The following is a 288358-nucleotide window of genomic DNA, read 5'->3' as shown; positions in this document are numbered from 1 at the left end:
AACACACCTGGCCGAGCTTGCATCGGTCATAAAGAGCTCCGGCTTTCTTTTAACACAGCAAATAGGACTAAATGTACCTACTCATAATGACAAAACTACCATAAATCAAGATCTTAATGGATAGGTACACCACACAAGGAGATCCTATAAAATTAGCATTCTGGAATGCTCATGCCATTCAGAACAAGTTGACGGATTTTTTAAACTTCCTTAACAATCACAATATTGATATTGTTTTTGTCGGAGAGACTTTTGCCACGCCCCGTGCGTGTATAAATTTGCCTAATTACCGCACATATAGGTGCGATCGTTTGAGTACCCGTGGTGGGGTGCCACAATTTATGTGCGCAACTCGCTCCAGTCCTGTTTGATTAGCCAGGATAGAAACAACGGACATGAGATGGTCACAGTCTCAGTGCACTTACCGCATTATGGTAAATTTGAATTTCATTTCATTTTATAATGAAATGAAATTCAAATTCCAGGAAGCTACTGACGAAAAATAGTCTTTTCAAAGTTCTCTCTGATACAAATAAGTATATCCTAATGGGTGATCTTAACGCAAAGCACTAAACCCGTAAAACTAACCAAAATCGCAAGGTGCTGTATGACTTTATAAGCAATCACCCAGTTGCCCTGCATGTTACTGAGGAGTATACGTACAGACCTCAGAACCCAAGAAATGCAGACCTTCTTGATATTCTTCTGACAAATACTTCAATCCCTATTTATACTGAAGTAAAGCACGAATTGAGCTCTGACCACACACCGGTCATTGTTTACCTAGGCACTACTAAAGAGGCCGAAAATGAAATGATCCGCACGACTGACTGGAATAAGTTCCAGAAGTTTCTTAGTCAGAATCCGCCCATCTTTGATACTCTGAACTCGTAGAAAGATATAGATGATGCGGTTGATACCCTCACTTATTCAATCAATAATGCCATTGAAAATGCATCTAGACACATGAGAAGAAATAATAATAACACTGGCACTCTGCCACAGGAAATTAGACAGATGATTAAGGATCGGAATAAGATGAGGAAAGAGTAGTACCTCACATGGAGCTCTCACGTTAAAAGAGATATGAACAAATTAAATAAATTAATTAAAAAGAAAATAGATGAGCACAAGAGAGATGTATGGGAGGAAAAAATTTAGAATCTTAGTCCGAATGATGGCACTCTCTGAACGTTCTTGCGAAATTTGAAAAGGCAGCGTACATGCAATAAGCCGATTTATACTGAAACCTCTGTTGCTCTCAATAATAAAGACAAATCGACGGTCTTTGCGGACCATTTAGAAGAGCAGTTCAGTCCTAACATGACTCCCAGGGACAAGAATTTTGTCTACGAGGCGTGCTACTTTGTTAAGGATTGACTTAATGCCCACACTGCTAAGAGATACGTGGCCACTGCTACTCCCAGTGAGATCAAAGAAATCACAAGGAAGCTTAAAGTCAAAAAGGACCCTGGTATAGACGGTATTAATAATCATGGACTTAGAAATCTGCCCTGCAATGTTGTGACAAAATTCACGAGCATTATCAATGTGTTGTCTTAGTCAATGCAATTTTCTCACAAAGTGGAAAATCGCAAAAGTTATTTTATTGCCTAAGTCCTGCAAGGATAACACTAAGCCAGATGGGTACGGACACATTAGCTTGCTTCGGGGCTAGGAAAGATCTTTGAGAGCATAATCTACAGCAGATTGAAGAACTATATGGAATTACTGCCTCCGAAACAATTTGATTTCCGGAGAAAGCTTTCAACTACGAAGCAGCTGGTGCGGCTCGTCGAGTTTTGTGAGGATGCCTCCACAAGAAACAAAATGTCGCCGTACTCATGCTAGACGTGGCGAAGGCATTCGACCGCATCTGGCATGAGGAGCTGATTTGGTAAAAGCGCAGAATAGGCTGCATCAACAAAGTTCAGTAGGAGGAGCTGCGTGACGTCATTAAATGGGTGGGACTAAGCTTATGACGTCACATTGTAGTCTCGCATTTACACTAGGTGTACTTTCTATTTTCTCTTAAAAATAAGAATAATAAATTGTTTATTATTGTAAATTAATATCAAATTCTTTACTTTTAATTTACATTTATAACATTTAAGCTTAGGCGATACTGATAATAAGTATAATAAATTGTTTATATTTAAAATTACCATGATACAGTGAGCGAATTCTACCAATTATTAAAACGATAAACAACGTCGCAGTCTCTAATAGTTGTAGAGCTTCAATGTTTTCAAAAATTTTTATTAAATTATTATTATTTTTTATTATTTTTTTTATTTATACAAATAAACTATTTTTTTAAATTTAAATTCATATTGTGGAACATTTTAATTTTATCATTTTTACAAATTACCTTCTTGCTACGTAACGACATAATTCCTTACATACCAATAATTAGACAATTTTCATTATTTCTAAAAATTTTAAACTTTACATTAATAAAAAAAGAATATTTTTTATTGCACATGAACATCATTACACAGCTTTCATATCAGTTTCTAAAATTCCTAAATCACGCCATATTCTGTGTAGGCATGCTAGAATTCTACGCATTAATAAATAAAAAAATATAATTTCTCAGAATGAAAGAAAATAATATAATAAAACAAATACTACAAACTTGGAACACTAAGCAATGCTTCACATACGCACACATACACATATTATCAATGAACTCATATTATCAAGTGCAATTACGATACCAAACACTACGTATTAAAATATGAGGTAAACGTTACTTCAAAGGTTAAAGTTTACAGTTTTGCTACTGTTGAGTCGATAGTCGGACTATCCATATATATCGTAAGTCGGAAAGCGTTATAAACATATCAAAAAACGAAAAATTAAAAATACAATTTAAATGAAAAATTATGTCTTCAATATAATTCACAATTAAAACAACAATACAAATATAAAATACACAAACAATATGTTAAACACTGCACATAAATAAAGTTACATTACTTCTCGACATCACGCACAACCTCGTTTTCCCTTTTACACAACAATCAGTATTCGCTCGAAAAACATCAAAGTATTCCACAAACTCGGTGTCCATGTGCTCATTTATCTATTTTCACTTAAAGAAAAATCAGAGAATTGCTCAAACTCGGCATTGCGCACCACATTGGCTTCGCCCATGTGCACATCGACCTATTTTCACTTAAAAAAAATCCCAGAATTGCACAAACTCGGCATTGCGCCCCACATTGGCTTTGCCCATGTGCACATCGATCTATTTTCACTTAAAAAACATTCCAGAATTGCACAAACTCGGCATTGCGCACCACATTGGCTTTGCCCATGTGCACATAGATCTATTTTCACTTAAAAAACATCCCAAAATTGCACAAACTCGGCATTGCGCACCACACTGGCTTTGCCCATGTGCACATCGATCTATTTTCACTTAAAAAAATCCCAGAGTTGCACAAACTCGGCATCGCGCACAAACTCGGGATTGCGCACCACATTGGCTTCGCCCATGTGCACAACGACCTATTTTCACTTAAAAAAATCTCAGAATTGCACAAACTCGGCATTGCGCCCCACATTGGCTTTGCCCATGTGCACATCGATCTATTTTCACTTAAAAAACATTCCAGAATTGCACAAACTCGGCATTGCGCACCACATTGGCTTTGCCCATGTGCACATCGATCTATTTCCAGTTAAAAAAATATCCCAGAATTGCACAAACTCGGCAATGCGCACCACATTGGCTTTGCCCATGTGCACATCGACCTATTTTCACTTAAAAAAACATCCCAGAATTGCACAAACTCGGCATTGCGCCCCACACTGGCTTTGCCCATGTGCACATCGATATATTTTCACTTAAAAAACATTCCAGAATTGCACAAACTCGGCATTGCGCACCACACTGGCTTTGCCCATGTGCACATAGATCTATTTTCACTTAAAAAACATCCCAAAATTGCACAAACTCGGCATTGCGCACCACACTGGCTTTGCCCATGTGCACATCGATCTATTTTCACTTAAAAAAATCCCAGAGTTGCACAAACTCGGCATCGCGCACAAACTCGGGATTGCGCACCACATTGGCTTCGCCCATGTGCACAACGACCTATTTTCACTTAAAAAAATCTCAGAATTGCACAAACTCGGCATTGCGCCCCACATTGGCTTTGCCCATGTGCACATCGATCTATTTTCACTTAAAAAACATTCCAGAATTGCACAAACTCGGCATTGCGCACCACATTGGCTTTGCCCATGTGCACATCGATCTATTTTCACTTAAGAAAACATCCCAGAATTGCACAAACTCGGCATCGCGCACAACCTCGGCATCGCGCACAACCTCGGCACTGCGCACCACATTGGCTTTGCCCATGTGAACATCGATCTATTTTACTTAAAAAAATCAGACATTAAATAAATTCTCCATTGCTTATATACTCAGAAATTTGCTTTCACTTAAAGAAATCAGAGAATTGCAGAAACTCGCGCGGAACCAACTCCATTGATTCGAGTTGCAAAAAATGTGTCCAGAAAAATGATACAAGACAAAAATAAAGCTGCCAGAATAAAGCAACTACCAAACATCCAAACTGCCATATTAGAAAAGCACCCAATATTTTACTTAAGTCAATAATAATAAATGAAACTTACCTTCAGTCCTCTTCTTTTGCAGAATATATGGCTGTGATCTCACTGAGAAATGTACGCATCAGTTGGCTGGCGTCGGATTTCTTGTGTTTCCTTCTCCAAATATATTCCGCAAGATAGGAATCAAACTGTCCTTTTGCCTTACTAGAGTCACGGAAACTTCTTTTGATTGCCGCCCAAGTTCCTTTCAATACTATTGGTATGCGCACCTGTTTCTGGATCTTTAAAACTCAAGCTATGATTGACTTTCAAGTGCGCATACCCTTCGAACTCGAGACAGTCGTACGCTTTCCAACAATCGGATATAATAATCGATCCTGGTAGAACATTCTCTTTAATGATTTCTAGCAATGTTTCGGCACCTCTGTTTTCAACAACTCTAAAGACGCATTTATCTGTTCCTCTCTCAACCAAATCAAAAACCCATTTTCCTTCGACTCTTTTCCCTCTATGATACTTTTGCTTGCCAAACTTGCTTTCGTCGATTTCGACAATGACACCTTCCCCACCCAACTTAACATTCTCCTTCAGACATAACTCCATGCATACTTCTCTACAAAAACTTTTCCAATCTGTCACCGTATTTTTAGCAATACGTAATTCCGTTCGTATAAAATCATTCCCGCACTTGCCCAACCACATATAGGTAACTCGCAAAACATCATACATGCTCCATTTACTCTTCGCAAACCAGTAGTTCTTTCGAACTGACTTTGAAATTCGATGCCTACATTCGCCTCCAGTAACTCTGCACATCCACTCAAAACCGTCTATCCGTTTTTTTCGCTCTACTAGTTTCATATTTGTTCCACAAATCCGGCACTTATACGATATTGCAATCAAACCTTTCTCCATACACCACTCAATAACGCATTTTTTATCTCTTCGCTCCAACTGATAAAAGAAATCCAGATTCAGATACTCATCCATTCTGCAGTAAGCACTGAATTAGACTCACTCATGAATAATCAAAACATTCTTTAAGCAAAAGAATTCTTTTCTGTATTTTCAGAAGTTACGGTTATAATTTTTAATTCATGCATTCAATATTTTCAATCGTTTGCTAATGATCGTTTTCAATCGTTTGGTATCTTAATAATACATTTGTGAGAGATAACTCGTTGCGTTAAATGCTAACAATACCACACAACACACAAAAGTAGATTTATAATTTAAAAAATCTCGCACAGAACATTATAAACCTACCATTTCAACTCAGTTAAAATATAATTTAAGTTTTCTTTAAATACGAAGCTATAGCATACTTATAACTTGTTTTGAAGAAGAGGAGTAACCAATATTACGTCATAAAAAGGCGTGTCCAAGCATAAGAGAAGTAAACACAGCATCGACTGATGCAGCCTATTCTGCGATTTAGCCGCTGATTTATTAACTTATAAATTTCCCTATGGATAGAGAGCTGATTCAGCTAATTATGTCTTTCATCACTAATAGGAAATTCATTGTGGCTATTGGAAAGGACTTCTCCAGTTTACACACCATGAATGCAGGCGTCCCACAGGGGTTCATTTTAGGACCCGTCCTGTATTTATTTTATGTTCATGACCTCCCTAGAGCTCACATTGACAGAAATCACTTTCTTGGGTGCTATGCGGCGTTCGTAAACGCATACCATGCAATCAAGAAGTTACAGGGAGGGTCTGCCAGAGGTAGAAAAGTGATGCACGACGTGGAGGATTGCTATTAATGCCAGAAAGTCGCAATTATTCATGATAAGGAGGAAAAATACAGTTGAATATTAATAGCAAGCTCTTCTTATTCTTTGAAGAGATTCTTAGAGTCAGTAAGGCGAAATATTTAGGAGTAATGCTAAATGAAAGATTAAAATAAGGATATCATATTACAGAGGTCAGAAGATGTTGTTGTTGTTGTATTTAATTATGGCAAAGCACACGAGGGCTATCTGCCTAAGAGGAGGTATGCTTTCGTGGAGGACTTTCTAAGGAAAACTGGCTCGTATACACATTACACATGGCGAAAACCACGAAAACGCCCATGCCGCCAGCCCGTTCGCGGGATTCGAACCTCGGACCGAACTACCAGTGTTCAGCGACTTTACCGCTCGGCCGCTGGTGGGCTCAGAGGTCAGAAGAAACGTTTTCACTGTTGTAAATATTCTCACCCCTATATTGGGTAATTATTCTAGCTTAGACCTCAGGAAAAAGAGGCTAGTATATATCACGGCAACTAGGCCATTGATGACTTATACGTCGCCGGCTTGGTGCACGGCTACCAAGGAGGATACAAAAAGACTTTAAATTATGCAAAACCAAGTCTTAAGGCTTATCACCCATGCTCACGTTTTTGTGCGCAATGCTACATTGCACTGAGACTTAAAACTGGACACTCTAGAAGAGCACCTGAATAAGATTAACAGGAAATTCTTCACTAAAGCTCTGAACTGTGACCATATGAGTAATTTTGATATCTTTACAACGAATCCAATCGAATACAATCGAATACAACGAATACAATCGAATGAATGAGGACTCCAAACTGCGCCCATTTGCGGCCCACCTTATCAGGGACCCAAACTTTCCCCACCTAGTGCTCACTTGTAAATAATGTATATAGTGTGTTTATTAGCATTCTTAATTTTGTATCTTACTCACTTACTATACTGTGTATTTCTTAATTTCACTAGATTTTTTCACATCTTTTACTCTCATTTCATGATTCCCACTTAGTCACGCCTTTACTGGGCCTGTTACTTGTTAGTGAGCTCTTGCGTTGCAGGTCTTCTTATCCTTTATCCGTCTTTGCTCCTCCTTAGGGCGGGCATTATGTGAAGATAGTTCTATGTTATTGCGCCCATCTGGCATAAATTAAGCCAGATAAGCTACTGATCTCAGTGGTATTCTGGCTATAAGTTATCAGTCAGTCAGGCAGTAACTTAACATTTCCTGTCTGAAAGATGGTGGTGGTGGTGGTGTTATTCTGGCGCAAAACTTTAGAGGTTATACGCTCCGAACCACATGTCAGACACTTAAAACACAGTTGATAGATAAAACAGACATGTATACAAATAGACAGACAGAGTTAAAATCACACGAAAAGTATAAAATCCAAAACTGATGAAATGATCAATGATCGGATGAAGTTAGGTGTAAAAGTCTAAAACATGAAATAATTTAAAATACATTTCATTAAAATACTAAGGCACAACAGCAAGACAAAAATCAAATTAAATTATAAAGACCTGTCTCTTTCAGGTAGTCAAATTTCTATTGGCCACTTTGCCGATTACAAGGTCCAGAGACAAGTCAGAGTCATTTAAATATTTCAATCGAAGTCTGTTAAAATGTCGACATTGAATTAAAAAGTGACGAAAAGTTAAAACATCATTACAGTTTGAACATAGAGGCTGAATCTCGGCCTTCAAATGATAACCGTGCGTAGCTCGATTGTGACCGATACGAAGGCGGGTTAAAATTATCTCCTCCCTCCGGTTTCTGTTTGTCTCCCAGTACCCCTACAAAAATCTTTTAAAAGTTACTCATAGTTTTTTTTTCATATCAATCTCATATTAAACATTATTCCATTAATACAAAAATCATAGTGAAACGCCTCATATTAATCATTTAAATATGTACTCAATTTAAACTCATGACTATTAAACATATACAAAACATAACTATCACCTTCTCAACTATTAATTATTCATCAAACTTTCTCAACTAATAATTAATTTATTAGTAGTAGAATCCTAATTTTAATCTATACAAGAGGTCAGCTAAGGCGTTAGAATTTAATTCTTCCAAAATCCTAACGATTACATAATAAAAGAAAAGCAATAATGGAAATAAAAATGTACATTCCCGAATTCAGCGTAAAACAAGACTGAGCGACTCGAGGAGCAGCGATCCAGTCATAAAACGTCGAAAAAATTACTGCTGTTATGGAAAATTGTTATGTATTATTTGGTACAATTATTATGTATTATTTTACTGTGCAAGTGGTATTTTTGACTAATTATATTATTTTACTCTTTTAATGAATTTGTATTGTTATTAATTAATAATTACTGTATAATATTTAATATTGTTAAACTTTACGGCAAAGCTCTTTTAAGTTTGGCAGAATATGTGTTACAGTTAAAAGGGCGCGGATGTATTTCCGTTTCTCACGAGTCGGCTTCTTTTGGAGGTTAGGGGTCAGAGTGCCCAGCTGTGCCCAGCTGCATTTTCCTCTTTTCGCGGGGTTGAAAACACGTGTTTTGCTCGTTCAGAGGCGAATAGTTCGAAGGGGCGGCGATTTTTTGACAGAGTTAAGAGTTATAGGTTGGAAACATTTTTCTGTTGCGTGGGACAGAAAAGGTCTGTCATCTTGTAGAAAGTTCTGAATTTCTGAGAATTTTAGAGGCTATTTATTACCTTTTTCTAGTTGGGCAGAGGGAGTCCAAGTTTCTTTAAGATCGGTTAAATTTTTAATTTTAGTGTTGCTTGAGCCAATAGTGATTTTGAGGCGTTTCTTGGTGAGTGTAAACCAAGTTTTCTTAAGCCGTTGCAAGGGAGAAGAAGGAGAGATTTATTTTGCGAGGTTTTTGTGAGATTTGGTCCAGTTTGATCAACTTTGAGAGGAGCGTTACCAGGCGACCCCTTGGGGGCGACCGCGGTTACGGTTAAAATTGATGATCTCCGAGGCACTGGTTACGGCGACCGGTCCCAGCTCGTCGCGGGCTCCTTTCGGTTAAATTTTGGCGGAAATGGCGAAAGATCTGGAGCTAGGTCCAGCGTCTGAATCATGTCTCTGACGTTCTCCATGTGTGGAAGAGCTGTCTGAATTGCTCGCACTGAAGTTCCAGTTTGCTTCGGAAAATATGGAAAAGAGGGAAATCGTCATCTCCTGTTGTCAATCTTTTTCCGTTATCTTCAGAGGGTCTTCAAAAAAAGGGAAGGCTTATTATTATTATTTTTTGGAGTTAAATGCTGCTGGACCGAGTAGTGCGGGTGCTATTAGAGGATTCCCGTTATGCTATGAACACACATCAGTATCGGTTTTCCGGACAATGATGCTTGGCTGTTATGTTTCCGACGTTTTGTGACTGGATCCGGGCAGCTCCCTGAGTCCCTCAGATGTGTGTACCCAGAATTCGGGAGTGATTTTATATTTTCATCGGTGCTTTTCTTTTGTTAATTAATTTTTATAAAATTTGGAAATGTTTAATACTAAAGCAAGAGCTGTCATGTTTAAGTAGATGAAAATTGAATATTTATTGTTACTAAATTTGTAGCTGAGAAGGAAATATTTTTTATTAATGTTTAATAGTCAGGAGTTAATTGAACTAATTGGAGGAAGTGAATCTTTGTTTTAATGTTTAAGTGCTATGTTCATGCAATTTCATTTGACCGAGAATGAGCATGCTGATGTGTCACAGTTGAAGAAATATGATTTATTCTAAATTAGCTTTTATAAATGAGTTTAAACTTCTTGAGTTCCTTTTTAAAATGATTAAGAACTGTTACGTGTTTCACTATGATTTTTGTATAAATGGAATAATGTTTAATATGAGATTGATATGGAAAAAAAACTATGAGTAACTTTTAAAAGATTTTGTAGGGGTAGTCTGGCCAGCTATCTTAAGTATTAATGTGTGGAAATATTCAATAAATGTGTTTATTATTTTTATTATTGTATGTTTCTTTTGTGTATTAATTGTGGTCTACTGTAGGGCACCCATGTGATCCTTACGGAAACATGGTTATTTTATTCGAACCTGGTATTTACATTGCGGTAGTAGAAAAAAAAATCAGTTTTAAGAGTTGGTGACTATACGATCGGTTTACTGAATTTATTTTGATTTTGATGAACAGACTTCTTAATTGTGAAATTTATCTTTCCCTGGTGTTTTGGAGAGATCTGTGTGGTATTTTAAATGTTAAGGGTTTAAGGCTATCCCTAGATTTTGCATTGAAATTTATGTGTTTTCAGGTTAGGGATCTGAATTATTTATATTTTAGTGAGCGTTAGCAGATTAATGATTTTGTTGTGGAAATGCATTTTCGCATTTTGGTTTTTATAAATAATCGTTATTTTAACAAAACACCAGGGAGGATATTTTCCTTATTTCTTTGATTTCTTCATCTTTAAAGGTGTTAAGATTACGATTACTGAGTTTAGTTTGAGTATGTTTTTCTTGTCACTGCACCAAAAAGAAGAAGTCAGTTTTTTAAAAGTTCAATTTGTATTGCTTTTTTTTACGTAACACTGCCAAAACTTCGTTGTTGTCAGGAAAACCGACACTGAAGTCAGTTAAACGGGAAGTACAATGGGAAATTTTCTTCAGTTCAATATAGTTCAAATAGTTCCAGCACTACTCTGTCCGATACCATTTTAACTCTAAAATCATCCTGTGAAATGTTCATGCTGACGCTGTGGATAAAAACAGACAAACAGACAAGAGGAGTGGACGATAGTCAATAATCTCTGGAATAATCTGCATCTTCAGCGTGAAACCTTCAGAAAAATACTGGAAAAGGAAGCCACTCCCTTTATTCAATATTATCATCACAAAATCTGTATCTTCGGAGCGAGTAATTCGGGATTAACGGGAAAAGAAGGCGCGCCCTTACTCCATATTTCATTCCATCAGAAAATCTGTCTCTTTCTACTAAAAAAACCACCATGATGAAATCAATACCATTGTGCCGCAGGACAGGAAAAACACTTCGCCGTCGTCTATCGCGATGAGAGTCCGCACGAGTTCGGACAGGCCTCCTCAGCAACAACCAAGGGGACGCGGTAATATCCCTTAATTGCAACCCACGGTCGAACCCCGAAGGGTCGTCGTGTTTCACTTTTTTTTTCCTAAAATCTCTTTTTCCAGTCCAAAAATCTGCTCTTGCCTCTCGTGCAACGGCTTAAGAAAACTCGGTTGACACTCACCAAGAAACGCCTCAAAATCACTATTGGCTCAAACCACACTAAAATTAAAAATTTAACCAATCTTAAGGAAACTTGGACACCCTCTGGCCAACTACAAACTGGTGATAAACCATTACGAATTTTCCAAGAATTTCAGAACTCTCAGCAAGATGACAGACCCTTTCTTTCCCACGCAAAGAGGAATGTTTCCAACCTATAACTCTGTCAAATAATCGCCGCCCCTTAGAACTATTCGCCTCTGAACGAGCAAAATACGTGTGTTCAACCCCCGCGAAAAGGAAACTGCAGCTGGCCGCAACTGACCGCTTCGTGGGAAACGGAAGTAACGAACCTCGCCCTTTTTTCTGAATCACATCTTCAGCTAAACTTAAAAGAGCTTTGCCGTAATTGAGTTAAAGTGTAAACAATACTAAATATTACACAGTAATTCATAAATAATAACAATACGAGTTCATTATAAACAGTAAAATAATATAATTACCTTATGCACAGTCAAGAACATAAGGTTTATTATAAAACCTTATGCACAGTCAAATAATACATAATAATTGTACACAAAAAATACATAACCATTTTCCATAACACCGATGATGTACGGGATCAAGTTTCTTTAAAGCAGAAGGCCGTGCAGATCCATACACAATTGAGCCTTAGTCTAATATGGCGCGTACAAGCGATCTGTAAATACGTTAACAATCTGTAAATACGTTAACGATCTGTAAATACGTTAGCGATCCATAAATACGTTACGTAAGTAAAGAGCCACGTTCCGCACCCCAGGAGGTGTTCGCCAGTACTTTTAGTAGATTTATTATTTTGAAACACTTCTTCCTAAAACATAACACATGGATTGGACTGGGTTATTCAATTATGGCAAAGCACACGAGGGCTATCTGCCTAAAGGTAGGGATGCCTTCGTGGAGGACTTTCTAAGGGAAACTGGATCGTATACACATTACACATGGGGAAAACCACGAAAACGCCCATGCAGCCAGCCTGTTCGGGGGATTCGAACCTTGGACCGAACTACCAGTGTTCAGTGTGTGTACCGCCCGGCCGTTGGTGGGCCTTACAACACATGAGGAAGAAAGGTAAGCTTACGGCCAAATACCATTCCTAAAAATTTTACTTCAGAGAGAACTGTAATCAAAGAGCCGTCAAGGTGAAGCTCAGGCTCAGGATGAAGATTCCGCGAAAATATAAAGACCTCACCATCTGACCACTTTTGAATCCTATTCAGAGCGATCTGCAACTGCCTCTCCACGTATCTCATATCTGCACCTTGACGACTTATCTGCAGGTCATCAACATATAGTGAACCTGAAATGGAAGGAGGAAGTTCTTTTAAAACACAGTTTATTCTTAAGCTAAAAAGAGTAACACTAAGAGCGCAGCCTTGAGGCACACCCTCTTCTTGACAAAACACATCTGATAACACTGAGCCACTTTTTACTTGAAAAAACCTAGCCTTCAAGAAATTCTTTATGAAAATTGGCAGGTAGCCACGTAAGCCACTGTTGTAAAGATCACATAAATATGCTATATCTCCATGCCTTGTCATAAGCTTTTTGAATATAAAAAAATATTGACACTAAATGGTTCCTTTGACAAAGTATTTACGGATGGAGGTTTTTAAAATGAGCATATTATCCATAGTTGTTCTACCTTTGTAAGGATCTTAAGTTTTACTAACGTTTATTTTATTTTAAATCTTTACTATCACTTCTTATTTTCTACTTCCGGCCAGAATTAAAAGCTTTAACTTATTTATGCAAATTTGTCTGGCGAACGCCAAGTACTTAAGTTGTGGCTTTTTGCCAAGCGAGAGAAGAGGAAGGAGTTAGTAGAAGCAGGCCGCTTGCCTTAGCAGTTTTACTCGGTTGCTGGTTGCCTTCCAGGCCAGAGGTTTAATCCTCTTAATAATTTTAAACGTATTGTAGTGTTAACAGTTCTCTGTACTACATACGGCTTCCTGTTAATATACGGCCAATCTTCCACGTAGGCCCTTGTTTATTATTCCAAAGTTAAGTTAGAGTTTAGTTAATATTTTTATATTCTTACGTTCAGACCACAAGTGGTTGGTCTCTGTATTCCGAAGTCCGGAAATTATTGTAAAGAGTGAAAAATAAAGGGTTTCGTATACCCTTCCTGTGTATCTTGTCTACTTCCCACATTTATTGAACAAGCTTTAGTAAGCTCCCTGTTCCGAGTCAGGTTCTTGAATGTTCCCCAAGCAAGTAAGGCGGAACATTGAACCTGATACCTTTACGAAAACCACTCTGATATGGTGAGATTACTTTGTATTTTACTAAATAATGGACTAGCCGGCCGTTTACCATTTTTTCAAATAATGTGCACTACCGACCAATCTCTCTTACAATTACGCAACTTATAAGAGCGATTGGTCGGTAGTTGGAGGGATTTTTCGGGTTTTTCCCAGGTTTAGTATGGGGATGACAACATCTGTCTACCATGCACTGGGAACGGAATGCTCCTTCCACACTCCATTGAAAAGGGTGAGAAGGGCAACCAATGACTTATAGGACAGATGTTTCAGCATATTATAACTGATACTATCTGCACCCGGGCTTCAACTGTGTGTCTGCATCAATTCTCTACTTAGATCAAACATGGAAAATTCCCTATTATATGGCTCGCAGATAGGAGAGTTAAAACGAATGGGAGCTTTTTCATAGCGTTGCTTAACAGAAAGAAATGCAGGTGCGTAGTTGCTGCCACTAGAAACGGCAGCAAAATTCCCACCAATCGCGTTCGCAATTTCTTCTGCTGTGCTGATCATTGGCCCATCTTTTTCCAGAAAGGAAAGTGAGTGGTTTTTGTACAATCTGCATACTTTTCTAACTCTTTCCCATACTCGTTTACTAGACGTACAGGTTGTTATTGCAAACACATAAGACATCCACGAATCCCTCTGGCTTTTACGCCTCACTCTTCTTGCGTTTGCTTTAGCTTTTTTGAAGGAGATAAAGGTTTGACAAATTGAGGTGTTTATGAAAAAGTCGCCAAGTTTTTTTCTGTTGTTTCAGTGTATCTTGATATTCGCGGTTCCACCATGGTTTTGTGTACTTAGGAAGCTTTGTTAATGTTTTTTTTTGGAATAGAGACAGTAGCTGCTTGAATAATGACATCCTTGACTGCTTTCACAACTTCGTCGATTGGCACATCTTCTACCATCTCTTCTGTAATCTCTGCGGGAGACGAGAAGAGTTTCCAGTCTGCCTTAGTTAGTATAAAATGGGGATATCTTGATATGGGATCTACTCCATCTTGTATTATTGATACCAAAATGGGAAAATGATCACTCTCATAAAGCGTGAAATGTCCTTGTAGACTCATGGAAGTAGGTGTTCAGTCCGTTATTGAGGATACAAAGGCAAAAGTCTTCAATCATTTGCTCAATTTATCTGCCTCGGGGATTTCTATCTCTACTTCCCCAGAGTGGACTATGTCCATTTAAGTCCCCTATGATGATAAAGGGTTTAGGCAGCTGTTCTATTAGGTCATCTAATTCTCGTTGAGTGATATGATGATTTGGGGGCAACTAAACAGAACAGAGTGAAAGTAAGCTCCATATATTTACTTGGATGGCAACAGCTTGGAGGCCTATGCTTTAAGATATCGGACTAGAAGGATAGTCAATTGAAGTCAGGAGGCCGACACCCCCGCTCACATGCTTGCCTGCAAGATTATCTTTCCTCGTGAAACAGTACCTCCGAAGCTTAGCTTGTTGAACGGGTTTTAGTAAAGTAACTTGAACTGCCAAGCACACAGAAATGATGTAAATCTATCAAAATTTTAACATTTTCAAGATTTTGGTGAAAGCCAATTCCATGAAGAGAGGGTGGCCATTATGCTTGCTGTTTTTTAGATTTTCGCGGAAGCAGGTGTTTTGGGGCATGCATCCTCTCTTCTATATCCAACTCAGAATCTACACTGAAGTGACAAAAGTCATGTCTAATATTTGTCGGTTCTCCTTTTGCCCGGCGAAGTGCAGCAACTCGAAGTGGCATGGACTCAACAAGTCATTGGAAGTCCCCTGCAGGAATATTAAGCCATGCTGCCTCTATAGACGTCCATAATCGTGAAAGTGTTGACGGTGCAGGGTTTTGGGCACGAACTGACCTCTCGATGATGTCCTATAAATGTTCGATGGGATTCATGTCGGGCGATCTAGGTGGCCAGATCATTCGCTGGAATTGTCTAGAATGTTCTTCTAACCAATCGCGAACAATTGTGGCCCGGTGACATGGCGCATTGTCATCCATAAAAATCCCATCGTTGTTTGAGTACGTGAAGTCCATGAACGGCTATAAGTGATCTCCAAGTAGCTGAAGGTATCCATTTCCAGTCAATGATCGGTTCAGTTGCACCAGAGGACCGAGTCCATGCCATGTAAAAACAGCCCAGACCATTATGGAACCACCACCAGCTTGAACAGTGCCTTGTTGACAACTTGGGTCCATGGCTTCGTGGGGTCTGCGCCACACTCGAACCCTACCATCAGCTCTTACCAACTGAAATCGTGACTCATCTGACCAAGCCACGGTTTTCCATTCGTTTAGGGACCAACCGATATGCTCACGAGCCCACGAGAGTCGCTGCAGGCGATGTCGTGCTGTCAGTAAAGGCACTCGAGTCGGTCTTCTGCTGGCATAGCACAAGGAAGACAAATTTCGCCGCACTGTCCTATCGGACACGTCCCTCGTACGTCCCGCATTGATTTCTGCGGTTATTTGACGCAGTGTTGCTCGTCTGTTAACATTGACAACTCTACGAGCGCGTCGCTGGTCTCGGTCGTTAAGTGCAGGTGCTCGACCACTGCGCTGTCCATGGTGGGATGTTATGCCTGAAATTAGATACTCTCGGCACACTCTTGACACTGTGGATCTCGGAATGTTGAATTCCCTAATGATATCCGAAATGGAATGATCCATGCGTCTAGCTCCAACTACCATTCCGCTTTCAAAGCGTGTTAATTCTCGTCGTGCGGCCATAATCACGTCAAAGCCTCTTCACATGAATAACTTGAACACAAATGAAAGCCCTGCCAAAGCACTTCGCATTTATACATTTTCTACGCGATACTACTGCCATCTGTATATTCGCATATTGCTATCCCATAACTTTTGTCACTTTAGTGTAAATTGTTTGAGCTGATGCTCCCAGAGAAGCTCAAACTGGGATCTCTGAGAGGTTTTAAAGTTTTCTTTGTTTCTTTATTATTTTCACTTCGGTTATCCTTTGTGTCTGTTTTGTTGATGGTACTGATTTATGTGATTTGTTTTTTGTATGTTCTGGATTGGCTGTTTATTTGGGAAGCCTATTGCTGTTTGCGTGCTTACTGATTTAAAATATTTTAATGCACCGGCATAGGACAAATATTTTCGGTGTTGCGTATCTGTTACTAATTTTCTTGCTTCTGCATAAGATATGTTTTTCGTTACTTTTATTGTCTGCAACTCCTTTTCTGATTTCCACTTCGGGCATTGTCGTGAGAATGCTGTGTGGTTTCCTTTGCAATTTGCGCATAGTGACTCAGCATTACAATTTCCGCTGTCATGGGCTTCCACAGAGCAGCATGCACATGTGATTTTGCCACGACAGGACATTTTCGAATAGCCAAAGCGCTGGCACTGGAAAAATCGCAAAGGGTTTGGTATGTAAGGTCCTACGGGGCAGTGTAAGTACCCGGCCTTAATACTTTTTGGCAGATCAGACGACTTGAAGGTCAGGATTATATGCTTTGTATCAATCAACTGACCTTCTTTGCGCATCTCGATCCGTCTGGCAGCAGAGACATTCTGGTCAGATAACTCAGAGGCAATTTCCTCTTCTGAAACATAGAGGAGGGTCGATCTCTGAGATAACACCACGAGAAAAATTGAGTGTTTTATATGCTGACACTTTAACATCGATTTGTCCAAGTTTATTCAATCCAAGGAGTGTTGCAGACTGAGTAGCTAATAATGTTTTAACAAGATCTCCGGAGTGCAACTGTTTGATATTCTTCGGTTGCCCAATTGAAGATTGGGTGTACTTTTGAATTAAGAATGATGACAGCTTTTTGATATTGTCTGTGATATTGTTTATGACAAGAAATTGCGGTTGACTTGCTGGATTTATATCTGGATTTGCATTTACATTTGTTTTTACGCGTTTTGATGCATAATTATGCTCATTTGTATTTATTAAATTTGTTTGAGCCATATTGAATGAAAAATTAAGATTCGGACCCGGCAGCCCCTTCCACCACTGAGACCAAAAATGGGACGCAAAAACCTGCGTCAGGGTTAACCGGTTCTATACGCAATCTGAAGCCCCAAAGTCAGTTTTCCAGAAAGCAGGAACTCCCGAAAGCTTATCCTCAAGCCACTGACCCTAAGGACGAGTGACCAGCCTATTGACACTAGTGGGGACAACTAAGTGCTTCCCGTTTCAATCTGAAGCAAAGGCCAAAGCAGGGTGTTGGAGACAGTACCTCGCCACTCAACTTCCAGTACCCTCCTTTCCAGCCTTACGGATCACAAACATCATCGCACGGCAAACGCGTAGGCGGTTTTCTTTTTGTGAGAAACTAGAAACAAACATCTAAAATTAATATCTCACTGTCAGCCTAAGCCTTCGAAAAGGAAAACCACAAGGGCAGAAGAAAATAAATTAGCACACATAAGGAAAGATGAAAAAGAAAGGAGGAAAGATAACTATGGCTCCAGGATCGTGACCCCCGTCTCACGAAGAAGATGATCCCCTGAAGGGCTAGGGTACCTCGGGATTGCCATACCCGTACTCACAAAAGTGAGCCCCCGATGGACCTGTCTGAAAGGTGTTTGTTCAAATAATATATTTGAATGCTTTTTGTAAATTCTTGCTTCCTGAAACAAGATTCGAGGTTAAGACTTGGTACGTGAAGGTGTAGTTGCCCTTCGCTCCCTATTTTTTGACTTCGCTGATTTTTTTGCAAATTTCGATCTTAAATTCGACAGCCACACAACACTGACTTCGTTTACGATATCTGACCCAGTCCCGTAAGCGGTCACAGATAGTTATTTTATTTCTCAGTTTCAACGTGCCTGGCTCAGTAAAAGTAGGTGGCCAGTGAGTTTGTAAGATTCTTACTAGTGTATTTCTCAGTTACTGAAGAAAGTGACGAAACTTAAGAACTAGTCAGCGAATAATCGCTTAAGTTCGTGTGACAAGAAACAACAAGAAGGAAGGGTAACTAACCCTTTATTATTCCAATAAAATTTAACAAAACTCCATATTGGAGTGTACAATAAAAGCCGACACTTGGGCTTGAACTTGAGAGACTAAGAAATAAACTAAAGCTAAGATTAACTAAAGTTAACTCTTTTCGTAATCAAATAGAGTTAACTGGCCTCTTAACTCTATTTGATTACGAAACTTATCAACGCCTGAGTACGGCCAAGCGTAATAACAGCTTTGAGAGAGAGAGCAGCCAAAAGGCAGAAGCGCGCAAATCAGAAACTCTGATTCTCTCTAACTCAGCAAGTAGACTTCGCGGTTTAAATATCGCTCCTCTTCATTAAATATTCAGAGTGATTCCAAAACTACGTTCTGGCCGGAAGTAGTAAGTTGAAGTTAAGAATTTGACAGGAAAGAAGTTTAACTCAAAATTTAATTGTTAATAAAATTAACATAATCGTTACAAGTTTGCTCTTGATTTTTCCCGCTAAGCCTAATCGCGATACACGAGGTGACCACGTGCTTCAGCAGTTATTCTTATTATTTCACATTTTTGTGAAATTTTAAGATATATGCTCTGCATCGGCTTTGCTATTACGCCTGATTGTTGAATTAAATTTGTAACATATTTTGCAGTTGCGAATTTTAATTTTTGCGAATTGATTAATTAATTTCAAATTATTTTTGAAATTATCTTGAGGTTTTTGGATTTTCTCGGCGCTTATAGTTACCCCCAAGCTCTCGCTTCAGGGGATTGTCAGGGACCTTAAGTGCTATCCGCCTAGGCGTCCGACTGCAGAGAAGCCCGTCGAGCCAGTGCTCTGTTCCAGGGCGTAGGACTCCGTTTTTTTGGTGCCGGATTGCTTACTTTTTCATGCGCGACCATGAAGAGGCTTGTTGAACACTATCATACCCAGATTTCAGAACTAGAATGCACCAGGGATAGGAATGGTTCACTCACTGATGTGGAAGTAAAATTCTACAATTTTTTAATAAGCTCACTAGAAATGATACCGGCTTTACAAAAGCAATCTGAAAACATTGATGCTAAACAGGATGATGTTAAAAAGGATCAAGTCACTCCTATTGCTAGTACAAGCTAAAGTTATGCTGAAAATAAAAAAGCTAGAAATCCGATTAATTTACACTCAGATACCACAGCTAGTGCTCATGAGGAACTCACGCTAGATAAGGACCTTAGCTCAGACGATGATATTCCCAAACGTAGACGTGGTGATCAGACAGTGCGAACTGAAATTCTCCGCCAGACGGCTAAGAAAGTTAAGCTTACTTTGTAAACACAAATTATTTCACCAATAATCACGACAAATAGTAACACTAGTAATACTATCAGTGAAACTACTAGTAATACACAGGAAAATGCCGCAGTTGCTGATAATGTAATCATGGACACAACTCAATTTGAGGATGTACAATCAGACATAGGTAACACTGCTCCTGTAGTTAATACTGAAATTACCAAACCCACCAGATTACCTCCAATTATTCTTAAAGAAAATAGATATACATATAATAAACTTAAACAAATGTTTCATCAACACTAATTTGACTTTATCGGGATAAATATTAGGGATGGTGTGAAAGTAACTGCGAATAACTCTGACAGTTGCAGAGGGATTGTGAAATTATTAAAAGAATTAGGTGTTGAGCACCACTCATACACTCTTCCAGAAGACAAAATTCTAAAAGTAGTGTTGAAAAGACTGCTTCTCAGCACTAAAATAGAGGAAATAAAAAGCGAACTTGAGGACTTAAAATATAAAGTACTAGAGATTAAACAGATGTTAAGAAGGAGAGAAGGCGAAGTTATTAAATTTTCCTTATACTTAGTTGCGTTACCAAAGAATGAGGCCTCTAAGGCAATTTATTGTGAAAAATATCTTTGCGATCTCAGAATAAATGTTGTCGAGTATAAAGGCAGACAGGGACCTATCCAATGTTTCCGCTGTCAGGGTTTTAATCACACCCAGTCAGGCTGTCACTATAAACCAAGATGTGTAAGATGCGGAGAAGAACATTTTATTAAAGATTGCCCTGACAGAGGAAATAAGAAGAAACCACCAGTGTGCGCGAACTGTGGCCAATCTCACACCTCAAGTTATAAGGGGTGTGAGAAATTTCCAAAGAAAAAAGCTGAGAAGCAGCAAACTTATTCCAGCAGAATTTTGGAAGGTAAATCTTTCTCGCAAGCCCTTTCCACAGATATTTATTCTGACACGATTAATGAGGCCCGCAAAATTTTCAGTGACTTAGCTGAGTTAGTCTCAGTGATAAAAAGCACAGGCTTTTTACAATTTACACAACAAATCAAAGAATGAATCAAACCAGTCAGGAGAGCAACACAAATAATAGTTCAAATAATGGGCCAACACAACCTTAAAAGATCTCCAATTCAGCTCATGATTTGGAATGCGTACAGCGTATTAAATAAAATTCACGAGCTTCAAAACTTTCTTCTAACCTTCGATATCGACATCGCTCTGATTACTGAAACCCATGCCTGTCCCAGTAATAATTTAAACATTCCAAATTATAAATGTTTTTGGTGTGATAGATTGAGTCACAGAGGTGGGGGTGTCACAATTTTTGTAAAGAGATCCCTTCAAGCTTGTCTAATCAGCGAAGATAGAAGGAACGGCTGCTAAATAGTCAGAGTCTCTGTGCTACTCCCTCTCTTTGAAGTAGTTTATTTTAGTTCCATGTATAACCCGCCAAATAACCCACTTGATGAGAACTTACTTGCTGAAATTCTACCTACTGATAAACAAACTATAGTAGGAGGAGATTTAAATGCAAAAAATGTCGAATGGGGTTGTCGAGGATCGAACAAAAATGGACTGCAGCTTTATGATTTTATTAATAATTATTCAATCTATTTTTTCGCTCCTGAAGAATACACTAACTTGCCAGATAACTCTAGACGAGAAGATATTTTAGATATCATATTAACCACCGCATCAATACCCATGTATCTGAAAGTTAAAGTGGAGCTTACGTCTGACCATGTCCCTATTATTGTCACGCTAGGAACGAATCAGTGCAATGACACCAAATACAGAAAAGTTACGGATTGGGAGATTTATTATGATTAACCTTCTTTATAACCCCCGAACTTCGGGAGTCTGAGAAATATCAGTGATATCGATTTAGCCATCGAGACGTTTACGAATAATATTCTCATAGCTTACAATAGAGCTACGAAAAACTTCCCTGTTGATCAGAATGCGGAAAGGCTCCCTTGGTTTATTCGCAACCAGATTTAGGAGCGAAATAAGATCAGGAAAAGATGGTGCATCTATTGAAACCCTAATATCAAAAGAGAGTTGAATAAACTTAATAGTACAATCAAGGAGAAATTTATAACTATAGCAACGAGAGATGGAGTGATAAAATTGCCAGCTTCAACGAGCCAAATAATGCCTTTTGGTCGTTTACTAAGAATCTAAAGAATAGGCCCACTGTAAATAAGCCACTTTATGGTGATGATGCAATTGCTGTGACTAATAAAGACAAAGTAAAAATTATGACAGACCATCTGGAAAAGCAGTTCATGCCAAACATGGAGCCTTGCGACAATACGTTTTCCTATGACATAAGGTATTTTATACATGACTGGGTCAATCAATAGTCGGAGTCCGAGAAGCAAACCTGATCTGACTACTCTAAATGAAGTTAAAGATGTTATTAGAAAATTAAAGAACAGGAAAGCGCCAGGTTACGACGAAATAACGAATATTGCCATCAAAAACCTGCCCTTAAATACAGTCGCAAAATACACAAGTATCGTAAATGTGAATAACTATTTCCCATTTGTGAATAACTATTTTCCTAAGAGTTGGAAAGTCGCTAAAGTCATTCTCCTATCTAAGCCAGGTAAAGATATCACTAAACCTGATGGTTTTCGCCCTATTAGTCTTTTGCTGGTTTAGGCAAAATCTACGAAAGAATTATTTTAAGAAAAATGGATTCTTATCTGGTCAAATTACCGCCCGAAGAGTTCGGGTTTAAAAAATCACTCTCCACGACAAAGCACCTTGTCCGCCTCAATGAATTTATTGGATCAGCTCTTCACAAGCATCGGAAAGGAGCCTTACTCATGCTAGACGTGGCGAAAGCCTTCGACCGAGTCTGGCCTGAGGGGCTGATATTCAAATTAATCTGCTTAGATTTTAACAGGGATCTTATACTACTCATTTATTCTTTTATCAAAAATCAGAAGTTCTTTGTAAATATAGGACCGGACCGGACCACCACTATAAGAGCTCCCGAACAAAGGAATAAACCAAGCAGGATAAAGCTCTCATAGCGGATTGTCATCCACCACTAGCTACCGCCACAACCAGGTCTGACACGGCAGATCAGCGGCATTTATTGATCACAAAAATTTAGATATTTACAGAGAGTAGTTATACAGAGAGTACATAGCAATTGTAGCAAGGCTTGCTGCGAATACATTCATAAAAGTCACTGTTACAAATATGTCCATAGTCCACAGTATATATAGTTAAATTGAGGTCATAGTCAATATTTAGAATTCATTGCCATAATTTGTAGTCCAGAGTTCATAATCGTAAGTCATTGTCATAATTTGTAGTCCAGAGTTCATAATCATAAGTCATTGTCATAGTAGTAGTAGTAGTTCATTATCATAATAGTAGTACATCAATATCATAGTTACATACATTTGCAAGAATATGCATGATAGGATGACCAGACATCAATTCGGAACATTGGTTACCATAAAACATGTAAACAGTGGCAACAAATGAGCATATAATGAGAAACACAAATGTACAGGCATAAGTACAAAAACAGGAATATAACGTATACAAAACAATACAGGAATACTAAAATATATAATATAATATAATGCTTTGAATATACAATATAATAAATATACTATATACAATATAATATACAATACAATATAATAGAATAATAAACAACAATAAATAACTCTATATACAATATATACAAAAAACATTACACAGCTTACAATGCAATATAGTCAGTACACAATCAGATAATAGATGTATATCAAACGTAGAGTATGGAGACTATACATACAAAAATACTAAAGTACACAATACAATATAATAGAGTAATAAACAACAATAAATATTTTTATATACAAATATATACAATAACATTGCACAACACGCAATGCAACACATTCATTATACAATAGATAATTATCAAACATAGAATGTGGAGACTATATAGAAAGAATATACTGTTAATTGGAAAAGATATGTGTAAATGGTGTTAACATATGTAATGTGAAGAATATGAAGGATACACTTAGCTTGTAAATGTAAATGTGTACAGGCTATTACAGATGTCAATAATGTGCTGAAGTTTATTGATGGACAATGGATTATTTAAGAGATATTGAGCCCACTGCTGCCAGTACTGCGTAAGAGGTCTCTTGAAATGAAATCGATTGGTGTGCACACAGTCAAAGGCGAAATAATCCGGAGATTTGAGAATGCCACAGTTGCAGATGTCTGCCGTTCGAATGTTAAATCTATGTAAGTACGTTGGAAATGGTCCATGTCCTGTGAAAAAGGCAGCTTGGGAGACGTTTGAAAGAATCATCTTTGCTAAGAAAGAAAAGATAGGTACGTCGTCCAGTGCTAGCAGAGGACCAGCTCTGCTGCCAACGTTCCATAAGTTTAGCTATAGCAATTGACTTCAAATAAGAGGCTGGATAGGCTATTGGATATTCCACTAAATGAACTCCTTGAGCAGCTTCTTTAGCTATAGAGTCTGCATGTTCATTGCCCAAAACCCCGCAGTGTCCAGGGACCCATTGGAGAATGGGACGGTCATTAGAGGGCAGTTGAAGAAGAAGTTGATGAATAATATGGACCAGCGAGCTAGTAGGATGCATGTTTTGTAAGGCTTCAAGACTGGATTTAGAGTCCGTATAAATGATGGTGCGAGCAGTAAATTTAGAAGCTAGGTCTATTGCTTTTTTAATGGCAACAAGTTCTGCTTGACAGACGGAGTTTTTAGTGTTCAGTCTTCTTCTCCAAGTGCATGTTAGTGTGCCATTCACATAGAGACAGAGGCCGCAACCTGTACCTGTCAGAGAACGAGATCCATCAGTATAAATCTCAATGTTGAAGTTAGGCAGAAGCTGTTGAGAGGATGTGAAGATAGAATCAGGCACATCAAATTCGGCAGGATGGCAGAGTGGATTGGAGGGCCGATGTTCAAAGTCTATTGTAGAAAAGTGGCAGGGCCATAACTCGGCATCACGTTGAAGACGTAGTATTCTTTAAAGAAAGGCCTCTTTCTCTGCAGTGAGATCAAGGGCGGAACACCAGCTAGAACCATTAAGGCCTGATTTGAAGTAGCACGATAGGATCTTGTAATTTTCAATAGGAAGAGACGTTGCATTGATATAACACTCTACGCTCATGCTTAGTGAGGTGACAGGCCCAGATACCTGAGCAATATAATATGATCTTTTCAATCACTGCATGGTACCATTGTTTGAGCATGCTTGATCTGATACCCCACGTTTTGGCAGTTGTCCTTAACATGTGCTGATGTATAATCTTGACCTTTAAGTTGATCTGTCGGATGTGTTGTAACCAAGGGAGTCTGTTATTGATTGTGACACCTAGATATTTCAGATCTTGAACGTAGCGAATAGAAGCACCTCGAATACGTAATGGTGGATTTCGGCGCAAGATACCACGTGCTGCAATCAGGAGTGCTTGTGATTTAGCTGTGGACATTGTGATTTTATTTTGGCGGGCCCAGTCTGCAACGACATCCAGAGCGGCCTGTGCAGAATGTCCAATACGCGAGCGTCCTTCAACAATTAGAAGAAAGTCATCAGCATAAGCTATTGAGGTTCTGAAGAGCATTAAACAGAGAATTAGCAACAATGGTCATATAATTGGACCAAGGCAAGATCCTTGAGGACATCCCTTGGAAAGTGAATGATGTACTATGCTACCATCGAGCGTAATTCTAATCCTGCGATCTTGCAGGTTGCTGTAAATTAGATCAGTTAAGATGGAAGGACAGCCCATGGTGACCAGAGCATCAAGGATGTCTGGCCACCAGAGAGAGTCAAATGCGCCTTGTATATCGATGTTAATAACTAAAGTGTGGTGGAGGCTCGCTCTATTATCTTGAATTGTTAAGAGCAGTCGTTCTATGGACATCTCAGCCGATCTACCCTTTCGAAATCCGTACTGAAGATCATTCAGGATATTATGCTGTGAGAGGTAGTCATTAAGTCTGCCAAGAATGATGCGCTCTAAAATTTTGCTGAGAGATGGAATGAGACATATAGGCCTATAAGACCTTGGCTGAAATGCATCCTTGCCGTTCTTCAAAAATAATACCACCTCTGCTAACTTAGAATTGAACGGAAAATGACGAAACTTCCAGCAGGCATGTATGAAGTTGAGTAAGAATTGGGGGTCTATTTTGAGGAGCATTCGCAGTATAGAATTGTCAAGGCCATCAGGCCCAAAAGCTTTTTTGATATTGAGATGCCGTATGATATTGGTGATTTCCTGTAGAGTCGGAAGTTGACAAGTGGGCTCTTGACCAGGTGTATAATTATTATAAAGATAACGTAATGAAGCCTGGTGTGTAGTGTCCTCTGTCGCATCATCGTCTTGAAATAAGGAGGATAGTATGAACTTGGCTATGTCAGCAGTAGAAGAGGCACCCGGAGACAGACCAGCTGGAAGGGCAGTAGGATGAAAAATTTTATTGGTTGCTATTTTGAAGGCAGAACCAAAGGTATCATGGGACTGTGTGCAGAAATTACTCCACGAAATTTTCTTTGCCTCTTTTATGTGTCTTTTATAGATTGCCTGACTGCGCTTATAGGTAATAAAGGCAGATATTCTTTGATCAGCATCCAAGATTCTCTGTGCCTGTCGTCTTAATCGTCGCAGTTTGCGACGTTCAATCGAAAGCTCATTCGTCCACCAAGAAACCTTACGTGGAAGCTTGAATTTGCGTAAAGGGAATGAGACGGTGTCAAAAGTCGGCGGAGAGTGTGGAGAGTTTAGGACTATTAGATTAAGGCTATGGATGAAATCCAACAGTATGGTCGAACGAGCATTATCGAATGTGCACCCCATAATCTATTGCTGGCATTCAAGTCACCTCCAAGTAAAATATTGGGAGTTGCACCGGAATTTAGGAAACTTAATTCATGTAGAAGAGCATCCAGATTCTTGCTGGGTGGAAAGTAAACGTTGACAACAAGGAGCTGGGCATCCAGAGTGTCTAGTAGAATAGAGACTGTATGATGTGTAGTAAGCCAGAAAGTGGGTGATAAAGGTCCGTTATATACTATTGCAGCCAAAGAGTTGTGTGAGCAGAAAATCTTATTTCGCGCTGTGAAACCAGTGAGTGTGCCAAAATTATTAATGTGAGGTTCTTGAATTAGTCCTACCGAGACTTGCTGTTCATATTGCGTTTGAATGAAGAGGCTGGTGGTAGCTATTGAACGCTGTAAATTGCATTGAAGAAATGGCAATGAATCGATACGGAATTGGGTGGAATTTAAATTGAGGTCTGTATCAAAAGCTGGAGCGCCTTCTTGTATGTGGGACATAATTTTGAGTTAGAACGATGCGCACAGTCTATTGAAATATTTTCTCTGTTACAACTAATTGAGCAATTAACACAAACTGGAGTGTCTTGACAGTCTGAAATTGGGTGTTCGTGTACAGCAGAACACTGAACGCAGGCCGGTGGAAAAGTGCACTGTTTGCTCTGATGTCCAATACATTGGCAGTTGAAGCAACGCTGTAGCCGAACGTACCTCTGAAACTGGCACAAGTAGAAGTCAATATAAACCCTGCCTTTGGATCCTAAGCATGAAGAATAGGCCCTGTCCAGGCGAACAATCCAATTGTTTTTATTATCTGAGCGATGGAGAGGTGTAATGGGCTGTATGTCACTACTATTAACAGGAGGTATGATTGAAGCAAGAGCCTCTTTAATGTCTTCTGCTTTCGCCTCAGCAGGCACTCCAAACAAAATTATATAATCAGAAATGGGCTTAGCTGTGCGTAAGTGAAGCAAGTCTGAAAGCTCCGACTGAGAGGTGATTGAATTTTTAATGGAACAAAGATGCTCCTCAGTAGCACAGCGAATTAGGAGCTCGTTTGCACGGGTAGGCCGGATTTGCTGAATTTCAGTACCAACTTTCTTGGGCACTAAAGTGGTGGCCAATTTTTCTTGTAAGGCCCTCGGAGAGACACTGCGATCCTCAGATGAGACCAAACGTTCGAGGTCAGAAAGCTTCAGCAGTCTCTTAGGTGGGGAATCCTTCTTCTTTCGTCGCTGAACAACGGTAGATTAACGCTCTGCAGGACAGGGAGGCTGTTCAGCAAGAGGCGGAGAATCCTTGAAGGTTGAAGGCTCCAATAAAGAAATGATCTTATTAAGAGAATCGTTTTGTCCCTTGAGATTAGCAATAATTTGATCTCGCTCTGCTAATTCTAGCTCCAACTCTACTATGGAGCGTTGTCCAATAATGATTGTATCAGAAATTTGTTTTTGAGCTGTCTTATTCAGTTTATGCTTCGCGTTGGAAGCTCAGAGCAGCTGAAGCAATGCAGTACTATGTTCTAAATAATTTTGGAATCTGGTAGAGTTTGGAGCAGCAGTAGGCACAGGAAGAAGTGTAGCAGAAGGCGCTTTAGATAATACAGAAGGTGTGGCTGACACAGAGTCAGTTACTGAAGTAGCCATTCAATATTATGTGAAAATAGTCAAATAGATCAAACACAAGCTGAAAATAATACTATTTGCTATGTAAATGAAAATGTGGTGTAAGTCAAACAAAAGTCAATGGAAATCCTATGGAAATTAAATTTTTATGCTAGGCATATGAGAATTAGTAGATATGTGGCAAAGTGGTGAGAAATAACAATGTCACAATTATTTTTCTAAAATTCTAAAATGCAAGGAGGATATAGACTGATAAAGTTATAAAAATCAGTTATACAGATTCAAGAAACCTTTATGAATAATAAGATAAAAGTTAAACGTTTAACACTATTTGCAGTATAGATGAAATAGTGGTGTAAGTCAAGCAAAAGTCAATGTAAATCCTAAGGAAATTAAATTTTTATGCTGGGAATATGAAAGTTGGCAAATATGCGTCAAAGTGGTGAGAAATAACAATGTCACAATTATTTTCTTAAAAATCTAAAATACACAGAGGTTATACGCTGACAAAGTTACAAAAACCAGTTATACAGGAAAGGATTATCGTAATACTATAAAACTATTGTTTATGATACCTTTATACATAATAAAATATAAATAAGCTTTAATGCATAAAATAATAACTAATATCACTGAATTGGCTATTCAATAGCTAGAAAATTTCTTAAAATTATTAGTTTATAGTGTTGCGAGGCCCCCAACTTGTCAGCAACAGTGGTAGTGACTGCTATGAACTGTAAATTACACAAACTCGTAAGAAGGGTTTAAATCCCTTTTTATTCCACTTTAGAAATAACAGCTGCGTTCACTTGAAGCTCACAAACTACGCCGACCCGGCGGTTTAACAAAACAGAAATGTGAAACTAAAAATAAATGACAGGATGAATAAATAACGAGATCACTACCTACGAGGCTCTAAAATCGTAACTAACTTAACCGCGTTCTAAGATATAGCTGAGATTCAGCAAGCTTACTGATTAAGCAGTTGAAGATTCAACGAACTGCCGAAATAGGCACACAGGCCGAAACGCGCGGTTCTTAAATTTCTACCTAGCAACCTTCACGCTCGGGATTCAAGAAGAACACATACAAACTCGTTTCCCTTCTATTTAAACTCAACTTACTTCTGCTAAAATTTGAATAGACTGAGCGTTCTACTACAATTTACATACTGTGGCATTGGCAATTCTAGGGGAAAGTAAAGGCTTGACAGGAATGATAGCTTAAACTTAAAATAAATGTTAGTTAAAATAAATATAAATCCTACATTTGCCGCTGCCAGAATTTGATAAACTTGGAAGCAGGTCCTAGAAACGACCTGTTGAAAAAGTTTCCATATTCTGACCGAAGAGTCAAGAGCCCCGTTTACAAAAACAAACTTTTGTCTAAAACAATTAGAATGGTTTCTGTAGATGCTTAAAATACCATATCTTCTTACAGGATCCTTTCTGGTAATTGGTATTCATCAATCAATCTTTTTCTCTTCCTTCCAGCATCTGGAAGGAATAAGTATCAGTATATTATAAATACATTATGATTTACACTTTCTTAACACTGGATAACGTTTTCGTTTTCGATCCTTTTCTTTTCCTTAATTAACTGCTTACATTCGCATTCATTCAAATATTCAAACATGAATTTAACTTTACCCTGGTTCTCCACCATGTGTGGTGTCAAACGGGAATCTTCGTGTTTTTGTATTACAACACTTCCCCTAACCACAATGATTTGTTAGAATTCAAACGACCAAATATGACACACCTTAATCCAACATACTGAAACTGAGCTATGTTTAACATTCTTAAAATTCAAAAGTAGGTGGAGAACCCTACAAAACACATTCATTCTAAATTCCCCCTCATTCATCTTTAGACATGCAGGCTTTCGCTCTAAAGCATGATTTTATCTACTGTTTAATACTTAGATTTGAACTCGTTTCTTTTGAGCATTTACTTTTAGCATCTAAAATTTTATGCTTCTAGACTAAATTCTACTTTTGCGTAACTTTCAAGTATTTACCTATATTTACCAAATTCTAATACATATGATTTTTACAATTTACAATAACATGAATAAGATAAAAATAAAATTTTACTTCACGCTTTATTCGCCAAGCTGGCGGCACTGAAACTAAATTTTACATTAATACAAGAATACGAAGTTATTTTACTTTCAGCCAAATTTTGGCTTTAACATAACAGAACTAGTCTTTCGACCAACAGGAACTGCTTGCTGTTAGATTTTACACTTAAAGAAAATAATGCTTTTGCCTTAGCTAAATACAGTAAACAAAACTAAGTCTAAACCGAGACAAATTGACTTCCGTCAACACATAGAACTTCGCATTTACACATAACATTTCAGAACAAAAGAAAAATTTATGGAAGATTTTAACTTATCTTTGAGTTTTCGATGCTTGGAACTCCGACATCCTCTTCTGGCAAAATTGATCCCAAGTTATAGAATTCATGGACGTCAATCTCCGCTTTTGGGTTCTTCTAGTTTCCTCCATGGGGACTTTTCTTTTTCGCCGTCTGTATGCCGGCCTCTTGGGGTGGTAGTCTTCGGGTTCCTGTCTTTTCCGTTTGGCCCCTCGACGGCTGGTCTTGGCGGCCTCTGGTCTGGATTCTTGCTTGAATTTTTTCTGTTGGTGTCAATCTTTTCGTTCCTCTTTCTGTCGTTTTCTTCTCGTGCACGGCTGCCTTGTTTGCTCCTGACTATCTGGCCGTGGAAGTGGTTTCCTTGACGCAGATTTTCTACTGTGGAAAGTTGTACCTGGTCTTTTCCTGTTTACCAAAGATTCTTTACGAGGCGGTGTTGATTTCTTGCATTTCTTGAATGCTGGAGTCTGACCATTTTCCTTCCTTCTTTTCGGGACCCTAGAATGAAGGGCTAGGTTCCTCTTCTGTTCTCTGCTTCTTGGGTGGTGGAGCGGGCGGCGTTAATTCTGGAATTTCCACTTCTTTTGCGCTTGAGTCCTGCAAGAAACTTTTAAGGATTTCAAAATCATTTTGATTATAATATTTTTTCACCTGGTCGAGACTTGCTTTACAGGTTTCCCATCTCTCGTTCTTAAGGTACAATACGACTCCTTTGATATCCTGTATTACATAGGGGCCTTCAAACTTTGGAGCCAATTTTGCAGTGAAATTATCTGGGGCACTTGATAAAGAAAATTTCCGCTTTAACACCCAACTTTAAAATCTGCTTCACGGCGTTTTCTATCATAGTAAAGTTTCTATTTCTTGCCGTATCCGAACTTTTAACAGCCTGATCAATAAGTTTCTGCATATCTTTTTGTTTGAATTCTTCCTCTCTTTGTTCCACAAAGAATAATTTATCTAGTGGCGTAATTAACTTACGTCCTAAAAATAATTCTGCTGGAGTTTTTCCCGTAGTATCATGATTTGCTGTTCTTAAAGCATAGGCTAACTCATTTATGCAGCCATCCCAGCGCTTGTGATGTGTGCTAACATAACTTCGAATTATTTTTACAATATTTTTATTAACTCTTTCTGCGATGTTTGCCTGTGGTCTATACGAAACCATTTTGATATGGCGTATGCCAAGTCCAGAGCAAATGTTTTCAAAAATTTGGCTAACGAATTGTTTACCGTAATCGCTAATGACTTTTATCGGTGCACCGTATTTTAAAATGTACCTGTGTAAGAATGCATCTGCAACTGCTTTGGCTGACGCGCGTTTAAGTGCAACAATTTCTGTCCACTTTGAAAAATGATCTACAATTACTAAAAGAAAACAATTTTTATTTAACTCACTCTGGGGAAAAGGACCAAGAAGATCTATGCCTAAAATTTCATTCGAAAATGTAGCGCGAATGCTATTTAAGTACCCGGCCGGGCTGTAATTAATATCATTTATTAACTGACATTGATTGCAGGACCTGACATACGCCGTTACTATTTTGTATAATTGCGGGAAATATACCGCCTCGCGGACCCTTTTTAAAGTCTTTCTGACCCCTAAATGACCCGCTATTTTCGCGTCGTGTAATTCCTTCAAAATGCTCAATCGAAGAGAGGCTCGAATGACTGGTGTATACTCAAAATTTTCGTTGGTTGATTTCGTATAAAACAATAAATTATCTATTATTTCATAGTTTTCTGCTCTACTTCTTATTGCGGCGACATCTGTATGTTCAAAGATTTCGGGGTCTTTTAAATAAGCATAAATACTTCCAAATTCAGGATCAGCTTTCAATTCAGCAATAATTGTTTCTCTAGAATCTAAAATTTTAGAAGTCAACACAGCGCATTTTAGTTCATTCTCTTCATTGTCCAGTTTTATTCGGGATAGTGCGTCAGCTACATTATTTTCTTTTCCTGATTTATATTTAATTATTAGACTATATTCTTGAAGTTATAAAGCCCATCTTATTAACCTGGGCGTTAGGTTTTTCCCCGAGTAAAGTCTACCAACAGCCGCATGATCCGAAAAGACTGTTACTGGCGCTTTGCCGAAATAAACTCGAAATTTGTGTACAGCCATTAATACGGCTGTTTCTCTCTCTGTAGCTGTATAATTCCTTTGCGCAGAGTTTAAAGTTTTACTAAAAAATGCCAAAGGATGGCCACTCTGCATGAGAACCGCACCTACGGCATAGTCCGACGCATCTGCTGCAATTTCCAGGTTTTCGTCCCCTTCCGGGAATTTCAAAACAGGGGCATTGATGAGTGCTTCTTTTAACCTTTCAAATGCTGTATTTGCTTCTGCTGTCCAAGTAAACTTACTTTTTTTTCTTTTAATTGCTAACAACGGTTCAACAATGTTCGCGAAATCTTTTATGAAAAACCGATAATAAGAACATAACCCAAGGAAAGAAGAAAGTTTCTTGGCGGTGTTGGGAGGTGGGAAATTCTTGATGGCTTTTATTTTTGAATCCTGAGTTTCTATACCCTTTTTCGAAATTTTATAACCCAGATATTTAAGTTCTTTAGTCGCGAACTTGCATTTTGATGCGTTAATTGTAAGACCGGCCTCTTTTAATAATTAAAACCTCTTCCGAGTCTTTAATGTGTTGTTCCAATGTACTACTCGTTATAATTATTTCATCTAGATAGATTAAAGTCGATTTTCCTAGGACAGGCTTTAGAACAATGTCCATAGCTCTCTGGAATGTTGACGAGGCCCCACACAACCCAAAGGGCATGCGTAAAAATGCATAAGTGCCCGATTTTGTTACAAACGCGGTTTTATGTATGTCTTCGGGTCTCATAGCTATTTGATAGTAGCCAGACGTTAAGTCCAACGTAGTCATGTATCTTGTCGACTTAATCTTTCTAATAATTTCCTCTATTACCGGCAAAGGGTAAACCGGGAACTTAGTAATACTATTAAGCTTTCTGTAATCGATAGCAAACCTCCAAGCCCTTTTATCCGAAGGAGGGAAATCGTTCTTTTTCCTACATAGTACGACTGGACTCGCGTACTCACTATTTATGACCGTTATTATCTGGTTCTGAAGCATTTCCTGAATGTGTTCCTCAATAAATTGCTCTTTCTGATTATCATACCGGTAGGGTTTAATCTTACAGGGTTTATCGGCAGTTAGTTTTATATCATGTGTTACAATTTGAGAGTTATCGGGCCGTTCTGAAAACAAGTTTGAAAAAGTACTCACCACTTGCTGAATTGCTTGGCTTTCATTGTCACTCAAATGGTGCAAGTCTGCCTGCGGTTGTTTCACTGGCTTCACCACCCTCCGATCCATTTCGAGCATGATCGAATTGTCCTGAAAATTTAGCTTGGCTTTCGCGGCCTTTAAAAACTCCATGCCTAAGATGACTGGACTCTGGAAACTTTTCACCACAAAAATTAATACTTTAAGGCTTTCATCTTTTATCTGTATTTTTAATGATAATTTCCCGATACATTGACAGGTTTTTCCTTGGGCCGCTATAATTTCTGTGTTTTTATTTTTAAATAATCGTAACCTATTAAAATTCTTCTTGAGAAATGTATCACTCATGAAATTACCTTCTGCCCCTGTATCATTGAGGGCTACTACTGGTACACCGCCAAACAGGACTTGTATAATTGGCAATTGGGAATTCTTTACCACGACCGTGTTTTTTAAGTATCTTCTTGAGGGTTTTTTCGAAACTTCCGGGGTCTGGACCCTCGCTTTTACAGGCCCCTCTACTCGTTTGAAGCTTTCCTTTCAACTTCAGTCTTTTGGGTACGCGGACGGTTGTTTTCAAATTTCCTTTTTGCGCCTTGACCTTTGAGCTTCGATGAGTTGACTTGATAGCTCTTTCCCCCATAAGAGCGATTTGTGTTTCCGGTCTGTTGATTTGAGAATTGCCTTCGGAGACCTTGAGAATACGATGCCCCTCTAGAATTTTCCGCTATTCTTCGGTTTTGGAACTTGACCGCCAACTCGAAGAGTTCCTGCAAGGTGCTTGGATTTCGGATTTCGAAGTAATCTTGGACAGCAGGTAGCAATCTTGGTAAGATTATTTCAATTATCTCCGTGTCAGGTTTCTTTCCATACAGCATATCCGTCAGGTTAACTTTTCGCAGAATAAAGTCCGTCAACTCTTCCATATTACGTTGATAAAATCTATACAGGTGACAGGTGACAGCAGGGCCGGACCACCCGGACGGCTTACAATGACTACTCGGGTGCTGTCCGAACCCTGCAACTATCTGTAGCTGAAACTTAAATTGAAACTTTAAATAGTAGTTTACAAATAGCCCTGATCGTGTAATCGCACAATGCGTCAATGTACATAATGCAACACACTAAGATACTGTGTAAGGATCTTAAGTTTTACTAACGTTTATTTTATTTTAAATCTTTACTATCACTTCTTATTTTCTACTTCCGGCCAGAATTATAAGCGTGAAGGAGTTTATGCAAAGTTGTCTGGCGAACGCCAAGTATTTAAGTGTGGCCTTTTTGCCAAGCAGAAGAGAGGAAGCCGTGAGTTCGAAGCAGGCCGCTTACCTTAGAAGTTACGCAGTTGCTACTTTGCCTTCCAGGCCAGAGGTTTTAATCCTCTTGATAAATTAAACGTATTGTAGTGTTCACAGTCTCTGTGCTACATACGCTTCCTGTTATTATAAGGCCAATCTTATTCTAAAGTTAAATTAGAGTTTAGTTTTATTTTGATATCTTTTAAGTTAGACCCCGAGTGGAGGGTCATTGTATTCCGAAGTACGGAAGTCATTGTATATAAAGAAAAAATAAAGGGTTTTGTATACCCTTCGTCTGTATCCTGTCTACTTACTACAATTAGTGAACATAGCTTTAGTAAGCTCTCTGTTCTAGTCAGGTCATTGTATGTTTCCGAAGAAGGTTAGAAGAAACATTGAACCTGATAGTGGCGCCCGACGAAGAATAACCATGGCCGAGTTTCAAGAAGAACCTGTGCTGCCTGCAGAAACGGCTCAGAATCCAGAAATGCCAGCTGCCGCCCTGGAAGGATTTGGGTACATCGTCCAGACCATGCGCGCTTCGATGAAACCAGAAGCAATGTTTAATGGAAACTCACAGGTAACCAGTTTTTTGGAAAAATTGGATGACCACTTCATGCTCTACCCCGTGCACGAGTTTCAAAAAGTTACCTTAGCTACCAGCGCTTTGAGAGGCCAAGCGCTTAACTGGTTCAAATGTATCGGCAGAAGTCTCTTGGGTCAAGCAGGAAGTCCCACCTATACTTACGAAAATTTCAAGACTGCCCTACTAAAAGCCTTCCCTGTTGTAAGGGATCGTGCGAAATTAGAAACAGAACTTTTCAGTATATATCAACAAAGAATGGAACACCTCTCGAGCTTTATTTTAAGAAAAATTCACGTTTTCAAGCTCTTGTATGGAAACCGTCCGGATCCTGAAATAATTCAAGTGATTTTGCCGAGGTTACTACCCCAAGTGCAAGACTTTATTGAATTACGAAATCCGACTACACTGGAAAAGTTATTTGAGCTAGCAATCCAGTTTGAAAGTAGAAGAACGGCGGACGTCGAAAGAAGACGCCAATATCAACAGCGAAACCAATTCGGTACGCCAAGACTACAGCAAACTCAAGCACATGGCTACGGAGAAAAAGCGAATCAGTGGGCAAGGAAACCCGAGCATTCAAAAACAGCCGGCGAACGTCGACAGTTCAATAGCAACCCAGGAAAAAAGTCTCAAGGCCAGTGGAGAAAGAAGGAAAGCACCGAAAGGAAAAATAATTTAAACTAAAACGGATTTCTGCTGACGAGAGGGTGCGGAAATCCGAAGGCCACGAAAACCCCTCTTCCTACAAGTTAAATACAGTAATGGTGAAAAATTTAACTCTTCCGAAGATTGAAGTCTTGGAAATAATATCCCGGCCACCGCACTCCTGGATACCGGCGCGCAGTGTTCCTGTGTGGCAGAAGTCTTTTTTAGAAAGTATTTTCGCAAATACCGCATATATAATGCGGATAATACAACAGTATTAGCGGCGCAAGGAGAACAATGTAAGTGCGTAGGTAAAGTACCTTTGTACATCCGTATCAAGGACGAACAAGTAAAGGTGATGTTTTTTATAGTAAAGAATTTGCAAGCACACTTAATCCTAGGAATAGACTTTCTTTCAGACGCACAAGCTACACTGGATTTTAATGAAGCGTCTCTTAAGCTGACGATGAAACCAGTGCGTGTAGAAAAGGTTGAACCGCCAAGGTTAAATCTCGACCACCTGCCTAATGACGAGCAAGATAGAATGCGACAAGTGGTAAGTGAATTTGCTTCCTTATTTAGTGATATTCCAGGATTTACCCAGGTTACTAACCATAGTATTGACACCGGAGATGCATTGCCGGTTCGTCAAAAACCATACCGGTATGATAAGAATAAGGAAAAAATTATAGAATGGCATATTACCGATATGCTACGTAAAAAGATCATAACGCCTATCTCAAGTAGTTATGCTAGTCCGGTGGTTTTATGTAAGAAAAATAATGATTATCCTTTGGAGCATCCAAAAAGGTGGAGATTCGCTATTGATTACCGTAAATTAAATTCCATAACGAAATATCTGGTATATCCGTTACCGATTATAGAAGAAATTTTAAGGAACATAAAATCAACCAAATTTATGACGACTTTAGACTTAACGAATGGTTATTTTCAAATAGGGATCAGGCCTGAGGACGTGCCTAAGACTGCTTTTATAACCAAGTCTGGCACTTATGCATTTTTGCGAATGCCGTTTGGCCTTTCAGGCGCCCCAGCAACATTTCAGCGATGCATGGACATTGTGTTAAGACCTGTTCTCGGAAAGTCCACATTTATCTATTTAGACGATATCATTATTACTAGTGATAATCTAGACCAACATGTACAGGATTTAAGACAGGTGTTTTTTTTTTATTAAATGAGGTCGGTCTAAAAGTTAATGTCGAAAAATGCAAATTTGCAGCCCCTGAATTAAAATATTTAGGTTACAAAATATCGCAAAAAGGGATCGAGACAGATGAATCAAAAATAATCGCTGTACAAAAGTATCCGACTCCAAACACGGCAAAGAAGCTCTCTTCTTTTCTAGGACTTTGTTCATATTATAGGTCCTTTATAAAAGATTTTGCGGCTATCGCTGAGCCATTGTTAAAATTAAAAAGGAAAAAGGCAAGATTCTCGTGGACGGCCGAAGCCAATAGTGCTTTCGAAAAATTAAAACAAGCATTAACGCAAGCCCCTGTGTTGAAATTTCCTGAAAAGGATGAAAATTTAGAAATTTCAGCGGATGCTTCGGATTATGCGGTAGGAGCGGTACTTTCGCAAAATCAGCAGCCAGTGGCATTTTTTAGCCGAACTTGAAATCAAACACAAAGAAACTATTCCGCGACCGAGAGAGAGGCACTTGCAGTTCTGTTAGCAGTGCAAAAGTTCCGAGTCTATTTTGGAAAGGCGCCGATAACAGTATATTCTGATCATGCGGCGGTAACTAGATTGTACTCTGGGAAAAATTTATCCCCAAGGTTAATAAGATGGGCACTCAAGCTGCAAGAATATAATCTGGTAATCAAGCATACCCCCGGAAAGGAAAATATCGTAGCAGATGCCCTATCACGAATTAAATTAGACGAACAGGGTAATACCGTAAAAGTTGCAATGCTGACAGCGTGTACAATAAATTCCCGAGAAACTGTAATAACCGAACTGGGTAAGGATCCTGAGTTTGGAAGTATTTATGAGTATTTGAAGGATCCTGAAAATTTTAGCCACCAAGATATTGTGGCGATAAGAAATAGGGCGGCCCATTACGAACTAATAGATGGTCTATTATTTTATACAAAAACTACGAATTCCAACAACGAATTTCGACCTGTTATCCCAGCTAGTCTTAGATTAAATATCCTGCAAGAGCTCCATGACAGCCCTTTAGCTTCTCATGCTGGTATTCGAAAAACTACTCAACGCGTACGCGAGGCAGTCTACTTTCCTGAACTGCAAAAGTTAACAAGGGCGTATGTCCAGTCCTGCCCAACATGTCAAGCCGTTAATTATATTAATTTCCGCCCGGCCGGGTTTCTAAATAGTATTAAATCCGAATTTCCAAATGAAATAATCGGCATCGATTTATTGGGCCCTTTCCCAAAAAGTCAGTTAAACAAAAGTCGCTATCTCCTTGTTATAGTTGATCATTTTAGTAAATGGACCGAAATTGTTCCCTTAAAACGAGCCTCCGCGAAATTAGTTACCGATTCTATTTTAAATAAATATATTTTAAAATACGGGGCGCCCCTAAAAGTTATATCGGATAATGGTCCTCAATTTGTAAGTAATATATTTGAAGACATGTGCCAAAAACTGGGCATACGTCATTTAAAAATGATCCCGTATCGGCCGCAATCAAATATAGCGGAACGGGTCAACAGAAATATAGTGAAAATTATCCGTAGTTATGTTAAAAATTTTCATAAAAGCTGGGATAACTATGTCAATGAATTTGCTTTCGCCCTTAGGACCGCAAAACATGATACAACGGGCAAAACTCCTGCTGAGTTATTTCTAGGCAGAAAGGTTATAACACCGTTAGATAAATTATTTTATGTGCAACAAAGAGCCCCAGAATTTAAAATGGGTGATATAGAAAAACTAATTAAGGAAGCAAAAAAGAATACGGAAGTAGCACAAAGAAAACAAAAATTGTATTATGACTTGAAACGACGGGGAGTAACTTATAAAGTAGGGGATGAAGTACTAAAAATTAAGCATTCACTTTCTTCAGCACCAGAAGATAAAACTGCCAAATGTTTTCCACGCTTTGAAGGACCATATGTTATAGAAAAAATAACTCACGCTGTTGTAGTGTTAAAGGCAAGAAATGGTGAAACCTGTTCCGCAAACATTGATCAAATCAAGCCCTACTTCGATCGTAATAAAATGCAAATCTTTTCAGATCTTTTGCAGGATCCGGTACGGCAGACACCGCAGGTACAAGTTCCAGAGGTGGGAAAACGACAAGTACAAGGGCAAGCCAATGAGAGACAGAAGCAAGTGAAAAGAAAATTGCCCCGCGGAAAAAATTGAAGGTACAAAGAAAAAGAAGCCGTTCCACCGTCCAGAAAACAGAGTTCACGAACACCCCCAGAATGAAGAAGGGAGAAGGACGACGTATGTGGAAAGGACCGGGAGAAAGGACGGCAACTATAACCCGGCTGTGAAACGGAAGATTGACTCATCCGACAGAACTCTCCGCAGCAAAAGTCGCCGAACTGCGGAAGGGCCATCAGCGGCGGAGGAAAAAGTACAAGAAAAATTTGAACGGCCAACAACGAGGTCCAAGCAGGATCACGACAGAAGTTTCCCGGTTCCACCAAGACCAGCTGCCTTCAAACGGCCAAGACCACAAGCAGAGCACAAAAGGAAGATGTTCAAGGGTGGCCGTAGTGGTGAAAAACGGAAGCTTCCAGAGGAAAGCACTGAAGGGCGAGCCCGTACAAGAAGGAGGATCAACCAAGCTACGGTCTGCAGCACCTTTAAAGACTGGGCCCAGAAAAGGATGTCTGAATATTACAAAGATAAGTAAAATTTTATGTTACTTTACAAACTTAAGTTAATCTTTCATTCTTACTGCAAGTGGCAGATTTCAAGAAGTTTTACCTCATGCGAGGTCTACCTTTATCGCCAAAAGGGCGAGAAATGAGTTGTGACCGATTTTCTTATTATGTTTTTCAATTACTCGCGCGTAAAACTAAAGTTGATGTATAATAGCGTTGTATAAAGACTTAAATATTGTAAAAAGTTATTGTATAAATTTTATTTAAAACATTCTAACAAGAAAGAAGTTTTAGTCTGAAAGACTTTTTGAAATGTAGTATTATTTCAATGTAGAAAGAATTGGCACTTGCTTTGAAAAGAATAGAAGTTAACAATGTACTACTAATGTATGTTTTCAAATGTGTAAAATTAACGGCATCTTGATATGTTCTTGTATACATGTGAACTGTTATTTTGAATGTTTAGAAATACCGTGATATGGTAAAAGTGAAAGTAATGTTAAAAATTTGTTATTCGTGTGACTGTAAAGATTAAATCATGGTGAATATGTGTTAAAGGTTGAATGATGTAGTTAGGCTCTCTGACGCTACACTTTAGAGTTAGCCACTTTCAGAATAGTACCTCAGGGTCTAGAGTTGAAATTAGGGTGTGTTAAGAGGTCTCGTATGTTGAATTTTAACACGTTAGTGTTTTGATTGTAGGAGGAAGTGTTGAACACATAGACAGAAACACATTCGTGTTTGGTGTTTTTACAACACATGTCAGAGAGCACGGGGAGAGATAATTAAAATAGTCATGAATGAAATAAGAATGTTAAGAAAAGTATATTCTATATGTTATTTGCAATGTCATTCTGTAACATTTCATTAAACTTGTTTTCCTTCCAGATCTCTGGAAGGAACCAGGATTGAATAAAGCTCCTGTTTAGATGCAGTACAGATGAAAAAGAAAAAGATTGTTGTATATTCCGGGAGCTGCTATTGTAACAAATTTCTTTCTTTTAAAATTTTCTAGTTTCTAGCTAAGTTATGATTGTAAAAGGTTGGCCTCGCGTTAGTTTCTAGAGCTAAAAGTTTTCAACAAGGTCGTTTTAGACCTCAGTTTCAAACTAATTAACTCTGGCGGGAAGTATGTAAGGATCTTAAGTTTTACTAACGTTTATTTTATTTTAAATCTTTACTATCACTTCTTATTTTCTACTTCCGGCCAGAATTATAAGCGTGAAGGAGTTTATGCAAAGTTGTCTGGCGAACGCCAAGTATTTAAGTGTGGCCTTTTTGCCAAGCAGAAGAGAGGAAGCCGTGAGTTCGAAGCAGGCCGCTTACCTTAGAAGTTACGCAGTTGCTACTTTGCCTTCCAGGCCAGAGGTTTTAATCCTCTTGATAAATTAAACGTATTGTAGGGTTCACAGTCTCTGTGCTACATACGCTTCCTGTTATTATAAGGCCAATCTTATTCTAAAGTTAAATTAGAGTTTAGTTTTATTTTGATATCTTTTAAGTTAGACACCGAGTGGAGGGTCATTGTATTCCGAAGTACGGAAGTCATTGTATATAAAGAAAAAAATAAAGGGTTTTGTATACCCTTCGTCTGTATCCTGTCTACTTACTACAATTAGTGAACATAGCTTTAGTAAGCTCTCTGTTCTAGTCAGGTCATTGTATGTTTCCGAAGAAGGTTAGAAGAAACATTGAACCTGATAACTGTAAACTCAAAGAAAGACACAATACACCAATACACATAATTGTGACACACTAATACGCTATACACCAGTATTCTATACACTAATATACTATACACCAGTATACTATACAATAATTCACTATTATACTATACACTAAAAGATAGACACAATACACCAGTGCGCATAAATGCGACACACTAGTATACATTGACACTAATACATAAGTACCATATACACAAAAATACACATAGATAAGATAATACAATTATTCTATTATACTACTGTAACGTACACGTGGATACAATACACTGAGATAGGTAGAAACTTACGCTAAGTTACAATATATAAAAAGTTAAGTATTGATACACATAGATACTGCGTAAATTCTATATATTTTAAAATACACTTTTGTGTAAATATTAATAATACACAGTACTACTACAGGTGTTACTCTGTATGTTCTTAGATCTTGAAACATGACAACATGATGCTAGAATACATTTATAGACACAATAAACCAATGACACGATGCGTCAATATGCATAAATGTTTCATACTAATATACTATACACTAAAAGATAGATACAATACACCAATGCGCATAGATGCGACACACTAATAAACTATACACGTATATACTAAACACTAATACACGATGCACTAAAATATAGGCACAATACACCAATGCACATTAATGCGGCACACTAATATACTTGACACTGATATACATTGACACTGATACGTAAGTACCATGCTCGGCTTCTAGCTTTGCTCGGTCTTTCACTATGGGGAAGGCCTTTAATAATCATATTTTAAAATTTTCAAAGGTATATGTTTGGCCTCCGAATTCTCCTAATAAAAATTTCCCTATACTCTTCCACCATAGTGAGGCCTGTCCTCTTAGTGCAGACGTGGCAATGGCAACTTTTTGTCTTTCAGGCACAGGGTATAACTGGAAATGATTTTCGAGGCCTTTTAAAAATATCGCCACCAGTTTTTTCCATCGAAATTGACGTTTGGCTTGATAGATGCTCTCATCGTTTGGACCAGGTATCCAAATCCTTCTAACTGGTTCGCCATTTCTTGCTGTTGGAGTTGTACAGGAGCTTCCATCCAGTTATCGGCCATCTAAGTTCGTAAGATGTTCGGGCGCCACTATAGTGTTGCGAGGCCCCCAACTTGTCAGCAACAGTGGTAGTGACTGCTATGAACTGTAAATTACACAAACTCGTAAGAAGGGTTTAAATCCCTTTTTATTCCACTTTAGAAATAACAGCTGCGTTCACCTGAAGCTCACAAACTACGGCGACCCGGCGGTTTAACAAAACAGAAATGTGAAACTAAAAATAAATGACAGGATGAATAAATAACGAGATCACTACCTACGAGGCTCTAAAATCGTAACTAACTTAACCGCGTTCTAAGATATAGCTGAGATTCAGCAAGCTTACTGATTAAGCAGTTGAAGATTCAACGAACTGCCGAAATAGGCACACAGGCCGAAACGCGTGGTTCTTAAATTTCTACCTAGCAACCTTCACGCTCGGGATTCAAGAAGCACACATACAAACTCGTTTCCCTTCTATTTAAACTCAACTTACTTCTGCTAAAATTTGAATAGACTGAGCGTTCTACTACAATTTACATACTGTGGCATTGGCAATTCTAGGGGAAAGTAAAGGCTTGACAGGAAAGATAGCTTAAACTTAAAATAAATGTTAGTTAAAATAAATATAAACCCTTCAAATTATAAGATGTGATAAGGCAGATCATCAACATAAATTAATGTAATCTAACAATAACTATTTCAAATAAGCAAAAATAAATCAACAGTTACTTTTAAAGTACAAAGTTTATAAATTGGCAACTATTATTTGAAATTCAAAGAATTATGAATTCAATGATTTAAATTGCTTCGTAGGTTGCTATGCTGATGATACGGCACGGGCCGTAAAGTCACTTTGCGTAGAAAATGTCGTAAATAAATTGCAGCGCATTACTCCACAGATAGAACACTGGTGCACACAGTGTGGAGAATCTCTATTAATGCACTTATTAGAAGTCACAGCTTCTAATCATTCAGAAAAAGGCCAAAAGAACCCCCGCCGCTGCCAGACTTAAACTTTTCGATGTTGATGTTCCCATAGCGCAAAAAGCAAACTACTTGGGTGTCACTCTTAACAGTAAATTCCCATGGAGCGACCACATTAATAAGGTTTGAGGCAGAACTACAGGGTAATCAGCGAATAAGCCCTGATTTCAAAATTAAATATCTCTACAACAAAGATCGATGGAATTATGCGGTAAACCGTATGTTTATAAGCAAAACTGTACAAATGGTGTACAAAAGTTTATAAAATTTAATTATGAAAATCTTTAACAGATGGCGCTCTAATCGCAGTGACCTATCAATAGCCTTTAAAATGTGCTTCGAAGTCGAAAGTGATCAGTACAACTGTTGGCTAGTGAAAAGAGGCTAGCGTAGAAAGTGAAATAATGTATTCTATTGAACAACGTGTATTTTGGTTCTGGAATTTCACCGATTAGAACACAGTCCTACGGCAAACCGTTGCAGTTTTCAAAACCGATTCAATGCTCCTGTTGGACCCGATGCGAAAACCATTCGCATGCTCTTCGCGAAATTCGAATGGACTGGCAGCGTGGCTGATGATCGAAAGGGAAATGTTGGGCATAAACAAACTATAGTCACTCCTGAAAATTCAGCCAAAGTTTCTCGATTTGTTCAGCAAAATCCTAGGAAAAGCATCCGACGGATTGCATCAGAAACAGGTTGAAAGTACACGAGCACACAAAAAATATTTAAAAATAGCCTACGGCTGTTTCCATACAAAATCCAAAGTCATCAGGCCATACCCATGAAAGCTGTGCAACAAAGGGTTGACTTTGCGAATCAGATTCTAACAATGATCGACAACGACAGATTTGATGTGAGCTGCATCTGGTTCACAGATGAGGCACATTTTCATTTGAATGGAATTGTTAATAAACAAAACTGGAGATTTTGGGGTACCGAAAATCCTCATTTGTGTGAAGAAAAAGCACTGCATTCGCCTAAAATTATGGCATGGGCTGCGGTATACGCCAGAAGCATTATCGGACCCTTTTTCGTACGAGAAACGATAACTACTGAACGTTACGTTACAATTTTGGAACAATTTGTCAGCATTCAACTAACGTTGAAGGATCAACCAGGTATCGACTGGTTCCTGCAAGATGGGGGCTCGACCACATCGAAAAAATAAAGCTTTACACTTTCTTCATGAATACTTTGGGAATAGAGTAATTGCGTTAGATTATCCTCAATTTACTGACACAGGAATAGGTTGGCCTCCATATTCTCCCGATCTGAGTCCTTGTGACTTCTTTCTGTGGGGCGCATTGAAAGCCGCTGTCTATCGAAACAATCCTGCTACTCTAGATGAGCTTGAATCGTTTATTGGTGTTGCATGTGATTCCATTTCCGTCGAGGCATTGCAAGACGTGATGTCAAATTTCATTGTTCGTTTACGCCACCTCATTGTTTCGAACGGTGAACATTTTGAAAAAATTGTATTTTTATTGCAAAGGCTGCTTCACTTTATATTTATAATTAATTTTTTTTACTCCTTTCAGAGAAAGAGTTTTCAGCGCAGAGCGCCATCTGTTAGCGATTTTCGTAACTAAATTTTCTAAATTTTTGTACACCATTTTTACAGTTTTTCTAATAAATGTGCAGTTTACCTCATAATTCTATCGATTTTTATTGTAGAGATATTTAATTTTGAAATCAGGGCTTATTCGCTGATCACCCTGTATCTCCACGATGAAAAATCTATTTCCGTTGATAGGGAAATACTCCAGACTGGATCTCCTGAGGAAGAGACATATATGCACTGCTATTATTAGACCCATCTTTACGTATGCTTCGCCGGCATGGGCGGCGGTCAACAAAAAGGATTTAAATAAATTGCAAGTTGTTCAAAATAAATACTTAAGGCTCCTCACCCAAGCGCACTTTAACGTGCCGAATGATACTCTACACAACGACCTTAAAATTGAGTGGGTAGAAGAATTTATCAATCGAATGAATAGAAATTTCTTTAATAAGGCCACGAATTGCTCACACTTACGAGAATTCAACACCTTCGAATAAGTTATACTACCTGAGGATCTTAATATCAGACCTTACGCGGCCCACCTCACTCGTGACTCGAATTTCCCGACTTAATTGCACCTTATGTGTACATAGTTATGTATATATTTCGTATTTCACATTTATTCTTTTATTCTCATTTTACCGTACTCACTTATTTTTAGTATATAAAACTTTGTATTTTATAGATTTTCTTATGTGTGTTATGTTAACATCAGTCAGATACCCACACTCTTATCAAGCCTCTCCTGGTTTTTGTTCTTGTTTGGTTTACTAAAACTTTGAGTTGTATGGTCACGCCCCCTCTCTTCACTTCAGACCTCCTTTTACTCCGTCCGACTGTTACGTCATGCGCCGCTTGGGCAGACTTGTCACTGAGCCGGCAACATCGCCCATATTAGCGATAGCCCGGCAATGCATGTATTGATTGATTGATTGATTCCTGAAACGACATGTTTCCTGTATCCACTTCAGATATATACAAAATGATACATTCAAGTATTTCTTTTAGTATTCAAAACCAGTATACTGTAGTGCTTAAAAACAATTAAGTCCTGTTTAAGAAATGAATTTTAAATTTCATTTTATTTCTTAAATTAAAAAGAAAATTACTGTTGACTTTAAAGGGCAGGTCTAAGGCCTTTCGAAAATAATTAATTTTAGAGTTTCAGTTTGGGCTAGAAAAAAAATTTAATACGTGCTCGGAGATACGAAATGCAAACAGAGGCATCAAGAAATGTAGAAAACGAAACAAAATTTTTGGAGCTGGAAATTTTAGTGCTACTTGCCGAAATAACTACGCCGGCTGTCTAAAAGGTTTCCGACGTCGATATGTAGATGGCAGCTCAAATCAACCGAAGTGGGGAAATTTTGTTTTGGCATCACTTGATAACTATAGTACAAAATTTCATCTATTTTGAATTCGAAATTTGTGATTGACAATTACTTTTGTTAGTTGATGTGACCGTTTTTGCAAAAATGGTAAATATCGAGTATTATGCTGTCATTAGATACTTATTTTTGAAGGGTAATTAAAGAGGATTAACTCAGATTAAAGAGGAGTTGGACATAGTGTGCGGGCAGAGCTTAATTTCTAAAATTAGAAGCGCCGGAACCCTATGGATAACTGTGAGGAACGAAGGAAAAATCAATTAATAAAGTAACTAAAAATAAAATAAATAAATAATTAAATTTTAATTAAAAGAAATATAAAGAGATAAACAGAAATATAAAAAATTATTAGATTCATTTTAAATAGTTATATAAAAAGTATTATCGGACCTTGTCTTATTGGGGCTGCGGCTGGAATTAAAATTTCACTCCAAAGCACAGAAACAGCTCAGCCGATCTCCATCTGAATTTAAGCCCCGATTATATGATTAATGTATTATTTCAAGGGATAACAAATACAAAAAACCTTTCCTTTGCTTTTTTTTGCAACACACTAATAAAAAAAGATGAAACGATTAAAACGTCACTAAGGAGAATAGTGAGAATTCTAAAAACATGATAGATATGGAAGGAAATTTTAATGGAAAAGTGTAGCTTTGAAAATAAAGAGGAAAGAGTCTAAAATTTTCAGATCGAGATGCCTTGCCCTTATAATTCTAGCCGTCAAGCAGAAATTTTCCCTGAATACGATTTGATATCGGCTTGAGAATAAACTAAAGACTTCTCTGTACAAATGAGAAGAGCGGTCTACGTGTTTGGTTGCGTCGTTAAAAAAGTCTACAGGAGCTCTGCAGTAAGCAGGGCCGGCAGAAGCGGGCCTGCAAGGCCTTCTTTGCAGGCGGGCGCCGATCACGAGAGGGGCGCTGATAAGCCGACGACCCAGAGCTTTTTTTTAATGCAAAAGAATGTGCACTTACCGAGAAGGAAAACAAATTTACATTGAATGCTACACAGAACAGGGACCACGGACGTTTGTGTCCTCCTTGCCTCTAAAGACCATCCATTAATGCCTTGCCACCAATCCATCAATCGTTAGGTACAGTGTCACACAAAGAAGTTCGAGTTCCAAAAGCCGTGGGAATTCACACTCTGAGCAAGTTTAATCTAGGTAATACCGTACTTACACCGAGTACACATGCAGACGTTGTGCACTACTCAAAATAACTCTTCTGCGCACCTAGCGCTCCTACATGTAAGAGGTACTGACCTAGTACCATATAATGGTCATTTTCCATGTGTCTAAAAAGCCGCGTGTTATGTATCATCTGCACATTCTGTCTTAATATTTATTAAGAATTTGGCCAAAAAAAATTTCGATGCATTATAACCTTACTACTACTGGTAAAGAAAAATCAATTTGATGAAGTACGTACTTATTTTATTTTACTTAATATACTTTCTATTTATCCTCATTTAATCCATTTAATTATTATTTTTATTTATTTATGCCTAATACTTTGGCACGATTTGCTTAACAGAATTAATCCTATCAGCAAACAGTTGCAAGAAAAGGGTTAGAGTGTTACATTAGCCTTAACCCTTTGCGGCACAGTGTGTCCGGTCTGAACACATCTAAAAATTTCCTTCTGTACGCACAGAAAAATTGAATGAAAAAGTATTTATAGGTTACTATAGGTTACTCTGAACCTTCTTTATTTATAGTAGATGGCAGCTCAACCCAAACCAGTCCACATATTTTAGCCATGTTTAATTTTTTAACACCCTTATTTTTCAAAGAAATCTTCCAGATTTTTTTAGGGTATAAAAGGAATTATTTGAAAAGAAATTTCCATGTTACTTTTTTTGGCTGTATGCTAATCTCCTTATTCTATATTAGTTTTAAATTTTTACCTTGAAATCTTGCTTAAAATCAAACGGCGAACCCTAGGTGTGCCCAGGCGTGACCTTCGAGAGGGAGAAGGCCATGACACTCGTCGAACAAGTCAGAGATGAGTCATGCTTTCCGTCCATCGAGTTTCCACCATTAGTTTTGTAACTACCACGAGGTGTGTGTACGTTCTTGCAAAGCTGTAAATTTGTCAATATAGTTTGTTGTCAATATAGTTTGCTGACTTTGTTAATATTGTAGCAATGCCTGGCCATTGTTGTGCACCTATATGAAATTCTAATTATGCTGGAACTGAAAATTACGTGAGTGTGTACAAATTTCCAACGGATTAAGCAAAAAACCAGCTTTGGTGCCGTAAGATTCCTCGCGCGAATTGCATACCATCTAAACGAAGTGTTGTTTGTGAAAAAAATTTTCACGAAGATATGGTTGTGCGTGAAGATGTATTCTGGGATAAAAATGGGGCAATTTTAAGAATTCCAAGAAAACAACCAATACTGTTACGGATTTGGTATTTAATTAGCTAATGTTAGTTGAATTATAAATTAAATTGTTTTATTCCCCGCGCAATCCAACGCGTGACGAATATTAAAGGAAAGCTAAGCCGAAAAATTGAAAATACAAGACCGCGTGCATTTAACATTAAATAAATATCTCTTTTTGATTTCGAGAAAGTACTAGAAAATTCTCGCGCGCGATTTTTAAATCTTATGAAAGGAGGAAAACCTCTCAATTCAGCCAGTCAGTTATTTTAGTTAGCTTGTTGTTTTAAGAGTTTGTTTAGAAAACTGCTCTTTTTGATTGTAGCAAATTCGCGGATTAGCTTTCTTTAGCTGATTTGAATTAAGTTCTCTTGAACGTTTGAGTTGCTAAAAGATAACTACTGTGGGATATTGTAATATTGCACGAATATCTGAGAAAATTGAAGTATTGTGTTTTATTTATTTGTGATAATAATAAATCTTATTCATTTTTCATCGGACTTGTGCATTCAATTCCAAACGAACTCGTACGCATGCAACAATTTTTGGTGTCAGGAGTGGGGTTTTGAATGCCAATTACAAGAGCGATGGAAGAACAATTCAGGCAAATGATGAATGCATTTGCTGCTTTCCAAGAAAAGATAGAAGGGGCCGTCAAATCCGTTAAGGAAGAAATGAAATTGGGTCAAGATGCAGTCAAAGAAAAGATTGAAGCAGGTTAAGAGAAGATTGAAGCAGGACAGGAAGAGATGAAAAGGGAAATTACCTGCATAATAGAAAATAAATTTGAGGTTATGGAAGGCAGAATGGACGCAGTTGAAAACAAAGTTGGGAAAATTGAAGAAAACGTTTCTTCTGTCAAACAAATAAAACACAGAGTTCCGGCCATAGAACAACGCATCGATTATAGAGTTTCTTCTGTGAAAGAGCAAATAGAAGACAGAGTTTCGGCCGTGGAACAACAAATAGGTTACAGAGTTGATTCGGTCAAAGAAGAAATAAAAGGAAGAGTTTGTTCCGTTAAACAACAAATTGATGAGAGAGTTTCTGCAGCTTTCAAAGAAATGGATACTTTAAAGAAGATCGTAGCGACGGCAGGAAGCAATTCTGATAGTTTTAAATTTTTAACGATGCCTGCTCGTGCCATTTTGAAACTATCTACATATGACGGGAAGACCTCCTGGCAGGTGTATAAGACACAATTTTCTATCGTTGCGGATGCGAATGGATGGGATTCCCAAAATAAGGCCTGTCATCTCGCCGCTTCTCCGAGAGCAGACTCAGCAGATATCCTGCAGACGCTTCCCGAAAACCAAAGACTTGACTTCGAAGCTCTATCCGCTGCATTGGAGCTGCGCTTTGGCGAGAAATGTTTAAAAGACTGCAGTAGGCTTCAATTAAAATCCCGCCAACAGAAGCCTACCGAAACACTCCAGGAGCTCGCCACAGATGTTGAAAGGCTATCCCATCTCGCCTTTTCGGAGTGCCCGACAGAAGCAAGAGAAATCCTGTCCCTGCAGTACTTCATCGACGGCATCCGGGATCCTGAAATACAAAAAGCTCTTCGAATGGCAGATGTGAGGGACATGAAAAGCGCTCTGTTGTACGCCATGAAGTTCGAGGCAGCCCAGCAAGCAACTAGTATAGATCGCTACCCAGTCAGAGCTGTGTGAGTCCACGAGCCAGTGGATCAACTGAATGCTCGTTTAGATGATTTAGCCAGAGAAGTCAATGCTGTGATACGGAGTAGGAGTGAGAACAAAATGGCTCTAAGGTGTTGGAAATGTGGTATTGAAAGGCACATACGACGGCATTGCAGAACACCCCAGGGAACGGATAATAAAATGGATGATTTGACAAGACCAGTGAATGCCTTGAGACGAAATATTGGTGAGAAGAAACCAACCATAAAGTGCTGGAGCTGCGGTGTTGAAGGCCACATACGAAGGAACTGCAGAACACCCCAAGGTACGAAAATTGAGACCATTTCTGAGCAACGACGCAGGAAACAAATTAATGACCATATCAAGGAACGGAGGTTGCCAGATAATGAAAAACCTTGTATTAAAGCACTCAAGATTTCTACGGTGAGTGGCAACAGTAACGGACTGTCCATCAATGGGCATATCGACGGAGTTCCTTGCAATATGATCATTGACACAGGAGCTAATGTTACCATCATTAGGAAAGATTTAGCTGAACAGTTTAAAGATAAACTTATTTGGACGCCATCCTGTGTTACCTTTCAGACTGCGTCTGGTGACAAGATCGACATAGCTGGGAAGTTAAACCTGAATATCAGGTTTGGAAGTGCCGCCTACCATCACACGGCATATGTGGCGGATATTACAGATCCATGCATACTCGGACTTTTTAAGGAAATACAATTTTTCCTTAGACTTCAAAAACAATAAATTGCTTTCAGGGTCTGAAGACACGACTATCCATCCTAAGAAGGGATCCTCACCTGGAAATGCCGACGCTTTGTCCGAAAGAACCAGCTCGAGAAGCTGCGGAAATCATGCTAGGGTCGAAAAGAAACGCAAGACTACCAGCTATTCTCCATCCCAGATGCTCTTCGGTCAAGACCTTCGTCTGCCTTGTGACCGCCTGTTTGGTCACCCTACGGATGCGCATTCATCGCCTGAGGAACACATCCAAGATCTCCAGGCCCGGTTTTAAGTGATGCACCGTTCTGCACGAAAGCGAGTCAACTTGGCGACGGAGAAAGTGAAGACCAGATACAACACGAGAGTTACTGGACATAGATTCAACGAAGGAGACAAGTTGTAGTTGTGGAATCCGACTCGACTGAAAGGACTTTGTCCGAAATTACAGTCACCTTGGGATGGTCCATACACGGTCTTAAACAGGCTGAATGACGTCGTGGTTCGGATCCGTAAGTCTTTGAACTCTAAGCCTAAAGTCGTTCATTGCGACAGGTTAGCTCATTACTATGGCCATAGTACGTAGTGTAAATAATTGTAAATAGTGTAAGACCATGGTCCTTTTTGTTTCTAAATGTGTAGTTGATTTGTATTTGGTATTTCATTTGATTTGGATTTAGTATTTGATTTGTATTTTGTATTTGATAGCATTTGATTTGTTTTGTTTATTCCATTTATTGTTCATGTTGTTTGTTATTGTAATGTAATGCTTATTATTGCATTTATGCCACAGTTGTAAGTTTGGCTTCCTGTCCAAGGATTGTACTGCCCGGGACGTGCAGTCCTTGGATTTAAATAGCTAATGGATTTGGTATTTAAATAGCTAATGTTAGTTGAAATATAAATTAAATTGTTTTATTCCCCGCGCAATCCAACGCGTGACGAATATTAAAGGAAAGCTAAGCCGAAAAATTGAAAATACAAGACCGCGTGCATTTAACATTAAATAAATATCTCTTTTTGATTTCGAGAAAGTACTAGAAAATTCTCGCGCGCGATTTTTAAATCTTATGAAAGGAGGAAAACCTCTCAATTCAGCCAGTCAGTTATTTTAGTTAGCTTGTTGTTTTAAGAGTTTGTTTAAAAAACTGTTCTTGTTGATTGTAGCGAATTCGCGGATTAGCTTTCTTTAGCTGATTTGAATTAAGTTCTCTTGAACGTTTGAGTAGTTAAAAGATAACTACTGTGAGATATTGTAATATTGCACGAATATCTGAGAAAATTGAAGTATTGTGTTTTATTTATTTGTAATAATAATAAATCTTATTCATTTTTCATCGGCCTTGTGCATTCAATTCCAAACGAACCCGTACTCACGCAACAATATTAAAAGACGATGGATATCCATGCATATTTCACGGCTGTGATGTAGAGTTAAATGTACCAATGAATGAACAGCAAGCTTTAATATAGTATTTAGCTGCTTATTGTGTACATTCTTTGAAACTGCAGTGTGTAATCTGCAAAAAAAAGTTATTAAGTTTGGATAATTTATTGATTGAAGGGGGAAATTATGATAATCTTCCATTATCTCAAACAACAGAAACCAAAGATAAGTGCACATATTTAGATATGGTAAGTAGAGGTGTCTTAAGAAACCGTCCATACTAGTTTTTAATATTATAATCCATAGTTGTTGCATATTTAGAAAACATATCAAAGAAATATGAAACACATTTTCAAAAAATGCCAAAATCAGCATTCAGTCATTATTTCACTTTTTAAAATATTTATAAGTAATAGTGGGCTACTTGGTAATGAAATATGTCAGTCTTACAACTGTGATTTCTTCGATATTGTCATTAAAATGCTAAATACATTTGCAAACATTTGTTTAAACAATTATATAGAAGTATTAGAAGATAGTACGTTTTCTGTTTCAAATGAACGAAAACTAAAGAAATTTAAAAAGAATTAAAAGAAATGCAGTTTTATTAATTTTCTTATAGTATTTGTAGCTCCAAGCACTGCATAGTTTATGTCATTTAAAAGATACGTTATATGTATTTGCTAAGATATGACCATAGTATAAATATGAATGTTTGAATTTAGAGTTTTTATTCTTAAAGTACTATATTGTTTCCATTGCTTAATTTTTGTATATATTTGTGATAGCAGGAAAATTCATGATAAATGGGATAAAAAAAGGTTTCACTGTATGCTATTTTGTGAAGAGAGTCTTTAATGCATGTGGTATGCTACTGTGCATATTTAAAGATTTTCTGGGCAGTTTATGCGAAAACGTTTACTGATCTTAGAAAATGTATTTTTTGAATGAAATTATCATGATTGTTTCAAAGAATAGAATATGTTAAGGTATGATAGAAAAAGCAGATGTTAAGAAACCACTATAAATAACAATAAATATGAATGTTTGCTTATATGATTTTTGTTATTATATTTAAGTACAAATTTAGCTTTAATGCTTAATTTATTATATGTGATAATAAGGAAGCAATAAATTTTAAAAAAAGATTTTGACATGCTGTTTAATGAAGAGCAGATTTTAATGCACTTAGTAAGTTATTGTGTATATTATTGAAAGCTCTTTTATGTAATATGCAAAGAAAGGTTAATGATTTTAAAAAGCATATAAATGATAATCGTAATTCCCATTATCCTAAAATTTAGAGGCTAAAATATGTATATGCACCTGCATATGATTGAAAAAAATGGTGTTAAGAAACATCAGCATTTCTACTAAATATTATAATCGGCAGTTTTCGGATAACCGGCTCTTGGTGATTTGTTGATATATCGAAAGAGAGTGCAAATTGCAGTTCTGTTATTTTTCTTTTGGAATTTGTAATATAGATCTTGGTATGAATACGAATGTTGGAAGTTATGTTTTTGAATTATTACATTTGAATACATTCCATTTTCATTGTTAATTTTTGTACATGCTTGTGATAGCAATAAAATTCATGATAAATAGGAAAAACATTTTGTTGTGTGCTATTTAATGAAGTACAGATTTAAATGTGCAGTTCTTACTATTGTGTATATTATTCAAATCATTTCTGCGCAGTATCCAAGGGAATGTATTCAAAGGAATGTTATTGATTTGAAAAAAAATGAATAAAATGGCCGTGAGAATCTGTCATTGTCTAAAACAAGTATATATATATATATATATATTTACATATGATCAAAAGAAATTATGTTAAAAATCATCAGCATTGCTACTAATTATTGTACTTTTAACAGCTTGATAGTTAAAAAGCACTAAATGATTTTTTGTTTAATTGAAAAAAGTAGTTCTGTTACTTTTTTCTGGTAACTTGCAAACACTGCATAGATTATGTGTTTTTTTAAATATTGCCAGCTGTGTATGCTGTTTGTTAGGTTATCTCATTTCAAATATGAACGTTGGAAGGCTCTTTTTTGTTATAAGATTTAGGTATGTTTCTTGTACGAAATATTTTTTATCACATTTATTAGCTAATTTATATAGTATTTCATTTACATACGTTGGAGATATAGAAGTTGATGGTTATATATTTTGCTCCGAAACGCGAATAAATTAATACTTGAGCCTAGGTAAAATATTAATTATTATCTTAAGAACCCCTTCCCAATTTATCATGACAGTGGCAATTTTCAATCAGCGTTTAAATTTTTGTAAAATGTTCTTTTGTTCTTCGGTTCCTTCAATTATATTTATGCACAAAGTTAATTAAAATATCTGTAAAAAGCCTAAAAAGTTAAAATAATGTATATAAAGCCTCCTTTCTTTCAGCTATTTTAATTAACTAAGCAACACGATAAAATTATATTTCCGACGAAAATTTAAAAATCCAGATGTCTTTCCGACGATAACATCAGACGGAAAGCTCCGCCATGTTTATAAAGTGTCATGGCCTTCTCCTTCTCGAAGGTCACGGCCGGGCTCACCGATAATCTAGGACAACTGAGTAGAGCTGGAGCAAACCGCATATATTCGTTACTGAGTAACGGGTACATCGGTTGACTCGAAGTACCGATTCGGTACTCACAAATTCATTTCGTTACTCGCATCTGTTCGTTACTCGCATCTGTCGTACGATACGGTTTATTCGAGTACGAATGATGCGGTTGCTATACGAATACGAATGATGCGGTTTCTATGCGAATACGAATGATGCGGTTGCCGTTTGAATACGAATGATACGGTTGCGTTACAATGCGCTCATATTTTTCATAAATAATTTTGAATTTTTTTGGTCATCGGGCAAATTCTTGTTTACATTATGTATTTTAGTTGAAATACTATTTAGTTGTTGATATTTAAGCAGATGAACAATTTTGACAGCGTTGAAACGTTATTTTGTATTTGCTTTTTACTATTGCTAGTTATGTTAGTAATTTGAAAATTTAGATGATTTTTTTTTCCTTGAACGTGCCATAGTAAGATTTTATTGATTTTAAATATTTATATACTGCACTTAGGTATTGTTTATATAAGAATATGTAGGTTAATATAGGTTCTTTACTTCCTTGTATCAAATAAAATGGTAGTAAGTATTGTAATCGAGAAAACTTTTGGGTACCATATTTTAACGGAAATATCCATTTTGGACGATTACGGAATCCATGTGAATTATTTTTTGAGGTGACGTCTGTACGTACGAACACAATAAAGGACTCTCTGACTCTCTCTCTCTCTCTCTCTTTTTTTTTTTTTTTTTTTTCAAAAAAACTGATTGTTAAATGTAATCCCATTTACTCTAAGCTGATACTTATGACTAATAATTATTAATGTCCTTATAATTAAATGTAAAGTACACACACACACACACACATATATATATATATATATAAAATAAAAGCCAAGTAAGGCAAAAATAAAAGCTTTGGCTTTTATTTTATTGAATTATCACTAAATAAGTTACTTGACTTTTATTTTCGCAATCATTGGTTGTAGTCAGATCTTAATTTTTAAAATTAGAAGTGCTGGAGCTGTATGAAAGGCCATCAGGAAAGATAAATAAATAAATAAATAAAATAACTATTACAATAATAAAATAATTAGCAACTAGAATATTAAATGATTATTATTATAATTCAATAAAAATTTAAAGACAAATGAAAATTTAATTAAATCTTAAATTAATGAAGAATAACTAAGTAATGAATAAAATACCAGACATCGTCTTGTTTGGGGGCTGTGGCTGAAATTGCAATTTAAGAACTAAGCCGAGCATTAGCTAAATTTAGGCTTTTTGATGAGAAAATAATGTACTGTTTACCAAAGTACGGATAGAAATTTGGTTATGTAGCCCATTCTTCTAAACCGACGTTTCGTCGCTGCCTTCCACCACCAATTCCCCTTTTTTTTTCGGTTTCGGTTTATTCGGTTACGGCAAAGCACACTAGTGCTATTGCCTACGGGGATGGAGGCCTTCGTGGAGGAATTTTTTAAAGGGAACTGACTCATATGCAAGTTACACACGGGGAAAAACACGAAAACGCCCGTGCAGCTAGCCGTTAGCCGGGAACTGAACCCCGGACTGAACTATTATTAGTGTTCAGCGACTTTACCGCTCGAGCTCTGGTGCGCTCTTTTTTCTTTTCATTCGCTGTTTGAAAATCAGGTGCTCACTTCACGATAAAGTAAGCACCTGTTTACTTCAATTAAAATGGGTTAGACGATATGACTATTCCTATTTTAATCTCACTTAGCTTTTGATTTCTAATATTGATTCAATGTTTTCTGTAGACAAAGTATTCCGATTAGAATAATGGATTTAAAACATGTTCAAAAGGTGTGTATCTCAATATAATTATGTTTTTATAACATAGGGCCCATTTTAATAGTTTCACCTAGTTCTAAAGCAATTGAACCACAGTATCGCTGTTTTGAAAGAAAATAAAAATGTGAGAAATGTATAATGAACATTAATATACAAGCTTTATTAAAAGTAGTCAGCCTTTTTTAAACGTGATCGTCTATGCTTTTAGAGGATTTTTGGAGCTCTGTGCATTTGCTCTGGCATCTTAAAAAAGTTTTAAAAAAAGTTCATCTTAAAAAAGTTGTTTAATATCAACGTATGTTTATGTTCTCAAAAATACAGGTTTCTTTCAGAAAGCGATCTCTAAGAAGTCGTCAATAAATGATTCAGTATAGTTATTTTCTACTAGACCATAGAAAAAATTTATTTTAACATCAATTTAAAAATGGCTGCTTGTACTAAGAGTTAAGAGCAATAAGACTCTAATTTTTCTTTCGCAATTAGCTGTCATGCCAGCTGAATTGTTTTCTGCATAATCTTTTTTGTGTATAATTGAAATATTTAGCTATGCATTCAACAAATATACAACAAATGTAAGACAAATCATTAAAAAAATTAAAATTTGGAACATTAATAATAATTTTTCTGTTATATATAAAATATTATTAATGAATGATGAATTTATATCATATTATATATAAATCAAAATTTAAACTCCTATTCCTTTATAATAAATTGAAGAAAAGCTATAAAGTGAATTAATTTTTAAAAACAAAACTAAAAAAAAAAAAAAAATTTTTTTGTCATATAATAGAATCTAAAAATGACGATTACTGAGTTTTATGACGCATATGTGCATTCAATTATGGCAAAGCACACTAGGGCTATCTGCCTAAGGGGGGATGCCTTCGTTGAGGACTTTCTAAGGGAAACTGTCTCGTATACACGTTACACATGGGGAAAATCACGAAAACACCGATGTAGCCAGCCCGTTCGCGGGATTCGAACCTCGGACCGAACTACCAGCGCTCCGCGGCTTTACCGCTCGGCCGCTGGTGGGCCCTTTTATGACTCATGTAATAATAAATGCATATTCATACTGTAACAGAAATTTTGCTAGAAGTCTAGCATATGTATAGTTATTTGTGATCTTTTAAAACTGTCGTAACATGATGCATATTTATCATTATCGTGAACCGAAACAGTATGCTTTATATCCTTACAAATATACGTGATAGATTTTAATATTTATTTCTGCATATATTTACGTTTCCCAAAGACACGAAAGCAAGTCAAGCAGACTTAAGTTCTCTGTTAGCTAGTATAACATAATTTCAGATTCTATGAGCCTTCCAGAATTATTAGCAAAATAGTGGAAATGTCTTTACAAAGTGTTTTTATAAGCAAACAGCAGATGTACACTGAGCAGTGATCAACTGATATATTTCTTAAATGATTTGGTTTAGTTGATTATGACAAAACACACTGGGGCTATGTGCCTAAGAGGAAAAACGCCTTCGTAGAGCACTTTCTTATGAAAGCTGCTCGTATGGTACGTGGTAAGCTGGCTTGTAAGCTGGTACGGGAAAAAAACCACGAAACGCCTATGAAGCCAGCCCGTTCGCCTGAGATCGAACTCAGATCGGAACTACCAGTGTTCAGTGATTTTACCGCTCGACCGCTGGTGAGCCATTTCTTAAATGAATAAAGCTATACTCATAGCATTATGAAATAACACTGATTGAAATATTTAGTGCTTCACTATTATCTCTAATAAAGTAACATAAAAATTTCCTTACCTTTTATAGATTTCTAAATTTCTTTAATTTCTTTCTCAATTCGTACTTAACCTATACATCTGCGAATGTTTTTATCGATCATATTGTTAAGTGTAAAAAGCAAGTTGACTTTTATAATATAGCATTCCTTGTCTCAACAAATAACAGTCTCAATAAGGAGTTTTTTGGAAAGGAGATGAATCGGGGAAAATTCACCCTTTCGTCATTAGCGGTTCTGATGAAGGGAATGGGGGAAGCAGCAATCGAAATAACGAAAGCTAACCTTTAATGCTGTCTTCCAGTTTCTGTATTTGTATTTGGAAAAGTTTTATGGTCATTATGAAAAAGTGAAAATTTGATATGGATTCCGCATGACTTCCTTCTATGACTATTTAAATTATGCTTATTTTTGCTGCACTTCATTTAAACTTATTTCCTCGAATTATTCTAACTCAATTAAGCGACACCCGAAGGCAAGTTACAAATGGCGTCAAACATTGCAAATTTTGAAACTAAATTTCCCGGTCAATCTTTGTCCTACGGGACTCAAACTTTCTTGTATTTTTATTTTTTCATAATGAGTATAAAATTTTGCCAAATATAAATATAGAAACCAGAAGACGACATTAAAAGTTAGATTTCATAATTTGTCCAAAATTAATTCTTTTTAAAATTTGACATTGAGAAAATATGAATATTTTCGTCATTTAAAATACTTCTGTATATTTGTTGCACCGTATTTAAACTTGCTTCCTCGAGTTATTGACATTAAATTACACTAATTCCATTATCTATTGGAAAATAATTATAGCAAATCATCTATTTACGACATCTCTAAGAGGTCACCTTTTAAGAGATCTCTATTTTTGGGAACATAAACAAACATTGGTAGTGAACATCATCTTTTTAAGACCACCACATGTAAAATCCTCTAAAAGCATGAATGGCTGCATTTAAAGAGGACCCATTACTTTTAATAAGGAATGTAACATTAATCTTAATTATACATGTTTTTGATGTGTGTGCCAAAATAGTGATACCGTACTTCTGTTGCTTTAGAAATGTGTGAAATTAAAAAAATGGATACTATATAACAAAAATGTTATTATATTCAGATACACACCTTTTGACCACGTCTGAAATTCATTATTCTGCTCAACATAATTTGTCTGCATAAAATATTAAATATTATTAAAAAATCAAAAGCTAAGTCGAAGTAGAAACAGTCATCTTTTCTAAACCATTTTAATTGAAGTAAACAGACGTTCGCCTTATCGTAAAGTAAACACCTATTTTTCAAACAGCGGATGAAACGGGAAAGAGGGAATTGGTGGGGGAAGGCAGCGAAGGAAATAATACTTTTTCGAGCTGGGGATGAAATGAGAAAGGACGAAACGATACTAAGCTAATAAGACAAGATCTGGTATTTTACTTTATTATTTAATTAGTCATCATAAATTTTAAAATTATTTTAATTTTTATTTCTTTTTACATTTTTATTAAATTTTACTTATAAGTATTTTATATTTCAGTTGCTAATTATTATGTTACTTTAATTATTCATTATTTTAATCACTATTTTTTATTATTTTAATTACTAATTAATGTTATTATTGTAATATTTATTTCCTTTCTTTCTTTATTTTTTATTTTATTTTTCCTATTTTCCTGACGGCCTTTCGCAGGCGCTTCTGACTTTAGAAACTAAGCCCTGACAGCAATAGAAAATTTAATAATGAATCATATCCAGTGCACCAAAAAATAATAGCTTAAAATAAAGTGAATTATTTCTACCCAAAAATGCGACGCAAAACTCCCTATCGCAGCACTACTCAGTTCCCGCGGGGTAGAATAGCTCACGTGATTCAATGCGATGCGACGTTTCAAGGCCCTTTTTAGGGCCGAAGACCGATAAAATAGGCTCAGGATACGGATACCGATCGATTTTACCGAAAGTAACGAGTAACAATACGATAGTAACGAGTACTGGTTCACCGAGTAACGAATACATACGGGTACACAATTTCTCGTTACTTCTACAGCACTACAACTGAGTCTGTATTATTTGTTTCTCCGCATCTCATCGGTCAGTTCATTGACAACAATGCTCGTTTCAGCACTCTTTTCGAAGCTCTATTCAATCAGTGTGCCACTTTGGGCATACCCACAGCATTAAAACGATAAGTGCTACCTTCACAAAATTTTACGTTTGTACTCCTCTTGGCCTAATTAGACTGCCTACTTTTTTTACATCAAAACTCCGACTTTAAAAAGTGGCGTGCCGGAAAGGGTTAAAGGCAAATATTAATTTAAAAACATTCATTGGAGAATATAGAAGGGACATCAATTACAAAAGTATTCTTGAGAAAGCCAAACAACTGAGTTAAGCAGTGTATGGTGAGCCGCAGTTTAAAACTGTTGAAGAAGTCCGACGAAGGAAAACGAAATGTCACTTCGATTACGAACGTGCTGATGAATCCCCTCAATCTCCAGAACAGAAGTTTAGGATAAACGTCTTTTTTTAGAATTATGGATACTGCATGGGCATTATTAAATGAAAAATTTGATGCAATGAAAAATCACTGCGATAATTTTAGTTTCCTAGGTAATTTATCAGAAATCGATAATGCAAATTTGAAAATGAAATGCAGTAAATTACAAAAATTGTTACAGTGTGGTGGCAATAAAGATATTAACGCAGAAGAACTTTATGACGAAATACTAGCTTCGAAGGACATTTTTACAGCCGGTATGAATGATCCATTCAATATTCTGAGCTTAACTGTGTCAAATAATTGGTGCTTCTCTGAACTTGAAGATCATATTGAGAATACTACTTAGCATTCCTGACATTCCTGTTAGTGTTTCTAGTAACTAAAGATCATTCTCCAAATTAAAATTAATCAAGACATATTTACGGTCAAGTATATCGCAGGAAAGACTCAGCTTTGATTGTCATTGAAAATGAAATATGTCAAGAGATAGATGCAAAAGGAATTATAGAAAAATTTGTAAATACGAGAAGCAGAAAAATAAATTATTCTCGATAAATTGTTACAAAAAATTTCAACACATGACTTCTTTCTCCTATGCAAAAATTAAGAAAAGGGGGGTGACTTTAGCTACTTTGCTGGCGGGCGCTGGCAGTAAAGGGACGTTCCCACTGAGGTTTATCTGAGCTAACAGACACACCTAACATAGCCGACCCATCTCCAAAACCAGTTTTTTCCCATAGGGCAGCAAGTTGAAAATCTGAACTGCAGGCATAGCGGAGCTGGTCGACACACGAAACTGACTCCGTTAGATAAAACCCAGTAAGAACGGCCTTTAAGAGTCATTAGAGTGGCACTTACAGGACACGGGTGATCACTTTTGGTACTTTCAGGAACCAGAAATTTACCCACTGTCATATATTCATTGCACGTCCTGGAGAATAAGACTTTGACATGTGGGAAGACGCCTTTCGTTCCTTAAATTAAAAAAAAAAGTCTCAACTTCTGTCCATGGTTTGAATCCAAGGGAAAGACAAGCCAACATTCAGAAGTTAGAATCAAATTTTAGGCCTATATTTACAGTTTTCGTACACATTTCTGCACATGGAAATTAAGTACTTTTAAGGACCATTAATGCAAAAAATTAAGGATCCATCAACAAATGGGAACTGAATAAATTCAATTTTAGCTATGCCTGAACTTCACTTTTGTTATACTATCCTAAGAATAAAATCGATCCACAAGTAGAATGCATTATTATTAAACATAACCATAAAACAAATTTGAGAATAAAATCAACTTTATAAATTTATCAGGTAGCATTAAATATTTTACCCTTATAATAGTTGGGCGTAGTTGATAGAAGATTACTGACATTTTATTTATCTTTTACTAACAGTTAGCTTTATGTTGATATTTCCTTTTATGTCTCATTTTGTCACGTACTTGCTCAGTTTAGAGGTTTAGTAAATAGCAAGTAGATTTTTATGTCAAATGGCATAAGTTAAAATGGGAAGTAAAATCATAATCAGCGTGATTCGTTACAGAAGACTGGCTGTTGCCACTACTGCTGCTTGCCTTGCCTACAGAGAGAGGCCTGCTGAATCAGAACAAACCTGAAAGCCTTATGTAGGCACGGTTGGCAAGTTTTGAAAGTTAGTTGTGCTCTGTCTGAAACAGTTAGTTTCACAACTTCGTGTAGAATTCCTGGAGTTGTAAACCCAGATAATATATTAATAGTAATACCCCCCACTATAAGAGGCGGAAGTGACGTCAGAGAAAAGGGGCGTGGCCTCCGCCATTTTTGATCACGTGACTATCGTCCGCCATGTTGGGTCAAGTGACTGGTTAGCGCTAAATCCCCGAACGCGCAGGGAGGTCACGTGATCGTCGCTTCATGCGTAAGCCGACGTCACAACGAAGCTCCGCCCAGCATCAACAACTTCCTTCGATGTAAACATGGTTCGCAACTTTGATTTGGAAATCTGAAATAAGTCTTTGTGGATAGCTGTGAATATGTATATTTAAACGATTTCGAGCATTATACAACTGAATGGCTTGGTTATGTTTCTCCGTATAAAAAAGCGAAAGAATAAACAGTGATCATTTTTTAGATTAGTCTTATATAGAAAATGTAGTGCACGTAAAAAAAATCTTCAGTAAGATATTTTAGTATCAGATATTTTTAATCTTATTTTTATATGATACGATTGCTTTGTCAAATTCACTGATTAAGCTAAACTTAGCAAAACTAGGCAAATTTAGTCTATAAATTTCTCTTTCAAAGAATATTCAGAATAAAACTGGGATTATGGTAACCTCACAGTAAGATTAATAATTTAATTCACAATGGAACTGTGGTTTAATTAAAAATATATATATATAAACAGTTATCTGTTATTTTGTAACCAGACCTTAAAAATAGATTTTAAGTTTTTAAAATGCCAATTCACTGCATTTCCATATATTTGCTATTTTTTTCTCATGTCACATCATTCATCATCATGGGCAAACTTGTGAATAAAATTTATGTAGTTGCTACTAAAACATGTGCGTGTTTTATTGGATTTATGATGCTTGCATAATAACAGATATTTGTCATGCCACCATTCATACTTGTGGATAAATATCCAACTCTCATATAACAGTTTATAATGATATCAGCACAACTAGAAACTGAATTTCTTTGCTCCAGGCAAACTGGGATTTGTGTTTCCTCGCTTTCAAAATCAATTTAGTTTTATCCAAAATCTAGACTCCAATTTTTTTTTGCCTAATTTTAAATAATTTCCTTGCCAATTCAATAAAGTTTAAAAAAAAAAAAAAAAAAAAAAAAAAAAAAAAAAGTAGACAGTTTCAATTTTCTGACTTCGCAAATCCAACAGATACATAAATCAGAAATTACAAAAAAAAAAAAAAAAAAAAAAATGACAGTTTTTTATTTCAAGCTAAAATTAGGTGCATTTGAGTAAAAATTTTACATGATGCAATTAAAATATAAAATGAGCAAAATTTCAGGCACATATCTTGTAATACTATTTCTATCATTATCATATTTTTCAAACAAGGAGCTCACATGTGTTAAAAAAAATTCTGCACAATGTTCCTATCAAAACGTTTATGCTCATTTTTTCTCTAATAAGTATGTTTTTAAAATGTTTGTGTACTTTTATCATGCATTACAAGTGAAACTGAAAAAAATTAATAAATATCAGATTTTATATGTGGCACTCGACACACTTTTGTTCTGCAATGTTGTCTCTGCTATAATTTTATGAAACACTGCATTTCTGAATATTCAAAAAATGAATATCAATTGTATAGGCTGCTTCTTTACGAAAGACAAACTAAATGCAGATTCTGCCAAATTGGGAAATAATAGGTAGCAGTGCTAGGAATGCATTTTTTTCTACATATATCAACTATTCAACTTTCTTTGTTTTCAGAATTCATCTTTACTACCTATATTTCTGTCACTGAACTTGATTTAGTATTAAACTATTCTTTTAATTCTCAGGTATGCGTGCATGGAATTAGTTTCATTAGTTAAAAAGATTATTAGTAAGTAAGATACTTGCAATGGTATATTACTAAAAATGTATAAGAATGCAGGAAAAGAATTGTTTTAAAGGACATAAATTATATCTTAATAGACAAATCAACAAACCAAAATCAATAATATAATTTGCTATTTCAGAATTTTCAGCAACAATACATTTTCTTATCTTTCTTTTTAATTTTTCAAAGCTACAAAACAGAAAATAAATCCATGACTGTTTGAAAATTTAAATACTCAATAAATAAAAGTGTGGAGAACAAAATATGATTTTAATAATGAATATTTATAAGGAATAATATTTAACATTTATAAGAACTGTTCAAATAAACTATCGCCAACAGCAACACATGCATCGCAACCACAATGAGGTAACTGGCATATACTTTGAAAGATGGCCGGCATGTACTTCTACAGCAATGATGCTAATTTGGTGCCAAGGTCGGACTAGGGTTTTAAAAATTTATAGTCAACTATCACAAATTCTGCAAAAATGTGCCTTGTGGTATTTAAAAATTTCTTCAAATTTTGTACATGCCAAACAGATCTCATTTTGTGATCTAGTTTTGGCTAGCCTGTATCAAATAATATAACAAAACAGTTTGCATCATACAGGCAATCAGTCTCTTCAAAATTTGTTGCACTATGCATGAACTATCTTCTCTGTAAATACTTCTGTTTGATAGTTCATAACGTAGAGTAAACTTGGAAAAATTTGTTATGTACTGCTAAGTAACTTTTGCTGTATTTAATATTACTATTACATTAGTGTTTACAGAGTATAAAACTCTGAAAGGAAATATGATACCTCGTGTTTTAAAGAAATTATTCTGTACTATTAACGCAATTAGTACAGTCTATAAACAAGCTATTCTTTTTTCTAAAATTACAATTTTAAGTTTTTAAATTATTGAATATAGTTCTGTTTAGATCATAATTATACTTACAAATTAACACTGCATTATTTAGATTATAACAAAGGACTGAACAGCTATTTGCCTAAGAGGAAGAATGCCTTTGTGGAATACTTTTTATAAGATAAATTCCTCGCTTCCATGTTACACATGGAAAAAACCACAAAACTCTCATACAATCAATCCATTTACTGGGATTTGAAACTGGGTTGAACTAACAACACTCCTCAGTTTTACCAATTGCCTATTGTGAACCATTTCCATTGCAGGAAAATATTGCTAATACACATTAAATATGGATCCCACCAGTCACTGAGAAGTTATGACCACTGAACACTGGTAGTTCACCCAGGTTTGAATACACTCAAATGATCTAGCTGCATGGTTGTTTTTCTCCATGTGTAACATGAATATGAGCTAGTTTCCTTTAGAAAGTTCTCCACAAAGGTATACCTGTCCTTACGCATGTAGCCCTTGTGTACTTGTACCATATTAAAATATCCTAACCTTAAATTTGAATGCAGTTTTCACAGTTATGGTAAATCATACATTTTAAGGTATTTTTTAAAAATTTCTTGAACTATAGAGAAAATTACTCATTATCTGTAATATGTGTTATTGATCGTTTCGTATTCCTAGAAATCCATACCCTGTAAGGTCATTAGGCCTTTAACTGTAATAACTCATTTGTATCATTGGAGAGAAACATTATATCTATTGCAACAATTCATCCACTACCACTTGTCTTTCTATATTCTCCTTTTTCTATATCACACATATACTTCTAAGTTTTTGTGCTTTTGTTCTCACCATATACACAGTCATCTGTTTTCAGGTAAGGAAACATCTGAGAATATTATAAACTTGCTATTAAAATTCTAAAAACAAAAAGAAGAAAGAGGTGCATGATGTCTTTAAAGCAAGCCACATTACAGTCTATGCATGCAGAAGGCTAAATATGAGATTTTGCCGAAAACAAACAAAATTGCACTATGCTGTCCACCACTAGGCTAAAACATTAAAATTCCCATTGGAGGGATCATAATCTGCAGTCATGCTACTGAAAAACCATATGGGAGAATGCTATACATATGCCTGGGTTGAACAATAAATATTTTTGGTAACATCATGGGTTGCCACGTAAATGCTTCTTGACGACATGGTGCGTTGCTTCATCAATATATTCTCATGGCTTATGGGTGGAGATGTACGAAAAAAAATCAACTGGTAAAATATTAGGTACTGTTCTATTATCGGGACCGGATTAACAAATGTATGCATGTACACATATATGCGTAAGAGTGTATACACATACATTCGTACTTACATATATGAACACAAACATCCATATATACATGCATACATATCTACATTTCTGAATTAGGTCCTTATAAAGGAACAGTGCCAAATATTATACAGAAATAGATAAATTATGTGTTTAATAGACAATACAGTGGCTGTTAAAATAACGCCCTTATCAACCAGTTAAATATCCTTTACCTACTTCAACACAGCCTCTTTCTGCTCAAACATTTATAGATTTAGAAATTTCCTGTGAGGAGACATCAGTAAATTTTTAAGTCCAAGCTTAATGTAGAGTTTTATGAAATTAACTAAAACATACGTAATACAGAGTAATGACACATTTCTATATTTTAAAAGGAAATTAAAAGACATTCATAATTGGAGGACATCAAAATCAAAACATACTGATATGGCAACGAAATGAACTGAAATATAAACAGAACCTTAGTTTTAAAAATGTTATGATACTTTAGTATTACAGCTTCCATTTTTTTAAACATCAAGCTGGCATCAGAATTATTGCCAACTTCATGTCTCATGTACACTTTGTTACTGCCCTGCTTCCTCAATTGCTTTTAATATGGCATAAGAAGCATCCCAAGGTCTCAAAATTTTTGCTATATTAACTCTGCAAAGTAAGATTCTTGATGATAGTGAAACGTGCCTCTTCGATTTTTATTCCACCACTTAGCGAAGCTCCACTGTCTTTCTATATTTTATATATGAGCAGCTGTTGTTAGGTCAAGAAAATGAAATTTATTGTCCACAGAAAAATATCTGTAAGCTGGTATTTACCAGTTCTTGTCTTTTATATTCTCACCAGAAGTTTGAATAAATTGTCACTCCCTCTTGTAGATGGTCGACAACTTTTGGCATGAGTGTGGATGGCTCTCTATTTAGAAACTGAGCGAGAAAGAATTTTTCAGTTTATTGGCATAACTTGTCATTTATACAGACAGCATTATGGAAGAATTATGCCAGTTTTTGGTTTTTTGCTGTATGAACAGATTTTCTGCTATGTTCAAAATTTTTTCAGGGCCACCTATTCACATATTTGGTTGGCGGATCATATGCAGAGAATACATCTATCTCGTAAAAATGTTTCAGTGAATAGTCACATTTTTGTAGTATTTCTTTCACTTTATGCTGTTACAAACAGTATTCTGAAACCACTAAATCAGCTGTTAAAACATATACTTTTGAAATTTTCAAGCTGCACCTCTAAATGCTTTCACTGATGTGAAATTTTATTGAATGTCCATTTTTGCATATTCGAATGTGATGTAAAATATGTGCATTTCTTGAAAGAAAGATATAGCAAGCATCTTCCTCACTTTTCAGTAAATTAAGAATTTTAAGATTAAAATATAAATAAAATTCACTAACATATAGAATACTGAGAGCTCTTCTTGTGATGAGAGAATTCTGAGTGATTATGAATTATTAACATTTGCATGGGAAGAAATATGATCACATGGTCTCCTCGAAGCTCTTCTCATTATAAGCAAACTGTAAATCATCATTGTTGGGGCTGCCAGATGTTTCAGAATAGTTTACATTGTCGATTCATCAAAAATCTTGACAACTTTAAAAAACAGGATCCATAATAATAAGGAAGAAAGAATATCACATCCTTACGAAAGCTTGGTTTAATTTACACTCATGTCCATAAATTAAGGATAACACAAAATCAGGCAAAGGAAGAGTTAGAAGCAAAACAAATTTGACTTATTTGTAAAGCTTATTTATTAAACAAAAGGTAAAGAGCAAAAAAAGATGCTATATATTTGATATTATTAAAAAAATTAGCGATTTTTTCTCCCTGGAGCAAATTACAAAAAAAAAAAAAAAAAAAAAAAAAAAAAAAAAAAAACATATTTACAAAAAACCAATATTACATGGTTGGTATGATTGTTAATACAGTGTATGTCTCCCGGACGATGCAATACAGTCCGTACAACGCCTAGGAACGCTGAGTATCAAATTATCGATCTGATCTTGGGGGATAGTACACCACTCAAAAAGCAATGCTCTCCGAAGTTCCGGTAGACATGTAGGAGGAGGTTGACGGGCTGCAACTCGTCGGCCAAGCATGTCCCACACGTGCTCTATTGGATTCAAGTCCTGTGAGAATGCTGGCCAGTCCTTACGGGTGATATCCTCCGATTGAAGGCATTCGCTTACGATGTTTGCACGGTGAGGACGGGCGTTGTCATCCATAAACACAAATTGTGCGCCCATGGCGTCCCGAAACAATAGTATATTGGAAAGCTATACATGTTAAAATGTTAATATTTGGTATGAATTTAGTTAGCATGTGTAGTATTTTCAGAAAAATTTTCTCTGCTTCTGAAATTCATATTGCATAAGCATGTTTCAATTTATGCGCAGAAATTTACTGAGCGTAAGGGGCGTATCTTTGATGTGACATCAGCTGACAGGTAGTTCGGATGTCATGTGACCTCCCTGCGCGTTTGGGGATTTAGCGCTGACCCAAGTGACTAACGTCCGCCATTTTGAATCGCGTGACCGTCGTCCGCCATTTTTACCACGTGGTGTCCCTTTGGAATGACTCATCCTTTTTCCGCCATGCTTTCCGTCTTGAATCGCCGGGGTATTCATTAATTTTATTCTGTAATGATTTATGAATCATTTCATTAATTATTATTTAACTTAACTAATTAAATTCTGAATCACGTGGTCCTTGGAGAACATTAGCCATTTTTTTTTTGGTCTTGTACGGTGATTCATGCTGCCCTTCACAGCGAGAACGCAGTTTCAAAAAGTACCTGGGGCCGAACCCACGATATTGAGATCTCCAGCTACGCGCTTTACCACCGAGCCACGCTCTTGTTGGACTGAAAAGACTAAAAATTTGTACTTATAAAAAAAGGCAAAGCGTTCAACGAATTTTTTGTACCGTTAGAAAAGTTTCTTGTAAACGACGAATGGGTCAGAAGATATATATATAATTCTTTTTAATTTTTTCGAACATTTGATGACCTTCTTTCGGAAAAAATAAAAGACTAAATGTGCTTAATTTTTTTTTAAATTTATCAAATGATTTTTTGGTTGATCTTTACATTATGGTAACATGGCGTTTTTTTGGCGAAAATTTGGCGACCAACTCTGCTACAGCAACCCTCTGTTTTTTTTTCCCGCCGCCATTTTGTCTTCACGAAGTAAAGACATGTTTCTTTTCTTTTTATCTACTGAACACTTCTTCCAACAATCTACTAGCCGAATTACACTTATGCTAGAAATTTTATCTAACAAAACTGCTTAATCATGACAAATATTCACTGCAAAATTGGGAAAAAGTGCACAATACCATACTCCTTACGCGTTTTTCAAAATAACACATACACATAAACCATGTACACGCCGACTTATTTTTACTTAAAAAAACATCCCAGAATTGCACAAAAATGGCATTGCGCACACTCTTCACTATATCCATGTACACTGCTTTTTTCTCATAAATTAGAAAAATTTCACAAAAATACATGACAATTTTCTCAATCTTTAAATCCGGTAAAAAGAACATATATGAAATAACCTGATCGCGAAAAAGTATTTACCCTTTGCAAATATGAACATTTCCACATATAAAATAAATAAAATATCCAAAAACTTTTACCTCTAGATCATCTATTACATTATACACGTCACCAACGAATTCATACCGCAAGCATTACAAATACTTAGTATCAAATATTTAAATTATTTCCATGCACGTTTATTTCAACTTAAACGTATACCAAATTCCTACAAACATAAAATTCACAAAATAACTATCATTTAATTAAAATATCACTAAACCATGTACACGTCGACTTATTTTTACTTAAAAAAACATCCCAGAATTGCACAAAAATGGCATTGCGCACACTCTTCACTATATCCATGTACACTGCTTTTTTCCCATAAATTAGAAAAATTTCACAAAAATACATGACAATTTTCTCAATCTTTAAACCCGGTAAAAAGAACATATATGAAATTACCTGATCGCGAAAAAGTATTTACCCTTTACAAATATGAACATTTCCACATATAAAATAAATAAAATATCCAAAAACTTTTACCTCTAAATCATCTATTACATTATACACGTCACCAACGAATTCATACCGCAAGCATTACAAATACTTAGTATCAAATATTTAAATTATTTCCATGCACGTTTACTTCAACTAAAACGTATACCAAATTCCTACAAACATAAAATTCACAAAATAACGATCATTTCATTAAAATATAATTAAATTCAAAAACACTACTTAAAATATAAATGAGCACATACATTAAATTAATAAAAATTACCTTACAATCCTAATTACTTTAAACTATATCATTGCTAATAACAATTTTCCCAATAATACCAAATTCCTTTCCACCTTACATTTAGAACAATGCATAAAAATAATATCCTCAAATAATTAAAAGTACTAACTTACCTAATCTTCTTCAGAATCTTGATTACGTGTCCGATAAACTTTTCTTTAGTTACGGCCATGGGACCCAAAAATTCACGAACACTATTTCACACAACACAGAATAAACCAAATACAAAATTTCCAGATTTTTTCCCGATTTCCCCCCTTTTCCGATTAAAGAACCGTAATTCGTCCATTAATATCACATGACATATCCCATGATCTCTCATTTCCCTCACACAAAATAATGCGTAATCGGAACTGAGTACTGCTCACATTATTACCAAAGTTCCAGGTAGTAACCTTTATCGCCTCCAAAATGTCGCCAAACTACCAGTTACCATATTGTAAAGATCAACCGATTTTTTTTTTCTCTAAATGAGTGATTTCATTTTCTAATGGGAAGAATTTTTTCAAAATTATTTTATGATTTGCAGCGAATGAGATGAATTATGATTTTGAAACTCTATTGATTTTTCTTAAATATATGTTGCTGCTGGCTCCATCTAGAGTCCATAACATCTACTAAAGTTAACTGGATGATTAAATTTCTGTGGACCAATCAGAAAGCAGAAAAATGATGTCAGAATTTTCAGACAAAGTAAAAAGTTCGAAGCCGATTCTCAACTGCTGGATTACCTCCGAAATTCATTACTTGCTAAATTTTGGAAGTTGTTACCACGCGTTGCTTATTTAGTTTTGTGTTTGCTTTGTTGTACTGTTGTGCATAATGAAACGTCGAGCTGCAAATTCATGTTTATCATCGAAGAAGTTTTGCTGTGCTTCATATGACGAAACTTTGCTGAAGCTTGATTCTTTGTCAAAGAATATGTTTCACCTCGGAAGGGATATTTTTGTGACTGTATCGTGTTTTTTAGGTTTGACTCGTGTTCACGTTCGGAAATATGTGACTGATGACAACGATTTGCTACATCCTATCAAAGATGGAGTTTCGCTTTCTCCTCTAGTATATAAAGAATTGTGCGATCATACCAATACATTTGGTTCCTTTGAAGGTTTCGATAGTGTTTTTATTGTGAAGAAAGATGTGTGTGTTTCAAAACAAAATGTCAACGATGAAATAATTATGTCACTGCAAAGATTGTTCCAAAGAAAAGATTTACGATTTGAATTCAGACCGGAACATGTTCTGTTGAGGAAAGAACATTTACGCAAACTGGACTCCATATATAGCGAAATATGTGGTGTCGCGAAGGAAACACCCCCCCCCTTTATTTCTAAAACTCTTAACTATTTTGTGAAAAAGCAGGTGGTTGGTGATACGCATTTTGAATTAAATGAATATGCTGGTGATCCAGACCGTCCAAATGGATTTCATGAGCTGCAGGACTCTTTGTGTAAGTGTATTGAAAAAGTTATTTCTAAAAAAATTTCAGAACTTTTTGTGTGTTTTGGTTGCAAACAAGGGTTTAATAATCAGCTCGGACATGAATGCTTATCAACAAGCCGTGCTGAAAAATGTGAAACTTATTTTGATCAGGCTTTGTTTACAGTTAATTGGCCTGATATAGCAAATGACTTCATTCGTCAAAATGAATGTAATATAAATTTTAGTAAACTAATTGTTACTGATGACTTTTTTGATGTTATTAATGTAAATGATGTACTGAATATTATTCAAAATTTTTATGTATGTGAAGAAACTAATTTGTTTAAAGATTTTCTGAATAGTTCTTTTTGAAAAATAAAATAAAATATTAGTTTTTATTCACTCTTTTTTTGCTTTCTTTTTGTTTCAAAAAATTGTTTTGATTAAAAAAAATTGTATACTTTTTGAGTGACTCGGCATGAATTTTAATTTTCTAACTGTATATTTTTACTAATAGATATTAATTAATATTTTGAAAGAGTATTGCAAAAAAAATTATTTTATAAGTAGGAGGCACTGTATAAATGAATATCAGTGTGGTGTCAGTCGATCATAACATAGTTGCTATAATGAACGCAGCTCTTATTCAGACGTATCGAGATCCTCAAGTCCCCGGGAGTTTCGGTGGTGTTACTGCTTTGTATCGTGCTTTAAAAGGTCGCGTGAAAACAAAAGACATCCAGAAATGGTTGCAAACCAAAGATTCTTATTCTTTGCACATGCCTTTAAGGCACACATTTCCCAGGAACAAAGTAATCGTAGGATGTTTACATGAGCAATTTCAGTCTGATTTAGTGGATATGCAATCCTTGGCATCTTTTAATAATGGGTACAAATATTTACTGACATGTATAGATATTCTTTCCAAATACGCCTGGGCTATCCCTCTCAAAGATAAAACAGCCATGTCCATCAAATCTGCTTTCGAAAGGATATTTTCGGAACGTACACCCGAATCTTTACAGACAGATGCAGGGAAAGAATTTACCAATAAGCAAGTTCAAGATTTTTTTAAAAAGAAAAACGTTCACTTTTTCAAGACACACAACGCTACCAAAGCTTCTGTCGTGGAACGGTTTAATAAGACACTTAAAACTAAAATGTGGAAATACTTTACCGAAATGAATACACGAAAGTATATTGATGTTATAGATAAACTGATATACAGTTATAACAACACGTGCCATCGAAGTATTAAAACAGAACCCGCATCTGTTACGTTACGAAATCAAGAAAAAATTTGGAGAACGTTGTACGGTCAGCAATCTGCACAAAAGCCTGTTACTTCAGATTTAAAAATTGGAGACACGGTAGGCATCAGCCGAGAAAAATTGCTCTTCGAAAAAGGATACGAACAAAACTGGACAAGAGAAATTTTTACAATACATAAAATAATTAACCGAAATCCTATTGTCTACAAATTAAAAGATTTAGTGGGAGAAGATATAAAAGGGACCTTCTACAAACAAGAGTTACAAAAAATAGCGAACTGTGGATACTATCCTGTCGAAAAGGTACTCAAGACAAGGAAACATCGGGGGAAATCAGAATACTTCGTTAAATTTCAGGGTTACCCTGAAAAATTTAATACTTGGGTGTCAAATTTAAAAGTGATATAAAAAAACGTGTGCATTGTATTTACTTTTCATTTGAACGGAAATGTCCTTCTACGTAATACTCATAAGCGATAGCTCTAGAAAATTTGTTCCAGATAATAAAATATCTCGATTTATTACCCAACTACCATCTCCTTTTGATCTCAGCAATGGGGATTGGGAACTTGCGCTCCTAAATATTATTTATCCACATTCTTGGTTTAACGTCGGAAAAGATAACAATTTATTTGGTTTTGCTGTACACAATGGAGAACTAGAAGGAAGGCGTTTTCCGCCTGGTTATTATGAAACGATACCGGACATATTAAAAGCCATGACTTTAGCTTCACAAAAAAGTACAATTGAATTTTCTTATCATGACATTACGAAAAGAGTGACGATAAAGACGGATGAACAATCAAAAGTGGTTCTTCAGGAAGGATTAGCTGAGCTCTTAGGATTTGAAAAGGGTGTTTACGAAGGAAATGTCCAAAGTCCTTTCGTAGCGAATCCGAACGGTTTTTTCGCCGTTATGTACACTGCTCAAAAAAAAAAAATGGGACAGTGCTATATCTCCCGTTCTACTGGGCCGATTGACAAAATTCAAACTGAGTTTTTCATGTCTCGAAAGCGCGACTTAGGATATATATTAGATTTATATATAGCACTATTCTAACATAGGTATTTTGACACAAAATCGGACTTTTTCTGAAATAACATACCAATTTTTTTACATATTTCGATTCTACGACTCAAATTATGCCAGAATACCAAGTTTTGTAAAAATCGTACGAATAGTTTTTAAAATATTAGCTCTCAAAATTTTAGCTCCTCAATGTTAATTGAATTTAGCAAATATTTATTAATATCTCTTTTTTTATTAAACTTTTTTGATTTTTTCTCTCACATTTCGAAATTTTGGTTCATTCCAAATAAAATTTACCCATTTTTTGCGTTTTATTTTTTAAATTTCTATTTTTAAATAATTTCTATAGATTTTTCGAAAAAAATTTTGAATTATAACCTATAAAATTTTTACCATCATCATAAAGTAGGTGTATTTTTAAGCATATCTGCAAAAAATTAGACTTTTTTATTCAAAATTTTCTAAGATATACACGAATTTACATAATTTCGCGTTTTGAAATTTGGAACTTTTTTTTTGAGCGATAATAACGCCAAATGTGGTCTATGGATTTTTGTTACACTGAATTGCCACAGCTATTTTTAAACTTCAAGTAAAATTTTACGGAGAATTAATTATATGACATTTTTTCCCTCAATAATGCGTAATAAATATTTATTAATACTATATGAAAGGCTATTTTTTAAATTATAGATGAAATTATTCAAATTTTTAACTATTTTTTTTTTTAAATTTCTCTCGTATCTTTTCTTTTTTTAAAAAAAATTTAAGAGTAAGTTTTTGTAAGAGTAAATTTTTACCTTCGGCGTTTTATCGTCTGCTACTTTACTTCGTTTAAATCGAATTGTCTAAAACTGAGAATTTTCGTTTGATATTTATTTGAATTTTATGACATTAACTGCATAATTTATTTCTAAACAAACTGTTGCTTTTGAAGTGGCTGAAAGAGCGGCTGATACTATTATCCATATTTTTAAAGCACAATATATTTTTATAGAAAAATTATATTTAGAATAATCATTTTTTATAAAAGTCAAATTATGATATAAACATACAACCCTCTAGAGACTGAATTAACGGAAGTTCAATGGTTATGTAGAAATGATCTGCAGCTACTTAATGGCTGGATAAGTCAGCAGATTCTATGGACAAGTAAGAATAATTATATAAACGACACCAACATTCTGGATTCAATAAACAACGAGGATACGATGTTTACTAAATGAATTTAAGAAGTTTTAAAACATAAAAATCAACTCATTTTTTCCCTAAAATGTATTTTTGTGCGTAGCGTATTTTCATTATATCCTTAAAATTCTAATTTGGAATGTAATTGACAAGAACTGAATCCTAATCATCAGTAATATAATAAGTAATTATTACGGTTATTAATAAATCCTTCTTATAAAGTAATTGCAAATATTTCAAAAAACTTTCTGTCTGAATGCAAACATTTTTCTATGCAAATATTTTTAATTTTATATTAATCAAGATTGCACACCATATTACTTATTTCCACTTCAATTCTTACCGTCAGTTCTAGTAGAATTTACAAATCAATTATATTTAATTATGGCAAAGCACACGAGGGCTATCTGCCTAAAGGGAGGGATGCCTTCGTGGAGGACTTTCTAAGGGAAAGTGGCTCGTATACACGTTACACAGGGGGAAAACCACGAAACCGCCCATGCGGCCAGCCCGTTCGCATGATTCGAACCTCGGACTGAACTACCAGTGTTCAGCGTCTTTACCGCTCGGCCGTTGGTGGGCTATTTAATTAAGGAATGACCATCTAAGTTAAGAAACAGCGTACCGTAACAACATTTCAATTATTGGCGCCGTATCTTTCATGTTACTCCCGATTGGCTAGCTACATGATTTTTAATGAGTATTCGGATTTTACTAGTAACTTCACTTGGAAATCGCGCTTAAACTAGGTTAGTTGGTTATTTGAACATAGAAAGAACATGGGAGCTATTTGATTCAGATGCTTTCATAGAGAATCTTTGTAAAGAGAACCTAAAAAACTACGATAACCAACCATGCAGCCTGGGTTAGACTGAGCAGCAAACAATTAGTATTTAACAATCTTTTCTTTTTCAAATGCTAGGCAACTGATGAGGCTCCAATTTAATATTTTATTAGTAAATATTTAAAATATTGTTGTATTCTTTGACACAAAAAGCAGAATTTAAGTTTTGTTAACTCGTTAGTAAACTACAAAGCCGTAGTGCAAATGAATATTCAATTTCTTTGGCAATAATTGTATTCACTTAATATTCTTGGAATATGAACTAAAGAAGGAACGTTCTCGGAAGATTAAAGAAGCGTTTAAATCCAGTGATATTAGGTTTGTCTTACAAGCTCAGGATCAAAACGACTCTGCAATTGCCCGAGTAGTTGACTTGTAAATGGATGTGAATTAAGCAGATGACTTTTAATCTTACGTTATTCAGCCACAAAACGTATTCCAAATGTTTTGTATTGCATGACAATGCATCTTTTCATTATTCAATAACCAGTCGGAAAATCGCTTGTGTTCGGAAAATAAGTATGTATATTCAATCGTCCTGCATGTTCTTCAAATTTGTCTTCTTGTGATTTTTTTTCTTTCTCAAAAACTAAAGTTGCCTCTCAAAGGAAAGTTTTTTCACATTGAAGAGACAAAATTAATATGACATCTACTTTTAGAGGCATGTCAAAAACAGATCTCTACAAACCTTCTCTTCCATTACATGTTGTGCAGTCAGACAAAAAGTTACATCAGCGTAAATTATATAATCTATTTTTATTACACTCTGATTACTTTATTAACATTCAGGGAATATATACTAAATCTTTTACTTTAGCTTAAGTAATTCGAAATTTTTGACGGAATTGTTGTCGGAACTAGGACTTAGAAGATAAGTCAAATGAAATATTTCGATAACCCAGTAAATTCAAGTTCGAAATTTCAATATTTTATTTTCGGAGGGAGGGGAAATGTTTTCAGTTTTGGTCCATTATACTAAGTATATTTGCTTCGATTTTTTATTTTTCCATAAAAGCGAAAATTTTACGCATGGTATACATATAACGCATAGCTTCAAATTAAAATTTAACAATATACAGAGTGGTTATAATTAAAGTTCCACATTGAAACGGTCATAAAATGAAAACTGCTGGATCAAATGTTATCAAACTTGGAAATCGTGTAAAGGAGGTCATGGGAATTTATTTTCCGCGAAAAAAAGGAAGTTCGAAACCTCACCACCAGGGGGGGAAATGGCGCTGTATGCAATATTGTTAAACGAAATATGGGTCGGAATCTAACTTAACCTTTTGTTAAACGGGTTTAATATGTTGTATACCCTTAAGAAACTTTGAAGTAGGCAAATTACCATTTAAAGACGTTAAATTCGATAAATGTCGAGTGCGCCATCCCTGTAAGTGAGAATTTCGTCCGTGAAAACCACGAATTAGCGATTATAAAATGTGAGATCGCAAATCACTCTCACAAGTGCGTACAATCTGGAAATAGTTTTCTTACAGATCGCTAATTTGTAATTTTTTAAGCCTGAATTCGGCACTAAAACATGAAGATACTGATTCAAAACGCTTTTAATCGATTTGGGCCAAAGAAATCGCTCATGTTATCTATCTAGTTCCATTGCATTCTCCTACTGCATTCGATTGCATAACAGTCATTTCACACCGTTTACTGTTGAATGACAGCTAGTTTTATAACTGAACCATTTTTTTCTGAAGAGCAGTCGACAGCTGGACCACTGCGATTGCAGCTCACTTAGAGCCAATATTAAAATGTTTCGTGATACATGAACTGCAGTAACGTGGCATTTTAGATACTACGATTTTTATGCAGGGCTGGGCACCACCTCAAGAGTGTCGCATAGTTACTTAGGCAACATTTCACGAATGAACGTCTTATAGGCCAACACTTCCCCTCTTCCCACCAGACCTCAACCTCTGTGACTTTGTCTATGGGGTTATCTCAAAAGCACTGTTTATGGTGATAATCTAAACAATTTGGCAGAAATGAAAAATGTGATACACTGATAACATTCCTCCTGATATGCTATGTGTAACGTGTATACGAGCCAGTTTCCCTTAAAAGGTCCTCCACGAAGGCATCCCTCCCTTAAGGCAGATAGCCCTCGAGTGCTTTGCCGTAATCTAATAAGCCAAACCAAAACCAAACCTGATATGCTAAGAGCTGCTGTTGAGAATGCAGTAACATGATTTAACTTGCTTTCGGAAAATGCTGGACGCTACATTGAACATGCTTTGTAACACTTTTCGGAAAATATTAAACACATTTTAAACAGATGTTTTCGTGTCTTATTTCATTTAACAATATTGTATACAGCGCCATTTTCCCCTGATGTTGAGTTTTTGAACTCTTTTTTTTTTTTTTTTCCGCCGAAAATAAATTCCCATAACCTCCTTTACACGATTCCCAAGTTTGATAACATTTGGTCCGGTAGTTTTCCTTTTATGACCATTTCAAAGTGCAACATTAATAATAACCACCATGTAAAATAAGCTTTAAAAGTCTGACAGTTTGGTTCAAGTCCCAACTTTAAAAAATATGTATATAAATATAAATTTTTATATTAATTCTCTTAGAAAGCATGTTTTAAGAAGCTAATTTTTCTCTCGCGTTATAGATTGTATAAAAAAACATGATATTTAATATGATTTAGATTGTTTCAGTCGGTATAAGAATCGGGTTACTCTGTGGTACAGAATAAACCCTGCTGGACTGTTTTATTTCTTTGTCATTTAGCAAAAATCTTTTAATTAAAATATTTATCCTTTGGACTTCGCTTTAAACTTTATTTATGGCTAAAATGACTAGAAAATGAAAAGCTGTCTTTAGCTGAAACGCAATTCATATAATTGATGTTTTAAAAATTTGACAAGAATGCAAAATGTATGGAAGTCTAGCAGTCGAAAAATCTTAATTTTCTTGTGTGAGCACTGAAAATAACTGTAGAAGGAAAGAAGAAAATTAGGGAGAAAAGTAAGCAAAAATTTGCAGGGAAATTTGACTGTCAGACGTACCAAGATGTTCAAAAAGTTGGACGCTTTCGAATATACTATCAGGATACTTCAAAGAATTTAGGTGTTCAAAGAGAAAACAGTTGGACGTGTACACCAGCAAATACCATCAATTGAGCTTGTGTTAACAGAAAAGACAAAACGATATCATTGCAGATTAAAGTGAAGAGCAACTAGTTTTAAACTATATGGTTGTGTAAATTACGTTATAGAACATCATATCGTATCATAAATGGTGAATCCCATGATTTCCTCAGTCGAATTATTTGAAGATTCAGGAGTTTATCCAGTGATGTATGTGGATGTCACTTAAAGATGTTTTTTTTCCCTTCCTGATGAAACAGCGGCCGAGCGGTAAAGTCGCTGAACACTGGTAGTTCGGTCCGAGGTTCAAATCCCGCGAACGGGCTGGCTGCATGGGCGTTTTCGTGGTTTTCCCCATGTGTAACGTGTATGCGAGCCAGTTTCCCTTAGAAAGTCCTCCAGGAAGGCATCCCTCCCCTTAGGCAGATAACCGTAGTGTGCTTTGTCATAATAAAATAAACCAAAACCTTTTGATGAAACCAGTCTTTCCTTTCATCTCATAGCTTCAAAATGTTTAGCCTCTAAAGACTGATTTATCAGCCTTCGACTTCGATTTATCAGCCTTATCTGATAAATCAGACTGATTTATCAGATTCGTCAGAGCCTTTAGGCTCTGACGAAATACTTCGTGAAGAACTTTCTAAGGGAAACCAGCTTTCATACGCGGTACACATGAGAAAATCCACGAAAACGCCCATGCAACCAGCCCGTTTACCGGGGTTCGAACCCCGGAGTGAACTACCAGTGTTCAGCAACTTTACCGCTCGGCCGTTTGTGGGCCTTTATGAAATGGAAGGCGATAACTTTATTTAAAATGATTGTCAGAAATACCAAAATGTTTCGAAAAGTTGGATACTTTTCAATATACTTTCAGAGTGCTTAAAGAAACAGAGAAGAAAAATAAATTTTTTTCGTAAAATTTAGTATTCGTATTTTTTTAAATTTAAAACTTTTCAATCTTATGATATTTGATTCTTGCGATTTCAAAAATAAAATATTTGACTAAAATATGAATGACATTTTACGAAACCAAATGTAGGATAAAATTGTGTAAAGCAATGGGCACAATGATAAAACTGTTTAAAGCAGTGTATGCAAGTCATCCTAAGTTAAAATATCGGTTATACATCTCTCTTATTTATATATATTTTTTCTGAACGGAACATTGAAAGGCGTGTAAAACTGTGCTTTACTGTATTTTCTCTTTTAATATAGTATGCAGTTTTCAAACGCATCGTAGTCTGGGTTACAAAGTATTCTTCCGAAAAAAAACGCAGTTCAAATAAATAAAATCAAATTCTGGAAAATTGATATTAATAAATATATTTAAAATGTTCAGTTCGAAGGAATAAATAGAAAATTTTAAAACAATTATCTGAAGAGACAATGCAACACAAACAATTAAAATAAAAGTATAAAAATTTAAAAATGACCTAAAATAATAGCTATGACGAAAAATATATCTAAAGAAAACTATTTGAAAAAAAAAAATAAACGCTGCACCTTTATTTACGCAGTTCGAATAGGTAAATAGAAATTTTTAAAACAGTTATTCGGAAAAAAAAAGTGCAACTTAAACAATTAAAATGAAATTCGAAAAAGAAAAAATTACTTAAAATAATAAATTATAATTAAAAATATAATATAAAGAATATTATTTGGAAAAAAGGAACGATGGTGACTTTTTTTCCTAAGGAAACTAGGTTGCCATATATTAAGAAGTTCGCCAAGTGAAGTATTCTTGGCGCAAACTGACAAAAAAGTGCCAACATAAATTTGTGAATTTCTCCGTAAATTTTGCTCCAAATTTTACAAAATTTCATATTTAGGCGTAATTTGAGTCGTAGAATCGAAATATGTAAAAAAATTGGTATGTTATTTCAGAAAAAGTCCGATTTTGTGTCAAAATACTTATGTTAGAATAGTGCTATATATAAATCTAATATATATCCTAAGTCGCGCTTTCGAGACATGAAGAACGCAATTTGAATTTTGTCAATCGGCCCAGTAGATCGGGAGATATAGGACTGTCCCATTTTTTTTTTTTTTTGAGCAGTGTACATATACTGTGATTTAGTTGAACCACAAATCGTAGGAGATGTATAAGCTCCCCTTTTGAAAATTGTAACAATGGAAGGGAAGGACGGAGAGATAATTGACAAACATTATTCTCGACCTTTTTATTTACCAGTGACAGTTATTTACCAGTGACAACATTTTCAAACAATTGAAATCGAAATAAGGTCTCATTCGGGGAGTCTTGTACCATTTGAAAGAGGTGAAGTTTTCATAGTGCTCCACTTTCGTTTGAGACAGATTCTATAAAAAGCTTTACCAAAGGGAAAAAATATTCATTTATAGCGTAAACGTTCTAGAAGCTGTATCAAAATGCTCATTCCATATGCATGTTGCACAAAAGTCTTTGAGGATTATTATGTGGGACAAACTGGAAAAGGTCTGCCGTATTATCAGGAAATGGTTTTACAGAAAGGATACGGAATAGATGGATTTTTTGCGAAACTTTTCCGTAGGGCCATGCCTTTTTTAATTAAGGGGGCAAAAACTGTTGGAAAAGAAGCTCTACGTACAGGAACGCCAATTGCAAACGACGTGTTATCGGGGGAAAACTTAAAAACATCCCTCAAAACCAGATCTAAAGAAACTGGGAAAAAATTAGCAAAGAAAGCAGATGAGATGATTGGTCACGGAAAGTTTAAAAGGAAGCGCAAATCTCCCAAATGCTTCATTTCATCTAAAGCCAGGAAAGTGCAACGACGTGATATTTTCAACTCATAATGGCATTCCTCTTAAAAGATTCGCCAGAATGCGCTAAATCTGAACTTAGTTTATTTACATTTCCTACAACCCAAACAGTTATAGAAAGAGGACAATGGATAGAATTTCATCCCCTTGCGAATGTGACAGATGGAATTCCTGTAGAATTCAATGTCGCGGGTAGTGGTGACGACTATTTGGATTTATCTCAAACTCAGTTATATGTCAAAGTTAAAATTTTAAAAAGCAATGGCGCCTCTCTCGGAAAAGATGATAAGGTAGGACCCGTGAATTTGTTTTTGCATTCCCTCTTTTCTCAAGTGGATATCAGCTTAAATGAAAGACTTATTTCCTCTAGCAATAACACATACCCTTACAGAGCTATAATAGAAAAACTACTTAATCGTGGTTTTGATACGAAAACTTCTCAACTATCATCAGAATTATATTTTAAAGATACTGCGGGTCGTATGAATGTATTTGATACCACTGATAAGGAACCTAACGAGGTATTCAATAAACGCGCAGAAATATTTAAACTTAGTGCTACAGTGGATATGATTGGACGGCTACACCTAGACATGTTTTATCAAGAAAGACTTGAACATGGTCGATATGAAAATTAAACTTATCCGCAGCAAACCGGAATTTTGCTTATTGGGAGAAGAGAATTTTAAAGTGTCGTTGGAACATGCCTCACTATTTGTACGCAAAGTGCGAGTCAGTCCAGGTGTAATTTTAGGACATGCAAAAAGTTTAGAAAAAGCGACAGCAAAATATCCTATCAACCGAACGCTTTGCAAAGTGTATTCTATTCCATCAGGAAATATGAGTTTTCTTCAAGATAGTATTTTTACTGGTCAGATGCCTAAACGCTTAATTATTGCTTGCGTTGATAACGATGCTTTCAATGAAAACTATAAAAAGTCTCCCTTTGAATTTAAGCACAATCATATCAATTTTATTGGCACTTACGTAGATGGGCAACCTATGCCTCATAATCCTCTTCAACCTGATTTTATGAATAAAACCTTCATTCGTACCTATCAGAATTTATTTACCAATGCTGAAAACCGGGGATTGTATCTTTCGAGATCAGAATATCCAAAAGATATTGTTTATTTCTTTTCGATCTATCACCTGATTTATGTGATGGGTCTCATTTGAATTTAGTGCGTCATAGTAATTTGAGACTGGAGGTAAAATTTGGTTTCCTTCTGCCAATAACAACATCGTTAATAGTCTATGCAGAATTTGAAAATTTAATAGAAATCAATAAATCTAGAAATATCATCTATGATTTTGGCAACTAATGAATTCTTCAGAAATTCATAGGATACTCTCTCGCGATAAATGTACTACAGTGGAGTTTTCCCTTCGGATAAAATCCCAGATATTCATCGTTTTCCAGCAGCTATTGTAGTCAACACTGATAAACACAACGAGGAAGGGACGCACTGGCTGGCTTTCTTCATTGAAGATAAACAGACTTTAGAATTTTTCGATTTTTATGGACTTCCTCCTATGACCTACAGTGATGACATAGAAATATTTACTAACAAGTTTAACTGTGCGACATGGAATCAGGTTTCTCTTCAAAGTATAACATCAAATGTTTGTGGACAATATTGTACTTATTATTTGCTGAAACGATCTCAAGGATTATGTTTGGAAACAATTGTATCAAATCTTTCTGTAAGAAATAGTGATTTTCATGTATTTCATTTTGTGAAGAAAAGATACGGTGTAAACATGATTTAAAAAAAATAAAATATCATTGATCTACTTGGAATTTTTTGTTCTTTGTTTAAGTATAATTTACAGATTTTTTTAAACAAGTTTTTTTTTCACTTTCCATAATACATTTTAAGTTACAGAATAAATTAATTTTTTTCATTTAAACTTAAGAATTATTTTTCCTTATAAATTACTGCAAAATTAACTTTTTTCCCACTGGAATTTTATTTTACTCGTTACATACGCAAAATTTTTAAGGGGTAGGGGATAACTTACCTTTAAAAAAAATCCGGATCATTTTTTTTCTCTACCTGAAATTGAAAAATATCTTTCACACAAATAAAAATACACCAAATTTAATTGATATCCTTTCTTTTATTTAATATTTTATCCAAGAAGTTGAATACATTTTTCTTTTCTTTTTAACATGTTTAGGTTTAGCATACATTGTAAACAGATATTTGTGTTTTACAAATTCCTTGGGAAAATCTACAACAGCTAAAAAATTTTTAAACTCTGCATAACCTATCGGTTTGGTTTGTTGATTTCTTAACAAATAATTCACTAAGTCTTGAATATTAGATTTATTAATTGTAAGTTGGTTGATGATTAATTCTTTAGATGGAGTCTATGTGATAATATCATTGTGAAGTTTTAAAAAGTATATAATTCTTTTGGCAAGACTCTTGAATTTCTGGAGCGGAATTCACAATTTCTTCGTCCAAAGTAATCTTTTTCTCTTCTTCTTTAGTATTCTGGACGCTTTCTGATTTCATTTGGGGAAACGTTACATACTTTTGAAGTATTTGAAGGTATTTCTTGGCCTTTTCATCTTCGGAAAATTTCTCTTTTAAAATGGTACTCATTTGCTGATCTAAATCTGATAGATGGTTTTCAGCAAATTCTAATTCTCGATCCGAGGGTACAAGGACAAATTTACGAGCGAACTCCATTAACTAAAGTGCTCAGTACAGAAACTGCTGCAGGAATGAGCAACGAAAGAAAACCATCGCCTTTTTGTATCAAAAGTCTCCTTTTTTAAAATAATGGTACCTTTTTATCGCCTAACTTTCGCAAAGTCCGTTTATAGACAGCAAGTTTCCGTTTCTGTCTTTTAGACAAAGGAACGTTACCCTGTAATACATTTAAAGCACATTCACATACACTTTTAATAACACTATTAGGGCATTTTCTTAGAAGAGTTTTTTTAACTTTACTTTTCCTAGGAGTCTAAGATGTTCCAGGCTCGACATCTGGACCGCAAAAGATTAGTAGTTTTACAACGCCTTCTCTTTTATAAAGGTCGCATGAGCAGTCGCTTTTGTGCAAATATTTTATTTTAGGGCAAAAGTTTTTTAAGTAACCTAATTTTCTAAAAAAGAAAGTTTCGATCTTACAAATGTATTCTTTTTACAATGTAAATGAGAGCTTTCAATTGAAAAAAACTTCAAACTCGATGACTAAAGGAGAAAAAAAAAAAAACTTATTTGCACTAACAACTAACGGAGTTCATAAACAAAATGCTTATCTGAAGGGAAAATGCCTGTACGTAACCTCAACCTTTCCTGGGTTTCAGGTCTTAAATCTATTAATAAATAACTGTAAGGGTTTGAAGTTGCCTCTTGGAAGACTTCTTGAAAAGCCTGTGTTTTTCCGGGGAACATCTGCCTTGCCAAATGCACGATTTGACTTTTATCTCTAGGATTTTTATACAACACCATGTAATGACAATTTAAATGAATTGTTCGCATTTCTTTACCCTGCTGAAATAAATTTTGAACAATAAATATTACAGAAAGATTTCGGTGATGGCTTCCTTTCGTAAAAAGTTTGCTTAAACGAGTATCGCTCGCTAATTCAGACATTAAATCGTCGATGATAATGAGTGCATTTTGCAGGGAATTCAGGTTTGATGGCAAACCTTCTTCAAAATGCACATTTTTCATTTTACTAAAAATAGGCTGATATGCTCCATAGCAATAAATTATACGCTGAGGCATAAGTGAAAGCATACCTTCTTCGATGACTCGTTTCACAAAATAGGTCTTTCCTGATCCTGTTGGGCCGCTGATGAGAGATGTGGAAGGGTGCTTCAACAGGGGTAACTCCATTCTGCACACTGATGATTTTCAGAAATGTGTGAAGTTTAATATGCTCATTTTGTTAAGGAAAAGGCTAATTAAAATTTAAAAAATTGTAGATCGTACATTTTAAAAATTCACGACAAAAAAATTTTAATTTTTTAAAAATATGAATCCAATAATAACCATGCAATAAAAAAAATTAGATCCATACCATTTAAAATCCGTAGAGAACAGTAGATAAATCTTCTTTTAGCACCATTTTGTTGTAAACAATCTTGTACAATTTTGTTTCTGCCTTAGTTAAAACTTTCCTCCTTTTGGCATCTCTCGTGATTTTATGTTCATCGTACATGGCGATTGTTGTTTTTCAATCCATCGAGCACACTAAATTCTTAATCTCCGAAAAATTTACAATCTGTTGATTTTTGAAGTTGAGGGAGAAACCTCGAACTTTACAGCAAGTCTTTCCTCGTGCTGTTACATAAGCGTAATTTTTAGGTCCTCCTGAATGGGGAAAAAATTATGCTACAGAAACTACAAGAAAAAAATAAAAGATCAACCTAATAAAAAATAAAAATGAAATGAAGTTCATCAGAGACAAATGTAGTAATGGTATCTTCATTGAGTTCATCTGTAAACTCCCCCAAAAAATTACCAAGAGGCGGATCGTTGGTAGAATCGCTTGCGTATATAATTGAATCCGTGTCATGATACAACACAGCACGGCCCAACTTCTCCATTTCACTATAAAGCTTTAATCTTGCCCAAGCAGTAGTAAAAGCTGCCAAGAACAGGTTTGTAGATGTGTCCTGTGGAACAAAATAATGTTTATAGTCCCACTGCACAGCAGCTACTTCAGGAGTCGGAAAATATAAGTCTTTGATTTGGAGGAAAAGATGCAGCAGGATGCAAGATTAATCATTTAAAAATATACATCTTAATTTACATTAGAAAATAAAATTACAAAACTTACATTTTTTGTTGGATCTACTAATATTTTATTGAAATCAGGTAAAGTATGAACATTAAGTCAAAAGTATCTTGTTTAGGTTCATTCCCCATCTTTAAAGGAAAAAAAAAATATGAAAAGAATGAGTATTTGTTTTTTAAGAAATAATAAAATGATATAAAGATGTGAGACAACTTTTTCTATTAAAAACATTATAATAATTATTTACCGTCCCCAGAAGCTGTTTAAAGCCAATTTGGCTACTTGCCGTCTTCCAGGATTCTTCTTAATATTAGATTCATCAAGCTGTACACCCTCTCGCACAAAATAGGCTTCAAGGTAGCGCTTTCGTTCGTTCAAGCTTACACAATCGGCCGGCCATCCGCTGCTTTCTTGTTTTATTTTTAAAAACAAGTTGATATATGATTGAAATAAAGCATCCGTAAATTGAGAAAAATGGTACACTTCATAAATCTGAAAAAAAGATAGTGGGAATATGAATATAATAATATACAATACAAATACATGCTGTGACATTTAGTATAACACATTCAATAATACTAATAATAACCCAAAATACTTACTTTTGTTATACAGTAACCTTTTTTCACTGCTAATTTGACTTCTTCGGTCACCCATGTGCCAATGATCTCCCACTAAATCTTTTAATTTGTAGACGATAGGATTTCGGTTAATTATTTTATGTATTGTAAAAATTTTTCACTTGTCCAGTTTTGTTCGTATCCTTTTTCGAAGAGCATTTTTTCTCGGTTGATGCGTACCGTGTCTCCAATTTTTAAATCTGAAGTAACAGGCTTTTGTGTTGATTGCTGATCGTACAACGTTCTCCAAATTTTTTCTTGATTTCGTAACGTAACAGATGCGGGTTCTGTTTTAATACTTCGATGGCACGTGTTGTTATAACTGTATATCAGTTTATCTATAACATCAATATACTTTCGTGTATTCATTTCGGTAAAGTATTTCCACATTTTAGTTTTAAGTGTCCTATTAAACCGTTCCACGACAGAAGCTTTGGTAGCGTTGTGTGTCTTGAAAAAGTGAACGTTTTTCTTTTTAAAAAAATCTTGAACTTGCTTATTGGTAAATTCTTTCCCTGCATCTGTCTGTAAAGATTCGGGTGTACGTTCCGAAAATATCCTTTCGAAAGCAGATTTGATGGACATGGCTGTTTTATCTTTGAGAGGGATAGCCCAGGCGTATTTGGAAAGAATATCTATACATGTCAGTAAATATTTGTACCCATTATTAAAAGATGCCAGACTGAAATTGCTTATTTAAACATCCTACGATTACTCTGTTCCTGAGAAATGCGTGCCTTAAAGGCTTGCTCAAAGTATAAGAATCTTTGGTTTGCAACCATTTCTGGATGTCTTTTGTTTTCACGCAACCTTTTAAAGCACGATGCAAAGCAGTAACACCACCGAAACTCCCGGGGACTTGAGGATCTCGATACGTCTGAATAAGAGCTGCGTTCATTATAGCAACTATGTTATGATCGACTGACACCACACTGATATTCATTTATATAGTGCCTCCTACTTATAAAATATTTTTTTTTGCAATACTCTTTCAAAATATTAATTAATATCTATTAGTAAAAATATACAGTTAGAAAATTAAAATTCATGCCGAGTCACTCAAAAAGTATACAATTTTTTGAAACAAAAAGAAAGCAAAAAAAAAAAAAAAAAAAAAAAAAAGTGAATAAAAACTAATATTTTATTTTATTTTTCAAAAAGAACTATTCAGTAAATCTTTAAACAAATTAGTTTCTTCACATACATAAAATTTTTGAATAATATTCAGTACAGCATTTACATTAATAACATCAAAAAAGTCATCAGTAACAATTAGTTTACTAAAATTTATATTACATTCATTTTGACGAATGAAGTCTTTTGCTATCTCAGGCCAATTAACTGTAAACAAAGCCTGGTCAAAATAAGTTTCACATTTTTCAGCACGGCTTGTTGATAAGCATTCCTGTCCGAGCTGATTATTTAACCCTTGTTTGCAACCAAAACACACAAAAAGTTCTGAATTTTTTTTAGAAATAACGGTACTATTCGGTTTCGAGGGCCGTAAAAAATCGTCAAACTATTGTTGATGCCAATGCTGCCAAAAATAATTGCGGCAAGAAAGGAAGTATAATAGTAAATATCTATCTAAGATTGATGTTTTAATTTAGATGAAAGGTTAATTTCATATAATACTATTTTATTATTATAATTTATATGAAAAAGGCTAAACATGACTTAAAGGAAGCATAAGAGTGAATAACTATTTCAGATTATTATTATAATTTATATAAAAATTGCTAAACATAAATGAATGGATGCCTGCATCGCTATTTCGCTACCGACTTATTGCTAAAGCATATTTTCATCTCGTTGGTTGTTCAAACGTAATTTTCTATAATGAATGATGCCTTTTTTTTTTTTTTTTTTTTTTTTTTTTTTTTTGAAAATATTCTCGGTAAAGGGCAGATTCGCTCACGTATTTGTTTGCCGCTTTTTACAAGGGTAAAAACAATTGAATTTTTGTCAATTTTCTTTTACTTTTTAAGTGAAAATAGGTCGATGTGTACATAGATAAAGTCAAGGGTGGGCGCAATGCCATTTTTGTGCAATTCTAGGATTTTTTTTTTTTTTTTAAGTGAAAATAGGTCGATGTGCACATGGATACCGAGTATGTGCAATTCTTAAAAACGCGTTAAGCAGTGGGTGATTCTACACTTTACCCAAAATTCTATTGCCGAATGTTCGTCATGGGCAATTCCCAAATTGTTAAATCCATAGGATATCAAAAAAGGATTTAAAATCAAAAAAGGATTTAAAAATTAATCTAGTATGTCAATGGCGTCTTAAGAAATATAGAACTATATAAACTTACGCAATCAGAAATCAACGCGTACGCTAGATTTGGCGCGCTGTTAAATAGGCGCGTTTTCTAGATTTGGCGCTTTTGCGCATACATATTCCCTGCAATTTTTTACGGCCCTCAAAACCGAATAGTACCAAAATAACTTTTTCAATACACTTACACAAAGAGTCCTGCAGCTCATGAAATCCATTTGGACGGTCTGGATCACCAGCATATTCATTCAATTTAAAATGCGTATCACCAACCACCTGCTTTTTCACAAAATAGTTAAGAGTTTTAGAAATAAGGGGGGGGGAGCGTGTTTCCTTCGCGACACCACATATTTCACTATATATGGAGTCCAGTTTGCGTAAATGTTCTTTCCTCAACAGAACACGTTCCGGTCTGAATTCAAATCGTAAATCTTTTCTTTGGAACAATCTTTGCAGTGACATAATTATTTCATCGTTGACATTTTGTTTTGAAACACACACATCTTTCTTCACAATAAAAACACTATCGAAACCTTCAAAGGAACCAAATGTATTGGTATGATCGCATAATTCTTTATATACTAGAGGAGAAAGCGAAACTCCATCTTTGATAGGATGTAGCAAATCGTTGTCATCAGTCACATATTTCCGAACGTGAACACGAGTCAAACCTAAAAAACACGATACAGTCACAAAAATATCCCTTCCGAGGTGAAACATATTCTTTGACAAAGAATCAAGCTTCAGCAAAGTTTCGTCATATGAAGCACAGCAAAACTTCTTCGATGATAAACATGAATTTGCAGCTCGACGTTTCATTATGCACAACAGTACAACAAAGCAAACACAAAACTAAATAAGCAACGCGTGGTAACAACTTCCAAAATTTAGCAAGTAATGAATTTCGGAGGTAATCCAGCAGTTGAGAATCGGCTTCGAACTTTTTACTTTGTCTGAAAATTCTGACATCATTTTTCTGCTTTCTGATTGGTCCACAGAAATTTAATCATCCAGTTAACTTTAGTAGATGTTATGGACTCTAGATGGAGCCAGCAGCAACATATATTTAAGAAAAATCAATACAGTTTCAAAATCATAATTCATCTCATTCGCTGCAAATCATAAAATGATTTTGAAAAAATTCTTCCCATTAGAAAATGAAATCGCCCATTTAGAAAAAAAAAAAATCATTCGATAAATGGAAAAAAAAAATTAAGCACAATTAGTCTTTTATTTTTTCCGAAAGAAGGTCATCAATGTTCGAAAAAATTAAAAAGAAATATATATATATATCTTCTGCCCCATTCGTCGTTTAAAAGAAAATTTTCTATCAGTAAAAAAAAAGAAAAGAAAAATTCGTTGAACGCTTTGCCTTTTTTTTATAAGTACGAATTTTTAGTTATCTCAGTGCAGTAAGAACGTGGCTCAGTGGTAAAGCGCGTAGCTGGAGATTTCGACATCCAGGTACTTTTTGAAACTGCGTGTTCACCGTGAAGGGCAGCATGAATCACCGTACAAGACCAAAAAAAAATGGCTAATGTTCTCCAAGGACCACGTGATTCAGAATTTAATTAGTTAAGTTAAATAATAATTAATCCCTTCGCGCCGACTGTCACGTATTTGTGCCAGTGTCCTGGAACGTTTTAAAAACTATAATTTCTGCCACAAGATGGCATTGTATGTCCATATGGTTTCAGATACATATACATTAGACCTTCTACTCGAAATGAGAGAAGCATGACTCACATACACGTGTTTGTGATTATATAAACAAAAGGGGAAATAAATCTTTCCGAATGGCGTGCTTTATGCCGTCTCTTTAAATTCGCACGTGGTAGTTGTTTATTGTAAGTAGAGAAGTTTTATTTTTGCTAAAGCGTTGGGTATTTCGGTTTGCAGTTCAGGTATTTAGAAAATGATTAGATCTTGTTAGACGTGAATTCTTTCTGTTTTTACCGTTGCAATGTCGAAGCGTCGAAAATGTTCAACAGAGCATGAAATAGCAGAAATGATGCAAAATATTTCAGATATTGATTCTGATAGTAGTGATAGTCATACTATGTAACGTAGTATCACTATCACATTTTCCAAAGCTTTATTCAGAAGAGACTGATAAGAAAATGAGACGACGATGCTTCGTTTGTTCACATTCCCGGAAAAGTCCTCCAAAACGGCAAATGAGTTATTACGAGTGCAAGGAATGTAACGCAGGACTGTGTCTAGATCCCTGGTTTCAAATTTTTCATACGAAAAGAGAATTTTAAGTAATATATTTAGTTTTCAGATGTATAATGTTAAAAGTCATAAAATGGTGAGTAATGAAAATAAAATGTGTAAAATATGCATTTAAACAAGAAATAAGGTAATTAAAGTATATATATAAAATATTTATAAAGCATAAACCGTTTAAATACTCTATAGAGCATTATTAAACAATGCGTTGATACTTCGGAAATTTCATGGATTTAGGCTTAATAGCAAAAAAGCCCCCGGCCCTTGACAGACACTGCCGTAAGACACTGCCGGCCTCCGCGATAAGCGCGCGTTTGCGTTACCCGGCGTGAAGGGGTTAATGAAATTATTCATAAATCATTACAGAATAAAATTAATGAATACCCCGGCGATTCAGGACGGAAAGCATGGCGGGAAAAGGATGAGTCATTCCAAAGGGACACCACGTGGGGAAAATGGCGGACGACGGTCACGCGATTCAAAATGGCGGACGTCATTCACGTGATACAAAATGGCGGAGGCCACGCCCCTTTTTCTCTGGCATCACTTCCGCCTCTTATAGTGGGGGGGGGATACTACTTATATTTTAAGATTCCAATGAGCCACTAAAGCACCAAAGGTGATACGTTGGTTTAAGTCTCACTAGATGAAAAGAATTAAGTTTTATATTAATTTTTACATTCATGTGGAGTATCTTGTGACGATGGTAAAAATTAGTGAAAGACAATAACTCACTTTAATACGCAGAGATAACTTTTAAGGGTGACCAGTTAGTTACAAATAATTAAATTAGCTAGTTAGATACCCTTATTCGTTATAGATTTGCATGACTACTATTAAATGTATTTTTTAAAAATATTTGTTAAAAAAGCACTACTAAAATCACAATGTATGAACATGTCACAGTTTAAAATACATGCAATTTATAACCTTGATTCTTAAAATATATTAAGATAATTGCACATTAAAAGCTACAAAACATTTAATACTCAACAAAATATTTGTGCATCTTTTTAATTTGAAGCCTTTCCATACATTCTGGCTAATTTATACCGATTTCCTTGCCTTTAAGCACCTTTTCTAACAATTAAAAATTTATTTCAATATGCAAACCAATATTCCCACTAGTTTCTGCATGTTTTATCTTCTAACTTGTCAATCTCTCGAATGTGTATCTATGAGGTTTTACTTGATCTGATAAAAGTTAAAAAATAGTTCAAAACCACTAACAGTGAAGCAAATTATCGCTTTGTCTGAAAGTAACTTATAAAGTCAGATAAAGGTTTAAATAAACCTCGTATTTAAAAAGACCTTAGAACATAAAAGCATGTTCTTACTCTAGCAAAATCAACTAAAACTTCTGTGATCCAATTAAACAGGAACAATCAAATTCAAACTAAAAATGTGGACTAGTAGTCAAAGACTATACAGTTTAATTTTAATCTAAGCTGGCTCAGTAACACTTCGTAACAAACTCGTAACTCGTCGTGACGTAGTTATTGCATAGCAAATTCAAATATTGGTAATAATATAACGCAAATAAGAATAATTGCAAATTATCAGAGCTGGTAGGAACTAATGCAGCGAGCAGGCGGAGGCCAGAAACAAATTCTGTCTTAGAACCCCAACAACCTTAGTTTAAAAACTAACTAAGTGATTTTCATTCTGGTGAGGAAATGGAAAGTGAAAATTATAGCAAAGGTTGAAATCATTACCAACTACTTAATTTACATAATAATAACTGTACATACCTTAGACGAATAATTTTCTTGCGCTTTACGTATTCGGTACGTTTCCTTTTTATTTTAGAATTTTTAGATTTAAAGATTTCTGTTATTCTAAAAAATCTAAATTCATTTAGAATGTGTGCATTTAGAAATGCATTTAGAAAAGGTGCTAATTTTATTTCTTTAGTAATATGAACACTCAGAATAAGTATGAAATGATATATGGAAAGGGCCGGTTACAGAGCGGTTGTAACAGAATTTTTAAAACTTAGTGACACACCGAGCAACAAAATCTAGAAATGGCAAACTTTTAGAATTTAGGAAGCCACTAGGCAGCAGAATTTAGGATCCACAGAGAGTGCAATCAGGTGGGAAAATGCCTAGTGCCAGCCCTGTGCATGATAATGCATTAAAACATATTAGATGAATCTTTTAAATTGTCAGTTTTCAATTTCTTTATTAATAAAGAAAGTCCTTTCTATAATGCTTGACCATGTGATATGTTTAGAAGCATTTTTGATATTTTCCATGCTTGTGTCTAGTGTAAAGCAGAGAAAACAAAGGGAAGAATAACCTGTTGCGAAAAAGATTTCTAATATCAGAAGTAAAACACTCAAATATTATGTTCTCGTTGTTCTTTCCGAAAATTCCTCAAAAACTAAAAGTTCATCACAAACTTACTATGAAATAAATTCATTACGTGTTAATACCATGAAGACATTTTTCTGGAATCTTCTAGATTCGTGGATCTTTAAATCTTGCCTTCAAATCCTTCTGAACCTTTTCAGTTGCAATGTCTAAAATCCTAAAGCAAAATTACCCCTACCAATTCGGTAATAGCATAAAGCCAGAAATATGTTGATAAATATCAGAGGGGGGGGGAAGTGTCAAATTAATTTTATAAAGAAAACTGATGCATATTGAGACAATTGCATGGGGAAAATTCTTACCATGAAAAATTTAAACAAAGTTATTTTTAATTAATCAAATAATTATTTTGCTTTTGCTATAAATTGCTTCATAAATTGTGTTAAAACGCAATTTAAGCATTTATTACCTTGTTTATGTTTCAGATTCAAAATATTGTATAATAAGTCGCCAAAATGGAAAGTAGTGTCACTTTATAATATGATAAGGAAAAATGACATTTTTTTCATTTTAATTTTATTTCTTGAATACAATTTCAATATATTAGCATTATTTTAATAAGCTTGATCAATTTTACAACGTTTTAAAAAATATCGTCGAAAAATTCCCAGATTTCCGAATTAAAAATTTTCTGTCGCCAAATTTGAAAACTTTTAATAAAGAATTCACATTTCCAAAAGCGAAAAGTTGTTTAAGAGCTCTTCATTATAAAAAAATGAAATAATTTCGAAATGCTTGCTTCATTTCTTGCTCAATCGCTCAGACGGTATAGTGGTTAGGGGAGCCTACTACGGTACCAAAGGGCCCGGGTTCGAATTCCGGAGAAGACATTCATCATTAAATGCATAGTGTTGGTGTGGCATGGCAGCACTCTAAATATACGGCGAGCCGAAAAATCGCTCGTGTGGACTGCTAGAAGGGGAGAGGGGTGGGTCAAAGTCTGAAATGGAAAATAGAAGTCCAACCTTTCTTCGGAGTACGCTCTGGTAGCCATTGTTCTATGTAACATGGACAAGACAAGAACAACTTCTTGCTCAGAAACTTGAGTGTTTTACCGTTTATATTAGAAAGAGGAAGAGAAATTATAATTCATGAACCTGTAGAGTTCCTCACTTTGGAATTCTAAGTTAATGTTGGAAGTGAAGAATCTAAGAACTGATAAGCGAATAATCGCTTGAGTTCGGTGACAAGAAACAACAAGATAGAAGGGTAACTAACCCTTTATTATTCCAATAAGATTTAACAAAACTCCGCCTGGGAGTGTACAAGCAAAGCCCGCACTTGGACTTGAACTTAAAAGACTAAGAATTAAACTAAAACTAAGATTAACTAAAAGAAGTATAGCCGAAGCTATCAAGGTTCAAATCGAGTTGGCCCCTTAACTTATTTGACTACGAAGCTTAGCAAGGGCCTGAGTACGGCCGAGCGTAATAACAGCTTTGAGAGAGAGAGTGGCCAAAAAGGCAGACGCGCGTAAATCAGAAACTCTGATTCTCTCTGACTCAGTAAGTAACTTCGTGGTTTAAATACCGCTCCTCCTCATTAAATATTCAGCAAGATTCCAAAACTACATTCTGGCCGGAAGTAGTAAGTTAATAATTTGACAGGAAAGCAACTCTAACTTAAAAATTTAACTGTTAATAAAATTAACATAATCCTTACAAACCTATTCAACCATTCAAAAGATAACCATAATTTATCAATGAATCGCCAAAAATATTTGTCCAAAATGCTAATTCATATTCAAAATGGAAGTCGTAAAAACGGATAGAAATTTCAGATAATTAAAATTAAGGACCTCCTGCCGAATTTGTCGAAATTAAGGACTTTTAAGGAAAATAAATCGATTCCATAAAACATAAGGACTTTTAAGGACTCTTAATGACCGTACGAACCCTCATCTATTGTTAAAATAAAATTTGACTTTTGAAATTGTAGTTCACTTACATAAAGGAAGTGCTAGAGCCCTTTTATTTAGGTCTGCAGTGCGCTTCAATTAAAGTTATGATTTATCTCAAAAATTCAAATTTTAAAATCGCAATTTAAGCTCTGTGTACGGGAACTCTGCACCACCATTTACTGCTGTGAAATATGGGGCAGCTAAATTTATACCAGCTTTGGTGATGATGAACGTTCAGGACGGCCAAAAACAATAACTACTTACGAAAACATCGTTAAAATCCAATAAATGGTGCTGGACGACCCTCCAATCAAGGTTAGAGAGATAGGCTATGAGCATGTCTAAAGAACGTGTTTGCCACATATTGAACCAAGATTTAGATATCGGTAAGCTGACTGCACGTTGGGTGCTGCGTTTGCTCGCTTTGTACTAAATGTCCGAATGAACATTTGCACCGTTCTGTTGGCGCAGTTCAGGTTCAATTAATCGGAGTTTTCTCGACTAGTAATCACTGTAGATGAAACCTGGATTCATCATTACAGTTTAGAAGCCAAAACATTGGAGTGCAAAGGGAGATTCGGCTCCAAAAAAGGCAAAAACTGCTCCTTCTGCTGGGAAAGACATAGCAACAATTTTCTGGGACAGCCATGGTTTTGTCTTAATAGGTTAACTTGAAAAGGAAAAAAAAAACTATTACCGGAGTATACTATGCAACGTTACTCCATAAGATGAAGGCAGAAATTGCAGGCAAACGGCCACATTTACAAAAGAAAAAAAAAGTGTTTCACTAAGACAATGCTCCACCTCACACCTCAATGCTTGCAATGGCGAAAATCTATGAATTACGATTTAAAATACTTGACCACCCACCCTATTCGCCAGACCTGGCACCAAGTGACTTTTTTTTTTTGTTGTTCCCTAAGCTAAAGCACTTGGAGGACAAAGATTTTCGTCAAATTAGGAGATTATGAACTTTGTTAATAACTACTTCGCAGAGAAAGATTACACATATTATTTGGGCGGGTTAAAGGGATTGGAGCATCGCTGGAAGAAATGTACAGACTTACAAGAAGACTATGTTGAAAAAAAAAGGTAATTTTGGAGAAAAAATATATTTTTTCTTTGTTAGGTCAGAAACTTTCCAGACAGGCCTCGTATGTGCAATAAAACCGGAAAATATTATAAATTCTGAATAACTTTCAGAAACTATAAAACACGGCTAAAAATAATACTAATCGCACCGACGGTCCGAATCAAGGAGGTTGGAAGAGACCTCCTTGATCCGAATCCTATTCTAACCTCCTTAGTCCGAATAGCCTATGAGACTATTCGCACCCAGGACTTAGAAGAGAAGGGCTAGTTCATAGAGCTTTTCCCCCTGAAGCAGAAAGTGAGAAGTGATGACGTAGAAATGATGACGCTGAGCGCGCCAATATAATTCACAGCTTGGAAATTAGCGTTTTTGAACCAGCGTTTAAAATGAGCTGTGTGTGAAAGATAGCTATAATTTGGAAGAGGTAATGTTACTGCTTTATGAATTTTAGACTGAACCATTAAAAAATTTAATAATGCTTACTCAATTTTAAAATAATAGATAAAATGTGCTACTCTTTTAACATAAAGTTCCGTGGTTTTTTTTATTTTTATTTGCAGGTTTTTTTATTTAATGCACGTTTATTTCTAATCATTTCTTTATTTGCATGCTAACTGAGAGAATTTTTACGCTGCTTCTAAGATAACTATAATAGCAGCTATTTAAATTTACTCAAAAAACAACTTTACATTGACATAGGTTTAAACATATATGACATATATGGCAACATTTCTGCTAACCTACGTTTGATTTTTTGCCTAATTGTAAATTTGACATTGTTATAATTCTCTTCCGATTCAATATAATAGATATTTTTTAAATAATTTTGTAATTTATACTTATATCTATATTACAATTAAATAAATGTATATAAGATTGTTACCTTAATTTTGACAAAATAGCTTTATTCAGAGTACCTAAAATAGTTATTTAATTTTTCAAAAGTGTGAGTAAAGGAAGCAGGTCTTTTTATGCCAATTACTTTGATGTTTTATACTATTATATTTTATCTAGAATGCTAATCTAGCACAAAATCTAATCAATAATTAGTTACAAAGGATACAATAAGAATAACTTTAACAAGTACTTTACAAAATTAGTTTGTTAAATACTTGTTATTCTTCTTGGTACTATTCATAATACCGAGGAGGCCCACCAGCGGCCGAGCGGTAAAGTCGCTGAACACTGGTAGTTCGGTCCGAGGTTCGAATCCCGCAAACGGGCTGGCTGCATGGGTGTTTTCGTGGTTTTCCCCATGTGTAACGTGTATACGAGCCAGTTTCCCTTAGAAAGTTCTCCCTCCCCTTAGGCAGATAGCCCTAGTGTGCTTTGCCTTAGGTCAAACACATCGATTTGAATGGTGTCTCTCAGGCACCGCTCGAGTTATCGCATCACATGCAGTGGTGCCTCAGAGGCATCGCTCGAGTGCAAAGAGTTAATAAATTTTTAGTTATTGTTACTGAAATTTACGTGTTATTTGTTTGACATAACTTGAGGACGATGAATGTGACAAAAACAAATTTCTTGCCTTTTGTGTGGAAACAAGTTTTCCACATATTTTTAATATGAAAGGGCAAAAAAACTGTACGAAAATGAAAATTTTGCTGTTTTGATTAAAACGAGATCGCAAAATTTCACGAGGGTCTTAAACATCGTGAAACGGTATTGTGCAAATATGTTACCTTTGAATGTAAGAAAGTACATATTCATAAACAGTCATCATAAAAGTTATATTCATATATCAAACTTAGACACTCGTCTTATAGCATAGAACTGCGAGAATTTATTATTCAATAATAAAACTTATTGAAAATTATAATATTCTTATATATGCATCACGTTTTCAGTGTCCACATATGTTTATCAGTTCAAATGCCATATTTCAAAATCAAAGTTATCCATGAAATAAATACAAAATTGTTAATAATTAGTATTATATGATTAATTGTTAATTTAATAGTTTATTTTATTGCTTTTAACTTATTTCATGTCTAAATTTTCTACACAGATATACTCTGTCTAATTCTTATTAGCTTTTCTCAAACGAAAAATTTCAAAGAGGAATGAGCAAAAATCTTGATTGTGCAAAACACATTATTTGAATATAAATGTATTCTAAGAAGTACAAAAAATGTAAACGAGGTTTTAGTCCCCCCCCCCTTTTCCAAAATCAGTCATTTAAGCTATTCCAACCGTTCGGGAGAAAACAGACTTAGCAGTTCGCGTATTTAGGATTTCTTCTTTTCGATTCGGTTCAAATGAAGGATCCGACAACTCAAAGCGCATGCATGGTTAATGTTGGTGCGAATAGCTGAAGCGGCTAATCGCACCGCTGGTGCCAATAGGTGGGAGATTTCAGTTGGATAAAACCAGGGCTTAATTTCTAGAATTAGAAGTGCCGGAGCCCTATGGAAGACCGTCATCAAAGAGGAACAAGAGTAACTAGATAAATAAAAGCATTAGCATGCCTATTGAACTCATTAATAATTTTAAAATTAAATAATTAATTATTATCAAATTAATTAATAGTTATTTAATTAGTTTTCATTAATTGTTATTTAATCAATATTTAATATCTCAGTATCACCTTAGCTGTGTCACTTAACGCACACTTATTGTATTCGCTGTCACTTAACGCACATTGAAGAACACACATTTTACGCTCATATTGTACTCGCTGTCACTTAACGCATATTTAAGAACACAAATTTTCCTTCCTGCGAGGATAACTAACTGCATCGATAACAATAGACTAGATACAATGGCATGGCGAGAAATTTTCGCGTTCCTAAACAAATTTCTCCAAATTTATTTATTGCCCTTCTTAAAGGGAAAGGTTTCCGCATGTGAGCACTTTACTTGAACGTCTCATGTTCTCATGAATTCGTATTTCTAGGAAAACAGAGTATTGCAAGGTCTGCGCTTATTGCTAAACTAAAAGGTTAGGAATTCTATTTTTTTTTTTTTTTTTTTTTTTCCTCCCCACTTGAAATTGTGTTTCAGTTTTATAAAAGGAAGTACCGGAGCTTATCTTATTTAGGGCTTCGGTGTAATTTATCTTAAAAATTGAGAAGCACCGGAACCGGGTACTTCTCCCATCTTGTTTAGCTCCAAGAATAGAATTGTGTATGAATCTTTTAACAAAATGTAAATATGGAGGATTCGTCGAATCTTCACAGAAAAATATTACAGTGAAAAAGATTGAAATATTATAGCGAAATAGATTATTTCCAGCTTTGATATGCCTATTTCTTAGTTTGCTACCAGATTAAAATTTCCATCCAAAAAGGAAGAGTGTTATATAGATAAGCACAAAGAAGAATAAATGCAACTGCTTAAATCGCTATTATTACAGGTGAAACCTGAAAGCTTCTTATACGTTTAGCAGGAAAATATTTCCCCTCTCAGTATTTCAGAAACCCCAGATTTCTTTTGAAGTAACAACAATTCTACCTGATATGAAAGAACGTTTAGCAGCTTTAATAACTTGATCACTGCTGAGCAGGTTGGTTTAACTGATTGCGGGAAAACATGTGATGTGTTTTAACAGGAAACTTCCTGGAAGGCTTTCTCATTTTGTATTCTTCTTCTCGGAGAACTGGCTAGTGCTCATACTCTACACAGGGAAAATCCCGAAGACGCGAATTACCAGTGTTCAATGGTCTTGTCCATTTTGAAGAGCAAGAACATAAATTATAAGGCATTTCTCCCGCCTGCCTTCGTAGTAATAGTGGTCAGCAAGCTCGACGCGAATTCGAGTCCCGGCGAGGGCAATGCTCATTTTTCATCTCTTCCGCTTCAAAAATACCTAATGTGTCTACAGTGGCGCCCAAACTAAAAAAGGTAGTGGATGATGATGCTCCACCACCAGGATTTGGCGATTGGGTCCCCTAAACCCCAGTCGCCCTTTAAAAGGGGGAGTATATAAGGTATTTCTCCTGCCTTCTTAGCATGCCTTAGAAGTGTAGTGGTCAACACGCTCGGCGCGTATTCGAGAGGCTCGTTGTTCGAGTCCCAGTGAAGGCGTTGCTCATTTTTCATTTACCCTGCTTCGAAATAACATAATGACACTACAAAATAACTAATATAATGAGGAAGACTTGAAGATATTTCTTTGGAATATGATTCGCACATAGTTTTATTGCAAAAACTACTTGTGTTCATTACAAGGAATTATAATTTGATTTCTACCCACAAAAACAAATTGCTAATGTTTTACATTTTATTTTTATTGCTGCATCATAAAAATAATTGGCATCTATCTTTTAAATATTAATTCAAAAAATATTTACATCTTGTATGTACTTACTTCTCTAGTTAAAAATATTAAATGATGTATGTTTAGAGACTACATTTCATAAAGGTTGATGTAATTCTTTATAGATATGTTTATATATAAAGAAATAGTTTCTTTTCTTCAGTAATAGGAGTGGCATCAGCGTATCAAAAGCAGAACAACTGGTACACTTAAATAAAGTTCTACCTACTGTCAATTCATGTAAATTATGAATTTGACATAATTTAAAATCAAAACCGAAAAATTGCTTTAAAAATATAGTTAAATTAAATAAATATAGAAAATATTTTCATGAATCTCTACGAAAGCCTTTTTAAAATTACAGTCTGTAATCGTTTGTTAAATCCTCATTGAATTATTTCAGCTATTAGGAAGGGCCTTAGTAAAGGTTAAGAATTAAACTATCTTAACTGAAAATCCAATACCAATTAATATCCTTCCTTTCTAACTGAACAACGTTTCAAATTCTTGTTTCTTTCTTTGATGACCAGCTTGTCTTTTGGCATTGTAAATTCATCATAATTTATTAGTTGTTAATTTGCATCACCAAGAATAAAATATATGTTTAGATATTATTATTATTTCGTTATTGTAGCTTCTAATCCTTCTGATCTGAACTTATAGCCAGATCAGATCTGTGGCTTTTATCGTGGCCAAGAAGCAAGGACTGTAACTGTCGTTGGCTTAGGCCAACAGTACGAGTTTGTCCAGCTCCACCAGATTTTCATGGAGAATGCCCTGAGGAATCTGTTCTCATCATTTCCTACCTTTCTCCCTTACCACCAGTCTCTTGAAAGGAATTTATGTATGATAGTGTTTTCCATACCACAAAGACACTATATATTTACAAACACCCATGCCTTCTCCTGGATTCGATCCCGCACTCAAGGGATAGGGCAGAACAGGGCGCTGTCATTGTTTTACTAATCTTTTGAACTATGAAAGTGGACTTAAGAACTCTTACGAAAGCTACTATGTTTTATTTTAAAAAATGTGAAAACTGTTTTGTATGTTTAATAAGCAGAAAAAATAAATATGCAATAATAAACACACTTGTAAGTGGACAACATTCCTGAACTTGTAAGACTAAATTGGATACATTATTAACTGCTGTGGATTAAGACATCATTTTCAAACCGCCATTTTGTTTTCTAACTCTTCCTATTTGCCTTTTTTTTTTTTTTTTTTTTTTTGTGAGTGTGCTGTTTACATTTATTCTTTTGTTGGACTAAGTTGTTTCTGATATTTTTATGTGTTATTAAGTTCAATTTTGTATAACGACTTGTATGAATGCCAGCATGGTTTAAATCAGGACGTGGAAAGTACATATTGGCCATTTTGCTAGCGCTATATAATTATACCACTTAAGAGAGCTGACTTACAATGAAAAACATTATTTTAGCATTCGTTAAATATTTATTGTATTTTTACTACCAACAGTTTCTCATTTTGTGCTACTCATTACATTTTTCAGAAATTTGGCTATTGGTCTTATTTGCTGTAGTCTTGTTTCTTTCAGCACTGGAAAGTAATCACAACTTTTATTCCAACATATAATAATTCCCACATTTATATTTTTTATGGACTGATTTGGTGATTTATTTATTTTTTTCCTACTTCCCCAGTGATATTTACTTTGATAGCTATACATCTAAAGGATATACATATATTATAATGTTCTAGCTAAATTGAAAGTTCTTAGCAGCTAGAATACCTATGAATTGTGTGGCGAATTATCACCAAGTTCAAGTGGCAAAGACAAATCCAAAGAAGGGTTAAATTACCCTTTTATTCAACTCTGTAATGATTCACACATGGCTCTTCTTGGGCTTATAGGAAGACTCTACTTGGGCTTTAACGTAAGATAAAAATAAGAAACTGATCTAATGCTACCTAAACTAAAACTAGCCGAAGCTGTTCAGAAATAATTAACAGAGTTGGTCCTTATTCAAGCTCACTGGCAAATACAAGTAGGCACGTAACAATACGGCCGAACGTAGTAGAATTTGGCTTAAAACAAAGACTTGGCTAGAAGACAGAACATGCTCTAACTTTTAAGCTCTTCTCCTGAAGTGGATCGTCATTCATATTAGAGGTCCTTTATCAATCCATTTCACATTTCTCTTTGGGTTTAAAAGTCGAAACAATTTAATTCGACAGAGTGGAAAGACTTATGCACCTTTGCACAGTAGGCTCTTTAGAGTAGTAAACATGTAAAAATTTTGTCATGAAAAATCCTATCACACATTTTAAGCAATTATAAGCATTTCATTCTATCTTGGAAAATAATACACTAATAATTCTTGAAGATGCAGTAGATGAAAAAAAATATAAATAATATTTAGAAGTCCTTGCTATATTTTATGTTCGGCTGGGATTGAACCTGTACAAAAAATTCACCTGAACCTTAACTAACACCACATGGCTACTGAGCATGCTGCAAAAATAAGTAAACATCCGAAGTTGAAAACTTCACCATTCACTGTTGTGATTGGATGGTTCTCGGTTTTTTTGCGAGGCTGTAGGATGGTATAATCATAGTTCCCAGTTTGCTTTATGTCTTGAGTGCGTTTATCAGTTATTGTAAAATTCATGAGTAAATCGCAGAAATTTGGAGTCAGTGGGTTTCATATTCAAACCATTATGAATTAGTGTTTCTTGTAAAACAAGGAGCACTGGTGATGATATGGAGTGCTTTGTTTTGGAATTTTTTTGAGTGTTAATCTATTGTTTCTTGCATCATCAGCGTATAATAGAATAGGTCCAACTGATTGTAAGTATGGAATTTTCTTTGTATTAAGATTAAACTGGGCAATTTCTTCCAATTAATGGATAAATACTCAATAAAGCTTTATCTCTGGCTTCAAATTACGTGAGATTTAAAGGTGAGTTTTTCATCCAAGATTACTCCTCAGATACTTTATCCTGGTGTCACAGGATATTACTGCTTCATCTAGTGTGATGTCTTGATAGTGTTGTCTTGTGAAATATCTTTTAAAATAGATGGCAGATGATTTTGTTGCGTTGATCTTCCATCCGTTAAACTATGGGAAGATTATATTAAAGGTATCTTGAAGTTTCTTCTCAACAATTTGTGGATTGAGTGAATTACAAAAGATGGCAGTATTGTCGGCATAGCAAGAGATTAAGGCATTGGGTATATCATTAATGAAGATATTGAAGAGCAGAAGTGCCAAGATTCACCCCTGGGACACTTCAGCTTTAATTTGTCTGATTAATTATCATGTGCGGTTTTGTCTTTAATTCAGAGTGGAAGGTTTTTTGATTTAGATAATTTGAGATGAGGTCTATTAAGCTTGGTGGCAGATAGTGAGAGTAAGTAGGATAAGGAGGTCATAATGCCAAATCTTATCAAACGCTTTAACTACATCCAAAAAGAGACCTGCAGCTATTTCTTATTAAAGCATTCTCCTATGAACTCGACTATCCTAGAGATTTGTTGGGTTGTGGAGAATCAGCTTCTGAAACCAATTTGGTGGTCACATATGGTATTTTCCCGAGATGAAACTGTTAAATCTAATTACAATTACACTTCCAAATAATTCAGTAAAGCAGGCAGGAGGCTGATAGAGCAATACTCATGTACTTTGAGTTGTTTTGGGTTCATATTTATTAATTTTGTGTGCATTTTTCGACATGGCGTCAAACAAAAGTTTTAAGAGCGGTTATAAATAAGATATTTCAAACCATTATACTGATTATACTCATGCTGAACCGCATCAAATTCTGATAGATTTATTGAATAAGGAATATTATGATCAAGTTGATTTTATTAATGTGCTAAACTTTCAGTGGAATTTGCAGAACTCTATCAATTATATTCGAAAAATGTGTGATGACTTCCTAAAAAAGAAGCTTCCCCAAGAGAATGCAAGTCAGTATAAGAGCTGTACTGGATTTGTTATTGCCACATTATTATTGTACTGGAAGTTATTGCCATGCAAGACGAGATTAAAATATTGGAAAGAAGTGTGAATTTTTCAGGCATGTAATAAGTCTAATGTAAATTCATGTGCTAATATTCTTAAGGACGGTGTTAATTGTGGTGAACATTCTAGTATGGTAGGTTCTATGAAAAATTATGATGTTGGTGTTGAAATTTCCAATGTTGCATGCTGTAGTAAAAATTATGATTTTGATAATAGAAGTAAAATTTTAAATGTTCCTAGTTCTAGTAAAAATTCAGATGTAGCTGTTAAGTGCTCAAAATTCTAATGATACTGACTTTTAAAAACTATAAAATTTATGCAAATGCTGTGAAAGAAGGTTTGCCTAAAAATTTTAATACTGTGTGCAATTCACTCCCTGCCCCCCCCCAACAACATGGCCTTGTATACTACATTGAATGAAAGTGATGGTTTTGTTTGCCCACAGAAAACTTGATGCCTTGAGAAAAATCTTAAAAAACAACAGTAATAAAAATTCTAGAAATAAATTTATATTTTGGAAAATGATAATGTAAACAATCCTGAAAATGTTACTGGTGAGAAAATTGTAAATAATGATGTAGAAATTATTGCTATGGATATTCCAAAGGCACCCAGAATTAACCTATTTGTGTTGATACCACAGCTAAATTTTAGGGAATTTGTTAAGAAACTTAAAAGATAAGGTTAATGCTATTGTTACAGCCAGAAACAGAGGTGAATTTCTGAAATTTTTCCCAAATGATACCAGCTGATGATCACATAGAAACTATACAGTACTTAGAAGTGAATGGTATTCAACATTATGTTATGCATGCTGCAAAAACTAAACCAGTTATGGCATTTTGAGAGGATTACCTTGTAACACTCCTGTTGGTGATATCAAAACCTAATTCAGGAAAGTTTTAACGTAATCTAAATTTCTAATATGATTAAATTCACAGCACATTTCTCAGGCCACTGTTCCAGGTTCAGTTGGTTAACAAAGACAGAGCAGAAAGAATTTTTTATGTTCAAAATCTGTTCTTGTAACCTGGCCAGAAACTAAGTTCATGCATGACAAACCAAGACATAGCCAAAGCAATGTTCAGACAGCTAATCATGGCATAGCATATTGATGATACGGATGCAAGACAAGTAATGCACTTTCTGGAGTAATTCTTTATTACATTATTGCTAACTTTATTTAGTTCATGAAAAACACAGCATATCACTCTGGTTCCCCTTAGAAGCTAAGGTTGGTTGCACAGCTAGAGCTGTACTATCAAGTTTCTATTCTGAAGGAAGCATTTGATACATTGAATGAAGATCAATTACAAGATGCTTTGACTTTAATGAGGACTTCAATACACACCGATAATGAGGTATCGGCTGAAAAACAAGGTTAAATAACATAATTAGTAAGATGAACCTAGTTCATTTTAAATGTAATGAGCCTAACAATGTATTATGTTTAGAAGACAAAATTGTGTTTTAATCAACTGAATATCCATACAGAAAGAAAAAATTCTAAATAATGTACTGAAATTCAAGCTAAGATGGTTAAATGAATGACAGAAAAATCACATTCTGAAACTTCTGTGGAGCTTACAGAACCTGAAGTTTACATAGGAAGAAGTGATGCCAAATCTATTTTAGTTGTTATCATGAAAATAATGAAGTTTTTTTTTTTTTTTTTTTTTCCAAATGTGAACAGCCACCAGATAAAATAGCAATATTCTCCATCTCAATTCAGTGTCTGTGAACAAAAATTAATGAAGATAAGAAATGCAGGGTATAAAGAAATTGCTCTGGTTCATTGTTACAACCCAAGTTTAGATACCAATCAGGAATTTAAAAAATGTGTTTGTTTTAGAAATAATGTTTAAGTGCCACTTTAGTAATTCCTGTAGTAGCAAATGCTTTTATCATAGCTTTGTATAAATTATTTTATTTTGTAGGCTGTATTATTCAGTTAACTATTTAAGTGTGGAATTATTGATTATCTGATCAGTTACTTCATGAAATAACTGAATTACTCACAACAAAATACATATACAGTCCAAAGTCTGTAATCCGAAATGATCTATTATCCAGACCTCAAAGCCAAAACTTTCTTTTGTATGTGTTTATGCATGCACATAATGCATTTATGCATTCACATTTAATGTATAACAGCCCGTACAAGCTAGGCTAAAATTATCGTTACCGATAAGGCATTTCAGTTAATGTTGCAGACTACTGTGCCTTAATCTTCTAAATGGATCTGGCTTATTATTTTTTACAGACTGTTAGAGCAGTTTTAAAAAAACTTAGCTTGAACTTTCGATTATGTCAAAAAGAGTTTCCAATTCTGGAGCTGCCAAAGGATCTACAAAGCGAAAGAATGTTTCAATGTACCACTTCCGATAGTGAAGAAAGTGACAGAGAGGTTATTGAAAATGAAAAAATTTCAATTGACAAGTTAGTCAGTATTCTCGACACAGCAATTACAGGACTTGAACACTGGAACTTTGTAACTGAAGAAGAAATTATGTCTGTTTATGGAATTACAGAGAAAGTATTAGCACAAAAAACGAAGCAACTTAAACAACTTATATTGAAAGAAATGTTTAATAAAGTAAAGAAATAAATATTAAGCTTTTTTGTAAATTTTGATACCCTTTACATCATAATTGCTCTTTATTTCATAAATTACAGTTTCATATTTTTAATGGTATAATCTCTGCATGCCATCTTACCAGATTTAAATTGATGATCTATAATCCGGAAAAATCCCTAATCCGGAATTGCCGAAGTCCCGACGAGTCCAGATTACGGACTTTGTACTGTATTTAAAATTTTATATCACTATCTTTCATAAATAACTAGCTTATGTAGAAACAACATTTGCTATTATTAAATTCTGCCATGTCACACAATGGATGTCAAATAATTTTACCTTTTATATGTAAAACTGTCATTATTTTTAATGTTTCTATTAATAAGAGCTGAAAACCTTAATTTGCAAACTTCTTTCCAGTTTTGAAACTATAGCAGAGAGATCAAACAGTGATAATGTAGGTAATATACTTAATAACTGTACTGCATATCTAGTACCTATATTCATAATATATTCTGCCTTTACTGCAGTCAATTAGTTTTGCATTTTTAATATTTGTTCCGTAAATTTTCACAATAGATGATGTAAAGTTTATCCTAAGTTTTTAACAGCTATTTTTAGTTAATGATACTTCCCTATCCCTTCTAATTTCAGCTTACAATTTCCTACCAGAATGTGTTTCTAATATTGCGTTTAATGCAAATAAGTAAGAGTGGTATTTAAATGAAAGTTCTACTGACTTCATTAGAGAGCCAGAGTTTCTGACTAGCGTGCATTCGCCTTTTGGCTACACTCTCTCTAAGCTATTACTATGTTCGGCCATAATTGAGGCCCTTGATAGCTTCGCCAGCTTAGTAGATATTTAGGGGCCAACTACTTAGAAATCTTGATAGCTTCGGCTATATCTTTTTAGTTAAGCATTAGTTAAGTTTGATTTCTTATTCCACGTGGATCTCGGAGCTATATGTTAAGTTCTTATTTTGAGAAATAAAGGGTAATTAACCCTTCTTGAGTTTTATGTTTCTGAACTAAAGCGATTATTCCTTTACCTGTTCATGAGGATCCAACACAATTAGCTGTTAGATAAAAGGTTGGAACATCAGAATGTTAATGAATTAATCTTACAAAATATGGATATGTTATAACATTTTATTATCAAATCTTAAGGATGCACAAAATTTGACTTTTAATTCAATTTTCTCACATCTACTACAGCATACCATTTTTTTTAGTTTTAAGAAATATTTAAAAAACACTTTTACACACCATTTACAGCAGAAGCTTCACCTAAAAATACCTTCTCAGAAATACTCAGGATAAAATATACTGCTTTATACAAAATTACGATCACAATATAAATTAAACATCTCTTTTAGGCAAAATGCAAGCTACACTACACAACTCCATAAGATGAGCAAAAAGTATAAAAATGAAAACTGATGTGAAAATAATATATTATAATTATAAAAATAACTGACAGAAAAATGTCCATGCACAGGATGGTCCAAAAATTATCAAGCACATTTCACATTTGAATTGTGCAGCACGTATAGACCTCGTGTGAAAGTTACTTGATGTTTAAAATTTTGTTTTGTAAAACTGTTTTAAATCGTCTTTCCAAATAACAATAGACATATACATACATCATCATAGATTACCCACACGAAACTTGAATACTTTACATACAGCAGTGTATGCTTCTGATACAATATATGGGGGGTAATATTGAATAATAATGGTATGATCTTATTTCATCATCGGTTATCAGTCTGTTGTGCTGTAACAGGTAATGCAGAAACTATTTCTAACTGATTTGTCTTGCATTTGTGGCAGAGTTTGCCAGTTGTTCCTTTTTCAGATTCAAAATCAGTTCTTTAATTTCATTTCTTTTTTCTCTTATCCTATTTTTGTCGAACCAGTTTGATAAGTCTGGCATTGGATTTTTAAAGTTGAAAGGATTCTGAAAAAGTAAAATTATTTACAAAATAATAAGAATATATTTTTAGCATGACATTTTTTTTAAAATATTTTATTAGTATATATATCTTTTTAAGTTTCATTTCATATGAAAAGTGAAGCTCTAATATCATGGTGACAATATGAAGTCATAAACATCACCAAAAATATTTTATATAATTATATAAGCATAACCTTAGTGTACAATGCTTTGTTTTGTAGACTTTTTAATAAAAAATTTGTGGTAATCTTAAGCCAATCAATTAGCATCATTTTGCTTATTTTCACTCATATTTGGGTACAGAATCTAAACAAATACATTTCAAACAATAAATGCAAGGTAAATAAAATGGATGAAATGGTAATATAAATTGAATGTGCTGAATAAAAATATACCGACAAGCTAACCCCCACAGGTGAAAACTAGCTTATACAATAGAGGAAAAGAAAATTTATGCAAATATTTCTTAATTTTCAGAATTCGGAACCTAGTGCTATAGACTGGGGGTAAGATACAAGGAAATCTGATTTATAAATTAACCAAAAATCAGCTAATCTTCATGCAATAAAGCATACAGTAAAAGACCTTTTCTGACTTGCTATCAAAAGTTATATAGCAAAACAAAACTCAACTTTCAACAGTTGATGCAAAATATCATTCAAATGACTTAAAAAAATTTGCATTCAAAGATATTCTGTGTTTAAAATAAACATTTTGAAAAACAAATACACACCTGAAAGAACTTTTCAAAATTCTCCAATAAATATACTCCACAGTCATGCATATTTGTCTGCTGAGGACATCTCATTATATACTCATTCATAGTATGGCGGTCAAAAATTTTTCTACTTCCTTTCTTTGAAGTCCATTCTACATTTAAATAGCTGTACAAATGAAACAGTTACAAAATCAACAATTACAGATGATATTCATTAGGAAAAGGAAGTACTGACATATAATCATACACTAAAACACAGTTAAACAGCGTTTAAAAAGAGGTTTTAAAATATGAATTTCTTGTGTATGGATTTTCTTATTTTCTTGAAAAATAATATCTGGAAAACTGAATAAGGTAACTTTTGATGAATATATATTTATCTAAATGTATGTAGTAAAAAAAAAAAAAAAATTGATTTAGTTTTCCAAATTTAAAGAAAGAAAGTACTTAAGTTTCAAGACTTCAAAAGAAGTTTTGATGAATGATTTAGATTTTCAGGATTCTTATACATAAAAAAAGTTCAAGCAAAACAGAAACGGGGTGTAATGTTACCAGCTAAATGACCTGAATTCATTTCTAGGCTAATACAGCTTTAACCATATACAGAACAAAATATACAATAGTTACATTAAGGCTAAAAAAAAAAAAAAAAAAAAAAAAAAAAAAAAAAACCCTTTTCTTACAACAGAGCAAGCAAAGACCCCCATCCATTTCTTTTACTTTTTAATGCCCTCTCAACTGTCCGACACCTACAACAGGGAAATACAAGAGCTGAAATCAACTCATAGTATTAAAAATAACTAGGTTTTGATTCATGTATTTCAGAATGAAACTGCATCGTTTCAATCATAGAGTTTTCAGTAAGTGTTACTCCATAATATATTAGATGGATTATCTAAAGCAGTGCAGCAAAATTCCACTGCAAAAAGCTGAGATAAGACACGATTTTTTTGGCTAACTTTACTTGTAAGTTAGAAAAGCTATGAAAAATATTAAAATTTCATACATTTTACAAAATATTATGTTAATAGAAATGCAACATATAATTCTATATTCTTATATTAATAAAATTTGCATTAATTTTAGAAATCCTGAGCAAATGCTGAAAGTTGGTAAATAAATGACTAATGAATTTGTTAACCAATTTGAAGGATATTAAAACAATTTTTATAAATTAATGAAATTATTTTGCAATGAATTTAATACTGTTTCGAAATTTCCACCCGTGGTAAGATAGCTTCCCAGTAAAGCAGATTTAGGGTTGCCAGAAAATGGCAAGGAAAGGCAAGGTCGCCACATTTGGCGACAAAACTGTTGATATGCCATAGATGGATGAAGAACCTGCTGGAACGAATTCTTACTGGTTTGGCCCAGAATGTTCTCAAACACAAGCTAAAAGCTATATAAATCCTGCTGGTACATGGAGAGGCAGTTGTCATTCAGTCAGTGAGTGCAGAGCAGAGTCGGGAGCTGTACTCTGGTGCTTTGCCATGAAGCTATCTTGACCATTATAGCCTGTCGCCGATTGTTTCAGGATGTTTATAGCAGTTCTTTGATGACTGTAAACGTGTTATTGAAGCTGTCTTGAATAATACTGGGTAATAAATTGTGTTTCGATACTTCATCAAGTGTCATTGTTATTCACTCCAAATCTGCGAACCCTTAACGTGTAAAGAAAAACGTAACAACTGGTGTTAGGAGTGGGATTTGAGGATGAATGCCAGTAACAAGGGTGATGGAAGAACAATTAAGAAAGCTTGTGATTGCCTTTGCTGCATTTCAAGAGGAAAGCCAGATATAATGACATGAAAGCTGGATATGAAGAGATGAAAGCCCAGATAAAAGAGATGAAAGCAGGAGAAGAAAAACAGATGGAAGTGGAGCAAAATAAGATTAAAAGCGTGCTCATGGAGCTTAGAAAGGATACTGGAGCAAAAATAGCAGCTATGGAAGACAATTTGAAGAAAAATTGAGAAAATTCTGGAAAGAAGTCGATATTTCGAAAGAAAACCAGACTGAGCCCAAGAATGAAACTGAAGATTTGAAGTTTCCCCCAATTTCTTCTCATATGGTGATCAAACCAAGCACATACGATGGAAAATCATAAGACCCAGTTTTCGATCATGGTCAAAACTAACAAGTGGGACTCCCACATGAAGGCTTCACAGTTGGCTGCATCACTCTGAGCAGATGCTGCAGACATCTTATGAGTCCTCTCCGAAGACCACATTTCAAACTTCAATACCCTCTCAAATGTGCTGGAACTGAGATTCGGGAAAATGTGTGAAAAGGACTGTAGCTGTCTGCAGTTTAAAACTTGCCAGGAGAAAATGATGGAAAGCCTTCAAGAACTGGCGACTGACTTGAGAGTTTGGCGCATCAAGCATATCCACTGTCCACCTGATGTCTGCCAAAATCTGGCCCTGATGCATTTCATTGATGCAGTCAAGGATGCAGAAATTCAGAAGGCTCTCAGATTGGCAGATCTGAAAGCCCTAAAATCTGCCTTGGTCTACACCATGAAGTTCGAGTCAGCTCAACAAGCGAGTCGAAGAGATTGCCATCCTATTAAAGTGGCTCAAATAGAAGATCGAAATTTTGATGTCGCAAAACTGAGAGAAGAAATAAGAGATTTTGGGAGGTGTTAAAAAGGCCGAATGAAAGCAATACTGAAAAGAAAATCATCAAGTACTGGAACTGCAGATTGGAAGGGCATCTCAGCAGGAACTGTCACGTGAATCAAGACTGGGAGGAAGCTCCCACAAAACAAAACCAAAGAAACTAAAATGTGGCAATCTCATGGGGCGGAGGTTGCCAGGCAGAGATGCAGCCCCTCTGAAAGTTCTTCAAATCTCTTCAATGAGTGGCAGAGATAAGACTTCGTCAAAGGATACGTGAATAAGTATGCTTGTAATATGATCATAGATACGGGAACAAATGTAACAATCGTGTGAACAGATGTAGCTTAGGAATTAAACAAAAAGTTGTGCTGGACTCCACCTTGTGTGAACTTACAAACAGTGACAGGTGATAAGATTCCAGTTGAAGGTAAAATTAACATCACCAATGCCTTTGGAAATGAGACCTACCAGCACTTGGCTTTTGTCGCCAACATCGCTGATGGATTAATACTCAGAACGGACTTTTTGTGGAAATAACAAATAACAACAGAGGGAGTAACAACCTATTGGAGTAAGTGGAAAGGAATTACTCCATCACCTGTAATGAACTGCTGGCTATCGTAATGGCCATAGAACATTTCCATCATTATCTCTATGGCAGAAAATTCTTATTACGAATCGATCATGCTTCCCTAACCTGGCTATTGAATTAAAAAAATCCTGAAGGACAAATGGCCAGATGGATTCAGACTCCAGGAATATGACTTTGAGATAAAACACCATAAAGGCTCCTCCCATAGAAATGCGGATGCTTTATCCAGGAAGCCTTGTCCTGCAGACATTGTTCAAGAGCCAAGGGTAAGTATGGGTTGGTAAATCCATCAAATAACATTTTCAGCATCCGCTGATCCAGATTCTTGGAGTGATGAAAAATTTAGAGAAGACCAATTAGTGGATTTTGACATTAAGCGAATAACAGAACTGAAGGAATCATCCAGTACAAAACCCAAGTGGCAGGACATTTCCATCTTCAGTCCAACAACTAAAAGGCACTGGGCTCCCTGGGATTCACTCCACTTCCAAAATGGAGTCTTATAATGACTATGGGAAAGAAACGATGGAACTAATAAAAAGATGGCAGCTGCTGCTTCCTCAAAACTGAATATCTGATGTTCTGAAGGAAATACACAGCAACTCAACAGAAGGGCATTTTGGCTATATGAAGACACTAAACAAGGTTCAAGAGTTTGTCTTCTGGAGTTCAGCAAGAATTGATGTTGAGAAGTGGTGCCGATCTTGTGGTGCTTGTGCAGCCAAGAAAGGGCCGAAGGGATGTAGCCGAGGAAGGCTGCAGTGCTACAATGTAGGAGTGCCTTTCGAGTGAATTGCTCTCGACATGCTTGGACCTTTTCCATGGATGACAATATATGCATCCTCATTGTCAAACTCTACGAAGTGATCTGGAGCTTAACCAGTTTCAGACCAAGAGGATGTCATGACAGCTAAAGTTTTACAGAAATGGGTGTCCAGATTTGGGACCCCCCACTCCACATTCATTCCGACCAAGGCAAGAACTTTATGTCGTCTGTATTCGAGGGACTCTGCAACTTATTGGAAATCAAGAAAATGCAGACGACCCTGTTACATCTGCAGTCCGATGGCATGGTGGAGAGGTTTAACCATACAATCCTAAACCACTTCTCGCTCGTGGTTTCCAAGAACCAAGATGACTGGGATCGCAATCTGCCCCTGTTCCTGCTTGCTTACTGTAGCGCTGTCCACGAAAGCACCGGCTATTCTCCATCACAGATGCTCCTCGGTCGTGATCTCCATCTGCCAAGTGACCTACTCTTCAGCCACCCCCCGGATGTACATTCCTCGTCTGAGGAGTATGTGCAGGACCTCCAGGCCCAGTTGGAAACAGTACACAGGTTTGCTCGAGAGCAGATCAACATCTCGATGGACAAGATGAAGAAGAGATACGATGCAAGAGCCACTGAATATCAATTCCAGGAAAACGACAATGTGTGGCTTTGGAATCTGAGTTGCCGTAAGGGTGTTTCTCCAAAACTGGAGTCGCACTGGGAGAGTCCCTATACAGTCCTCAACAGGCTGAACGATGTTGTGATACGGATCTGTAAATCTGTCAATTCCAAACCTAAGGTATTCAATATGACAGATTAGCCCCATACTATGGCCACAGTACCTAGTGCTTCTCATTCTTAGGAGTACCCATAATTCTTATGCATTAATTTTCTTACCTAATTTCTATGTAATGTTTGTACGTAGTTACTTGTAAATTGTGTAAATATTTGTTTGTTTATTACGTTTTGGTTGTATCGAATCTGGCTTCTGACCAATGATTGTACTGCCCAAGACATGCAGTACTTGGGAGGGGGCAGTGTTATGAAATGCCCAGCCATGATAAGATAGCCACAGAGCAGGTTTGGGGTTGCCAGGAAATGGTGAGAAATTGTCCATTTGGCGATATGCCATAGACGGATGGAGAAAGCCCAGAATGTTCTCGAATGCAAGCCAAAAGCTATATAAACCCTACTGGTTTGTGGAGAGTCAATTGCCATTCAGTCAGTGAGTGCCTACTCAAGTCAGTTAAAAGTCAGTGAGCAAGTGTTTTGTAATCTAGTGCCGAGTTGGTCATCAAATGCAACGAGAGTCTCTTAAGGGGTCATAATTCCTTTAAACCAAGAAAATTTTTGATTTTTTGAAAAAAAATATATGTTACAAACCCGATTCTTTCTGCGCAGTTTAAAAAAAAAACCCCAAGCAAAAATTGTACAATTTCATGAGCTATGAAGGAAAATGTATCAGCTGAACTAATGTAAACAAAGTTTAAAGGTCCAAGCGAAAAGCGTCAGCAGTTTCTACTCGAAGTGTTATGTGGCAAGCCTAATGATTTATTTTTTAATGATCTATTTATGGAGTAGCAATGTTATTTCTCAACTCTTCGGTAGTTTGTTTACATTCTTAACCGTTCTTGCGTTTTATTTTTATTTCTCTTTTTTCCTTTCATTTCATTATATTTTAGTAGCGTTTCATATCACTCCACTTGTTATTTCCGTCACTCCGATCATTCAGTTGTGATTTTAGAACAGTTTGTGGGTGAATTTAAATATAATTGTAAGTTTTTAAAGCATTTTATTATCTTACTGTGCACTGCTCCGTAAAATGGCTGATAATGCTTATAAAGGTGCTTCTGGAAAGCATTAAAAAAATGCGCCGATTTCATGGAAACTAGTTCACGAGAACTGGTAAACCGACAGTTTCAAATGAAATAAATAATGGATTTTCTATTTCTTCCCCAAACCAAGCTGTTATTTGTGAAACTACAGCTGCACATAGTTTCCCTGGAAATTTAGATGAACTAAATATAAGTGCTTCTTGTAAAAAGTTAAATGTAACAGACATTGATTTTGAGAGCAATCAATTTGATGGCAACATGATTGTTGATAAAAATATTCTGTGTTCTTTTTTGGAAGAAAACACTCTGTGTAAGGTATGCCATGGTAAATTAAAATTTACTGCAAAAAGATCTGCAGGTCTGTGTTCCAGAATGATCTTGACATGTCAAGGATCCAAAAATGTTGTGATGACAAGCAACACTAAACTTGCTGGGGAGAAAAGGAACATTGCAGAAATTAATCGTCGTATTATTTATGCAATGCGTTGTATTGGTCAAGGTCTTGAACCATTGAAAACATTTTGTGGAATAATGGATTTAGATCCTCCTGTGATGCAAAAAACTTATGACAGAATCTATAAGTTAATCAATAACGCAACAAAAATGACTGCAATTGAAAGCATGAAAAATGCAGCAGAAGAAGAAGTATCACTCAGAAATTCTACAGACATAAGTGTAAGTGGTGATGGCACCTGGAAAACAAGAGGCCATACATCTCAGATTGGTGTATGTACGGTTATTGGTGCTGAGAGTGGAAAAGTTATTGACGTAGAGGTTTTATCTGTAGCATGTAAAGGATGTGAATTGTGGAAGGGTCCTCGATCTGGTGAAACCTTTGATGAGTGGCAGAAAACCCATTCTCGCACTTGCAGGAGAAATCATTTTGGTTCATCTGCCAAAATGGAAGCTGACGAATGGTTAAAATTTTTCAGAGGTCTCAAAGCGCAAGGGGTGTGAGATACATCAATTATATTGGTGATGGTGATTCAAAAACATTTCTTTCCATAACAGAAAGCAAACCATATGAAGGTGTGACTGTGTCAAAACTAGAGTGTGTAGGGTACATCCAGAAGGGGATGGGCACTCGCTTACGTAAACTTAAAGCTGATTATAAGGGACGAAAGCTTTCAGATGGCAAAAATCTATCTGGAAAAGGTCGACTTACAGATAGTGCAATCAGCCGACTGTCATTGTATTATGGAAATGCAATTCGCCAACATGCAGATTCACAAAAAGATATGCGAAATGCTATCTGGGCTTTGCATTTTCATACTCGATCTACAGACAGTGACCCATTACATACTTTTTGTCCAACTGGTGAGTCCTCATGGTGCAAGTACCAAACTGCTTCGGCAAAAGGGGTTGTGAATGATTTTCATCAAGAAACCTTACCACTGGCAGTCATGGATGTGATCAAACCAGTTTTCAACTCACTGTCACATCCAGACCTCCTAAAACGCTGTCTTGGAGCTCATACTCAAAATCCAAATGAGTCACTGAACTCCTTGATTTGGCAAATATGTCCAAAGACATCTGGTAGTGGCAGAATCATCTCAGAAATAGCAGTTCATGAAGCAGTTACTCTTTTTAATGATGGTAGAAAGGGTAGATTATGTACTCTGAGATACCTGAATACCCTGGAATTAATTGCGTTACTGCACAATTCAGGAGTGACTATAAACGTGTAACTTCTTCGAAAAAATGAGTAATAGCTCGTACGATTGATGCTCATCGCACCAAGCGTCATGCAAAACTGCATGAAATTAAAAAGACTCATAAAGCTGAAAGAGTATCATACCTTTCAGGAGCATTTTAATGCTAATAGTGTGTGTATAATTATTATGCGATGAATCTGTATTGATATATTTTGTGCATTTTTGCTATTCGGTGTAATTTCACATCACGACATGAATTGTCGTGTTAGTGTGAATGTTGTGTAAACAGTTGAAATTTCTATCAAATACAAAATAAGTATAGAAAACGATATAAGTTTTTCATTTTATATAAAATTAAGGTGCAATAATAATGGTTATTAGGTAATATGTGGTGAAAGAAACTTTAAAGTCATTTTTCTCAAAACATGATTTTTCATTATTGCGTGCATCATAACAACTGAAAGATTCAATATATTCTAATGAAAGTTGTATCACAGATACAATATGTAATTTGCTACAACCTGAATCTAAAATTTGCAATTTCCATTTATATTTTGTTATTTTTCTGGGTTCTCAAAGTAATAAAAAGTATGCTATTTTCAGTAACATAAAACCACTGTTTTTAAAAAAGATAAAATTTATATATATTTAAAATTTTAAAAGTTCAAAATTATAATAAGACTATAATAAATATATTACAGGTGAAAATATTTTGAAAAAGCATATAATTTAAGAGTAATCTTGCGCGCAAGCTGATACAGTCAAAAGTCGTTAATCCGGACTCGTCGTTAATTCGGCGATACCGGATTATAGATCATCATTTTAAATCTGGTAAGATGGCATGCAGAAATTACAAAATTAAAAATATGAAACTGTAATTATGAAATAAGGAACAATTATGATCTAAAGGGTATCAAAATTTACAAAAAGAAAAAGCTTAATATTTGTTTACTTTATTAAACATTTCTTTCAATGTAAGTTGTTTTGTTTCATGTGATAATACTTTCTCTTTAATTCTATTAAACAGACATAATTTCTTGTTTAGTTACAAAGTTCCGCTGTTCAAGTCCTATAATTGCTGTGTCGAAAATACCGATTAATTTCACAATCAAGATTTTTTCGTTTTCAATAACCTCTGTCACTTTCTTGACTATCGGAAGCGAATTATAATGACGAGGAACTTGTCTTAAATCATATCAAAGACAGAGTACATGGAGATGAAATACTACATTTAGTAAGGAATTATAAGCCAAATAAAATAAAAACATCTGCCTTGAAGATAAGGATAGTGCTGACAGATCAACTTCCAATTCATTGCGCGGCGTTCTCCCCGCCGAGCAGCGTGAAATTGATAAACAGATTTCAGATTTCAAAACATACTTTCGCTTTAGATCCTTTACATATTAGCAAATATATATCGGAAATTCTATTTGATATAATCGAAAGTTCAAGCTTACTTTTATAAAATTGCTCTAACAGTCTGCAAAAAATAATAAGCCGGATCCAATTCGAAGATTAAGGAACAACACTATTTGAAACATTAACTGAATTAGATAATTTTAGCTTAGCTTATACCGTCCGTTATACATTAAACACGCACGCGCATATTCGCAATCGTAAAGGTCTTACGCGCACACGTAGACGCCTATGCGCGTGCGTCAATGCGACGCAGGCGCAGAAAGTTTGTAGCTTTGAGGTCCGGATTATAGATCATTCCGGATTATGGGTGTCCGAATTAACGACTTTTGACTGTATTACATTTCCAAATTACATAAAGTGCCATATAGTGTTCAGCATTAATTTTTTTTTTTTTTTTTTTTTTTTTTTTTTTTTTTTTTTTTTTTTTAATAAGCTTAGTCACATTTTCAGACAGAGTAGTAGTTTAAGGGTCTTTTGTAAAAAATTTATTTGTTTCCTGTTTATATATTATGAGATACAGTAGTTTGAAATGGTCCAATTTACTCGACGTTTTAGCCTTTTAAGGGAGGTACGCCCCCTTAAAGGCCGTTTCCACTTGGGTTTATCTGAGCTAATGAACACAACTAACGTAGTCGACCCATCTCCAAAACCAGTTTTTTCCCATAGGGCAGCAAGTTGAAAAATTTGAACTGCAGGCACAGCGGAGCTAGTTGACACATGGAACTGGGAAACAACGCTTTAGTGTATCATGAGTCAGTGCATCATCGAGTTTTATCTGAAAGTGTGCTGAGCTCCAAGAATGAGCACACCCAGTCAGAAGCTGTACTTTAGTGCATCACGAGTTGTAGCGTGGAGAATTTCGAGAGTACGTACAGTTAGTTCTGAGAACAACCAAGCAGTCGGGAGCTGTACCCTGGTGTTTTGCTGTAAAGCTGTCTTCACCGTTATAGCCTGAAGGCTGTGTCACTGATTGTTTCAGGGTGTTTATAGCAGTTCTTCGACGACTGTAAGTATGTTATTGGAGCTGTCTTGAATAATACTGGCTAATAAATTGTGCTTCAATACCTCATCAAGTGTCATAGTTATTCACTCCAAATCTATGAACACTTAACGTGTAAAGAATAATGTAACAATATTTAATAAAAAGAATTTTGTGATCTTTCTTTAAATAAAGATTTAAAATTTTGAATTAGGTCATCAAAATGTTTGAAAAGTATATCTATTCCCACCTTATAAATATCTCCAAGATGATATATTGTGTTTGCGGAATAATATGTAATTATAACCCCACCCAACACATGGTATCCAACACTGTTTTTGTGACACTTTTTTCTCATTAACCTTTATATGGAACAACTGCATCTTCTAATTAAAGTTTCAAACCATAAATTAGACCAACTTATTAAGCTAAATTTCTTGAAATTTTTACTTACTTTCAATTAAAATTAAAAAAAAAACAACAAGGTATTATTTCTTGAAAATTGAGTTCTAAATCTAGAGTCTGAATTAATAAAATATACACTCCTAAAAATGTATCTGTAAACCTACCTAAATTTCAGCTTATAAATTCTACAAAAGTTAGATTTCACTGCCTTTCAGTATGCACATGAAAAATGGCGAGATAATTAGTCTAGTACTCACAATAAAACTAAGTTGACAGAAAAGGAACATAACAGTTTAATCTACCATATCTTTTTATTTTTTCAGAAATTACACAGAAAAAAGGGGAGATAAAGAAAAGAAAAAAGGGAATTAAAGCAAATTTTACTAATATGCACCAAACAAAATAATAAAAGAACTAAAGATAATATATCCATCAAATACTTTTTCGATAAATTAAATATGCTGAACAACCAGTTCGGAAAATTATTTGAATAGCATCTATCAAGTTGTTATTGAAAACTCAGACAAATGTCTCATTTATCTAACAGAAGAATTTTTGTGCTCAGAATTAAAATTTTTTCATTCCTTGTTTTCACTTTTTCGGTCTAAAATACACGTACACAAAAGTTACTCTTTTTGATATATTAATTTATAATTAATTTGAATATAAGTAACATCTAAGTACATAAAGAGGAATTTTCATACTCCTTTCTAGTAAACAGTTCAATGTAACCATGACTCAGTGGATAAACACATACATGTTTGAACTTGTCAACAATAATGCTAATTTATCTTTCTATTAATCACTAGCTGCAATCAAAATGTTGGAGCAGAAATTTAGAACAGTGCTGTGCAAATAGTCACTATTACACTTTTGACTTACAAAAAGGTCTCAATTTATTCCAAATTAAAACTCAGTTGGCAAATCAGTGTCTTTCTCCACACAGTTTGCTTGATCCAAGTCTTTTAAACAACAACATGTGAGAGTTGAAAATGAATCACATGCTCGTGAACCTCAACCAAAGAAGACAAGGTTGATGCACTAATTTGGATTGATAAGAAAAACCGCTTAAGGTAAAAATAAGTATTGACAGCATGGAAACATTTGTAAACGATCATCTTAACAATGTGAGTGCTAAGAGGGGTCCTGTTTTTTTTTTTTTTTTTTTTTTTTCCATGCCGGAAGGCAAAGAAATTTGTTCATGACAGCATTTTTCAAACTGTCGTTTGCAGACAAGTGGTCCTTCTAAATGAAAATTACATTCTTGCTAATTTCATGTGCCTAAGTACACTGGCATACCTTTCAGATGTATTCTAAAAAATAAATGAGCTACTCTGTCTACAAAGTAATTCTTTGGGTTTCACTGTTTCTAAATTTAGAACCTTTTTCAGTAGAAAATTAAACTGTTACTGGGAAAAAAAATTATAAATTGGCATATGTTTGCATCTCAAATCTTTGAGACAATTTGAAACTTAATTTCCAAGGGCTAATTACACTAGTTATCATAAATTAAGGAAAAATCGCAAAAATAGTGATAACTCCCTCAAAAATAAGCCAAACCATGTAAAATTTGAATATGTTGCGAAGTAAGAGTAGCTGAGTAAAACTGCGATATGCAAATTAGTGGCGCTGCTTTCTGAATACGTCATCTGCGAGGAGCATAAAAGGTCCATGTTTGACAGGAAGCCCACATATTGCACTGTGACAGCGACGTCAGAAATATGAGATAGCCGATTCGCAACAATGACCTCCAGGCATCATTTGCCTGCAGAACTGTAATGGAGAGCCATTGGGAGACTAGAGGCAGGACAAAGTCAAACAGAAGTGGCCAGATGGCTAAATGGGAGTCTTTCTATGGTTCATAGACTTTGGAGGCAATTTCAAACCACAGATTTGGCATCTAGGAGGTTCAGCCAAGGACGGCCAACTGCTACGACGAGCGCCGATGATCGACATTTGACATTATGTGCACGCAGGAATAGAACGGCTACTCCAACTCTTCTTAGATCCTCGCTTGCTGCAGCCACCGGAAGGTTCGTGTCAACGTCAACTGTGCGTAGTCATAAAGGCAGTCTGTATGCGAGGCGGCCAGCCATTTGTGTGCCGCTCACGTCACGCCATAGGAGGGACCGTTTTCAGTGGGCATGACAACATGTCCACTGGACGCCTGATCAATGGAGGGCAGTTCTCTTTACGGATGAGTCCAGGTTTAGTCTAGAAAACGATAGTAGACATTATTTGATATGGAGAGAACCTAGAACCCGCTATCAACCATCAAACATCCGTGAAAGAGATGCATACGGAAGGGGCAGTGTCTGTGTTTGGGGTGGCATCTCTTTGGGTGGACACACAGACCTCCATGTCTTTCTAAAGGGAACCGTGAATGCTCAGATTTATAGATGACATCCTTGATGTTTATGTGTGCCCATATGTTGGGGCAATAGGTGATGCTTTCCTGTTACAGGACGATAATGCAAGACCACACAGGGCTCGCATCGTAGATTATTATCTTCAACAGGAAACAATTATGCGCATGGAGTGGCCAGCTTGATCCCCCGACTTGAATCCTATCAAGCACGTTTGGGATGCTTAAGGGAGACGTCTAGCTACTCTCAATCCATCCTCTCAAACCCTTGTTGCACTTGCAACTGCTTTGCAAGAGCAATGGCTCTCGCTTCCTATGACTGATAGACCACATAATTGAAAGCATCACACATCGCTGTATTGTTTCTAGAGGCAATCATATTCCATATTAAAGGATATAGCAAACTGACACCTTCGATTTGTTCATGTTATACATGTGCTAATTTCTATACTACCACCTTTGTCTGGTAATTTCTTTTTATGTTATTTGATATCTTACTATGTGTTGTATATTGTGGGTAAGTTTCATTAAATTCTACATGTAACTTTTCAATAATCGTGATTTTCCCTTAATTTTTGATAACCAGTGTACAATGAATTTTCCTGGGTTCTTGATCCTTTATACTGCAATCTGAAAATGACAAACTGTCACTGAATGACCATTGTTTTGTTAACAAAACTTTAAACTCTCTGATAACACTAAACCTAAATTACAAGCAAAAAGGTATAGTTAATTTCTGCAGCTCAATACCAATGAAAACCAAATATAATGAATGGTAAGAATTGTACAATGGTACTTTAAAAATTATCATTCAATTTACTTCTATGTATCCGTGTAAGAAAGTATTTTCATCACCAACCGAAATAAAAGCAAAAGATTAAAATCAGTTGATGTATGTGCCAATCTCTGACTTAAGCATATCAGCATACATCGAAATACAGAATAACTGTGCAAGAATCATCAGGCTCAACCATGCCAATGGAAGTGCTAACATTTAATTTTTAGTTAATAAGCTAAAGATTACCCAAACTCTAACAGCCTAGTTCAGTTCTAGAATTATTAAAAAAATGAATATAACTTTTCTTGTATTAATTTAATTGGTTAACAAAACTATAAAATTAAATTGACTTTAACTGTGTTTTAAAATACAAGTACATTGGTAGTAATGTATGATAAAAATGCAGATAATTCTAATTTGTAAAAGTGGTCCTCACTAGAAAATGCTTGATAAAAGCTAATCTATGATTGACTAAAAGTCATACTCTAATTTTGCTTGTGACATTATGTTGGGTGTATTTTATGCAATAAACAATTTATGCAATTTTATGCTTGACTTTCCCTTTCTTTTTTAAGCAAATACTAATGGATAAAATTAATATGTGCTAAATAACAACAAATAATATTATGCTTCACTCAAACTTACTCTCTCAATATAGCAGCAATTTTCCATCTATTTGGTATATTTAATGAGTCAAAAATGCATATACAAGGCCTGAAAAATATTAAATTTTCATAGTCAGCACTGTCTTTCACTATAAAAGCATTCAGCACTGTTTTACAAAAAGCAATTTTATGCATATAAAGGAGTATTATCAGCAAGATATAAAGCTTAATAATGCTGTTCATATACTACAAAAGGATCTGAAATTGTTTAAATTTATTATTGTTGATTTTGGCTATAGTATTTACAAAGGTTATATAAACAAACTTAACAATAAGAACTATTTCTAATATAAATGCTAATATTATAACATACAATTATTAAAAATACTATGAGCATGACAATAGAAATCAACACAATTTATTACATTATTGAATAATTTTTCAAAAAATATTGATATAATAGTATGTGACCAAAATTTTCATAATTTAATTTGATAAACCAAATACATAAATAAAACTTAACTTTCTCTATGAAAAACTATAATTCAAGACAATTTACTTCAATTATTCTGTGGGGCAATTTTCTTTTGTAAATCCTTTCCTTTCAAGAAAATACAGAATTCTATTTTCAAAAGACAGAATATTCTCTTATAGTTTATAGTGAAACTTTTCCAGAAATATTTTTATTTGGACTAAAAAACAACTTTTCAAGGGGATATTTGAAAAAGATAATGCATATGTTTGCATCTCGAATCAACAAGAAGTAGACATTAAGTCTAAATATAGGACTGTAAAGTAACTGTTTTACAAGAGTATTTGTTAGAAGTATTAACCCCCCCAAAAAAAAAAATATTATTATTCAAATAGATATTATTTTTCTAAAACAACAAACATAAGAAACATAAAAGTTTTTCTTTTAAACTCATAAAGAAAATATAAATTTTAGCAGCACAGATACAAACTTTTTTCATCTTTATAAATTGGCACGCATGATGAGTGATTTGTACATTTTATTTATTATGTTTTATTACTTTAAGTAATTATACAATAGCAACTGCAGGAAATTCACCACTTTAAATAATAATAAGCAATATCATTATGAAGATTATCTGCCTATAAGGAATACTTGTGAAAAAATTAATGTTTATCTCTAATAACGAAATCAAAAATTACCTCAAACTAAATAAATGAAAGAACATTAAACCCCAAAATAAATTACCATTTGTGAAATTATTAAAAAGCAAGTGGTAGTTATATTTTCAATCATAGCATTGCATATTAACCCCTTAACTGCCGCAGAATATGTGAAAGATTGCCTCCCCAGTGCCACCGTTTTTCACACAGGCGTGCGTAGTTATGCAATGTATTTGGGCTAGCGCAAGTTTTACTTTCTAAAATCTGTTTACTTTCGCTACATAAAGAATAAAAGAAAAAATGAAAGCACAAAATTTAATGTTTAGAGTAAAAGTATAATAAAAAAATGTAAGTATAATAAAAATGATGTTTGCATAATAAAAAAGATGAATTTTTTTAGACCAGTAAAATGTTATCAGGTTTCAATGTTGTATCTTTTGAAATCAGTATACCTAAAAACCATATACACTACAAAGTCAGAGATCCGGACTTCTCGGGACTTCCACGATTCCAAATTTGGGATTTTTCTGGATATTAGATCATCAGTTTAAATCTTTTAAGATGGCATGTAGAAATAATAAAATTAAAAATATGAAATCGTGATTTATGAAATAATGAAGCATTTATGATTTACAAGGATATCAAATTTTAAAAAAAAGCTAAATATTTATTTGTTTACATCCTTAACCATTTCTTTCAAGTTATTTAAGTTGCTTCATTTTTTGTGCTAATACTTTCTCTCAAATTCTCAGTTAGAAAGTTCCATTTTTGAAATCCTGTAATTGTTGTGTCTAGATTTCCGACGAACTTGTCAATCCAAATTTTTTCATTTTCAGTAACCTCTCGTCACTTTCTTCACTATCGGTAGCAGTATATCCTGGATCTATAAACATACTACAGATTTTGCCATCCGTTAATTGATTGATGATCGAGGAGCATTGTCATTACCTTCATTATTACCGCTTCGCCACATTTTTAAAAAAGCCGTTAATTAGAAAATTTGCGATATCCGAAAACCTTCATATTCGCTGCTGTCATCATAAAATTTAGCTATCGTTCATATACATATGTGGCTATATATGATGAGATTGGCAACTGAAGACAAGTTCTTCCGCTAAATTTTATCATGTTTCTATCGTGCACTTAGACAATTTAAGCCTGAATTGTGTAGTTATTTATTATACTTATGCCTATTCCTTGCACATGCTTAAGGCTTATCCGAGTCCTGAATAAATAAATTCCCACATATACTTAAAGCTTATTGAGGGCCGGAGGTAGAAATCGTACCACCTGATGCAGTCTCTGCGAGTCCTAAATTCTGCTACCAAGCACCTTCGTCTTCCCTAAAGTCAGACCCTCGGCGCGGCCATATGAGCTGTGACGCTGGTTCGGGGTTTATGTGAATAACAAATCAGTAATTCTTATTTTCAAATAGCACTAACTGTAATATCTTTGCCTAAGAGTATCATTGACAAAATTTATTTTTAGCATGCGGAAATAAATTTTTGTTAAATTTTTACTGTCAACATTTCCTAGCACATCTAACTTAAATCTGTTATCATCGCCATGTGTAATGTCAACAGAAAAGGCTACCATACTCTGTTATTCAATTACTAATATAAAAACATTGTTTAGGCATCCCTACACGAGTCATTACTGAAGTTGTTATGTGTTGATAAACATGCAGTGATGAAACCAAAACATAATAATGATTCGCCTGGTTGTCGTCAGGGATATAAAATATTGGTAGGTGTAGAGTCAATGATGTATCTATGTAGAATGCTTTGGTTTGAAATGTATGCCAAGCAGATACACAAATACAGAGCCAAATTATTCATCAAACTTATGCTAAAATGACCGATTCTTCAATAATGAGGTATTTTGTTTAGAGCCGAAGTGAAATTAAGAATTGGAACTCTCCACATGTGGGGGAGGGGGAGTGAAATGTGAATGCGTAAATAAAAAAAAAAAAAAAGTAAATCATAAAATAAAAAAAAAAGTTGGTGACGGCTTTGAGGTTTGGATTTTAGATCATTCTGAAAACTGGATGTCTAGATCTCAAACTTCATACTGTATTTCTTCTGAACTGGTTGAATGCCATGATTTTGTTCTTGATTTTTCTTTTGCAGGGTGTTCGTTCATATACTTGTCTACAAAACGGTTAGTTTCAATAACATGATGAAGCATTAGCAGGTTATCAAAAAATAATTCAAAAAAGATATGTGGGTTTGAAACATCCATTTTATCTTTCTTTACTCCTGGCACCTAATACAAACAGGAAACAAAAACGGAAGACACAGAGTAAAAAAAAATTTTTTACTCAAACAGAAACACCAGCAAATACTGAGCAGTCACTACTTTCACAATTTCAGAAGCATCCGTCCCCCTCTTCCCTGAAATAGTATCCCCCTTCGCATACACCGTCAAGGTCATTGTGGTGTTGCATTCCAAAGCTTTGCGAATAATTTTATTGGTAGCAACACAAAGCAAATGATAGTATTTTGGAAGGGCGTATATATATATATATGTCTGGGGCAGTTAATGCATCGGCTGAGCAAGGCGTATATACACGCCCACGACAGTTAGGGGATTAATAAATAAATACCTAATATTCCTAAACTATTTCTTAGGAGAAAATATGAATACCCTACATAGTTTGAATAGCAGTACAAATTATATTTTTACAAACATCAATTGGAAGAAACAGGGAAAACTACACATGCATAACAGACTTTTAGCACTTCAAAAACACAGAACAGAATAGCTTGTTTTCCATGAAATGAAATAATTAATAAAACTATCTTGTAATAAATATAATGATAACCTATTTTGGTAGCAATATTTTAAAATCAAATAACATCAAAATGCATAGAATTTTTTATTCTTTGATTATATAAATTACTATTTAATATAAAATATAATTTATTTTTTAATATTATTTTTTATACAAAATTGTCAGAATTTAAATTAGGCATTTTTCTGTATAATTAATACATTAAATTATAGTATGCACGTACATTTTCAGGCGTTGGCCACCATGATTTCCATCTGGACGAGTACTGCTATCTGAGGCCTCAGGAATAGGTTCTGAATCAAGAGGTTCTTTCCCTTCATAAAGGGTACTACTATTTGTTGAATTTCTACCTTGTGTTTGAGAATTTCCTACAAATACAGAATAAATAAGAAAAAACACAATATTCAGGCATCTTTCACGAAGGATTAAAAAAAAAACTGACAGCCCACTTTAATAGATGCACCCATCTAATATTGTCTATAAAAGGGAGATTTTTACATTGCATAGGAAATAATATTTAAGCAATAATATTGAGTTTACTGACTGATTGAGTTTACTTATTGAGTAAACTCAATATTTTTGCTTAACCCCTTCGCGCTGGGTAGCGCAAACGCGCGCTTATCGCGGAGGCCGGCAGTGTCTTACGCGAGCATCATTCCAGAGCCGGGGGCTTTTTTGCTATTAAGCCTAAATCCATGAAATTTCCAAAGTATCAAAGCATTGTTTAATAATGCTCTATAGAGTATTTAAACGGCTTATGCTTTAAAGATATTTTTATATATACTTTAATTACCTTATTTCTTGTTTAAATGCATATTTTACACATTTTATTTTCATTACTCACCATTTTATGACTTTTAACATTATATATCTGAAAACTAAATATATTACTTAAAATTCTCTTTTTGTATGAAAAATGTGAAAACAGGGATCTACACACAGTCCTACGTTACATTGCATACATTACACAGTCCTACGTTACATTCCTTGCACTCGTAATAACTCATTAGCCGTTTTGGAGGATTTTTCTGGGAATGTGAACAAACGAAGCATCGTCGTCTCATTTTCTTATCAGTCTCTTCTGAACAAAGTTTTGGAAAATGTCTTTCAGTTAATCTGAGTGGATTTAATGATTCTGCTGAGCTTGGTGTGATTGCAACGGTAAAAACAGAAAGAATTCATGTCTAACAAATCTGCAATTAAAAAATATTTATTCCGTCTGTTTCTATTAAAAACAGAAAGAATTCACGTCTAACAAGATCTAATTTAAACCGAAATACCCAACGCTTTAGCGAAAATAAAACTTCTCTACTTACAATAAACAACTACCACATGCGAATTTAGAGACGTCATAAACCACGCCATTCGGAAACATTTATTTCCCCTTTTGTTTATATAATCAAAAACACGTGTATGTGAGTCATGCTTCTCTCATTTCGAGTAGAAGGTCTATTTTACATGTATCTGAAACCATATGGACATGCAGTGCCATCTTGTGGCAGAAATTATAGTTTTTAAAACGTTCCAGGACACTGGCACAAATACGTGACAGTCGGGGCTGAACGGGGAAACGCTCTGACACGACTGGGACGAAGTAAGTGTGTTCGTTGCTGGCACGTAGACCTGACAGTCGGCGCAAAGGGTTAAATATTCAGTTGTCAAGCTATAGTGGTTGGCGATGCCGACTGCCATACAGGCATGGGTGTTTACAAGTCTATAGTGTCTGTGTGGCAAGGGAGAATCAAAATATACAGGGAGCCAAAAGTCTTCTCGAGAGGTTGTTGGTAAGGGAAAAGGGGTGGGAGCCTGTCGAAATTGGAGTGAAGCTTAACAGTTAGTATGGCCCTGTGATACCTTATATATACCTACAGGAATGCATAGGTGCCAGTCTTGTTTTAACCTGTACCTGCTTAAATAATCATCACAAATTTGTTAACAATCTAGGGATAGATATTAGCCCATGAAGCTACAATACTGCATGAAATTTCTACTTGCTGGAGATCAGTTCTATTCAAACATGAACACACTTTATGCTTCCATTCTAAGATACTTCTTGTTTAAATATGTACTTTAAGTACTAGTAGTTAAGTGAATAAGATGGCTTATACTTTGGCCTGGATTAGAGTTCTGATAAGCAGGGTAGTTACATGGGATTTTCATAGTCTTTCTTATACATGCGAATGCAAGTCATTCTTCTTAAAAAAGACCTGGTTCTCTTTTTTTTAAAAGCAAATAACCCTTACATCCTTTGCCATAATAATTTTTTTTAAAAACATTTCGTCCAGTACTATCGACAAAGAATATGAGTAAAAAGTTTCTTCATGGAAAATGTATACAACCTTTCACCAAGTAAAATGCTTTTCAAGATTCTGCTCTCTTTGAACATACAAATAAAGAGTCTACAAGTTATGCTTGCAACAGATTTCAATATTTTATTTTGCACTTCTAAAAGACTAAGGATTTGTGAAATGTCATCACAATTCCACAACCACAAATGATAGCAAATTATGACAGATACACGGACACTATTGGTAACGGCTGCTGTTTCAACATTTTATTCATGTAAAAAACTGTTTGCCTCAGAATAATATGGAATTTTAGATATAAATTATTACACTGCTTCTGAAATCATATTTATTAAAAGCTATTCCAAACAAGTAAAATTCACACTGCAGAATGAGAATGGGTGATTTTCTACCACACAAATGTAAACTTCAAATACTATGACCAAAATCAAATAAGGCAAGTAAAACAGTAATGATAAAAAATGGGAAAGTGTACATATTTCAGTAGTCAGATTATTACTAAACAGAATAAACATATTGTTTGAGAAGTTTTTCACAGATCTATTATAAACACTATAAGCTATTACAAACACTACCGGCTATATACTAATGGTGTGTTTATTCATTTTAAAACTTAAAAAATTACCATTGTAGTTTTATGTAACAAGATGAAAGGTTTTATTTGAACATAGAATGAAGTACAAAATAAGCTTCATATTGAATTTTCAGATATCTTTCTTTTAGTACAGAATGGGATAAGTTAAAATATTTAATTATAGTATTTTGAAACACAAAAATATATTATATACTCATATTTGGATCGCACAGAAATGATTGACACAGCGGGTCTCACGACGAAACTATTATGCTATGCGAAGGGAAAACAACTGAAATAAGATACAAGGGAATTTGAGCTACTCAGAATGCATAGATGGAGCTGCCCGCAAGCCGAACGGTGTAAGTCAGTGCCTGTCCCTTTCGTCATCATCATTCAGAGCATGGACAGCAATGATGGAAGGTGATTATCATAGTCAGCATTGGACAGTGTGGTTCCTATGGAAGGAAGGGATACAGGGTAGTGAAATCCATCATTGCATGGTATTGGTGCACAGGAACAAAGCATCCTCAAAGCGTACCATATACTGTTGGCTGGGCAAGTTCACAGTGGTGTGAATATCGCAGCCAAAGTTGTCAGCACAGGATGATCAGCAACATCCCATACAGCAGCAAATATGGCAGCCGTGTCAGATTTATCATGCTGAACAGGTACATAACATTCAACAGGATGCAGGAAGAGACAGGGCTTGTGCAAGGAATATTACAGGAAATTGTGCATGGTGATTTTGTGATGACTAATGTGCGTGCAAAGTGGGTGGACCTCGGACTACGCCTTTCTTGACAACATGAAGGAAGAAGTCAGTGGCCAACATATTGAATCTTTTGACGAACTGCATGCAATTGTCCATAGGTGGTGCAACAACACCCCCACAGACTGGTTTACCAAAGCCCTTCGGGATGTCCCAGATTGATGACAGAAGTGTGCTGACTTGGGCGGGGATTATTTCTAACTGATGTACTATCAGTTTTTTGTTAATAAATTGTACAGTCAGTCTTTAATCCAGACTCGTCGGGACTTTGGCTATTCCGGATTATCGGTTTTTCCAGATTATATTTAAATCTGGTAAGATAGCATGCAGAAATTATAAAATTAAAAATATGAAACCGCAATTTATGAAATAAAGAGCAATTATGATCTAAAGGGTATCAAAATTTACCAAAAAAAAAGCTTAATATTCATTTGTTTACTTTATTAAACATTCTTTCAACGCGCGCATGCGTAAAGCATACATTACGCATAGTCAAAATTAGAAAACTGCAACCAGAAAACTATTTGATGCGTGTTCATGATATTTATAATGACAAGGATGTTAATTTAAATCATATCAAAGACGGAGTACATCGAAATGAAATACTACATTTAGTAAGGAATTATAAGCCAAGTAAAATAAAAACATCTGCCCTAAAGATAAGGATAGTGCTGACAGATCAACTTCTAATTCATTGCGCACTGCGGCGTTTCCCCCCCCTTCCTGCCACAGAGCAGCTTGAAATTTTAAGCAGATTTCAGAATAGTTAGAGAAACAAAGAATATGCCTTTATCCATTTTTTGCAGCAATTCTACTTTTTGTTTGATGGACATCGAAACATGCTTTCGCTTTGTAGATCCTTTGGCAGCTCCAGAATCGGAAATTCTTTTTGACATAATCGAAAGTTCAAGCTTACTTTTATAAAATTGCTCTAACCGTCTGCAAAAAATAATAAGCCAGATCCAATTCGAAGATTAAGGAAAAACGCAATCTGCAACATTAACTGAAACAGATAATTTTAGCTTAGCTTATACAGTCCATTATACATTAAACGCGCATGTGTAAACGTATTATGCAGATGCGTAAATGCATATGTGCATGCGTAAACACATTATAAGTTTACAAATGCGCAGAAAGTTTGTAGCTTTGAGGTCCAGATTATAGATCATTCTGGATTATGGATGTCGGGATTAAAGACTTTTGACTGTATTACACTCTGTGGCAGCATTTGTGTAATTCATTTCTGTACAATCTAAATATTTTAACATATAAAGTATATGCTTAAAAGTTATTAAGAAAATCAGCATAGAAAATAGCAGTATTATATTTTTATCAGTTTTCAGATTATTTAAAAAAATATAATTATGTATGTGCCTTCATCATCTTTAGTAGCTGTCCTAACAGAATCATCTTGGTCATCAGTAGATGTAACATTACCTGCAGACTTGGAAAGTTTGGCATCACTCTTAGCAGGCACATTTGGAGTAGCATCAGGAACTTGCCCAGGAAAACAAATGACAGCCAAAAACCAATGGAAATTCAGATAAACTGGAATAATTATATAATCTTTGGAAAATATATCAACACGCCTGGTCCATGTTTTTACTTGGCTGTGGCGTTTAAGCTGAATCCTATAAAATTTTAAGAGCATTTTATCATTAACAATTACATTGCAAAAATGTAAAATTTATCACATGTTTAAGAAGTTTTATGTTAAATGTAACGTTAATATCAATAGCATGGTTAAGTATTCTTAAAAAATAATATCACTAAATAGTGTGATTATGATTTGTTATTAATTCCATGAACCTTAAATTTTACAGTAAAATTTCATATAAAAAATATTCACCAAATTTTCTTCTTATATATGTGATTTTACTCAAGAAAAGTTGTTTGTACGAGAATTAGCACTAAGAACTTGACAGATTTTCAACAAAATTTAGAGGATGAAATGATATTATAAAATACAGTTCAGCTAAATTATAAAGCTGGAGGGATCCTTCAACGTTGAATTAAAAGTTTGCAACTTAATACGAACCGTGATAAAATGTGCAGTTATTATACAGTACAAAGTCCAAGATCCTGATGTCCAGCATTTGGAATGATCTAAAATCTAGACCTCAAAGCCACCAACCTTTTTTTTTTTAAAAAAATTTTTTACATGTGCTTTATGCATATGCATTTGATTTTGTTCCCCATAATAAAACATGTGGAGAGTCCCGATTCTTAATTTCGTTTTGGTACAAAATAAAATACCTCGATATTAAAGAAATGATAATTTAAGCAAAAATTTTCATGATCAATAAATTGATTCCGTAGCTGCGCATTTGTTTGGCAGACATCTCAAACCAAAGCTTTTTACACAGAAATATCATTGATTTTTACACCTTCTAATATTTTATATACCTGATGCCCAATCTGGTGAATCATTACTTATTACATTTTGCTTTTATCACTGCATGTTTATCCAAGACATGACAACTTGATTATCGACTCATGCAGCGATGCCATTACAGATTTTAATTAAATGTGCCAAGATGTGTTGATGAGGTAAAATTTAACAAATATTTCTCCTAAAAATCGATTTTGTTAATGATACTCATAGGCCAAACAATTAAATTTAGTGCCATTTGAATTAAGAATAACTGATTTGTTATTCACATAAACCCAGAACTGGCGGCAGAACTTGTATGGCCACACCGGGCAGCAGAATTTAGGAAAGACAAAATTTTTGGAATTTAGGAAAAGCACTGGGGCACAAAATTAAGCGGCGGCAAAAATTTAGAAGTTAAGGAGGCAGTTGGTAGTAGAATTTAGGACCCACAGAGACTGCATCAGGTAGTTAAGATAGCTAGCCCTGGCCTTTGATAAGCCTTAAGCACATGCAATTCAGACTTAATTGTCTTAGTGTGTAATAGAAACAAGACAAAATTAAGTGAAACAATTTGTCTTTCATTGCAAATCTCATGATAACATAGCCAATAATGTACAGTGGATGCTATTAATCTAGGCTAAAATTATACATTACTGATTCCAACAGAATTTCAGTTAATATTGCAGATTGTGCTTTTCCTTAACTTTCTGATTTGAATTTAGCTTATTATTTTTTGCAGGTTATTATTACAGGAATTTTATGAAAATTAAAGTTTGAACTTTTGATTATGTCGAAAAGAGTTTCTAATTCTCGAGCTGCAACAGGATCTACAAAGTGAAAGCATGTTTTGATGCCCATTAAACAAAACGTGGAATTGCTGAACAAAATGGATAAAGGTATATATAACATAAGAAAACAGAAAAAGGAACTTTTTGAGGATTCCAACACGGCTCAAGCTATAAGGTATTTCTCCTGCGTTCTTAGTGTGCCTTCATGGTGCAGTGATAAGCACATTGGGCGCATATTTCAGAGGTCCATGGTTCGATTCCCGGTGAAGGCGTTGCTCATTTTTCATTTCTCCTGCTTCCAATTAACCTAATGTCTCTATAGTGATGCCCGAACTAAAAAAGGTGGTGGATGATGATTCTCCACACCCAGAATTTGGCGATTGGGTGCCCTAAAAACCCTAGTCGCCCTTTAAAAGGGGGAATATATAAGGTATTTCTCCTGTCTTCTTGGTTTGTGTGTGTGTGGGGGTCTAAATGCTGGGCACATATTCCAGAGGTCAGTGGTTCAATTCCCGGAGAAGTCGTTCCTCTTTCATCTTTACGGCTTCCAAAAATTCCTAATGTCTCTACAGTGGCACCTGAACTTAAAAGGTGGGGGATGATGATTCTCCACACCCAGGATTTGGCATTGAGTTATTTCTATTACCTTCTTAGTGTGCCTTCGTGCTGGGCGCATATTCCAGAGGTCCGTGGTTCGATTCCCGGCAAAGGCATTTCTTTTTTTCATCTCTCTTGCTTCCAGTTTAACCTAATGTTTCTACAAAGCTAAAATATTTCATGAAGAAATGAACTTAAAAACTGACTGCACATATTAGACAGGTTGGTTAACCAAATTAAAAAATCGCCATGATATAAGGCAATTCAAAATTCCAAGTTAAGTAGCTTCAGCTGATACTGAAGCTGCTGAACTATTTGCATGTGAATTCATTGAACTCAATTAATGAAAAGTTATCTCCAGAACAAATTTACAGTGCTGATGAGACTGGTATTTTCTGACTGGTAGTAGGTTCGAATCCCGCGAACGGGCTGGCTGCATGGGCGTTTTCGTGGTTTTCCCCATGTGTAACGTGTATACGAGCCAGTTTCCCTCAGAAAGTCCTCCACGAAGGCATCCCTCCTTTTAGGCAGATAGCCCTAGTGTGCTTTGCCATAATTAAATACACACACACCATCTCACCTTTGTTTATAATTTTTCCTGAAAAGTGCACAAAAGTAAAGAGCGTCGATTCTACTTCTTTCATTTGTACATCCTTTTACCTTCGAATTAAAAACTTTTACATTACAGACAATTATGTCTTTTTTAAAAGATCAGGTTACTCCTTTAAAATTCAACTCATTCATTCAACTCCAATAAACAGAAAAAAATTGGAAATCGTAACAAAATGCCTCCCATTTGTTTCCAAAAAAGTGTTTTTAATATAGCAGAGAAAAATCTAATAATTACATAGCGTAGAAAAATATTTACCTTAACACAGAAAAAATTCAAGGGTCATTTATTTGTATGTGAATATTTATGTTAAAATAACAACAATGATTTAAAACTATTAAATCCTTGTTAGTTCATTTGAAATATTTCTTCTGTTCACAAGTACTTTTACGTTTTCAGAAATGATATAAATTATGGTCTGATCTAAAGACAGTTTAAAACTTTTATTCAAATGAACTTAATCACAACGAAGAATGCTACAAACGTTAATACGTAAATGTTTAAGAAACTATCGATGGATTTGTGAATATACGGCTTGTTTTTTAAAGAAAAAAAGAATTCGTTTCTAAAAAATACACTAGCACTGTGTATTGCTTGCTGCCTTGGATTCGTGATTAATTTATTTTCAATTTTCGGTTTTATCTATATCGATAATTTAGAAAATTGTTTCGCTTCCTTACTAATCAATAAATGTAATCTAATTATCTAAAATACTAATTTATTTTAATATGTTATATTTAACATACTGATTATGGATATTCACAAAATATATTTTGCAACATATAAGATTGTGTAAATACATGCTTAAAAATTTAGTATATATTTATGCTACTTTACACATAAAAACATGTCAAAGATTGAATCTTTAACTTGGTTAGCCCCTTAAACAAAATCTGACACTTCGCTCTGAATTAATCAAAGGCTAATTAGAAAATATATGTCTTTTTTAATATACTTTTATGTCGATTCGTTTTTCTATCCCTTGTTGACTGAATAGTTGACTAAATGGCTTCAGTATTTAAAAAAAAAAAAAAATCTAGAGCCCATATGAAAAGGTTATGATTATTTTCTCATAAGTAACCTAAGTAAGTTCTCTTTAGAATGCCCTCTTTGAAAGAAGTCCCTCTCATAATCTTAATGTGTTATTCCGTAATTTACGGATCTAATCCAACCCAACTGATTTGGGAACTTACCTCAAAATTTTACAGCATCCTTCATTAATTTATCCTTTTAGTTTACCTCGAGATTTGAGCAACTTTCTGCATCTAACATATATATAAGTAATGCTTCTAGCCCTAATTGCTATTTATATGAGCCTCCTCTTCAGTTCAAGGTTTGTTACGATATCAAACTTGTTAATAAAGAATAACAGTAAAGCTTTAAAAAAAACTCAGCTTATTAATTTAGTTGCCTTTTTTCATTGATTTAGAAATGTATTTTCAAGGAAATGCAAGCGAAGAATTAATACGCTAATATTTGTTATTTAACAAAACCTCAAAATCATAATTCAAAGAATGTTTACGAATGTGCAAAACAATTGTTACTTAGGCTGCTACCTTTCCTTTTAAGTTCCAACAAATGAAAAAAAAATTCTGAAGCATTTTAGTAGCAGTCAAATATAGTAGTTCTGGCTTCTAATTAGTATAAAATTCCCTTCATGCAGATTTTTCGGATTACAATTCATTAAATATGTGTTAAATGTAAAAAATACCGCGAAATACTTAGTGTAGACATTCCGCTTTACCAGGAATAGAGCTCTGACACGATACAGTTATTATTTAAGTATTATATCTCTGAGTCACTAAAAATATTAAGTATCATACATAGGCAGATTTTGCTTAATATAATGAAAAGTTTTCTTATGTTTCATTAGATTAGTATTTACAATTGTAAATATGGTGAAATGACTTTCAATTAAAATGAAAATGCAAAGCATTTCTAAAATATAATGCAAAAATTAATTTAATATTTTATAATGTAAATATCAAAGACAAAGAATGAAATATTTTTAATGATGACACTAAAAATAAATTTAAAATGAAGTAAAAAATTATACAGGGAACAAAAATACATTTCAGCAAAATCTAAGGCAAACTAAGTACATTCAATGAGTACAATGATATGAAATATATTGTGAATTAAAAATAAAATGGGAAAATAAATAGTTATTCTTTAACTAGCAAAAGCATAAGTTCTTACTGTTGTACGTAGCTTTGACTCATATTTCTTGAAAATTTAACGCTTGACAATATTCTACAATAATCTTTAAATTTACGATATAATTAATACATACATTCAAAATTAAAATATTTTACACTCAGATTTGATACTTAATGACAGGGTTTCACCACCAATTAAAAGTTCTTCTTTTCACTGAATTCGCATACATCTAACCAAAATTTTTTTAAAGATTTTCTAAAAAGACAAAGTTCTTTATCTAAATATCTGAGTTATGGTAATGAAAATGATAAGATGAATTTAAAATATAATAGCATTTTCACTTTAAAAGTAAAAGTAATGAAGAAACATGCCATAATTTAGAAGTCCTGAACAGTGTGATATGTTTTAAAACATGGGTGAACACATAGTCCTACATTACATTCTTTGCACCAGTATCTGGTTTCGCATCTAATTCTTTTTCCTTTATCATTTCTTTGTTTATTGCACACAACACATCTACGCGAAGGATTGTTCCGAGCAGCACCAGCATGAGGAATAATAGAAGGAAAATGTCTTCCAGTTAAACGTACGATGCTACCCATATAGTGATGTGTCATTTGGGTGCGATAACTGTGTTAAATGCTCTTCAATTAATCTCTCTATCAGTCTCAGTATAAATTCAAGATGCCTGTTAAGGCCTCCACACTTCATATAAATGACGAAAGCATTCCATACGGCTTGATCTAATAAATGCCGAAAAATCTTTTTATAATACTTTCGTTGTTGGTTTCTTATGACTGGATAATATGCTAGACACTGGTCAGCTTTATCCACTCCTCCCATTTTTTTATTGTAGTCAATTATTGCAGTAGGTTTTCGTATGAGTTTATCATTTTTCAAAAGAGTTTTGAAATCTGTACCATTTCAAAAACGCATTCAAAAACAAATTCAAGGGATATATGTTTTTTTGAATTTTTGTCGCAGCCTTTCAGAAAAGGTATAAATTTTTTTCAGTTTAGGCTGAGGATGTACACTTTTGTCGAAAGTTTCGTTATTTTCAAAATGTAAGAACTTCATAAGGAGACTGTATCGCCTCTCTGTCATTATTTTGCCTATAGATGGAGTGCTTATTATTGGTCTTTGAGTCCAAAACCATTTCTCCACTGGCTTCTGCATAATTCCTTGCAATAACAGCAATGCAAAAAACACTTTTATTTCACTTGGATTTGTTTCAGTCCATGCACGTGTTCTTGCTCGTGGACTTAATATAGTTGCGGTCAAATACTGGGAGACATATCTATTAGTTTTTTCAACTACAATGTTTACAACTTCGTCATCGATAAAGAGAAGGAGCAATTGTAAAGGATCATTCGCATCCTTTATGGTCATTTTTAAACCTGGGCAAGCGCTGAATGGAAATTTAGGAACAGGTTGAGTTTTAGAAGTGTCTATCTTGCACCAATCCCGCACTTTGCTTAATTGTTCTTCATCTGAATCACTTTCAGTTTCAGATGAAGATAAAAACTCGCTTTCTGAGCTAGATAATAAACTTTCTTTTTCAGATTCACTAGCCATATATGCTTCTTTTCAAAACAGCACGAAATAGCAGCAGCAGATAACACAATAGCAGAATAGATGAAGTGGCTGATGAATGAGATCAGGCAGTTCGGCTTTTATAGAGTAAAATCCCTTTGGGGGTAGAAAACAAGTAAATAGCTTGGTCAAAGGAGCTTCTTGAGAAAATAAATGTATTTTCGAGTTACAATGCAATTTCCTTGTAATTAACTATATAAGAGTTACAATGCAAGTATTTATATACTACGTGCATTATCGAGATGTTAATAGAAACAAAACAAAACAAAACAAAAAATTCTTTGTAGCAAAATTGTTAACGATATTATTTCTCCAGGACATTTACGCAGGTGTGTATTCTTTTCATGAATGATGAAAAATAAGTTAACAGTTTTCCGAGCAGATGCTCCAAATTATACAGCTTTGAAGATTAAGTAATGAAAACATAAACTCTTATTTCCGGTTATGTGCTGAAAAAGATATTACCCTTTTCAAAGAAAACACCTAATAGCGGAATCTCCAAGTTGACTTCAACGTAACTATACCTCCAGTGGGTACTGAACTAAAAGCTTACCACCTTTGTACATTTTCTACTTTGTATGGGAGACCATTACCTTTGTGCAAGGACAAAAAAGCATCCGCTATCTATAACTCTGATCTTTCTCAGTTTGTTCCTTTTGTTAACTATGACGAGAAATTGAGCTGCCATAAATTCTAAATTTATTGCTTCTTCCAAAGACTCTGATTTCAAGTTGTGTATTTGCCGTCTGTTAGTAATTTAAGCTACCCTGGCTTTAAATTCAGAAACATCCTTTCATCAGTAATTACAGTACATATAAACACAATATCATTATTTAAATTCAGACTTTAAAATCTTCATCTATGTTAAACTATAGAAAGTGCAAGCAGTTTATTTCATGAAAATTTTTGCATTTTTCGTAGGAATTATTAAAACGGTTTTGTATGTAAACTATATATATATGTAAACACACATACAAAAACACTGTGTATACATATGGTGTTGTATGTTTGTGAGCATGAGTGCGTGTGTATGTTATATTTCCCTATTATATATCAGTGTATTTTATTGAAAGTAGTTGTAGACGACATTTAATAAAAAAAACTGAAAAGTATAGTAAATCTCAAAATGCCATTATGAAACTGAATATTACATGAAATCGAAAATTTATGTGAAGCAACTATGGAATGAAAATAAATTCTAGTTAGGGTTCACAGCACGCAAAATAACACTTTAATCTAACCACTTCAATAAAACGAAAGAAAATATCCTGAAAATGTATATCGGTGAAAAAAATCTCCAGAAAATATGCATCTGGTTAAAAATATCGCTAGAATAATAAACAATGTAAATCTTTTTATCAGGTACATATACACATGCACCTTGAAAAATATTTGTAATTTTTATACTTTGTAGAGATATATAGAAGATTCTTTAATATTAAATATATTTTTCATTTATTTATTACAAAATATTCTTTCTTACTAAAAATATGCTTAATGATTACATCGTTTATATATCCTAATTAATTATGAATATTTTTTTAGTTTCTTGTTATTTGTGTTTAGTTTCTCAGAATTGTTAAAATTCAGACAATCTGAATTTTACACAAAAATAAATTCTTTCCTTAGTAACAAGTATAACTTTTGCATTAGAAATTATTCACGATAAATGCAATCTTGCTTTTTCGCCAACAGAATGCTTTGGCTTATTTGACTACATCAAAGCATACTAGAGCTGTCTGCCTAAGAGGAGGGTCTCTTCGTGGAGGACTTTTTAAAGGTTAGGTTATTTAATTACGGCAAAGCCTCGAGGGCTATCTGCCTAAGGGGAGGGATGGCTTCGTGGAGGACTTTCTAAGGGAAACTGGCTCGTATACACGTTACACATGGTGAAAACCACGAAAACAGCCATGCAGCCAGCTCATTCGCGGGATTCGAACCTCGGACCGAACTACCAGTGTTATTCAACGACTTTACCGCTCGGCCGCTGGTGGGTCCCAAGACTTTAAAAAAAAAACTGCTTGTATATATGTTATATATGCGGAAAACTATGAAAACGCCCATGCAGCCAGCCCATTCTCCTAGAATCGAACTTAAGTCAGAACTCGGTATTCTGCGACTTTACCGCTCGGCTGACAGTGACAGAATGTCTGCTACCTATACATTAATCTACTACAGAGGTAGATTTGTTTCCGAGAAAGAGATGCGAAACAGAAAAGAGATGCGAATGTGCCAATTGGTAGTGCTCTATTTAAATGGTCAACGTGTAAGTTAAGTGGGTGGCCAAATCAAATAAATGTTTTAATGATATATCTAGCATCTAGATATGATTCGAAAGTTTTTTTAATTGGAAAGGCAACGATCAGTTTACAAACAAACTTAAAAATAATTGAACATAATATTCATTTTCAAATACTATTCTATCTAATTTTCAAAGTTAAAATGCACAACAATTCATATATTTAATGTTGTCATGCTAGTACATTTATAAAGACTTACTGGTTTACCTTGCGTCCTGTGGTGGTGCAATTAGTAACAGATCCAGCTAGTAAAATTAAAAGATCTGTGTTTCGAATCCCGGTCCTTAAGGGAGGAGAATATAAGGAATGATCTTTTTTTTTTTTTTTTTTTTTGGGTGCCCTTGTAAGGTAAATTGACAGCACGTCTAGATGAATAAGTCTGAAGATTCATGATTGTGATCCAAGCCTCATCAGTGGTTAAGATACACCTCTGAATACTGGCAGTTCGACCTGTTTTGGGTTCGATCACAAGCGAACTGACCGGCTGCATGGTTGGTTCTTGTAGTTTTCTCCCTGTATAATATGCTAGTTTCTCTCAGAATGTCCTCCACGAAGGCATCCTTCCTCATAGGCAGGTATCCCTCGCAGCTTTGCGTTATTTAAATAACTGAATCGATCATGATTTTGATCCTTCCAAGGACGTTTTGAGTTTACCTGTTTCATGGCTTTATTATTATTAATGAATTCCTCTCAGGATGTTATCCAAAAATATATTAACAACTCAGATTATTAGAGAATTTTTTTTCTATCCGAATACCCAGTAAAACACCTTTGTTATGCATGAAAACTATTATTCATCAGTTTCCACTGAGGAGTGGTAATTGAAAGAAATATGATTATTTTCTAAAGCTTAAATGTGAGCTTTAGTATGGAAGAAGAAAGATACTAGGATGCTGAAACAATGAAATTTTTATTAATTACGTAAGAATAAACTGGCGGTTCTAGCTTCATTAATCGTTCACATTATGGCTATTTGTAATTATTCAACTTAGAGTGGATCACTTAGTTTTAAAAAACAAGTGATTTATGCCTTTACAATTAATTGCCAGACAAGGCATTTTTTAAAGCATAGAGATAATTAAATGTATTTTAAAAATTGAGTTTGCAATCAAGCTTCGCTATCTAGAAATAAGATATAGCGCTGCAGTTATGTTATATTCTTTCTTAAAAAAATATTTCTTTTGTTCACCTATTAAAAATAACAATCAGCAGTGTGTGTTTGTGAAAATATCCCTAAATGCAACATAAATACAAGGCAGATTTCTTTAGGGAATCCTTTACGAAGACATTTTACCACTTAGGTGGAAAACGTTTTGCTAAATTAAACTCTAAATTTACAAAGGCGATTTTATGAGAAAACAGAAGGAGGACTCTACATTGGACTAATAATTAGCAAGTTGCTCAACAGCGAAAAATAATGGCAATCTTGGATAAAATAAAAATCAGAACGATATTATTGCAAATTCTTCAATAAAGCATCTAACATATTGCAAATTAAAAATTTAAAAAAGCGTTCTTTATCTTGCGAGTTTATTTGTGAAACTATGTGAGAAATAACCTCATTTTATCTTGTAACATTGGAAAATGTTTTCAGCTGTCATTATCTATCACAAATTAAATACTTTGAAATTGGATTCATTTTTAAGCTGTTTAAAATATTATTTGTGTTCGTGCTTAGGGTGAAGAAATATTTGTGTGCTGTGTTCATTCATAAGTATGTGTATTTCGCCAGGATTTTGATTTTGCACTTCCCAGTTTTTATCAAATAACATAAAATTAGCATTTCATTATATAACAGCCCCAATTAAAATTGCTAACTAACTAAAAACAACGAACGTGGAGACATTTCTATTATGTAGTAAAGTAAGTTTTAAAATATTTTGGAAGAAGTGGTCATAAATTATGTGAAAGAAAGTGAATCCAATTTTCATTTATAAAAATTTTCTTATAATGTGTCACCTTATTTTTAAGCCATTTTATCTAGTAATAACAACATGATATTGTTTCAGATTAAAATTAATGAATGCAATATCATCCATATTTCGAAATGGGCTTATTTAGTTATGCTGTTATAACTACTAATAACTGTTGATGAAACATTTCCACAGCAACATAATTTTGATCTGCTATGCAAGTTTATTTATGTGTTTATTTTTTTAATAAATATTGAATCGCCGAATGTAAAAGAAAGCATTAATAAAATCTTTAAATGCCTGTCTTTGAGTCTGAGTTCAAACACAGCATATTTAAAACGAGAGACTATTACAAGACTTTGCTAGGATCCTGCTAGCCGCGCAAGACGCTTTGTTAGAAGGAAACAACTGATTGAAAGCATGTGTTCAAATTATCACATCTGTCATTTATCTGTTGAAGAAGTGGTAGGACTTTCGTATGAGTATGTTTCAAAGCTTGTTTTTCCGTTCCCTAAGTACGCCAATCCCCAGGGGTGTAATTAGTCTTTTACGACAAATCTGAACTACTGCAGTTCTTCCAAAACGTGAAGAGAATATACTTACGATGACATTACTGAATGATCTGAAAGCCATCTGTTATTCTGAACTATTTTGTACTTTCTTTAAAAATACAGAAGGTTATAAGTACAGGTTTTTTTTGCACATCTACAGTTATTGTTTTCTAATTACTGTCATGTAACATAAATGCAAAAGCATTTAATATTTATTTAGTCTTTCACATAATATGTGAAAACAAATTTCTCTTAAGTCATCTGTTTATGGCTGAAGTTGCTATGTGTATTTCTTTAATTTATGCTATGGAAGTTAAAAATACAGCGATCAATAAAAAATATAAAAATTCTGCACATGTGAAAATAAAATTATGGTAAAATGCTTGAACACCATCTCCAAAACAAGAGACTAAATTTTAAAAAAAATCATGTTTGAGCTAAAATATTAATGTCTTGCAAAATCTTTTCTAACATACATGACAATTTTCTATAGAGGGACAAGCCTTTTTTTACTGCTTAGACCTAGAGTACTATATTTTTACTTCTTACTAAACAATCATAGATCCTTTCCCAGATTTTACTAATCAAGTCTTGCTGGCCTAAGATGTAATACTTTGATAAAGAAATTCTAAAAAGGTTAGCTTTTTTTATTTCAGTAATTCTAAATACTTTTAAAAATTCGGACTACTACAAATTTTATTAAAACTCATACTATGATTCAAAAAGGTGCTTCAGACCGAAGTTTTTAAATTAAAAAGAAACTGTATTTGATATGGTAATGAAGTTAAAATATCATTGCACCTGCTTAGACAATATTCAATCTAAGAATGCTACTATTTTAGAGAATTCTATGCATTTCAAATAAAAAAATAGCACAAATAATTATTATATATTCAGATTGTACACGACTACTGCGTCATTTGCCAACAACATATATTCAAAAAACAATAAAAATTTAAAAAAAAAAAAATACGTCCAAAAGGACATTTCTTTAACGTTTTGTGTGCTACCTTTATTTATTAAATATCATGTTCTTTGCCCTTACACCATAAAATTCAGTTCAATAGCAATGTCGATAATTAATTTTAAAATGAGCATATATTTAGAATTTCCGGTACACAATTCCGCACGCTAGAGATAAAAAGGTTTCCACCCCTGTAGAGTGTTGCTATTGCTTGCTTTGAAATCTTTGAGTTTGTTATTCAAAAATTCATTAAAGTTTCACGAAATATGAAATAGATAATAAAACAAATTCCAAATTTGGTCTTCCACATGCCCATATTCGTAGGAGGATTACATCATTCAAACTTGGATGGCCTTTTTTCAAACCTTTTTTTTTTATCATAATGCGAGAAATATACATACATTTACACAGATTTTCATTATTTAATTACTTCAAATGTAATGCGGGACTAATAACATTTGGTGGCAACAGTCTGAAAAGTGATTCGTCGTTTCTAGTGATTCAACACAAAATCGCAAAAACGAAAACTGTATTAGTATTTAAAACAATAGTCTCTCACGGACAATTGTTTTAAATACTAATACATCCCTTTGGACTAATAAATAAAAATATGAAAAATTTCAGATTTTAAACTACGTCCAAAGGAGCGTTTTTAACGTTTTGTGTGTTACCTCATTAAATATCATGTTCTACGTACTCAAACCACAAAGTTCAGTTCAACAGCAATATCTCAAAATTATTTTAAAATGACCGTATCTTAGATTCTCTCGCGCTGGAGATAAAAATAGGATTTTTTTCGTACGGTGTTGACATTACTCGCTTTGAAATTGTATAGTTTTTTAATCAAAAATTCGTTGAAGTGTTATAAAATATGAAATCGATAATAAAACAAATTTCAAATTTAAATTAGGGCTTCCACATGCCCATATTGTATGGAAGATTATGTTATTTAAATTTTGATAGCTCTAGGTACCGTTGTTTTATGACAATGCGAGAAACATGCATACATTCTTGCAGATTCTTCAATATTTAATTTCTTTAAGTATAATACAAAGAGATAATATTTAGTGGCAACAATTTGAAAAGTGATTCGCCGTTTATAGTTTTCAATGAAAAATGCCAAAGTGAAATTAAAAGTCCTTCAGGGCAAATTGCCCCTTTGAACTAAAAATAAAGTAAGTAAATATAAAAAAATTAATTTTCGTGCTTCTTTTCTTAATAGTATTTCATTTTATTTATTTACTGCGTTTTTTTTTAACTGAAATTTGTTACTTTTAGAAAAGTTGCGGGTTATATTTCGGACATTCAGTTGTTAGGCTTAGGTTGGTTATTTTAATAATTTATATAGCAAAATACAGAAATTTTAACACACCTTTGCCTTTCTGCTTGTAGTTATTTTGCGTTGAACAATGTAATTACAATTATGTAAGAAAATCAAACTCATTGAATTTTTTTCTAATAAAAATCGCATTGAAATCAATGTAGATAAAAAGATTTGGAATATTTGAAATGAATTTGAACAGAACTTCATCAAACCAGTATAAGCCACGAATATTGTTCCAAAATGAATAAATAATTCGCCATTATTATTTTTACTATCAAATTAGATTATGCTTCATAAACCCGTTCAAAATACGCTTATTATAAATTACTGTTGATGGCTAATTTTTATTTGAATTATTGCTTAATTATGTTATTCTTTACATGTAATTATATATAATTCATATTAAATGCAGTAATTAAATGCGCTATTCATTTGGCTTGAATAATTAAAACTTATAACTTGTCGGTTTTAATTATGTCTCTATATATCCATAAGTAAATTTGTTTAAATATTTCCTAATATTTAATTGAATTCATGAGCATTTCGCATATTTCTGAACACTCAATTTATTAAAAACTAAAGGATATTTTATGAAAATGTTATCTGTACAAAGAGAGTATTGAAAAAACATGCTTACATGCTACTTTTTTATTTCGCAAAGAATGTCCATGTTTGCTTGTTGTTTATAAACCACTACATGCTCAAGCGTTTTCTTGGCGATTAAACATATCGGTCTAAAACGAAAAAGAGCAACCCTCTTTGCCTCCTACTGAGAACTGTCATTTAGAGATCTCCAGGGTTCCAGAAATAAGGGGGGGCAGGAGACATCTGCACGGCCGCTTTAAGGCGGTCATAACGCTTTCGAGGTCTTCACCACTGACCGCCTAGAACTGTCAGTAACGCTTTCGAACACTTTTCCAGTGACCGCCTAGAAGTGTCCGTAACGCTTTCGAGGTAGGCCGTCTTGACCGCCTAAACCCGGTCATAACGCTCAGAGGGTTAATTAGTTTAAGTTTTGATTTTCACAATTGCCTTTTGTTTACTGTTTTGATTACTGTTATGCTTTGTGATGATAAATTGTGTTTAATTAAGGTTACACAAATTATTTTGTTGTTACACTTTTATATTGTTTATCAGTTTAATTTTCACAATGCCTGTAATTCATAAATTGGTAAAGAAGAATACCAGAGCACCTACCAGAATGGCAGTGACTAACAATTCTACTGGGAATCAGACTACACAGCCTACTACCGTCACCATCGAGATAGATAAGGCCTGCGCACTGAGTTACTACGTCACTGCTAGGGGACCGGTCTTCGCGCAGTTTAGCTTCCTTGCTAAACACCCGTTTTTCTAAACCTATTCTATGAAATTGGTATCTCATACTATAAAATCAGTCTAAAACAAAATTACAAGCGGCAACATAATGTTTTACAAAGCTTATACGAATATGAAATATTTTCATTTTCTTTTGTTATTATTTATTTTCAAAACAAAATTATTTGAGAATGGTGTGGTGCTTTTAAAAGCAAATCATTTCTTTGAAGAAAAATTGGTTTTAAAATTCAAGTAGCTAAAATTTTTACTTTGATTTTTCTGCACTGTCTTTGTGTCTCTCGCTGATTCTCATCACCGCATCAAATTTTTTTGTTTCACCCACTACTTTAACAAAATGTTTGCCAGTGGGAACACTTGTTATCTCTCATTCTATAATTATTGCATATTTTTTATATCTATCATATTAATGTAGCAGGATTATAAAACATCAAACGAATGCAAGAGACTACTTAATATTTAGACTAACATTTAAATGCCTTATATGAGTCAGAAAAATTTTCTGAATGTAATAAATTACTAAATAGTCTAGTCTTAAAATTATTTCTTACTTACATATTGTATGTTAATCTGTATTACAGTTAATGTTTTCCTCTTAATGATACATAATTATTCGACAAGAATCTGTAGTTAAATTGAGATAATGTTTATTACATAGCTCTGAAGACTATCAATATTAAAATTCCAAATAAGACAGGAAAAAAGTTTTTTAAATGAAGTTATACACAATTTTTTTGAAAATATTTTAAAAATATACGAAATACTTAAAAAACTTTTAGAAACTGAAATTTCTTGCAAATATTTACATCATACCTATTTAACTATAAGCGTTACCTCTGTTCTGAAAATATTTTTTTACTACTGCTTCTTCAATAACTGTACATTTTTAAAATTTCATTTTGCAGTTTCGCAATTTAATTACCTTAATATGAATCTTACATACATTACTTTAGAAACTTTTCTATCATTCTCAGAAAGATTTATATTGCATAACAAATTTTAAACAAACTGATTGCATGATAATAACATACATAAAAGTGAACAGAAGCTATATTAGCTAAACATATGCATTTAAGTTTCATCATGATAAAATGATATTTAATGATTTGCAAAAAACATTGATATTTAAATTTAAGAACACAGTACTCTGGCAAGAATCAAATTTACTCTGCATTTGATATTCTACATATTATGTAATGAAATAAGTGTTATGCTTTTAACCCCTTAGGACAGTTATTTCATATAAAATTAGTTTCCAATTAAAATAAATAATCATAAATTTTGCTGACAATTTTTATATTACTAGTGTTAGTAATTATTACAAGGGATGATGCTTCAGATGTCAAAAGTAAACATAAATTCAATTCTTAAAACATAATGAATAAAAAATTACAACTTATAAAAGCCAACAAAAAGTTTGCTGAGGGTCCCTTAACCGTGACGTCACAAGCCAGTTTCGTTTCAGAGCGCAGGCCTTATCTATCTCGATGGTGACGCTACTACTAGTAGGATCTCTGTTTTGGGGGGCTGATCCCCTTATGTCTATTCCCACTTTTAGTGGAGCTGAAGGTTCTATACAGCTAAGTGATTTTATTGACAGAGTTAATTTAGTTGCAGCACATGTTGGCTGGACTGATTCTGATAAGTTGACTGCCATTAAAGTAAAATTGGTGGGTGAGGCGGCTGCGTTTATTCGCAGTAATCCTCGTCTCAAAAATGAGAGCAGCTTGGTTGCTGTAGTGGATGCCTTACAGGACAGATTTTCGACAGTGCACAAATTGCATGCTCATATTAGAGCATTAATTCAGGCTTTTCAGAAGCCAAGTTTGGCAGTTTGCTGCTAGAATAGAGGCACTCTCGTGTAAAACTGCGTCACTGGATAAGATGGAAGATCCAACTGTGGAGAGTCAGAGACTCGATTTACTTCTGTCAATTTTTCTAAAAGGTCTCCATTTACATTTGAGGCGATTGTTGTTACCTCAAAACCACCAAACATATGCAGCAGCTAAAAGACATGCTATAGCTGAGGAAGAGGTTTGAGTTAAGATTCATGCAGATGAGCTTAAGAATGTACACACTGTTGAAGTTAATGTAGTTTCCACTCCTTGTGTCACAGTTAAGGCTGCACAGGTTAATAGTTTGAACTGCAGCTATCAAAGCACAGCAAGAGAACATTGTTACTTTGACTAACATGTTAGGAAATTTACAAGTACAGTCGTTGATGTCTAGGTCAGCTGATAGTAGACAAGTAGGTCCTCGTTGTTACAGATGTAATAAGTTAGGTCGCATAGCTAGAAATTGTATGGTGAATTTATCTCAGGTTCCTAACAACAATGTCAGAGCGAGAGTTTTCACGTAACACTACTAGCCAGCAAGGTAATGCTAGAGTGACACCTAACACACAACGGGTTCCAGGACAGGCTAATACAAGCAACACGACTCAGTTAAATCCTCAGGCTCCTGTTTTTTAGCCAGAATTTAAACTAGTTAAGGATAGGGAGAACAACGCCTTCAGTTCATCCCAGGAAGCCCTTATGAAGGTACCTTCAGTGTATTCAGTTTCTTTAGGTGAAGCACCTCTTCCAATAGTGAATGGCTCAATTTTGGGTAATAATCTCAAATTTCTTTTAGATTCAGGAGCTACAGTTAACTTGTTAAATGCTAAATACTGTCAGTGTTTTGGGAATAAACTAAAAGTTCAACCTTGTGAAGTTTATTTAAAAGGTATTTCAAGCAACAAGGTGTTAGTTAACAAGAAAGCCACTTTACCTGTTAAAATTCAAGATCAGATCTTTGAAATTGAATTTCTCATTACTGGTAGTTTGTCTGATCAGTATGCTGCACTGTTAGGTCATAAGACTGCACTACATTTTTAAGTTTAAACAAACTGTGCATTGATTTTAATACATCTTAATTGCTAGGTCAACACATTTTAGTGCCTTTGCACCTTCACAAGTCTACATCAAATGCTGATGTTTCTAATAATTGTACTTCATCTCCTAGTAACCCTACTAATGATATCTTTTGCTGTTCTGTGACAAAACATAAACTTCCTCCTTTCTCTGAGAATATTCTCAAAGTTTCATCTCCTCTTTTACCTTCACTTTACTTTTCACAGTCTTCTGTACTTATTGAACCTCTCACTCACCATCAGCACTTTAAATTTTGTGTAGCACATTCAGTCAATAGTAAACATGATAGTAATGAATTTTTCATTAAAGTTGCAAATTTTTCTCTTGACTTCATACACATCAACAAAGGTATGAAATTAGCCACTTTGGCTTCTGTTAATGCCAGTACACCTGATATTCAGCCAGTATTCTCAACGAGTCTTGAGACTGGTGATCAGCTTGACTTAAGTCATTTACCTGAACAACAGAAACATGAACTTATGAGTCTTTTAGAGAAGTATAAGCATATTTTTGCTTCTTCAGTTACTGAACTTACTGGTTTACTATTTTGCATAATATCAATTTAAAGGACAATATTCCTGTCAGACAGAAACCTTACAGAGTTCCTTATCATTCAAGACAAGAGTTAGATAAACAGATTGCTGAGTTGTTGGAGGCAAAAATAATAGAGGAAAGTCATAGTGCTTATTCTGCACCTGTTATTTTGGTTAGGAAGCAAGATGGTAGTTATCGTTTGGTTACAGATTTTAGAAAATTGAAAGAAAAGACCGTTGAAGATTCATTTTCTCTGCCAAACATGTTTGAGCTTATTGAGGGTTTAGGGAATGCTACTTATTTTTCTACGTTGGATTTAACTTCAGGTTTCTTTCAAATGAAAATACACCCCGAAGATACCTACAAAAGTGGCTTCACTACACCTTCTGGTCATTATCATTGGACACGTGTTCCATTTGGATTGTGAAATGCTCCCAGTTCCTTTCAGAGACTCATGTCAATAGTGTTGGCAAATCTTTCGCCTTTACAGATAGGTATTTACATTGACGACATAGTTATAGCTTCTAATACATTTGAGGAATACTTAAACAAATTAAAAATTCTCTTTGATAGACTTGATGCATATAATCTCAAATTAAAACCTTCTAAATGCAATTTTCTGAGAAATGAGATCACTTATTTAGGCTTTAGTTTCTGAAGGTAAAGTTAAGCCTGATGATAAAAACCTTAAGGTTATCAATAGTTTTCAAGTGCCTAACAATAGGAAGTGAGAAGATTTTTAGGTCTGGTAGGATTCTATCGTAGATTTATTCAAAATTTTGCACACAAAGCATTACCACTAACTGAATTAACTAAAGATAAAGTAACTTTTAGTTGGACTGATGAAACTCAATAGGCTTCTGACACTTTAAAGACTGAACTTTTAACTCGGCCTATTTTTGGCTTTACTTGACTTCAAGAAACCTTTTGCTTTGTGTACAGATGCCTTGAATTTTGCTCTAGGAGCCATTTTAAGAGGATGAGAATGGATTTTTACACCCTATTTGTTTTGCTAGCAGAAAGCTGGAAGGTCCTGAAATTAATTACAGCACAGATGAGAAAGAGGCTTTAACTGTAGTTTGGGCACCTGCCTATTTTAGACAATATCGCTTAGGCAAAAGTTTTACTGTTTATTGTGATCAGGCTTCACTTTCCCATGTGTTAAAACTAAAAGATCCAACATCTAAGATTGCCAGGTGGATAATGGGGTTGTCTCAGTATGATTATAAAATTGTTCATAAACCAAGAAAATTTAGTTCGACTGCTGATTATTTAACCAGATCTGTAAATGTAGCTGAACAAACTTCTACTACACCTGAGCTTATACATACCATTAAAGAACAACAAGGTCTAGATCCTTATTGTAAACAAATGAAAGAAGAATTACTAAACAATAAAACTCCAAAACCTCTTTCACAAATTTTTTCGATTGAAAATGATATCTTGTACTGTAAATTTAAGAATCCTAAAGCACATTGGCAAAAACAAAATAGAATTGTTGTACCACAAACATTAGTTCCACAAATTTTGCAACAGAATCATGATTCACCTGTAGCTGCTCATTCTGGTTTTCATAGAGCACTTCATAGAATTCAGAAAGCTTTCTTTTGGAAGAACATGCATAAACAAATTCTAAATTACATAAAGTCTTGTCATTCACGTATACAGAAGTGTGGTTTTAAAGCTTCACACAAAGCATCTTTAATGAGAGTTCCAATAGCTAATAGACCAATTAAACATATTGCCATGGATATTGTAGGCCCTCTGCCTTTGACAGTTTCTGGACATAAATATATTTTGGTTATTACTGATTATTTCACTAGATGGCCAGAGGCTTATGCTTTACAAAATTGCTCGTCTGAAAGTATAATTGAAAAACTGGAATTGTTTATTGCTTCTCTCATGGAGTGCCACAGCATATAATTACAGACAGAGGTACTAATTTTACTTCACAAGCTATAACTGATGTCTATAAAAAAAACTTGGAATTTGTAAACACACCACTACAAGTTATCACCCACAATCAGATGGTGTTGTGGATAGGTTAAATGGTACACTCATCAATTCTTTAAGTCATTTGGTGTCTGAAACACAAGAAGATTGGGACAGGCATTTACCATTTGCTTTGTTAGCACATAGAACTGGGAAGCATCAGGCTTTGGATGATTATCCGGCTTTTCTTTTGTATGGCCGAGATTTAACGTTACCTGTTAACATTTTGACACGGTCAAACTTTAAGACATATGATGATACTAAGACATATTCAAAGGATTTGCTCATAAGACTGCAAAAATCATTTCAAGTAGTAAAGAAAAATTTAACTACTGCAGCTGAGAAACAAGAAAATATGAGACAGTCTAAAGCTTATCAGAAGAACGTAGAAAGGTGATATAGTGTACTTATATACTCCTGTGGTACAGCCATGAACGGCTAAGAAGTTATGTAAATTTAACAAGGGACCTTATCGAGTAGTAGAGAAGTTATCAAAGGTTAACTTCAGGATAGAGTTGGTTTCTAAACCACATACACATCAGGTAGTACTTGTTGATCATTTAACGAAGGTGCCAGATAGAATTATATTTCCTACTTTAGAGATCTCTGATCAAGATCGTTGTTCTGCTGGTCAATCTAGTGACACTACAACACAGTGCCTTACAATTTAAGGTCTAGCCTTTTCGTGACGGCGCACCTTTGTTTAAGACGCTCGTGGAGGACGGAAGAGAATCGAAGGCAGTCAGATTGGCACATGGCCTTGCGATTGTTTTCACAAGCTTTAAGCCATTCACAATATTCTTGCCTAGAAAGCCAATCTGTGCTAAAACAGACTTACCAATTTTTGAAGTTTATCTATACTTAAGCATTTACTGCAAGTATATTTATATTATAAATATTCATATACATGCTTATACCATAAGCATGCAAATAAATAAACAAATGTGAATACGAATTGATCAAGCGGAATGCAGATTATTAAAATCTTGATAGAAGTTCAACTGGAGGCAGAGGCATGTCGAAAGTTTGTGGGTACAGGCAATAGGAGAAAAAGGCATGTGGAATGTTCTGGAATTTTCTACCCCATTCACAATTCTTTGACCAACAGAACGATGTGCACCAGTCTGTAGTCATACAAATCAAAGGTTACGTTATTGCAGAGAAAAGGGAAAAAAGCTATTTCCTGGAGTATGATTCATAATCTGACATTCTAAATAAGGAAGAAAAGTTGCTTATTTATTTTCGGTTTTGATATGAAAGAAAATGAAAGTTGATTTAAAAAGAAAAAGCACTAAAAACAAACAAAAAAAAAAAAAGGTAAGTACTTTAGAGAAAAAGTAAGCAAGCAGTGGTGGCCAAAATTGTGGACACTTTTGGAAATTATGTTTTTGAACTTTGTATGCTTATAGAAAACGTTATGTTTCACAAAATGCAAACTTGTATATATCATTTTAAAGAGAATTTATTACTGAATTCAATACAAAACACAAAATTAAATTATTTGCAATAAAAAAGTTAAACGATAATAGTTATCAATATACATTAGATAGTGATAATTGCAGTGAGTTATCAGTACTTAATAGGGTACCCTTTATTTTTGATTACAGCTTCACATCGATGTTACATTCAGCTGACAAGAGTTTTAAGCTCTTCTTTCGTTATTACATGACGCCAGGAAGCAATTATAGCCTCAATTAGTTCCCTTTTATTTGATGGGCGCCTCATTCGGACAAGAGTTTTCAAATGGTGCCACAAATTTTCGATAGGATTGAGGTCAGGACTGTTTCCTGGCCATGACAACAATTTAATACTCTTTGTACAAAACCACTCTTTCGATATTTTGGCCGTGTGGCAAAGAGCAGAAACCTGCTGAAAAATAAACAAAACATTGTTGGGAAAGAGATCTCTGATGGAAGGTAGAAGTTTTGGTTCTAGAAGTGTCAATGTATTTTCTGGCATTGTATCCCATCGATGACATGAAGGCGACCAATACCATCTGCTGACATGCATGACCAAATCATAACACTAACTAGGTTCTTCACAGTTGCTTGAATGTAGTCAGGATGTAGCTCTTCTACTCTACATCTTACATATTTTCGCCCATCACTACCGAATAACGATATCTTAGTTTCATCACTCCATATAACTTGTGACCACTGATCATGTCCAATTAATGTGTTCCTTTGCCCACTGTAGTCTCTTTTTCGTTGCTCAAAATTAAGATAAGGCTTTTTTCGTGGAATTCTACCTCTCAGTCCAACATCTGTTAATCTTCTCCTGATTGTTCTTGAACTGACAGAAACACCAGCATGATTCAGATCACTTCTGATGGTCGCTGATGACATTTTTCTCTCTTGGAGACATAGTCTTTTTACTCTTCTGTCATCAATAGATGTGGTGCACCTTTTTTCAGCCTTTTCCTTCTTTGTTTTTTATTGAATTTGTCTCCTGATATTGTAAACAAAACTTTCGGACTCCAGATATAGCAAAATAATGAATTGTTTCAAGTGTAAACATGATGTCAGCTTCTACTGGCAGTTACTAACATTTGATTGGTTCTCAGAACAAGAACAGTGATTGGCCAGGAAAGCAAGACATTGCAAACCACTTCATAATTTTGTTTTTTATTTATATTAAAGTACATATCACTTTTCTTGTATTGCAAGTAATTGAATTTTGTGTTTTGTATTGAATTCAGTAATAAATTCTCTTTAAAATGATATATACAAGTTTGCATTTTGCGAAACGTAACATTTTCTATAAGCATACAAAGTTCAAAAACAAAAATTTCCAAAAGTGTCCACAATTTTGGCCACCACTATATAAGGGCCTTTGTAATTTGTTTCAAATATAAAGACTTACAAGCACTTGTAAGGACCAATATGCACCACGCAAGAACCGATTTGGAGAAGCAAACCTGAAGTGCACCGAAAATGAAGGAATAAAATGAAGTTAAATTCTGTTTAGTCGAATGACATCATTTGAAGCATGGTAGAAAGCAAATAGACGAAGGTTTATAGTAAACAGTAGTACTCAAACTGGATATGTGTTGCACGTGACTAAGATGTATAGAAATGAAAGAGAATTAGATATCCTAAGTTCAAAAGTAAACTGCATAAAATAAATAGGTTAGGATAAATGGAATTAATTACTGAAAGAACTTTACTTAAATCATCTTTATTGCCTTCACACAGAGCAAAATGTTTTGTTAATGTAGCAAAACTACACAGGGAAGTTTATAATTTCAAATAAATTTTATTCATAATAATAAATGTAGATATCAACAAGGCTAGGACTAAGATGGCTTCCCATGGCTAATCCCAAAGTTTGCCTGTAATATTTATTTTGGAAAACAAAATGTGTTTGTTTCAGACAGAGTTGAGTAAGGGAAATTAATTCCTCAACTTCAATAAACAAGAAATGAAGTTCTCAAAGTCTTGTTTCTAGCCATTAAGTATACCTTCTACTGAAACACTAATGAATAATATTTTAAATCAAAAGAAACCATGATGAAATTTCTAAGGCAAATACTTTTACTTTTTTATAAACTCTATTGAATTTTTATGGTGTAAAAGTTATTAATTAACAAAGTTGAAAATCTAAAAAATAAATTACTTAGCTAATGGGTATGAGGCACTGCAATACAATACAATTCGTTTATAGGATGATTCTTTACCCTCAGCAATTAAGGAAATTATTTCAGAAGTTGTTTGCATTTTTTGTCATAAAAGGGGTACCACTGATTGACTTCCTCCTCTCATTTTTATTGCCTTATGATAATACCATCACCTTATGATAATCATTGGCTTTCATCATTTGCAGTTCTGCAGCTGAAGAAGCAGGTTCTATAGTTAAACCTTCAAAACTAATCCTCCAAATTTATAAATATGCAGATTCTTGCTTTAGTTCCTCGAATAAATGTTACATCTTTTCTAATATTTGTTTCATTAAATTCTTAACCCATTGCATCTGGCTCACATATATAGAACATATGTAAGAGTAGTGATTTTGTTAGACTTGTGTATCTTGTGGGCTCAGCTGTTCATTAAATGAAGCGCCAAAAACTATTGGACTTTCATTTATACTGCTCTGTATAAATGAAACTATTTTAAATACAGAACTAATTAATAGAAAATAAGCATAAATCTTAAAAATTTGATTTCACAGTCACAATTATTTGTTCTAGATATTTGTACAAGACAAAATACATATTTTTAGCAAGTTTTTTAGCTTTGCTATCTAATTTTTTTGTTTTCGTTTCAGATTCTTGGCATAAATTGTGTGTTATAAATGTGGTTTTTGCACATGCGAAAACTGCATTTTTGCAGACATTTTAAGCTTAAAGTTCAAAATGTAATAAACAAATTTAGATAGTAATATGGCGCCATGGAGTTTTTCGCCAAAAATGTTCAGCGAGAACTTCGTCACCAACCGAGGGTACGTGTGTGTGTGTGAATAGTTCCTATTGTATAATGCCTACCTTGTTGAATTTTAAAAATGAAATTATTCATGAGAAAATATGCAATTTTATGTATATAAAATTACTGTCTTTTAAATTTGCAGTACAAATTATTTACATTAAATATGCAGTTTTATAATGCACTGAATTTTGGATGATTTTATAACGCATAAAAAATTCAATTTTGCAGAAAATATGCTGTTATTGATACCAATAGTTTAAAAATTTTGGGAATACTAAAATGAGGCAATAAAAAACAAATGATTACGAAAAGTATTTTAGGAACATGATGTTTAAGGGGAAATGCCTAACTCGGTAAATTTTATGGAGTGTTTACAGAAATTATGAAAAGAATTTTATGAATGTGATGTTTAAGGAAGGGGTTTAGATTTCATTTAAATTTAAATAATGTTACTTAAACCTCAGATGCATTTATGTAACAAAGTCTATTTAAACTTTTGGCAAATAAAATCCAGAGGCAATTTTGAAAAAGAATGGATCAATTGTAACAATTTAAAACTTCTTGATAATACTTTAGCCTCAAAAGCAGCTTTGCTTACAGGCACAACAAATAAAATTACTGTATTTCCAAGAATAAAGTTCATATACAAGAAAAGCACCCGTATCTGGAAAGTAATTTTCACCGTTAGAAAAGCAAAATAAATGGAAGAAAAATGTCTAGCCTATATTCTAGATAGTCTTATCAACTTGAATATCAGAAGCCTCATCTAAAATTTATAATTTACCATATATCCAGGGTGGTTCAAAATTATATGTAAAAAATGTAAAGGCAAGGGGACCTGAATAAGCAGATTTCATATAGTAATATACGTGTGGTAATGCCGCATTAAAGCGGACAATGAATCACAGGACAAGTAAAGACAAAATTTTAAAAAAATTAAGTTTACAATAGGTGCTTGAAAGAGCAACCGCCAACAGCAATACAAGATTCACAGTAGTGGCACATGGATTGTCATGCTTTAGATGTCAGGCATGTTGAGTACATGTCCAGGAAGAACAGACAAGCAGAAAACAAGATCTTCTGCAGATGTGACGGGACTTCCGTACATGAAGGCTTTAATATGACCCCAAAAAGAAAAAATCCAAGCAGGTTACACCAGGAGAGTGCAGTGGCTAGGTAACTGGCCCTTCCCGTCCTATCCAATGCTAGCCGTAGACAGTGTCCAGGTGATTCCTGACATTCCCACTTAAGTGAGCTTGTGCTAGAACCACATTCGTCTGTGAACAGCTGGTTTAGGTAAGATTTCCCTGCAAAATCGCTCCTTATACAATCTTTTAGCAAATTCATTTCTATATGCAGCTCCATACATGAAATGCATGTCGGCAAGTTCCACATTGGTGTAACAATGCATGTTGCTCGAGATCCGTGCAGAAAATGAAGAATCCAGCTTGTGCTTTTATAGCGTCGTACTCATCAGCACTCTCTACTAAGATCAACGCGGCATTACCGCATACACTTTCCTATACAAAACCTGCTTATTTAAGTCCCCTCTACCTGGCTTTACATTTTTGACATATAGTTTTGAACCAACCTGTATAATGTACCATAAATTGGAAATACTGTGCAATTTCAGTATATGATGTATACAGCATTAAAGCATTTTAAATAAATTTTTTGCAGATTTTACATCAAGATCCTCCATTTACTTTGCTTTTATATATCAAACCCCTTATAATAAGTTGTAATTGTGATATACTAAAAAAGAACAAAAACAACGAGATATTAATAAACAAACAAAATAAACTATTTGAAATTTAGCAGTTTGATTTCATTCTTAGTCTTTGTTATAAATTTATCAACTTGTAGCCTGATGTATTAATCAATTTTAAATTTCCTACAAAGTTTCTGTACAATTCAGTGCATGTCTATTAGCAGGCGGGTTTAAGCATAGCTAGATTTTGATATCTTAGTCTCCTTGAGAATGTGCTTAGTTTTTGCAAAAATTAAATTGTACTCTCTCTTCGAGGCTTGGACATTCGTCTCTCTGTTTTGCATGTAGTATTCTCACCTTCCTCGATACACCGGGTATTTGACTGTTGCCCTGGCCTGCACAGTCTCCAGATCTGTCTCCCATTGAAAACATCTGGTCATGATTGCTAAGAGACTGGGATGCCACCCTCTCCAGCTAATACGGTTGATGAAGAGTGGCATAGACTTAAACAGCATGGAATGAATTGCCCGTTTCTGTCATCCAAGCCTAGTCCAACACCATGCCTAACTGGGTAAGGGCCTGCCAGGAGCGACAGCTGTTTCTTCTAATTTTGCACTCCTATAAACCCCCCCCCAAGCTGCTTACAAGTTTAAACATTTTGTCCATGCCATACGATTCATGTACAATAAATATCTTTTTTATATTTGCTTTCCTTCACAGTGTCATAATTTTAATAGCCAGCAGTGTATATATATCAGAAATGCATAAATAAAAATAAAATAAAACCTAGCATTATTAGCAAATTAACCTTCAAAATTAACATACCTTAAGCATTTGGTCAGAAATATATATTTCAGGCATGAAAGTGCAAGTTGGCAAAAAAAGCTGAACAACGCGCGGACACAAAATTATGCAAAAATTACTTGCGCAAGCGCAACCTCAAAACAACACATTTTAATATAAAAAGTATTAAACATATATATGTAATTAAACTAAAATAATACTTGTGCTTATTATTTTGCTATTAATTTTATCTTCCACTTGTTAAAAAAAATCAATAAATCACCAAGAGATTGTAATGAATTAACCTTCTTTAAGATGCTCTTTATATAACTTAATACCAGTGCCAGGGCTCCTATGGACGGTGCGGGCAACAGCATTTAGGGAAGATAAAGTGAGATACTTAGTAGCAGAATTTAGGACCCACAAGAGACTGCATCAGGTGATAAGGTATCTAGCATGGGCCCTCAGTAAGCCTTAAATATATGTGGGGATTTATTTATTCAGGACTCAGATAAGCCTTAAGCATGTGCAAGAAATTGACATAAATAGTAACAAGTATAATAAATAACTAAAATATAATTCAGGCTTGATTGTCTCAGAGCATGATAGAAGCAAGATAAAATTGAGTGCAGCAACTTGTCTTTAGTCACCAATCTCATGACACACAGCCAAATATGTATAGTGAAGGATACCTAAATTTTATAATCATAGCCGAGATTTTTAAAGTTTTTCGGATATGGTAAACCAAAGATGAAATTTTCGAATTAAAGGATTTTGTAAAGAAATGTGGAGAAACAGTAATAAATGAAGATGATATAAAAGAAGTTTTTCATTGTGATGACAATGTTCCACAATCATCTTCAATCAATAATTAGATGGCAAAATTTATAGTATGGTTCTAAATCCAGAAAATACCACTATAGATAGTGAAGAAAGTGACAGAGATTTTATTGAAAACGAAAAAATTTCGGTAGAAAATTTAGTCAGAATTCTCGACAGCATTTACAGGACTTCAGAAATGTAACTGAACAAGAAATTAGGTCTGTCTGCAGAATTAAAGAGAAAGTATTAGCACAAAAAATGAAGCAACTTAAAGAACTTGCATTCAATGAAATGTTTAATAAAGTAAACAAATAAATATTAAGCTTTTTTTTTTTGTTGTTAATTTGGATACCCTTTTTTTGTAATTTTGAAGCATTTATGATTTCGATCGCAAATGCTTCATTATTTCATAAATCACGATCTCATATTTTTAATTTTATAATTTCTACATACAGCAAGACCCCGCTTAACGTGGGGGATACGTTCCATCAAAGTAGAGCGTAATGCGAAACAGCGCTAAACGAGGCTATCTTTACATATAAATATTGGGGTTAGGGGAAGATGGCTAGGAAATTGGTTAGGTATTAAATTTAAAAAGTATGCTTTTTTAATAAAAATAAAACCAAACATTTATTTCTTAAAGCCCAAATTAATACCACATTATTATTTCTTGCAAAAATAAAAACAAAATATAAATAACAAAACGAATATTCTTAAAAAAAACAAATAAAATTCTCAGTCAGTCATATTTAGTTAGCCTTCCGCGTTTTCAGTGTTCTGCCTTTTTGTGACAAAAGCATCTAATGTTGTTTGCCTTTTTCTTTTGTGTTGTTCTCTTAAAAGTTCTTCATAAACGGATAGAGCATCTCTAACACCACGCCTTACTTTTGAGCTCCTGTCAAAATTCGGATCATTTTCAATTAATTGATCCATTATTTCAGTTATGGTAGACAAACTCCTTTTTACAAACGCCATCAAAAGTTCTTTTTGCTCTTCTTCTGAATCACTGCTGTCAACATTTTTGTTTACTTCTTGTTCAGTTAATTCCTTGAGCTCATCATTAGAAAGACTAGCCGCTGCTTCTTGAATTATTTCTTCGACATCTTCCACATTTACCCCTTCAAAATATGTCTGTTCAATACCGCACCAAACAAGAAATACAATTACACTCTTTCGGATATGTATTTGAAACCTATCGCTGCATAATATTTTGGGGAATCCCCGTACGCAGCGAGCGATTTCGTGGAATCCCCGGGTTGAAATAAAAGAGTGCTAAACCGAAACAGCGCTAAACGAAACAGCGTTAAGCGGGGTCTTACTGTACCATCTTACTAGATTTAAATTGAAGATCTAATATCTGGAAAAATTCCAAATCCAGAATCGCAAATCTCGGACTTTGTATTGTATACTATTTTAAGGGGGGGCAGAATAAAAGTGATAATACATACGTAGTCTGGTCATCATCAGCGTTTCCTGGAAATCGTTCTTTGTGTGTAAGACGGGGATAAAAATAGGAGCTAAATATGTGTGTTTTTTCACGTTCATAATCAGACAGCTTTTCATAGAAAACATACCTGAAAACATATGAACAAACACAAAATGTAAAAATTCCACTGCAATTAAAAGGAATTTTTAATAGATTGTAGCACAAAAGGAATTTTTAATAGATTTTTCATGGCCGCTAAAGCCTTTTATTAAAAAGAAAATTCATAAAATTTCTGATCCATTTTGTCATTTTTAGAGGCACATATTTATAACAACATAAAAGACACAATTTCAAGTTCACTAAAGTTAACTGAAGCAGAAGAATTAAACATATAATACATGTAATATTTGAAGGTTGTAAGATTTGTGTTAACTACCTTATTATTTTATTTCTACTAACACATCTACTTTCAGCAGCTCTTGCCAAGATGCAAATTAGGTACATGTATTTAACAGCAGATCTCTTGAAAATTAGGAAAGAGCTTTGGCAGCAACGCTGACTATTGTGTTATTTTCTTCCAGTACCGAAAGTCATTTAGATCAGTGTTAACTTTTTGCTAGATTAGTTTGTTCATGAAATTAGATTACCTTTTATTTCTGGGATTAAATTAACAAGATTTCAAATTACATTTAATATTAGCTTAAATCCTGTAAGCAGTAGAGTAAGTGTTCTTTGTATTGAGAGCATTGTTTTGTAAGCACAAGACCTGCATTTGTTAAGAATGTTTTAATAAAAAGATTTAAGTTTTAATTAAACATTCTTCTGGACTGTAGTTACTATATTAGACTGGGCAATCAGTTGCCTGACACTCTCACTAGGAATCAAGTTTAGTTAATGATAATTCCCCATAAAGACACCCAACGCTTCTTCAGAATTGCAATATGCAGTCAGCATCCTACTTTCATGCAGAATCATTATCATGTAATTTTCTAGCTTACTCCTGATACTTTATTTTGCAACTACATATCTTATAACTAATTTTTCTGGCTCATGCTTTGTTCAGTATATTAAAAAATAGTGATGCTTTACACTCATGTAGATTCATCTTGCTTACATTAAAATTACTTACTACTCACATCAGTTAGGTATGTGTTGAATTTGAATACAAAGAGATATATCATTGCTACTGCTCTATGAGGAGAATGAATTTGGTTTTAGCAAATAAGCTTCGTGAAGGTAAAAAATAAGAAAAAATTGTCATTAGTAATTGAGAGTAAAGAAAGAGAAAAGAATGATGCTACACATTTACATGGGGGGGATGATTAGTTAAGCTAACATAATGCCTTAGCTGTGTACAAAATAGTTTTCAAGAATTTCCATATTTTTCCCAGATTAAATAAAATTACACTTTCATGTGCACTATTATTGCGGTAGCTAACATATAGTATAAAACGTGATAAGTTTTGTCTTAATAAAAATTTAATCTAATCAATAAAACTGCACTTAATTTTTTGCACATTACACCTACATGATTTTGCTTAATTCATTTACATTTATCAGAAAACCCATACAAACACGAATGCCTGCATTGTATAACTTATAAGCCTTAAAAATACTGAATAAGCAAAATACATATTGAAAGCAAATTAATTTCCATAAATTTCTTACAAAATAAAATTCTTACTTCAAATAAAAGTCGATGATTGAATCATTCAGATATTCTCCTTCATTTAAGCATGCTAAATCTTTAGTAGTAATTTCTATTTCTCCTCGCATCGGTGGTGGAGGATATATTAGAATCCTGCAAATAAAATACATTAAAAATGTATGGTAAATATAAAGGGGCAGAGAGTATAACATACATGTAATTTTATATAAATAATACTGAATAAAAAGAACACCTACTGTGTAATAGTGTCTTCAGGGTGACCCATGATTACCGATACCTGTTGTGCATTCTGTTAAATAAATAAAAATTATGTTTAAAAAAGCAATATGAATTTGTATATGTAGCAAATTCTGCAATAAATTTTTATAATTCCCCCATCCCAAATTAAAATATAAGTATCTCATCTGATTTATTTTTCATTTAATAATAAAATTCATATAATTCATTTAATAATAACACCTTGATAAAACAGTAGCTATAACACATGCATTTTCAGTGACAATGCCATGTCTCACTTAAGAAACATTTTAAAACACAGGAAACAACAAATCATAGTTCAAAAATTCATATTTAGCAGCATTATTCAACATGCGAGAAAAACAACTAAGGAAATGTGCATTCTTTTTAAATTATGCCCGGCTACACTCTTTCAAGCATGTGGCACCTTGCAGTCCAATAAATAAAGGAAACTGCTCCTGTCGTTGGGAGAGTCATAAAGAAGTCTGATGAAAGAACATCTTGCAAAGAAGTAAAAGAAAAAAGATGATGTCCAATAATTAGAGCAGAGGCACAGAGCACACAGTTTGGAGAGTCAGCAAGTCCAGATCTAAAAAGATGAGGCTGTAAGTAATCATGCTGTGTCATGAATCTAAAGCAAGCCACACCAACAGCTCTTGGCAGAGAAACACATATCTATTTGTCCAATAAGGTACTAATTATTTGCAGTTGTAACATCCCTGTAGTGACAGAGTCTGGCCTCATAAATGCATTCTCTTTTTGTCCATTTGATGCTTCTAAGAGTGACACGTAATTCAATTTGGTTAAAACCACAACTCTCCTTAGCAAGTGCATCTGCCTGCTCATTGCCAGGAACATCGCTATGACTGGAAATCCATTGCAAGACAACATTCCTGCAGGGTTAGTAGCCACATTTTAGTTAAAAATATGTGCACCTATAAGTATTTTTCAAGCACACTTTAAGAAAAAAAATAAGCATCTGTTTAATTACATATATATACAACTGCATGATCTTAAAAGAAAAATGAGACTTGTAATTTAAAACATGAGAAATTCAGTATTTATTACAAGAAAATTAGCATTACTCAACCAAGGAACGCAATTACAATTAACTTTTAATTTTAAATAACAGTTCAATTTACAGAACAAGTTTACAATGAGAGGGGGGGAAAAAACCTATGCAAAACTATATTGCACGAGTTAATGACGAAATTTCAGTTAAAAATACAGAAAAAAAATAATAATAAACAATATTTATTATATTCATACAAAGTACTTTATAGCATAAAAAAGAAACAAGAAAAAAAATTATGCTTCTTAATGAATGCTAACATTTTGATTTTTGATTTGTCTCTTTTGATTAATGTCTGAATCCAATTCTCTTAACAGGGTTTGTTTTTCACAAGAAACTTTTAACTTTTCATTAGATTTATTTAAAAGATTAAAGTGTTTTGCAACTTCGGGCTTTTCAAGCACTTCTCTTTCTAAGAGAGTATTCTTTCCATCAAGAGAAATCAATTCTTTTGCTGATTCTGCTTTTCTTTTTTTATCTTGAAAAATATTTTCCCCCCTGCTCTTCCAAATATAACCGATACTGTGAATGACTTAAAAAAAGCTGATGCTCACATCTCTTTCATAACTAATACATTGTGGATCCCACCAGCATGTTTCACATAACCACAAACTATGCACTGGGCGATGTATGAATTTTCCTTGAAATTTTCTGTTGCTACATTTTTACTGATACTAAGTCCTTGTTCAACAGAGGCTCGCCCATGGGAAAGAATAAAGATCATTTTAAACGTTTCCCATAACTTTCTTTCATTAATAAATGTAATTCTTTCATTAATGAATGAATTTAATCTCATTTTTTTTTACATCATAGGTCTTAAAATTCTGTAAGGTACGACTAGACAATATGTTTAATGCAATGGGAATATTCCAAAACAATGTTACTGCATTCTTTTTCTGCAATGTGACCTTTTTTGGGAAAATGGATCAATATACTTTTCATTTTCTCATACGCTTTAGTGTTGTTTCACGTTTATATACATTGGATTCGCAGAAACAGAATTGTGACTTGGTGAATAATTAACTGGACATTTCTCTCCATCAGTTTTTCAAGTAGTTGTAATATAAAAGTTTGTGAGTCACGTTTAACAGAAAGGTAATTATTATTCATGATTTTTTTTTTTTTTAGTATATAGTTAGTTCTTAAAAGAGCTTATCAGCACTAAATCTAAAGAGTATTGATTCACAATCTAACGCTTTAGATAAGGAAGAAAAATTGTTTATTTACTTTCGGCTTTGATGATAAAAAAAAAAGAGCATGGTCATAGGAAAAAAAAAAGCTAAAAAAAAAGCACTAAAAGCAGAAAAATAAGTGTTTTAGAGAAAAAGTAAGTACCTATAAGGGCCTTTATAATTTTTTTTTTCAATTATAAGGACTAATAAGCACTTGTAAGGACCACTACGCACCCTGTTCCAACTCAATTAGACAGCTAATCAGTAATTTGCATTCCAATTCAGTGGATGTAAGGTCAATATCATAACCTATAATAGTTTGAATGGTAGTCCAAGCATTCACAAATTTAATTTAATTCTTGAGAATCCTAAAATGCATTCGTTCATCAAAATCAAAACTTTTCTAAAGATAAAAAAGGAAACATAATTTTTCATGAAGCACAGATTTATTTTGAATGACTGCAATAAAAATAAAATAAAATAAAATAAAAACATCCTGCTTTACTATCACAAAAGTGGAAAAAAGCAGCTGCAAATTAGTTTAAATAAGGTTGCCACTCAAACAGAAGAATGAAATTCCCAACTTTTCCAGGTGTGTTTTAAGAAAATTCCAGTCTATCCGCGTAATGCATGTTGGGTGTGCTAAGAAGTAAATTAATTATGGTATTACTTAAAAACACAAAAATTTCCCAAATTATTACTATTATAACTAGGTGCTGTTTTCTTCACTAATGATTGAGATTAGAATCTGCCCAATCTGGATTAAAACTGTCTTTTCTTGCAGACATTTTGCAGCTAAACGAAAGAAAGAAATTTATTTAATGATATTTATAAATAAAATCAGGTATTTTATATTTATTTAGCAGCATACATAATCAAAAAATATGTGCACTAAATTTTGTGATGGTATGTCATCATACCACTAGAATTAATTTCAGGATTTATGAAAATGTCGTGCTACAAAACATCGCAGTACAAAATATCGTCGTTGAAAATAAAGTGGTTAAAAAACTTCGCAGTTTAAAAACATTGTTGTCGAAAATATTGTGGTAAAAAATAAAGTATCTACAAATCATCGCATGACGATAACATCGCAGACATGCTTTTCCCAGGCTTTAATAATTGTAAATGGATATTCACATAATGATTTGTGAGCGCAAGTTGGAAAAAAGGATAATTTTTACTTTCATATTTTTTATTAACTAATAAATTTTTGCTGATAAAGTAAGAAGGAAACTTAAGCATTGAAAATTAATGCAACTTATAGCACTTAACAGAATTTTAAACCGACATAGTTAACTAGCAAAGGTCATTAATAAATTATTTTTTATAGTTTTTACTGGTAAGTTGTCATGAAAAGTATAATCTAAAAAAGATTAGAAAAAGGAAGGTAAGTAACTGCATGACCTTATCTATTTCTATCTTATTTCGCTACAGATTTCCCGAGCGCATAAATTAAGATATTTTGAAAATTAAGAAACACTGAAGAAAAACATTAAAATTGTCTTAGGAAGTTGGTCATCGTAAATTCAGTAAATAACTACAAAATTTTTGTATAAAATGTATATGAAAAATTAAATAATACTTTTAAAGTGCTAATAAGAAATGCCTAAATCTAAAAGTAAATTTAAGCAATCCAAATTAAAGCGACCACTAAAAATTCTGTATTATTTTAATCTTGTGTGGATGCGGTGAACTTGCGTAATAATCAAAACCTATTTTTATTGATCTCAAAAACACTGTTCATCTCAGGGAGATAGTTACCAAGAAGGTTCACTGCAAGTATACATTATTTCCAAGGAACAAAAAAACAAACAAACAAAAAGCTGCATGAATATTTTTGTAATTTTTCTAAATGTGCATATGAACCAGTTCCTGAGGGATGTACTCCACAAAGGAATTCCATCCCTTAAGCAGATAGCCGTAGAGTGCATTGGCATAATCTAATAAATCCAAACCCTACTAAAATATTATGTAGCTGACTTTCGTCATAACTAACAAATCGACATTCAATAACTGACTGTACTGTGCATGAAACTTTTAATAACACTTTAAGAATAAACTGAAGCAAAACATGAAATAATTTTCACTATAAGAGTATTAGATTAACAAAAATAAAGAAAATAATCTCACAATTAAGTTAGCAATTTTTTTATAGATAAGGTCATGCAGTTACTTACATTCCTTTTTCTAATCTTTTTTACATTATACTTTTCATGAAAACTTACCAGTAAAAACTATAAAAAATAATTTATTAATGACCTTTGCTAGTTAACTATGTCGGTTTAAAATTCTGTTAAAAGCTATATGTCGCATTAAGTTTCTATGCTTAAGTTTCCTTCTTACTTTATCAGCAAAAATTTATTAGTTAATAAAAAATATGAAAGTAAAAATTATCCTTTTTTCCATCTTGTGCTCACAAATTATTATGTGAATATCCATTTACAATTATTAAAGCCTGAAAAAAGCATGTCTGCGAGGTTATCGTCATGCAATGATTTGTAGATACTTTATTTTTTACCACGATATTTTCGACGACGATGTTTTTAAACTGCGAAGTTTTTTAACAGCTTCATTTTCGACGACGATATTTTGTACCACAATGTTTTCTCCCACGATGTTTTGGCCTTGCATTGTTTTCTCCGCAACGGTTTCGCCCGCGATGTTATCGGCGGACACCGTTTCCTTCTACGTTGGAACGGAGCCACTCTTGTTCTGGCATTTCCCTTCTTAACAATATATATTCTTTGATTCTAACCTTCATAGTACCATATACTAGGATTTAACCGATTTTGTTTTATATGACAATAAGTATTTTGTTTATTTCCACATGCACTGCACATGCGATTCTCAAGTTTACTGGAAACCAAAGTTGCTGGAAACTTGCTTTGCCTTTTTAAAAGACAATCTAATTAGAGCTTCAAAAACTGGCTCTATGCCAGCTGCCCATATGCCGCTCACGTGATACACAATTTGACAAGAAAGTGATCACTTTCAACGTCAGCACAAAACTCGCTTTTTTGGGGGATAGCCATATGAACTTCCAATTTTTCCCTGAATTTTTTGGTCAAATTTTGAATTCACTGATTTTTTTCCAGTTTTCCAGGTTTTCCTGGGAAATGCGCAGTAGACAGTCTACTGCGCATTTCCCAGTGGACTAAATGGCCTGGGAATGCATATCCAGCAAAAGGCTTGAATGCCTGAAATTTTTTACTGAAACTGTGGAAGTATCAGTTTATACCCGCATCTTGGAGGGAGTGTTTAAAGCTAGTTATTTGGGATCATTTATATTCCTCTAAATTGTATTTTTCATCAAAACTCTGCACCCTAATATACAATGAAACTTATTTGTGCAGGATTTTGTACCCTCATTTACAAGTTTTCATCTCAACAACATAATGGATGTTACAAAATCATAATGGATGTTGCTCAACAACATAATGGATGTTGCTCCTGAAAAGTCTGTTACTAAGATTAAACTGCAAGATTGGATTGGATTATTAAATTATGGCAAAGCACACAAGGGCTATCTGCCTAAAGGAAGGGATGCCTTCGTTACAAAAATAATTTTGCTCCTGTTTTTCCCCTATAGGTGGAGGCATGGAGGTAGGAAATAAAAGGAGAGGCTTTTCCACGCATTACTTTGGAGCAGTGGCGCATCCTTCTTGGAGACTAAGTGGCTTGCCATTAAGATTAATAGGTTTTAACATGATCAAAGGTAAATGGTTTGCAATTATGTCATGAATATATGTATAAATATAAAAGTAGAAAGTAGTACAAAAAGAAAGAGAAAGACCTATTTGGTCAAAAAATTTGCGCATTGAGCTGCAAATTTTAAAATATTAGCACAGAAGAGAAAAGTAAAAATTTTTTGCTGATGCTTTAACATAAATATGATACTGCAGTTCCAGAGTACACTAGTAACATCAAGTAAAAACAACTAATGTATTCTGGAAGTGCAGTATCATATTTAGGTTAAAGCATTACCAAAAAAATTTTTACTTTCCTCTTCTGTGTATAAATACATTCAAAAGTCGTTAATCCGGACACCCATAATCTGGAGTGATCTAAACTCCATTTATGGAGTTGTAAAAATAAAGGATGCTCTAAAAATAAAAGGATGCTCCATAAATGGAGGCCTATCTGACAAAATCTGCTATTAAAAGTTCATAACTCGCCTGAGAAGAGTCCTCATCTGAATCACACTCAAAGCTATTGGCATATAATAGGTAAAATTGCTCCTGAAAAGTCTGTTACTAAGATTAAACTGCAAGATTGGATTGGATTATTAAATTATGGCAAAGCACACAAGGGCTATCTGCCTAAAGGAAGGGATGCCTTCGTGGAGGACTTTCTAGATTAAACTGCAAGAAAGCATTATTAGGGTTTGGAGACATGAAATTGCCCAGGATTACATTAAGAAGTTGATGTCTTCTTTGCCAGACTGCTGCAAACCTGTCACTGCAGCTCGTGGAGGATTCCTTAAATACTGAAGTGATCCTTATGACTGCATTATGTAGAATTTACATTACTTAAAAAATTTGTGCATCAATTACTTTGCTTCATGTTTTGTTAAATACTGCATTTTTCATGCTTTTTCATTTTGTGAGTTATTAAGTGTAAACTATTTATTTATCCAAATAAAACTTGATTAATACTAATCCTAAAACTTTATTTTATTGTAACAATATGATCTTTATGTAAAACACATTATTTGCACACTTTTCCACAGGTGATGCACCTTTTTTGGCACCACTGTATTCTACTGCAACTCAGAAATATCTTACCACAATAAGTCCCAACTTTTTTCCCTACTGTGTTAGAACTGTGATCTATTTCACACATTCCTGCAAGCTCATTTTGCTTGATCTTTATTGGCTGCTTGGTATAAAATGTCTTATGTTTCAACGATGATTATTGTGTTTCAGGGAAATCATTTATTTCTTACTGGCACACAAAACTTACTTTGTAAGAACTTATATATAAAACCACTTAAACCATTATGAAGATTACATTTTGCAATTTTATTGACCATTTTCAACTTTCTAGTTACAACATGTGCAAATTGTAAAAGACGTCATGGATAAAAAAGTTCAAATAATTAAATGCTTTTTTATTGCTTTTGTACGTTTTCTGTTTCAGACTCGTATTTATGATAAATTCTTCAATTTTTAATCAGTCTTTCCCACTGAAACAGTATAGCTAATCCTATATAACATTATCAGGAAACTCATATGCATAAACTTGTTACTCCCAACTAAACATCAATGGATTCCTATTTTAAAGTATCAAAGAAAACAAAAACTTCATTTGGCACCATAAGGAACTAGCTTCTTCCTGCTTACTTAACTGAGTAGCCACAGAAAGGAAAATGTCAGATGGACTGATACTTAATGACAACAACAGCTAGTTAACCAAAAATTCCCAGTTTGGGCATGCATTTAACATACTGTTACGCTATCTTCTGACACCACTTGTTACGTTATTTTCTTCCTTCACGTTCGTACAGAGTTCGTGTGGGTTGGGAGTGAATAACAATGACAGCACTTGATGGAATATCGAAACACACTTTATTTTACCAATATTAATCAGGACAGCTCCAAAACACTTTTACAGTCATCGAAAATTTACTATAAACACGCTGGAACAATCAGTGACACAACCTTCATGTTATCAGGCTATAACGGTGGAGACAGCTTCACTGCAAAGCACAAGAGTACAGCTTTTGATACTGCTTAGTCGTTCTCGGAACTTGAGTGCTCTTGAGACTCTCCACGCTACAACTCTCGACAACACACAGAGCACAGCTCCCAACTCTTTGATTCAGTCATTCCTGGAGCTTAACACACGTTCTCAACGATGCACTAATCTCGATACACTAGACTCTTTGATGCACTCGACGACTCGCTTGGCACTCACTGCCCGACTGTCAACTCAATCGACTCCTCACGGATTAACTCGAAACTATCTTGCACTCTAAATGAGGCACACTCTGACTGCGGACCAGCAGGGTTTATATAGCTTTTGGCTTGTGTTCGAGAACATTCTGGGCTAAACTGACAAGAATTCGTTCCAAAAAGTTCTCCATTCGTCCCTAGCATATCGCCAATCTTGTTGCCAAATGGGCAATTTCTCGTTAAATGTGGCAACCCCGGCGTCCCTTGGGATTTTATGGCAACCCTAAACCTGCTTTGCAAGCAAGTTATCTTACCAGCCCTGGACATTTCGTAACAACATGAATGCAAATGAACCAATAACAAGAAAATTTATTAATGATTTAGTATTGATGCAGGGCAGTCTCAAACAAGAAGGAGTTGAAATGAAAATGAATGTTAAATTAAAAGCTGAAACAAAATTTCTATATTTGAACATTTCAAACTAGCTCTAGCTCCACATTACCTATCATATTTTAGCTCTAACAGCCCATTACCGTTTCCCTTTTGGCAAAAAAAAAATTCATATTTTCTTAAACTATAAATGCAATAGAAAATTTTAATAGATAACACAATTTTCTATTTGCTTCATTTATTAACACAGTGAATAAAATAATATATATATATATCAGTAAAGACAAAATAAGAAATTCAGAATTAATAAATTTTAAATAAACCCATAAATGCAAAAAAGAATTTAAAAAATGTTAAAAACCGAAACTCTTCAAACAAGCAATACCGCAATTCAAAAAAACCAATGAAATTTAAAGAAAAACAAACAAAATAAAAGAGGAATGCAATCAGCTTCAGTGACACTTCATCAGGAAAAGAAACACTGAAGTCAAATGGAATCTCTCTTCCACAAATATCCTTGCTTTTCTGCATCCAGAATTAGCCGATTAACAATTTCAATGTATTTTAATTATAATAGTTCCCCCGAAAATTCCAGCCCCCCACCAAAGCACGGAAAAAACAAAGTAAACTCTAATTAGAATTTTATGATTTGAAGTTATCACTGAAGTATTTTATCGTTTCACTTATGTTTTCAATTCTTTAAATACAATTCTCTTTATTTAAGGTACAAGATTCTAATTAGAATTTACTTTCCTTGTTTTTTTCCTTGCTTTGGGAAGGGGCCAGAAATTTTGAATAAACTATTATAATTAAAATATATTGAATGGTTCATCAGCTAATTTAGAATACAGAACAGCAAGGATTTTTGTGGAAGAGACATTTCAATTGATTTCAATGTTCCTCCTCCTGACAAAGAGGCATTGAAGTTGATTGAATTCCTCTTCTATTATGTTTGTTTTTTTAATTCCATTTTTTTTTTAATTGGGGTATTGCTTGTTTGAAGAGTTTTGGTTTTAACATTTTTTAAAATTTATTTCAATATTTGGTCTTGGTGAAAAATTAGTTGTAAACTACTTACTATATGCCTTTACTGATAATTTTTCAGCAGCTTAATGTGTAAAAATACTAGGCATGATTAGATTTTGTTTTTTTAAAAATTAATTTGTAATTATATATATACATATCCCTAGAACAAATCAGACAATTCCTATTAAATAAATCAAGAAATCTTACAGGTGAAACAAGAGCATAAACAGTATTCCTCAACATTAAAAAAAAAAAATCCTGATAAGAATATTATGAGGCTATAAAGGTATTTTAAAAAAGTTACCTCTCCATGAATTGACTTGGCTAACATTTCACTGGCTTTTTCCTGACTAATCTCTTTAATTTTTTCCTTTTGAACAAAATTGTGCATCAAATATTTAATATGTTCTTGAGTAATCGAGTCAATCAAAAACGTTATTCTCTTCTCTCTTTCATCTAAATTCAGAAAATGATGAATAATAATTATACAGCTCATTAAGAATTAACTAATAAATATATTTTTAAACAATTAGTACATATAGAGAGCCATACAATCATTTAAATAAGCTAGTTGAAAAATTTAACACTTGGGCATGATTAACCTAGATTATTTCCCAGGTATAGTTTAATAATTAAATCTGAATGTCCTTTTCATAAATGCTAATTTAGGAAATAAGCACCAAGCTGCTAGATCCGAATTCCTAGTCAGCATTCAATGAAAACCAAGAGCTATTGTATCTGAGAAATGAATTTCCTGACACAATCAAACTTGTTTCTCAAAACTAAACATTAATAAGTGCAAAAGAACAAGTTAATTACATTGAAATTTGAAAACGTGCCCTTACAGTCTAGCACCATAAAAGTGTTTAGCATAAAAAATTTCAAAAGACTAAAAAAATCATAGAAATTAAAAACTACAATTTGATCTTCAGATTCAAATTTAATATCTGAAACAATTTTAAGCTAGACAGGTCTATTATTTAAGAATTTACTTTCGAAAATTCAGAAACAAATATTCCCTATGAGTGAAGTGCCAATGACTTCTATTTCGGCAGGATATGAAATGCAAGAACAGTAACGTATTTGACGGCATATAAGACGCACTTTTTTTCCTAAATTTGGTCTCAAAAAAGTTACCCGCGTCTTATACGTGAAGGACATAGGTTAACTTTCAATACTGAATGCTATTTTTAGCCCGGATAAAGATCTAGACACACATAACTGTCTACATCTACATGTGTGTGGCCTTCTAAATAAGGGTGCGTCTTATATGCTGTCAAACACGGTAACTAATATATAGCTTGTATTTTCTTACTAATACTATTTGAAAGGTGTTAGTAAGAAAACATAACATCCATGCAATATGTGATAACATGTGAACAAATTAAGCAATTAAAGAAATTATGTTTGCTTTGCAATCAATTAAAACTATACATGGATTAAAATTGAGTTCCACATGTACACTTCAAGCAAAACAAATGTTTACATATGATAAAAAGTATTTCAAACTACTGAAATACTACCTGAAAGCTTTGTGCTTCTAATACTTTTACTTCTTACAATAATTTTTCTAAATTAATATCACAAACACATACTGAAACATTTCTCTTTTTTCACATACTGTTTTCAATTTAAAATATTATTTACATTTCAAGCACCATTTTTTCTAAAATATCACATAAATTATCTGAAACTTAACTTTCCATATGAACATTCTGCTAAAATCATCAATTACTACACACTTTAAGTCACTTGACACTTCATCTCAGCATTTCAATTTCAAATAAGTTGTGCCTACCATTCCTGTTTTAATTCCTCCCTTCAATGAAAGGCACTTCCCTATAATGGCACTGGCCACTACTAAGGCCAGATGCGGTGGCCATTTTATTGTGGAGGCACCTAATAGGTGGCCACAGTTACCTCCTATGAAAAGACAGAGAATTTTACATTCATGCCTTCTCCGGGATTCGAATCTGGGCCTTTGGTATGGCAGTCAGGCTCCACTAACCACTATACCATCTGAGCAGCCCATTCCTATTTAATTCCTTGAATGAAACTTCCACAAATAAGACTTACAAATAAAAAGACTCTTTTATTCTATGCCTACTTGCTTGTTTAATACCTTTTTGTTCATCTTTGTTATTTTTTATTGAAACGAATGTATATATATTTAAAATCTACTAATTTTACATTATCGTTACTGTTTACAAATACATAACTGTCATCTCAAAACAGACTTATATCATATTTCATTTATATTAACAAGTTAGCTTACCCCTTCCCCTTTTTTTTAAAGTGAAAAGTAAAAAAGTTTTCTTTTAATTTTCAACTCAGCCTAAATATATATATATATATATATATATATATATATATCATATATATATATATTATTTAATCATATATATATATATATGATTAAATGAATATAACGAAGTAAAACGGTTTTCTTTTAATTTTCAACTCAGCCTAAATACATATATATATATATATATATATATGATTAAATGAATATAACAAGTTCATTCAAACTGTACTAAATAAATAAAGACCATTACAAGATAATAAATATCATGTTCAACATGTTAGACAACACATTCACTTAACATAAAGAGCAGACAGAATGAGCAACTTTACCATATGAAGTGGGATCAAAACAATAATACGGATGTTCTGTTATTTGAAGTCCTCTTCTCATAGCTGAAGCAAAACCTTCGGTTGTTGTTAGAAATATAACTGGTAAACATTTTCCAAAATGAACTAGTATGGAGACTACAGTTTGTGGTCCTATGGCTGCACCGGTGCGCTTTCCAGCTGAAAAGAAAATAAGTATATTCAAAAATACAATTCGTCATTTTTGACCAAATACATTTTTTCTGAGAAAAGGGTAAACCGTTTGGTGGCCATGAGATTAAGCAATTCTTTCTTCTCAAATATGCATGTCATAAATTTGCATCCACTGTGGTGCATAACAGGGATGAGATCTAAGCTTGTTCATGACCACCAAAGGGTTAATACATTCTCAATGCATAATGCAAATGTATTTCAAGGAAAAGAATAATTGCATTTAAAGTTACATATATGCAATACTCGTACTTTTCGGCGGAAGATGAGAAACAATTCACGTTTAGTTATGGTCGGAAAACTGCAGCGTAGATGACTGGACATTACGGTGTAGTGCATGATAGCATAGAATTTGTAGAAGCATGACCAGCTTGATAGTTAAACATCATTTATTCTTAAATGACAAATTTCTTAACACATAACTTCCGAAGACTAGGGATGCTAAACGCACCCCATAATTTTAGCTATGCAATTACATTTTACATAATGACGAATAGCTAGCAGAGGCTGAGCGACAAGCTGCCAGCACGCAAGCAAAGAAGCGTGAAAGAGAGAGAAACGACGCAGTTATTAACTATTTATAAAAGTGCACAAAGTACAGCTAAACTGTGATTGGTTAAATTTTGAGTTTCAGTTCCATTTACATCAGGGATGTCAAACTCATAGGTACACTTGGGCCAAACAAACAAGGTTTAACTTTAGGCGGGCCGCAAAAAAAAATCAATATTCATAGAAACGTAGATTTATTTTGAATAATACAATAATAAACACATATATATATTTATATAGAAAAGAACAAGAAAAATTTAATGTTTACGTCCTGATACTTGACATCTCTTCTCTGCTATTATCTTTCCTATTTTGGGAGAAATTTTGTTTCCAGTGATAACTTTCAACGCTGACCCAAGGTGAGCATCATTAATATGGTTTCTAATAGGAGACTACCTTTCATTACTGAAAATAAGTGCTCGCACCAATAAGTGCTACCAAACAGGGAAATAATTTCATATGCGAATTTTCGAGTATTTTCAAACCTGGCTGGTAAATATTTGTAAAATTCAGTCACGCCCATTTCAATGAATTTTGCTTTCAAATTTGAGATGCATTGAATCTCGATCACCTGCATTTGCATATAGCTGGGTACTGAGTCAATACTTATTGAGAAAATCGAAGAAAACAAAAAAAAAAAAAAATTGTCTTCGAGGGAACTAAAATCATTAAACCTCGTTTCAAATTCAGTTGTTAAATTTGCAATTTTTTCTGCGTATTTTTGATACGAACAAGTATCATCTAAACTTGATTTGTTCATGCTGCATGTCGGGAAATGCGTCAAATCTTCATTTTTAAGTTGTTTTTCCCAAAGAACTAGTTGACATTTGAATGCTTTAATTATGTCAAACATGTTCGTAATGATATGATCTTTTCCTTGTAACGATAAATTTAAATCGGTTAAGTGTTTGGTTATATCAACGAAGAAAGATAAATCTTGTATCCATATTGGATCGTAAAACAAACTTACGTCTTGATTTTTCGTTTTTAAAAACTGACATATTTCTTGTTTCAAATCCCAGAATTGTTTGAGAATCTTGGAGCAAGATAACCAACGTACTTCGGTATAGTAGTACAAACCCGAATATTCACTAACTAACTCACTTAAGAAAGCAGTGAATTGACGCTGATTTAAACCTCGAGATCTTATAAAATTTATAACTTTTTTTATATATGACAAAACATTCTCCATATTTATTACTTTCGTGCATAGAACTTCTTGATGTATAATACAATGCATATGATGAATGTTTGAACTGTGAATTTCACTAAGTATTTTTCTTAGTAATGCTACCAAGCCCTTGTTTTTCCCGGTCATTGATGGAGTGCCATCTGTAGCTACAGAATTTAATTTTGCCAAAGGTAGATTGTATTTCTGCAGAAGTCCAAAAACAAGTAAATATATCTATCTTCTCCTGTGGTAGTACCAGGCATCGGTATTAGTTCCAGTAATTCCTCAAAAATGTTAAAATTCTTGTCACAAGAACGAAGAAAAACTGCTAATTGAGCTTTGCCACTAATGCCCGTGCTCTCGTCACAGGCAATGGAGAAACTTTCGAAACTAGATGATTTTGCTTTGATCTGATCACTTAAATTCGCGGCTAAATCAGTAACTCTTTCCGCAAATGTATTTCGAGACAATTGATTGAAATTGATTGAAAAGCCTTCACATTTCCAGGACAAACAATTTCTCCAGCTTTCATTAGGCATTCCTTGATGAAATCACCGTCAGTAAAAGGCTTTGAATGTTTAGCTATGAACTCGGACAAGACGTAGCTTGCATGTACCGCCGCTTCACTTTCTTGCAATACTTTACTAAACATGGACTGTTGCTTTTTCACTCCTAACTTGAGCTCTTTTAACTTTTCTTTTCTCATTAATCCTTTGTAATTGTTATATTTTGATTTGTGTTGTTCGTAATGACATTTAATATTATATAACTTTGGTACATCAATAGTATTATTACATATCAAGCAGATTATTTTATCTTTTATTTCACAGCAAAAATATTCTAATTCCCATTTTACTTGGAATATTCTATGTTCGTCAGCGATTTTTCGTTTAATTTTACTACCACTTGGTTTTGATATAGACGTACTGAATACAAAGGGCTGGAATAAACACGGTTAACGTTAAAAAGTTAACAAAAATTTATTCTTTCCACAAGAGATAAATCAAAATGCTGAAATATTTCTTCAAAAATATTCTAACAATATCACAAAATGTCAAACGTTTAGCCAAAATCAATTCAAAACAGAGAAACTAATTCTATCTCACAGCGAAATCGCTACAAATCAATCACAGCATTAAGTAAACAAACAGTTCGCTAGAACTACAATTGAGATGAGTTCTTTGTTCTCGGCTTTTATAAAGCTTTATAATTAATTTCTCGAATATACTGGAAACATCTATAAATATCTGGATTTTTGTGGATGGCAACAGCAATTACGAGATATTTATTTATTAGGTATTAAATGCACGCGCTGTTCTATTTTTAACCTTCCAACGCAGCTGTCTTTCAAAAATCATCTGCGTTGCTAAGGCAACATGAAACAAATCTAATTACAATTCTAAATAAAAAAAACTAAATAAATAAATAACTATGAAATCTGTAACAATATGAATTAAGTAATAATTAATAATAAAGCAAAGTGCATGCACATGCATGCACCAATATATCGTACAAAACTATGATTGGGAAACTGAGACCATGAGTTCGGCCACATTCGGCTATCGGGGGATGCGTAGAAGTTCTGAGTGCACGTGTCCCCCAAAAGCCGAAGGTAGCTGAACGTAAGCTACTCACGCGCATTTGTAATTTAAGTAGTGTGTGTGTCAGCTCGCTGTGAGTAATCTAACAACACTGAATAAATTATCGTTAATTACTTAGCAGTAAACATATAATTTTTTTCTTCGTCGATATGTTATTTTATTATTATATATTATTATTTGCTGATATATTGGCCGGGCTGCAAAAATATTTGTTGCGGGCCGCGAGTTTGACATCCTTGATTTACATCATCAGAATTAGACTTTTCTGGAAATGATGCAGTGCAAAGGGAGGTTACTATTTTTAGAATTGAGAAAGGAAATTTATGTTGCTAATTTAATCTTTTCCATATTCTTTATTTTTATTACATATCCCCCCTTCAAAAGAAAGGTTGGGAAAGAAGGGTGGAAGAAAAAGCATTAAAGAGAAAGTGGCAAAGCATTAGCGCATAAAGAGAAATAATTTGAAAAAGTATAAATCCTGAATTTTGAGCAAAATTATTATTTCCATAATTGCAAAATATACACATTGATATATTTTTAGTCCTTTAAAAAATTTTCAGTCCTAAAGTCTGTGTTTTAGAGTCCACATGATTACATTTTTTCCCTTCAAGGGAAGGCTTTGCAAAGCTTTGAACGCAATATCACAGTTGTAAAAATTCTACACACATTACTTATTTTGAATAATCACAAAAAATTTCAAAATTTTCAAAACATAACTAATCTTCATTATTATAACTTATAGTTTAACATCATAAATTTTATAAAGTATTACTAAAATTATAGTTTTTACTGTTGTTACATCGCTAATTTTCCAATTTTACACAAAAATAGAAGATCCCACAGCTTTCCTTTACACACACATCCAGCTATTTGGACATCACCACTTTAACAAACTCATGTAATGAATTTTCATGAGTAGTTAAGGGTTGCTTCAGGCAGTTGCTTATAAAGGCCTCCGTTCCTTGTTTAAAGGCAATTGGCATTTTGAACTGCACTATACATTCCATTTATTAAAAAAAAATTAACCACACTCCATTTATTTAAAAAACATATTTCTATGAAAAAATCAAAAGGTGGACACCTTCAAAGTTTATATTTTCTGATGTGAGGAGGGTAAAAGAACAAATAACAGAGGTAAAAGCAGGGCCTCTATTTTGATCCAGCACTCCCTCATACTCTTTCCTTGCAGGCATTTATTCTCTTTTTAGTATTTTTATATTCATTATAACCATACCCGGTATTTTAAACATTACATATTTTCTAAATTATATTCAAAACATTTCTGTATCTTTTCAAAATTAACTCGATCATTTCTCAAATAATTCAAAATTTTTAAACTTAAAATTTTTAAACAGCGATGTCATTTCTAATTATTACTACAGTAATTTTAATAACCTTCCCTAAATAAAATAATTATAAATCTCTAAATTTGTTATTTAATAATGTAAAACAATTAGAAAAAAACTATATTTTTTAGTATCATAAAAACTTGAATCAATAAAAATGGTACTAAAATTTAATATGAACAACATCAGATACCTGAATTTCAAAGCAGTACTTAATTAAAAATCATTTACCTCATAGTAATGAAAAGGTTTAGATACATTATTTACAAAATAACATTAAATAAACTCACAAAATTTATAAATCGAAAATACTGAATCATTTTTTAAAGAATATGTTTTGCTTTGGCAAATCAATGACATTAAATTTCAGCAATGTGTCACTAAATTTAGATGCAAAATTTAAACTCCGTTTAAACTCCGATTCTCATTTTTTGAAACGATGAAAAGAACCTCAGTTAATTTAGCTTATAAAATAACCGAAGAATAAAAATTAATAAGAAGATGGATCGCACACGCTAAAAACGGTTGTAGACGAAACATCAGCCTAAGAACGTTGAACCATTTGTTAATATATGAAGATGGATATTTTCTTTTTACTTGTAACTGATGATCATTAGTTATAAAGCAGAGGTAGATTACAAATTCAGTAAGTTGAAAGGCAGGGCAAAACGATATATTTTCCCTCCCTTTCTTGATACTTTCAATGAAAACGAAAATAAATTGCTCACATGTACACACTTGAAGCACGTAGTATAAACAGACCAACGATCTTGGAATTGCTGCAACGCTGAAATAATTTGAAACATTGATACACTGTATCATTGTGAACACTCATCAGAGACGCGCGGTGGTCGCACCTTGAAACCACCAATTTTTGAATTTTTTTCTCTTTTTCTTTCCGAAATTTTTGAGTGAAAATCGATTGATTACTGATCTTTTACCTCTAAATAACACAAAATTACTGCAGAATCGTACATGTTTTAGGTCTTAGTACTTCAATTCGGATGCCTTTTAAAATTCGTTTTCAATGAGACAAAATAACTTCCTTTTATTAATATAAAAAACTTTAAACTTCAAAAGTTATTCATCGCACATCATGATTTCTATTATAAACAATAAAAAATAGCAATAATTAAACTGCATATATAAAAAAAGCCTCTATATGTATAGCATTTGCTTTATGGTTTCACTGCCCCACTACAGCATTGTGTGGCATGCTCTAGAGGCTTGGTGGTCGCGCCTTGAAACCACTGCTCTTAACAATGGCGTTTGCTTGCTTCTCAAATAGAAATGTTTATTTTTACCCTAATATAGATAAGAGGTTTTGAAACCACAGAGTTATTTTATTATTAAACAATACATGCACCTGCCCAGTAAAAAAGTCTTTCTTTTCCAGAGACTTTTCTCTGACTTCAACACACTTGCTCCCCAAGCTAGTACTGTGATTTTATAAATTATTTCCTGTGGTTGAAATTTAATGTAAATATACTTTGCTATAATTAAAAATAGAAAAAGATTTTCTGAATATTTTGGGACGAAATACGAATAAAATAAGTATGAATGGTAAACGAATGATCCGTACCAAAGCCACAAAGACCAAGCCTCCCTCATTAACATAAAAAACACAAATTTCATGTGCCAGATAAAAAGAAACTAAATAATGCTGGACATATACCAGTAAAATTCAGATCCAGGCAGAGTACATTTTGTAGCACAAGGAAGAAATCTCACAGAAGATACATGTGTGAAACGTGCAGTATGGGTCTATGCATGTACCAAAAAGACAAAACATGCTTTGAAAAGTGTCACAAAAAAAAAATTTGTTCTTTGAAATTTAAAAAACAGTCTTTTTTCAATCCTTATTTTACCAAGTATTTTTAACCATTTAGCCAAACGTCCTTCTTATGTAGGTACTTATATTTCCATTTTTATAGAAAAATGACATAAATGTTTATTTTTTAATTTTTTCTGACAATTTACTTCATAAAATAATGTAAAAAATTATATATAATGCAATTCGTACATACATTTTTTAAAATTCATAAATTTCGTCATTTATTGGAAACTCGCACGGAGAAAGCTAAGTTTTTTTCCCCTACTACCTCACTAAGTTTCAAAGTGCGACTACCACCCACAGAACAAAGGGCAAGAGTACATTTTTTTAAATTCATATAGTATTTGTATCTAGGATCATAATATTCAATTTCTAGAGTTTTTAGTTAAAAAAGTTTCTTAAATAATATCGCGTGCATCAAAGGATTAATATAAACACTTTGCTGGGTTAATTTTCGAAGCACTGCGGATGATCAGAATTTTTTTTTTTTTTTTAATTTCTAGACCGATGATTTATATGATGGAGAATAAAATAAAATTCAATATCATAGCAAAGCTTCAATTCTTATCGTTAACATAATTCCACAGATGAATTTGCATTAGTGAACCCGCACTCGAGATGTCAATCCTGTCAGACTAAAACGGTAATAATCGTACTTTTTGGCGGAAGATGAGAAACAATTCACATTTAGTCATGGCCGTAAAACTGCTGCATAGATGACTGGACATTACGGCGTAGTGGAAGATCGCATCAAATTTGTAGAAGTACGACTAGCTTGATAGTTAAACATTATTTATTCTTGAATGACAAATTTCTTAACACATAACTGTAGAACACTAAGATTATATTTTACATAATGACGAATAGCTAGTGCCCCCATAATTTTAGATATGCAATTACATTTTACATAATGACGAATAGCTAGCAGAGGCTGAGCGACAAGCTGTCAGCACGCAGGCGAAGAGACGAAAGAGAGAGAAACTGACGCAGTTATTAACTACTTATACAAGATCGGTGCACAAAGTACAGCTAAACTGTGATTGATTAAATTTTGAGTTTCAGTTCCATTTACATCATCAAAATTAGATTTTTCTGGGAATGATGCAATGCAAAGGGAGAGTATTTTTAGAATTGAGAAAGGAAATTTATGTTGCTAATTTAATCTTTTACATATTCTTTTTCTTACATATATATGTTTTAGAAATGTTCAATTAATGTTTTTGTGGTGGAACACTGCTTTAGTAGATAAAAATAAATAGGCGAGACTTCTTTTTTTATCATGCATTTATCCTAAAATATTACAATACAGCATTATAAAATTCCTTCCAAAATCCCTAACAATTCTCTTTTGTCAGTTTTATATATATAGGAGAAAATTATAAGTGCTGATCATAACTGAACCGTTATAGGTTCTCCTTTCTCAGTGCATGCCTTCATTATGCAAATGGTATTATGCCCAGCTAGCATCAGAAGGTCTGGGTTTTGAGTTCCAGTATGGGCATTACTGATTTTCCATATTTCCCATCACCAGAACAATATTATAGTTCTATAGTAGCACCCGACTAATATGAGGTGGCCAATGATTTTATATCACTTTGATTTGTTGATCAGGCTTCTCCTCTTCCCAATCTTCCTTTTAGCGAGGTAGAATCTATGGAATTTTCTCCTTCATCACTGTATGCTTTATTTTTATAGACATGCAATAATCTAATTTCTCCAGTCCTTACTCGGAATACTTAATGGCCATATGAAGAACATTAAGTAAGTATATAGGTGCTTAAATCTATCCAAACTGCATGTAACAGTGATGATATTTTATCTATGTCTGGGTGCAAGGGATAAATCACCAAATATTGCGTACTCATGGAGAATCATTTCCCATGATTCTCCGTGAAGATTTTGAATAACTGATGTTTGATTATTTCACAAGGATTCTAATTCACTTAATTATGATGAAAATTTGGAAATTATCTGCAATAGAGGAAGAAGCTGTACTATTTCTTCAAGAAAAAGGTATTTTGCCAATTGATGCAACTTGTGTAAAATTGACAAGAAGTTGTGTTTTCAAGATGGCTTTCAATGGCAATGCAACATTTGTACCTTCACAGTATAAACAGCATTTGTAAATGAACATGATTCGAATCATCAAGAATGAATTTAAAATCTGACTCATTTATGGTTCCAGCAATGAAAAGGCATTAGTGAAATAGTATAAAAACTCCAAGTAAAACAGGAAAAGCAGTTTTTTTTTTCAGGGTTCATACACATTTCTGCACACGGAAATTAAATACTTTTAAGGACTATTAATGAAAAAATTAAGGACCTATGAGCAAATGAGAAGTGAATAAATTCAATTAAAAATATTGTCTATGTCTCAACTTCACTTTTGTAATACTATCCTAAAACTAAACTATATCTGTAAGTAGGATACATTATTAAACATAAATTCATTAACATAATTATTAAAAAGTTTGAGAATAAAATAAACTTTATCAAATTTATCAAGTAGCTCATAATAGTTGGACAGTTTTCAAAGAAAGTGACATTTTATTAACGTTTTACTAACGGTTAGGTTCACGTTGATGCTGTTTACGCTTCATTTTGTCACATACTTGCTCAGTCTAGAAATTTAATAAATAGCGGGTAGATTTTATGTCAAGTGGCATAGGTTAAAATGACAAGTAAAGTCATAATCAGTATGATTCATAACAAAAGACTGGCTGTTGTCACCGCTGCTGCTTGCCCAGAGAGAGACCTACTGAGCACAGCAAACTTGAAAGGCCTGATGTAGGCATGGTTGGCAGGTTTTGAAAGTTAGTTGGGCTCTGTCTGATGCAGTTAGCATCGTAGCCTACTGTAGAATTTCAGGGGTTATAACAGAGTTAATATTCTTTAAGGTTTCAGTAAACCACTAAAGCACCAGAGGTGATAAGCTGTTTTGTATTATTTCAAATCTCACTAGCTGCACAGAATAAGTTTTACATGAATTTTTACACTTTTGTGTTTTATCTTGTGACCACTGTAAGGATTAATGAAAGGCAACAATTCGTTTTAACGTGCAGAGATTATTTTTAAAGGTAAGCATTAGTTATAAGTAATTAAACTAGATAGTTAGCTAACCTTAGTCATTATGAATTTACATGGAAATGATTAAATTTTTATTTAAAAATACATGTAATTTACGACATTTATTCTTAAATGATATTAGGATAATTACACATTAAAAGTAGTTATTGCTAGTTTTGTAGCAACAACACTCAACAAAATATTTATGCATCTTTTTAATTTCAAGCCTTCCCAGACATTTTGGCTAATTTATATCGATTTCCTTCGCTTTAAGCATCTTTTCTAACAATCAGAAATTTGTCTCAATACACAAAATAATGTTCTCACTAGTTTCTGCACGTGTTATCTCCTAACATGTCACCTCTCCGCAATGTACCTATGAGCGTTTACTTGATCTGGTAAAAGTTAAATAGTCCAACCCCCCCCCCCCCGACAGACGTGAAACAAATTATCACTATGTCTGAAAGTAACTACAAAGTCAGACAAAGGTTTAAGTATGCTCTTATTTAAAAAGAACATAGAATATAATGGCATGTTCTTATGCTAACAAAATCAGTTACAGCTCGTGGTGATGTAATTACACAAAAAGAGTCAAATTCAAACTAAAAATGTGGACTAGTGGTCAAAGACTATGCAACTGAATTTTAATTTAAGCTGGATCAGTAACTCTAGCATCATAACAAATTCAAATGGTGGCAGCAATAATACAAAGATGAATAATTATAAATTATCAGAGCTGGCAGGAACTAATGCAGGGAGCAGGCGGAGGTCAGAAACACACTCTGTATTACACTCCAAAAACCTCAGTTTAAAAACCGTCTAAGCGATTTATATTCTGATGAGGATATATAAATGGAAAATTAAAAGTAAAGGCTGAAATTATAAGCAACTGGGTAATTTACATAACAATAACTGTACATAATCTTTGAAGAATAATTTTCTTTCTCTTTATGTATTCAGTTTTTTTTTCTTCAACACGTTTCCTTTTCCTTTTAGAATTTTTGGATTTAATTAAAGATTTCTGTTATTCTAAAAAAACTAAATGCATTTAGAATTTGCAGAAAAAGCTTCTAATTTTGCTTCTAGTTTTATTTCTTTAGGAATATGAACATTCAGAAGAAATATTAAATGATATATGATAAGTGCCGGTTACAGAACTGGTGCGGCAGAATTTAGTGACACACCGAGCAACAAAATACAGATATGGCAAACCTTTTAGAATTTAGAACATGTATTGGAAGCAGAATTTTAAAAGGCACTAGGCACCAGAATTTAAGATCCACAGAGATTGCATCAGGTGGGAATTTTTAATTTGAAGGCCTACTCAGACATTTTGGCTAATTTATATCGATTTCCTTCTCCTTAAGCATATTTTCTAACAATTAGAAATTTGTTTCAATATGCAAAACAATGTTTTCATTAGCTTCTGCGTGTTTTATCTCCTAACTGCCAACCTCTCACAATGTACTACCTATGAGGGTTTACTTGATCTGGTTAAAGTTAAATAGACCGAACTCCCCCCTCGACAGACGTGATCAAATTATCACTATGTCTGAAAGTAACTATAAATCAAATAATAAATTGAAATAAAGGTTTAAATAAGCTTCTTATTCAAAAAGAACTTGGAACATATAGGCCTGATCTTATGCTAACAAAATCAATTACAGTTTGTGGTGATATAATTAAACAAGAGTCAAATTCAAACTAAAAATATGGATTAGTGGTCAAAGACGATACAATTTAATTTCAATTTAATCTGGTTCAGTAACTCTATTATCATAATAAACTCAAATGTCAGCAGCAGTAATGGAAAGACTAATAATTACAAATTATCAGAGCTGACAGAACTAATGCAGGGAGCAAGTGGAGGACAGAAACACACTCGTCTTACACTCCAAAAACCTCAGTTTAAAAACTGTCTTGTGAACAGTGATTTGCATTCTGATGAGGAAATAGAAATGGGAAATTATAATAAGGCTGAAACTGTAAATAACTGGGTAATTTACATAATAATAACTGTACATATCTTTGAAGAATAATTTTCTTTCTCTTTACATATTTAGTTTCTTTTTTCAACACGTTTCCTTTTCACTTTAAATTTTTGGCATTTAATTAAAGACTTCTGTTATTCTAAAAGACTAAATGCATTTAGAGTGTATGGAAAAAGCTGCTAATTTTATTTCTTTAGTAATATGAACATTCAGAAGAAATATGAAATACATTTGGTAAAGTCTGGTCACAGAGCTGGTGTGGCATAATTTTTAGAATTTAGGGAACTGAGCACAAAATATAGAAATGGCAAAACTTTTAGAATTTAGAACAGAGAAAGGCACAAAGCAGCAGAATTTAGGATCCACAGAGACTGTGTCAGGTGGCAAAATGCCTAGCGCCAGATCTATGCATGATGCATTAAGACATATTAGATAAATCTTTTGAATTGTCAGTTTTCTTTATTAATAAAAAAATTCCTTTTCCATATGATAAGATTAGAAGTACTTTTGATATTTTCCATGCTTGTATCTAGTAAAAAGTAGAGAAAATAAGGGGAAGATAAAAATGTTAAGAAAGTGGTTTTAGAATCAGAAGTAAAACATTAAACTATTATGTTTTCATTGTTCTTCCAGATGTTCTCCAAAATGTAAGAAACTGTGTGTTACTACCATGGAGACATTTTAAATTTTATCACATTTTTCTGTAATCTTTTAGAATCGTGGGTCTATAAATTTGCCTGTTTTGTAAACTGTGCTTTATAGCATTATTCGTTGCTTATTTTTCAGATACAAAAAATTTTATAATATATGGCGAAAATGGAACTTTATAATATGACAGTGAAAAATAAAAATGCTTTATTTTAATGTTATTTCTTAAATATAATTCCAATATTTACCATTATTTTAATAAAATTTATCAATGTTAGAATGTTCTAAAAAAATCGTCAAAAATCCCCAGATCTCGGAATTAAAAATTTTCTATAGAAACTGATCTTAAAGTTGCCAAAATATTGATAATCGCCAAATTTAGAACAGTTTAATAAAAGAATTCACATCCCCAAAAGCGGAAAGTTGTTTGAGAGTTCTTCATTACAAAAAATGAAATAATTTTGAAATGCTTATGTTTCACTTCTTGCTCAGAAACTCGAGTATCCCACCATTATTTATATTACAAATAGGAACAAATTATAACTAATGAACCCATTCAAAAAATAGCCATATTTGTCTGTGAATCGCTAAAAATATTCCTGCAAAACGCTAATTCACACCCAAAATGGCAGTCGTAAAAACAAACAGATATTTCAGATGATTAAAATTAAGGACCTTCTGCCAATTTTGGCCAAAATTAAGGACTTTTAAGGACCAAAAATTGATTCCAAAAAAACTTGAGGACTTTTAAGGACTCTTAAGAACCGTACGAACCCTGCATAACAACCAACATGCCACTATATTTAAGGCATCTCCCCCCTTTTGTAATACTTTTATGCATATTTTTTACTGCAAAAGGGATGTATGCATAGGATACATTCTGTTGCTCAGATTTTTTACTGTTTGGAGAATTTAAAATTCTACACATTATCTTTTTCACTGTATTGCAAAATTGCACAAAGTTCAGAAAGCTGTGCTTGCTTTAGTCAAAAATCTGCAAGTCTTTTTCATACAGCTTTGTTCAAATATTGACTTATATGCAAAGTCAAAAAGGAAAATGTGACAGAAGAATGAAGATGCCACTAAGAATAAAAAGAAATTCCGTGAAATGTGCTTTAAATGCAAAAGCCAATTCGATAAATTAAAAAAAAATATTTAAACATTTATGGGTTTGGAATTATCAGCTGGGGCTGTGAGAATATTATTTAACAAAGGATTAAAAAATTCGGGGTGCGAATGAAGGAAGGCTACAATTAATTTCTATGGCTAAAATAATATAATTACGCTGGAAAGTTTAAAGAATAAAATATTACAAAACAGATTAAAATACAGTACAAAGTCCGAAATCCGGATGTCCGTTATCCGAAATGATCTAAAATAAGGACCTCAAAGGCAGTAAAAACATTTTTCTTTGGTATGCTTTACACATGAACATTTGATTTTTCATTCCATAATAAAACGTGTGGAGATTTTCACTTAAAAATTCAGATTCTTAATTTCACTTAGGCACTAAATAAAATACCTCGTTATGGAAAAACAATCACGTAAGCATAAATTTGTGAAATTAATAATTTGGCTCTGTAGCTGAGTATCTGCTTGGCATACATCTCAAATGTTCCGTTCACCACTGCTCACCACACTTACCGAAAAATTCATCTATTTTATATCCCTGATGCCGACTTGGCGAGTCATTATTTATTATATTTTGCTTTCATTACCACATGGTTATCAATACATAACAGCTTCAATAATAACTCATGCAGTGATGTCTAAACTTTTTTTATATTAGTAATTGAATACCAAGACTATGACAACCTTTTAAGCTAACATTATGCTTGGCGATGATTATAGATTTTTAAATGCTTTAAGAAATGTTGAACGAGGAAAAATTCAACAAAAATTTCTCTTCATATGCTAAAAATAGATTCTGTTAATGAAACTCATAGATTACATTTAGCGCTATTTTAATTAAGAATAACTGATATGTTATTCACCATAAACCCAGAAGTGGTGGCAGAATATGTCGGCACCAGACGGCAGAATTTAGGGAAGATGAAATTTTTGGAACTTGGGGAAGCACCGAGCAGCAAATTTTATGATTTAAGGAAAGCACTGAGATGCAAAGTTTAGGTGCGGTGAAAATTTAGAACTTCGTAAGGCGCTTTATAGCAGAATTTAGAACCTGTAGAGACTGCACCATGTGGTATTAGCCTAGACAAAGCATTAAGTCTATGTGGGAATTTATTTATTCAGGACTCAGATTAGTTTCAAGCATTTACAAGAAATAAACATAGGTATAGTAAATAACTAAACTAATACCTTAATTCAGTATGCAGTAGGAGCAAGACAAAATTTAGCAAAACAACTTAGCTTTCGTCGCCAATCTTGTGATACACAGCCAATAATGTGTCACGGACGCTATTAAGCTAGGCTAAAATTATCTTTGCTGATTCTAAGGCATACCAGTTAATGTAGCGGACTGTGCTGCTCCCTATTCTTTTAGTTTGATACAGTTTTTTTTTTTTTTTTTTTTTTTTTTCAGACTGTTATTATTACGGCAATTTTATAAAAACTAAGCTTGAACTTTCGATTATGTATGTCAGAAAGAGTTTCCAATTCTGGAGCTGCCAAAGGATCTACAAAGTGAAACCATGTTTCGATGTCCATTAAAAAAAAAAGTGAAATTCTTGCAAAAAATGGATAAAGGCATATCCGTCTCAAAATTATGCAAGGAGTATGGCACTGGAAAGACAACTGTATATGACATAAGTAAAAAGAAAACGGAACTTTTTGAATTTTTTGTGGAAGCAACTTAAACAACTAACAGTGAAAGAAATGTTTAATGTAAACAAATAAATATTAAGCTTTTTTTGTAATTTTTGATACCCTTTGGATCATAATTGTTCTTTATTTCCCAAATCAAGATTTCATATTTTTAATTGTATAATTTCTGCATGCCATCTTACCAGATTTAAATTGATGACCTAATATCCGGAAAAATCCCAAATCCGAAATCACCGAAGTCTCGATGAGTCCGGATTTTGGATAAATATATATGTATATAAAATCTAATTGTAAAATTAATATTTTGCTATATATGAATAAACATTATGCAATTTCATTTTGTAGGTTTTAGTTTTAAACTTCCAAATGGTCCAGGATTTTGCTTAAAAACCTTCATTTTCCCAAAACTGCCATTAGAAAGAGATATTTTCTTGATTTTAATGCCAAAATGTCCATTACTTTACACCTGAATTTATGTACTTTAAATATATTGCCTTAGATTCTTTTATGTACTTTAAAGATATTGCCTTAGTTTCTTGGATGTATTTCAAGATGCATGTATAAGGGTGGATCAAATGAAAAGGAACAGTAGCCACAAAATGAAAAGCTATTATTATTTTCAAATGTACTCACCAAAATTACAAAAGCACTTATCTCACTGCTGCATCAAGTGGCAAATACCTCAGTCATAGAAAAAGTTTGGCCGAGATCATAGCTGGAACCTTCTCTGTAGAGGTTGCCAAGGTATTTTGCAGTACGTGTTACCAAAAAAGACCAGTTTCATCAGTGTTGTAAAACATCCACAATGCCTTTTTTAATGGATCAAAGATGTGAAAGTCACACGGGGAAAGGTTGTGGCTGTAAGGCGGGTGTTGCAATATACTGCATCAAAACCATGCAAACATGTTCAGTGTGCAAATGGGTATGCATTGTCATAGAGCAAAAGCATTACAGAGGACATGCCTGGCCACTTAGCTTTGATTGCTGCATGCAAACATTAAATGGTATTGCAGCACTGAGCAGTGTTGATCGTTTCACCTGGAGCCAGAAAATTAATGCGAAGCGGATCTTTCACATAAAAAGAAAAAAGCATGATTTTGCCCTTACTCTACATCATCCTGGACTTCTGTGGTGGAGAGCAGGCATGTTTCCACAGCTAGCTTTGTCATTTGCTTTCTGGTTGGTAGTGATGGCGTGATAGTGAGTCCCGATTTTACGTGCAGTATTCTGATGGCCGTTACGTAGCTGGAGTGCCTATGCTGATCGCAAGTCACCTACTTGCATTCGATATTGGCATAGGGGTCCTGCACCTGGTGTGATGATTTGGGCAGCCACTGGCTGCATGACATGCAGATATCTAGTTCAAATCAGCAGTAATTTGAATGCAGATGGGTACATTTTTGACATCTTACGTCCAGTGATTGTGCCCTATCTTTGAAGCCCCAAAACAGAGCCGGATTTACATATAAGCTACACAAACTTAGATTAGGGCCCACCCAAATTAAAATATAGTATAAATAGTACTAAAATATATTATAACAGATTTATAAAGGGCCCCATATCTCAAATAGCTTAGGGCCTTATCAAGTCTAAATCTCTATCTGCCCCCAAACGCCATGTTCTAACAAGATAATGCAAGACCACATGTTCTGACCTTCCTCGATACACAGAGTATTTGACTGCTGGCCTGGCCTGCACGGTCTCCAGATCTGTCACCCATTGAAAACATCTGGTCATGGGTTTTTGAGAGACTGGCTCACCACCCCTCTCCAGCTAACATGGTTGATGAATTGTGGCATACACTTGAAGCAGCATAGAATGAGTTGCCCATTTCTGTCATCCAAGCCCAGTTTGACTCCATGCCTGGTGGAGTAAGGGCCATTTTAGCTGCCAGTGTTGGCAGCTGTTTCTACTAATTTTGCACCTCTATAAACCTCCAAAATGTTCACAAATTTAATCATTTTGTCTTCGTGCCATACTGTTTACATGCAATAAATATCTTTTCCTTCATGGTATTGCAATTTTAAAGGCCAGCGGTGTATATACAGTACTAAGTCCAAGATCAGGACTTTGGCAATTCTGGATTTCGTATTTTTCCGGATATTAGTTCATTAGTTTAAATCTAGTATGATGGCATATAGAAACTATAAAATTAAAAATATGAAATCGTAATTTATGAAATATTTTATGATCTAAAGGGTTCCAAAATTTACAAAAAAAAAAAAAAAAAAAAAAGGGCTTAGCTTTTTTTTTTTTTTTTTTTGTGTTCTCTCTATTAAACATTTCTTTCAATGCAAGTTGCTAAAGTTGCTTCTTTTTTTGTGCTAATACTTTCTCTTTAATTCTATAGAGACACATAATTTCTTGTTCAATTACAAAGTTCCATTGCTCCAAGTCCTGTAATTGCTGTGTTGAAAATTCCAACTAACTTGTCAATTGAAATTATTTCATTTTCAGTAATCCCCCTGTCACTTTCTTCACTACTGGTGGCTGCATTCTCTGGATCTAGAACCATATTGCAGATTTTGTGATCCGTTAATTGATTGATGATTGGGGCATTGTCATCGCAATGAAAAACTTCTGTTATATCAACTTCATTTATTATGGCTTCTCCACATTTATTTACAAAATCCATTAATTGGAAAATTTCACCTTTTGTTTGCGATATCCAGACACCTTCAGATTTGCAGCTATAATCTTCATTATCCTCACCATGAAATATGGTAGCCGGCCATAAACCCAGGATCTTGCGGTGCTCCACACAGCAGATTTTATGTTAAAATATTTCAAAAATTACTGAAGTCTTGCCATACTGAAGAAATTTAACATAGATTTTTAAAATGCTACTTTATATTTGCATTTCAGCGTGCGCACTTTTCCGATATCCATAGGCTGAATGATCGACATACAATTTAGAGGAAAAAACAATATGGATACATTATCTTTCACTAAAAATGTAGGTGAAGTACGAGCTGAACAGTTGCCTACAATCAGGATAATTTTTGCGTCATCAGGTAAACCAACCGAATTGAAATGCTGGAGAGTCTCAGGCATGAAATTATTTTCAAATCAATCATTCATTAACACTTGTATCCTCCATGCTCTTTTATTTGCACAATATATAACAGGAAAAACCTTTAGTCCTTTAAATGCTCAATTTTGTATATTTTTTCTGATTATGAAAAGTTTACACTTGTGCGCTCCTGCAGCATTAGCGCATACTAAAATTGCTAGCCTTGATTTTAGAATCTTTGCCAACAGCTGGAACCTTCTCTGTAGAGGTTGCCAAGGTATTTTGCAGCACATATTACCAAAAAAGACTAGTTTCATCCGCGTTGTAAATTTGTTCTGTAGATAACTTTTCACTATTAGTGAGTTCAATGCATTTGCAAATAGTTCAGCAGCTTCAGTATCAGCTGAAGCTTTTTCATCTAAAAATTTTAACTGCTTTATACCATGGTGATTTTTAAATTTGGTTAACTAACTTGTCAAATATGTGACCTCAGTTTTTAAGTTCATTTCTTCATGAAATTTTTTGGCTTGAGTCATTAGCATTGGAACCGTCAATGGCACACCCTTGCTGCAACACTGTCTGACCCATTCAATCATCAGTTTATAATGATTGTCACTTTTAGCATAACTAATAATTTTTCTGTTATTCATTACAAGTGGGATGTCGAAATACAAAATAATATAAAAGTTCCTTTTATCTCTTTTCTTATGTCATATACAACTGACTTTACAATGCCATATTCCTTGCATAATTTTGAGGCGGATATACCTTTATCCATTTTTGCAGCAATTCCACTTTTTGTTTAATAGACATCAAAACATACTTTCTCTTTGTAGATCCTGTTGGAGCTCCAGAATTAGAAACCCTTTTTGACATGATCGAAAGTTCAAACTTTAATTTTCACATAAAATTGATGTAATAACCGCCTGCAAAAAATAATAAGCTGGATCAAATCAGCTTATTATTTTTTGCAGGCATTAGTTCTGCTAAATTTTATTCTGTTTCTATCGTGCATCGAGACAATTAATCCTAAATTGTATTAGTTTAGTTATTTATTATACTTACGTCTATTTCTTGCGGATGCTTAGGGCTTATTTGAGTCTTGAATAAATAAATTCCCACATATACTTAAGTCTTATCGAGGGTGGGCACTAGATATCTTACTGCTTGATGCAGTCTTCTGGGGGTCATAAATTCTGCTATCAAGCACCTTCCTAAGTTCTAAATTTTTGACGACCCTAAATTTTGGGTCCCAGAGCATTCCTTAAATTCTAAAAATTTTGTCATCTATTAATTTTGTTGCACAGTGCATCTCTAAATTCCAAAATTTTTGCTTTCCTAAATTCTGCCTCCTAGTGCGGCTATATACAAGCTCTGGCCCCAGTTCTGGGTTTATGTGAATAATACATCACTTAATTTTTAATTCAAATAGCACTAAATGTAATCTTTTGGCCTAAGAATATCATTAACAAAACCTATTTGTAACATATGGAAAGAAATTTTGAAAATTTTTCCTCGCCGACATTCCTTGGTGCATTTAACTTAAGTTTATAATCATCGTCAAACATAATGGTCAACATAAAAGATTACCCTACTCTTTGTTATTCAATTACTAAAGAAAAAAAAAAAATTGGCATCGCTGCATGAGTTATTACTCAGGTTGTCATGTGTTGTTGATAAACATGCAGTGATGAAAGTAAAATATAATAAATAATGATTCATCAGGTTGGCATCAGGGATATAAAATATTAGTAGATGTAAAATCAATGATGTTTTTATGTAGAATGTTTTGGTTTGAGATTCATTTCAAGCAGATATGCAGCTACACAGCCAAATTATTGATAAAACAAATTTATGTTAAAATGACTGTTTCTTCGAGAAAAATATATTTCAGAGTCCCCCTTGGTGAAAATTGGAGACTTTTTTTGAGGCCGCTACTGTTTACCTGCAACACACTTCCAAGTATAATGGAGTCCAAAACATAATTAAAACATAAAAATATTTTGTCAATAAACTACATTTTAAATGTCAATAAAACAAATAAATAACATAAAAATGGAAATACACGTTACCTAATCTGTGAAGTACAAAAAGGAAATATCAACTTACCTTATTTATAAATTTGTGTCTTTGGTGTATAACATACAGAATTTCTTAACAGCATTCAAAAACTGTTTAAAATTATCTAAACTAGAATTTGTATACTGCCATCACCACTTAAATTCACAAACATAAGAATAAAAAATATCCTCCTTAGTGCCAAACTGACAGTTGCATTTCTTTCGAAAATCCCTTTTTATTACACCACATATACCTTTGATAGTGTTGATATGAGCTCCGGCATCTGAATCCTTATCGTAATTTACTGAGAGGTGAGCGAAGACATTATTAGAAAGACAATCATACGACTTTAAGCAATCAGGTATGATCATTGTTCCAGGTAAGATATTTTGTTGAATTACAATTAAACCTTCATTTACACACCAGTCAACCAATGCTTTCTTTCCCATTCATTCCAAATCATACAGAAACTTCAGGTTAATCTTATCACAGGCAGCCATTTTTACGGTGTAAAGCACAAAATAAGCATTGTACTTCCTAACCAACATCCGACGCAGGAATAAGCCTTGAGAACTATTTTACCAATAATGAAATTCAGTGCAATCATGCACTGTAACCAATCATGTCATGATAGGGTTTCCAAAACATACATCTTAAAAAATACTCAGATTACCTTAACTGAAACAACAGCATGGCGATAATCCAAGGGGTACCCCAAAATATAGACTACCCATTTCTTCAGTAAGGAGGCATTTTGTTTACTGCCGAAGTAAAATTAAGAATCAGGACTCTCCATGTGTTTTATTACGGGGTAAAAAATCAAATGCGCATGTGTAAAGCATACTAAAATAAACAAATGACAAAAAGGTTGTTGGTGGCCTTGAGGTTCGGATCTGGACATCCTTGGGCTTTGTACTGTGTATATATATATATATATATTGCTATGGATTTTGTATTTAAATAGATAATTTAAGTAGAATTATAATTAAAACTGTTGCATTTTCCCCGTACAACGTAGTGCGAGACAAATTTTGAGAGAAAGCTATATCCGAAAAGTAAAAATACAGGAGTATATGCATTTAACATTTAATAAATAGGTATCTATTTAAATTGTATTGAAATTAAATAAATGTAATTGACCAGTATGTTAGCTGTAACCATAATTCCATACTCTTATTGCTTTCCAGAAATCTTGAGAAGCAGAATTTACTAAACAGATCTGCGTGGCCAGTTAAAAACTATTTTAAGGCCAAAGAAAGAGTTTCTTGGTTCATTTGTTTAGTTAGTTGCTTAGTTACTGTTATTGTGATTTGTTTAGTTCTGCATGAATTGAAAAATCCAAGTTAGCTTTCTCTTTAGATATGCTTTGCATCGAGTTATATTTAACATTTAAAGTAGTTTGAAGTATAACTACTGATTATATTGTGTGATACTGTGAACACTTGTACGAATATTGCTGAGGAAAATTCAAGCATTCTGATAAAATTCTTTTGATAAGAAAAGATTTTTATTAACCTATTATCGGACTTAAGCATTCAATCCATTACAACCCCCCTATGCACCCAACATTTTTGGTGCTAGAAGTAGGATTGAATGCCAGTAACAAGAGCGATGGAGGAGCAGTTAAGACAGCTGGTAGCAGCTTTTGCTGCATTTAAAGAAGAAACGAACATGGGCCAAGAAGAAATGAAAGCTGGCAAAGATTCCATTAAAGCATAGATGAAAGCGGGCCAAGATTCCATTTAAGTAGAGATGAAAGCTGGCCAAGCATTTGTTAAACAGGAGACGAGAGTCATTCAAGAAAGCTGGAAGAATCTGACAAAGAGATGAAAGCATTCACCAAAGCAGAGATGAAAACCGTTCAAAAAGTATTGAAGAAGGTCAAGAGGAAATAAAAAAAAAATTACTGCATAATAGAAGAAAAATTTTAGGTTATAGAAAGCAGAATACACGCTGTTGAAAATAAAGTTGGAAACTTTGAAGAAAGAGTTTCTTCTGCGAAAAAACAAATAGAACAGAGAGTTTCTGCTGTGGAGCAACGAATCGATGGAAGAGTTTTGGCCGTCCAACAACAAATTGAAGAAAGAGTTTCTGCCATCCAAGGGCATATCGAACAACAAATTGAAGACAAGGCTTCTGCTGTTATTGTCAGAGGAATTGACAGATTAAAGAAATGCATAGTGACAGCAGGAAGCAATCCTGAGGGTTTTAAAATTTATATAAGACGCAATTTTCTATAGTGGCAGAAGCAAATAGATGGGATCCCTAAGCTGAGGCCTGTCATCTCGCCACCTCTCTATGAGCAGATGCAATGGATATCCTTCAGACTCTTCCTGAAAACAAAAGGTAAGATTTCGAAGCTCTGTCCTGTGTTGGAGCTGCACATTGGGGAGAAATGTTTAAAAGATTAGAGCAGGCTTCAATTAAAATATCATCAACCAGAAGCCCATGGAAACACTCCAGGATCTTGCCACAGATGTTGAAAGTTTCTGTCAGGCACTCCAAAAAGGTGTCTCATCTCACCTTTTTGGAGTGCCTGACAGAAACAAGAGAAATCCTGTTCCTACAGTACTTTATTGACAGCATCCATTATCCTGAAATACAGAAAACTCTACGAATGGTGATGTCAAGGATTTAAAAAGCCCTCTGATGTACACCATGAAATTCGAGGCAGCCCAGCAAGCAAATTGTAGAGACCGCAAACTAATCAGAGGTGCTCAAGTCCACGATCAAGTGAAACAAATGATTGCTTGTTTAGATGATTTAACCAGATCATCTAAACAAGCAATCATCAAGATTTTAAGTCAATGATTTGATATGGAATAGGAATGAGAAGAAACTGACTCTAAATTGTTGGGGTACTAAAGGCCATGTAAGAAAGGACTGCAGAACACTCCAGGGCACACAAAATAAGATGATTTAAACAGACAAGTCAATGATTTGAGACGGAATAGCAGTGCAAGAAACCATCCCTAAAGTGCTGGAACTGCGGTGGTAAAGGCCATGTACGAAGGAACTGCAGGCACGAAAAATAAGACCTTTTCTCAGCAATGATGTAGAAAACAAATTATTGACTATCCCACACAGTGGAGTTTGAATGATAATGAAAAACTCCAGTTTAAAGTGCTCAAGATTTCTGAAGCGAGTGGCAACAGTAATGGACTATTCATCAATGGGCATATTAATGGAGTTCCTTGCAATATGATTATTGATACAGGAGACAATGTTACCATCATTCGAAAAGATTTAGCTCAACAACTTACAAGATAACCTCATTTGGACACCATCTTGCATTACACTTCAAACTGCGCCTGGTGATAAAACTGCAATTGATGGAAAGTTAAACATCACATCTAGTTATGCCGCCTACTATCACATGGCATATGTGGCAAATATCACAGATCCTTGCATACTCGGATTGGAATTTCTAAGGAAATAGAATTTTTCCTTGGACTTCAAAAATAACAAATTGAGGACATAACTATCCACCATCTGAAGGGATTATCACCTGGAAACACTGAAAAGCCCTGTCTAGAAGACCTGGTCCAGAAAGCTGCTGATATTGTTCCAGGGTTGAAGTGAAATACAAGCTGCTTAATTCAATAGCATGACAAATTACAACACCAACATTGGCTGATTAAGATCGATGGATTGACAAAACAGTCAGGAAAATCCAGCTGGAAGATGGTGACATTAAACCTATAATTGACTTAATGGAGTCTTCAAACAGAAAACCTACCAGGCAGGACATTTCGATCTATAGTCCTACAACCAGAGCTGTGGAGTCGGTAGGGAAAATGACCGACTCCAACTCCTGGAATTTTTAAAGACTCCGACTCCAACTCCTGGAATTTTTAAAGACTCCGACTCCAACCTCCCTCATATATAGTGTTTAAAGTGCTCTAATTCTGCTGCATTGATTTGTGATGATGTACTTATTTTAGTCCTACTTTTTTGTGCATTGAATTTCTTAATGTGAGCTCTATGGTTATTGATTCGAAAGTTAAGATTGTTTTTAGTCTGTCCTATAGATTGAACATGTCAGGTGCCGCAGATAATCATGTAAATACAGTTAAATGTTTTTCATAGAAATTGTTTTTTCGTGTTGCCTGTAGTAGGCATGGTGTTAAATTTGCAAGTTTGTTATCTAGTGGAATGACATTTAAAGATTTCAATTTGAGAGATACGAGCAAGATTTAAAAGTAAGGAGGCTGCTAACCTTCAATACAGTAAAATTTTTGTAGAAAAACTTTTAAACTTAAAAGTAAAAATAATAATAAAAGGTGGAGATAACATTAATAGTGAGTTCATTAAGTAAGAGATAAATAGCGCTAATAGCTGCTATTTAGCATATCAAATGTTGTATGATCTTAAATTCACTTAGTGCGTAATCAAGTTATTCTACTACTTGCGCAATTTACTAAAGAAATATTGATTATATTATCTCCTAATATTAATTTTAATAGAATTATCTAAACAGAGTGAATCCCTAGTTAGTAAGATTAATTTCGAAAGTTGTTTTAAAGTAACTTGAATGTAAATTGTTAAAAATGTTTAACGGGGACTTGAATAACAAAATTTCAATTGTAAAAAGAAATTAAATTAAAAGCAAGTAATTAAATTAAAAGTAAGTAATCATTGCCATTGATCAGAAATTAGACTTTTCAAGGGGAACAAACCAACTCATGTATATATATGTAAACATATACGCATGGGTTATAGCTTATTTTTTTAATATAAAGGAAGTAATAAATGCTACAGAAAAAAAATTGATGGCATAGCAAATTATTTACATTAATTAGCATTTATTATGAAATGGAAAAACTGGCATTAGTTATTTCTAAGAAACAGTATAGCTTCGGCAAGATCTTCTTTGTTGGAGGGCCATAAATCCGATTTGATAAACTTCAGAACTGAAAAGAGCCTTTCCACACTAACTAGGAGAAAGAGCTGTTACAGTTAGGGCTACTTCTTTTAACTTTTCATGACAGATTTTTATAAGTTCTAAAAGAGGTGTCTTGCAAGCGCAATCATATTTCTCTATTTCTTCAAAGGCTGTGTAGAAATCTTGTTTGCATTTTTATATCTAAAGGCTCTTGGTTCTTTTTTTTTTTTTTTTTTTTTTTTTTTTTTTTTCCATTCTCTTTGCCTTAGCCTTTTCAATATCATCCAAAGATATTTTTCAAAATCTAATTCATCACTGGAATAGGATGATAGAGACTCTTAATTGCAATGTCTGTAATTTGAGTGCTCTGATTAGAATTCTCCAATTGTTCCGAGAATAATTTCATTCTTAATGAAAGTTCATAGATGGCTTTCTTTGCCTTTTTAATTTGTTCATCATCCAAGAAAATCCGGTGTTTCGTATCTACATGTATTGAACACAGCAAGATCTCATTGTCTAGCAAACTAGTTTCTCTTTTCTTCATTGAAGAAAGAATTCCTTCTGCAATAAGTCCTCCATTTCAGAAAGAACAAACATCACATTCTTCCATTCTCAATTCCTGTCAGTTCTTCAGATTGTAGCTTTTTTGTGGCTATATGTGGTGTAGAAAGAAGAATTTCCAATTCTGCAAGATCAATCCACAGTCTTTCTATTAGTGAAACATTAGGGTTATCTATATCTTCTAAAAATGTTCTTAATTCTAACAACCTCTTTATCATCAAATATGTACTTCCTTATCGCGTTGGTTGATCAATAATTGCTCCTTTTCCTGCTCACTTCCTAAGAATGGTATCAATTTTGGGAGTTTTTGCTGCTATTGCTGCTTACCTAAATTTACCAGCGAGATTTGTAACTAAATTAATCAGTTTAATCACTAATGGCAAATATCACATCCATCCTCCTCCCTTATGCTTATTAATACATCAATACAATAAAAAATAACTATTTATTAAAGTATATAGTCCATAAACAAAAATAATAACTCAGCTTTTCATAATTTTTTTTTCAATTCATTTTAATTTCAAACTGTCCAAAAAAACTGGAGTCGGAGATGGCTTGTTTTTAGCGACTCTAGCTCCAACTCCTTTTACTCCAAAATCCATCCGATTCCGACTTCACGTCCCTGCCTACAACAAAACAATATTGGGCATTCTGGGACTCACTCCATATCTTGCACCGGAAATTCGAATCGGATGATGGGAGGACTTTTCCGATGGCAGCTGATACTTCCAAGATCCTGGACGTCCTTAAAGAACTACATAGCAGGACTACAGGAGCCCACCTCGGAATAATGAAGACTTTGCAGAGAGTTCAAGAGCGCTTTTACAGGAGTAATTCAAAGGATGACGTGCAAAAGTGGTGTCGATCTTGCAATGCTTGTTGGAGTCGTAAAAGCCGAAGAAACGCAACTGAGGCAAGCTGCAATGTTACAAAGAAGGAATGCCTTTTGAACATATCACCTTTAACATCTTGGGACCTCTGCCATGAACAAATACATCCTCATTCTCACCAATTACTTTACCAAGTGGCTTGAAGCATATCCTATTCCTGATCAAGAGGCTGTCACAGTAGCAGAAGTAATGATACAACACTGGATTTCCAGGTTCGGAGTTACCTCTATTTTTACTGGCTTATTGCAATGCTGTTCATGAGACTACCGGCTATTCCCTATCTCAGATGCTCTTCGGTAGTGATCTTCGTCTGCCTTGTGATCTTTTGTTTGGAGCCTTCATTTCCTGAGGAATATATCCAAGATCTCCAGGCCCGGTCTGAAGTGATGCACAATTTTGCACGAGAGCGAGTCAACTTGAGGACAGAGAAGACGAAGACCCGATATGACAAGAGAGAGCTACAGGACATCTATTCAACAAAGGAGACATGGAATCTGATTCGACGGAAAGGACTCTGTCCTAAACTACAGTCACTTTGGGATGGCCCTTACAGAGTCCTAAATAGGCTGAATGACGACGTAGTTTGGATCCGTATGTCATCGAATTCTAAGCCTAAAGTCATTCATCATGACAGGCTAGCTCCTTACTATGGCATTGTACATAGTGTATATAATGTAAATAGTATAAGACCATAATTATTTTTGTTTCTAAACTTGTAAATTTGTGCACTCATTTACTGATTTAGTATTCGATTTGTTTTATGTTACTCATCACAATTATTGTTTACAGGGTTCATACACATTTCTGCATATGGAAATTAAGTACTTTTAAGGATGTTTAAGGACCAGTAAGGTCCTCCTAAAGAAATGGGATCTGAGCAAATTCAATTAAAGTTATTAGCTATGCCTGAACGTCACTTTTGTGATACCATCCTAAGAATAAAATAGATCCATAAGCAGAATGCATTATTATTAAACATAACTATAAAACAAAAATTTAAGAATAAAATAACCTTTATAAAATTTATCAAGTAACATTAAATATTTTACCCTTATAACAGCTGAACACATTTGAAAGAAGATTAGTGACATTTTATTTACATTTTACCATCAGTTAGCTTAATGTTGATTTTTTTTTTTTTTTTTTTTTTTTTTTTTTATGTCTCAGTCATGTTCTTGCTCGGTTTAGGTTTAGTAAATAGCAGGTAGATTTTATGTCAAACGGCATAGGTAAAAATGAGAAGTAAAATCATAATCAGCTTGATTCGTTACAGAAGACTGGTTGTTGCCACCGCTGCTGCTTACCTAGAGAGGGGCCTGCTGATCAGAACAAACCTGAAAGCCTGATGTAGGCACTGTTCGCAAGTTTTGAAAGATAGTTGCACTCTTCGTCTGATGCAGTTAGTGTCAGAACTTTGTATAGAGTTCCTAGGATTGTAACCCAATTAATATATTTTAAGGTTCCAATTAGCCACTAATGCATCCGAGGTGATAAGTTGTTTTGTATTATTTTTAGTCCCACTAGATCTAAAGAATCAAGTTTTACAATTTTTGGGCTGTATTCTGTGACCACGGTAAACATTAATGAAAGGCAATTACTCACTTTAATATGCAGAGATAAATTTTAAGGGTGATCAGTTCGTTACAGATAATTAGCTAGTTAGATACACTTAGTCATAACAAATTTACATGGCCACTATTAAATTTATTTTTTAAAAATATTTGTTTAAAAACACTATTAAAATCACATTTCTGTTAACATGTCACGGTTGAAAATACATGTAACTTATGACATTGATTCTTAAACAATATTAAGATTACACATTAACCCTTTGCGGCACAGTGTGTCCGATCTGGGCACACCTAAAAATTTGCTTCTGTAAGCACAGAAAAATTGAATGAAAAAGGATTTATAGGTTACTCTGAACCTTCTTTATTTATAGTAGACGGCAGCTCAACACAAACCAGTCCATATATTTTAGCCATGTTTACTTTTTTAAGACCCTCATTTTTCAAATAAATCTTCCAGATTTTTTTAAGGGTATAAAAGGAATTATTTGAAAAGAAATTTCCATGTTACTTTTTTTGGCTGTATACTAATCTCCTTATCCTATATTAAATTTTTACATTGAAATCTTGCCTAAAATCAAACGGTGAACCCTAGGTGTGCCCAGACCGGGCTCAACGATAATCTAGGACAACTGAGATTCTGTATTGTTTGTTTCTCCACATATCATTGGTCAGTTCATTGACAACAATGCATGTTTCAGCACTCTTTTCGAAGCTCTATTCAATCAGTATGCCCACTTTGGGCACACCCACAGAATTAAAACAATAAGTGCTATCTTCACAAAATTTTACTTGTGTACCCCTCTAGGCCTAATTAGACTGACTACCTTTTTTTTTTTTTAATCAAAACTCCAACTTTAAAAGTTAGCGTGCCAGAAAAGGTTAAAAGGTAGCTTTTGTAGAAAAAATACTCAACAAAATATTTCTGCATCTTTTTTAATTTGAAGCCTTTCCAGACATTCTAATTTATATCAATTTCTTTCTCTTTAAGCATCTTTTCCAACAATTAGAAATTTGCTTCAATACGCAATCAATATTCCTACTAGTTTCTGCGCGTTTTATCTGCTAACTTGTCAATCTCCCAACTATGCATACTGTGCTAAATAAAAATTTAAAAAGAAATAGGACAGTTCTATATCTCCCATTCTACCGGGCCGATTGACGAAATTCAAATTGCGTTTTTCATGCCTCGAAAGTCCGACTTAAGATATATACAGTCAAAAGTCGTTAATCCGGACTTGTCGGGACTTCGGCGATTCCGGATTATCGATTTTTCCGGATTACAGATCATCAGTTTAAATCTGGTAAGATGGCATGAAGAAATTATAAAATTAAAAATATGAAACCGTAATTTATGAAATAATGAGCAATTATGATCTAAAGGGTATCAAAATTTACAAAAAAAAAGCTTAATATTTATTTGTTTACTTTATTAAACATTTCTTTCAATGTAAGTTGTTTAAGTTGCTTCGTTTTATGTGATAATACTTTCTCTTTAATTCTATAAACAGACATAATTTCTTGTTCAGTTACAAAGTTCCGCTGTTAAAGTCCCGTAATTGCTGTCCCGAGAATACCGACTAACTTATCAATCAAAATTTTTTCGCTTTCACTAACCTCTCCGTCACCTTCTTCATGTCTTTATCCATTTTTTGCAGCAATTCCACTTTTTGTTTGATGGACATCAAAACATACTTTCGTTTTGTAGATCCTTTGGGAGCTCCAGCATCGGAAATTCTATTTGACATAATCGAAAGTTCAAGTTTACTTTTATAAAATTGCTCTTACAGTCTGCAAAAAATAATAAACCGGATCCAATTCGAAGATTAAAGAACAATGCAATCATCAACATTAACTGAAATAGACAATTAGATAATTTTAGCTTATACCGTCCGTTATACATAAAACGAGCACGCGTAAACGTATTCTGCACTTGCACACACGCATATGCGCAGTTGTATATGTGCAGTAAAGTACGCGCACGCGTAAATGCCTATGCGCATGTGTCAATGCAGCGCATGCACAGAAAGCTTTTAGCTTTGAGGTCCGGATTATGGGTGCCCGAATTAACGACTTTTGACTGTATTAGATTTCTATGTAGCATTATTCTAATATAGGTATTTTGACACGAAATCTCTATTTTTCTGAATTGATATGCCAATGTTTTTCCATATTTCGATTCTATGAATCAAATTATGCCTAAATACTAAATTTTGTAAAATTTGGTGCGAAATTTAAGGAGAAATTAAAAAATTAAACTTGCAGCATTTTTCCCAGTTTGCACCAAGAATAATTCACTCGACGAACTTCTTAATTTACAGCAATCTATTTTCCTTTTCTTTTTTTCATTGCAGACGAGCGAGAAAAAAATCATTGTTCATACTTTCAAATAATTTTAAGAAGCTGTGTAAACCATACTTTGTGTTATTACCCCTTATAACAAATATGCTAAATCTTAAAATGTGCCAATATGTAAATTCATTTATATCTTAGAAAATTTTGAATAAAAACCTCTATTTTTTTTAATTAGTTAATTAATTATTTAATTAATGTCCTTAGAAATACACCTACTTCAAGATGATGTTAAAAATTTTATAGGTTATACTTGCAAATTTTTTTCAAAGAATTTATAAAAATTATTTAAAAATACAAATTTTAAAAATAAATCGTAAAAAATGGATGCATTATATTTAGAATGGACCTAAATTTTGAACTCTGGAAGAAGGAATTAAGAAAATTTATTTTAAAAAAAAGAGATATTAATAAATATATATCAAATTTAATAAGCATTGAGGAGCTAAACTTTTGAGAGCTAATTTTTTAAAAACTACTTTTTACAAAACTTGGCAGTTTGGCATAATTTGAGTTGTAGAATTGAAATATGAAAAAAAAAAAAAAAATTGGCACATAATTTTAAAAAAAGTCTGATTGTGTGTCAAAATACCTATACAGTCAAAAGTTCTTAATTCGGACATCCATAATCCGGAATGATATATAATCCGGACCTCAAAGCTACAAACTTTCTGCGCAAGACCTTTATGACTGCACATATGCGTGTGCGCATGCACATAATACATTTACGCATGCGCGTTTAATGTATAACGGATGGAATAAGCTAAAATTATCTAACTATCTATTTCAGTTAATGTTGCAGATTGCGTTGTTCCTTAATCTTTTAATTGGATCCGACTTATTATTTTTTTGAAGACTGTTAGAGCAATTTTATAAAAGTAAGCTTGAACTTTCGATTATGTCAAATAGAATTTCCGATGCTGGAGCTCCCAAAGGATCTACAAAACGAAAGTATGTTTCGATGTCCATCAAACAAAAAGTGGAATTGCTGCAAAAAATGCATAAAGGCAGATCCTTTGTTTCTCTAACCATTCCGAAATCTGTTTATCAATTTCCCGCTGCTCTGCGGCAGGAACGGGGGGAAACGCCGCGGTGCGCAATGAATTAGAAGTTGATCTGTCAGCACTATCCTTATCTTCAGGGCAGATGTTTTTATTTTACTTGGCTTATAATTCCTTACTAAATGTAGTATTTCATCTCGATGTACTCCGTCTTTGATATGATTTAAATCAAATTCCTCATCATTATAATTCGCTTCCGATAATGAAGAAAGTGACACAGAGGTTATTGAAAATGAAAAAATTTCGATTGACAAATTAGTCGGTATTCTCGACACAGCAATTATAGTATTTGAACAGCGAAACTTTGTAACTGAACAAGAAATTATGTCTGTTTATAGAATTAAAGAGAAAGTATTATCACATAAAACGAAGCAACTTAAACAACTTACATTGAAAGAAATGTTTAATAAAGAAAACAAATAAATATTAAGCCCTTTTTTTTTTGTAAATTTTGATACCCTTTAGATCATAATTGTTCTTTACTTCATAAATTACGGTTTCATTATTTTAATTTTATAATTTCTGCATGCCATCTTACCAGATTTAAACTGATGATCTATAATCCGGAAAAACCGATAATCCAGAATCGCTGAAGGTATTAGAATAATGCTATATATAAATCTAATACATATCCTAAGTCGTGCTTTTGAGACATGAAAAACACAGTTTGAATTTCATCAATCTGACCAGTAAAATGGGAGAAATAGAACTGTCTCACCCTGTTTTTGTGCAGTGTACCTCTTAGGTTTTACTTGATCTAATAAAAGTTAAATAGTTCAAAAACCTCTGACAGAAGTGAAGCAAATTATCGCCATGTTTGAAAGTAACTTTACAAAGTCAGATAAAGGTTTAAATATACCTCTTATTTGAAAAGACCCTTATATAGTACAAAGTCTTTAATCTGGTCCTCAAAGCTACAAACTTTCTGCGCATGCATAGCGTTTACGCATGCGCATAATACGTTTTACACATGTGCATAATACGTTTTATGTATGTGCATTTAATGTATAATGGATGCTATAAGCTAGGCTAAAATTATCTATTTCAGTTAATGTTGCAGATTGTGTTGTTCCTTAATCTTCTAATTGTATCTGGCTTATTATTTTTTGCAGACTGTTAGAGCAATTTTATAAAAAGTAAGCTTGAACTTTCAATTACAGTCAAAAGTCGTTAATCCGGACTCGTCGGGACTTCGGCGATTCCGGATTATAGATCATCAGTTTAAATCTCGTAATATGGCATGCAGAAATTCTAAAATTAAAAATATGAAACCGTAATTTATGAAATAAAGAACAATTATGATCTAAAGGGTATCAAAATTTACAAAAAAAAAGCTTAATATTTATTTGTTTAATTTATTAAACATTTCTTTCAATGTACATTGTTTAAGTTGCTTCGTTTTATGTGATCATACTTTCTCTTTAATTCTATAACAAGACATAATTTCTTGTTCAGTTACAAAGTTTCGCTGTTCAAGTCCCGTTAATTGCTGTGCCGAGAATACCGACTAACTTGTCAATCGAAATTTTTTCGTTTTCACTAACCTCTCTGTCACATTCTTCATGTCTTTATCCATTTTTTTTTAAGCAATTCCACTTTTTGTTTGTTGGACATCGAAACATACTTTCATTTTGTAGATCCTTTGGAATTTCCAGCATCGGAAATTCTATTTGACATAATCGAAAGTTCAAGTTTACTTTTATAAAATTGCTCTTACAGTCTGCAAAAAATAATAAGCGGGATCCAATTTGAAGATTAAGGAACAATGCAATCATTAACATTAACTGAAATAGATAATTAGATAATTTTAGCTTACACCATCCGTTATACATTAAACATGCAGGCGAAAACGTATTCTGCACTTGCGCACACGCATATACGCAGTAGTCAAGGTCTTACGCGCACGCGTAAAACGTCTGTGCGCATGTGCCAACGCGGCGCATGCGCAGAAAGTTCTTAGCTTTGAGGTCCGGATTATAGGTCATTCCGGATTATGGGTGTCCGAATTAACGACTTTTTACTGTATTTCAAAAAGAGTTTCCGATTCTGGAGCTGCCAAAGGATCTTACAAAGTGAAAGAATGTTTCGATGTCCATCAAACAAAAAGTGGAATTGCTGCAAAAAATGGATAAAGGCACAAATAAAGTGACAGAGAGGTTAGTGAAAACAATAAATTTCGATTGAAAAGTTAGTCGGTATTCTTGGCATAGCAATTACAGGACTTGAACAGTGGAACTTTGTAACTGAACAAGAAATTATGTCTGTTTATAGAATTAAAGAGAAAGTATTAACACAAAAAATGAAGTCGCCAAAATGGAAAGTAATGATAAAATGGAAAGTATAATATGATAGCAAAAAATAAAAATGTTTCATTTAAATGTTATTTCTTGAATATAATTTCAATATACAGTCAAATAGCAAAAATCCACCAAACTGAAATCCGCATTGCTTCAAAAAATATAAACATTCAATTTATAGGTTCCAAAAACTGCAATATGGAGAATGAATTATTGAAGAAAAAATACTTACTGAATAATAATGACACATGAGGGGAATACCAGATCAAGAAATACCAAATTATTGACATCATGATAAAAGTTTTTCCCCCCTCTAATCTGTATCGATGCCAATAATAAATCAGAATTTCTGAAAAAAATTCTTTCAGGTGACCATTCTATTTCATTTTGTGATTATATATATAAAAAAATAAATAAATAAATAAATCACCATCATAGACTGCATTTATTTGTTAAGCTGTTATCACATTAGCTGTTTGTTGCCGGGACAAAACGTTTGTAGCAACAGTTCTGAGAAACGGCCTTTGGCGAAATAGGGTTACCATCTTCACTTGGCAAACAGGCTGAAAGCCAAACAAGAATCAGTTATCGCTCAGACTGGCGAAAGTGACGTTTCCTTTCAAGTGACATTCGCTTCTTCTTGTTGTTTTGTATCGCTCACACGCTTTTCGTTTTAAACTTTATTGTTAGTAATGGAAGATAATAGAAAGGTGATTGCTATCAAGTTAATCACTTTGATCTCCACTCTGGCACTTCATGTAACAGATAAACACACTTCTGGTTATAGCAATCAATTACATCAGTAATAGCCAAATTCTGTATACACCTAAGAATAGTTTAAAAACATGTGCTGGATAAGTCTATTTATCACACATCGCTTACATGTATTTTCTGTTGTCTGCATTTCAATGAAAATTTGATGGCTCACTGGAAAATTTGTGACCTGGTGAAAGCATTTTCTGACTAACTTTATGGCTCATAATTACTGTTCTGTCCATTCACATGACAAAAATCTATATAGCTGATAATTACCTCCTCACAGCCAGCAGATACTATTTAGCAAAATGAAGATCAAATAAAGCATATGAATACATGAGCAATCAAACATGTGCGAGTTGTTTACTGTCCCATAGAACACTCGGTAATATACCTAAAACACATTAATTATACCAACTCTAGAAATTAGGTGTTCACATCATGAGTTTGTTTTATGGTTTGGTTTATTGAGATTACAGCAAAACACACTAGGGCTATCTGCCTAAGGGAAGGGATGCCTTCGGGGAGGACTTTCTAAGCGAAACTGGCTCGTATACACGTTACACATGGGGAAAACCACGAAAGCGTCCATGCAGCCAGCCCGTTCGCGGGATTCGAACCTCGGACCGAACTACCAGTGTTCAGCCACTTTACCGCTCGGCCGCTGGTGGGCTCAGTTGGTTTTATGTGATTACCGCAAAGCCTCGAGGGATAACAACAGGAGGGATCCCTTTGTAGAAGATTTTTTAAAACTGGCTCGTATACCAGTTACAAATGGGGCAAACCAAGGAAACGTCATGTAGCCAGCCCGTTCACGGCATTCTAACCTGAGACAGAACTACCAGTGTTCAACGACGCTTCGGCCACTGGTAGGCCCGTGTACTTAATTGGAAAGTGCAATTCATTATGTAAACAGACATGAAGGTGATAATCAGTTGTGTGCTGTTTTAAGTAATCAAATGTTATAAATGCACAGCTGTTACATTTCTTATTATTTATTAGTCATGTTTTTATTACGTAGATCATACGTATGATATAATTATGAATTAACCGAATAACAAAATGTGTACACTCTTTAGTACTCAAATACTCATCAATTATTTTTCAACTGATTATTACATACCCATAATAATTTGCAAAGAACTGATAACTATAGTTGCTGCCAATTACATAATCGTTATCTGAATTAAAAGTAACTTCAAATAAACGTCTTGGCAATGTTCATTTTTGTATTCATACATACATCTATATATACACATCTAATAAGTCATATATTTACATACAGATAGAGAGATGCGATGTTTTAGAAGTTGTTAATATATATTTATTAGTATTAATGTAATGAATAAGATTTATATTAATGAATGTATATACAAATGTTTTTCATCATGCATAATAATAAATCCAAAAATTTTCAATGTTTCAATATGTAGCATTTACAATAAAAGTATAGTTTCTAATGTATTTATAATCCAAAAAGTATTTCATTAATAACATGAAAATAATAGACAAATTTAATGAGTATTCTCATTATTACATAAGCTATGCTTTTCTTTTTTATGCATCTTTTATGCTGTTTAAAATGTGTCACTGATTATGCAGTTAACAATTTAAAAGATAAGTAATTAGGAGAAAAGCCGCGCATATACAAACGGATTTAAAAAAAACTATTCAACTTAAATTTAAGAAATAAAATTCTATTATATAACAGTGTTATAATACACGATCAGCACGAAATACGACAAATTTGGCGAACTTTTGGCTACGAACAATTTGTAAACAAATCCGAAATGCAAGAACGTCATAAAATACTGTCAACTCTGAAATTTCCACGATTATATATTTAATGAATATATACACATTTAAAAAATGACTCAGGCAGTTGTATTACAACAAAACAGCAATAATTAAATCGGCCTCTATTTCCACCGTCCATGACTTCACAGTGAGAGCCATCGCCATATTGAAAGTTACCCGTGATCCTTCAGAAGCTGACCTTTCGTCTGATTGGTTGAACGTTCGAGGAACACGTCTCCAGCCGGAACATTTTGGGAAAAGTTTTAAAATGTTGCTCGTAGCCGGGACACGTTCCTCCTAGCTAGACGAAACATTTCTCGGAAGCCTGCCGCTTAAAGCCGTGCTACTAGAATCTCGTTTCTCGGAATTGTCCCGGGTAAGCGCGCGCGTCTATAGATGTGATAACAGCATTAGCAGAATCATGGAATTCTGTTTCCCAAACATCATCACTAAATGAATAGTGTAATGCATGTCCATTTTCTCCATTTATTGAAACTAAGAGTGATGACGGTGAATTTTGTAGTTTTAGGTAAGTGCAGTAAGGGTTAAAGCAAGAGAATTGCTTTTATATTCGAAAGAAAGAATAAAGGAGGAGGAAGCTTTGCAAGAAAAAAATATCGTTGAATGTATGATGTGTTCAGATGAGCCAATACTGGCTCATCAGAGGACTAACGATGAAATCATTGGCTCTGTTTTGAACTCGTCACAGCAAGAAAACAAATCCGACACTGACACAGATTGTGAATTTGATAGGAGTGAGAAAATATCTTTTAATGAGGGCTTCGAACATGGTAAAAAATAGCAAAAATTTTTAAAACAGAGCAAGATATTATGACTCTTAGGGAAGGAAAAAAAAAACTTACTCTGAAGCACCCTAAAGTTCTAAAACAAACCTCTAACAGAAAAATATAAATGTAACGTGTAAAAAAAAAAGAAAAGAAAAAAAGAAAAAGAAAAATTTTATGCTTTATTAATATACTTTTATGTCTTTATTGTATATGTCCTTAATGCTTTTAAATATCCCTGTAATATAAATAATACAATTAATACATATATATACATTGTTCGACATTGAAAATGCAACATCAAGGAGTGATCAGAAATTTATGCAAATTTTAGAGTAGGCGCACGTCACTGAGTTAAACCCTTATCACATACGATGTTTGTTGCCGGAACAAAACGCTTTCAGCAACAGTTCTGAGAAACGCCCTTTAGCGAAATAGGGTTACCATCTTCACTTGGTAAACAGGCTGAAAGTCAAACAAGAATCAGTTATCGCTCAGATTGGCGAAAGTGACATTCGATTCTTCGTGTTGTTTTTTATCGCTCACACGCTTTTCGTTTTAAACTTTATTCTTAGTAATGGAAGATAATAGAAAGATGATTGCTATCAAGTTAATCACTTTGATCTTCACTCTGGCCCTTCAAGTAACAGATAAACACACTTCTGGTTATAGTAATCAATTACATCAGTAACAGCCAAATTCTGTATACACTAAAAATAGTTTAAAACGTATGCTGAATAAGTCTATCAGACATTATTTATCTGTATTTTCTGTCGTCTGCATTGCAATGAAAATTTGATGGCTCACTGGAAAATTTTGTGACCTGGTGACCACCCTCTGATCTTGACTAACTTTATGGCTCATAATTACTGTTGTGTCCATTCAAACAAACAAAACAAAACAAAAAAAAAAAAAAAAACCCATCAAATGTTATAAATGCACAGCTGTTACATTTCTTATTAGTCATGTTTTTATTACGTAAATCATACGTGATATAATTATGAATTAACACAATAACAAAATGTGTACACTCTTTAGTACTCAAATACTCATAAATTATTTTTCAACTGATACATACCCATAATAATTTGCAAAGAACTGATAACTATACTTGCTGCCAATTACATAATCGTTATCTGAATTAAAAGTAACTTCAAATAAACTTCTTGCAAATGTTCATTTTTGTATTCATACATACATATACAGTGGATGGACAAAAATATGGAAACACCTTGTGAAATGTATGTTTGAAAAGAAAGATTGATTTTAATGAAATATGTAGGTGGCGCACGTTTTTACTACTGACGCCACATTGTTGGAAAATATATCTTATTTTTAAACCTTTTACTGCATCATCTCTCCTCCTTGAAATGTTTATTTAGTTTAGTCCTTATTTTAATGTAATATAGTAGTTACTTCTACTTCTTTTTTTTCCTGCCACTGTTTGCATTGAGAACGGACTGTTTCAACCTAATTGAGATACAAAAACGAAACATGATGTTATGTCATCTGAAAAGCCGATTCGTGCCGATAAGCTGATTGGTTGCCGTGAGATGACGTCATTCCTACTTCTGCTATAAGTATCTCGCGTCGCTCTGGCTCAGCCCTTCTTTTTAGTTCCCGCTTTCCCGGCAGTTGACTGAGCGGTTTCAAGCCCCTTCAGACGGATGCATGCAGTCCGGTGATAAAAGTGCCCTGGTTCCGGTTTGCGAGATGATGGTTCCAGAATAAAGTTCTTCGGTTCCAGAGGTCCGTGGGCGGCATCCATGTTCTTCAATAAAGGCGGCATTTAAAAATACGTGAGCGGCGAATCCTTGTGCAAACGGGGTTAGGCCGGTTTTAAGTGCTTTCAAGAACTTCATTTAAATTTTCAGGTGTTTTTCTTGACCATTGATTATCGACTGATTAAATGTGTAGCCAGCTTTATTTTTAGGTCGCATAATTACTGTTTAGGGCATTCCTTGTTTGTATAGAATGCTAGTGTTTTGGAGACCAGGTAAAAATATTTGATGAATGATGATTATATTATATTTTTCCTAAGACTCTAATATTATTGACATTTATTTTCTGTGTTTTTATTCTTTATTATATTGTTAATAAATTGGTTAAGTTCAAAATCTTTTATTGTCTTCAATGTCTGCACAACATGATATCTCAGGGAGCTTTTATTGCTACTACTGCTAAATGTTTAATTTCTTTAAACTTTAAACCTTGCTTTAGCATCATTTTGGTTATGGGCCACCAGCTCCTGAGTTATTTTTAGTGCAGACTTTTGAAGTTTAAAGTTAATTTAGGACTTAAGAGATTGGGGGGCGGTTTTTGTTAAAATTCAAATATGGCTACTGTTAGTGTCATGCACAATATTGCTAAACTTGAGGCATGTAATTACTTTACATGGTCCAAAGATATGAAGTTTGTCTTGAATGAAAAAAATGCATGGCTTTTGGTCAAGGGTATTGAAAAATGTGCTGATTTAGATGATGTTAAGGGTATTGCAAAAGAAATTATTGCCGACTTTCAAAATAGAAGTCGATTGGCATTATCGTTAATTTATATGAATGTAAGCCCTGAATATAGAAACTTGATATGTGAAATTGATGACCCGGTAGTGGCATGGAATACGCTTGCCAAATACTTCCAGCCAGATTATCGGTCAAGACATATATGTCCCTGTTTTCAGAGTTCTTAAATTGCAAAATTAAGCCAAATGGAAGTATTAGTTTCTTTTCTTCTAGATTAAAACGCGTAACTGAACAGTTAGCTGATATTAATCAGGCTGTAAGAGACGTATATATATGTTTCCAGTTTCTTAGGTTCCTTCCAGATAAATTTGATCAAGTAGTTCAGAATATTTTGAGGTGGCCAGATGAAAAGTTCATTTTTAAAAATGTTGAAATTCTAGCAGAGGAAACGCGTCTTAATTTAAGAGAGATAGATAGGGAAAACTCCAATAAGACTATAGAAGTTCAAAGTACTCACTGTGAACCCAAATTTAAGCAGATTAAAGGGCTCAAGTGTTATAAATGTGACCGTCCAGGTCATATTCAAAAATACTGTAGAATGAGAGGTAATTTTTCCAGATCACCCTCACCTGCTTCTTCTGTTTCCTCAGCTGTATCTAGTAGTAATAAAACATCTTCTAAGTGTAAGAATAAACCCAAGTTGAGTAAGAGTAAAAATAATTCCCATGCACAGTCCCATTTTATAGCTCAAGCCAATGTTAACAATTTGGAAGAAAATGATGATAGTTGGATTTTTGATACGGCTGCATCTCATCATTTTTGTAAAAATCGTGAATTGTTTGATACTTTTTCTCCTGTGAAAAATGAGAATATGCTAGTAGCTATTGATGGGGTAACTTTTCCAATTCATGGGAAGGGTACTGTTAAAATGAAATTTGGGGATACGGTTATTTTGCTTAAAGATGTGTTATATTCACCTGAACTGAGACGAAATTTAATATCTGGACCTAGGGTGGATATCAATGGAGCAAGATTTTATGGTAAAAATGGGCAAATTAAAGTTACTGATGATGAGAATTCAACTTTGTACAAGGCTAAGTTGATAGGAAGTAACTATCATGTGTTCCCGAAAATAATAAAAAAAGGGGGCAAATCTGTAAAATTTGAGGCATCCACAGTTCAGCATAATAATAGTGAATTATGGCATGGTCGGTTTGGTCATATAAATTATGATACTATTGTCAGGACTAGTAAGAGACATTCAGTTTGAGGTCTTCCTGTGTTAAAGCACTCACCTAATTTGTTTTGTGAACATTGCCAAATCAATAAGCAAAGACGAATCTCCTATAGACCTTTAGAAGGTATTCAAGTAAAGAGACCGCTTGAAAGGGTTTTCTCTGATGTATGGGGACCTATTAACATTCCAGGTAGGAATGGTGAACGTTATTTCGTTTCCTTTATTGACGAATATTCTCGTTATGTGGTAGTATACCCCATTGTGGAGAAAAGTCAGGTGTTTGAAGTATTTGAAAGGCATATAGCACGTGCGGAAAGATCTTTGAACCTTAGATTGAAATACTTTAGGACTGACAATGGGCGAGAACATGATAATGATCAATTCAGGTCATATTGTAATAAAAATGGTGTAAAGCACGAATTTACAGATGTATATACTCCAGAACAGAATGGAGTTTGTGAGAGATTTAATCAGACAGCTCTCAATAATATACGTGCAATCTTGCACGATAGTGAAATGAGTTCCGAATTTTGGTCAGATGCAGTAATGTATTTTGCATATTCATTTAATAGAATTTGTCATAAGGGCCAAGATAGAACCCCATTTGAATTATACACTAAGCGGAAACCATCAGTACGTCATCTTAAGGCATTTGGAATGATTGCCTATGTGGGAATTCCAAAGGCTAAAAGAAATTCTAAACTTGATCCAAAGGCAACAAAGGGCCGATTGATTGGGTACAGTGTACGAACAAAAGGGTACAAGATTTGGTTGGAAAATGAGCAAAAGGTAGTAGAAACCCTAAATGCTACTTTTAAAGAGTCGATTGGAATGCAGAAAAGTGGCAGTGGAGCTGCACTGGGCACCCTTCCTGATTTGGAATCTGAAGAAAGGGTAGAGTTCCAATCTACTGACACTCCAGTTGGCTATTTTCCTGAAATAGAGAAAAGAACCGATACCAATATACCTTCTTCTACAATTGCCACTGACACTCAATCTACATTGAGACAAGTAACTTGGCTTCGTAAACCTGTTCCAAGGCCAGACGGCACTCGTACGGGTGTGTATTATTTTGAGAGGGGGTCTAATCAAAGACTACGATCACCAAATGATGTAGAAAGGTATTGCACTGAACATAATATTCAGTATGATCCTACCTTGTTTGATTTCAAGGGAAGCAATACTTATAGTGGTGAAATTGACCCAACTGGTACTCCTTCAACGTCGTATACCCGAGATAGCTGACTAGATGTTTCAATTCCAAACACTTATAACCAGGCAATGAAATCTTCAGAAAAGCTTAAATGGATAGAGGCAATGGAAGAGGAAATGGCCAACATGCGAAAGCATAAGGTATGGCATCTTGTTCCACTTCCTAAAGACAAGACTCCACTAGGTTGCAGATGGATTTTCAACATTAAACGTGACGAATTTGGAAACATTGTTCGTTTTAAAGCTCGTTTAGTGGCTCAGGGTTATCGGCAAATTAAATACGATACCTATGATGAAACCTACTCTCCTGTAGTCAACTTTTCAGTAATAAGGCTCTTTTTCTCCCTTTTAGTTGCACACCTTGGATGGGCAAATATACAATGTGACGTGAAAAGTGCCTATCTCTATGCTCCTTTATCAGAGGAAATTTACATGTCCCAACCTCAGGGTTTTGTGGAGCGAGATAAAGAAACTTTTGTGTGTCGCTTAGATAGAGCCTTGTATGGTTTGCATCAGAGTGGCCGATTATGGTACTACGAGTTGGATAGAACACTATGTAACCTAGGGTTTATCAAGTTTGAGTGGTGTAATTGTGTCTATCGTTTTAAAGATTTTGTCATTCTGTTGGTTTATGTTGATGATATAGTTGTGTTTGACAAAAGTGAAGTTCAGGCCAAAAGGATATTAAAAGTCCTGAGTTCACATTTTGATTTGAAAATTTTAGGTAAAACAAGAAAGCTTCTGGGTGTGGAGTTTGAATATGAGAAAAATAGTGTTTAATTCATCAGCAATTATATATAGAAGACATAGTTGATCGATTTAAGTCTTTTAAAATACAAATTACTTCCCTTCCAATAGTTTGTGAAATACTCAAAGTCTCAAAGTCCCAGTACACAAGAAGAAACGACTGAAATGATGAATTATCCTTATAGAAATGTTTTGGGATGTCTTTCGTTTCTTTGCAATCGTACTCGTCCGGATATAGCTTATGCTGTTAATATATTTTCTCAGTTCCAAAGCAATCCTGGTAAGTTTCACTGGGAAGGATTACTTAAACTGTTAGGGTACGTTTCCAATACCAGACAGCACAAACTCAAACTGGTATGCAAGGAACTGAAGCTCAATATATATTCAGATTCGGATTTTGCTTCAAGCAGGGATGATATGGTGTCTATTGGTGGACAAATAGCTTTGTTGGGAGAATCACCTGTATCTTGGCATACATTTAAAGAAAGGGGAGTGAGTTTATCTACTATGGAGGCTGAATTTATCTCCATGACTGAATCAGCAAAAGAATTAGTTTGGTTTAGAAACATTTTGGATTGCAAGTAACTATGTTTCGAGGCCAATATTGTTTGCTGATAACATGGCTGCTATATGTTTTACAAAATCACCCATTGAAAACTCGAGGACAAAACATATAGATGTGAAACTATTTTTCATTCGTGATCTATTGAACAGGGAAATTTTTGATTTAAAATATGTCCCAAGTAAAGATAATCTGGCTGATCCCATGACAAAACCGCTGACTAAGCATAACCTGATAAGATTTTGTGGAACAATTTTCTTATGAAATTTGTTTTTGTGTGTATTTAAATTAAGAGTTTTGTTAATTTGAAAATATGTTATAAGTCATATATGATGGATATTAGGTAAATGTAAAATTGTATAGTGTAGAATGTTGTATGAGTGACCAGGGCCCTGGGTAAAAGTATTCAGCGTGTGATCATATATATGTCTTTGTATTGTTCTGTAACATGTTGGACTTTCTTGCTACGGTAAAATTTTTGAATAATGGGATAAGATTTTCCCAAAGAAAAATTTTCTTAAAAATTTCTGAATGAAATTGTGATATTTATTTATTCTTGTTTTGAATTTTGTAAAGATACTGGCATTCGGTTTTTATTCCAGGTCGGAGATGATGGTGTGGGGGGCATTTGTTGGAAAATATAGCTTATTTTTAAACCTTTTACTGCATCATCTCTCCTCCTTGAAATGTTTATTTAGTTTAGTCCTTATTTTAATGTAATATAGTAGTTACTTCTACTTCTTTTTTTTGCTGCCACTGTTTGCATTGAGAACGGACTGTTTCAACCTAATTGAGATACAAAAACGAAACATGATGTTACATCATCTGAAGAGCCGATTCGTGCCGATAGCTGATTGGTTGCCGTGAGATGACGTCATTCCTACTTCTGCTATAAGTATCTCGCGTCGCTCTGGCTCAGCCCTTCTTTTTAGTTCCTGCTTTCCTGGCAGTTGAGTGAGCGGTTTCCAGCCCCTTCAGACGGATGCATGCAGTCCGGTGATTAAAGTGCCCTGGTTCCGGTTTGCGAGATGATGGTTCCAGAATAAAGTTCTTCGGTTCCAGAGGTCTGTGGGCGGCATCCATGTTCTTCAATAAAGGCGGCATTTAAAAATACGTGAGCGGCGAATCCTTGTGCAAACGGGGTTAGGCCGGTTTTAAGTGCTTTCAAGAACTTCATTTAAATTTTCAGGTGTTTTTCTTGACCATTGATTATGGACTGATTAAATGTGTAGCCAGCTTTATTTTTAGGCCGCATAATTACTGTTTAGGGCATTTTTTGTTTGTATAGAATGCTAGTGTTTTGGACACCAGGTAAAAATATTTGATGAATGATGATTATATTATATTTTTCCTAAGACTCTAATATTATTGACATTTATTTTCTGTGTTTTTATTCTTTATTATATTGTTAATAAATTGGTTAAGTTCAAAATCTTTTATTGTCTTCAATGTCTGCACAACATGATATCTCAGGGAGCTTTTATTGCTACTACTGCTAAATGTTTAATTTCTTTAAACTTTAAACCTTGCTTTAGCATCATTTTGGTTATGGGCCACCAGCTCCTGAGTTATTTTTAGTGCAGACTTTTGAAGTTTAAAGTTAATTTAGGACTTAAGAGATTGGGGGGCGGTTTTTGTTAAAATTCAAATATGGCTACTGTTAGTGTCATGCACAATATTGCTAAACTTGAGGCATGTAATTACTTTACATGGTCCAAAGATATGAAGTTTGTCTTGAATGAAAAAAATGCATGGCTTTTGGTCAAGGGTATTGAAAAATGTGCTGATTTAGATGATGTTAAGGGTATTGCAAAAGAAATTATTGCCGACTTTCAAAATAGAAGTCGATTGGCATTATCGTTAATTTATATGAATGTAAGCCCTGAATATAGAAACTTGATATGTGAAATTGATGACCCGGTAGTGGCATGGAATACGCTTGCCAAATACTTCCAGCCAGATTATCGGTCAAGACATATATGTCCCTGTTTTCAGAGTTCTTAAATTGCAAAATTAAGCCAAATGGAAGTATTAGTTTCTTTTCTTCTAGATTAAAACGCGTAACTGAACAGTTAGCTGATATTAATCAGGCTGTAAGAGACGTATATATATGTTTCCAGTTTCTTAGGTTCCTTCCAGATAAATTTGATCAAGTAGTTCAGAATATTTTGAGGTGGCCAGATGAAAAGTTCATTTTTAAAAATGTTGAAATTCTAGCAGAGGAAACGCGTCTTAATTTAAGAGAGATAGATAGGGAAAACTCCAATAAGACTATAGAAGTTCAAAGTACTCACTGTGAACCCAAATTTAAGCAGATTAAAGGGCTCAAGTGTTATAAATGTGACCGTCCAGGTCATATTCAAAAATACTGTAGAATGAGAGGTAATTTTTCCAGATCACCCTCACCTGCTTCTTCTGTTTCCTCAGCTGTATCTAGTAGTAATAAAACATCTTCTAAGTGTAAGAATAAACCCAAGTTGAGTAAGAGTAAAAATAATTCCCATGCACAGTCCCATTTTATAGCTCAAGCCAATGTTAACAATTTGGAAGAAAATGATGATAGTTGGATTTTTGATACGGCTGCATCTCATCATTTTTGTAAAAATCGTGAATTGTTTGATACTTTTTCTCCTGTGAAAAATGAGAATATGCTAGTAGCTATTGATGGGGTAACTTTTCCAATTCATGGGAAGGGTACTGTTAAAATGAAATTTGGGGATACGGTTATTTTGCTTAAAGATGTGTTATATTCACCTGAACTGAGACGAAATTTAATATCTGGACCTAGGGTGGATATCAATGGAGCAAGATTTTATGGTAAAAATGGGCAAATTAAAGTTACTGATGATGAGAATTCAACTTTGTACAAGGCTAAGTTGATAGGAAGTAACTATCATGTGTTCCCGAAAATAATAAAAAAAGGGGGCAAATCTGTAAAATTTGAGGCATCCACAGTTCAGCATAATAATAGTGAATTATGGCATGGTCGGTTTGGTCATATAAATTATGATACTATTGTCAGGACTAGTAAGAGACATTCAGTTTGAGGTCTTCCTGTGTTAAAGCACTCACCTAATTTGTTTTGTGAACATTGCCAAATCAATAAGCAAAGACGAATCTCCTATAGACCTTTAGAAGGTATTCAAGTAAAGAGACCGCTTGAAAGGGTTTTCTCTGATGTATGGGGACCTATTAACATTCCAGGTAGGAATGGTGAACGTTATTTCGTTTCCTTTATTGACGAATATTCTCGTTATGTGGTAGTATACCCCATTGTGGAGAAAAGTCAGGTGTTTGAAGTATTTGAAAGGCATATAGCACGTGCGGAAAGATCTTTGAACCTTAGATTGAAATACTTTAGGACTGACAATGGGCGAGAACATGATAATGATCAATTCAGGTCATATTGTAATAAAAATGGTGTAAAGCACGAATTTACAGATGTATATACTCCAGAACAGAATGGAGTTTGTGAGAGATTTAATCAGACAGCTCTCAATAATATACGTGCAATCTTGCACGATAGTGAAATGAGTTCCGAATTTTGGTCAGATGCAGTAATGTATTTTGCATATTCATTTAATAGAATTTGTCATAAGGGCCAAGATAGAACCCCATTTGAATTATACACTAAGCGGAAACCATCAGTACGTCATCTTAAGGCATTTGGAATGATTGCCTATGTGGGAATTCCAAAGGCTAAAAGAAATTCTAAACTTGATCCAAAGGCAACAAAGGGCCGATTGATTGGGTACAGTGTACGAACAAAAGGGTACAAGATTTGGTTGGAAAATGAGCAAAAGGTAGTAGAAACCCTAAATGCTACTTTTAAAGAGTCGATTGGAATGCAGAAAAGTGGCAGTGGAGCTGCACTGGGCACCCTTCCTGATTTGGAATCTGAAGAAAGGGTAGAGTTCCAATCTACTGACACTCCAGTTGGCTATTTTCCTGAAATAGAGAAAAGAACCGATACCAATATACCTTCTTCTACAATTGCCACTGACACTCAATCTACATTGAGACAAGTAACTTGGCTTCGTAAACCTGTTCCAAGGCCAGACGGCACTCGTACGGGTGTGTATTATTTTGAGAGGGGGTCTAATCAAAGACTACGATCACCAAATGATGTAGAAAGGTATTGCACTGAACATAATATTCAGTATGATCCTACCTTGTTTGATTTCAAGGGAAGCAATACTTATAGTGGTGAAATTGACCCAACTGGTACTCCTTCAACGTCGTATACCCGAGATAGCTGACTAGATGTTTCAATTCCAAACACTTATAACCAGGCAATGAAATCTTCAGAAAAGCTTAAATGGATAGAGGCAATGGAAGAGGAAATGGCCAACATGCGAAAGCATAAGGTATGGCATCTTGTTCCACTTCCTAAAGACAAGACTCCACTAGGTTGCAGATGGATTTTCAACATTAAACGTGACGAATTTGGAAACATTGTTCGTTTTAAAGCTCGTTTAGTGGCTCAGGGTTATCGGCAAATTAAATACGATACCTATGATGAAACCTACTCTCCTGTAGTCAACTTTTCAGTAATAAGGCTCTTTTTCTCCCTTTTAGTTGCACACCTTGGATGGGCAAATATACAATGTGACGTGAAAAGTGCCTATCTCTATGCTCCTTTATCAGAGGAAATTTACATGTCCCAACCTCAGGGTTTTGTGGAGCGAGATAAAGAAACTTTTGTGTGTCGCTTAGATAGAGCCTTGTATGGTTTGCATCAGAGTGGCCGATTATGGTACTACGAGTTGGATAGAACACTATGTAACCTAGGGTTTATCAAGTTTGAGTGGTGTAATTGTGTCTATCGTTTTAAAGATTTTGTCATTCTGTTGGTTTATGTTGATGATATAGTTGTGTTTGAGAAAAGTGAAGTTCAGGCCAAAAGGATATTAAAAGTCCTGAGTTCACATTTTGATTTGAAAATTTTAGGTAAAACAAGAAAGCTTCTGGGTGTGGAGTTTGAATATGAGAAAAATAGTGTTTTAATTCATCAGCAATTATATATAGAAGACATAGTTGATCGATTTAAGTCTTTTAAAATACAAATTACTTCCCTTCCAATAGTTTGTGAAATACTCAAAGTCTCAAAGTCCCAGTACACAAGAAGAAACGACTGAAATGATGAATTATCCTTATAGAAATGTTTTGGGATGTCTTTCGTTTCTTTGCAATCGTACTCGTCCGGATATAGCTTATGCTGTTAATATATTTTCTCAGTTCCAAAGCAATCCTGGTAAGTTTCACTGGGAAGGATTACTTAAACTGTTAGGGTACGTTTCCAATACCAGACAGCACAAACTCAAACTGGTATGCAAGGAACTGAAGCTCAATATATATTCAGATTCAGATTTTGCTTCAAGCAGGGATGATATGGTGTCTATTGGTGGACAAATAGCTTTGTTGGGAGAATCACCTGTATCTTGGCATACATTTAAAGAAAGGGGAGTGAGTTTATCTACTATGGAGGCTGAATTTATCTCCATGACTGAATCAGCAAAAGAATTAGTTTGGTTTAGAAACATTTTCGATTGCAAGTAACTATGTTTCGAGGCCAATATTGTTTGCTGATAACATGGCTCCTATATGTTTTACAAAATCACCCATTGAAAACTCGAGGACAAAACATATAGATGTGAAACTATTTTTCATTCGTGATCTATTGAACAGGGAAATTTTTGATTTAAAATATGTCCCAAGTAAAGATAATCTGGCTGATCCCATGACAAAACCGCTGACTAAGCATAACCTGATAAGATTTTGTGGAACAATTTTCTTATGAAATTTGTTTTTGTGTGTATTTAAATTAAGAGTTTTGTTAATTTGAAAATATGTTATAAGTCATATATGATGGATATTAGGTAAATGTAAAATTGTATAGTGTAGAATGTTGTATGAGTGACCAGGGCCCTGGGTAAAAGTATTCAGCGTGTGATCATATATATGTCTTTGTATTGTTCTGTAACATGTTGGACTTTCTTGCTACGGTAAAATTTTTGAATAATGGGATAAGATTTTCCCAAAGAAAAATTTTCTTAAAAATTTCTGAATGAAATTGTGATATTTATTTATTCTTGTTTTGAATTTTGTAAAGATACTGGCATTCGGTTTTTATTCCAGGTCGGAGATGATGATGTGGGGGGCATTTGTTGGAAAATATAGCTTATTTTTAAACCTTTTACTGCATCATCTCTCCTCCTTGAAATGTTTATTTAGTTTAGTCCTTATTTTAATGTAATATAGTAGTTACTTCTACTTCTTTTTTTTGCTGCCACTGTTTGCATTGAGAACGGACTGTTTCAACCTAATTGAGATACAAAAACGAAACATGATGTTACATCATCTGAAGAGCCGATTCGTGCCGATAGCTGATTGGTTGCCGTGAGATGACGTCATTCCTACTTCTGCTATAAGTATCTCGCGTCGCTCTGGCTCAGCCCTTCTTTTTAGTTCCTGCTTTCCCGGCAGTTGAGTGAGCGGTTTCCAGCCCCTTCAGACGGATGCATGCAGTCCGGTGATAAAAGTGCCCTGGTTCCGGTTTGCTAGATGATGGTTCCAGAATAAAGTTCTTCGGTTCCAGAGGTCCGTGGGCGGCATCCATGTTCTTCAATAAAGGCGGCATTTAAAAATACGTGAGCAGCGAATCCTTGTGCAAACGGGGTTAGGCCGGTTTTAAGTGCTTTCAAGAACTTCATTTAAATTTTCAGGTGTTTTTTCTTGACCATTGATTATGGACTGATTAAATGTGTAGCCAGCTTTATTTTTAGGCCGCATAATTACTGTTTAGGGCATTTTTTGTTTGTATAGAATGCTAGTGTTTTGGACACCAGGTAAAAATATTTGATGAATGATGATTATATTATATTTTTCCTAAGACTCTAATATTATTGACATTTATTTTCTGTGTTTTTATTCTTTATTATATTGTTAATAAATTGGTTAAGTTCAAAATCTTTTATTGTCTTCAATGTCTGCACAACATGATATCTCAGGGAGCTTTTATTGCTACTACTGCTAAATGTTTAATTTCTTTAAACTTTAAACCTTGCTTTAGCATCATTTTGGTTATGGGCCACCAGCTCCTGAGTTATTTTTAGTGCAGACTTTTGAAGTTTAAAGTTAATTTAGGACTTAAGAGATTGGGGGGCGGTTTTTGTTAAAATTCAAATATGGCTACTGTTAGTGTCATGCACAATATTGCTAAACTTGAGGCATGTAATTACTTTACATGGTCCAAAGATATGAAGTTTGTCTTGAATGAAAAAAATGCATGGCTTTTGGTCAAGGGTATTGAAAAATGTGCTGATTTAGATGATGTTAAGGGTATTGCAAAAGAAATTATTGCCGACTTTCAAAATAGAAGTCGATTGGCATTATCGTTAATTTATATGAATGTAAGCCCTGAATATAGAAACTTGATATGTGAAATTGATGACCCGGTAGTGGCATGGAATACGCTTGCCAAATACTTCCAGCCAGATTATCGGTCAAGACATATATGTCCCTGTTTTCAGAGTTCTTAAATTGCAAAATTAAGCCAAATGGAAGTATTAGTTTCTTTTCTTCTAGATTAAAACGCGTAACTGAACAGTTAGCTGATATTAATCAGGCTGTAAGAGACGTATATATATGTTTCCAGTTTCTTAGGTTCCTTCCAGATAAATTTGATCAAGTAGTTCAGAATATTTTGAGGTGGCCAGATGAAAAGTTCATTTTTAAAAATGTTGAAATTCTAGCAGAGGAAACGCGTCTTAATTTAAGAGAGATAGATAGGGAAAACTCCAATAAGACTATAGAAGTTCAAAGTACTCACTGTGAACCCAAATTTAAGCAGATTAAAGGGCTCAAGTGTTATAAATGTGACCGTCCAGGTCATATTCAAAAATACTGTAGAATGAGAGGTAATTTTTCCAGATCACCCTCACCTGCTTCTTCTGTTTCCTCAGCTGTATCTAGTAGTAATAAAACATCTTCTAAGTGTAAGAATAAACCCAAGTTGAGTAAGAGTAAAAATAATTCCCATGCACAGTCCCATTTTATAGCTCAAGCCAATGTTAACAATTTGGAAGAAAATGATGATAGTTGGATTTTTGATACGGCTGCATCTCATCATTTTTGTAAAAATCGTGAATTGTTTGATACTTTTTCTCCTGTGAAAAATGAGAATATGCTAGTAGCTATTGATGGGGTAACTTTTCCAATTCATGGGAAGGGTACTGTTAAAATGAAATTTGGGGATACGGTTATTTTGCTTAAAGATGTGTTATATTCACCTGAACTGAGACGAAATTTAATATCTGGACCTAGGGTGGATATCAATGGAGCAAGATTTTATGGTAAAAATGGGCAAATTAAAGTTACTGATGATGAGAATTCAACTTTGTACAAGGCTAAGTTGATAGGAAGTAACTATCATGTGTTCCCGAAAATAATAAAAAAAGGGGGCAAATCTGTAAAATTTGAGGCATCCACAGTTCAGCATAATAATAGTGAATTATGGCATGGTCGGTTTGGTCATATAAATTATGATACTATTGTCAGGACTAGTAAGAGACATTCAATTTGAGGTCTTCCTGTGTTAAAGCACTCACCTAATTTGTTTTGTGAACATTGCCAAATCAATAAGCAAAGACGAATCTCCTATAGACCTTTAGAAGGTATTCAAGTAAAGAGACCGCTTGAAAGGGTTTTCTCTGATGTATGGGGACCTATTAACATTCCAGGTAGGAATGGTGAACGTTATTTCGTTTCCTTTATTGACGAATATTCTCGTTATGTGGTAGTATACCCCATTGTGGAGAAAAGTCAGGTGTTTGAAGTATCTGAAAGGCATATAGCACGTGCGGAAAGATCTTTGAACCTTAGATTGAAATACTTTAGGACTGACAATGGGCGAGAACATGATAATGATCAATTCAGGTCATATTGTAATAAAAATGGTGTAAAGCACGAATTTACAGATGTATATACTCCAGAACAGAATGGAGTTTGTGAGAGATTTAATCAGACAGCTCTCAATAATATACGTGCAATCTTACACGATAGTGAAATGAGTTCCGAATTTTGGTCAGATGCAGTAATGTATTTTGCATATTCATTTAATAGAATTTGTCATAAGGGCCAAGATAGAACCCCATTTGAATTATACACTAAGCGGAAACCATCAGTACGTCATCTTAAGGCATTTGGAACGATTGCCTATGTGGGAATTCCAAAGGCTAAAAGAAATTCTAAACTTGATCCAAAGGCAACAAAGGGCCGATTGATTGGGTACAGTGTACGAACAAAAGGGTACAAGATTTGGTTGGAAAATGAGCAAAAGGTAGTAGAAACCCTAAATGCTACTTTTAAAGAGTCGATTGGAATGCAGAAAAGTGGCAGTGGAGCTGCACTGGGCACCCTTCCTGATTTGGAATCTGAAGAAAGGGTAGAGTTCCAATCTACTGACACTCCAGTTGGCTATTTTCCTGAAATAGAGGAAAGAACCGATACCAATATACCTTCTTCTACAATTGCCACTGACACTCAATCTACATTGAGACAAGTAACTTGGCTTCGTAAACCTGTTCCAAGGCCAGACGGCACTCGTACGGGTGTGTATTATTTTGAGAGGGGGTCTAATCAAAGACTACGATCACCAAATGATGTAGAAAGGTATTGCACTGAACATAATATTCAGTATGATCCTACCTTGTTTGATTTCAAGGGAAGCAATACTTATAGTGGTGAAATTGACCCAACTGGTACTCCTTCAACGTCGTATACCCGAGATAGCTGACTAGATGTTTCAATTCCAAACACTTATAACCAGGCAATGAAATCTTCAGAAAAGCTTAAATGGATAGAGGCAATGGAAGAGGAAATGGCCAACATGCGAAAGCATAAGGTATGGCATCTTGTTCCACTTCCTAAAGACAAGACTCCACTAGGTTGCAGATGGATTTTCAACATTAAACGTGACGAATTTGGAAACATTGTTCGTTTTAAAGCTCGTTTAGTGGCTCAGGGTTATCGGCAAATTAAATACGATACCTATGATGAAACCTACTCTCCTGTAGTCAACTTTTCAGTAATAAGGCTCTTTTTCTCCCTTTTAGTTGCACACCTTGGATGGGCAAATATACAATGTGACGTGAAAAGTGCCTATCTCTATGCTCCTTTATCAGAGGAAATTTACATGTCCCAACCTCAGGGTTTTGTGGAGCGAGATAAAGAAACTTTTGTGTGTCGCTTAGATAGAGCCTTGTATGGTTTGCATCAGAGTGGCCGATTATGGTACTACGAGTTGGATAGAACACTATGTAACCTAGGGTTTATCAAGTTTGAGTGGTGTAATTGTGTCTATCGTTTTAAAGATTTTGTCATTCTGTTGGTTTATGTTGATGATATAGTTGTGTTTGAGAAAAGTGAAGTTCAGGCCAAAAGGATATTAAAAGTCCTGAGTTCACATTTTGATTTGAAAATTTTAGGTAAAACAAGAAAGCTTCTGGGTGTGGAGTTTGAATATGAGAAAAATAGTGTTTTAATTCATCAGCAATTATATATAGAAGACATAGTTGATCGATTTAAGTCTTTTAAAATACAAATTACTTCCCTTCCAATAGTTTGTGAAATACTCAAAGTCTCAAAGTCCCAGTACACAAGAAGAAACGACTGAAATGATGAATTATCCTTATAGAAATGTTTTGGGATGTCTTTCGTTTCTTTGCAATCGTACTCGTCCGGATATAGCTTATGCTGTTAATATATTTTCTCAGTTCCAAAGCAATCCTGGTAAGTTTCACTGGGAAGGATTACTTAAACTGTTAGGGTACGTTTCCATTACCAGACAGCACAAACTCAAACTGGTATGCAAGGAACTGAAGCTCAATATATAGTCAGATTCGGATTTTGCTTCAAGCAGGGATGATATGGTGTCTATTGGTGGACAAATAGCTTTGTTGGGAGAATCACCTGTATCTTGGCATACATTTAAAGAAAGGGGAGTGAGTTTATCTACTATGGAGGCTGAATTTATCTCCATGACTGAATCAGCAAAAGAATTAGTTTGGTTTAGAAACATTTTGGATTGCAAGTAACTATGTTTCGAGGCCAATATTGTTTGCTGATAACATGGCTCCTATATGTTTTACAAAATCACCCATTGAAAACTCGAGGACAAAACATATAGATGTGAAACTATTTTTCATTCGTGATCTATTGAACAGGGAAATTTTTGATTTAAAATATGTCCCAAGTAAAGATAATCTGGCTGATCCCATGACAAAACCGCTGACTAAGCATAACCTGATAAGATTTTGTGGAACAATTTTCTTATGAAATTTGTTTTTGTGTGTATTTAAATTAAGAGTTTTGTTAATTTGAAAATATGTTATAAGTCATATATGATGGATATTAGGTAAATGTAAAATTGTATAGTGTATAGTGTAGAATGTTGTATGAGTGACCAGGGCCCTGGGTAAAAGTATTGAGCGTGTGATCATATATATGTCTTTGTATTGTTCTGTAACATGTTGGACTTTCTTGCTACGGTAAAATTTTTGAATAATGGGATAAGATTTTCCCAAAGAAAAATTTTCTTAAAAATTTCTGAATGAAATTGTGATATTTATTTATTCTTGTTTTGAATTTTGTAAAGATACTGGCATTCGGTTTTTATTCCAGGTCGGAGATGATGATGTGGGGGGCATTTGTTGGAAAATATAGCTTATTTTTAAACCTTTTACTGCATCATCTCTCCTCCTTGAAATGTTTATTTAGTTTAGTCCTTATTTTAATGTAATATAGTAGTTACTTCTACTTCTTTTTTTTGCTGCCACTGTTTGCATTGAGAACGGACTGTTTCAACCTAATTGAGATACAAAAACGAAACATGATGTTACATCATCTGAAGAGCCGATTCGTGCCGATAGCTGATTGGTTGCCGTGAGATGACGTCATTCCTACTTCTGCTATAAGTATCTCGCGTCGCTCTGGCTCAGCCCTTCTTTTTAGTTCCTGCTTTCCCGGCAGTTGAGTGAGCGGTTTCCAGCCCCTTCAGACGGATGCATGCAGTCCGGTGATTAAAGTGCCCTGGTTCCGGTTTGCGAGATGATGGTTCCAGAATAAAGTTCTTCGGTTCCAGAGGTCCGTGGGCGGCATCCATGTTCTTCAATAAAGGCGGCATTTAAAAATACGTGAGCGGCGAATCCTTGTGCAAACGGGGTTAGGCCGGTTTTAAGTGCTTTCAAGAACTTCATTTAAATTTTCAGGTGTTTTTCTTGACCATTGATTATGGACTGATTAAATGTGTAGCCAGCTTTATTTTTAGGCCGCATAATTACTGTTTAGGGCATTTTTTGTTTGTATAGAATGCTAGTGTTTTGGACACCAGGTAAAAATATTTGATGAATGATGATTATATTATATTTTTCCTAAGACTCTAATATTATTGACATTTATTTTCTGTGTTTTTATTCTTTATTATATTGTTAATAAATTGGTTAAGTTCAAAATCTTTTATTGTCTTCAATGTCTGCACAACATGATATCTCAGGGAGCTTTTATTGCTACTACTGCTAAATGTTTAATTTCTTTAAACTTTAAACCTTGCTTTAGCATCATTTTGGTTATGGGCCACCAGCTCCTGAGTTATTTTTAGTGCAGACTTTTGAAGTTTAAAGTTAATTTAGGACTTAAGAGATTGGGGGGCGGTTTTTGTTAAAATTCAAATATGGCTACTGTTAGTGTCATGCACAATATTGCTAAACTTGAGGCATGTAATTACTTTACATGGTCCAAAGATATGAAGTTTGTCTTGAATGAAAAAAATGCATGGCTTTTGGTCAAGGGTATTGAAAAATGTGCTGATTTAGATGATGTTAAGGGTATTGCAAAAGAAATTATTGCCGACTTTCAAAATAGAAGTCGATTGGCATTATCGTTAATTTATATGAATGTAAGCCCTGAATATAGAAACTTGATATGTGAAATTGATGACCCGGTAGTGGCATGGAATACGCTTGCCAAATACTTCCAGCCAGATTATCGGTCAAGACATATATGTCCCTGTTTTCAGAGTTCTTAAATTGCAAAATTAAGCCAAATGGAAGTATTAGTTTCTTTTCTTCTAGATTAAAACGCGTAACTGAACAGTTAGCTGATATTAATCAGGCTATAAGAGACGTATATATATATGTTTCCAGTTTCTTAGGTTCCTTCCAGATAAATTTGATCAAGTAGTTCAGAATATTTTGAGGTGGCCAGATGAAAAGTTCATTTTTAAAAATGTTGAAATTCTAGCAGAGGAAACGCGTCTTAATTTAAGAGAGATAGATAGGGAAAACTCCAATAAGACTATAGAAGTTCAAAGTACTCACTGTGAACCCAAATTTAAGCAGATTAAAGGGCTCAAGTGTTATAAATGTGACCGTCCAGGTCATATTCAAAAATACTGTAGAATGAGAGGTAATTTTTCCAGATCACCCTCACCTGCTTCTTCTGTTTCCTCAGCTGTATCTAGTAGTAATAAAACATCTTCTAAGTGTAAGAATAAACCCAAGTTGAGTAAGAGTAAAAATAATTCCCATGCACAGTCCCATTTTATAGCTCAAGCCAATGTTAACGATTTGGAAGAAAATGATGATAGTTGGATTTTTGATACGGCTGCATCTCATCATTTTTGTAAAAATCGTGAATTGTTTGATACTTTTTCTCCTGTGAAAAATGAGAATATGCTAGTAGCTATTGATGGGGTAACTTTTCCAATTCATGGGAAGGGTACTGTTAAAATGAAATTTGGGGATACGGTTATTTTGCTTTAAGATGTGTTATATTCACCTGAACTGAGACGAAATTTAATATCTGGACCTAGGGTGGATATCAATGGAGCAAGATTTTATGGTAAAAATGGGCAAATTAAAGTTACTGATGATGAGAATTCAACTTTGTACAAGGCTAAGTTGATAGGAAGTAACTATCATGTGTTCCCGAAAATAATAAAAAAAGGGGGCAAATCTGTAAAATTTGAGGCATCCACAGTTCAGCATAATAATAGTGAATTATGGCATGGTCGGTTTGGTCATATAAATTATGATACTATTGTCAGGACTAGTAAGAGACATTCAGTTCGAGGTCTTCCTGTGTTAAAGCACTCACCTAATTTGTTTTGTGAACATTGCCAAATCAATAAGCAAAGACGAATCTCCTATAGACCCTTAGAAGGCATTCAAGTAAATAGACCACTTGAAAGGGTTTTCTCTGATGTATGGGGACCTATTAACATTCCAGGTAGGAATGGTGAACGTTATTTCGTTTCCTTTATTGACGAATATTCTCGTTATGTGGTAGCATACCCCATTGTGGAGAAAAGTCAGGTGTTTGAAATATTTGAAAGCCATATAGCACGTGCGGAAAGATCTTTGAACCTTAGATTGAAATACTTTAGGACTGACAATGGGCGAGAACATGATAATGATCAATTCAGGTCATATTGTAATAAAAATGGTGTAAAGCACGAATTTACAGATGTATATACTCCAGAACAGAATGGAGTTTGTGAGAGATTTAATCAGACAGCTCTCAATAATATACGTGCAATCTTACACGATAGTGAAATGAGTTCCGAATTTTGGTCAGATGCAGTAATGTATTTTGCATATTCATTTAATAGAATTTGTCATAAGGGCCAAGATAGAACCCCATTTGAATTATACACTAAGCGGAAACCATCAGTACGTCATCTTAAGGCATTTGGAATGATTGCCTATGTGGGAATTCCAAAGGCTAAAAGAAATTCTAAACTTGATCCAAACGCAACAAAGGGCCGATTGATTGGGTACAGTGTACGAACAAAAGGGTACAAGATTTGGTTGGAAAATGAGCAAAAGGTAGTAGAAACCCTAAATGCTACTTTTAAAGAGTCGATTGGAATGCAGAAAAGTGGCAGTGGAGCTGCACTGGGCACCCTTCCTGATTTGGAATCTGAAGAAAGGGTAGAGTTCCAATCTACTGACACTCCAGTTGGCTATTTTCCTGAAATAGAGGAAAGAACCGATACCAATATACCTTCTTCTACAATTGGCACTGACACTCAATCTACATTGAGACAAGTAACTTGGCTTCGTAAACCTGTTCCAAGGCCAGACGGCACTCGTACGGGTGTGTATTATTTTGAGAGGGGGTCTAATCAAAGACTACGATCACCAAATGATGTAGAAAGGTATTGCACTGAACATAATATTCAGTATGATCCTACCTTGTTTGATTTCAAGGAAAGCAATACTTATAGTGGTGAAATTGACCCAACTGGTACTCCTTCAACGTCGTATACCCGAGATAGCTGACTAGATGTTTCAATTCCAAACACTTATAACCAGGCAATGAAATCTTCAGAAAAGCTTAAATGGATAGAGGCAATGGAAGAGGAAATGGCCAACATGCGAAAGCATAAGGTATGGCATCTTGTTCCACTTCCTAAAGACAAGACTCCACTAGGTTGCAGATGGATTTTCAACATTAAACGTGACGAATTTGGAAACATTGTTCGTTTTAAAGCTCGTTTAGTGGCTCAGGGTTATCGGCAAATTAAATACGATACCTATGATGAAACCTACTCTCCTGTAGTCAACTTTTCAGTAATAAGGCTCTTTTTCTCCCTTTTAGTTGCACACCTTGGATGGGCAAATATACAATGTGACGTGAAAAGTGCCTATCTCTATGCTCCTTTATCAGAGGAAATTTACATGTCCCAACCTCAGGGTTTTGTGGAGCGAGATAAAGAAACTTTTGTGTGTCACTTAGATAGAGCCTTGTATGGTTTGCATCAGAGTGGCCGATTATGGTACTACGAGTTGGATAGAACACTATGTAACCTAGGGTTTATCAAGTTTGAGTGGTGTAATTGTGTCTATCGTTTTAAAGATTTTGTCATTCTGTTGGTTTATGTTGATGATATAGTTGTGTTTGAGAAAAGTGAAGTTCAGGCCAAAAGGATATTAAAAGTCCTGAGTTCACATTTTGATTTGAAAATTTTAGGTAAAACAAGAAAGCTTCTGGGTGTGGAGTTTGAATATGAGAAAAATAGTGTCTTAATTCATCAGCAATTATATATAGAAGACATAGTTGATCGATTCAAGTCTTTTAAAATACAAATTACTTCCCTTCCAATAGTTAAAGGTGTGAAATACTCAAAGTCTCAAAGTCCCAGTACACAAGAAGAAACGACTGAAATGATGAATTATCCTTATAGAAATGTTTTGGGATGTCTTTCGTTTCTTTGCAATCGTACTCGTCCGAATATAGCTTATGCTGTTAATATATTTTCTCAGTTCCAAAGCAATCCTGGTAAGTTTCACTGGGAAGGATTACTTAAACTGTTAGGGTACGTTTCCAATACCAGACAGCACAAACTCAAACTGGCATGCAAGGAACTGAAGCTCAATATATATTCAGATTCGGATTTTGCTTCAAGCAGGGATGATATGGTGTCTATTGGTGGACAAATAGCTTTGTTGGGAGAATCACCTGTATCTTGGCGTACATTTAAAGAAAGGGGAGTGAGTTTATCTACTATGGAGGCTGAATTTATCTCCATGACTGAATCAGCAAAAGAATTAGTTTGGTTTAGAAACATTTTGGATTGCAAGTAACTATGTTTCGAGGCCAATATTCTTTGCTGATAACATGGCTGCTATATGTTTTACAAAATCACCCATTGAAAACTCGAGGACAAAACATATAGATGTGAAACTATTTTTCATTCGTGATCTATCGAACAGGGAAATTTTTGATTTAAAATATGTCCCAAGTAAAGATAATCTGGCTGATCCCATGACAAAACCGCTGACTAAGCATAACCTGATAAGATTTTGTGGAACAATTTTCTTATGAAATTTGTTTTTGTGTGTATTTAAATTAAGAGTTTTGTTAATTTGAAAATATGTTATAAGTCATATATGATGGATATTAGGTAAATGTAAAATTGTATAGTGTAGAATGTTGTATGAGTGACCAGGGCCCTGGGTAAAAGTATTGAGCGTGTGATCATATATATGTCTTTGTATTGTTCTGTAACATGTTGGACTTTCTTGCTACGGTAAAATTTTTGAATAATGGGATAAGATTTTCCCAAAGAAAAATTTTCTTAAAAATTTCTGAATGAAATTGTGATATTTATTTATTCTTGTTTTGAATTTTGTAAAGATACTGGCATTCGGTTTTTATTCCAGGTCGGAGATGATGATGTGGGGGGCATTTGTTGGAAAATATAGCTTATTTTTAAACCTTTTATTGCATCATCTCTCCTCCTTGAAATGTTTATTTAGTTTAGTCCTTATTTTAATGTAATATAGTAGTTACTTCTACTTCTTTTTTTTGCTGCCACTGTTTGCATTGAGAACGGACTGTTTCAACCTAATTGAGATACAAAAACGAAACATGATGTTACATCATCTGAAGAGCCGATTCGTGCCGATAGCTGATTGGTTGCCGTGAGATGACGTCATTCCTACTTCTGCTATAAGTATCTCGCGTCGCTCTGGCTCAGCCCTTCTTTTTAGTTCCTGCTTTCCCGGCAGTTGAGTTTCCAGCCCCTTCAGACGGATGCATGCAGTCCGGTGATTAAAGAGCCCTGGTTCCGGTTTGCGAGATGATGGTTCCAGAATAAAGTTCTTCGGTTCCAGAGGTCCGTGGGCGGCATCCATGTTCTTCAATAAAGGCGGCATTTAAAAATACGTGAGCGGCGAATCCTTGTGCAAACGGGGTTAGGCCGGTTTTAAGTGCTTTCAAGAACTTCATTTAAATTTTCAGGTGTTTTTCTTGACCATTAATTATGGACTGATTAAATGTGTAGCCAGCTTTATTTTTAGGCCGCATAATTACTGTTTAGGGCATATTTTGTTTGTATAGAATGCTAGTGTTTTGGACACCAGGTAAAAATATTTGATGAATGATGATTATATTATATTTTTCCTAAGACTCTAATATTATTGACATTTATTTTCTGTGTTTTTATTCTTTATTATATTGTTAATAAATTGGTTAAGTTCAAAATCTTTTATTGTCTTCAATGTCTGCACAACATGATATCTCAGGGAGCTTTTATTGCTACTACTGCTCAATGTTTAATTTCTTTAAACTTTAAACCTTGCTTTAGCATGACACCTATACAACTTCATAAATGTGCTAAACAGTTCAGTTGTTGTCGGAGTACTGTTATGTGAGGTTGTCATTACATTATGTCAGAGTTAACAGACTTGTTATGTGTTTTTTAACGTTTGTTATGTGTGTTTAACGTGGGCAAATTGTTGGAGCACGTATGGTAGGTGCTTCCGTAAGTAAGGTAGCCGAGGTGTTTAGTGTTTCAAGAGGTACTGTATCGAAGATTTATTCTGCATATTTGAAAAGCGGAAAAACATCATCTGCTAAATCACAGCGTGGACGAAAGTGTGTCCTGAGTGATAGTGACAGACGATCATTAAGGGCAATTGTGACGAAAAATAAGAAGACCACAGCTGCAAAAGTTACTGCTGAAATGAATGTTGTGTTACTGAACCCTGTGAGTACCAAAACAATTAGAAGGGAGCTTCATAAACAGGGAATTGCTGGCCGTACTGCAATTGAGAAGCCACTCATCAGTGATGCTAATGCCCGTAACAGGAAAAGGTGATGTTTAAGTCATAAACCCTGGACTATAGAGCAGTGGAAGCGAGTAATATGGTCTGACGAGTCTTCTTTCACATTGTTTCCCACTTCTGGCCGAGTTTACGTCTGGAGAACGCCATCTCAAGCCTATAATACAGACTGCTTGTTGCCAAGAGTGAAACATGGCGGGGGTTCTGTTATGGTTTTGGCAGCTATATCGTGGTTCTCTGCTAGCCGCATGTTAACTGTGTCAGGGCACATGACTGCCAAGACTTATGTGAACATTTTGGCCGATCAAGTTCATCCCATGGTACAAACTTTGTTCCCCGATGGTGATGGTGTCTTCCAAGACGACAAAGCCCCTGTTCACACAGCTCACATTGTCCAGGACTGGTTTTCTGAGCACGAGGATGAGTTGTCCCATCTCCCCTGGCCACCACAGTCACCAGACCTGAATATCATCGAACCTTTGTGGTCTACATTGGAACGGAAAGTGCGTTCTCGTTATCCACCGCCAACATCGTTATCTGAACTTGCCACTGTTTTGCAGGAAGAATGGTATAATATTCCCTTGGCAAGCATACAGGAACTGTATTTCCGAGAACATTCCGAGAAGACTGCAAGCTGTTTTGGATGCCAACGGGTTTCCTACACCGTATTAAGCAAAAAAACATGTTTTTTTAAAGGTGTTTCCATATTTTTGTCCAACCCCTGTATATACACATCTAAGAAGTCATATATTTACATACAGATAGAGAGATAGGATGGTTTAGAAGTTGTTAATACATATTTATTAGCATTAATGTAATGAATAAGATTTATATTAATGAATGTATATGCAAATGTTTATCATCATGCATAATAATAAATCCATAAATTTCCAATGTTTCAATATGTAGCATTTACAATAAAAGTATAGTTTCTAATGTATTTATAATTCAAAAAGTATTTCATTAATAACATGAAAATAATAGACAAATTTAATGCGTATTCTCATTATTACATAAGCTATGCTTTTCTTTTTTTAATGAATCTTTTATGCTGTTTAAAATGTGTCACTGATTATGCAATTAACAATTTAAAAGATAAGTAATTAGGAGAAAAGCCACACATATACAAACGGATTTTAAAAAATTATTCAACTTAAATTTAAGAAATAAAATTCTATTATATAACAGTGATAATACACGATCAGCATGAAATACGACAAATTTGGCGAACTTTTGGCGACGAACAATTTGTAAACAAATCCAAACTGCAAGAACGTCGTAAAATTCTGTCAACTCTCAAATTTCCACGATTATATATTTAATGAATATATACACATTTAAAAAATGACTCAGGCAGTTGTATTACAACAAAACAGCAATAATTAAATCAGCCTCTATTTCCACCGTCCATGACTTCACAGTGAGAGCCATCGCCATATTGAAAGTTACCCGTGATCCTTCAGAAGCAGAACTTTCGTCTGATTGGTTGAACGTTCGAGGAACACGTCTCCAGCCGGAACATTTTCGGACAAGTTTTAAAATGTTGCTCGTAGCCAGGACACATTCCTCCTAGCTAGACGAAACATTTCTCAGTAGCCTGCCGCTTAAAGCCGTGCTACTAGAATCTCGTTTCTCGAAATTGTCCCGGGTAAGCGCGCGCGTCCATAGAAGTGATAGGGCCATTATGCGAATGAGTGAAATGCACGTGAAGTAAGATATAAGGCAAGGAACGTGCAGAATGGGCAATATTCGTGTTGTTATTTCTGCAGACGAATTATCGAAGAAAGTGGGCTTTTGTCTCAGAGGATACGTGTAATAGGAGAGAATGCCAGGCCGTCGCCAACGAAGGCACTTCCAGCAGATAGACGATTTTACGAGGGTTATGGTGGTCGGACTGAAAAGGGCGAGTTCGTCCTTACGTCAAATCGCAGCTGACACCCAGATGGATGCAAGCACGGTGCATCGGCTATGGCGAACATTGTTGGAACAAGGAAATGTGGGAAGAAAGACAGGTGCAGGTGCAGCCAAAGTGACGTCAGCACGCGTGGATCGACGCATCTGCCAACAAGCTGTGGCGGTCCTGCTAGTCACTTGTACCGCGATTCTGCAGCATGTGCAAGATATCCTGGATGTTCCCGTGTCGACCAGAACCATTTCCCGTCGATTGGTTGAATGTGGCTTCCACTCACGGCGTCCGTTAAGAAGACTTCCATTGACCCCACAGCATAGACGGCAACGTTTAGAATGGTGCCAGACTGGAGCGATGTGGATGACAGAATAGCGAAACGTCGTGTTCTCAGATGAGTCACGCTTCTTTTTATTCAGTGACAGTCAATGCATAAGTGTATGGTGTCGACGTGGAGACAGATCTAATCTGGCAGTAACTGTGGAATGCCCCACCGCGTGACAACGTGGCATAATGGTTTGGGGCGCTATTGCCTATGGTTTCAGGTCACCTCTAGTTCATATTCAGGGCACTATGACGGTCCAATGATACTTGGATAATGTACTGCGGCCGGTGGCAATCCCCTACTTTCAGGAGCTTCCTAATGCAATTTTTCAGCAGGATAAAATGCAATTTTTCAGCAGGATAACGCCCGACTACACACTGCTCGCACCTGCAACATGCTCTGCAAGGTATACAGATGCTTCCCTGGCCACTATACTCTCCTGACCTGTCACCAATCGAACATGTGTGGAACGTGATCGGACGCCATTTGCAGGCTCTGCCGCTGCCTCGTTCAGAAGACGAACTGTGTCAAATGGTTGAAAGGGAACGGAGAGCCATCCCTCAGGACACCATCCGCACTCTTATTGACTCAATGCCTAGACGTGTTTCTTCGTGCCTCGCTGTCCGCGGTGGTCCTACATCCTACTGAGCTGAAGCCATTCTCGCTCTGTATTCTGACTATCATTCTGAAATAAAGATCATTTATTGCTGCTTGCTGTCTCTGACTTTTTTCCAAATTTCATCACTTTCTGACCACTCCTTCTTGGTGTTGCATTTTCAATGTCGAGCAGTGTATATAATTTAATGCATATAATAAATTCATGGGTTAGAGTAGACTTTAAAATACCCCTTGTGTTATGGCAAAGTTGTTGTTTCATTTATGGAAGCCTGAGTAGTTTAATGTTATGGAAACCCTATTGTGACGTAATCGGGTGCATGATTTTGTTAAATTTTGAATCATGGGATGTTTTATAAGCACTTTTGTAGTGTGTGTTGGTTTAGACGGTAGAATGGCTGAATGTAGCAAGATTAATTTGAAGTTCCTGTACGATTTGGAACGAAAGGGAAAAACAGAGTTAATTGACTGGTATGTAAATGAAGGTTTACTTAGAAGCCATTATAAGTGTCCTGTATGTAAGAAGGACATGCGTCTAGTCGAATGTAAAAACCGTTTAGATGGATTTGAATGGGTTTGTAGGAGGAAAGGTTCAGATGTGGTGACGCCGATATATGGATTCGAGTTCAGATAATTTTAGGAGGTTTTGAGATGCTGTTAAGGAATTTTATGTGCCACAGACTACAGACGAAATGAACTTCTAAATAGGGTAAGTGGATATTTGCTTTTTGTAGTACTTAAATGTATAACATGTTTTATGTTTTTCCTTCTTAATGTTATTTTCTTGTTTGGTTTAAAATATAGTTTATTGAGATTATGTATGTTTTGTTTGCCTGTATTGTAGAATTGGGTGTTCCTTTGACTTTTTAAGTGAAACTATATCGATGTGTACATGGACAAAGTGAAGGGAGTGTGCAACGCAAGTTTGTGCAATTCTTGGATTTTTTTTTTTAAAGTGAAAATAGGTCGACGTGTACATGGATAAAGTCAAGGGAGTGCACAATGCTATAAAACAATTTTTCTTCAAAAAACATCTGGTGTACACATTCTTTTCATTCACTGATTATTTACAGCATGATATACTTCCGCTCAGAAAACACCTTTTCTTGGTAAAACATCTGACTTACATATTCTTTTTTATTCTCTATTTATTTACACAGAAAATACTTCCCATCTTCTCCGCATCCCTGTCAACAGTCCATCCCTCTTTGGCGATATGTTATAGTCATTAGTTCACAGTAGTTGAGTCAGTTTATGTTTTATAGCATTTTGAATAATGTAATCCTCCTGCAAATATGGGCATTTGGGAGCCCAAATTTGAAATTTGTTTTATTATCGATTTCATATTTTGTAAAACTTTAACGAATTTCTGATTAACAAACTCAAGGAATTGAAAATGAGCAATGGCACCATTGTACAGAAAAAAACATTTTTATCTCCAGTGCACAAACTTTCCGAAAATCTAAAGATATGCTCATTTTAAAATTATTTTGCGATATCACTCTTGAACTGAATTTTATGGTTTAAGTACAAAGAACATGATATTTAATAAATAAAGGTAACGCACAAAATGCCCCTTTGGGCATAATTTAAAAAACCTGAAATCTTTCAAGTTTTTTGGTCCAAAGTGGCTTTGTCCCTAAAGGAATACCGTTTTCGTTTTGCAATTTTGCGTTGAATCACTCTGAACGTCTGTTTCACTTTTCAAATTGTTGCCACCAAATATTATCGCCCTATCATATTTGACGAAATTAAATAATAAAGAATCTGCATAAATGTATGTATGTTTCTTGCATAGTGATAAAACAACGGTACCTAGAGCCATCAAATTTTGAATGACGTAATCCTACTGCGAATATAGGCACCTGGAAGACCAAATTTGAAATTTGTTTTATTATCGGTTTCATCCTTTGTAAAATTAATTACAAAATTAATGAAATGAAAATAACGTATAACATTAACGAATAGCATAAAATTAACAAATAACATAAGATTAACGAATTTTTTATTAACAAACTTAACAATTTAAAAACTTGCAATGGCAACACTCTACAGGAGGAGGAAAAAACCGTTTTTATCTCCAGCGTGCAGAACTGTGTATGAGAAATTCTAAAGATATGCTCATTTTAAAATTATTTTGCAACATTGCTGTTGAACTGAATTTTATGGTTTAAGTGCAAAGAGCATGATAATAAATAAATAAAAGTAATACCGAAAATTTTTAAAAAAATCGCCTCTTTAGATGTAATTTAAAATCTGAAACCTTTCAGATTTAAAAAAAAAAAAAAATTTGTCTTTAGTCAAACAAATTTCCTTAACAGCATCCAAAAACTTCCTAAAATTATCTGAACTAAAATTTGTATACTGGCGTCACCACATAAGCTCATAAAGATAAGAGTAAAAAATATTCTTAGTAGTGTCAGTATTCTCTGACCGTTCGACCATACGCATTTCCTTCCTACAAACAGGACACTTATCATGGCTACTATGTAAACCTTCATTTATACACCTGTCAATTAATGCTCTTTTCCCCTTTTGTTCCAAATTGTACAGAAACTTCAAATTAATCTCACCACATTCAGGCATTTTACCATCTAAACCACAAAACAAGCAACGAATTTCCTAACCAACACAGATAAAAGTATATTTTAGGGTACCCTTTCGCACAACTTGGCAAATTCACAAAAATAAGAGTCAAAAACATCCTATGTATTCCGGACTGTCCAGAAGATGGCTACTATGCAAACCTTCATTTACACAACAGTCAATCAACGCACTTTTCCTCCTTCGTTCCAAATTGTACAGAAACTTTAAATTAATATTACTACATTCAGCCATTCTACCATCTAAACAATGAAACAAGCAATGTAATTCCTAATCACACACACCACAAAAGCCCTTACAAAATATCCTATGATTCAAAATTTCCCGGAGTAATGCAAACAATTACGTTCCATAACATTCAACTACTCAGGTTACCATAAATGAAACAACATCACGATAATAGATGGTACCCTAAAGTCAATTCTAACCCCAACACGCACCACAAGCCCTTATAAATATTTCCCGCTTCATTCAAATTTACCGCAATCACGCAACCAATTACGTCATAATAGGGTTTCCATAACATTCAACTACTCAGATTACCGTAAATGAAATAACAATGATAAATGAAACAACTTTGTGATAATACAAGGGGCACCCTTAAATCTACTCTGATCAAAATTTACAAAATATTCTCACATTGCAGATAAAGTGCAGGTTAAGAATTCTTTAAAATTCCTAAACGAGATTTAAATCTGAACGCATAGAACTCGTAAATTGATTTGCTTTAGGAAATAGAATAGCTGTGGTGTTTCTTAGCCTGTAAATTACTCAGCTACCAAAAATTCACACTAATCTGTAAAAGATAATTCTGAAGATATTAAATTTGTTTTGAAAGAAATATTTTAATTTCCCTTCATTTGAAAAAATATAATACATTACAATTCATTTTAACAACATGAAACATTAGAATTCTGGCTCGTATACACATTACACATGGGGAAAACCACGAAAACGCCCATGCAGCCAGTCCATTTGCGGAATTCGAACCTCGGACCGAACTACCAGTGTTCAACGACTTTACCACTCGGCCGCTAGTCGGCCGTTATTTGAAATGAAACTTTAAAATTCACACTTTTGCTTTTAATTTATTTTAATTTTTATTCTACTTTTACTTTGCACAGAGCATTCAGTACGTGAAATCATCAATAATAATATAATAATGATAATAAAAATGACATTATACAACTAAAAGTATATACTACTTCGTAAATTTCGATAAATTAATTACTGAAAATATTAAACATATCAATGGCAGCGTTGGGCCTAATAGTTTTAAGTTGCATTTCAAAATCTGAAAGAACATGAATTACAATAAAATTTTCACTACACAGACGAATGGAAAAGAATTCTCCCACTTTTATTGCAATATTTCAATAATTGTCGCAATTAAAAAAAAAATTAGTTAAAACGTTTTAGTGGAAAATGATGCGATTTTCACTCATAAAATCCCTTTTCGCATTATTCTTTCATTTTGGCACCACTGCGTAGCTTTTCTAAGACATAAATAGGTTCTGTTAATATATGTTCCCATGCATTATATGTATTCTTCATATTTTTGTCATTAATAAATTAATGTTTAAAATAAAAATGATACGGCTTAATTTATAAGCAATGTAAAAACTGGAAATCTGAGGTAATTAATTTCTGAGCCAGAAATAGTTGTTTTAAGACGTAAATAAAAAAGGTAACAATAATCAAAAATATTAATGCTCCTAAAATATATCGCGATTTTTGCTTTTTGATCCACCTCGGGTTTAAAAAAAAAAATCTATTTTCATTAAATGATGTTTTTAGCGTTTCTCTAAGTAGTGCGCAAAACTTGTTTCATACAACTTTATTTTTAGTAATTATGAAGAAATTTTATACTTGTTTCCTAAACAAGTATTTATTTATGCTAATTTTAGAATCTATGTGACAGAGTAGTCATCTTCAAATATACGTTAGTGTCAATAAGTTTAACTACAAATTATTAAATATTTCTGGGAACTTGAAACTTGAAAGGTTTAATTTTAAAATTTCCATTTCACATATTACACAGTCATCTTCAAAGCTCTTTGGATACAGTTCAATAAAATTTGTTTATTATTTCATCCTAAACTTGTGGAAGAATTTCCTAAAATTATTTGAATATCCATAATTTTTACTGTTAAATATTTAACAATTATACATTAACTGAAATACATTTATAGTACAGAGGAAACGCTAAAAGATATTGCAGGTCATGTATTATGTGTCATTGGAATATGACAATAATAATAGAAGAATTTGACTAAAAAAAAAAAAAAAAAACCAGACGTTTCAGTTTTTTAGAAAGGAAAGTGGACATCTTTACAGTAAAATCTTAGATGAAAGTTTTACTGTGACTCAACTTGGGAAGACACTGGAAATTTATGGTGGAGGCGGGGTCCCTTTCTTTGCTAAACAGCTGCGTTGAAGTGTGAAATGTTATCTTCAGTATACTTGTAATTGGCTGATGACTCAGAACAGCAAACTGAACTTGCTCGTATTCTAATGACATTTCTGTAGTCTACATCACTACATCGAGAGCATAAAGAAGTTTTTCTTTAAAATTAAATTTGAAAGGGATCTCAAACATAATTCTTCATTATAAAGGTAAGTTATTGATTTGTAATATTACATAAACTAAATTCTTATAATTAACTTACTAAAAATTCAATTTAACTAAACTTTTAATCCATTTATCTAAAAATCCAAACTTATCACCATTAACAATGTAAATGTCTTCCAATATTAATAATGTATTGTTATATTAACATGAAATATTTTTATGATAAATTTTAAATATATGTTTCCATACATTAATAAACATAATGACAGGCCAACAATAAAAAACAAATTTTTTTAAACTTGTCCTGCGCTATAGCTGCAGGATTGAAATAAAATAAACTTAAAGCATCTACAAAGGAAGGAAATTCCTTGACGCTATAAATAACTGCAACCGTGTATAAAATGTTTAACACAATATCTAAACAAATTTAAAATAAGAATTCATAGTAGCACAAACTCAAAAAATAAAGCGAAAACATACAAAATTATAAAAATTATTCTCTTTTTACTGAAACTCTAATTCAGAACTCATCAGGAGAAAATGAATTAAAGCTTCATAATAGTCGATTAATATGTTTTGAAAACATATTTCGTTGTCCTGGTTCATTTGAGATCTAAAACCATAAAAAGAATCAATTAAATTTTCATTTAAGACATTAAAATTCATATAAAACTGAAAATTCGAATCTGAAATGTACGAGAATTTTCTCCACACGCTTTCGAAACACTTGGAAAAAAGAATAAAACATAACATTGTGCCAAATTGACTACTCAAAAAAATCAAAACTTTTCATTATGCAAATTGACCTTTCAAAAAAAAAACAAATTGGTTTAAAGCCATTATATGCAAATCCGAAATTCAAAATCAATTACAAATAAAGAGCAAAGCAAATGTACTTTAAACCAAATTGTCATTTAAACAACACTCAATAATTGGGTGATCCCCAAATATGCTAAACTTCTAATATCAAGAAAGCGAAAAACTTTTCATAGAGATTTCTATTTTATTTTTCATATTTTTGTCATTAATAAATTAATTATGAAGATAAAAAGAAAATTAATAGGGTTTAATTTATAATCAATGTAAAAACAGGAAATCTGAGGTCTTTCATGATAATTCATAGAAACTAAATAGTGTTAAAGTAGATCCATTATGTCGATTGATATTTATTAATATCATTTATTGTCCTGTGGCTTAATTTTAGAAAAGATCTGTTAAACGAATTACTTTTGGCTTGAATAATGTATTCTGATAAGGATATGTATGAATTCGAAACAGAAGTTGTTTTTCAGGAGAAAAGATTGCACATGAAATAGTTCACATATTCTGTGTATATTGTCTAAGAGATGATCCAAACATGATTTTTTTTTTTAAGTTCTTGATATGTATTTCTAATGTCTTCGAACTGCAAATTAATCAGCAAATCTGAACTCCAATAATTCAAAACATAAACAATTCGTTTAACAAACGAAATAAGTGTCCAAAATTATTGAAAACTTTATTTATATTAATAGCTTTTTGTGTTTTATTGCATACATTTAAAATATTTTTGAAACATTCCTGAGAATTTAATTATACAGCTTAGAAACAATGAAAACTATACTGCAGCTTAAATTGTAATTGACAGGAAAGTGATGCAATACATTAATATTAAGATTATTATTTAACTGTCAATTTTTGTGCTTATGTATGTTTAAATATCTGTAATTCCATTATCTTCGGTTTTTATAACTGTAATTCTGCCTAAAATACAAATATTTCTTATGTCATTTCATTCTTTTATCGCCCACCAATGGCCGAGCGGTAAAGACGCTGAACACTAGTAGTTCGGTCCGAGGTGTTCGAATCCCGCAAATGGGCTGGCTGCATGGGCGTTTTCGTGGTTTTCCCCATGCGTAATGTGTATACGAGCCAGTTTCCCTTAAAACGTCCTCCACGAAGGCATCCCTCCCTTTAGGCAGATAGCCCTCGTGTGCCTTGCCATAATTAAATAATCCAATCCAATCTATTCTTTTATCATTAAATTAAAGTGTTTATTTTTGTATACTCTAAATTTGCCTTATCCTTGAATTTTAAAATGATTTGAAAAACTAAACTCTAAATATTAAGCAATATTAAATTCGATAACAGGCGTAAAAGTCAACAAAATATAAATTCCAAATTGCCCGAGATATGTTTTTGCTTGTATATGTGTGTATATTATGTAAATGTGTGTATTTGCATGTATATGTGTGTATTCAATATCTTCCTTTCTTTTGTCTTTCGCATCCTATCTTACTAATTTTCTTACTTTTCATTTGTTTCAATATTCATATAAGTTTTACGATTTGCTTATTATTTCTTTATATACCATTAGTTTTAAAATTAAAACATACTTTTTAATTTTACATTTTAATTATTCCTTGTTTTATTTGTTTAATTTATAATCATTTTTCATTGACTGTTCTTGATGGCTTACAGTAGGACTCTGACACCTTTAGTTCCTAAATTAAGCCCAGGTTTAATAAATATCAATGTGCATAATTTTAACCTCTAAATACTTGTATGTTTTTTCGGATTATCCCGGCAAAGATTAATCACACAGAAACTACATACATTACAGAAGCTAGTTAATCAGAAACTTATTGTGATGAATTTTTACATTAATCCTTCCAGATTTTAGTTCAGGAAATTAATATAATAAAAACATTTAAAAATAAAATGAGTTAAAAAATTAACATAGCATTAATTCAGAAAAAAATCTGAAAGGTTTCAGATTAAATTAAGTTTAAAGGGGCGTTTTTTTAACGTTTTGTGTGTTACCTTTATTAATTAAATATCATGTTTTTTTACACTTAAACCATAAAATTCAGTTTAACAGCAATGTCACAAAATAATTTTAAAATCAGCATATCTTTAGAATTTCCGATACACAGTTCCGTGCGATTTTTTTTCCTCGTAGAGTGTTGTCACTGCTCACTTTTAAATCGGCGAGTTTGTTAATCAAAAATTCGTTAAAGTTTTACATAATATGAAATAGATAATAAAACAAATTCCAAATTTGGGCTTCCAGATGCCCGTATTCGGGTGGAAATGTACGTTATTCAAAATTGAATGGCTCTAGGTATCGTTGTTTTATCCCAATGCAAGAAATATAGATACGTTTAGGCAGATTCTTCCTTATTTAATTTCATCAAATATAACACAGGGCGATAATATTGGGTGGCAACAATTTGAAAAGTGAATCGGACATTTATAGTGAACCAACGTAAAATGCCGAAATGAAAATAATAGTCCGACAGAGCAAATTGCACCTTTTTTGGACTAAAAAATTAATCTATTTTGCTTAATTTTTATTCGTTAAATATTTATACTGGTTGCAATAATCTTTTTCACAAGCATATTACTCTCCCCTGATAGTATAAACAATAAATTGTAAAAATTTTAATTTGATCAATCTTAGCTACATTTGCGCTAGATTTTTCACACTAAAAGTTCTAAATTTTTAGCCCAAAAAGGCTATTAATTTTGTTTTGGCATTTTGCATTGGTTCACTATAAATATTGTTTCACTTTTCAAATTGTTGCCACTAAATATTACAGCCCTGTGTTATATTTAAAGAAATTAAATAATGAAAAATCTGCATAAACGTATCTATATTTCTCGCAATGAGGTAAAACAATGGTACCTAGACCCATCTAATTTTGAATCGTGTAATCTTGACCAAATATGGGCATGTGGAAGCCCGAATTTATTATCGATTTCATATTTTATAACTCTTTAACGTGGTTTTGATTAAGAAACTCGACGATTTCAAAGCGAGCAATGAAAATTTTGTACGGAAAAAAAAATTATCACTAGTGTGCGAGACTGTGTATCAGAAATTCTAAAGATATGCTCATGCGATATTGCTGTTGAATTTAATTTAATGGTTTAAGCGGGAAGAACATGATATTTAAAATATAAAAGTAGCACACGAAACTTTAAAAAAATGCTCCTTTGGGCGTAAGGTAAAACCTGAAAGCTTTCAGATTTTTTTTGTAAATTTCGTATGAACTAATTTTGCCCCTCTAGCCGTTTACTTGCAGTAAGTTTCTCACTGGCTTTACCCTTGTCTCGTTTCTGGCTTGATTATTCATTTTCTTTTCATTAGTTATTTATTCCATGGATAACTTATATGGTGCTCCTTCCCCCAAATCATAGCACAGAAGCAGAATATTTTGTCTGTTTGGTTATTTAAGTCGAAATTTTTTAAGTTAATTCCTCTTATGGCTGATCTTTAGAATATGGTAACTGGTAGTTTGGCGACATTTTGGAGGCGATAAAGGTTACTACCTAGGACTTTGGTAATAATGTGAGCAGTACTCAGTTCCGATTACGCATTATTTTGTGTGAGGGAAATGAGAGATCATGGGATATGTCATGTGATATTAATGGACGAATTACGGTTCTTTAATCGGAAAAGGGGGGGAAATCGGGGAAAAATCTGGAAATTTTGTATTTGGCTTTATTCTGTGTTGTGTGAAACAGTGTTCGTTAATTTTTGGATCCCATGGCCCTAACTAAAGTGAATTCGAAATGGGTATTTAGTGGGATTGAAAGGGGTAGTAATAAGTGTTTCTTTAAGGTTGTGTGAGATAGAAGTAAAGATGTTTTATTAAGTTATTTATTTTACCTGGTACCTTGCTGTGAACTATAAGTATGATTTTAAAGATCCTGAAACAGAAATTAGAAAAGTTTATCGGACACGTAATCAAGATTCTGAAGAAGATTAGGTAAGTTAGTATTTTTAATTATTTGAGGATATTTTTATGCATTGTTCTAAACGTAAGGTGGAAGTAAAGTAATTTGGTATTATTGGGAAAATTGTTATTAGCAATGATTTAGTTTAAAGTAATTAGGATTGTAAGCTAATTTTTATTAATTTAATGTATGTGCTTATTTATATTTTAAGTAGTGTTTTTGAATTTAATTATATTTTAATTATGATAGTTATTTTGTGAATTTTATGTTTGTAGGAATTTGGTATACGTTTTAGTTGAAGTAAACGTGCATGGAAATAATTTAAATATTTGACACTAAGTATTTGTAATGTTTGCGGTATGAATTCGTTGATGACGTTTATAATATAATAGATGATTTAGAGGTAAAAGTTTTTGGATATTTTATTTATTTTATATGTGGAAATGTTCATATTTGGAAAGGGTATATACTTTTTCGGTATTAGGTAATTTCATATATGTTCTTTTTAAGAAGTTTAAAGATTCAGAAAATTGTCATGCATTTTTGTGAATTTTTTCTAATTTATGAGAAAAAAGGAGTGTACATGGATATGGTGAAGGGTGTGCCAATGCCATTTTCGTGCAATTCTGGGATTTTTTTTTTAAGTAAAAATAAGTCGACGTGTACATGGTTTAGTGATATTTTAATTAAATGATAGTTATTTTGTGAATTTTATGTTTGTAGGAATTTGGTATACGTTTTAGTTGAAGTAAACGTGCATGGAAATAATTTAAATATTTGACACTAAGTATTTGTAATGTTTGCGGTATGAATTCGTTGGTGACGTTTATAATATAATAGATGATTTAGAGGTAAAAGTTTTCGGATATTTTATTTATTTTATATGTGGAAATGTTCATATTTGCAAAGGGTATATACTTTTTCGCGATCAGGTAATTTCATATATGTTCTTTTCACCGGGTTTAAAGATTCAGAAAATTGTCATGTATTTTCGTGAAATTTTTCGAATTTATGAGAAAAAAGCAGTGTACATGGTTATAGTGAAGAGTGTGTGCAATGCCGTTTTTGTGCAATTCTGGGATGTTTTTTTAAGTAAAAATAAGTCAACGTGACATGGTTTATGTGTATGTGTTATTTTGAAAAACGCGCAAGGAGTATGGTATTGTGCACTTTTTTCCCAATTTTGCAGTGAATATTTGTCATGATTAAGCACAGTTTTGTTAGATAAAATTTCTAACATAAGTGTAATTCGGCTAGTAGATTGTTGGAAGAAGTGTTCAGTAGATAAAAAGAAAAGAAACATGTCTTCACGAAGTAAAGACAAAATGGCGGCAGGAAAAAAAAAATAGAGGGTTGCTGTAGGAGAGTTGGTCGCCAAATTTTCGCCAAAAAATCGCCAAGTTACCATAATGTAAAGATCAACCGCTCTTATTCTTTTATTTTCATCTTATATTATTGCCAATAAAATAATGTTACAAAAAGAGCTATTTTTTTACAAATTCTGCAAAATTTTTTAAAGGTTTAAACAAAAAGTAAATAAAAATTAACACAAATCATTGTTTACATTTTTTTTATTTGTGGAGGAAATTTATTCTGTACTATTGTAGCTTGCTAAAAATATTTATTCTAGTTTCTTATGGCATTCGGCGTCATCCTTGGCAGACAAAATTTAAAATTTCTCGTCTCATTTGCTATTTGGAATTATATTCATGTAAGCCACGCGAGTAAATTCTTCAAAGTATAAAGACGAATTTGCAGTCAGCTGTCGGAGCTCTGCAGAATGAGAAAACATTTTTAGAAAGTTGTAGAAGTGATAATAATAATTTAATAATTTAAATAGTAATTTAATAGATTTCATCTCCGAAGAAAAGTAAATGGCAGAAACGTTAGAAATCTACCCTTCCTTTAGCCAGTCCATCATACCCTAAGGCGACGTAGATTGTTTGGTACGAGGCTTCATATGAAAACATACGAAGTGTTAGGAGAGGAATTTAAAGTAGAACTGTATTTCTACACGTGAGACATTGCTATTCGTTCTGTAGAAGAAAGATTTGAACTTACTCGGAAATACGGAGCATACTACGGTACAGTTTCCTGTACGACGTAGGAACCCTCAGACATCTTTCAGAGAACTTTTGAATAGATGCAAAGACTAGAAATTGAAACTTACAAATAAACATTCGAATAATCTGAATGCTTCGGAACTTTGTGATGAACTGGATGATCTGTCAAAATACATCGTTCCTGGAGTGGAGCCCCTTGTCATTTTAGAATATGTATAAAATCTTGAATGTTTTCCAAATATACTGGAGTCGAATTTTGCTGTCCTTTCCTATAACAGTTGCAAGTGGAGAGAGATATTTTTCAAAATTAAAATACATACAAACTTGTTTAAGATCTTCTATGACAAAGACTAGGCTGACAAATCTTGCTCTAATTTCTATAGAGCAAGATACACCTAAAGAAATTGATCTTCCTGACTATGTTCGAGAGTTTTTGGAAATGAAGGCAAGGAGCTTTTATAAAATTATAGCTAATATTATAAAATAAAAGTTGTTACCCTGGTAAAAAAAAAAAAAAAAAAAAAAATCATTAAAAAATAAATATTTACACATATTTTGGCGCAATTGAAAAATATGACTATTCTTCAGTCTCTTAGATTTCTTTACTTCTGACGAAGAGGGACCTAAACCTGCTTGCCCTAGAAATTGTTTGAGATCTTAACATAAATTTACACCAAACTTAAGGTTATTGTGTTACTAATTTTGTTTCACTCGGCGTGTTTCTCTTCTATTTTCATAGAATATATTGTTTTCAATGTTTTATAATATAACCAGTTATTTAATTTTTCTAAATTAAGCGAAAAAATCTTAGATTGGTGCAGATTTTATATATAAATTCAAAACATATTTGTATGTAAAACCTCTTGGATTTTATATAAAAATCTCCGTAAAACTAAGCTTTCTAACTTTTCTTAATGCTATACTTTATGTGACATGTTCCTTTTTTTATGACTTATTCATTTATTATCAGTATGTATCTCAGTGAAAGGAGAGAAAAGTCTGTCTCTCGCACGCACACAAAAAGTCTTAAATAACTGATTAAAATCATCTGATATCAAATACCCATATTAAAACAAATTTCACAGTTGATCAAGGGAGAATATTTTCCTTTTTATTCTTTCTTCATGTTACGTACCTTTCAACTGGTTCCCTAAGGATGTGCTTTTATTTTTTAACAAATAATCCAGATGTAATAAAATTCATCATAAAAACACTGGCTCGTAAAATCCTTGATTTTTTTAAACTTTTTAAAAATTTTTATTTTTATTTTTATTTTTAAGCACATTAAATTTATTGAGGGGGGGGCCTGGAAAAATTTTTGCACAGGGATCCAAGAGTTCTAGTTACGCCACTGCCTTTAGGTGAAAGTTTAACTTTTCCCCAGCTCTGTCCCAATTTTGTTGACTAGCTTCTCTCCCAAACTGATTCGAAGGTCTCCTACCCTCTTCTACAACCACAAATCTCTTCAGAATATTTTCAGCTCAACAGTGCTTTAAGCGGCCTCATGAGGAAAAGACACTGTATACTTACAAACATTTGAAATATACATATTAAACTGCTTGTTTAAATAAAACCTTAAAAATTAAAACCCTTTTAAAAGATTTCATTTCATTATTTTGCTACTTTATTTTAAATACTGATGTCTTTGTTCTACATTTTTTAATGTATTCCTTGAGATACAATACACAAAATACAGCATGGAATATTGGATGCTTCAGTTATTAGATTTAATTTTAAAAAACTCTGCCATCATGCTTAGTTAAACTTAAAAAATGACTACAAATGTTAATTTCATGCACAATGTTATCAAAAGTATAATAATAAACATGCAAAATTTGAAACCTCTTACCTTAATTATGGAAAAAAAAACTTTAATGTTTTTAAAACACGAATGTGAAAAAAATTAAACATTGAGAAAAGTAATTTAGCTTTCAGTTATGGAAATCCTCAACTTCACAGCAAACCTCTCTGTATTTAATTTCTTTTATTTATCACTTCACTTCATTCATGAGTTTCAGCAGAAGGAAATTTTTTTAAAAAATCTAATATCGCGTTAAGCTGTAACATTAGCAAATGACGGGCCTACCAGCGGCCGAGCGGTAAAGTCGCTGAACACTGGTAGTTCGGTCCGAGGTTCGAATCCCGCGAACGGGCTGGCTGCATGGGTGTTTTCGTGGTTTTCCCCATGTGTAACGTGTATACGAGCCAGTTTCCCTTAGAAAGTCCTCCACGAAAGGCATCCCTCCCCTTTGGCAGATAGCCCTAGTGTGCTTTGCCGTAATTAAATACACCACACCAATACACACCATTAGCAAATGACATCCATTTAAAAAGACTGTCTCTTTTAATTGTTGCCATTGAGCATGAAAGAATATATAATTATAACTTTTGAACTACTGAAGACACAGCTTCTATATTTTCCTTATATATTTCAAAAACACTGAAGCAAAAATTTAAGCAACTTAAAAAAAAAAAAAAAAAAAAAATTGATATCTTGATGATTTTTTTGATACTGCATTCCCTTAAGAAATAATATATTTGTTCATAGGTGAACAAAAGATTCTTCATGGCAAAATGTTATTATCAATTCCACAAACTATTCAATATCAGTAAGGATCTGGAGTACGAAAATTTTAAAGGATACTGAAGAAGATTACATATTGCAGAAGAAACTCTGTGACAAGAATAATACATCAATGTTTTAAAAACATGACTATAGCCAAAATAAAATCCAAGACAATATTCAGACAACATATTCTGGGTGGGAAGGGGGAAACTGGGACTATGCATGAAATGGCTTATTTGTATAACATTTCTTGATTATTATAAAGTAATAAAATAATTACAGGAGAAAATACTACTTTCTGCTTTGATATAAAAGTAAATAAACAAATAAAACTACTTACATATATTATATTCATCATCAGCTGGAATTATGAATGAAAGACCATATCTTGACAAATGTACTGGCACATACGAGAGAGAATCATTTGGTCTAATTTCAATTGTCCCAAGTCTTACACTGTGGCATTTGATGGGAATTTCTTCACAAGGTAAACAGGGTAGTTTCTCACAAGACCACATACTCTCAGCAGGCATACTGATTTGCAGTGCCGCTTTATGACCTGTTTCCTCTTCCTTCTCCTGTATATCCATACCATCCATTTCTTTGTCCTGCTCCTCTTCATATTTAACATCATCTTCATTCAGGCTCATATTAGTATTTGTAACGCTGAGAAATTGTGGTTCATCAGATTCCATGTTTTCCTTAAAAAAATGGGGGGAAGGATTTAAGAAATTATTCAATATAATTCCATTTATTTTTAAATAATCCTGATACTGATTAACTAAAAACACATATACATAATATCAAAATTGCTTATAAAAATGTTCAAAGTGGAACTGGAATACATTTCAGCCAAAGATGAAATATTTGTACACCAGCAGGAAAAATTAATTATATAAAGATGCTTTATGTTACTTCTATTAAATAAAGTCCAATGAAAGATGGACTGGTTAGATCAATTTTATCATCTAGAGACAGTTTTATCACCTTCACTACAGAGAAATATTCAAATATTTCTGCCTACTACTTGAGTATATGTGAAATGGAGTGAAAGCAGGCATTTTAAACTCTTATTTCAAGAATTTTACGAGTTGGGTAAAGTTTTCATGTGTGAAAGATGGAGCATGTCACTGATAAGGCATTTTATGGATTGAAACAATGGCATGCGATTGAGACAATGGGAGCAGGACAAATACTGACAGAAGCCTTAAAGATCCGAAAGTAATTAAAGTGTCACGTCTTGCATCTGAAAATAATTCAGACACTGGTTATATATGTAGACAGCCAGGTCAAGTCAAAAACATGCCACAACACTCTCAGGATCATTACTGGGCAAAGATTACTAAAAGAAACAGACAAATGACATTAGCCCAGATTGTAAGAGAGTTCACTACAGCTATAAGAGCTCAACTATCCAAACATACAGGAAGTGATCGGTTGCATTAACCTTTTTAGGCCGGGGCTTTAGTAGCAGTAAAAGCTACCAAAAGACGGGAAATCTTGAACCGAATGCTTTCCCCCCGTTAAGAAATCACCTCCTATTTGCAACAAAGATTCTTGTGTAGTTTAATGGATTCTCAGAGGGGTGCATCTATGTCGCAAAAGGGAGATCTTTGAAAGAGATAAGTGGTTGAAAACCCAGGGACGTCAAATTTGACATTTCAGCCTGTAAAATGGGGGAAAAAGACATGGCCAATAAAGTGGACAACCCCGTCCATTCAAACAGGGAATACAACTGCCAATATATTGGCCATCCGTCTACAAAAGGTTAAAAGAGGGCTGCATGCAAGTAAATCCATGTTTAGTGATTCATGAACTCAGGCTGAGAAATGTAGTTGCAGTGGTAGAGATAATCATGACTGGAGCCATGTTCTTTTTACTTATGGAGTTTTCGTTTGGAGAATGATCCAAACTTGTTACAATACAAACACACTGTATCCTATGAAAACATACACAGAATTATCCAGTAAACATCAATGAAATTTGTCAGTTCAACAATAGTGCCGATATGGCCAAGTATCATATTTAAGGGCTACACTACTTTCACATTTTTACCAGCGCAATTATAAATGCTGAAATATACAGAAATGATGTTCTGGTTGATCTTTGGATTATGGTAACTTGGCGAAAATTTGGCGACCAACTCTGCTACAGCAACCCTCTATTTTTTTTCGCCGCCATTTTGTCTTCACGAAGTAAAGGCATGTTTCTTTCCTTTTTATTTACTCAATACTTTTTCCACCAATCTACTAGCCGAATTACACTGATGCTAGAAAATTTATGTAACAAAACTGCTTAATCATGACAAATATTAACTGCAAAATTGGGGAAAAGTGCAGAATCGCAAACTTCTTGCGCGTTTTTCAGAATAGCACATACACATAAACCATTTACACGTAGACTCATTTTTACTTAAAAAAACATCCCAGAATTGCACAAAAATGGCATTGCACACACTCTTAACTTTATCCATCTACACTGCTATTTTCTCATAAATTACAAAAATTTGCACGAAAATGCAGGAAAATTTTCTTAATCTTTAAACGCGATAAAAAGCACATATATGAAATTACCTGATCGAAAAAAAGTACATACCCTTTCCAAGGATGAACATTTCCACATATAAAATAAAGGTACATCTCTGATAAACGCCCTAATTTCACCGAATGTGGCGATATGTGTTTTGCGCTGGTTTTTGGCGCGATTGCGTGTTGTATGGCAACCATGTCGACGTTGAAAAATCTTTTGGTGGAGTAGTTTAAAATTCCTAGTTGGTTCGTGTCGCGGGTGTTTTTGAAATGGCCTATGTTGCGATGAAAGACGTGGTGGGAAGGTTTCAGCCGCGTATTTTAGATTGTGTGCAGAGTAAATTTAGTATGAAAAGGTACGATGTTGGAGTTGTTAACGAGTCTATTGTTCACGGATGTATGGGGATCTTAGCGTATTTTTGGAATTTCTGTGGGAGTCGAGACTTTTAAAACGGAGTTTGACGTGTCCGAAATGCGGAGCTAATATGAGAACTCGGACAAAAAATGGTGTTTCTGATAGACTTGTGTGGGTTTGCAGTAAAATTGTTGCTAATAAAGTATGTGGGTGTCAGCGCAGTTTAAGGTTTGGATCTTGGTTTTCGTGTAGCAAGTTAACGTTTGAGGAAGTTTTTATTGTTACTTTCGAAATTTTGAATCGTAGGAAGGTATGTGATATGGCAAAATCGTGGAAGTTTTCTTCACAGACGTTGTGTGACTGGCGAAATTTTATTAACAAATGTATTTTGGACTTTGTATGCTCTGTATTTGAGAAGATAGGGAGGAAAGATAAAGTGGTGAAAGTGGACGAATCAAAATTCGGCAAAAGGAAATATCATCGTGGCCATCCTGTTGAGGGGCAGTGGGTATTTGGAGGTGTGGAAAGAGGGTCTGGGAGATTATTTTTAGTAGCTGTGCATGATAGAAGTAAGGAAACGCTGATGCAGTGTATTAAAGAGTCTGGAGATTATTTTTAGTAGCTGTGCATGATAGAAGTAAGGAAAAGCTGATGCAGCGTATTAAAGAGTGGATTGAGCCTGGTACAACTATTTTTTCCGATGGCTGGAAATCCTACAAGGATTTAAGAAAAGAAGGTTTTGAACATTTATTTGTGAACCATAGTTTAAATTTTGTGGATAGCGAGTCTGGCTGTCATATAAATAGTATAGAAAGTACGTGGTGCCATGTGAAAGCTTCGTTACCTGCTTATAACAGAAAATGTGATTTTGAATTTTATTTGGCTGTGTATATGTTTTTCTGTTACTGTCATGAAATTAAAGAAGATGCTTTTAATAAATTTCTAGAAATTTTAAGATGTGTTGAATGGGAAAAATTAAAAATTTCTTTGTAGTTTATTTGCAAAAAGTGTTTGTGTTTTTTGTTTTTGTGAAGTTTGAAAGTGATATTTCTGCTTTTAAAAGAAGCTTTCATTATGGTAAGTGCATTTCATTTTATTGTTTCTATTTTGTAGAATGTTATATTCATTGTTTTTTTGTATGAATTTCCGTTTCTGTTGTTTTTTGAATTGTCTGAAATTTATTTTAGTTTATTTTCTTGATTTGTTTTTAGTGTAGATAGTGCAATTCTTAGATTTTTTTTTAAAGTTTAAACATGATACTGTGTACATGGTATTCTTTGAAATTTATTGTTGTTATGTTAATTTCTTAAAGCGAGGTTTGCGTAGTTCGTAAATTCGTTTATTGCCTACAGTGTGCAATTCGTTGATTTTTTTTAAAGTTTAAACAGGATACTGTGTACATGGTATTTTTTAAATTTATTGTTGTTATGTTAATTTCTTAAAGCGAGGTGTGCGTAGTTCGTAAATTCGTTTATTGCCTACAGTGTGCAATTCGTAGAATTTTTTTAAAGTTTAAACAGGATACTGTGTACATGGTATTTTTTAAATTTATTGTTGTTATGTTAATTTCTTAAAGCGAGGTGTGCGTAGTTCGTAAATTCGTTTATTGCCTACAGTGTGCAATTCGTAGAATTTTTTTAAAGTTTAAACAGGATACTGTGTACATGGTATTCTATGAAATTTATTGTTGTTATGTTAATTTATTAAAGGGAGGTGTGCGTAGTGCATAGTTCGTAGATTCGTTCGTTGCCTATGTTGTGCCATTGGTAGATGTTTTTTTAAGTTAAAATATGTCGCTGTGTACATGGATTCTCGTCAAATATTTTTAGTTAGAAACTTCACGTTTTTGCTGTCTAAATTTTTTGTTTTTGTTTCGGATTTTTAGCTTAAATCGTGTTTTCAAAACGTAGTTTTTGCATGTGCGAAAACCGCGTTTTTGGAGGCATTTTAGGCTTAAAGTTCAAAATGTAGACAAAAAATTTAGATAGTAATATGGCCGCGTGAAGTTTCTCGCGAAAAATATTTGGCGACAAATTTGGCGACTTGAGGGTGCATATCAGAGTAGTTCCAAAATAAATAAAATATCCAAAAGCTTTTACCTCTAAATTATCTATTATATTATAAATGTCACTAAAAAATTTATATGCAAACATTAAAAATAGTTACAAATACTTAGTGTCAAATATTTAAATTACTTCCACACACGTTTACTTCAACTGAAACGTATACCAAATTCCTACAAACATAAAATTCACAAAATAACTATCATTTAATTAAAATATCACTAAACCATGTACACGTCGACTTATTTTTACTTAAAAAAAACACCCCAGAATTGCACAAAAATGGCATTGCGCACACTCTTAACTATATCCATGTACACTGCTTTTTTCTCATAAATTAGAAAAATTTCACGAAAATGCATGAAAATACTCAACGTATACTACTCAAATGTATTCCAAAATACTATAAATATATCACTCACAAAATCACGATCATTAAATTAAATTATAATTAAATTAAAAAACACTACTTAAAATATAAATAAGCACATACATTAAATTAATAAAAATTAGATTACAATCCTAATTACTTGAAACTAAATCATTGCTAATAACAATTTTCCAATAATACCACATTAATTTATTTACTCCTTACATTTAAAACAATGCATAAAAATAATATCCTCAAATGCATAAAAATACTAACTTACCTAATCTTCTTCAGAATCTTCAGAATTCTGCAGTACTACTGCTAATTTCTAAATCCTAAATCTAGTAGTCAACTGGAAGTCTATTCACCAAGTAATAAGAAATTAATAAAATTTCACCTATACTCAAACTACTTTCAGCAAACCACGTACCCTTCCTTACACTCCTTTTCACAAAATGTCCATTTTCACCATATTTCTTGCACCGCCATTTAAACTTAACTGTAATATCCTTCCTTTCACACAATCTCAACTTATTATTATTATCAGATAAATGCATTAAAAATTTAGAATTCACTTTACATAGTGCCATGCAATCCGAAAATTAATGAACACTATTTCACAGAACACACAATGAAGCTTTTCCAAATTAACCCCCTTTTCCGATTGAAAAACTGTAATTCGTCCATTAATGTCCATTAATGTCACGTTTCACACAACACAGAATATAGCTAAATACGAAATTTCCAGATTTCCCCCCTTTTCCGATTAAACAACTGTAATTTGTCCATTAATGTCACATGACATATCTCATGATCTCTCATTTCCCTCACACAAAATAATGCGTAATCGGAACTGAGTGCTTCTCACATTATTACCAAAGTCCTAGGTAGTAACCTTTATCACCTCCAAAATGTCGCCAAACTACCAGTTACCATATTCCAAAGATCAACCCAATTTTCCAATAATATCATATTAATTTATTTACTCCTTACATTTAAAACAATGCATAAAAATAATATTCTCAAATGATTAAAAATACTAACTTACCTAATCTTCAGAATCTTCATTACGTGGCACGCACACTTCCACTATTTCACACAACACACAATGAAGCTTAATACAAAATAATATAGTACTACAGTTTTCCAAATTCCCCCCCTTTTTCCGATTAAAGAACTGTAATTCGTCCATTAATGTCACATAACATATCTCATGATCTCTCATTTCCCTCACACAAAATAATGCGTAATCGGAACTGAGTACTTCTCACATTATTACCAAAGTCCTAGGTAGTAAGTAACCTTTATCACCTCCAAAACGTCACCAAACTACCAGTTACCATATTTCAAAAGATCAGCCGATGTTCTTAACCCTTATGTGTAAGTTGCCTAGAGGTGCAATTGAAAATAATTTACTTCTAATAGAATGTTAATGCTCATCCTAACTGCATTGCACAAGCGACTGATTATTTTTTAGAAAACAAAGTAGGCACAGTGGCAAGAATATTCTCCAGATTTAAATACAACAGCATATCAATAAGATACACTAAAATGCAATTTGCATTACTGCAGCTCCCTTGTATTCTCCACGAGCCTCAAAGTGCTATTCATTGTGAATATCCTTCCTTACCACAGGAGCTCCCAGAACAAAATCCAGCATGGAAAATTGTCATAAAGCTCGCATTTCAGTCAGGAAAGAAAACATACCTTGTTGATTTTTTCTATTTCTCTTAAAAGTTACACCACCAACCCTTCCCTAGCATACTTTATATAACATATCGAAATGTTTAGACCTTTTTTTCTTTCAAAAATAGACAATTTTTTTTATTTTGTAGATATGTCTGTCATTACAAAATAAAAATCTCATGTTCCATCTTATTAGTTTGCAAAATCATTCAAGTTATATGAGTTTTTGCACTTGTTCCTTTGATTTTTCCCACTAGTATATAACTTACGTATAAATTAATACAGCTAGATGTGGTTAATAAGTTTCAGAATAAATAAAATCTTATACAATGCATTTTTTTAAATATTATAAGTAGATATGCACAAAAGTTATTTTTTATATAGAAGGCAGCTATTTATCCTATATTGATGATGCTCTAATTTAATTACAGCACTTCTCATAATATTTTACCAATTTATATTTATAGAACTAACATTATTTTAAAAATTTATATTAAACTGTAAACATATTTAAAGATATTTACGGCAAACTTGATTAAACCAAAGATTTTTCACACTGAACCACACACCTGATTCTGCATACAAATAAAATTTTTATGAATATTCCAAAAAAAAAAAAAAACTAGAAAATAAAACGAATGGAAATTACTAGCTGGATTACCGACTGAACCTGAGCATAGAACTCAACACAGTAAATAATAAGTCTGCTGAAATTTCTACTAATTAGAGCCAAAATTTAGATATATTTTGCGATTTTTTTTTCCTTATCTTCCACTCTAGAAATACTTTAAAAATTAGTGAAATTTTTGGGTTTCATCCGCAGAAAACCCGTTGGCGCTTCGGGAAAGAACCCGTTGGCAGAGGTTTTTCATTTCAATTTCCTGAGCGGGTTGCTTCTTATTACGAAAAACAAATTATGACAAGTCGTTAAATTACAAAAATAGGATTGCAGTCTTTACATCTTAGATCTTTGTGGGGATAAGCCATCAGGAATAACAGGTACATAAAATTTTATTTTTATCAACATACTAAATTTACTAAGTACTAAACTTTTATCTACAGGAGAAAAATGCTAAAATGTAAAGAAATAAGCTTAAAATATTTATTAAAAATTTACCATCAAGGTTGCACACTATAAGATGTTACGTTCTCCTCGATTACACTACGTGCCGACATATGCATTTAGAATCATTTATTCTTTAGACAGACCAAGGTTCTTTAATATACTAAGGTTAGGCCAGGAACGGAAAAAGCGTGCCATTGGTTGCTGGTAGTGACGTCACCCGGGAGACAAGAAACATCGGCCGACGCGTCTGCTACATGATTTTGGTAATGGGAAAAATGTAAACTAAAGCAAAATGATCATTTTATATGTGGTAGATACACCGGAAATACCGGGTATATACTTTCCGATTAAGTATTTTGTTAAAGAAAATGTTTATTTTATGCACAGAATTCGTACGAATGCTGAAAATAATTGTAAACATTAAATTCTTTTCGTAAAGGAAAGTATTAGAAAATTAAAAACGATATTTAAGTTAATTAAGGGAAATAAATATTGTAAAACAAGATATTTTTCAATATTTTTTCGTAGTATTGTTTGCACTAAATAAATCTTGTTGAACAGAACACATGATGGCATAACTGCTAAGACCATGGTAAAAACATAATCAAAAAGTATTATTCTATTTATTTTCATTGCTCATGCACTTTTTTTAATACAAATGAACTTTGACATTCCATGAGAAATATATGATCGTCATTTTCAGTTTAAATTACATATCTCAAGCAAAAGTATATATAAAAAGATTTGACTTAACAAATTCATATTTAAATACCATAAAATTCTACAAATTTCTTAATATCCGTCATTTATACATTTAAATAGTATACTTATCGTATTCATTATAAAGTGAAAAGTCACTTCATACTGATTCACTTCAGATTTTAGCGGAAGTGCGTATATTTTCAGTATAATCTAGAAGTACTCTTATAATCCCTTACACTGCCAAGATTTCTATATAACATTTATCCTGACGTGATTATTTGCTATAGTAAATAATCTTCGATATTGGCATCCTATTCTTCCTTCCATACATTAAAAATGGAGCAATTAAAATACATTTTCTTACACATATACGCACAATAATAATAATAATAAACTTGCCCTACATCTTAGTTTCGGCCCACCAGCGGCTGAGCGGTAAAGTCGCTGAACACTGGTAGTTCGGTCCGAATCCCGCGAACGGGCTGGCTGCATGTGTGTTTTCGTGGTTTTCCACATGCGTAACGTGTATACGAGCCAGTTTCCCTGAGAAAGTCCTCCACGAAGACATCACACCTATTACGCAGATAACCCTAGTGTACTTTGCCATAATTAAATACACCACCACATCTTAATTTCAATTCAGCCTGTACACAAATTAAATATTTTTAATTACTAATGTATTTTTATCAGGTTGTTTCTTAAAATACTTTTGTTATACTCGAAATATGTGTTCAATATTGAATTATTTTTCTTTCTCTTATAATTAAAAACAAGTTATATGGAATCAAAATTAAAACATATGCAGCAGTTAAATAACACTTAACAGAATATCTTACTCTTTCGCTATTTGTATTCTAGCATTATACATAGATTTGTTTTCCTTCGGGTTCAAGCATGTGTAAGTTATATCAATTAAATTACATCACACATACCTGTATGAATCAGTTAAATAACACTGAAGGAAATATGTCACTCACTCATTCGATGTTTGCATCATAGTGTGGTCGAGAAATTGTTCTTTCCTCACGGTGAGGCATGTATCAGTTTACTTAGTTCGCAAAGCTTAACCCAGACGCTGCTTCAATACATAGAATTACGTTTGGGATGTAAAGAAAGTAACCAAAACATGTGAATGAAGTTGGATACGCGAATTTATTAACTAATCATTCAGGTACTCAGTATTGGTAAACATGACACTGAGTTTAAATATCTCACTACGATGTAAGTCTCATACACAAAATGAAGATTATGATAAAAAAATGATTTAAAATGAGAAATTTTTCAATTTAAATGTAAAATAGCAGTAAAATGAAAAATAAATGTAAAATTACATCACAGTTTTGTATGAAAACTACATAAATTCATTAAAAAAATAGTTATTTTATCTGGTTGTAAAGAGTGTTTTCCACCAAAAAACGTATTAACGTGTATAATTCTGACACAACGCTATAGCACAATTTGCCACTTCCGCCTAGGTATAATAGCAAATTAACAACACAAATCAAATCAAACTGTTGATGCAACGAAAGTAAACAAACGCCAAGAACTAACGCTGTCACCCACATGACGTCATGCGTATGTGGCATAACTTTCTCCCTGCACTGCGCATCGCTCTTGGAGTATACAGAAGGAGAGGAAACTGGTATTACAACTTTTCTCAAAAATGGTCCCCTTTTGTCGCCTTATTTATAGAGGGCGCTGCAATCGTTAGCTTTTCTACTTTTCGTAGGATTTGACATAGGCAGCAATACAGAAAATATTGATTTGATATCAATTTCCATCATGAGTAATTCTTGTAATGCAACCTGCTTCGTCCCTGGATGCAACAGTGGTTATACATCTGTTAGGCAGAAGAATAAAAGCTTGGGAATCAAGAATCCAAGTATATTTAGAGCTCCAAAGATGAGCAACATTTATATCATGCCTGATCACAGTCAGACGAATTTATATAACTTTACAGAACGTCTGGATTGCTAGTAAATAAGAGAGTATTTAAAAACTAATAGATTGGAAATTAGTTAAATATTTCACAGAACTTTAAATTGGAAATTAGTTAAATATTTCACATAACTTATGTGCATTTGCATTTCGTGCATGAAAGCAGGCAATCCTGAGATTTTAAGGTTAAATAAATTTCTGGAATTACTCAAGAATGATGGAATATTTGCCTCTTTATTTCATTTACAGAAAAGAAGATTAACTCATTTCCCCTTTTTTTCCGTTTGAAGTAGGTTTTTATAATAAATGGAAATGAACACTGTGCTGCTTAAAATTAACTTTACTTGCATGGTTAAGTGAAAACATAACAGCAGATAAGTGTAATGAAAAATTGATTTTCCATGAGATAAATTCAGCATATTAAATAAGTTATGAATATTATAAAATCATGCCACCTAATCACATAATTGAATGGCTGACCATGCAGCCAGCCTGTAGGCGGGATTCGAACCCAGGACCAAACTAGCAGTATTTGGTGACTTCTGACTTCTTCTGCTGTTCAACTTCTGGTGGGAAAGAACAGGGTGCTTGTAAATTGACCACAAACTTAACGAAATCACTCTAGCCTCCTATAGCTCACCCTTATGTAACAATATAAAACAATACTGCTAAAATTGTTTCGGGATTATATAATTACTGTTACATTTTTATTAAATTTTTGTTATTTAATTGAACTTGTTTCTTTCACTGCGAGTCTTTAATCGTTGAAAAAGAGATATTAAATTGAGAATAAAAAAAGTAAATAATTACTGCAAGAGAAAACAGACTTTAGTTTTATATAGTTAATGATATTTTTTAAATACCGCAGCAAGCATACATTAGGTATTCTGGTATTAAACTGGTAGTTTTGCAACAAATGTAATTAGAGTCTATTAGTAAATGATCAGTTCAATAAATGAAAATAAAAATAGGGGATCTTTTCCAGTAAAACATAACACATGCAAAGCATTTTTTTTTTTTTTTTTTTTTTTTTTTTTTTTTTTTTTTCAAAAAAGCTACATGTACCAATTTGAAACTTAACAACGAGAAAATATTATAACATTATAACTGTGATAAAATTTTTCTGAACATAAGAAACTCATCTTTTAGGCTATTTGAATGGAATAGAATTTTCCTCCTTTGGAAAGAAAAGAGGACATGTACTTTTAAAATAAAAAAGATCTGCATTATATTTTTAGTTAAAATACTGCATTTATTGGTTAGAAGTTAGTTCAAGCAGGACAAAATTAAAGATAGATTGAATTAGTCAATATTTTTTACTCTTTATATTTAATTATGAATAATATAGTTCAGCATAACCAAGCGTTCAGACTACTTAACTGAATTCAAATTCAAATTCTATTTTAAAATCTTTTGAAATCAATTTGAAACATACTTCTCAAATAACCGAGATATGGAAATTTTTAACAGAAAACGATAAAAATATCAAAATCAAAACTGACATCTGATTCATAAAAAAGAATAACTTATTATGATAGTAAAGAACATTTACTGACTGAAGCAAAAAATTCTATAAGCTTCATTAAAATTTCGCCTTAGTTTATATCAAGCTGTGTATCTAAGAATTTTACAAAATGAGAGACGCGAATTAAATTTAACATATATACAGCAAGTATTATTACTAGTAATATGATTATTTTTCTAAGGGGGAGGGACTGAAAAATAATCATTAAATTAATCATTCATAAATCTTCAAATTAATCATTCATAAAAAGTACTACAAGCCTTACAGCATGAAAGCTGTAAATTAATTTTATAATTTGAGGAATAAAATACAATCATTAGTGAGCAGAATATATAACGTTGATAATAACGTAGTCCATGACATTAAAAACATAAACATTTTCTCATTCGGTAGTAAGCTTCGCCGCCTGACTACTCAATAAATGTTTACATTTGGAACTGTAAGATGGAACAACAGCGCCATCTAGTGAACGCGACATTTTAGGACCGTTTTTCTAACAGGCGTCTCAAGACCAGAAGAGGAAAATGCTTATCTTCACTGTCATTGGCTGTATACCACGTGACACTCCCGAAACGTTTAGGCAAAGAATCTGTAAGAGATTCTTTGGTTTTAGGCGCTATTTCTGGTTTTTCGCCAACTGCAATTGTGTTTCTCGCCAATTGTTAGCGGTTTGTTTAAATCAAGGATATTGCTCTTTTTTTATTATTATCAAAATGGATATGTTTAAATGTAAATCTTGCAGTTCATCATTTTATGCGAAAAGATATTTGAAAGCGCATGCACAAAGAATACACGAATTTAAATAATAGTTGCACCATTTTCGTGTACGTATTGTACGAAGCAATTTTGTACAAAACATTCTTTAGCTAAACATAGGATACGTATGCATAATATAAGGCGAAGTAATATTAAATGCGGCGAAGACGAATGCCGGGAACTATTTTCTACTACAGGAGATTTAAGATCTCACTTAGAGACTTCCCATAATTACAGCAATATGACCAAATGTATAAAACTGGAGTTTCAAAAAAAGCAAGGTATGCAATGAACTTTTTATTATTTTGTTTTCCTAGTTCAATTATAAATAAGCAAAATATATTGCGTAACTTCTGTATATAGCCCTTAATCTTTTTACATTAAAATTAAATAGCTTCATTAAAGCTAGTTCAGCAATACATTTATTTGAAGAAACACCATATATATGATATTATTAATTTAAGCTGTTTCAGCACACAAATATGCATTTATTTGAAAAAATTAACAAATTAATTACTTTGAAACATATAATTTCAGAACACTATAGTTTTAACAATTAAGATTATTTTTCTGTGTGGCTGCAATCTGCATATTTTTATTTACTAATCAGATGCCCTTATTATGAAAATTTATACATTTATTTATTTATTAGACTTTTATTCATGGCTATCGGATGAAGAAAGAAAAACAAAGACTCATTTTGTGGTAGATTCATCTGGGCAGAAACATAAAAATTACACCAGGACGCTGTTTTGCTGTAATAGAAGTGGGACATACAAAGCAAAAGGCAAAGGTGAAAGACAGCTAAAAGCACAAGGGACTTCCAAAACAGGTTTCTCTTGCACAGCTACTGTCATACTAAAAGATTTTGGCAATCGTTTTGAAGCTGTATATTTTAAAGAACATTACTAGCATGAAAAATCCCTTTGTCATCTCCCTATTCCTAAACAAGAAAAGCAAAGTATAGCAGGCAAGTTATGTGTTAGACCGTATTTTGATTGTATTAATTTCTCTTAAATAAAACTATAATTACTTATGCAGTTGGAGCCTTTCTAGCTGTCATTAATATACAGGCGGTTCAAAATTCCAAAAGTGAATGAATTTTAATATTAATGAAGTTGATAACGAAAATCATTCATGGAAAATTCAGATTGGGAGAGAAACACGCGAGTGTGAAATTTAAAATTAGGCTTAACAGCAGACTTAATTTGCATAGATTTTAAATAAAATTATCAGCTTTGAGGACAATCAGACACAGGTATCTCTTCAGGAGTACAAAACTTTTGCAAAATGGAAGGAGTGGGTAGAGCAAAGTAAAGATGAACGTAACACTGTCTGCTGTGGAAAATAATAATGAAGCATGTAAAACCAAGATATTATAATTCTAAATGTGTTATGAAGGAATTAACACATTTATAATTCTAATATCTTAATTTGTTATATTTCATTACTGTTTTATCTGAATGGTTCAATGTTTGTGTTTCTCCGTCAACTGCTTTTAATATAAATTTGGATAATTCTCTTGAAGAAGAGGGACCTTGAAAATGCTGAAGTTTGATTCAAAATCTAGATGAAACTAAGATTAATATTTTGCCTGATTTAAAATTATGGTAAATTGTTTTCTCTTGTATTTATGAACAGCATATTAAATATTTATATAAAAGTGATTAATTATCTATATTTAAGTAACCTGAGATTTGTAACAATTGTTTTTCTTATTATTAAATTAAGTATCATATTTCTTACTAATCTACTGTATAGGCATATTTGTAAATTTAAAGATACTTTTTTTATTCCATTAGTTTATAGTATATAAGATACATCTGTCATGATATTTACATTTCTCAGTAACTATATTATACTAATGAGCTAATAGTCAGTTTAGAGTTTTCGCCAGTAATCTATTGTCACATTTGTGAACAGGTGGTGTGGCTACACCGGACGTTGCCAGAGCGGACACGTACAATTTCGCGATCAGAGCAGACACTTCGAAACTCATCGTGGTTAGAGCTGCACATCTTTTCCCCATCTTAGAACAGATAAAGGGTGCAGATAAATAAGTAAATAAATACTTTTAAAAATTGCAAATATAATTTAAAACAGTATTTTAAGTGGCAAATCTCTTTTATCGATGTTCTCTGTTTTTGCACTCGATTATCGAATTACAATGATAAATACATTTTTGCCAATCATATTTAATTATTTATATGTATTTAAATTGTTATGATATTATAGTGTGAATGCATTTTAAACATAGCAAAATGTAATAAAAATAAAAACTTATGTGTAAATATAAAATGTAATAAAAATAAAAATTTCAGGGATTTTGTGGAAAACTGTATTTTAGAGTCAAATATTAGAACAGGTGCAGTTACCATAAAATTAATTAGCTGCATTAATGTAAGTAAAAATAAATATTAGAAGTAAAATATACAAAACAGATACTAGTAAATACTAGCTATCCTTTATTATAAAGGCATAAATATAATTTACAATTTAGTCCAACCTAGTTACAAAACTTAAAGATTTTAGACATTTTTCTAAATTGTTTGATGTTTCGAATTCTTTTAGGATGTTTTTAATTCTTTCATCCAATTTTACATATGCTTTTTTCCTTGTTATTTCAGGGTCGCCTAATTCTCTGGCTTTCAAATTAAAAGACACTTTTTTGTGTTTCTTCTTTTAGTATTTTAACTAATAAGTGCACAATAGGCTGGTTTCTGCCAGTGTTGTGTTTAATTTAGAATTCCACCTTTCAACAGAATTATTTGTCTTATGATGCTGTCCATGTACATTCCGTATTTTAATGGGCATATTTTGATTTTCCATTCACTACTCGACAAAAGAATCAATGAATGTGGTAAGTTTGTTAGTGCTAAAAGCTTTTTCCTATACAATGCTCTAAGTATCATCTACATGTTCTATTGGCAAGTAAGCTAAGGCAGAAATCATTCTACAGACATGTCTTATATGTTCGTTCTCTTTATATTCCTTTATTACACCCATTTCTCCCCATTCATCTTATGTCACAAACATTGATTAAAATGAAAGTTACAACCGAATATAGTCGAACTGGGAAATTCTAACATACAGCTATTGATGGCTGCGGCTTCAAAATCAAATTTTATAATGTCCGGCTTCTACTTAGGGTACCAACATTTCACTTTCTGAAACATTGCAACTTACGTTGCTTGTGTCTTATAAGGCAGAAATGCAAAAAGCGCTGGATAAATATTGGTCTCAGTTGCTGTACTCCTTAAGTTGATGTTCAAATTTCAAAACACTTACTATTTTATATATTGTTGAAAGAATTGATTAGGGCAATGAAATGTTCATTAAAAAAAAATTTCAGTTGCAAGCTGATATTCTAATATCATACCATTGTTTGCATGGAATTCATATTTAGTAGGTATAAAATAATATAAAATTTTCTTTTCAAGTTCATATAAATGAAAAACTTTATTTTGCATATAGTATATATAATTTTTATCTCCTAATTATCTTTTTAAATTATTGAAGGGGGTGGAAGAGAAACGAATTTTGCAAGATGCAAGATTCTCTTCGAGAGATGATATTGAAACAAAACAGTTAATAACGAGAAAAGACCTGCATAACATTAAGAGGGATTTTGGTCTGAGCATTAATTCTAAAGGATTTATTTTAACAGATGATGAGACAAGTGTTTGGTCCTGGGTTAATACGATGTCGCAAATGGAATTCAACCCCGTTCTGATGTATAAACGTCAAGGAGAAAAATATGCAAATGTAAACGAAAATGATTTCATGTTAGCAATAATGACAGAATTTCAAAAAAAAAAAAAAAATGTTGATAGAATTTGGTAATGATAGAATCTGTATTGATTCTACACATGGAATTTCTGCTTATGGATTTGAACTTGTAACATTGCTTGTCGTTGATAAGTATGAAGAGGGCATACCAGTTGCTTTCTTAATATCATCAACAGTATCAGAAAAAATTTTGGTAAACTTTTTTAACTGCATCAAAAAGATCATTGATATCAAGCCAAAGGTTTTCATGAGCGATGATGCTCCCATCTTCTATAATGCATGGGAGCATACATTTGGTTCTTGCCAAAAATTATTATGTGCTTGGCATGTGGACAGAGCATGGAAAGGTCATTTGAATTCTGTGCCAAAACATAAAAGACAAGCAGTGTACAAAACTTTAAAAACTTTAATGTATGAATTAGATGAAGAAATGTTCAACAAAATGTTAGAAACATTTTCTGAGCAACTATGTGAAGATGAAGACACGCGAGAATTCCATAAATATTTTATGACATACTATTTTGAAAGAGCCCAAATGTGGGCATACTGTTTCAGAAAAGGGGCTAAAATCAACACCAATATGTATGTTGAAACATTTCATCAGAAATTAAAATATATTTACAGTCAAAAGTCATTAATTCGGACACCCGTAATCCGGAATGATCTATAATCCGGACCTCAAAGCTAAAATCTTTCTGCGCATGCGCATAGGCGTTTTACTCGTGCGCGCAAGACATTTACGACTGCGCATATGCATCTGCGCAAGTGCAGAATACGTTTTCGCGTGCGCGTTTAATGTATAACGGACGGTAAAAGCTAAAATTATCTAATTATCTATTTCAGTTAATGTTGATAATTACGTTGTTCCTTAATCTTCAAATTGGATCCGGCTTATTATTTTTTGCAGACTGTAAGAGCAATTTTCTAAAAGTAAGCTTGAACTTTCGATTATGTCAAATAGAATTTCCGATGCTGGAGCTCCCAAAGGATCTAGAAAACGAAAGTATGTTTCGATGTCCATCAAACAAAAAACGAATTGCTACAAAAAATGGATAAAAGCATATCCTTTGTTTATCTAACCGTTCCGAAATCTGTTTATCAATTTCATGCTGCTCTGCGCGGGGGGGGCACGTCGCGGCGCGCAATGAACTGGAAGTTGATCTGTCAACACTATCGTTATCTTCAGGGCAGATGTTTTTATTTTAGTCGGCTTATAATTCCTTACTAAATGTAGTATTTAATTTCGATGTACTCCGTCTTTGATATGATTTAAATCAAATTCCTCGTCATTATAAATATCACGAATACAAATCACATACTTTTCTGGTTGCAATTTTCTAATTTCGGCTATGAGTAAGGTATGCTTTACGCATCCGCGCGTTAAAAGAAATGTTTAATAAAGTAAACAAATAAATATTAGGCTTCTTTTTTGGTAAATTTGGATACCCTTTAGATCATAATTGCTCATTATTTTATAAATTACGGTTTCATATTTTTAATTTTATAATTTCTGCATGCCATCTTACCAGATTTAAACTGATGATCTATAATCTGGAAAAATCGATAATCCGGAATCGCCGAAGTCCCGACGAGTCCGGATTAAAGACTTTTGACTGTATTTAGATGGGAAGAAAACCAAACGGGTTGATAAATGTATCATCGAGTTAATTAATCTTGTCAATGATCAAAAGTTTGACACTTACATAAAATATCAGAAAGGAAAAATAACAAAGAAGACAACAAAAACATTTCAACGTCATAAAGCTGCTGAGCTTTTAAATGCTAACTGTGTAAAAAAAGATGATGTATGGGAAGTTTCATCAGAACTGGGAGAAAATTCTTATAAAATTATCAGAGATCATGTTTGTAATGATTTATGCCTCATAACTTGTAGACTTTGTTCATGCTGTTTAAAAGCTTATAAATGTACATGCCATGATTATTCTATTTTAAATAATATGTGTAAACATATACATTTTGTAATCATGTCTGAAAAAAAGACAGAACCTTATATAGGCCCTCTAAACAGAATACCTACTAGGAATAATTATGAATCTTTAACAGTAAGTAAAACATGCATTAGTGAACTTATTCAATATTCATTTTCAATTTCTGAAAAATTAAACTGCATTGAAAATATGGACATTAATCTTGCTACACAAATAAAAAAGCATTTAAATGTAATTGAACATTTATTAGAAGTTCCTTTGTTAGATAAAGCACATGCTTCAGTTTCAAAAGAACCAACAAATAAAAAAATTGTTCCCCAAAAGAGATTTTATTCAGTTAAAAAACGAAAAGTGTGTAAAAAAGTACAGTTTGGAAATCCTTCAACAGTAGAAAAAAATAATACCAAACCTATTTTATTAAATCAATTAATTGTTAATTCAGATCCCAGCTATGATCATTTGTATTGCAGTGAATTGAATGCCAAAAGTTTAAAAGAAAAGTCACTAAATAATGTTTAAGAAAATTATGCTATTTAAGTATTTTTAAAATTTGTGTATTTATAACAAATTATTTGATTTTTATGTAACTAATCTGGATGTCTCATTTTAATTTAATTATGTATCTTATTATAAATTTAATAAAATTGTTATAACTGTTCTACTGTATATCTAAGCTATGCATTTATCCTATACTTAATCTACGCATACGTTAAATCTATTTATAAAGTCATGCTTTATAATAACTATTCTACTGTAAATGTGAATTACACATTTATCATATACGTAATCATTGTCCAGTTAGGTGATAGGATTGCTGATGTTTCTTTAAATAATGAGTCCAGATAAGCAGGATGGTATGAACAATTTATTAGGAGAATAGGCACAATACTATTACACACAGAACAAAAATGGCTGAAAACAAATCAAGGAGAATAGGGATATTTAGCAATTCACTTTTAGCTCATGAAATAAATTCTAAAGTTTCCTAAATCACTTTCTCAGGATAAACACTAACTTGTAATTCAGCTAACTGCAAAGTCTGCACCTGATTCACAAGCTCTCTTGTTCTCAGACCCGTATTTATACTCTGCAGGATGTGTTATGCAAGATAAATGCAAAGTTCGTTATGACACGAAAACCTATTTTCGAAGCCCTGTGACCAATTCATCCAGAAGTTTCTAGAGCCATGCTGCAACAGGCATCTCAAGATAGATAACGCAAAATGCTTATCTTTACTGTCATTGACTATATCACATGACAGTCCTGAAACGTTGTTGGCTCTATTTCTAGTTCTCCTCCAACTGCGTATCTCGTCAATTGTTAGCAGTTTGTTTAAATCAAAGAGCTTGCACTTCGCTTTCTTTCTTTTTGCTTTTATTACTGAGATGGATATTTAAACATATCCATATTATATAGATATTTAAACATAATGCAAATCTTGCAGTGCATCTTTCTATGTGATGAGATATTTAAAAGCGCATAAACGTATGCACAAAGATACCGTTGCTAAAGTTACGCCATATTCATCATCAATTTTAAGCAAACACAGAATATGCATTCATAACGTAATGTGAAAAAAATATTAAATTCAGTGAAGTAGGATGTCTAGAACTGTTTCTCACCACAGGAGATTTAAGATCTCACTTTTAAGTTAGTTTTAAGTCACTTTAAGATTAAGATTAAAGACTCGCCATAATTATAATAACATGATAAAATGTATGAAACTTAGAGTTCCATAAAAAACAAGGTTTGTAATGATCTTTTCCTTATTTTGTTCTTTAGTTCAATTATAAATAAGAAAAATATATTACGTGACTTCTGTATATAGCCCTTAAACTTTTTATATTCAAATTAAATAGCTTAATGAATACGGTGTTATTCATTAAAGCTATTTCAGCACACACATTTATTTGAAAAAACATATATATGGTATTATTAATTTAAGCTGTTTCAGCACACAAATATACATTTATTTGAAAAAATTAGCATACATTAATTACTATAAAACTTATAATTTCAGAACACTATAGTTTTAACAACTAAGATTATTTTTCTGTGTGGGTGCAATTTGTATATTTTTATTATGTCTTATAAAAATTTAACAAAAAATGCAACTTATTTTTTTTATCTACTGCCATGTATAATTTGTTGTACTACTTGTTCCTTAATATGGAAAAGTTGTTATAAAAGTGCACAGTATGGCTCATAATTTGATTTCAATGTCTCACTTTAACTTTTTTTTTTTTTTGTCTTTTGACCAGGAGAATTTATTATGAATTATTATTATTGTTTTACATATATTATTATTAGTTACTGATGAAGATCAATAATGGTTTTGGTTTGGTTTATTTAATTACGGCTATCTGCCTAAGGGAAGGGATGCCTTCGTGGAGGACTTTCTTAGGGAAACTGGCTCGTATACACGTTACACATGGGAAAAACCATGAAAACGCCCATGCAGCCAGCCCATTCACAGGATTCGAACCTCGGACCGAACTACCAGTGTTCAGTGTCTTAACCGCTCGGCCTCTGGTGGGCTATATGAAATAACGAAATTTTGCTATCTTTGCATTATTTCCAGCATAAATGCAAGTGTTTATTTTAGGAAAATAAAGCTGAATAAAATTTGTATATTTTTGCTAATTTTTTGAAAGATAATTTTAACTATTTCATTTGTATTATGGAGAATAACGAGAATGAAACAAGTAAAAACCTTTCATCAGATAACAAATAAGCGAAGATGCCAAATTTGAATATTAAGCGATAAAAAATTTTGAGAGCACACTACTCATACTTATCTCAGATGTTAAAAATCTGTTGGTTTATATAAAAAGTTGACTAATTCTTAATACAGAATACTATAACAATGCAAGCACTGACATGGTTTTCATAACCCTACATTTAAAAAACATTATAATTTAAAGATATAGCTTTTCCTGAAAATACACCATAAAGTACCACATTTAACCAATTTGTTACAAGCTTGATACCATGTGAGCAAACTTCAAACTGCATATCAGTTAGATTAAAAATGAAGAACAAGAACTGAATATGAATAAGGTACTAAATTTTTAAAAGTCTATAATATAAACAGGCTAAATGAAATAATGCATAAGTGTATATTTAAGTATTTATGGTATTAATTTTAGAAAAACACCTATTGACTCGGGAAAGTTTCGTGAAATTTAAACCAAGTACTGAAGTTGCATTCATGCCAAAATGAAACCACACTTTTTATATGCTCATATTTTATTGTGGAATGTAAATACAAGTAATCAGGAATACAATGAATTCACAATATTAAAAAATCACAGGTGGACATGAAGAATAATCTTACGAACACTCTATAAAACTGCTTTTAATTTTTATACAACATATGAAATTACCTTGAATTATAGAAGAAAGGTAGTTGAACAAATATGAAAATGAGATTTCATAACCAGGATAACTTCATGCAAAATTAAGAAAGCAGCTGCTAGAAATATTGATACTCTTCTGTTATGAGGATTGATTGTATGTATGTATATATATGTGCATGTCTATATTTGTGTGTGTATGCATACATATATATATGCACATGCAAAATATATATACCAATTGTGGCCAATGTGCGGCTCGCGAGCCTTATACGGCTCTTGCAGGCAATTTGTGCGGCTCATGCATATAAAATATATGTATGAAATATGGTAAACTAAAACTATTCAGTGTCCAAAAGGAAGTAATTAATTAGTTTAGACTCTTTTTACAAAGTTATCAGGGATTTCTTTCTATTTAAAACCTCCTCCACTACTTCTATAATGATGTAAATATGAACTTGTGGCTTTTAGAAAATTTAAATGCAGCTCTCGAACATTCCTGAATTCAAACGTGCTTACTGAAATGAAGTTTGGCCAACTCTGATATGTACATTTCTGAATCTGGTTCCGATAACAGAACAGGGCCAAAATATCTTGTGAAAGAATACATATTGAAATGCCTCACATTATTTATTAAGTGAAATGGATTTGAAAAAAAAAAAAAAAAAAAGGTACATAAGTTGTATCTTCAAAATAAACAATATGTTAATATGTAATTCCTTAACATCAGAAAACATACTGACAAATTATCAATAACATAAATGATATTCTAATGGAAATTATAAGTAGATACACTTATAACTATTAAACCAGTCTGCAGTTATAAAATATAGCAATTTTAATTTTGACATCAGTTGCAAAAGTATTGCATAGCAGAAATATACACAATGGCATTACCATAATATTCCTGTCATTGCAACTTACTTATTATAATACAAACCCAGTTATTTCAAATCAATTTCTATATAATTCCTGTGTAATATAGTACTTCAAATATACTGTTTGGTATGCCTGTTCACACTTGAATTCTTAATTTTGTTTTATAATTCTTTAATTATGACCCGAGAAATGCATGCAAATAATTCCATATGTTATAAAATGCGTTATATATTCCATTTTAATGTGACCATATCTTTACTTTGAACATCAAAATATGATTTTAGTCTTTGAAATATATTCATCTCATAAAGTGGTAAACAGCACATCGCAAACTAATGAACTACAATATAATATAAACAGTGTTAAATAAACAAAATGTTGTATTAACATTTAGGCCTGACTCTGGCTCACTTTGAAAAAACTGACACCACTTCTGAACCTTAATGTAAATTTTTAAGCAAACTGTTGCTCCTTTTAATATTCCCCATCTTACTAATGAATTATTTTGGTAATTCATCACAAACGATGCAACTAGCAATTATGATATGGCGTTTTTATTTTGGCGATTCTAAATATTAAATTTCGCCAAAAGTGGTAAACTTACACAGTTAAGTTCTAGTGTTAATGCTGACGTCCAAAGGAAAGAAAACCACGTGACCTGTAATAACCAATCAGCATTAGGTTACGCATTTTCCTCTTCTGGTCTTGAGACGCCTGTGTTTTTCTACTAGGCAGTTTCACCTCCTTCATTATACTCCGTGGTCGCCGCTTTTTCGGATGGCCCAGACTGTCCTTTCCCCATCGATGAGGAATAGCTGATAACTTTGGGAAGTGTCTACCCGTACGACGTCGGACGTTTAGCTGAAACATGGTAAAAATGCTAAACGTACTAGTTGCGCAGAGACACTTTCGTGATTTCTGCGCATTCCGACCAGTCGTAAAGAGATGTTTGTTTACGTTTGTGTTGATTATCGGAAGGGTGAATTGCTTTTCCGTGTAGTGCTAGAATATCAAGAAAAAGTTATTTTTTATTTCGTTTGATGACTAATTACTATCATTCTTGATAGATATCTAAAACATTATATAAAATAAAGAACTTTGAATATATCTGAATATTATTCTTGTTTTAAATTGCTAATGTTTGATCATTTTATACTGATGAGGAGTTTACACAAATAATCAAAATTTCTTGAAATTCTTATGAACAGATTTAAATAAATCACGCATGCAAACAGTAAAATCACATTCTTACGAAAGGAAATTGAAAAATCGTCTTAAAACCTTGTGTAATTTTTCTGTCATGCGTAGCTAAATATTTCTATAAAATTGCATACAGAAGCATTTATATACATAAAGAGTGTGTTCAGGAGATGAATTAGAAATGTATGTGCATATGCTTGTATGTACCGATGTAGGTGTTCATGTAGCATATGTATATGTGTGTACATACGTTTGTGTGTGTGTGCACAGATGTACATGCATACATACATTTTTGAGTTTGGTCTCGAAAAATGTCTTGCTGAAAAAGAATGTAAACAAACCACCCAGCTCCTTAAAAGAAAAGTTTAGAAATTTTTTATCATAATTTTGGTTTCTACAGCAAACTTTTGTGTGTGAGTTTGTTTTAAACTCTTAGAAGAACTCAAATTTTAATATAAAGACGTGAAAATTTTTTACCTTTTGATAGTGTACTTGATGATTTATTAAAAACACAATTGACTCTCTTATATTTAATATTGAAAAGAAGGAGGGTGATATGTACAAAATTATAATAAAGATAATTCTAAGGTATTTTTTATAAATATATGTGACTTCTGAATATAGAAAATAATCGCTTACAAATGACTTATGCAGTATTTGTTTTATTATCATATCCTGTCCTCATGAGCTCAAAAATAAAACTTTATACAGGAAAGTCATTTTACCTCCAAATATATTTTATGGTATTGAAGTATGATAACAGATGATTATTTTTGTTAGAAAAATTATTATGTTATGAATATTTTCCTGAAGATAATTATACATAATATTCAAGGATATTTATATGTTAATATATATACATTATATTCAAGTAATAGATGACATATTTATATATTCTATTTAAAAATAAATGGCAGCACTATGTCTTATCATTAACTTTATCAAAAGAACTTATAGGTTTAAAGCACTGAATTTCTAGTATAAGAACTGTACTTCAAATGTCCTTTTCTTTTCCCTTTTTTTTTTTTTTTTTTTTCCCTGTAAGAGTTTTGCTTTATAATATTTACAGATGTGACATCTAAAAATGCTTGGCCTTTTTATCCAAATATCTAAATATGGAAGTCTGAAATAATGCAATATATTTGTATGTATATAGAGTAAAATATTAGTAAATTCTACATAACTACATTATTATTCTAAGATAATGTAATAAAAATATTCAGTTTAATGCAAATATGTGAATCAATTTATACATATAAATTTTAAGTGTATGACTTCTGTTGGATGTTTTAAGTAAACAATCAAAAAAATTAACCTTTTTATCAACTTATCCTGCACATATATACATTATTACTTTTTTTTCCTATAAGAATAAACTTAATCTAATATAATAATCTAAAAATAAATGATACACAACATCTATTAAGGCAGACCATTTTTAGTACAGTAATAAATAATACAAGCAATATAATTTAATACTTTCAGTTGTCAGAGAATGAAGTGAGTTTTGTGAAGCTATTTAATGAAAAAATCTGAAAACAATTTTTGGTGGTTCTAAAATACAAGTTCTAAAAGAATTAAAATATGTACATGAGATAAATGCCGCTCTTTTTGTTTTAACCCCTTTGAATAAATTTTAACCAATTTGATACTTTTTTTACTTCTTTTCAAAACCTTGAAATAAATGAGAAACTGATTTCAGGACCAACACATTTCAAGAAATATTGCTAACTGCAATGAATCAGCACACATGTATGACTTCATCAGAACCATCAGAATGTCTTGTATTACCTTTATTTATTTATTTAAAGTTACTAATGGATTTATATGTAGAAGAGCTGAGATTTCTAATACAGTTACCACACTGGCATTTTTAATGATCTTTTCACTAATGATTTAAAATCTCTCTATATTTTTTTTATTATTTTTCAAATGAAAAGTTTTTGTTCATTTGTTTCCAAAATAACAGCTACTTCCTTAGTTCAATTATTATTTTTCTTAACTGGTTTGTCTGGTGAACTCCTGTGATTTTTTTTTTTTTTTTTTTTTTTTTTTTTGTGAATACATTTATTCTGTAATTTGTTGTTTTCAGTAGTTTTTTAATTTCTCTTTTGAAAAGTTTTCTGCATTTTAACTTAATAGCCTTGAAACTTATGATCAACATTCAAAATCTAACTTCCATTTTAAATTTCAATGTTTACCTGGATTCATAACAAGTGTATTATTTTTAAATTATTCAGACAACTTAAGAGCTCTGTGTCTTACATCTTCATAATGGTAGAAAATTTCATTGTACAGCCTATGTACATTTTAGTTTTGTCATGTCATGCCATTTGTGAAATATTCCTTCTCTCTGCTTAATTTTATTCCATATATAGAGATATTCAGTAAGTTTAAGCATAATAAATTTGTAGAAGATAAATGTCTAAAATTCCATTTTCAGTTTCCTATGTAGACTTTTACATTTGCATTTAGTACAGCAATCAATTACGCATTGAATTCCAATATAAAAATATTTTTTATCACAGCCTTCAGATCATTCCTGAACATCATTCAAATCATCATCAGACTGCAGTATGAAATATACAAATACTTCTTCTGTTTTTGAAACAAAAAAGAATGATGACAAGGTCTAGTGAACATTGTGCATAGGGTATAAGCTGAAATTATTATTCCTGGAACAGCAATCTGGCAAATTTTAGTCTTGTGTGCTGCAGCGTTTTTATGCATAGCGGAATTTTACTGCTGAGTTTGCTACACAGTTTTATAGTTAATAGGAATTGTATTGGATTATTACGTCAAAAAAATGTGAGAACTATCTGTCTAAGAGAAGATATGCCTTTTCAAAGGAACAATATAAGGAAAACTGGCTCTGATTCACTTTATACATGAGGAAAACAGCAAAATCTCCTCTGGAGCCAGCTTATTCGTCAAGATAAAACTCTGAGCGAATTACTAGCATTCAGCGGATTTACCTCTCGGCCGCTGGTGGGCCTAGTACAAGTTGAGTCAACAGGTTAGCGTAATAAACACCTTTTATCATGATATTATGTGACCTATAATCTATAAGCAATGCTCTTCATAAAAAATGTTAATTCCGTTTGCTTTCTGTATTCTGAACTTAGCTCTTGTTTATCTATTCTCTTGTTTTGAGATCTGCTCATCAAAACAGAGCAGCAGGTCAATTAAAGAAGGATATGCATGCAGTGCAATCATCTTCAGTACGATCTCAAGTCATAGTCACGTCTTTAATCCACCTAAAATCCAGTCCCAGTACTTCTCACTATTTGAGCAAAAGTATAATTCCTGTTGGAGTCTAAATTAAGTTGAGCTCCGGTATTTCAATTTTCTACTGAACTATTTTCATTAATTAAATTGAATTATCTAATTTTATTTATTAATTTACATTTTATTTTTATTTTTTCTTTATTTTTATCTTTGTTGACGACCTTTCATAGTCCTTCTTCTTTTAGAAATTAAGTACTGACCACAATGCATTGAGGCATAAAATTGAACAGGCACTCGTATAATCCTATGACAAACATTCCACACTTGCTAGATAATGTGTTTCATATTGAGGACATCGAAGCACTGAGCCTACGCAGGCCAGATAGAGCTTAAGACACATTATTTTGATCACTGCAAAGCACGCAAGGGCTTTCTGCCTAAGAACAGGGATGCTTTTGCGGAGCACTTTTTAAAGGTTCGATTTGGTTTGTTTAATTTTAGAAAAGCACTTGAGGGCTATTTGTCTAAAGAAGAGCAAAGATTCTTGATGGCTTCATGATGGACTTTTCGAAGAAAACTAGCTGGCATTCACATTGCGCAAGAGAAAACATCAAAAACTCCCATGCGACCAGTCCGTTCGCTGGAATTTCAAACCAGTCGAACTAACAGTATTCACCAAATTTACTGGTAGGTTTATACTCAACAAGGGACATATTTTTGGAGCAGGTAGGTAGTGTAAGTGTCAGTAAATGACGTAGCCAGTCTTGGGCAATAAGCTATGAGTGGCGTTCTTTATCCTACTGAAATATCGTGCTTGGATTCTTTGTCAGGTATTGGTGTATATTGGTTGAGACAGATAGATTTTCGCATGTTATGTCTCATGTGCGAGCAGTAATTAGATTGGTGCAAAGCATAGTATAACATCGTCAACGTATTAGACAGTGAGAAATGTGACAACACTGACTAAGAAAGGAATGCAAAAGATACAAAAGCAGATTCGAAATGCATCTGTATTCTACACAAATCAGAAGGTGAATGCCCATATGATAAGGGTAACACAAACGCAATTATCACTAGGGGATATAATCCTACTTAATTGTGATGCAGTCTCTCTACTGTATATTCATGCTCTGTACGAGATCGTCCACGAATTTCTGAGAAATTATGTTCAATTCTTCTTGCAGGGCTGATTACAGCTATGAAAGCATTGAAAGGCACTAGCGCCGGGCTGTCAAAAGTCCCCAGACCATACACCATATATTAAGTTGGAGCATACGACAGCCTTCAGAATGCCTACGCTAAGACAGGTGCTATATCTTCACTCCTTAACAAGCTAGCGACAGTTGGTATACCCTGAAGTGTAGCATTATTGTTCGCGAAGAATCTTGGAAAAGATGCACGTGAGGAGAAGAACATTAGCACAACTGCAGTCAGTAGTGAATTAATCTTCTTCAGATGTATGGAGCTTCATATAGCGACCAAGCATTTCACTTCCACAAACGAAAATTTGAGCACTTGCAAACTGTTTCCTTTCGATGATCTCAGAGGGACGACTGCGTAATCTCTCCTTTATCTAGATATTTAGACTTCCAGAATGGCTAGATAATCTAAATATCGGAAGATTAAAGCTGTTATCTTATTCTTGAACCGGGATGATAACGCCTCATATAATATTGCAGCGGCTGATCTATTGTCCTAGAAAACTGGATGACACCCCTTTCCCTGTTTAGGCTTGCCAGCGACTGCTGCTATCCTTAAAGCTCAACTCCATTGCTGAGCTACTCAGTGGCGTAAAGGGGGTGTATGATGCGCCGTCGCAGAGGGGCGCCAAATGGTCTCCAAACAAGATTTTCATCATATCACTGTGTTTTTTTCGGGAAGGGGGGCGCCAAAAAGGTATTTTGCCCCGGGCGCCAATTATGCTCGCCACTCCACTGGAGCTACTCAGATCTTTTGTTTGCAACACTACAGAAGACACTGCCTCCGACGAGAAGGCATGAAAGTCCGCAAAGCGATCAAAACACCATGAGATTGTTTCGTAGTGATATCAGTGTTATAGCTAGAGACGGGCGAGGGTGGACAACTGTCCCTGGGCGTAGTGTCACGGAAATGCCAAACTGACGA

General features: G+C 33.9%; 2 protein-coding genes and 1 pseudogene across 2 annotated transcripts; 2 read left to right on the top strand and 1 right to left on the bottom strand.

Annotated features, from left to right (window-relative positions):
- Nucleotides 1-85929: 85929 nt before the first annotated feature.
- On the bottom strand, nt 85930-266442 carry LOC146993124 (sentrin-specific protease 6-like). Its single transcript, XM_085807767.1, has 13 exons — nt 266416-266442; nt 259185-259545; nt 179400-179576; nt 177070-177221; nt 167208-167260; nt 166987-167103; nt 165325-165450; nt 135567-135823; nt 130764-130908; nt 126653-126721; nt 112602-112752; nt 88837-89081; nt 85930-88720 (listed from the first exon to the last, which is right to left on the bottom strand). The coding sequence occupies exons 1-13, from the start codon at nt 266425-266427 to the stop codon at nt 88684-88686; spliced, it is 1902 nt and encodes a 633-aa protein (XP_085663893.1). The 5' UTR covers nt 266428-266442; the 3' UTR covers nt 85930-88683.
- Nucleotides 266443-271593: 5151 nt separating this feature from the next.
- Nucleotides 271594-273340, top strand: LOC146993123 (uncharacterized). Its single transcript, XM_085808574.1, has 2 exons — nt 271594-272114; nt 272486-273340. Exons 1-2 carry the CDS (start codon nt 271961-271963, stop codon nt 272743-272745), a joined length of 414 nt encoding a protein of 137 aa, XP_085664700.1. The 5' UTR covers nt 271594-271960; the 3' UTR covers nt 272746-273340.
- A 1344-nt stretch (nt 273341-274684) lies between these two features.
- On the top strand, nt 274685-276429 carry LOC146993122 (uncharacterized; annotated as a pseudogene).
- The last annotated feature ends 11929 nt before the right edge of the window (nt 276430-288358 follow it).

The sequence above is a fragment of the Stegodyphus dumicola genome, chromosome X1 (genome assembly GCF_044657685.1).
Source record: "Stegodyphus dumicola isolate Sdum_Otavi_A_Nest chromosome X1, ASM4465768v1".
Taxonomy (NCBI): domain Eukaryota; kingdom Metazoa; phylum Arthropoda; class Arachnida; order Araneae; family Eresidae; genus Stegodyphus; species Stegodyphus dumicola.
The sequence above is the reverse complement of the archived record's forward strand: the minus strand, read 5'-3'. Positions and strand labels throughout refer to the sequence as shown.

Bases quoted from the DNA above. Each gene is read 5' to 3' on its own strand.
- LOC146993124 (XM_085807767.1), bottom strand. The intron at 177,222-179,399 runs GTAAAGTTGCTC...TTCTGAATTTAG, and splicing joins TTTTGATCCCACTTCATATG to ATGAAAGAGAGAAGAGAATA. The intron at 88,721-88,836 runs GTAAATAATTAT...TTTCCTTTAAAG, and splicing joins TTAAACAGCTTCTGGGGACG to ATGGGGAATGAACCTAAACA.
- LOC146993123 (XM_085808574.1), top strand. From the start codon at position 271,961: ATGCATAATATAAGGCGAAGTAATATTAAATGCGGCGAAGACGAATGC. The intron at 272,115-272,485 runs GTATGCAATGAA...TTTATTTATTAG, and splicing joins GGAGTTTCAAAAAAAGCAAG to ACTTTTATTCATGGCTATCG.